Genomic DNA, 274557 nt, shown 5'->3' with positions numbered 1-274557 from the left:
GGGTTTGAATCCAGGGCTTCCACATGCAAAGCATGTGCTCCAGCCCTCTGAGTCATGTTCCCAGCTCCAGATGATGGTATTTCTTACAAAGAGAGACGCTGAAGACTTTAGTGACCAAGAGATGAGCACCCCCCCTTTTCAAAATGAGTACTTATATATTCAGTTCTTAGCCTCAAACTTTATAAGAAAATTCTTATTGAATCAAACAACGAGACTGTGAATGTCCTGCAAATAAAGTATGTCAAAGAACTGTAAATGGAACTTTAGAATGCTTGTTCTGCGTCTGGAGAAATAGTATAGGGGGTAAAGTGTCTGTCCTGCATTCAGCAAACCCCAGTCCAAACCCTGGCACCATAGATGGTCCCCCTGAACACTGCCAGGAGTAGCCCTGAGCACAGATCCAGGAGTAAGACCCAAGCACCATCAGATGTGGTCCAAACACACACACACACACACACACACACAAAGAAAGAAAAGAAAAAATTAGACATAGGTGAATAAGTGTTTGGTGAGAAGGGAGAAGCTCCTTGTGTGGTGCCTACAATGGGTGTTTAGACCAGATCTCTGATTGCTTCCTGCTAGCTGTATAATTCTAGACATTTCTATTTATTTTGGCTTGGGGGCACACCAGGATGAACTCAGAAGACGCTTACTCCTTGCTCTGGGCTCAGAGATCACTTTTGACAGAGCTCAGGAGACCATATTGGGTGCTGGAGATTGAACCCAGGTTAGCTGTACGCAAAGCATGCGCCTTACCCACTGTACTATCTCTCCAGCCCCAATTCTAGACATTTAGAAACTTGACAAGAGACCAGGTCAACACACACACACAATAAACAGAAAAATCTTAGGGCTAAGTGGCACAATAGGGCAGTAAAGTCAGTCAGGAAAGAATAGTTGATGGAGAACTTGAGCAACAAAGCTAAGATCTCAGCGGTTCATCATCTTTAGCTTTGGGGCTATTGGTCTTCCCCACAGTATTAGTCAGAACTTGTGGCTGCAAGTGGTAGAGTCTAATTTAGACTGACTTAACTCCCATCCTCGCCACGAAAAAGAGAGGGGGAGGGGGTGGAGAGGTTGTATTAGTTTACACAGCTGGAAAGCTCAAGGAATGACTAGATTCAGGATTTTCAAAGAAATAAGGCTGGTCTCTCTCCATGTCTTAGCTCTGCTTCCCTCCTGGGAACCCAAACCTGGAAGATTCACTCACAATGACACGGTGCAGGGCAAAAACAAAGACGGAATGTCCTAGTTTGGATGATTCCAAGCCTCACTGCTCCTGGGGTTCACTAAAGGTTTCTGCTAGAACCCAGCTTAGATGATTGACAGGGCAAGAAAAAAACTAAAGGACTGCGGGGACAGAGATGGTACATGGTACATGGTACATGGCCCAAGTTTCGGAAACGGGAAGAAAAGCAAACTTCAAGCCACACCCAGCTCCCCGCGGAACGAAAAGGATCAGTTCCGAGAACATCCGGAGGCGATTGCTCTGGGCTGGAGGTTCTCCAGGATTCAGGTGAACCAACTGGGGACGTCCCCAGCGGTGCGAACTACAACTCCCAGCATGCCGCAGGCTGGGCAACACGCCGCTAGCGCCGAGGTGGCGGCGCGTCCACCTCACGCCAGCAGGGGGCGCGCGAGGCGCAGCCGTGGCCACAGGACCAGGGCCGCACCCGCGGCCGCGAAGATCGGGTGCCCGGGCCGTCGGGGGGCGCCCGTGGTGTGGGTGTTGAGAACTTGTTTGCATTTCTCGGCTCGGCCCGGAGGGGTAGCGGAACTCCAGAGACAGGCTCTCACGTGCCCCGAGCGACCGGCGCCCTGCTCCTTCTTGAGCGCAGCAGCCCTTAGAACCCCACATCCCGCTGCGAGTGGTTCCCCGCATCCGGGCCCGCCCCCGACGCCAACCTGCCGCCCACTCAGCCCCTGCAGCCCGCCCTTAACTGCACCCGCGGCTCCTGGGGAGGCCGAAGCCGGGGTCCTCAGCGATCCGGAAATCCGGGAAGTTTGCTCATTGGGAGTGTCTGCGGGGGGCGTGGGGGGCCGTGGGGGAAATTCCCCTGGGAGGGGGTCCCCTTGTCCCTGAAGACATCAGGCCCAGGGCCCCCTGCTCTGTGGTTTCCTGGGATTCTAAGTGGAATGCAGTTTGAAAGTAAAGCCTCATCCCCCTCTTTCTTCGCCTCTCGGACCGCAGGGAGGCCTAGAGCCCAGCCTGTGGGATTAGTGGTGCGGTTAAGGAGAGAGCACGAAGGATGGGGGCGAGGGACTTTGCAACCTCCCCCAATGAATGCAACCTCGCAACCTCGCGGAGCTGGAACCTCTGCGCAGGGTTCGGGTCTGCACCCAGTGCCCACCCCTGGAAGGGTGCATAAATGCCGCTCCCCCCACACCCTCTCCCCCTACCACGTGGTTCCTCTTCCCTGCCAGCTGCCCCCAAAAGGGCCTCCAAAGCTCACAGCCTCACGGCTGTGGGATGCCCGTGGCAGAGATGCAGCCCTTTATGTCAATCTCAACATGCTTGATCAAGTTTATTTTTGAAAATCCTGGGACAGGACAGAGGCAGCAAGAGGGAGACCAGCATTCTGCCAGGGTTTCCAGATCAAAAGCCAGACCTGGGTTCCTCCTGCTGGTGGTTTCGTTGCTGGGGCCCCCTCCATCTGCCACCCCACCGCATGCCCTTGGACTGTTACCCCTCCCCTACAACCCATTTCCTGCATCTGAGCAGGCACTGAGGTGTCAGGGTGGCCTCAGTGGAGGATCTGGTTAAACTCCAGCAGACAGACAGAAGGTGGAAGTTGGGGGCGGGGGGTGTTAAAAGGAATAGGGAGTGTGATGGGAAGGGTTCTGCATCCCCAGGAGACTTCCAAGGGCTTGCCCGTCCCCTGCCATTGTCCTCACCATTCAGGTGGGTGATTGGGGAACCTGGGCCCTGGGTCTGGCTGGGACAGTCAATTGGGCGCGGGCCACTCAGCTGGGGCTGGGCTGGCTGTTGGCGTAGGCCTCCTCGTTGCGGAAGGATGCGCGGGCCCTGCGGGCCTGGGCACTCACGGAAGCGTAGAGCTCGAGCTCTGGACCCGAGCCGGCTGCGGGCGCTGGCTCCGAGTCCAGCACCACCTCTGAGTACTTGATGGGGGCGCTGGGGCTGGGGGTACGGCCCCGAGGAGGAGGCCGCAGCTGCAGGCTGGTGTAGCACGTTCCTTCCTGCGCAGGCTGGAGGTGCAAAGCGGTTTGAGCATCCCCAATCACACACAAATAAAGCCCTGCTCCCCCCCTCCCACCCCCACGCACCCTCCCCTCCTCTGTTCTGAAGCTGCAGCCCACTCACCCTCTCGGGCCCTCCAGAGCTTGGCTCTGGCTGCTCTGGTCCTGATTCTTGACACAGGCGTCCTGGGGCAGGAGCAGGACTCGGGTCACCTCCTGTCCCTCCTTCTGCACCTTATCATCCCCCAGGCCGCCCCTCCCCACCCCAACCTCCCCCCAGCTACCACCCGCCGCCCGCCCGTGTGCCGGCTCCCCACCTGTCTGCAGATAATGTAGGTTCCCATACAGGGGGGCTTCCTCAGCAGGCTCCCCGCACCTGTAGGAGTTTGGGAGATGAGTGAGGCCTTCTTGGTAAGGAGCTGGGAGATCTTGACCGGCCATCTCTGGGGTCCTCCGCTCCACTCACCGTTCCTGCCTCCTATGCCGGCTGCGCCAGGCCCGCGCCCACTGGTACAAGTGCGCAGTCAGCGAGAAGAGGAGCAGGAGCGTCGTGGCCCCGAGCAGGGCCCACAGGCCCCAGGCGTCCGTGGCGGTGGGGATTCCTGTGGAGGTGAGATGGGGGCGTAGGGGGATGGGGGGGTCCACACTACCCAGCCCCCTCCCCTTACAGGTGGCCAGGCCCACGTGACTCCTCCTTTTGCCCCTCCCCGCCCGACTCACCCCTTGTTAGGAACTCGCACTTCTGCGCCTGGTGCCCCTGCGGTTCCGGGCTCGGGCTCGTGGAGTGCACCATAACGGTAGATGCAGGAACCCCGGGGGTCAACCTTGTTTAAGACCTGACAGCTGCCAGTGCCCCCCTTCCTCCTGCTCCTCCCTGGGCCTGGCCCCCACGGCTCAGCATCCCCTGAACGGTGGCAAAGTGGCTGGTTTCCGGGGAGGAAGGGGGAGGGGAGGGATGAATGAAAGAACAGAGACGCCGCCCTGTGTCTGCACCTGCACCGCCTCAGACTTCCCGAGCGTCCCAGCTCCCATCCCACTGGGGCCCTGGGGCCCCTTCAGCCAGAGGGGAGAGTTACTGGGCCCCATGCCTGCGCTCAGAAGACTCCCCAGGAGGCTCCACGGGAGGGGACCAGGGCAGAAGTGGCCTGAGGCCAGCCCAGCGAGGGAGAAGGAAGCCTTATGACAGCAACTGCCTTCTGCCTGCGGACCTGCAGTCTGGGAGCCGATGGGAAGGCCTCTCCGCCTCCCCTTAGGGTGAATGTGTAGCTATGACCACTGATGCTGTCATTGCTACATGTCCAGCCATGTGTGGGCAGTCAGAGCTCCTGCCCAACACTACGGTTGTGAACCATGCCCGTCCCTGTGGAGGAGGTAGGAGAGCCCTCAAGGGCTAGTGCCCGAGCTTTGTATGAGGGAGGCCAAGCCCAGGACTGCAGGGAACAACCCTGGCCCACCTCCCCATGCCGGAAGCAGCCCAAGAACTGTCATTCTCCACAGATGGAATTTTTTTTTAATGTAGGAGTACTGCTATTTATTCAGCCATTGATTAAGCTGATTGAATTGGGCATGAACTTCACATTCTTTTTTTTTTTAATTTTCTTAATTGGATATTTGTGAGATAGACCATTTACAAAGCTGTTCATAATTGGGTTTCAGTCATACAATGATCCAGCACCCATCCCTCCGCCAGTGTACATTTCCCATCACCAGTGTCCCCTGTTCTCCTACCACCATCCCTCAGCCCCCCACCTGCAGCCTCCCTCTGTGGAAGGCACTTTCCTTTTTGCTCTCTCCTTTTCCTTTTATGCATTACAGTTTGCAAAACAGGTGCTAAGAGGTCGTGGTGTTTGTTCAGGGCATTCGGTATCTTTACCAGACCGGTAAGGCTGGAGTAGCTTTTCAATTGCGTGGTAGCTTTGGGCTGTGGATGTGACAGCCGAGGCTTCTGGAAATATGGGGGGGGAGGTAGCCCACCTCGACCCCGAGAAAGCCTGAGGATTTCAGTCACAAAACTCGCATACCAAAATTTTCAGCAGATGTTATCTTAGTGAGGTCTGTCCTGAGACAATGAAATCAGGCCAGGAGTATGTATAGTGGCGATTTTGGATTGTGGAAGCAAGTGGCTATCAGAGGCTTTACTTGGGCAGGCACAGACCAACCCTCCCCCCCGCCTCCTATTTATCCCAGTCTGTTGAGCCATGTGTGGGTCTGAGCTTAATTGCGGCTTTTGATCTCTTTCAAGATTTATTTATGGGTCTCTGAAGCAAGGCCAGTAGTAGAGCTTACAGGGTAGCACTGGAGTTGGTCTGTGAAGGTGACTGCCAGTGCTTCCATGTGTATTGGGAAGTGGGGAGAGGTAGCCTTCCCCAACTCCAAGAAAGCCTGGAGATTTCAGTCACAAAACCCGCACACCAGAATTTTCAACAGATTATATCTTGGTGAGGTCTGTCCTGAGACAGTGGAGTCAGGCCAGGGTTATGGCAGCAATTTTTGATTGTGAAAGCAAGTGTCTGCCAGGGGCTCTGCTTGGGTGGGCACAGGCCAACCCATCCCCCTCTGATTTACTCTGATCTCTTCAGCCATGCATAGGTCCGAGATTAACTGTGGCTTTTGATCTCTTTCAAGATTTATCTATGGGTGTCTGAAATAAGCCCAATAAATAAGCTTGTATAGCTGAGCCAGAGGTGGTTTGTGGGTGTGGCTCCCACATACCTAACTTTTGGCTGTTTATTTTCTTGGTAAATTTGTTCCCAAATCGTTGGGGTCCGGCCAAGGGTACAGTGGCAGTTTGGGGGTGTCAGGAAGCCTGAAGGCACCATCAGGCTGCTGATGCACTCACCCCACAGGTACAGGTTGACCTTTTGGTGGCACCGTACCTCCCACAGATGGAATTAATGAAACCTCTGATCCAATGCTAAGCTGGAAACTGAGCCCTGTCCTAAGCACTTGTACACTGTAGGCATTGCCCAGAGACAGGGAGGCAATAGATGTGAGAAGGGGATCCTATAGTCCACATTAAAACTTGACATGTAAAAGCTCATTAATGGCCATAATTCAGAGACTGACAAATAAATCTCACAAGAAAGCCACAAACTGCAGAGATGATCCCAGATGCTGTGCTGGCCTGAACTTCATCCAGGACAACTGGAGGGGCCGAGTCTCTTCGCCCATCTCAGCAGAACCCTGGCAGCTGCAAACCTCCAGAAGCCAATCGCCACCACGCTCACAGCCGACCTCCACAGGCTTGAGTCAAGACTCTCACACTTGAGAATGAATCCACTGAAAACCCCAGGTATGCAGCTTTTGTGACACCCCCAGGCTTCAGAGTCGGGAATGGGCCACCTCCACCCATGTCCCATTTTCCCTGAGTCCTGCAGCCTCGCCCACAAACCACCTCCGGCACCATATGAATTCATTAGCGTCCATGATCCAGAGACTGACAAAGAAATCTCATAAGAGAGCCACAAGTTGTACCACCCTACCCAAAATCTCAGAATCCCTGAAGTTTTTATACTCCACTCCACATGACAGGCTGGTGGGGTGGGGGGCGTGTAACTAAAGATGGTGGAAAGGTGTTATGGTGGTGGAATTGGTGTTGAAATACTGGATATGGTAAATTACTGTGAATTACTTTATTAAATTACAATAAAATCAGGGAGAAAAAAAACACTTGTACTCAGTGGGACACTACTCTGCAGCTGTAAAGAAAGAGGAAGTCTTGCAGTTTGCTGCAACGTGGGAGGACAGGGAAAGCATTGTTTTGAGTGAAATAAGTCAGAAGGAGAAGGATGATCTCAAATGATGGATGATCTCACTCTTCTGTGATATAGAGAGAGACACAACTAAGGGACTAGACAATATCCAATGATGATAAAATCTTGCCCTTGAATTTCAAGACTCAGATTGCCCAGTGATTGGGGGACAATGGGGGAATGTAGTGGTGGACCAGAGGGGACACACGAACAGTAGGGGAGGGTCTTGGACTTGATTTTGGTGGTAATGAGGGTACATAAAAATATACATAAAAAACATAAACTAACACTATTGTAACTATGTTACATAAACCATAATAATGATGCCAACAATAACAACACCTTAGACAGACGTCAGGTGGTATATTCTGTCTGGACTATGTAAATTTTTAATTAAGATTATTACAGGGATTGGGGCTGGAGCAATAGCACAGTGGGTAGGGCATTTGCCTTGCACGCAGCTGACCCAGGTTGGATTCCCAGCATCCCATATGATCCCCGAGCACTGCCAGGGCTTATTCCTGAGTGCAGAGCCAGGAGTTAAACCCTATGCATCACCAGGTGTGACCCAAAAAGAAAAAAGAAAAAAAAAGTTTATTAGAGGGATAGTAGTGATTCCGTTGCAGGTAAGAAGAGGATATTTTAAAATATGGCCAACAAAATGTCAGCCTCCTTTTCATTATCACCGGGTTTTTAAAAAAAGTCAGTGTCAAGTACTATTCCCTTAAAATGTCTATGCAGGGGCTGGAGCAATAGCACAGCGGGTAGGGCGTTTGCCTTGCATGCGGTCGACCCGGGTTCGATTCCCAGCATCCCATATGGTCCCCTGAGCACCGCCAGGAATAATTCCTGAGTGCAGAGCCAGGAGTAACTCAAAAAGAAAAAAAAAGTCTATGCAATCTAAGTTCTAAACGGTTGTGGTTATTGATGAGTTTAAAATATATATATATATATATATATATATATATATATATATATACACACACTTCCAAGTAGCACATTGTTATTACTTATCCTTTAAAAGTATGGTAATCTCTATGGAAGTCAAACTGAGAATGCCCAGTTACACAGTGGTTGGGCTGTTAACACAGGTCACTCACCTTCTTGTGCTCATAGAGTAAGTTCTTAGCAGTCTTGAGGTGCTGAGATGAAGCTCAGTGAGAGGGCACATGCCTTGGACAAGTGAGCTTTTAGGTTTGATTCCACATCCCTGGTTCCAGAGTTTATCCAGGCCACTCTGGTGGTATCCCCAGATTATCCCAACAGTGCTGGGGGTCCCCAGGGTCACACCCAGCAGTACTGGAGAGGCCTGGTGGTGCCAGGAATCTAATCCCAGTATAGCTCCTCATTCTGCCCCCTACCCCTAAACCCTGAACTATGTCCTGTTCCCAAACATTCTTATGTTTCTTTTTTTTGGGGGGGGTTTTGGGTCACACCTTATGATGCTCAGGGGTTACCCTAGCTCTGCACTCAGGAATTACTTCTGGTGGTGCTTGGGGGACATATGGGATAGAGGGATTGAACTCAGGTCAGCCGCATGCAAGGCAGGTGCCCTACTGTACTATTGCTGTACTATTGCTCTGGCTCCTAAACATTCTTACATTTAAGACTCTCCAAGGTTTTTGTAATTCTGTAGATTCATGGGAAAGAAGCTTTTCAAATTATAACATATTCTTTGATCATCTATAAGTGGAGATGGACAGGTAAAATATGATGAACATATGAAATAGCTCCATTCTCTATTGAAGATGAACATACAGACTACTTTAAAATTTTTATTTTTAAATCTTATTCTATTTTTTAAATTAATATTTTTAATTGGGCTGAAGTGATAGCACAGTGGGTAGGGTGTTTGCCTTTCACGCGGCCGACCCGTGTTCGATTCCTCCACTCCTCTCAGAGAGCCCGGCAAGCTACCGAGAGTATCATGCCCGCACGGCAGAGCCTGGCAAGCTACCCGTGGTGTATTGGATATGCCAAAAACAGTAACAATAAGTCTCACAATGAGAGATGTTATTGGTGCCCGCTCGAACAAATCGATGAGCAATGGGATGACAGTGACAGTGAATATTTTTAATTAATTCATTAAAATTATTATTATTACTTTTGGTTTGGGGGCTACACATGGCAATGCTCAGGGATTGCTTCTGGCTCCACAATCAGCAATTACTCCTGGCAGTGTTCAGGAGACCATATGGCATGTTGGGATCAACCCCAGGTTTGCTGTGTGCAAGGCAAGTACCTTACCCACTATACTATTTCTCATAAAAATTAAGGATCATAAAATAAAATTGGGGCAGAGCGATAGTACATCTGGTAGTGTGTTTGCCTTGCACATGGCTGACCAGAGTTCAATCCCCGGCATCCCATATGGTCCCCCAAGCACCGCCAGGAGTAATTCCTGAGTGCAGAGCCAGGGGTAACCCCTGAACATCGCTGGGTGTAACCCAAAAATAAAATAATAATAATAATAATAATAATAAAAATACTCATATTATCTTTGTTTTTTTAATTTTTTTTTCTTTTTGGGTCACACCCAGCGATGCTCAGGGGTTACTCCTGGCTTTGCACTCAGGAATTACTCCTGGCGGTGCTTGGGGAACCATATGGGATGCCGAGGATCGAACCCGGGTCGGCCGTGTGCAAGGCGAACACCCTACCCGCTGTGTTATCGCTCCAGCCCCTCATATTATCTTTGAACAAATACTAAATTATAATGTTTTTCCTAAGCCAGAAAAATTGATATGTAGGTACAAGTTCTTTGCCCTGCTCTCCAAAAATACGATGTAATTAAGTCATTGCCTTTTCCTTTCTTGTTCTGTGATGCTTATTTAACTTTCACTTTTTTTTTTTTTTTTTTTTTTGCTTTTTGGGTCACACCCGGCGATGTACAGGGGTTACTCCTGGCTTTGCATTCAGGAATTACTCCTGGCGGTGCTCAGGGGACCACATGGGATGCTGGGAATTGAACCTGGGTTGGCTGCGTGCAAGGCAAACGCCCTACCAGCTGTGCTATTTCTCCAGCCCCATAACTTTCACTTTTTAACTGCTTTTTATTTTCTGTAGTGGCATGATTATAGATATAGAGTTCAATAAAAGAAAATTCACTGAGTTTCTTTTCTGGTCCTTATATTTCTTTCTTGATTATAACTAAAAATAATAGGAAGTGAATTTCTTTAGTTATTCACCAGGGATAAAATATGCTACGTAAGCATGCAATGACTTCTTGTCAATACTTAAAAACAAAGATTTTCCATTTAAAATATCTTGATTTGGGGCTGGGGAGATAGCTCCAAAGCACAAGGAGTGATCCCTGAGCACAGAGCCAAGAGTAAGCCCTGAGCATCTCTGGTTGTCTCCCAAACTCCACCGTCCTCCCCCTACCAAAAAAATAAAAATAAAGAAATTCAGGATGCTCGACCTGTGGAGACAACTCTGCCGGGCCAGAGCCGGTACCAAATGAACTGAGATTTTTGTTGTTCCTCCAAGCACTGTCTTTGTCTCTGACTTTTGTCAGGCTATTCCACAACAGAACGACCCCTCAACATGCTTAGTTAGAGTAGGCCCTCAGCACTGCCAGTGTGGTTCAAAAAATGAAATAACGAAGATCTTGGTTTGTTGACTCTTTTGAAAAAAAATCAGGAAATATGGCTATTGTGGGTCAGAATTTCTTACAGGCAGCTATCAGACTGGGGCTGGAATGATAGCATAGCGGGTAGGGCATTTTCCTTGCACACAGCCAACCCGGGTTCGATTCCCAGCATCCCATATGGCCCCCCAAGCACTGCCAGGGGTAATTTCTGAGTGCATGAGCCAGGAGTAACATCTGTGCATTGCTGGGTGTGACCCAAAAGCCAAAATTAAAAAGGCAGTTGTCAGATTTCGGACATTCACCATAATTTTACCTGGCCTGATGCACTTATTTACATAAACTTAGGCTCTTGGTGTAGATCTCCCTGCTCTACAGCCCAGACTGCCTCTCAGAAATCAATTAAACTCTGGTTTTTAAAATTGTGACCCATGTAATTTTTTAAAGGTTTGTTTTAAAATAAATGTTTTGTTTTGTTTTTGGTTCACACCTGGTGGTGCTCAGGCTTACTCCTGGCTCTACACTCAGGGATCACTCTGATGTTGGTGGGTCCCACTGGTGACTTATGTGAAGCGGGGAGAAGACAGATGGTCACTTTCTCTCCTTTCTTCTCTGCCACCCGGGATCCAGGGTTACTGGGTTCTTGTCTCACCTCTCAGCAAAGAATTTCAGGAGTAGACAAGCAGTGAAGTAAAGCAGATTTTAATTGGAGGTTTTTTGAAGGAGAAGAGAGGGAGAAAGTGGGAGAGTAACGCACCCAAGGTAGAGTAAGGTCTTCCCCAAAGATGGAGAAGCCCTTCATGGACTTTACAACTAGCTTTAATATGCATATTCTTAGAGCTGCCTTAGTTTGGAGTTTTCTGACAGAGGTGGAGGTTGATCAGGTATTGTACTAAAGGAACAGTTTTGAAGTTCCTGGTGAATCTCTTTCAAGTCCTTAATCGTGTTTTTATCTCTGCTGAAGTTGTCATCTCTGTAGGGGTACAGCCTCCTTAGGGTCTGTTAAGGACTGATGCCAGGTGGGGTCTTACCAGGCCTTGTTTTCTGCAAGGTCCGATTTTGCAACTTTTAGGCAACTTCTCAGGAAAGTTTCTGCCATTGCGTTGGGAAGGGGCCTTCCCTATCTGCCTGCCCGCCTCCATCAACTCCTGGTAGGGCTTAGGGGACCATATAGGGAGCTGGGATATAAGCAAACACTCTATCCACTGGAATCACTCTAGCCCCTAGAACCCTAGAATAAATTTCTTTTTATTTATTTTCAGTAATTGTTTGATATGTATACATATTTTTGTATGCCTGTGTGTCAAGGGTCATATAAAAATTTATCAGGGAAAAAGGGGGTTGCAAGCAAAAGAAGTTTTAAGTCCTGGGGGGGCCTGAGAGAGTACAGGAATAGAACACTTGACTTGCATGGCACCACATATGATCCTTGGATATAGAGCCAGGAAGCCAGGAGTAAACCCTGAGCATGGTGTGGTTCCTCCCATCCCATGCAATAAAAAAGTAATGTTTAATTCCTGAGCTGGAGAATGACAATATCTTGAGTATGGTTCTTTCCTTGCCCTGCCCTGTCCCTTCCTTTACCAAAAAGATATGAAGGTACACCCATGTTTCATTTATTTACTTAGCAAAATGTGCTTCATTCCTTAATTCACTCCTATCAACTGCTTGTTTGTATGCCAAACTCTGGAGCGACAATTGAGAATGGGAAATGGTTTCTTTCCTCAAAGAGCTTTTGGTCTTCTTAAGAAGATGGCCCTTTGAATCCAAGCAATTAACTAAAAGACAGTATGCAGGGACCCAGGACTTGGCTCAAAGGGCTAGAGCACATTACTTGGGGGAGCCAAGAGTCTGACTCCCCAGCGGCATCAAGAGTAGCCCCAAGCATAGCCCAAGCACCATTGAATATGCCTGCCCCCCAAAGTAAACAAACCAGAAAGTGTCGCGCCGCTTTGACCATCGAAGAAACACGCAACTCGGAGATCCTTCTTGCCGAGATTTATTCAGGGACTTTCCATGAAACGGGAAGAAGGGGAACGGGAACGAGGAGGAGGAACGAGGGAGAACCTAAGGGGGAACCCAGGGAACTCCCTAGCTAGGCAGCTTTCCCCCCTTATATACTTCTCCCTTCTAGTTTGCCCCCAACTGTCTGCAGCTGATAAACTAGCCACAACTTGTGGGAGTGACAAGACATCCTGATTCCCCATCAGGTGTTGTTCACGAAGCACGGTGCAACCAACAAGAAACAGGTGATCACAAAGCACGGTCAGTGGAGGCTCTCCACAAGAAAGAATGTGTAATAATGAACTCCTGAATATTATATTGCAATTCTATATTCTGCCATGCAGGCGCGACACTCTGGGTAGCTTGCTGGGCTCACTGAGAGGGGTGGAGGAATTGAACACGGGTCAGCCGTGTGTAAGGCGAACACCCAAGGGGAGCGCCCTACCACTGTGCTATCGCTCCAGCCCCGCACAGCAGAGCCTGGCAAGCTACCCGTGGTGTATCCGTTAAATCAAAAACAGTAACAATAAGTCTCACAATAAGACGTTACTGGTTCCTGCTCGAGCAAATTGATGAGAACGGGATGACAGTGACAGTGACAGTAATTCAATATTATTTCAGACTTCAAAAAAATGTGGAACAGGGGCTAAAAAGTTAATACCTCTGAGGGTAGACACTTGCCTTGCACACTACTGATGTGAGTTCGACCCCTTGTGCCCCATATGATCTCTGAGCTTGGCCAGGAGTGATCCCTGAGCACAGAGTCAGGAGTCAGCCATGAGCACAGCCAGGTGTGGGCCTAAAGCAAAGAACAACAAAATACGGAACAGAGGAAGGCTATGAAGGGGTGGGGGGAAATCATGGAAGGCAAGGAGGGAAGAGGTGGGTGGGTGTCTGATTAATATGACTAAGATGATATAGAGACAGAAAAGGGTGGAAATCCCCACCCTACATGATTACTAACTTACTTTACTTTAATGAACCTTAGTTTCCTCATTCTTTGAAAGAGCGTAATTATATTTACCTTTTGGGTTCTTTTAAACAGTCATGAATTTTATCTAGCAATGATTCACTGGGCTCTAGGAACAAAATGGTTTAGAAAAGCAGATATGGAACCTGATCTGCCAACTGGTAATTAATTTTTATAATTGATTTTTCTTAAAAAATTGACCTTGAATTTAATTTTTCCAGTTTTATTGAAATAACCAGTATATAATAGTGGTATTAAAGAGAGTATAATAGCTGCACTAAGTAAAATTTGGGGTTGGAGAATTGGCACAGAGGATAGAGTGCTTCCCTGCACCCATCTGAACTTAACTGGACCCTTGACACATTTGGCCACCTTGAGCCCCGCCAGGAGCCATCCCTGAGTGTAGAACCAGGAGTAAGCCTTGAGCACAGCCCGGTGCAGCCTAATAATAAACCAATGAATAAATAAAATAGAAGAAGCTGAGTGAAGGGAACGCATCTGAACTGAGCGCTGAAGATTGTGTAGACAGACATTATCTATCTGTTTGAAAGAAATTGGCAGTGAAACGACCAGGAGAGTTTGTAGAATCCCAGGTGTCTAGGTGTCTTGCTCATGGGATCCACTCAGGTCAAAATCATTAGTAGCTTATTATTCCACTTGCTCATAACTGCTGAATGAGGTACTCACATGCTCTCATTGTCCCTTTTCCTCAGAAAGGTGGGGCAAAAGGAGAGAGCCAGTCAAAATTGTTTTATCTTATTTTATTTTAATTGAATCACTGTGAGATAGATTTACACCGTTAGAGTTGACAGACTGTTACAAAGTTGTTCATGATTGGGTTGCAGTTAGACAATGTTCCAACCCGTCCCTTCACCACTGTACATTTCCCACCACCAGTGTCCCCCGTTCCCTCCTTCCGCCCCTCCCCTGCTCCCTGCCCGCCTCTAGCAGATTTCTAGGCCAGAGTCACTATTTTATTGGATAGCAGTTGATAGTAGTCTATAAATCGAGTCAATAAATTCAACAGACAATAAATGTAAGAAATTGCGGGCGAGGAAGTAACTGTCTTTTTTTTTTAAATTTATTATTATGTTTTGGCTTTTGGGGGTCACACTTGGCGATGCTCAGGGGTTACTTCCTGGCATTGCTGCGGGGGGCGGGGGCCGAGGGCATAAGTGATGCCAGGGATTGAATCCGGAGGGGCCGCGTGCAAGGCAAATGCCTTTGTAAGGCAAATGCCCTTCTCGCTATATTATCGCTCCAGGAAACAATTTTGTCTTGAAGCAAGGAAAGGAACTGCATTTAAAAGAAAAAAAAAAAATCGAACGCCGTGCTGAGAATGAGCCCCGTTCGGTTGGCACGCGGGCGCGCGCTGCCTGCGTAACTAGGTCAGATGACGGATGACCCCCGCCGCCACACGCCGCTCGGCTCCCCAGCCCGGAGAGGGGCCGGATCACTTCTTAGCGGAGTTATTTGTGAGATGCGGGGAAGGTCGACGTGCACGCGCACGTGGCACTCTCTGCCGGAGGTCCGGGGACTTTCCCCTGGGCGAAGGGAGTAGGAACAGAGTCCTCCGTTTGTAGCCCAGGCAACAGGCCTTCAGCACGGACCAACTTCTGACTCGAAGTCGTAGGCCTTTTATAGGGCTGCAAAAATATTCCCTTTTACATTAGGGTGATAAATTGTAGCCCCTTTTTTTTTAACTGTTTCCAATAATTACAAAATCACCACACTTAGTACCGGCGTCTCCTATAGGAATTTGTCTTATAAAATGTTCAAAAATGGTAAATGAGTTTGACTTAGGAGCGAAGGTCCAGCAGCCGTATGCAAATAATCAGGTCCCACCCTGACGCTTAATAGACCTGTCTCTCCTGGGAGGAGCCAGCGGAAGTGGGCGTGTCCACGCATGCGCGCCGGGCGGCGGAAGTCGGCGGTGGGCGATGGAGAGCGGGCGGGCATTCGCGGGGGTGCTGGGTTTGCAGCTGCTGCTGCTGCTGGTGTCCCCGCTGCCCCAGGTCCTGGCCGACAGCGCCAGCTCCGAGCGCCGGGGACACGCAGGTACCAAGCAGGGCTGCGAGTGGGAGGCCGGGAAGGCCCCCGGGCCCCGGGCCCCAGGTTCTACTTACCTGCCTGTCTGCCTTTTCCTTAGGGGACGCTGCCCAGCTCGGCCCCGGGAGCTCGGGATCCCGGCGTCCGCCTCTCCAGGAGCAGCGCGAGCGGGCCCGGGCCGGGGCGCTGCCGTGGGGGGCGCTGTACACCGCGGCTGTGGTGGCTTTTGTGCTGTACAAGTGTCTGCAGGTGCGGGCCGACCCGGGGTGGGGTGGCGGGGGCGTGGGCGTCCCCGGGGCTGGACCGATGCCAGGACGGTAGTTTCCCATCCACACCCATCCCCCTCGAAATTTCCTGGAGTACCCGGCGGGGATCACGATGCGAAGGGCACGTGGTCAGCTGTAAACAAATACCGATCGTCACATTTGATCCTTCCAGCCGTCCAGCGAAGATGCTTGTCTCCCGCTCAGGGTCCCCCAAAGCAAGTGATTGGTGGGACTGGGATTCGAACCAGCGTATCTCGAGTGTGGCCTATAGACTGGCAGAAAGGTGATTGATTGCTGGTGAGATTCCAGCCCTGGGCCCATCGGTGTGTGGCTGTTGGTCAGAGATTCAGGGTTCTAGGGCTAAGGGAGGCTCGAGTAGTTCTTGGAAAGGAGGGGACCTTGGAATGGGAACTGACACTCGAGTCGGTTGAAACTGGGATGTGAGGGGAGGGGGAAACAGTAATGCCTCCCAGGGTCCAGCCTCAGTGAGTTTCACTGATGCCAATAAATAAACGGCTGAACCAGTTCACAGAAATAAAGAGTCAGGGACCCAGATCCCAAACAGGCGTGACTGCCGAGGCTGAGAAACTTGAGTATTTTTACCCCTTGTGCTGGGGGTCAAATTCAGGAGGGCCTTATAATGTGGAAGTTTGTACCACTCATATCCCTTGTGAAACGGAATTTAATGATTAAGCGATTTGTTTTGTTTTGGGGCCACACTCAGCGATGCTCAGAGGTTACTCCTGGCTCTGCACTCAGGAATTATTCCTGGTGGTGCTAGGGGAACCAGTATGGGATACCCGGGGCCTATCCTGGTCCACCATGTGCAAGGCAAGTGCTCTACCTGCTGTACTAGCTATGGCCCCAAGGGTTGTTATTTTTTAAGTTGAATTTTGAAGTAATTCAAATTTTTGACTTTTTTATTTATAAAGTGATTTATTATGTTTATATTGCTAAATTATCACAACAAGCCAAGTTAATATTTCACTGGTTACTTTTTTCTTCAAAAAGTAGTACTTGGGGCTGGCGCGATAGCACAGCGGGTAGGGCGTTTGCCTTGCACGCAGCGGACCCGGGTTCGATCCCCGGCATCCCACACACACACACAAAAAAGTAGTATTTGAAATTAGTCACTGTTGTACATGACATTTTTGTCACATATTAGGAGTTTGTACCTTTTTCTTTTTTTTTTTTTTTTGCTTTTTGGGTCTCACCTGGCCATGCACAGGGATTACTCCTGGCTGTGCACTCAGGAACCACCCCTGGCAGTGCTCAGGGGACTATATGGGATGCTGGGATTCAAACCCGGGTCGGCTGCGTGCAAGGCAAACGCCCTCCCCGCTGTGCTATCACTCCAGCCCCGGTAGTTTGTACCTTTTGACACCCTTCACCCAACTCCATCGTCTCTGTGAGGTAGGGCGTGATTGTTTTTAAGATTTCATTTATATAAATGAGGTAATTTGGTATTTATCATTATTTCACTTAGCAGAATGCCTTCAAGATCCATTACAAGTGGTGCATTTCTCTTTTTTGTCGAATACCATACTATGCATACATTGCCTTTATCCATCCATAACTGGATATTTAAGTTGTTTTAATAACTTCAAATCTTTTTTTTTAATAACTTCAACTCTTGAAATTATTAAGCAGTTTAAAGAAGCATAACTTAGTAGTTCAACTAGTAGCAGATTATCGAAGTTCATATTCACAGACTAATAAAGCTTAGCTGTATGGTGAGATGTGACTCCCCACATGACAACCCATTTCCTTAATCAGTAGCAGAAACAATCTGTTCTGCTTTTTGTCTGTATTGTTTTGGGGCCGTATGTGCCGCTGCACAAGGGCTACTTTCAGGTGGGGAGGAGGCAACACCGAGTGATGGTCAGGGATTACTCTTAGCTCTGCACTTGGGAATCACTCCTGGCAGGGTTTGGGGGGCCATTTTGGAGTTCCCGGGGATCAAACCCAGGTTGTATAAAAGGCAAGTACCCTGCCCACTGTACTATCTCTCTGGATCCTCAAAGACTATACTTCTGGCATGATGCTCAGGCGACCACGTGGTGCTGGGAATAGAATCCAGGCCTCCCACATGCAAACCCTGTGCTCCAGCCTTTTGAGTCATCTCCCCTGCCTGAGAATATCGTGTTTTATCTCCTGAGCAGAACACTCCTGGAGAATCAGAATTTCCTTTTGAGCACTGCTTTATGAGACCTACATGCTCATGAAAGCAACCACAGAAGACTGTCAAATAATCACTGAAGGATGTCCAGTGTTACACAGAGATGACATGGAGAAGGGGAACAGGGTGGAGATGTAAAATCTAGTCTTCAAGTTTTTGAGGTGCTGTTGTGTTGGAAAGACAGGATGTAGGAAGACTGATCAGCACGATGGGAAGAAGAGGTGTTTTTAGCTTTATTTGCAGGGCTATTTTTAGCTTTGCATAAAAGATACTGGATTTTATTTTTCCTTGTGATTTCAGGCCAGCTGGGTAGTGCTCAGGGCTTACTCCTGGCTCTGTGCTCACAGATCTCTCCTGGCGGGGCTCACAGGACTGTAACTAGTGTCGGGGACCAAACCTGGATTGGGCACGGGCCAACCAGCAAGACAAGGGCCCTAGTGCTGCAGTGCTATTTATTTTTCCAGTCCCCATCAACCAGCTCTATAGCAAATCAACAAGTTGCTCCTTCCTGGTGGTGGTAGTAGGTGCATTAACAGATCATGGTGCAGGGGGATACCAAGTGTCACTGCAGGTCCATGGGGAGGAGCTGGACCGGATGTGATTGTGACTCTCAGCAGTCAGATACAACTGTCTTTTCTCCCTCCAACTGCCCTCCCTTCTCTGGGGGAGACAGAAGAGCTGGAGAAAGTGGTTGTTGCAGCCGCCCCTTTCCTTCTTCCACAGCAGGGCAAGGATGAGGCTGCCTTGCTCCAGGAGGAGGCGAGCAGGAAGAAGTCATTCCAGTCAGGTGGGTTTTGTAGCCACCTGAGCTCGCTTGGTGGGGCTCCAGGGGTCTGCAGAAGGCTAAGACTCCTTTGCTGTCTTTTCCTGCCTTCTCCCCAGACCAAGAGCTGGTCCAGCTCACACAGCAGCTGGCCCAGACAGAGCAACACCTGAATAATCTGATGGCCCAGCTGGACCCCCTGTTTGATCGGTAAGGAAGGCAGTGACTCGGGTCAGGAATTTGTGCCAGGCGGGAGAGGAGGGGGCAGAGACCCGTCCATCCCTGAGTGGACGTTTCTGCAGTGTGACCACGCTGGCCGGGGCTCAGAAGGAGCTGCTGGACCTGAAGCTTCAGACCATCCACCGGCTCCTCGGAGAGAGCAAGCCAAGCCAGGGGGCAGAGGTCACAGGAACAGGTAAAGGGGATGGGGGGCAGGAGTCTGGCAGACAGTCCCTCTAGCTCTGCAACTGGACAGTGTCTATCGCTTCCCCCCCACGCCCCCACCTCTCAACAGAGCCCAGCCCCCCCTTTCCTGGGGACTTGGAAGTAGACGAGGCTGAGGAGACTGGTGACTGTCATGCCTGGGAAGAGCCCCTGAACTGGAGCCCAGAGATGAGGAACCTCACTGCCCCGTGCCACACGGAACAGGGTTTGAGAAGAAGATGCAGCCAGGCTGCCGTGAGGGGCCCCAGCCGCAGCCCCTGCGGGGAAGGTGGGGTTAGAGCGGAAGGTTTAGTAAAACAAAGTCTGTTCTCGTGACTGGAATCTCCTGTCTGCTTTCCCCCATTCCAGCTGGTCACACAGACCCATACTAGGTGCCTCAGAACCAGCGGGCCTGCTGGAAGAGCTTCCCTTATTAGGACAGAAAGGAGAAGGGCGTCCTGCGCCAACACTGAGGGACAGAACGAGCCTGCTTTGGTTTTTGCAGGGGCTTTGGTTTCTCTGGTGAGGCCTCACGTCGGCCTTCAGGGCATAAGAATCTCTTCACTGAGCTGAGATAGAAAGGCCTTAGTGGGGGGTTGGGGAGGAGAAATAAAGCACCAACTTTATTAAATACAATCCAGTGGGGGAATAAATCATAAAAACAACAACACAACCTAAAAATAGCCGCGTTTGCAAAGCTGCAACCTTGAGAACTCTGGTCCCACCCTCGGCTCTGCTGCACGGCTGGTGCAGTTGGGTCTGCGCTGGTTCCTCATTCAGAAGAGTCGGCCGGACGGCCCGCAGGGGCTCAGTCCCAGGCAAACACAGGACGACCCTTTCTCAGACCCCGAGGAGTTCTGTTCTTGTTATTTTAATACTGAAGTTTGCTTGGCGCTCCTGACCCTGACCTATCCCGAGTAACCTGGACTCCGGAATTTAGGAAATGCCTCTAGTTCTTCTGGCTGCTGTGGAGGGAAGACAGTTCACACAGTCACCCAGGGCTGGGTACATGCTGGCTAATACAGCCTGCCCTGCACGCAGCCAACCCGGGTTCAATCCCTAGCATCCCATATGGTACCCACACCCCTATACACACCCCGAAAAAAGGAAAGCACTAACTAGAGCACAACTCCCAGCTGTAGGGTGTGACCCCTTCTCCCACCCCTGACCAAAAAGAATTCTCCCACAGGGTAGGGGTGGACTCAGACGCAGGACATGAGACAGACCCAAGTGCAGAGTCCAGCTCCAGTTTACCTGATGGCTAGAGTCAGGCTGTGGTGCCAGCGCTGCAGCTCCTCCCGGTCCGTGGACATGAGCAGCAGCTTCTCGTGGGGAAAGGACAGCTGGGGAGAGAGGACCCCTGAGTGCACAGCTCGGCAAGGTGCACACTCGCGCTGAGAGCCTTGCGATTTCCATGGAGCCGGATCAGGGCTGAGGCGGGAACACAGGACTGTGAACCCCAAGCCCCCGTTCTCCAAACCACCCAAACAGCTTAGCTCTCAGGGGTCTGTGCCGGCCTCTCCGCCCTTGCCTGACCTCCGCCTCTTACTTACACTGAGTAAGCCTCCACAGGGCCCCTCTGAGTGGCCGAAGACCCTTTGGAGTTGACACTGGGCCATGGGGTAGAGCGCCCGGCAGGCGAAGGTGCCACTCTGCAGCAGGTGCAACGGGGGGCGAGGTTTGGCCATGAGGAGCACGTCAGAGAAGAGGAAAAACATGCGGGGCCGAGGCTCTCCCCGAGGGGGCACCACCAACAGCCAGCCCTGCCGGAGGAACCAGCGACCTGTGGGACAGGTGAGCAGTTAGCCGGGGGCAGCTCCATCGTCACAGGAAGCTGCCGAAACCAAGGGGTGCAGGCTCGCGGGGCAGAGGAAACTGGCAAGGAAGTGGCAACCTACCTGCAGTCAGTCCCTTGGCCCGGCGGCCACAGAGCAGAGCCTGGACACGTCGGAGGTGCTGGTCATTCTTGTGTGTCTGCCCAATGGCGTGGACTCTCTGGACCGTCTCACTCAGCAGCCTGGCAGCCCCTGGAACATACGCCCGCCCCGCCCACTCCCATGTGACTCAGGTAACCCCAGAGAGAGGCTCTTCTGGCGGAGACCAGGGATCAACCTCAGGGCCTCACACAGGCAAAGCACGCGCTCAACCACGGAGCTACATCCCCGCTGCATAAATTCTGGGTACAGGAGGGGTGACAGGGATTCTGTACATGTCAGTGTATCCATGGATGACAGGCAGGGCAGATAGGACGAGAGGCGTGGACACAGGAGAGTGGGGGAGGGGCAGGAACATACGCGTGAGCTGTTGGTGGTCAGGGCTGTTGGGACTTGTATTTTCAGCCAAAGCAACAACAAGATTTTCATACCTAGAACCAAACAGTAGGAAGAGGGTTGGGCCAAAAGCCCCTCTGCCTGCCGCACCGATCGCCCCCCACACGGCCAGTAACGTCCTGCTTCTGCTATGGGGGCTCTTCCCTCTCATCTGGTCCTCACACACGGTCCTCTTCCATCCCACACTGTACATGCAGGCCACACACCACAGCGCCGGAGGCTGGAGCCCATGGCACAGGTGAACCCACAGCTGCAGGATGCTGCCTGGCTCCAGCCTTAACTCACCTCAGGGCAGTGCACCTCCCCTTGTAACCAACTCAACAAAGTATCTTAACACTCTCCAGATACTGTGGCAACAGTCCGATACAGGCCCCCTGGTTTCAATGTAGAGCTCCACCCACCCAGCTAAGGGGCCCAGGACATTCCTTTACTCTTGCAGAGGGTGTTAGGAGCAACGTGTTCCCCGAGAGAAGCTCTGGGATAGACCTCATGGTGCCCCCAGAACTGAGGGCCAAAGTCAGAGACCCGGGAAGTCTGAGGCCGATTCACTTACTGCTGGAGCCTTTGCAGAGGCAGAGGGAGCAGGTCCTGGAGCTGAAGGCCCCCAAACTCAGGGCGGCCTTCCTGAAGTCGTACGAACCTCCGGAAGCGTTTGCTTTTCTTGAGTTGTTCCTAGGGTGAGGCAGGAGAGGCAGGCTGCAGGGCGAGAAACCACTCCTCGGATTGTATTCATCTGGGAACAAGTCCTAGCCCCCGCCGGGCCAGGGAGAGCAGCTCATCCTCTACAAAGGGTCCCAGAGGGGTTCCGTAACCACCACAACAGTGTGACAGAATTGTGGGTCTCCCCAGGAAGAGGAAATGTGAGGGGCAAGAGGTGACTGACTTGAGGGCGTCTTCAGGTTACCTGCAAGGTGGTCTGGGACCTCTCTGCGTTGGCAGCAAACTGGGTGTAGAGCTCTAGGTGGGGGCAGAAGCTCTCCAGGCCGGGACCCCAGTGCCCTTCTTCCAGGTAGGGAAGCAGTTCTCTGCGTGGGGGAGGATAATAAAAGAGCAGCCCAGGCGCCAAGCCCCTCGCTTAACTCTCACAGTCTTGCCCGGGAGGCAGACTTATGGGCCCATTGCACAGAGAGCGAACTGAGGCACCAGCCCAAGTGTTAGACCTGAGCCCTTCGACTGAGCAGCTGGTACCGCAGAAGTCTGCGCGCGCCCCCCCCCCATGCCCCCACGCCCTTCCCCCTCCTCTTCCACTCACAAGCTGGCGCGGTAAATGTGCTCCCAGGGGCCAAACAGGGCCTGGCGCTCAGGAGGTCTCAGGGTGCCCTTGGCTCTCAGAATGGCCACGAAGTACTACGGGAGGAGAAATACTGGCATACAGTCTGGAGGAAGAGGAGACTAGCGCGCGGGTGTAGCCAGAGGGGAGACCTCAGCCCAGACAACCCTGTGTGCAAACGGGCAGACGGAAGCCTCCTCCCTCTCCCCCCCCCCCGCCCCGGGCCCCCGAAACTGGGTCACCGACGTCCCACACCCCGGGGCCCCACCCCTCGGGAAGGCGGGCCAAGCTCGTACCGTGGCCACCAGCCCCAGCTGCTCCTGGTAGCGCCGCTCGGTCTCCAGCAGCTCCCGGGCCGTGCAGGCGCGTTTGCGCTCCCAGCGGGCGCGCTGCTCTTGCACCGGGCACCGTGCGCCGGGGGCCGGGCTCGCCATGCCGGGGCCGACGGCTGCACACCGCCGGCCGCAGCCCGCCGCACTTTCAAATCCCAACCGCTGCGGGGGCGGAGCCGCGGCCGGGGAGGGAAGGGAAGGGGAGCGCGCCCCCTGGCGTCGGGAGGCTGAGCGCCGCCGGGACCCCGACCGCGTCGGGGCTCCTTCGCCGTGGCCGTGCCCCACCGCCAGGGCGGCGCTGCGGGCGCGCAGATCCCGCAGATCCCGCAGATCCCGCAGATCCCGCAGGTCCGCGCGCGGAGCGGAAGGGGGAGCCGCAGCCTGGACTTTGAGTCAGAAGAGCGGGTGCAGACACTGGTCCTCATTGCACCCTCCTGTCGCATTGGAAAGCTGGCAATCAGCTCATCAGTCGCACTGGGTCAAGCCAGGCTTTACGTTCCTGTTCTGTCCGATTATTCAGTGCAAGAAATATTCAGGTGTCAGAAGCTTTGAAATTGGGTGCCAGAGAGGTAATATCAGCAGGGAGCACTCTTGCCTTGCACGCAGGTGTCCCGGGTTTGAGCTCCAGAGCCCTGCCAGGATTAAGCTGGGAGCACAGCTGGGTGTGGCCCAACTCTTACCTCTCCCCTCCCCTCCCAGAAGTCTTTTGAATTCCCTGCCAAAAGTTTACAGATTTTAAGTTAATTACTTGTTTTCTTGCTTCATACTGATCTAAAAGGTTAAAAACTATTGTGATGGCCCAGAATCGCTCTAATTCTAAATAAAGGCAAAAGTTCGCACTTGGTTAGTCTGCACGACCTAGTCAAAGAGAAAACGTACCAGGATTTTCTTACCTAAGTCTTTTGAAAAGTTGTAGCCAGAGGGTAGATTGGAAGTGCGTCTTGTCTGCTTTTATGAGAAATCTCACGTGCCTTATCCTAGCAATTCTACTTCTAAGAAGGCTTTCTTGGGGCCAAAGGGATAGCACAACCAGTAGGCACTTGCCTTTCACGTAGACCTGAGTTTGGTCTGTGGCGTCAGCACCACCAGGATTAAGCCCTGAACACCACTGGATGTGACAGAAAAACAAAACGCATTATTTATGGGAATGTGGACAGAAAGATATGCATCAGGATGTGTGGAAAAATCTTTTTTTCTTCAAAATGAGTTTATAATAGTTTTACAAACATCTCCTTCCATGATTCTACATAGATCTGTTAGCAAATTCTATCTTTTTACACATAAACATCAATTCTTTTATTAATCATTTTATTGGGCTGGAGCACAGTGAGTAGGGCATTTGCCTTGTACGTAGCCCACCCAGGTTTGATTCCTCTGCCCCTCTCCGAGAGCCCGGCAAGCTACGGAGAGTAGCTTGCCCACCTGCAGAGCCTGGCAAGCTACCTGTGGCATATCTAATATGCCAAAAACAGTAACAACAAGTCTCACAATGGAGAGGTTACTGGTGCCTGGTCGAGCAAATCTATGAGCAACGGGATAACAGTGATACAGTGAATCATCTTATTAGTGTAGTGACCAACTGGACTCTCTCTTAGCTTGAGAACAGAGATAAACCTAATGTTTGCTGTTAACTTGCCATCATGTTAAGTGTATTCAAAATTATGAGTAAATTTATTTTTATTTTAATTTTATTTTTTTAACTTTTTAATTGAATAACAGTGAGATAGACCCTTACAAAGCTGTTATGATTGGATTTCAGTCATACAGTATATGTGGGAGAATATTAACATGAAACTGTGCTCCATATAGTCTTTTAAACAATGTACCTGAAAACAAACAAAACATAAAACACTGAAATCACCCAAATGACCAGAGGCAGAGAAATGGCTAGGAAATTATCTTCCTCCAACAGAAAAAAAAATGGTGATCATTTGAAGAAATCATATGGACACATTAAAAATAATAGTTTCAAAAGATTTCAATGTGGGGAAATTCACATTGTATATGAGGGTGAAAATCATACTACAAAGTTCTTACACTATGATCTCATTTAGGTATAATATACATGACTCAAAGGATAGATAATCAAAAGGTAACTGTGGTCTTTTATCTCTGGTTGATGGGATTGAATTGAACTCATTCAACAAATATTTGCTAAGCTCCTAATCTGTGCCAGGCACTGGATCCTTAAGGCTTAAATGGGTGAATGGAAAAATTAGGGTAATTAAAATTCTTACACTTTCAAAAAAAAATTCTTACACTTTCCTGCCATTTCTAAGTTTTCTGCATTGGTTATGTATGCATCATTTTGTAATTAGAAAAATAATGCCCTAAAACCCCCAAATGGTAGATAGAACCTTGAACTCTGTTGCTGTCACTATGGACTCCTAGAAATCCAGGTCCCAAGCCAAGAACCCCAATACTGTGTCAGAGTTCTCTGACTCACTGACATGCTAAGAATTCCGAGAAAGGAGAAATGCTGGACTTAGGGAAGAAACATCTTGAAGAACCTGATGAAGGAAAGAGTGTGGGTCAGACTGTATGGACCTTGGGTTCAGGTTCCTAGGAAATTGACACTGACTGGTGACACCATCTCAAGTGGATCCGGGACAGTGTGCATGCAGAACCCGAATGGAAGGGGCAACAGCATCATAGGAACAGGCATCTCCTTGCATCCTGTGGATGGAACTGAGCATAGCACCCAGGGGACCATTGGGTATGTTTAAGTACTCACCACTATTTACTTGGGAGTGGGTGGAACAGCCCACTGTGAGCTCAGCAGGAGGGAATCACTCAATTCTGGAGAAAAGAGAGGTCAAGCAGGACACTTGGAGACAGCTGATTCCCAGGGGATTAAGTGTCCCATAGAACAGAAGTCAGGGTACCATATTCTACTTGGAACACGTGCCAACTCTCCCCCCAGTGCCAAAGACCGGAGGAGCTGGGGGAGGAGTCAGAAGGTAACAACCAGGCCATTCATGAGTTAGCCTCAACCTCCACCTTCCACTGACCAGAGGCTGGAGAAGCCTCAGGGGCTCTGAGCAACCATCAGCAGTCATTCCACACATGGTCCTGTGCTAGTTAGGGAGATGGATAAAATGTACGAGCATGGACACATCCATGCCAGTGATGGACAAAAGACCACCTTTAAATCTTTCTGCAGGCTGATTGCCCAGTATGGCAGACATAGCAAGGGAGGTGGATGTCACAAGGGAAATACTGGCTTTTCTGCAGGCAGGAGTGAAGGGAACTGACTGTCCAGGAGCCCTCCTGGAGTCCTGCTGTAGTTCCTTCTTCTCAGAGAAAGTGACAGGTGAACTGAGTCCTGAAGGATGAGGAAAACCTAGCTCATCGGGGCTGACAGTGCAGGGAGGGGACAGAGACAGACAGCATGGTAAAAGACTTGAAAGGAAATCCCCATGCACAAAGTACACACAAAGGAAGGTACGCACACTCATGCAGTGCATTCGAGGAATTGCTAGAAGTCCACTAAAACTAGAGCATAGATTGCAAGAGTAATGAGAGTGGAGAAGTAGAGGTCAAACAACACAGGCTATTTACACTAGTAAGATGGATGACGCAAGTAATGGTCAATTCAAAGCAGTTAAACACAACTTATGGCTCACGCAACGGAGAAGCCTAAGAGAGATGCACCTTCCAGTTAACGACCCACAGCAGCGCAGTGATATTCCCATTTCCGCTTTCCACCGACCCACTCTGCCATGGCTTTTTCTTCATTTTAAGATTGTGGGAAGCAAAACAATAAAGGGCCAGGGAGGGGTATAGCTCAGCAGCAGAGCACTAACCTCACCTGTGTGAGGCCCCTTGGTTCCATCCCTGACACTGTAAAACAAAACAAAACAAAACAAAACAAAAAGACCTTTTCCATTGTGGCTCTAAGACAATGTACAACATACAAAATACGGCAGGCCCAGAGCATCCCCCGATGACTGAACTCACCAAGTTTCTGGCTTAGGCTACCGAGTGGAGGTACAGTTACTGAAGAAGGAAGAGGAGGTTTGTGGGAAGGACAAATTCAACAAGGAGCCTGTTGAGCTTGACACGCTTGCGGCACTATCCCTTAGGCAGGTGGTTATGAGGAGCGAGTCCAACCTGCAAATACAAGACTTTGTCTACGACCGGAAACCACAAGAGGGGGTGAAACTGCCCACAGAGTCTGATAGCCGTCTGGGGCAGGAGGCACGTGTGTGTCCAGGACAGACCCATCCTCTCATTCTGTGTTTCTGTTTCAGTTCCAGTATGATTGATGATGTAATGTGTTAAGTGGGTTGCTCCCTCCTTCCTCCCACACTGTAGTCACCCAGTTGTGGGTCATTTCCTCTTCTTCATGGGGTCTGTCTCTCTCCAAAGATATGCTCATGTCTAACCCAGGGAACCCGTGACTGTCGCTTCACTGGACTTAGATGGAGAAAGGTTATTTGCAGATGTGATTATCCTGGTGGATCATGAATTCAATGACAAGTGTTCCTGGTGAGAGACACCCAGTAGAGGGGCCCGCGGGATAGTACAGAGGGTAGGGCGTTTGCCTTGCATGCAACTGACTTAGGAGTCTGGCCTCCCTGAGCCCACCAGGAGTGATCCTTGAGCACAGAACCAGGAGTAAGCCTTGAGCACTGCCAGATGTGGTCCAAAAACAAATAATAATAATAAAAAGACACTTCATGGAGAGATTTAGGGACGAGAAGTTCTTGGGATGTTGGAGGCAGAGACTGAAGTGATGTGTCCACAAGCTGAGTTCCCTGCAGCCACAGGAAGCAAGAGCTCTAAAGGCTTCAGCAGTCCCTGCCAACCTCCTGCAACTGTTCTAGCATCCAAATAATATCCACATGTGACCATTTGTTATAGCAGTCCTAGGAAACTGAGGCAGCTGAGAGCTGACTCAGAAATGTGGGTCAGCCTCAAGGGCCCTGAAGGGCTTTGATCTGACTTTGCAGCTAATCCTTGGCCGGGAAGCAGGAGTTGGGGGCTCCCTTCCCAGCTCACCAGTGAATTGCTCCCTTCTCTACAACACTTGGGGAGACACAGAATTTTCTTGCACAAAGACTTGACCTTAAGCCACCACACAGAGGCCCTGTACCAGGCAGGGGGTGCCCCAGGCAGTCAGTCTTGAGTACACTCTGTTCCACCCTGGGGAGGCTCAGGAAACAAAACTCTGGGAGCTTAAACCTGTTTTAGGGTTTGGCCGACTCCCAGCTGCACAGGCATGATCCAGGGTCAGAGTCTACATTCCCCTCCCAGACCACAGTTGCAGGGAGAGAGAGAGACAGAGACAGAGACAGAGACAGAGACAGACAGAGAGACAGAGACAGAGAGACAGAGAGAGACAGACAGAGAGACAAAGACACGGATACAGAGACACAGACACAGAGACACAGAGAGAGACAGACAGACACAGAGAACAATGGGTAATGGTATTAACAAATTTGGGGGATTGCTTCTCGGCCTTTTGGCTAAGATCAAGTGTAGTAACAAATTTGGTTTTGTTTTTTTTTTTTTTTTGTAGTAACAAATTTGGGGGGAAAAGAAATGGAGGAAGAGTGATGGAGAAAGAGAGCTGCACCAGACCCGGGCTCAGAGGAGAGAGCAGCAGAGACAGAGTGGCACTGGGAAGTATCAAGATGTTGACAAGAAAGCCAAAAAAGGAAAAAGACAGGAAACCTGTGGAGCATTTGGACACAGGCTGCTAAAATAAAGCTGCGTGATCTCCAGGCAGACCGGACTCCAGCTAGTGTGTTGCTCTTCTGTTCTCTGCTCCCCCTGACCTCTTCCACCTCCAGGAGACCAGTGTTACCATGTTGTCTTCTCCAGGTTCAGGCAACTCAGATGTTACCAGGCTACTTCCATGTGTTAGAGTTCAGGCAAAGGGCTCACTGACCACTGTCATGGGGGACTGGACCGAAAGGGAGGAGAGAGAGAGAGAGAGAGAGAGATAGAGAGAGAGAGAGAGAGGGAAACTACCTGACTTGGGGTGGGAAAGTGAGGGAGGGAGGAGGGAAACTGTGGACATTGGTGTTTGGAAATGCACATTGGATGTTGGAACATTGTATGACTGAAACCCAATTGTGAACAACTTTGTAACTGTGTATCTCACTGTGATTCTACTTTTTTTTTTTAAGGTAAAGAGGCCTGGAGCAATAATACAGTGGCATGGTGTGGGGGGGGGACACTTGCCTTGCATACAACCAACCCCAGTTAGATCCCCAGCACCACAGATGTTCCCCCAATCTTCACCAGGAGTGATTTCTGATGAGAGAGCCAGGACTAACACCCTGAGCACCGCCAGGTGTGGCCTCAAACCAAAACACAAAAACAGCAACCGCGATGGGTCGTCTAAAATCATTGCTTGGACATTGTTTCTCAGCACACACACATTGGGTGTATAGTATAATTGCTCTGACAAGGCAGATCATGTGGGGATGGGGTGAACACAAACGTGCTATCTTGCTGCTGGAATGGTTGGGTTTGCATATGCACAGGGCACTGACAATGAGCTCCCTGAACTAGGGAAGTCATCTTGGTCATTTCATTTTTCTCCAGCACAGCAAGCTGATCTGCAGAAAGTGCTCACTGAGGATTGATTCAATCAATTAATGAACCCTGTCCTTATGGAGCTCAAGGCTACTAGGGTAGATAAAGTATCATAAATTGCCCTAATAAGGGTTAATGGGTGGACAGTTATTAATAGAGAGCTGGAAAAGACCAGAAATCTCTTCCAGTGGTGCAGAATTGGTGAGGACTTCCTGGAGGAGGTTGCCTTTGCAGAGTCTAGAATAGCAGGTAGGGCATTTGCCTTGCACGTGACCGACCTGGGTTTGATTCTTCCATCCATCTTGGAGAGCTCGGCAAGCTACTGAGAGTATCCTGCCTGCACGGCAGAGCCTGGCAAGCTACCCGTGGAGTATTCAATATGCCAAAAACAGTAACAACAAGTCTCACAATGGAGACATCACTGGTGCCCACTCGAGCAAATCGATGAACAATGGGACGACAGTGCTCCAGTGCTCCAGTGGGTACTTCAGAGTAAAAGTTATCGAAGGTGTTCAGGTGGGGTCAGGGGCCTTTACTGTGTCAAGCATGACCATGTTAGAGAAGAGAAAATGAAGAGGTGAGAAGAGGCCCCGGGGAGGAGCAAGCAGCCAGGAGCATCTTGGAGCGAAGTGCTGAACAATACTTCAGTGCATTTCATCTCTGCACCTAGACTGGCACGTACTTACTAAATGTTCACCCTAGGCAGAAGCCTCCTGACACAGCCTTCCTGTCTTCTGCTTTGTGCAAGCCAGAGGGGCCAGTTAGATTCGAGCAGCACTGGACAGTAGAGCCTGTTCCTGTTCCATGATGCTTCCCAAGGCTCTAGAGCGGTGCCTGAGGACTGCAAGAGGTTCACTTATGGTTCATTCATGGTGGAGCAGACGAATTGGGAAGCCCGGTCCATTCCTGAGATCCCGTCACTCTCTTCACTGTCTTGTGCGCTCCTCACTTCTCCCCACCGACCCATGCGGCACACCTGCCCTCAACATGGCTTAACATGAGAACTGGACCTGTCATTGGCCTGCTCCATGTATCTGATGCCCTCCCCACCAGGCCCAGAAAAATGTCTATCAATCCACTGTTTTTTTTACTGACTCAGCTACTTCCAGACCCCGATCAATCTGTATATTTCTGTATGACCTTCAGAGTGAAAATCTCCCCTCTAACACACTGGACAGTGGCCTCCACAGGAGGGACAATGTCTTATTCATGTCTGTGCTACTGGTTCGTAGCCTGGTGCCTGACATATGGCTGACTAAACAAATATTTGCTGAAGCGAAGCGTGACTGGCCTTCCACGGTGGCAAGAACTACCTGAACAAAGGTGGTAAAAGGTTTGGGGGAAACAGGACCAGTTTCATTGGACTGGAGGATGAGGGAGGGTAGCAGCAGCTAAGATGGAAAAGTCTTGGGTAAGATTCTGCAGGGACTTGGGCGTCAGTTAGATGGAAATGGGCAGAAGCCAATGGAGGTTCTGAATAGAGGTTACATCTGAGAAATCAATGTAACTGAAATCCATCAGAGTCATTCTCATACGTATGTTTCTCATTCATACTCAAATTCACCTCTCAATTACTCATCCAGGCCCCGTTCTTCCAGCAGCTTGTCCTACCGGCTTTATGCAGCTGGGCCAAGGATGTATATATAGACTCCCCTCTTAGGCAGAAGCTGGGGGGCCCCAGATGCCTGTCTTTCCCTTCCCTGCCTGGGGCTGGGAAACAGGCCAGGGTTAGCTGACGTTGGCTGGTGAGCAGCGGGGAGGTGCCAGGGAAAGCCCATATAGTGCCAGGTGGTGCTGTGGTTCCAGGCTGAGCCCATGACCCCGATAACCTTGTGCCTGCGCATATATATAACAGCCCCTCACCCCACCCCCTCTAAGCTTTAGGTCAAGTTGGGGGGGGTGGCCAGCAGCACCATGGGACTTTGGCTTCATTTCTACAAAAGGGCACTCTGAGTCAGCCTGCTCCCCTCCAGGCTTGCTCCTCCCCCACCCAGCTCCAGTTTCCAATGCACGTACAGCCCGTACACACCCCAATGCACCGTGTCTCGGGACACCCCACAGTCAGCCGCATGGCTTCCCGGTGTCCCAGGCTCTGGATCCCTCTGTTGATCCCGGCCCCAGGCCCTGCACTGCAACTGCTTCTGTTACTGCTGCTCCGGGGCCTGCCCCAGACCCAGGGGGCTCCCCCCATGACAGGAGACCCCTCTGGAGAAGAGCCCCTGAGTAAGGAGGACCTGCACAATGAAGAGGCACTGCCCGGAGCAGAAGGTTCACCGGGAGAAGAGCATGTTCTAGTAGAGGATCTCCTGACTCCTGAGGCTCCCCAGGACCCCCCAAATAATGCCCACGAGAATCACAAAGGTAAGTGGCTCTCAGGCCTGGAAATCTGGGTTCCGGGAAGTTCAGGCTCTTCTCATTCAAACCCTGGGGTGATTCGGGATCCTGCGACTGACATCAGCCTCCCCTGCTTTCTTTGCAGAGCAGGGGGGTTTGGAGGGCAGAGGAAGGGCACAGAGGGAGAGGTGAACAGGAACAGATGGGCACTCACAGAGGAGGTGACCGGAGGAAAAGGTGCAAAGCGTGGAAAGTGGAAATGCAGGTGGAGAGAAGTGAAGATCCCAGGGAAGAGGAGATGAGAGATTGGAGGCAGGGGAGGGTGGAGGTGGGGGAGTAGGATTCTCCCCTCCTCAGTCTGAGACTGCGACCTGAAAGGGGAAACAGCAAAATAAGAGCTAATATCTGGACCCTCAAGTCAGAACTTTGGAAAGGAACTGGGGACCAGAAAGGGAAAAGGGGGTGAAGAGGGAGGGGGAGAAGAGGGAAAGAAAATGATGACTATTCACTGAGCCTGGAGCCTGAGGGTCCCCCTCATCCTCCGGGTCCCTAACATGGGGGTGCCAACTGGCATCTCTGGGACCTGAGTCTGTGTGTGTGGTCAAGTTAAGATGTTATGTTTGGCGACCATCTGCAGTGCTTCTACCTGTCATGCTCCAAGAGGCACATGAGTCTGTGAACCCCTGCTGGAGAGAGGGATCTCTTTCTTTCTGGACACTCGGGAGGAACTGGGTTAAATGCTGAATTTTTTTTTCGTTTATTCAGGAAACGACCAAAGTCACTGGCGCTATGGAGGTGAGACACCCCATCCCGTGCACGATCCCAATCTGGGCACCTAGCTATGCCCGACCCTTCCTGCCACCCACCGCACCCACGCTGCCATGCAGTGCGGACACCACCCTCTGTCTGCCCCTGCATCCCTGATTTCTATTTCCCGCCCGGACGCCACCTGACTCCCCACCCACTCCCTTTCCTACCAGCTCCCTAAAAGCTCCAGATCGTGTCACCAGATTTCTCGTCCTTCCTCTCCCACACCAGGCGACCCGCCCTGGCCCCAGGTGTCCCCACACTGCGCAGGCCGCTTCCAATCACCCGTAAATATCCACCCGGAGCACGCCGCCTTCAGCCCAGCGCTGCAACCCATCAAACTCCTGGGCTTTGAGCTCCCGCCACTCCCGGAACTGAGCCTGCGCAACAATGGCCACACGGGTGAGCGGGTCTAGGGCGGGGCCTCAGGGAGGAGGGGGGGAGAAGGGCGGGGCTTATGTGGGCGGGACCTCTAGATGGGCGGGGTTGGACGAGGCGGAGTCTCGGGAAGAGGCGGGGCTACCTGTCGTGAGATTAAGGTCGTCTGGACCGGTCTGGTTCACCTGCATCTCCCACCACAGTGAAGCTGACTTTACCTCCCGGACTGCAGATGGCCCTGGGTCCCGGGAGGGAGTACCGAGCCCTGCAGTTGCACCTACACTGGGGGACCTCTGATCGCCCAGGCTCAGAGCACACAGTTGACGGCCACCGTTTCCCCGCTGAGGTGAGCCCACCTTGGTCCACCGAGGGGTGATAGGTGCATGGGCCTGGGAGCATCCTCACTCCTACCTCATGTTCTCTTCAGATCCACGTGGTTCACCTCAGCACTGCTTTTGACAAAGTTGAAGAGGCCTTGGGGCGTCCGGGAGGCCTGGCTGTGTTGGCTGCCTTTCTGCAGGTACCAAGCCATGGACCAAGCCCCTTCTCCCAACCCCCACCACTCCATGCTTCCCTGCTCCCCAGATCACTGTATCTTGCTTCCAGAGACCCCCCCAGTTCAACAGGTTCGTCCTCCTGTCTGCCTGTTATTCTGATTTACTCACTGTTTATTCATTCGAAGCCCTTCATAAGCAGACTGCAAACGGGGGTACTTATTGTGCAAACTGTGAGTCCCACAGTCGGCAGGGCAGGCTGACACAGGGGAAAAGAGATGATCAGAGATTCACAGTAGGTGGGGTGCAACTTGAAGCCTTCACGAGTAGGAGTAAAGATTTCTTTTTTTATTTTTTATTTTTTTTTTTGCTTTTTGGGTCACACCCAGCGATGCTCAGGGGTTACTCCTGGCTCTGCACTCAGGAATTACTCCTGGCGGTGCTTGGGGGACCATATGGGATGCCGGGGATCGAACCCGGGTCGGCCGCGTGCAAGGCAAACGCCCTACCCGCTGTGCTATCGCTCCGGCCCCTAGGAGTAAAGATTTCAAGCAGAGCCCACACATTCAGAATAATAGACTCTCAGGAAGAGTAGTTTCTCCAGTATTCCTACAGTCCATAATTTCCCCTTTGTGAAATACAGTGAAGTTTAGAGAACCATGCGGTGACCTCTTTGGACCTGTGGTGATCAAACCTGCCTACACATTAATGATTAGAGACTTGTAAACCTGAGGGCTGGGGAACACCTGCCCGTCTCCTCGCTTTCTAACTCCTTCACACCAGTCTCATGGCCCAAAGTCCAGAGAGGTATCTCAGAAACGGCGCATTCTCAGGCAGCAGTTATACACACAAGCTATTAAGGTGAATTCAGAGGGAACACGAAGACAAAGGTGGTGACGGTTTTCTTTGGAGAAAGTGTGTGTGGAGGTAGGAATGAGTTAGACTGAAAAAGTTCATTGGCCCCAAATTATTGAGGGTTTTGAATTCTGCAGAAGTATCTGGTCAACTCTGTTGAAAATATCTCCAGCAAGGGGCCAGAGTGATAGTACAGCAGGTAGGGCATTTGCCTTGCACATGGCTGACCTGGGTTTGATCTCTGGTACCCCAAGCACTGCCAGGTTTCATTCCTTAGTGCAGAGCCAGGAATAACCCCTGAGCATTGCTAGATGTGCCCCCACCAAAGAAAAAAAATATATCCACCAAGGTTAAGTTTGTTAAAATAAGAATGGGGCCTCAGGGGCTGGCGAACTATTATAGTGGGTAACACCTTGCAGGTGGCTGACCCAGGTTCAATCCTGGCAGTATGCATAGCTCCCTCAGCACCACCAGGAGTTACCTCTGAGACAGGAGTGAGCCCTAGCACCGTAGTGCATGTCCACTCCAACCCCCCACAGAAAAGAGTAGGGGCCCAGAAAGGTTCCTTGATGAGCTAAGCACATGCTTTGCATGTAGGAGGCTTGAATTCGATCCTTGTTACCACCTGGCCTTGGAGCATTGCTGGTGTGACTCCCAAAATAAGAATAGATCAACACTGAGTAACACATACGATTTGGTGTTCTCAAAGTTCAGGAACAGAGGTCGGGTATCTATGGGAAACCCAGCCCCGCTTGTTTTCTGCCTCCAAGCAGGGCCCCTGGGTGTTTGTATGAAGCTGTCTTGTTATCTCCTAGGAAGGTCCAGAAGAAAACAGCGCCTATGAAGTGTTGCTGTCCCATTTGTCAAGCATCAGTGAGGAAGGTTAGTGCTTTTGTTTTGGTTTGTTTTTTCGTTTTTTTTTTGGGGGGGGGGCCGTTTGAGGGTTAGATTTTTTTTTTTTATCTGATCATCCCTCTGTTGAGGAAGAACCTCTCTAGGGCACATCAGGGCCGAGGAGGGTGATGGGTTTCCTCACTGGAGGGAGATGGTGCATGTGTGAGCAAGGTAACTGTGGGTGCCATAAGAACTGTGAGGCTGGACAGAGGCAAATAGGCAATGTGTACACAGCTTCACAGTTTCAAAACTTCAAACCAGACCAAAACTAAAATAGGGTGTGAAGCGAGTTAAAGTCAAAAGGTGCAAATTTCCAGTTATAAAATAAATAAGCCATAGGGGTGTTATATATTGCATGATGACTATTATATGTTTCAGCATTGCTAGAGGAATAAGTCTCCTTTTGATTTGTGTGTGGGGTTTCCATTTTCCCTTTTGTTCTTCCTCTCTTTATTGATATTTGTGTGTATCAGGATTTGAACACCAGGTTGTATACATGTAAACCATATGTTTTACCACTGACTCTCTACTCCCGAGAGAGTAGGGGCTTCTGGACAGCTCTGCTATGCTCAGAACTTACACCTGAGGCTCTGTGCTCAGGGATCACTCCTCAGGATACCATATGGGGTGCCAGGGATCAAACCTGCATCAGCCCAGGCAAGGCAAGCTCCCTACCTGCTATGCTATCCCTCCAACCTAAAGAGAATAGACCTTAAATCTGTATAATAAGGGAAAACAGTGTAACTACGTATGAGGACAGATGTTAGGTTCATTGTAATGGTCAATTAACTATATTTCAAATATTAAGGTATTTGAAATATAGGTGAAACTAAAACTTATATCATAGTTGAAATTATAGTTGGAACTAAGATTTAGTTGAAGTTAACATTTATGTCATATGTCAGTTATACTTTATAATTTATTTAATTTTTTGTTTGGGGGCCATATCCGGTGATATTCAGTGCTGGGGCTCATTCCTAGCTGTACTTGGGGGAACAAGTAGTATTGGGAAATGAACTCAGGGCTTCTGCATGCAGAGCATATTATGTTCCAGCCCTTTGAGCTCTTTCCCCAACTCCTCATGAAATATTTTTAACAGTAGCATTAAAAAAAGAGAGAAAAATAAATAAGACCCCAAAAAGTAGCATATGGAACTTCAGGAATTAGTTTGGAGAGTGAAAACATTTTTAAAACTATTTTTTCTTCGTAAACATTAACCACTTTAAATTTGTAAATGTTTTTATTAGAAATCCTTCCTTTCTCTCTCCTGGAGTCATTTTATATTTAGACTTTTATTTAAAATGTTTTGTTTATTTTTGTTCCCTCCCTGCCTCCCCCTTCCTTTGTTGCTGCAGTGGGGGTGGCCAGATGGTGCACTGGGATAGCTGTGGTGCATGCGCTTTTGCAGTGGTGATGCGTGCTGGAATTTGTGGTGCTCTCATTGCTCTGTTGGCTTGGGGCTGGACCCTTGCTTGAGGGACACAAGGAATGACTGGTGCTCACTGGGGTGATTACAGTGTTCACACATATACTTACAAGGAGTCACACATCCTAGCCTGGGAGTTCTCACACTTTTTTTTTTAGTTGTGGAGCTCACGTGGAGGTGGGGAGGGGTGCAGGTATTGCATCGCTTTTTGTGGTGCTTACACACATCTGACTGGGTTGTGGCAGAAATTACTTGTGGTGTCTGAGACCACAGCTAGAGTTGTCAGGCTCAAAGAACAGTGCTTTCGGGATGGGGAGATAGTCCACTGGGCAAGTCTCTTGCCTTGCACTCCATTGACCCTGGTTTAATCTCCAGCATCACTTATGGTCCCCCACCAGGAGTGATCCCTGATCTAGGACTAACTCCTGAGCACAGCTGTGTGTGACCAAGGTTCATATTGCAGAACTGCCAGAATCATATGGAACACTGAGGGTTTGAATTTATAACCAGGAACTTGCAAGGCTACACTCTACTGTTCCTCTAGTTCCCTAAAATAATTTTTATTTGATTATTTGGTGTGGAGGTTTGGGTCACACATCGGTGCTCAGAGCTATTTTTGGCTCTGTGCTCAGGAGTGACCCCTAGTGATACTCAGGGGACAATAGGTGGTGCCAGATTTGAATCAGGGTTGACCTCTTGCAGGTATAAGTACCTTACCCCTGTACTATGTCTCCGGCACTCTGGAGTCATTTTATTTTTATTTTCATGTTTGTGTATTTACTTTTTGTATTTGTGGCCACACCTGGCAGTGCTCAGGGCTTGCTCTTGGCTCTGGGCTCAGGGATCACTCCTGGCCATGCTCTATGATGCCAAGGATCAAACCCTGGTCAGCTGTGTTCAAGACAAACACCCTACTATCTCCCTGGCTTTGGAGTCATTATAAACTTCTTCAGTCTACTAGACCTTAGCTTTTGCTAAAGAAGAGTGTTTTTGTTGGTTTTTGAACAATATTGATAACTAACCATAGATTTAAATATTTCTATTTATGTTACTTATCTCATTTCCTCTTTGTTCTTTTCTGGGGGGTTCTAACTTTATTTAAACACTGTAGTTTACAAAGTTGCTCGTAATATAGTTGTTTTGTGCATTTAATTCCAACACCAGTTCCACCATCAGTGTGACCTTCCCATCACCGTTCCTCCCAGTTCCCCACCCACTCTCAACCCTGCCTCCTTGGTGGGAACAAATAGTTTAGTTAATATTGCTTATCACAACAAAATGATAAGTGGAATTATCAAAAATAGTTTAGTAAAAGAAACTTTGTGAAAATCGTGCTAGCTCACAGTGGTCTTATTAAAGTCACTGATAGTTTACTAGGCTCTTTGTTGCTAGTTGAGCCCTCTGGGTTGCTTTTTTCACTTACTGAGCTTGGGGTTCTATGCTACTTTCTCATCTGACTTGCTGTGCTCTTACTGGGCTGTCAGTTTTGTGTAATTTGAGGGTGTCAGTTTCTTGCTCTAGGATCTGTAGAACCAGGATGATTCCTTGGCTTAGCATCTCTTGAAATTTGTCATGAAGCTGTGAAGTTGGGTCATTTATATGCCGGAGACTGCAGGGATGTGGGTGTGGCTGCTGGGGCTTCCAGCAGTAAGGGATGGGGAGGCCACCCGCCCCCATCCTAGAAGGCCCCAGAGTTTTCAGCCCAAAGCCCCATATACCTGGGCATTTCATTGGCTTGGCATCTTTCCCATGATTCTGTCACTTCTCCTTTGGGTCGATTCTGGGCTCCAGTCTGGTCCCGCGTGTTAGTGCAGTAACCAAAGTTGGAAGACAGACTGAACAGAGACCATTTCCTCACTACTCTTCTGAGTTATGCCTTGGACTGAGTCGTGGGGAGCCAGCAAGGGAAGGAGGGGTCTCGGGAGAAGCTGGAACTGTATCCCAGTACCCCAGAGATTCAGGGGTGAGTGCATGATGCAGATGGGCTTAGCACTGACCCCTTCCACAGACTCAGAGACTCTGATCCCAGGACTGGATGTATCCAACCTGCTGCCCTCTGACCTTAGAAACTACTTCCGGTATGAAGGCTCTCTGACCACCCCACCCTGTGCCCAGGGGGTCATCTGGACTGTGTTCAACCAGACAGTGAGGCTGAGCGCTAAGCAGGTGGGGCTGGAGTGTGGTGGTGAATTCGGGGGATGTGTGTGTGTGTGTGTGTGTGTGTGTGTGTGTGTGTGTGGAGGGGGTTCCGAATGGGGTGAGAGGAGTCATAAAGTAATGAAGGGGCAGGTGGGGGCTGAGGGGAGATGTGGAGGGTGGAGCTGGAAGTACTAGTTATGCCCTGAGCCCCTTGCTTCCTTGTCCTGTGCTCACCCCCATTGTGTGCTGACCTCCCCAGCTCCACACCCTCTCTTCCTCCCTGTGGGGACCTGAAGACTCACGGCTGCAGCTGAATTTCCGAACCACACAGCCTCTGAATGGACGCATCATCGAGGCCTCCTTCTCTGCCTCTGCAGGCAGCCGTGCTCTGGACAGCAGCCCTCGGAGCATTGAGTCAGGTGCGGGAAGGCGACCTGGGGAATTTCCACCATTTCCTGCCTGCCCCCCCAACCACTGCTGCGCTCGTGTGCATGCACACACACACACACACACACACACACACACACACACACACACACGAACGCACTGCCGATCTCCCTCCTCTGTTCCCAGATCCTTATTTGTGCTATGTCTTTACTGGTGACTACAGCCCCCTTCTCTAATACCTGTATTTTTTCTCCTTAGCTCACCTGAACTCCTGCTTTGCCACTGGTAAGTTTGTCCTGGGGATAGCCTAGGCATCATTCAGCCCATGTCTGCTTGCACCCCTTTTCTGCAGACCTCCAGCCCCAGTAGGAGAGTGTCAGGTCAAGGTGAGGGACTCCAGGGCCTGGGAGATGGCTTGGGCTCAGGGGACTATATCACATGCTCCGCCAGCAACACTGGGAGTGAGCCTCAAGCACTGGCCCAGAGTAGCCACTGGGTGTGACCGAACAAAAGGCAAAAAAGCGTTTTTTTGTGTGTGGCCAAGGTAAGGTAGGATCCAACAATCCAACACCCTTCTTCCCACATAACCTCTTTTACTTCTTTGTTCTGGAGGACTAAAGGGTTAGGCTTCTCTTACTCTTTCCTGCACACCCACCTGCATCCTTTTGCCAGATTTTTCTGTATCGAGATCCTGGGGGCAGCTAGAGAATGTGGGGTAGGAGGTTGGGGACACACTGAGGCTTCCTGGAACTCCCGTCCCTCCTCTTGACCCCCTGAAGCCACCTCTTCTGTCCCTCCAGGTGACATCCTGGCCTTGGTGTTTGGCCTCCTCTTTGCTGTCACAGGCATTGCCTGCCTTGTGCTGATGCGAAAGTTGCTCAGGTAGGAGAGAGGCTGACAGGGCCCCCCACCCCAGGAGCGGCACCCAGTACATGTCATGCCAATAGCTCACCCTGCTCCAGTTTTCCAATGAGGCTTCCTGTTGTGTAGACGCCAGAGTGGGACCAAAGGGAACATCAATTACCATCCTGCGGCTTCCACCGAGGCCGAGACTGTCACCTAGAGGCTGGCGCCCACCCTGAGCAGCCCAAAGAAGCGGCGGGGCAGCTGGAGACCTGAGCCCCCTGCATCTGTGCCGCCCATGACCTCACTTTCAAACCTCCAGAGATTTTTTTTTAAAATAAAAGTTTCTAATAAAATATATGGAGCATACATTTGTTTCCCCTAATCAGAAGAATGGGATATTCTTTCTCATTGCTGAGGTAAGAAATTTCCAGGGAGTTCATGGCACTGTCAGTGTTTTTCCCTCTCTGACTTCTGAGGCTCAAACGTCCAAATAAGTGTTGCCAGGGCTGGTGCCTGCCAGGACTCTGAGAGAGGAATGTCTCCTTACTTTTTATGGGGGCCACACCCGGCAATGCTCAAGGCTTTCTCCTGGCTCTGCATCGAGATTACTTCTGGTGGGCTCAGAGAACCATCTGGGGTGCCAGGGATCGAATCCAGGTGAGTCACATGAAAGGCAAACCCCTACCTGCTGTAGTATCTCTCCAGTACACCCTCTCCCCGCTCTCCTTATATTTTAACTTCCAGAAGCCCCATACTCAACTCACAGCCTTGGATTGATTCCAATCTTGCTTCCACCTTACATCTCCTACAGCTGCCTTTGATCATCTTTCCTCCCTCATTATTATTTTTTGAGGTTACACTTGGCATTGCTAAGGGGTTACTCCTGACTCTGCACACAGGAATTACACCTGGTGGTGCCTAGAGGACCATATGAGATGCCAAGGATCAAACCCAGGTCCAGTGTCTACAAGGCAAATGTCTTACCTACTGGACTAACTCTCCAACCCCAGATATTGCCTCTGTTTTATTTTTTAAAATGTAGATGTACTGCTATTTATTCAGCCATTGATTAAGCTGATTGAATTGGACATGAACTCCACATTACTTTTTTTTTTTTTGCTTTTTTGGGTCACACCCAGCAATGCTCAGGGGTTACTCCTGGCTTTGCACTCAGGAATTACTCCTGGCAGTGCTTGGGGGACCATATGGGATGCCGGAGATTGAACCCGGGTTGACCGCGTGCAAGGCAAACGCCCTACCCGCTGTGCTATCACTCTGGCCCCACTCCACATTACTTTTTAAAAATTATTTTTAATTGGATATTTGTGAGATAGACCATTACAAAGCTATTCATAATTGGGTTTTAGTCATATAATGATCCAGCACCCATCCCTCCACCAGTGTACATTTCCCACCACCAATGTCCCCCATTTCCCTACCACCATCCCCCAACCCCCCACATCCCACCTCCCAGCTTCCCTCTATGGGAGGTACTTTCCTCCTTGCTCTCTCTCTCTCTCTCTCTCTCTCTCTCTCTCTCTCTCTCTCTCTCTCTCTCTCTCTCTCTCTCTCTCTCTCTCTCTCTTTCTCTCTCTCTGTCTCTGTTTCCTTTTCTTTTTGTGCATTACAGTTTGCAATACAGGTGCTAAAAGGTCACAGTTTGTTCAGGGCATTCAGTATTTTTATCGGAATGGTAAGGCTGGAGTCACTTTTCAATAGGGTGGCCGCTTTGGGGTGTGGATGTGACTGCCAACGCTTCTGGAAGTATAGGGAGGTGGGGGGGAGGGGGAGGTAGACCCTGAGAAAACCTGAAGATTTCAGTCACAAAACACACATATCAGAATTTCCAGCAGATTATATCGTGGTGAGTTCTGTCCTGAAACAGTGGAGTCAGGCCGGGGGTATGGTGGTGATTTTGGATTGTGGAAGCAAGCAGTTGCCAGGGGCTCTGCTTGAGTGGGCCCCAGGCCAACCTTCCCCCCTCCAATTTACTACAGTTTGTTCAGCAATGCGTGGGTCCGAACTTAACTGCGGCTTTTGATTCCTTTTGAAATTTATCTATGGGTCTCTAAAATAAGAGAGCTTGTATAGCTTGTATAGCTGAGCCGAAGGTGGTTTGTGGGCATGGCTCCCACATACCTAACTTTTAGCCATTTAATTTATTGGTAAACTTGGTCCTAAGTTGTTGGGGTTCAGCCGAAATAAGAGCTTTGGAGATCATGTTGGGTGTACTCAGACAATTTTTGCCACCTCAGAATTCTTAGTTTAATCACAGGTTCCTCCACCCATGTGACATACATAGCTCAGTGTTAGGGAGTGACATCTCTGCTGGGAACATTATTTTGCCTTCCACAAACTCTCTCAGAAAGCAGGTGAAAATGATGGAGAATCATGGCAAGAGACACAAATGCGCATAGTCCATATGTATGTGTGGAGTAGAGAGAGGGCCGGCTCAGCCTCTGGGCTCCCGATCATGAGGAAGGGCTGGTGATGAGGCCCAAGGGTAAAGCACACATTTGCCTATGTGAGAACTGGGTTCTTTTCCCAGCACCACACACACACACACACACACACACACACACACACACACACACACACACAACCACACACACACACACACACACACACACACACACACACACACACACACACACACCAATGATCCAGGTAAAGCTTTTGAGCTTTCAGCCCACTCAGGTAAAATCTGCCCAGCTCCTTACAGTGTTGATTTCAGATTGTGCCGTCGGGCCCAGATGCCTCCTGGAACAGTGGCTGACAGCAGTTCCTTTGTCCTGCCGGGTGCCAGGATCAGGAGCTCTCCCCACCCCACCCGGTGTCTCTGCTTCACACCACCTGCCCACACTTCCCCCTAAAGGAAGTCATGCCAGGGCAGAGCCCGGCCCTGAGCCCTCCTCAGCCAACTCCATCACTGCCCTCAGGCACCCTGGCAGCCGACTTCCCTTTGCGTAGCACCCCCTCAGGGACAACAGCTAAGAAAGGTTTCCAGGGTGCTGAGACGTCAGTAACATGATTTTATTGGGTCGGGTGTGGGGCAGGGAGGCCCTCACATGTTGTTGAGTTCCAGCAGAGTCTGGTCGAGGGTCTGGTGGATCTCCACGTTCTCCTCCTTGGCACTGGCCAAGGTCTCTGTGAGGGGAAGCAACACATGAGGAAAGGGACAGAGGCACAAGGGGTGATGGGGGCGGGGCATGACTCGACATGGAGTGAACTGAAGGCACAAGAAGACACTTGTCTGCGGGAATCCAAGGGGCTCTGGTAGGGACAAATGGACAGACTGACCAGGATGAGGGAACAGGAATGAGTAGGAACGCCTCACTCCAGCCTGCAGGGCCATGGAGACGGGCCGGGGAGGTCTGGCGTCAGGAACTACCTCAACCCGCCTTGGTGAGAAGGTGTGAGAGTTGGAAACAGGAGGAAAGACAAGGAAAGGGAGCCAGGACAGAGAGACAGACAGACAGTCTCGAGGCATAAAACAGACCTGCAGTGAAAGCCGCAGCTGGCTGGCATCGCGCGTTTTTCCAAACTTCATCCCAGACCTTTGGCAATCTCTGGCCCTCCCCTGCACCTCCACATCCCGTTTCCCTTCAGTCACTCTTCCTAATCCAGGAGCCCCAGCTGAGCGGGTCAGTGTGTGTGTGTGTGTGTGTGTGTGTGTGTGTGTGTGTGTGTGTGTGTGTGTGTGTTGGGGATGGAGGTCAGCGGTCAGTGGTGCAGACCAGGGTCTGCAGAGGGCTGTGACTTACAGAGGCCTGGGGGGTGGGGCTGATGGTGATACAAATCATACATGGATCATACATGGTACGTGCAGCAGTGAGTAGAGTAGCAGAGAGAGTGGCAGGCAGGGAGGCAGTGATCATGCAGAGGGGCTTTGCGAGTGTTGGGGGAGGTGCTCAGCTGGAGGGAATCATAGACTAGAGGTGTCTGTGAGAGCCGGAGTGGTCAGCGGGGTGACGGAAGTGCTCTCCCGGGGAAGCAGGAAGACAGTGTGTGGAGACAAAGTTGAGTTTATTGAGCAGCAGAAAAGGAGAGACCGGGGTGTGGGCAGGGAGAGTGAAATGGAGGATGAAGCAAGAGGCAGGTGGGCGGTGGGGGGTGCTGGGGCCCTCCTAGGCTGCGCCCCGCTTGGCCGGGTAGTGCTGGCAAGTGCTGCTTCTGCTGCCTGAGAGAACAGAGGAGAAGGGCCCGAAGAGCCGCCCTGGGAGGGGCTCAAAGGGAGGTGATGTCATTGAGTGCGTTGTCCAGCTCCTCACTGATGGCCTTGTACTTCATCTTCTGGGCATAGACTTCATCTGGGGTCCCATGGGGAGGGGCGGAGGAAGGGGCCGTGTGGGGAGAGGGAGTAGAGGGAACGAGGAAAGGAAGGATGGGTGATGGAGAGAGAACAAGAGTCAGAGAGAGGCAGACAAAGAATAAGTGCAGGAGAGCGAGGCCAGAGAATAGACAGATCAGCCCTCAGGGCTTCCTCCTCCTCTCTCTCTCCCCTTTTCCCTGCACCCCACATTGATTCCCATCCATGTCCCACCCACCGCCAAGGAGTTCCTCTTCACCCACGAGCTGAGGCACAGTGCTTTGAAAAAGCAAGAACCTTTGCTTTAAGGGGCAGGGGCTCAAATTAGAAAGGTCTAAAGGCGCAAAGTTGGAGACAAAAATAGAGGTGTGCCCCAGAGGAGGGAAGCAGAAGTGGGGGTTATAAAGGTCAAAGGGCATCATAGGCTCAACAGGAAAGGCAGTTTTAGGCACAACTGTTATAAATACAGTGAGAAAGTGCCACTAGTAAATACCTGGATGTTTGTCCTCACCAAATTAGCTTAAAAGCCTTTTCTTCCTCCCCCTTCCCCACTTAGTGTTGTCATGGAGACCTAAATATTAAACCCGATTATGGTCCATTTCATAAAGAAGTCTCTGCATAGCTCTACTGCACCCTGCTGGGAGACAGGGGCTAGATCAAGGTCAGGGGTCCCAGGACTAGCAGTGCAAGCTTCACCAGGGAGCTCGAGAGAGCCCCAAATTCTCCAGCACAAAGGCAGTAGTTGTTTCAGAGTCAGACCCACATGCCTGCACTCTAAACACACTCTGGGGAGGGCAGGGAGATGGATGGATGGGCTTGAACACATGTGGGAGCCCCAGGTTAGATTCCCCAGCACAACATGGTCCCCCAAGCACCATCAAAAACAACCTCTGAGCACCACTGAGTGGCCAAAAACCGAAACCAAATGAACAACAACAACAAAACCCCAGACCAAACAAGCACCTCTCTGGGGATTCGTATGCACCCTAAGCTAAAGGCACTCCAGCTGACGTCCACCCCAGCTACCACTACTTGTCTGGAAGGCACAGACACTCCTGATGGGGGTCCTCAGCTGCTGTCCTTATGGGCAGCAAATGGAACGGGATGGGAAGACAAGGGACAGATGGTCATGGGCCTAAGCGTTCCCGAGGCACGTTCCTCATTCTGAAGGTCGCCTGCACCTCACCCTGAGATGTGTCATTTCTTTCTTGCTCTCTATATGGGGTTTCTTAGCTCTCTCTGCTCTAGAGAAGCCTCAGTCTCTCTCTCTCTCTCTCTCTCTCTCTCTCTCTCTCTCTCTCTCTCTCTCTCTCTCTCTCTGTTTTTTGGGGCACATCTGGCATGCTCAAGGCTTACTTCTGGCTCTGCACTCAGGAATCCCTCCTGATGATGCTTAGGGACCATATGGGCTGCCAGGGGTGGAACCCAGGTCCTCTGTGCGCAAGGCAAGTGAACCCACCTGCTATCCTACCACTGTGGCACCTTCCCCCTTCTCTCCTGAATACTTCTCTCCCTTCTCCCAGTTTCCTAAACACAGCTATTTTTCTTTGAGGGAGTTTTTCTTTCTTTAGGAGTACAAAGGGGTATCCCTTTTACCTTCCAGGTCATCAATGGTTTTCTCCAATTTGGCCACAGACCTCTCGGCAAACTCAGCTCGGGTCTCAGCCTGGGAGTCAAGGCAAGACAGAACATGATCGCAAACCAGGTCTTCCCAATCACAACCACTCTCCCTCCCCCGCAACTGCCACAGGGTGGGGACCCAGCAGGAGGGTGCGGGCTGGATGGAATCTCACCTCCTTTAGCTTCTCCTCCAGCAGTTTGATTTCCTCTTCATACTTATCCTCTTTGGTGGAGTACTTTGGGGACAGACACAGACCATCAGCAGACCATCTCCACAAAAAGCCCTCCTATTCCCACTGAGCTCCACTTTGACACGCCATTGTGTTTTTTTTCCTTTTGTGTTGGGCCACATCCAACAGTGCTCAGGGGTGACTCCCTGCTTGGTACACTAGGGGTCATTCCTGGCAGGATTGGGGGAGACCATGGGTGCCAGGGCTGCAATCCAGGCATCCTGCATGCACAATCTGTCCACCAGGACTTTGAATCATCTCCTGGGCCCAGGGGTCCTGAAGTCTCGGCCCCTTCAAACCCCCCCATTCCTCCAGGTCTGGGAACCCTGCCCCCCCACCTCCAGCCTCACTGCCCTCCCCCCGCTACCTTGTCTGCTTGAGCTTCCAGGGATTTCAAGTTGTTGGTAACAATTTTCAGCTCCTCCTCTAGGTCCCCACATTTACTGCAGGGGGTGTGTGGCAGGGTGGGGTGTGAAGGCACAGTGGGGTGAGACAGTGGAGATGGCAGAGTGCAGGAGGGGAGAGAAGAGAAAAGCCAAGATGTGAGAGTGACAGCGGCGTGCTGGTGGGGCCCCGGGCCCTCCCCGGCCCCAGCAGGTGAGAGGCAGCGGCCCGAGATGGAGAGCTGTGTGCCGAGCAAAGACACGGTTGCCCAGAAAGGACCACAGAGGGCTCTACCTCCTCCTCTGCGGCCATCAGGGACTTGAGGGCCTGGTCCATGGTTCGCAGTTCCTCCTCCAGCTGCCTGGCTCGGCTGGGAGCAGCGGGATGGGGTCAGAACACAGGATGGGTCCCTGCGGCCCTGAGCCTGGGAAAGCACCACCCCGGGGTGCTGGGCCCCTCAGAACATGGGCTCCTGCTGCTCCCCCGGGACCCTCACCTCTCGGCCACCTCAGCTCTCTCCTCTGAGCGCTCCAGCTCTCCCTCCAGGATCACCAGCTTCCTGGCCACCTGTGGGCAAGGCAGAGAGAGAAGGAGATCCATGGTGGACAGAGCGGAGTTATGGAAGGTTCAGAGGAATGAGGTAGGCGGGGCAGGGCTGTCACCTCCTCATATTTGCGATCTGAGTCTTCGGCAATGTGTTTGGCCTCCTTCAGCTGCATCTCCTGCAGTTCCATCTTTTCTTCATCTTTCATGGCTCGGTTTTCAATGACCTTCATTCCTCTGAGTGGCAGGGAGACAGTGAGGTCAGGACCAGCTGGAACAAACTCCCCGCCCTTCCTGGCCACCCGTGCCCCCAGGGCCCCCTGCCTACCTCTCGCTCTCATCAGCAGCTTTCTCCGCCTCCTCCAGCTTTTGCAGGGCTGTAGCCAGACGCTCCTGCGCCCGGTCCAACTCCTCCTCTACCAGCTGGATGCGGCGGTTCAGGGAGGCCACATCTGCCTCGGCCTGTGTATCAGAGGTCACAGGTCAGAGAGGCTTCAACTACCTTGAATGAAAGTTTAGAAGGGCTTCCCAGGATGCTAAGAGTTTTACAAAAACCAAAACCAAAACACTAGGCTCCCTGACTTCTAGACTTTCAACCTAATTTTTTTTTCTAACCAGACTCTCTTCTGTCCGAGATTCCATGCTCCATCCCAAAATATGCATTCCTGCTACAGGCCTCCTCCTGACACTGTATGTTCATTTCCCTCTGTCCCCAGAGTCAGCACTTCAACTGTTGGGACCCTAGTGTGTAGCTTAGTCTCAATGGCAGAGCCTGACCCTGGCACCCGGCTGGGGGAACTCAGATCAATCAGAAGGCACCATGGCTACAATCAACCAATCACAGAAGGAAGTTACATGATGTCACCAGCTGCCAGGCAGATTTTTTAGTGAAGAACCCGGGAAATAAGCCAGGCCAATAAGCAAAATTCATGGTAGTACCGAGAGGCTCCCTAACAATGTGGGCATTGGGGGGGGGGGCAGTGTAGGTGCGCAGATACTCAGCCCCTGATCCTGCAATATGGAGATAAAACCATGGCGGTTTGGGCAAAGATTCATGGGAACTGATGGCATCTTGAGAAAAAGAGGGTCAAGAAGGGCCCCCCAAAAGGAACTTGAGAGATAGTACAGTGGGCAGGGGGCTCGCACTCAACCAAACTGGATTTGACTCTTGGCATCCCATATGGTCCTCCAAACTCTGCTACGAGTAATTCCTGAGTGCAGAGCCAGGAGTAATGAGTAACTCTTGAGGTTGCCCAGGTCTGATCCCAACTAATCTCCCCATCCCAACCACCCCCCACATACATACAAAAAAACTAAAATCCAGCAAAAGGAACTTAAGAGAAGCAATGCAGTTTGTTGTTAAGAAGAGCATTGGCAGAGTCACTCTTGGAGTCACGGTGCAGCTACTCAACACTTATGTGACCTTGGGCAACTTCTTTAGTCTCACTAAGCCTCATTTTCCTCCTTTTGAAATCAGAGTCTGCGAGGGCTGTTCTGAGATCCCACAGAGCTCATAATACGCTGTTAATCAACCGGGCCATCTGGGAGGCTTAGGAAACTGAACAGGTTCTCTGGCTCCAGGCTCAAGCCTCTAAATTGAGATCTCCAGGGCCGTGGCTTGCACCCTTCATCATCTTTTTTTTTTTTCTTTCCCTCTTCATGTTTCCAAGTGAGTCTGATGATAAGGCAGATTTGGGAAATGATATAACAATATGCAGAAACCACTTGGGCACTTGCCTATACCAAGTCCACAATCCACAAATGTTGGGTTCTCCCTAGCCCTCCCTCAGAGACACGGAAACCCTAAGGTTTAAGACTGGGGAGGAGAAAGGGTCAGTCCAGAAGGGAGAGAGGGACAAGGCAGGTGGCAGTTGGGGGACAAGGTAGGAAACAGTCCTGGCAGTACTCAGCACAGCATTTATAGGGGGATTTAATGAGTCCTTCTGGGGCTGAAGGCCACACAGAATGACAAGAGTCTGTCATGGGTACAGCCTGATGACTCAATATGGAAAGATTCTGGGAACAGTATTGGAGGTTGGGAAGAAGGACTAAGAGGATGGTGGGGGGCTGCTCTAAAGACAAGACTGTAAATGAAGGGCTTTCTTTGTTTTGTTTTTGTTTTAGGGCCACACTTTCAGTGTTCAGGGCTTATTTTTGGCTCTGAGCTCAGGGATCAGTCCTGGTGGACTTAGGAAACTAAATGGGGTGCTGGGGATCAAACCCAGGTCAGCTATATGCAAGACAAGCATCCTGCCCACTGTGCTATCTCTCCAGCCTCAAGAAACTCTAAGTTGCCCAAGGTCACATAAGTGTTGAGTAGCTGAACTGAGACTCCAAGAGTGACTCTGCCAATGCTCTTAACACCAAACTGCATTGCTTCTCTTAAATTCTTTTTTTTTTTTCCAGGGGAGAGGAGATGGTTGGGATCACACCTGGCCGCCACTCTTGATGATAGTGGGTGACACATGAGTTTGAAGTCTTCAACACTAGGCAGACATTTGCCTCTTTTCTGCTTCTCAAGCTCTTCATGGTTATGAATGATACTTTCTAAACACAGCCCATACTGTCTCCAGTGGACAAGTGGGAAGAGAGGAGAAACTGAGGCACTCTGTAAATGCGTAACGTCCAAGGTCGCAATAAGCCTGAGGAGAGTTGCCTACCTCCCCCTGGCATGGCTGCCCGGCCCTGTCTCCTCACCGTCCTCTCTGCTCCCCCACCCCCACCCCAGCTCCTTGGGTTTCCAGCCCGGCTCCAGCTGCACTGGGCTTTGGTTATTTATAGCGTGTCAGGTGCCCAGGGTCGTCTCCACTAGCAGCTGCAGGTCAGTTGCCTCCCAAGTGCCAGAGTCCATAAAGAAACAAAACCAAAGAGTGGAGGTCAGAGAAAGTAACTAGGGCGGCGGGGGGTTGGGACCATGGATAGGGGTCCGTATGGACAGAAAGTCATCTCTGATCTCAGGGGTAATCGGACCACACTTTCTGCTACCCACCGGCCCTCCAAACCCCACCAAAGGCTCATCTTAAACTTAAAACAACCCTGGGTGGAAGGCAAATGGGGAAGTGGAGGCAGAGACGAGTGAGAACACTGCGTCCAAAATCCTATGGTCATTATCCTGCCTCAAGACGAGGGTTGGGAATGGCAGAAAGTGGAAGCTTGGTTCGTGGGGTGGGGGTGGACAGAAGTGCACAGGACCAGCCACGGTGGCTACCCTTAGCATTTGGGGCTGTGCCCTTCTACCCTGTGCCCTGGCATGGTTTCGAGAGTGACAGCTTAGAGAGGGCAAGTGAGGGGCCACGAGAACTTGAGCTGTGGCCCCCGAGCAGCGCGGGGCTGCTGGAGCCAGCTGTCAGGGCCAGGGAATCTGTGATGGTCCCTGCTGAGCGTAACTCAAGTCAGGGCTCATCTCTGGATTCCTCTCCCTCCTCCTGCCTGCCCAGTCTCACACCCACACCCCGCACGCCCCCGGTGGAGCTGCAGCCTCCTCTCCCTGTTCAGCTGGAGGATTAGCTGAGGTGGATGGTAAATTCTTGCACTACCCACCCCCACGATGACTCACTGCCCGGTCACTGTACAGTTCTCAGAGCTGAGCTGAGCAGAATGACGTGCTCTGTGGGAAGTGGTAGGTGGTTTTGATTTACCCTCGGCCTGGCATTGTCTGTGCAGGCTTGCTCTAGCCCCGGTGCTTGAGAGGAAACCATCTGGGTGCTGGTACCATTTTCCCTGGGGTCCCCATGGCTGTGAGTGCACCCCATCTAGGGGACCCTCACGGTCACCGCACCTTGGGCCCCCACTTACGTCGGTGGCCTTCTTCTCGGCCTGCTCCAGTTTCTCCTGGGCATCCTTCACAGACTCCGAATACTTCTCCACCTCGTCCTCAGTCCCCTTGAGCTTCTTCTGCAGGGCCTGCTGCTCCTCCTCCAGCTGTGAGAGAGAGGGTCGGTCAGCCAGGCCCCAGGCTTGTATGAGGGGTTACTAAGAGACCTCGGTAGGCTGTCAGGAAGAGGGACCAGAGGAGGGATGGTGCAAGCAGGGGTGCAGGGTAGAGGTGGGAGGTGGGGGGAGCCTGGTGGAGGTAGAGAGAAAGCTTCTAGTCCCAAGGAGCAGGATCTAGCTCTGCAATGGCAGGAGGGGACGTAGAATCTGGCTATGGAGGGTGAGACGTGTGTCTCTGGTTAGTGCTCTTGGGAGCACCCTCCAGGCCAAGCCCTACACTGGAGGGTCTTGGGCAAGCAGGCCTACACCCGTCTCCAGGTTCCGGGCAGAGGGTCGTCTGTGCCCCGAGCCCCACCTGCTTGCAGCGGTCCTCAGCCTGCTTCTTGTCGGCCTCGGCCTGTTCGGCGCGGTCGATGGCGTTCTCCTTGTCCAGCTTGAGCATCTGCATCTTCTTCTTGATGGCGTCCATGGCTGCGGTGGGCGGTGGGCCGGCCGGCGGGCGCTGGCGACTGGGGTAGGGATGGGGGCTGGCTGCGACGACGAGGACGACAACGGGGTAGCCCGGGTGGCGAGTGAAGAGGACCGAGCGCGACTGGGATGTCCCAGGCGCACGAACGTCTAAAAGGCGGGGAGGCGGCCGGGCGGAGCCGGGGGCCTGGACCCTCCCCCACAGCGGCCCAAACCTTGTAGGGGCAGAAGCACAGCCGGGCCCGGGGGCGCGGTCGCCCCCTGAGCCCAGCCCTCTCGGGACCGCCCCCAAGGAGCCCCGCCCCGCCCCGCCCCCGCCCCCGCCGTCGGAAGGGCGGGCGGCCAGGCAGTGGGGGGCGCGAGCCCGGCCGCGGGGAGGGGACCCCGGTCTGGGGGCTCCGGGCTCTGAGTGACAGCCCCGCCGGGTGGCAGCTGCAGCCACGGCCCCAGCGGCTATTTCGGGGCTTGAGCTCACGGCAGCTGCCCGGGGCGCAGGGAAGGGGAGCCCCCCCCCCGCCCCCTCAGCTGCTGCAGCCGCTGCCCTTAATTTAGAAGTTTCCTGCAAATCCCACCAGGGATTAAATGTCTCTTGGGAGGCGGGGCTGCTCCGCGGGCCTGTTGCCTCGGTTTCCCCCCAGTGCCAGACCTTGGGTGCGCCTTGCCGACGTTGGTGGTGGTGGTGGTGGTGGTAGGAAGGCTTGCAAGGGATCGGGTAAACTGAGGCAGGAGCTCAGTCCCCGGGCCCGGCTTGCCCAGGGGGCGGGCCTGACCTCGCCTCCCCTCAAGTCCCCTCGGCACGGCCGCTGGGCCCCGCCCGCCCCCACGTGCCCCGCATATTTTCCGCACCCCCCCAGCCCGCCCCGCGCGTCCCGGAGCGCTCCGTGCGCGCCCTCCGGTCTCCGCCTCTGCTCCCGGCCGCCGCGTCCTTCCCGGGTGGGCCAACCTGACGCCGAAATGTCTTTTCTGCCCTTTTTTGGGAAGTTTCCCCGTGGGGAGGCGGGGCCGCGGCGAGGGCGCGGCGGCCGGGCTGAGGGAGGAGACCGGCGGGGCTGGTGCTGGGGGACCCGGATCGTCAAGGCCGAGTTGCGGGTCCCAGGGCTTCCCCTCGGGGTCGAGGCAGGGGGTGTGCTGGGGGCGGGGAGAGGCGCCTGCGGGAGGAGGCGGGCGGGGAGATGAGACCGAGGGAACCAGGAGGGAAACAGCGTCGCTCCGCAGGGCCCGGCCTTTGGCCAGTGCGGGGTCACCGTGGGAACCTGGGCCTGGGACTCCGGGAAGTGTTGGCATCTGCCCACAGCCAGAGCGGGATGCCCCGCGCCCTGGAGATCCCGGGCTGGACACTCCGCGCCCCTCTCGCTACTTGCCACCAAGTAGCTTTTTTCTAAAAGATGCCGCTGGGACTCACATTCCCTCCTGCCTGGGACTGCGGTTGCCCCGCTGCTTATTGCTGCCTGCCATCATTCCTCCACACGGTTATCAAAGATGCTATAAAAATTCATTGCAGCTAGGGGCTTAAACTTCTCCCAAGCCCCTCCCTCCTCCCTCCCTCTCCCCTCCCTCTTTTGAGGATAAAAACCCACATTTCTTAATATGGTATAGAAGGCCCTTTGTTTCCACCCTGCCTACCTCGCCAGCCTCATCCCTTTTCATGCCCAGCCTCATCCCTGATATACACACATGGGTTCAGTGTTGTTCACACAGCGCTTCTGCAGGAGCCAGAATTAGTCACACTTTTCTCTTTCTTTTTGTTTTGGGGCAATACCCAGCAGTGCTCAGGGATCACTCCTAGTGCTGCTGTGGGATCCATATGCTGTGCTGAGGGTTCAATACTTGTTGGCTGCTTGTAAGGCAAGTGCCTGACCCACTGTATTACCTCTCGAACCCCTAGCCAGGCCTTCCTTTCCTTCCTTCCTTCCTTCCTTCCTTCCTTCCTTCCTTCCTTCCTTCCTTCCTTCCTTCCTTCCTTTTTTCCTCCCTTCCTTTCTCTTTCTTCCCTTCCTTTCTCTTTCTTCCTTTTCTTTCTCTTCCTTCCTTCCTTCTTTTCTTTCTTCCTTTCTTCCTCCCTTCCTTTCTCTTTCTTTCCTTCCTTTCTCTTTCTTCCTTTTCTTCTCTTCCTTCCTTCCTTCTTTTCTTTCTTTCTTTCTTCCTCCCTTCCTTTCTCTTTCTTTCCTTCCTTTCTCTTTCTTCCTTTTCTTTCTCTTCCTTCCTTCCTTCCTTCTTTTTTTCTTCCTTTCTTCCTCCCTTCCTTTCTCTTTCTTCCCTTCCTTTCTCTTTCTTCCTTTACTTTCCCTTCCTTCCTTCCTTCCTTCCTTCCTTCCTTCCTTCCTTCCTCCCTTCCTTCCTCCCTTTCTCTTTCTTCCTTTTCTTTCTCTTTCTTTCTTTCTTTCTTTCTTTCTTTCTTTCTTTCTTCCTTCCTTCCTTCCTTCCTTCTTTCTTTCTTTCTTTCTTTCTTTCTTTCTTTCTTTCTTTCTTTCTTTCTTTCTTTCTTGATTTCCCTTTCATGCTTTCCCACTCCCCCCCTCTTTTTCTTGCTATCCTGTTTGCTTTTTTTCTTTTCTTTTCTTTTCTTTTTTTTTGCCATACTCAGTAGTGCTCAGGCTTACTCCTGGTCCTGTACTTAGGAATCACTCCCGGTGGAGCTTGGGGGACCATATGGGATGCCTAAGAGGAAACCCAGGTCAGCTGCATGCAAGGCAAGCACCTTACCCACTACACTCTCTCTGGCACCTAGCCAGACTTTGGTTTGTCTTTAACTTTTAAAATTAAGGTTCTGTGATCTACAATATTGTTAACAATGGTTTCCTGTGTACATACTTTCAACACCACACCCATCACCTTTTGTTCCCCACAGACTTCAGTGCCCCTTCCTTTCAAATCCTCCCACCATCCCCAACTCAGTTGTGTGGGTCAGTTCTCCCATTGTACTGCCTCTTAGCCAGTTTTCTTTTATTTTTTAAAAAATTTTTAGTTTTTAAATGAATCACCATGATGTGCAGTTACAGACTTACAAATTTTTGTGATTATGTTTCAGTCATAAAATGATCGAGTACCAATTCCTCTACCAGTGCACATTTTCCACCACCAATGTTCCCAGTATCCCTCCCCACCCCACTCCCTGCTTCTGTGGCAGGCACATTCCCTTTTGCTCTCTCTCTCCTTTTGGGTGTTATGGTTTGCAATTCAGGCAGTAAGTGGCCAACATGTTTGGTCTGTAGTCTACTTTCAGCATGCATCTCCCATCCCAAGCGAGCCCTCCAAGCATCATTCACTTAGTGGTCCCTTCTCTATCCCAGCTGCCTTTTCCCCCAGCGTGTGAGGCTGGCTTCCAAGCCATGGAGCGATCCTCCTCAGCCAGACTTTTCTTAAGCTTCTACCTTGTGCATTTTGTTCCTTCTCCCTAAAATGCTTTTCTCCCGGAAGCTTTAGCTAGAGCTTCTGGGAAAATCCTGGCCACTTCCCTTCAGACTCTCCACCTAACTGCTGCAAGGCTCCAGCCCTGGGCTCTGGGGGAGCTTGACCCTTCCACTGCCCCCCAACTCCTCCTCTAGAATAGGGACTTCTGGCCCTGAGTCCCTAAGGCTGAGCCAGAACCACAGTGATGGCATTTGATAAACGTTTGCCAGGTGGTTTTTCTGCAGAGGTTTCCGGGTACTCGAAGAACCTGGAGGAACTCAAGGTCTAATCCTTTGCTTTCTCAAGCTTGGATCTTAGAACCCCTTGTTCTCTTAAATTACAAAGACCCCCCCACCCCCACCAAAGCTCCTATTGAGGGGGGGTTATTTATCTATACTTACTATATTAAAGTGGAACCAGAAAAAAATGGAACCCAAAATTTAAATTTTAATCTTTTTTTGTTTTAGATTTTTGGGCTACAGGGTTGTGCTCAGAGGTTCCTCCTGGCCTTACTTGTGAGACCACAGGTGATGTTACAGATTTGACTGCATGCAAGAGAAGCAATTTAGCCCATGCACTGCCTCTCTCGCTCCTGGTTTTAACTTATTAATCTATTAAAAAATAACAAAAAACAGAGATTGAAGAATTAATACAAAGGTTTAGGCACTTGGCTACTATATAACTGATCCTGGTTCAATCCCTGACGTAGTATATGGTCCCCTGAGCATCACCATCAATAGCCCCTGAGCACCTAACCAGGAGTAAACCCAGACAGAGCATAGCTGGGTATGCCCCTCTTCCCCAACACACACACACACACACACACACACACACACACACACACACACACACACACACACACACACACACACCCCTCCTAGAGTTAGTGAAAGAATAGAGTTACTTTACTTAAAAAAAATCTATTTAGTATTCTGGCCTAATAGAAGACAATGTGCTTCTCAAAAATCTCCTTGTGGAGAGAGGGGCTGGAGCTATAGCACAGCAGGTAGGGCGTTTGCCTTGCACACGGCCGACCTGGGTTCAATTCCTAGCATCCCATATGGTCCCCTGAGCACCGCCAGGGTGGTTCCTGACTGCAGAGCCAGGAGTAACCCCTGTGCATTGCCAGGTGTGACCCAAAAATCAAAAAAAAAAAAAAAAGAGAAAAAATCTCCTTGTGGAGCAAAGGATGTGACTCAGGGTAGAGAACGTGTCTGCATATGTCAGGCACTGGTTTTACTCCCCAGCATATGAGCACATGTATCTACACACACGATTTGTGCATTTCTGTGTTGCTGCAAGTCGTGTATGAAGAAAATCCAGTCACGCACATATTTGGAAAGTTGCATATAGCCTTTTCAGATAATTGTGGCTATTTTTCTTTGATACCATACTATGTCTTTTATTTTTAACTTTTAAAGAAAAATTTGGAGGCTAAACTGGTAGTTAGGGAGGGCACTGTTAGGTGGTACAGGGCTGGAACCCCATCCTTAGGCATTTTAAAGCAAGAGTTCTAATTCTTTGAACTCTCTCTTTGGTCAGAAGATAGTTTCTTCGGGTTAGTAACAGGGAACCTGAAACTGTATCAGTAACTTCTTTGTGCTGCTTTACATTACAAAGCACTGTTTTGTCAGACACTTTGGGCTGGCTCTTTTCCCCGGGGCTAATTTTGTAACAACATACATTGTCTCACGGGGCCTTCCAAATGCTGACACAATTTGATATAGACACATTTAAAAGTTATTTAATCCCTTTGAGTCTTTGTCACTTTTTACCCCCTTCACTGTGATCTTCACATCTTTTTATATAAAACAGTTTCTCATTTTGGGAGTCTGAGAGAGAACAGTGGTTAAAGTATATGTTTATACCTGGTAGCACATGGTCCCTTGAACATTGCTGGGTGTGGCCCTGAAGATCCCCTGAGCACTGATAGGAGCACCCTGGTCTGGAGACACCTGTGTATTGCAGGGGTGGCCCAGGTAATCCCCTGACATGATGGGTCCGTGCAGAATTGCCAAAAACCATGAGAAGAGGTGCCCCAGATCTCCTGAGCACTGCTTGTATGATCATCCTGCCAAAAGTTTCTAATTAAAAAACATTAAAAAATTTTTTTGCTGGGGGTGCTCTGGGGACCAGGTGGTGCCAGGGATTGAACTCAAGTCTCCTGCTCCAGTTCTCTGAGTCATCTCAAATAAAAAATTTCCCCCATACCATTCAAACTGAGGCCTCATACATGCAAGGGAAGTGCTCTACCATGGAGCTCTGTCCCCAACCTGTATAAACATACAAAAATAAATAAATAAATAAAATCACATCCCTGGGGTTGGAGAGATATAGTACATCAGGTAAGGCACCTGCCTTGCATGCGGCCACGCTGGGTTTAATTTCCCGAACCACAGAGTCCCCTGGGTACAGCTGGGCAAGAGCCTTGAGCAGAGCCAGGAGCAGGCCCTGAAAGCCTCTGGGTGTGGTCCAAAACCCAAAAGCGAGACATAAAGTGAAATATCACATTCCTCAGGGGGCTGGGGTTATGGCTCAAGTGTACATGCCTTGAGACTGGGCACGGCCCCACCACAACAAAGCACATTCTTTAGCGTTGAGATTGATTTACACAGAAAAGTCTGGGGCTGGAGAGATAGTACAGCGGTAAGCGCTTGCCTTGTTCGCAGCAAACCCAGGTTTGATCCCCAGCACCATATATGGTCCCCCCAATCCCTGCTGGTGAGGTTTCCCCACTCCTCTCCCCCAAAAAAAATTAAACAGATAAGTCTCAGTTTTAGATTTTGGGAAGCTGTGAAACTCATGTGGCAGACACAAGTTTTCTGAAATTTGAAAGTTTTGAAAGCCTAAATCGTACAAGAAAAACTGTCAGCATTTTCCCTGAAGTGAGTCTCACTTGATTCCCTTTTGAGAAAATATCTGCCAGATATTTCAGTCTGCCAAGTATGCTTTGTCTAGCAGTCGTTCTCCCAAGTTAAATGTGTTGCATGAGACACACAGCTAATTGGGCTCAGAGCCTGAGATTAGTTCCCCAAGACAAATGCACCAAGACGAGACAAGAGTCCCAAGACAAGAGCCACCACCAGCTGGGCAGCAGGTGCGGACACAAGCTTCTGAGGACTTGCTTGTTAAGACTTAACTAAAGTCATAGCTTCTTACTGCCTCGTGAAGGCCTTTGTTATTTGAGTTTTTCCTTTTTTTTTTTTTTTTTGTCCAGTGCTGGGGATGGGATCCAGGGCCTCAGCCTGTGAGGCTGCCTCTCCATCATCATTAGTGCTCAAAAGCTACTCTTGGGCAACGTTCTGGCACCAAGCAGTGCCAGGGACAGGGCCTGGACCTCCTGTAAAGGATGCATTCAGCCCCTTAAACTGAATTTTCTTTGCTCAGAGGATATTCCTTGCTGTGCTCAGAAGTGACCCCTGGTGGTGCTTGGGAGACCATGTGGATAGTGTCAAGGATTCAACCAGGGTCCCATTCAAGGATAGTGCCTTACTTTGTGTACTGACCATGTTTATTTAGTTAACTGCTGGCATACATGGAGTAATATTAAGTAGTTTGGGCCTTTATTTTGATTTGCACTAAGGTAACTTTACCCACTAGTGTTTTGTTTTTCCTTTTTTGGCTTTTGGGCCATACCCGGGTGTTCAAGGCTTACTCCTGGCTCTGCACTCAGATTTCATTCCTGTTGGACTCAGGGGACCACGGGGTGCCAGGGGTCAAACCCGCATTGGCTGCATGCAAGACAAGCACCCTACCTGCTGTAATATTCCTCTGGTCCCCCATGTGTTTTTGCAAATAAATGTTTGACACCATACAAAAGGAAAACAATCTTAGTGGGATCATGCAGGTGATTTTCTGATTGACTGGGAGCTGGAAATTCCTAGGGAAGTAAAGACCATCTTTTTTGCGGGGGGAGAGGTCATGCTTAGCTGTGCTCAGGGATCACACTGTGCAGGGCTTGGGGGACTATATGTGGTGCTGGGGCTCGACCCCAAGTTGCCTGTGTGCAAGGCCACTGCCCTCCTCACCGTACTCTCTCTCCAACTCCTGAGGACCATCTTTGAAGATGTAAGACCCAAGTGATATTCAAGCCTCTCCCGGCAGAAGACACGGAGACATATTTGACACTAGTGCCTGAGGACTGGGCAGGGAAGCGGACGGAAGCAGTAGCTGCAGGGAGTAGCTGCCTGGGCTTCACAGCTGGAAGGCTTCAAATAGTTTGGTCTCCCCCTCGATGGATGACTTGATCCTCCAGCTCCTCAGCCCGCGCCTGTGTGACACTGAATCCGGGCTGGGAGGGCTCTGGCATGGCCTCCCCTCTCCTCTGTGTCAGAGGTGATAATGCAGCCCTAGCTTCCAGCGCTTAGCACAGGCACGGCTTAGTAAATATTGAAGGAATTAACCCCAGGGACAGACATGATAGTAGGATTCTGACCCCTTCCCTGAGGGGCCTCCCTGGGGAGGACGTGGTCTTTGTGGTAACTTTCTCTGGTACGGTGGCCTTAGTCACCCCTGTTTCCTGGAGGCGGAAGGTGCCTAGAGGAGCAGCAGGCAAGTGGCCTTTGGGTTCTACTTGGAATCACACCCTGGGCAAAAGGGTTAGAGACCCACGTGAGGGGACAGTGGCTGAATTCGAGCTGCAGAGCCAGCACAGTGCAGGCAGAGGGGGCGACGGGAGGGCGGAGGATGCATGTGGTACCCACCTTCCCGACTACATTAGCTGCAGTTGCAACATGGTCACCGGCTGAACTGTGGCCACCAGGGGCCTCTGCCCAGGACTGACCCTGCCTCACACCCTGGTCTAGTTTTTTCTATTCCTTTTCTTCTACTACTGCTCTAGGCAGATAATGACAAGTCCCAGCGGGCCTAGGAGTGTCCCATCCCAGCCCACCTCAGCCCACAGGAAAAGCATGTGAGCAGCCTCAGGGCCAATGGCCTTGACTGAGTGGTGGCCAGGGACTCCTGTTATCTAACTGGCTCACTGCTCTCAGCGGAGCTGCTTTCGAAGAGCGTGGATTTGCTCACCAACTCTGAGCAGCTCTAAGGAACAGCGTGTCCCTGGGAGTGCAAACGGCAGCTGCTGTGTCCACCATAGAAGCATGATAGTGAAGGTGGAGGTAAAAGCCAGGGAGAGGGGGGACAGCTTCCCACCCCCGCGCCCCCTCCCCACTGCCCATCTTCTCAGGAAGCCGGGCAGAGGTCGGAGGAAGAATCACCTTTATTGGAGCAAAACCTACTCAGAGCCTGTAACACTGCAGCTCCCAAAGGTAGCCAGGGATGGGGGGGTGGAAGGAATATTTCCTCTCCCCCACCAAAAAAGGATGAGGTGCGGCAAGGCTGGGGAGCTGGCTGGAAGCTGCTGGCAGGGAGCAGCGGGCTGGGGCCCCGGCAGGTTCAGACTGAGGGACAGCAGCTTAATACTCTCGGCGTGTTAATACTCTGGGGAGGGGCAGGCACTTAGGGGGCCCTAGGGCATGAAGGCACTTGGGGAATTGGGGAGCGGGCAAGGGATGTGCAATGGGACGGGCAGGGCCAGCCCCGGGGTCTGGCAGGCACTTTGGGGCGTGCTGGGGTGGGGCGGGGCGGGCCCGGCAGCCCAGAAGGCTTTGGTAGTGGCAGGCACAGTCTCTGGGCTGGGTCTGCGTTAAATAGAGGGGGTGCCCTAGTGCTCGTCTCGAAGCTCCGAGGGCAGGAACTTGTACTGCTGCTGCCGGATCTGGGCCAGCTTCTTCCGTGCCTCCTCCAGCTCCCGTTCCTTCCGGAGCATCTCTTCCTGGGCGGCAATGATCTGGGGGCGGAGATCAGGGGCTCGGCTCAGCTCGGCTCGTGGGCAGGAGGGCTTGGGGCAGAGGGGTCAGGGGGCAAAGGCCTAGAGGACGGGGGCCCTCTGAGGGTCAGGCAGGGCTCACCTGGGCAATGCCTCCGACCATCTTCTCCTTCACCACCACTGTCTCGTTCTCTTGGTCCTCAAAGGCTGCTGCTTTCTGGGCCGCCTTCACCAGGTTGTCCGAGGCTCGCTTCACTGCATTGCCCGCCGCCTGGGCACAGACAGAGATGGCGGTGAGAGGCCGGGGCTGCAGGGAGGGCCCCGCGGAGAGACCCTAGACGGCCCCCCCAGAAGGCTGGCTGCGCAGGCAGGGTCAGGGCCCAGCTCACCTGGAGCCGCTTCATTGCCTCCGAGTCCTGGTCGGCCTTGACCTTGCAGGCCACGAGCAGCTGGGCAGTGGAGGCGGCGACCTGCTTGGCCGACGAGATGAGCTTCTCCTGGCTGGCATGGCCTTGCACGGCAGCGTTGGCGGCCTCACACAGGTTGTTGGTGGCTGCGGCCACCATGCGGGCCTACAGCAGGGAGATGAGATCCGTCCGGGGCCTCTTGTCCCCGCGCCCAGCCCCACCCCAGCCTCTGACTGTGTGGCCGTTGTACACTCACCGCAGAAATGAGGCCCTGGGACCACTGGCCGTCATCCAGGGCGTTGGCTGGGATGGCGCCCACCTGTGGAGGCAGCAGGAGCATCTGCTTAGACTTGCCCTCAGGCCCTTTTTCTTTCTTTTAGGGGGGATTTTTGTTAGGTTGGATCTGTGCTCAGGAGTGACCCCTGGTGGTACTCAGGGGGATGTGTGGATGCTGGATATTCGAACCCGAGTCAAGGCAAATCCTTTAACCCCTGCCCTCTCTCTCTGGCCCTCTGGCCTCTCCCTTCTTAAGTGCCCCAGCCAGCTCCCCTGCAGGGATGGGTGCAAAGCTCACGGTGCCCCCCAGCATCTCAGTACGTACCTTCCCTTGGGCCACCAGCTCCCTCTGAGCCGCTGAGGCAGCCTTGACCAGGGCACTGGTGGCAGCTGCAATGGACTTGGCGGCTTCCAGTATCTGCTCCTCAAAGTTCAAGGACTCATCAGCCTCCTGCGAATGAACAGGCATGGGTTGAGGAGAGGCGGGTCTAGGTGGGGACACCGCGCCCTCTGGGGGGGGGCAGGGACAGGGGTGCCAGGGGGACTGACCTTGGGCTTGGCCCGAGGCTTCAGCTGCTCTAGCTTCTTGGCTGCAGCCTCGATGGCTGCTGCAGCGCCCAGGAGCTCGTTCTCGGCAATGACCGTGGGGTCCTCCGGGTCCACCCATTCTGTTCCTGGCAGGTTGAAGGGGCAGAGGCAGGGGCTCAGAGTGCTGGGAGACCTGGGCAGCACGGTTCCCGTCACTGGGTCCTGGGCACAGGCTGGCTCAGAGCTGGGCCACCAGCAGAGATCTCCCAGGGCACGGGTCCCTGATGTCCCCTCCCCCGCCTGTCTGCCCCTCACCCTTCATGGCCTCGGCAGCCTGGATGAGCTCTGTGACCGAACCAGCCACGCGCTTTGAGTGTCCTGTCAGCTGCTGCTTCAGCTCTGGGTTCGGCTTCTGTAGAGTCTAGAGGAAGAGGAGGGCAGGGAGCAGGGATCCTCAGCCCTTCACTTGGACCCTGACCTAGGAAACAGGCCCCTACACGCCCCCTTCCCAAGACCAGGGCCCGCCCCATGCCCCCGCCCACAGTGCGGCACCCCTCAGGGCTTGCAGGGGCAGGATAGGACACACACGGTGGACACGGTTGGCCCGTGTCACTCACCGGCTGACCAAGAGCAAGGACAGTGATGGAACGAGGACAGAGAAGAGATGACGCAGATAAGGGGGAGGTCAGGTGGAAGGAGAGGAGATAAGAAAAGAGGCGGAGGTGAGCGGGCTAGCCAAGGCGGGCAAGGAGGATGGGGTCCCAGTGGGAGGAAGACTTGGGAAGCTGAGTGGGGAGGTGGAGGGTGGTGAGGCGGGGAGGGGAGGGAAGTGGGGCGGGTGTGAGGGAAGGCAGACAGATGGCCCCTCACCAGCAGCACGTGGTCCAGCAGCTCCAGATAGCCGTTGGCACACTCTCGGCCGTAGTGCAGGGCTCGAAGGCGCACCTCTGGGGCCACTTCAGGGTGATAAGCTGCTTCCTGGGCCGCAGAGAAAGGGTCAGATTGAGAACCTCCTGCCCTACTGCCCTGAACCTGGCCCCCTGCCTCCAATGCCTGCCCGCCCGGCTCCCGGGGCTCTGACCTTGCAGGCCCGGAGCATGTCTGCGATGGCACGCCGGCTCAGGTTGGCGGTGGCCATGACGTCTTCCTGGCGACAGGAATTGCCCGCCGCGACAGCCTTGGCTGTTGCCATGGTGATACCCTTGGTCATCCGGATGAAATCCTCTGGGGTTGAGGTCTTGGCGGGTGGCTCAGGGGAACAGAAGACCTGCAAGGGCAGAGCCAGTTTTGTTGGGCTCAGTGGGGTGCTTAGGGCCTCCTGTTCTGTCTCCCCAGAGAGCGGCCTGAAACGACACAGCACTCTCGCTGTGCCATCTGCTCCATTCAGCAAGCATTCGCTGAGTCCTTAGGGCAGGCCAAGTCCCAGGAGACATTTGTGCACTTGCAGCTTGTGTTCTAGAAGGAAGGCGGCCATCATTTCTGACGGAGCGGTGGGGAGAGTTTATTTATTTGATGCTAAGAAGGGGCTTAAGAGCTGGGCTTTCATTCCTAAACCATGAAAAAGCTCTGAAGGGCCAAGTGCAAAGGCGGGCAAGACGTTGGTGCTTGAAAGAGAATAACAGGCAGGAGGGCATTTTACGTCACTGGAAAGTGAAGTGGGAGAGCACCTAGGAATGTTCTAGAGTACAGAGAAGGTGGAGGAAAGATTCTTGAATCTCAGACCAAGGAACTTAAAATTTATAAAATATGTAAAAATTCTGAAAAATATTTTGATGTTATGTTTATCCAGAAAGTTATTAAAGATCAGGTAGTGGGACAGAGACATCTCAGTGGACTGGAGCACATGCTTTGCACACAGAAACCCTGAATTTGAGTGTCAGTGTCATGTGGTCCCTGAGCACCCCTACTCTTTAGCCCCAGCAGAGCCAAGAGTAGTCTCTGGAAACTGCTGGTTTTGGACACCGACCCACCCACACCCTAACCCGCCAAAAAAAAGGTCACTTCTGGGCTGGAGAAATACTCTAGCAGGTAAGGCACTTGCCTTGCATGTGGTTTACTTAGTTTGATTCCTGGCGCCACTGACAGAGCCAGGAGCAATCCCTGAGCACTGCCGGGGATAACCCAAAAACCCAATCCACACCCCACCAAAATAAATAAATAAATAAATAAATAAATAAATGCTAATTCTGGAACTTAACCCAAACCATGGAGGGTGAGTGTGGAAGCAGGGAAGCTGGGCAGGGGCTAACAATGAGGGAGCGAGGACAGCCAATGACTGGGTGTGTGTGGGATGTGCTGAGAAGGTGTGAGTTTTTGGAGGGAGCATCTACAAAGAGATTTAGGAGGACTTGGGTGTAGGGAATGAGAGAAACACTACCCATAAGGTGGGTTTCTGACCTCAGGAACCGAGTCAGGAGTCAGGACTACAGGGTGGGACTACAGTGATGCGGGGATGCTCAGGTCTGGGAGGAAAAAGGCCCAGAGGGCCAATTTGGATTCCACAAAGAGAGGGTGAAAACGGGATGTTAGAGAGAGCAATCTGGAAACCAGAAAGCCAGGTGGGAGAGGTGGGCACAAGAGAGCCGGAAGGCAGCAGGAACCAGGTGGGGGACAGGCCCCGAGACCGAGTGAGGCTTTGCTAATGGCATCTGGGGCCCAGTGCTGACAGAGGGCGTGGAGGAAGGACGGCAGGAGCCTGGGCAGCAGGACCTGGGTGGGCTACAGTGACAATCAGTGAAGTCACAGGGATGGATCCTGCCACACACTCGGCACCAACGTCACTAGGAAGGAGCATGCTGGGTAGGGAGCAGGCCCCAGGCTCCCGGTGCCTCTGCATGTCAGGAGAGATGCCCAGCAGGCAGCTGAAATTGACTAGACGGAAACCGTCTGGCCTCAGAACCTGCCAGCCTGTCTGAGAAGGTCAGGAGCAAGGTTCAACTTGCCCCTGACCAGGACCCAGGGAGAAGGCCGTTGGCACAAACACGGAAGGGCCAAGAGATTTTCGGGGATGAAGGCGAGTCTAGGTGGGGACTCCACGGGGGAGAAACGTGTGTGCGAGACTCTGGAGAAAAGCCATAGTTGAGATGGCTGAAAGGGAGCAGGAATTTCCCAGAGAGGCTTGTTAGCAGCCTAATGGTGTGTGAGTGTTTGAGGAGGAGGAGGAGAATGGAGATGAGGGGCCTGAGCAGCACTCAGTAGGAAACACTAAGTGAAATGCTGGTAGGAGTAAACAGGTGGGGAAGGGGGCCTGAGCCAGGCTCCCGACACACGTCTGGCAATGAGGGAGAAGAATGGGCGTGACCACTGATTTCTTTTGTGGGGGAGGGGAAAGCGGTCCTTGGGATTAAACCCAGCACCTCATCCATGGAGAGTGAGTGCGAGAGCTACATCCCCTCGCCTTGCCCCAGCCCCCGGTGGCTACATGGGAGCTTCCCGCTCTCTGTCTTGTGCAGGCCATCTCCAAACCCATGCCTCCCACCCCAGACCACTCACCGCCAGCTCCTGCCGTATGTGCTCTGTGGTGGCCTCCAGGGCCCGCGTGCCTTTGGTGGCCTCATCCTCCACAGCCTTCACAGTCTTCAGCAGGGACGTCACGTTGGTCACCATGACCTGGGGCATGGGGACAGAGCAGGGTGTGTGTGTGGGGAGGCATTACATCAAGGAACGGGAGTAAGTGCTTTAATGAGTCGCCCCATCCCGATGCTGTCCCCGGCCCCTCCCACCTTGGCAGAATTCTTGAGCTGCCACACGGCAGGATCATCCCCGACTTTGCCGGCCGCGGCCTTGGTGGCGCTGATGAGGTCTCCCAGGGCCTTGGCCACGTCCTTCACTGCATTGATCAGCACCACCTGTGTAGGAAGAGGGGCGGCTGCAGTCTGCAGGGGTGGGGGGTGGGGAGAGGGGGATTGCGGGGGCACAGGAAGTGGCTTGGGCCAGAGGAAGGGATGGAGGGTGGCTACCTGGGTCTCGGGGTCCTCAGCGCCCAGGCTGGCCGCCCCCAGCTTGACCACATCAGCGAGGCGGGTGATGGTGGCCACAGACGACTGGGCTGCCTGGGCCAGCTTCTCCTGGCTCCCGGCCGCGTTCTGCACCAGCACCTTCGTGTCTTCCACCAGCACCTTCGCTGTCTTCAGAATGCCCTCCCTGGGGGAGGGGGCGCTGGCTCGTCAGCTCTTCCCAGGCCTCCCGGCCCCCCCCTCGCCACCTCCTCTGCCCCTCAGCCCCACCCCTCACCGGTGGTCAGCGAATGTCTCAGTGCCCTCTCGGTTGAGTGTGCCGGCCGTGGCGAACATGATGGTGGTGTCAAGGTCGGCGATGATGCCCGACACGGCGCTGGCGGCCGTGATGCAGGCCTGTGTGCCGCGGTTTCCGGCCTGCAGCGCAGCCAGCACGTGGGAGACCTGCGGCAGAGGCAGGAGGGTCAGGCAGGCGGGCAGCCTCAGGGAAGGGACAGGAGAGAAGGGCGGGGTGAGGGGGGATGGCTCCAGGGTCGGAGCACGGTCACCTTCTCCGACACTCTCCGGGCACACTCGATGAGCTCCTTCTTGGTGTAGGCATCGCTGGGGCTGCACTGCAGGGCGCCTGCCTTGGTGACCAGAGCGGCACAGCCGTGGCCCAGCTCTTGGACCCGGTGCTTGATGTGGGCACCAATCTGCAGATGGGCAGAGGGGAGGGGGGCTCTTCAGGAGACACGAACCATCCCCACTGTGCTGGGAGCAGGTCAGCAAAGGACAAGTCTCCCGCACTCCAGGAGACCCACACAGAAGGCTCTCCCTGCCTCCCCACCTTCAGGCAGGGGATCAGCGTCCACAGACGGGGGGACAGTGGCAGACACCAAGGGGGCGAGGGCTATGGTAAGCACAGGTGGGGTGGGGGGCACTGGAATCGGAGGATCGTGGGTGACAGAGTGCAGGGTTTGGAGTCTGGCTGGAGATCCAGTCACTGGCCTTCCTGCACAGCCAGGTTCTTGGGGAATGAAGACGAGCCCGGGGTCACTCCTGGGGGAGGTCCCCATGTGGTGCTGGGGGGTCACGTCCAGGCTGACCACATATGAGGCAAGCGCCCTGCCCGGGGAACTACAGCTCGTTTCCTTCTTGAGGGAAGCCACCCCGCGGCAGGGCAGTAGGGACAAGGAGGATGGCAGAGGCATGTGCTGGGGAAGGGGCAGGGTGCAGCCCTGCTTACCTCTTCGTTTTCCGCAGCCACCGCGGCAGGCTTGGCTTGAGCGGCCAGACGGCCGTAGTCGCTGGTCAGCTGGTTAGCGAGGGGGCCCAGCTCCTCAGGGCTGGTGTTTGACTTGGTGACCTGGGAGCAGAGGTGAAGCGCTGAGCCACATGCAGCTCTCCAGGGCTGGCCAGCCCTCCGGCTCTTTACGCCGACTCACCATCTCCTGAACAGTGACTGCGATGGCCTTGGCCGTGCGCACCATTGTGGTCTGGTAATCCACAAAAGAACCTTCTGGCTCTCCCATTGGTCCTTCATCTAACTGAGGGGGTGGACAAATCTGTCAGGGGCTCTGCCATACCATGCGGGGGATCCTCCCGTTCACCCCCACAACCCCTGCATCTCACCTGGTTGATGGCCTGAGTGATGGAGTCCACCATGCCCCCTACCACCCCGGCGGCACTGGCCGCCTCGTTGAGGGTCGTGGTCAGGTCCTCAACGGCCTCGGTCATCATCTGCACGGCCTCCTCCAGGGCCTCCTGGGTGTGGGCTGCTTGCTGTGGGGGCAGAGTGAGGCGGGGGGTGCCCTGGTGCTCCCACCTCTCCCCGCTCCCTCGCCTGGCCCCTCAGTACCTTGGGGTTCCCGCCCGCCTCCTTGGCGGTGTACAGCAGCTGCAGGGCTGACTCTGCCAAGGTCTTGGTCTGGTCCAGCAGCGCCATCTGCTGTGGGTGGCTCAAGGTCTTGGAGGCAGCGCCCACCGCAGCCAGGGTGAGTGGCTCGAAGTACTGAGCCATCTGGGACACCTGGGGCATGGGAGTAGGGTAGGGGGTTGGCAATGGGAGTCGCTGCTGACCTACGCTCACCCGACTGCCAGGTACTACACGCCGCCCTGCTCTTCCCCGGTACCTTGTGGCCTAGCTGGGAGGCCTCGGCTCGGGCGGCGCTGGCCAGCGGCTCGATCAGGTGGGAGATCTCCTGCACGGCCGTGAGCATCTGCGTGTGCAAGGCCTGGGGAAGAAGCAGACGTGAGCCCCCGCTGCCCCAGCATTAGGAGCCTCCTCTGAATGACTCTCGGGGGCTCAGCCCTGACCCCCGTCTGTTATCTCCTTGCTTCTTTCCCAGAATCCTCTTTCCTGCACACCTCTTTTTGGGGTGGGGTAGTAGGGTGGTTGGGGCCACACCCACCCGGCTCTGCTCAGGTCTTACTCCTGGCTCTGTGCTCCAGGACCATGCCTGGTGGTGCTCAGGGGAACAAGGCAAGCGCCCTGCCCACAGTGCTCTCTCTCTGGCCCTCCCCTTACCTCCTGAGAGATGCCCTCACGGGGAGCCAGCTGCTGGCTGACCGCAGCCAGAGAAGCCTGGTCCAGGTCGCGTAGGCAGCTGTTCAGAGCTGCGATTGCTGTCTCACACTCCAGCTGCCCTGGGGCCTTGTCCCTGCGGACACATCAGAGGCTCCAACAGAGGCTCACCTCACTGCCCGCATCCCGCCCAGCCCGGACAACCTTTGTCTTTCGCACAATCCCCTCTTATACTCCCTCTCCCCCCACTGCCCTGATAACTCCCGTCCCACTATCCCCTACCCACCCACAATATACCTCATGCTTGTGATCAGCTTCTTGATGGAGTCGGAGACTGTCCGCGAGTGACCAGCCAGCACCGACCAGCGTGGGGGGTCCCGGGGATTGACGGCCAGGGCCCGGGCGGTCTGGATGAGGCCTCCGGCACTCTCCAGCATGGTTTTGGCAGAGATCACGATGGGCTCCATAGCCGCACGGCCCTGCCATGGTAGGTGGGGGGTGCAGGGCAGGTGAGTGTCAAGACTTTCAGGCGGGGGCAGCTGAGATGAGGGTCTCACTGGGCCTCACCTCGGGGCTGATCTGGGCCGGGACGCTGGAGAACTCGGGGTTGGACGCAAAGGCGCTCAGATTGTCCACAGCCTCCAGCAGAGGGGCGGTGGCTGCGCGGCACTGGGCGCGGTTCTCCTCGGTGAAGGCTCCGTCCAGTGCCTGGCGGGGCCATGACAGAGAGGGAACCTCAGGGCGGGCAGCAGGGTGCAGGGCGAAGCCCGTGTCTCCATCCCGGGTTTAAGCAGGGGGTGGAGTGTGGGGGACAAGTGTGTGGGACAGACTCAGGCAGAAGGGCTGGGGGTGGGGGTGGGGAGTGACCACAGGCTGCGAATTCAAAGGCGGGAACCTTGATGGTCTTGACGAGGTTGGCGGTGCTGTTGGCCACCTCCTTGGCCGACTGCACAAACTGGCGCTTGGCTGTGGGGTTGGTGGTCCGGGCGGAAGCCAGGCGGCAGCTGTTACACAGTGCAGATGTGTGCTTGGCCACGATGGTGGCTGCGGAGAGCACCTGAGGAGACGAAGGGGGCAGCGGCCCCGGTGAGGGTAGGTGGACAGAACGAAGCTCTCAGGAGGAGACGCGTGGGGGATGGGGTAGGGCGGGGTGTAGACGGGGCATGGAAGTGAACACCTCGGGACCTCTGGCTGGGAAGGAGGTGTGTGGCCAGGGAAACAGGCCGCAGAGGTGGAGCTAATGAGAAACAAGACTCCAGGAGAGGCTGTGAGGAGGCCCCAGGGGAGAGGCCACTCAGACCCTGACGGCACGGGGGCAACACGGCAGGGGACAACAGGCCAGAGAGGGGTCCCTGCCTGCTCCTAGCCCACTCGGTGCCCGCCTCTCCAGGCTGGGCTGCCTCCCGCCCCCCACATTACCTGGGCCTGAGTGCAGCCCGGCTCTCCCAAGCTCTGGCAGGCCATCTGAATGGCCTGGTTGGCACGGGCAAACTGAGTGGGCTCCACCAGTCCCTGCTGTCCAGCCTGGCTGTTGGGGTCAGAGACGCCCACCAGGTAGGCGGCCTGCAGAGAGAGAAGTGGGCGTGAGGAGAAAGGGGTGTTACCCCATACCTGGGAACAGAGCAGCTGACAGTGAGGACAGGGAGCGGGAACAAGTGTCGCCGAGGGGAAGGGCATGTGGGGCGGGCGGTCACCTGCGCAGCCGCCTCGGTGAAGCCACACAGGGCCTTGGAGGCTGTGGCAATGGCTTCCCCAAACTCGGGCAGGTTCCCGTTCTTGGCGTTCTGTGAGATGCCCGTCATGGCCTCCCCCAGCACCTGCGAAGCGGAGAGTGTTGGCAGAATCAGACAGAGCCGGGGCTCAGCCGGGCAGGCAGGGCGGGCCTACCCAGCCCGTCCTCCCTCCCTCCTCCCACAGCGGGGCCCGACCCGACCCACCTTCGAATTCTCCATGACGCTGTCTAGGCAGCCGAAGTAGGACATGTCGTTGATGGGCTGCACTGGGTTCTCCAGCAGTTCCCGGACCGTCTGTGGAGGGGGCAGGGGAAGGGAGGACCAGGTCACCCTCTCCCTTGCCCACTGGCCCAGGACACCCCCAATAGCCCCGGGCCTGTCCCGTGCGCACCTCCAGCTCCCGCAGGGCGTTGTCACACTCCTTCTGGCCTGGGGCCTGCTGGGTGCACATGGTGATGAGCTGGTTGATGCTGTCGGTGACGGCTCTGGGGGACAGGAAGTCAAGTGAGCGGCTGCCCGGGGGGCACCACACCTGCTTCCTATAGGGGGGCAGTCTCCAGCTCTTTCTTCCTTGCCCGGGTCCCCTCCCGAGCTGGGGGCCTGACCATGACATGCCCGCCCGGCCTGCCCGACACTCTAGGCTTGGGCTTCCCGGCCCCTGCTGACCGGGCAGCTGCTGCCAGCTGAGTCTTGAGGTTAGGGGCAGCGGGGTCTGTGGACAGGGCCTTGGCCGCCAGGAGAAGCTTGCTTGAAGACATGGAGATGCCCTTCAGGTTGGACACAACCTGCGCCCGGTCCTCCTGGCTCTGTGGAGGGTGAGAAGGTTGGCACATGGGTCAGTTCCTCCTTCTCTGTTTCTGACAGGAAGTGGCTTTGCCCACACACTCAGGGACTCCTGCAGACTGGGTAGTGGCGGTCAGGGCCCTGGCATGCAGCTGTGTCGTGCTAGACCACGTGCACCAGCCCCTGAGCCTCTGTTTTTTTTTTTTTTCCTTTCCTTTTTGGGTCACACCCATTGATGTTCAGGGCTTACTCCTGGCTCTGCACTCAGGAATTACTCCTGGTAGTGCTTGGGGAACCGGGATTGAACCCGGGTCGGTTGTGCACAAGGCAAACGCTCTACCCCTGAGCCTCTCCGTACCGGTGCCTGTGCTGCCATCTCCACGCCGGCCTCCAGGAAGGTGCTGAAGTCCTGTCCGAAGCGGCCCGAGGCCCGCGCCAGGTCCTGCGGGGTGCCCCGAGAGGCCTGCACCAGCTCCGTGGCGGCCTGATTCAGCCCGGCGGCAGCTTCATTCAACCGGCTCTGAGCTTCCTGGAAGGTCCCAGTGCTGGGGGGCAGCTATGCGGTAGGAGGGGAGTATCAGAGGCAAGAACGGGGCACGAGGTGGAGGGAGAACTCGAGGAAAGAGGGGACGTGAAGGGGGAGGAGAGGGCGAGGGGGGCTCGCAAGGGGGAAGTCCCGTCAGCCGGGGGCAGGGAGGCCCTAGCAGGATGGAGAAGCCGTCCCACCACTGGCCTAGCCTCCTACCGAGTCGCTCAGGAGTCGCTTGCTGGCGTCGCCCACGGCCCTCAGGGCATTGTCCACATCGCGCTGGCCCGGCAGACAGCTGACGCAGCGGTTCAGAGCCTGGGTCACTGCTTTAGCCACCTGAGGAAGCACAGGGACGGGAGGAGGACTTGCCAAGATGGAAGCACTTGAGGAGACTTTCCCCTCTGCTGTGGGGTCACGGGAGACAGGACGGCCACTGCCTTTGGAGGGGCAGGTAGGGAGGTGCCAGGCACCAACAGGCTATAGCTGCAGTTACCAAGCGTGTGACCAAACTTCCCAACCCTGGGCGCTGAGGTGGCCCCAAGGAGGGGAGAGAGTTGCCCTTCTGTCCCCGGGCTGACCTGGGCAAGCCGCTGTTGGCTCTCAGGGTCCCCTGGCCGGCCGGCTGCCTTTTTCGCCTCCTCAAGGAGACTGTTGGCCTTGTCCAGCACATCACTGGCCGTGTCGAGCACGATGGCCTGCACCGCAGGGTCGGACGACAGGGCTGCAACACCCCTTGCGGCCTGGGCCAGGGCCCGCAGCCCCGCTGCCACATCCCGAGCAGCAATGCCTGAGAAGGACGGAAATGGAGAGTGAAGAGGCCGACTCGGATCTGAGCCCCTGGGCGTGCCCCCTCCCGGGCCCTGCCCACATACCTGCGTAATTCTCATTGCCCTGGGCGACCTCTCCCAGCAGCTGGGCGATGGCGGAGCTCACGGCCTTGGTGCTGGTGCCCAGATCCTGGGCACACTTCTCCATCTAGGGGTCAAAGAGGGGACTTAGGGGCTCTGGGGCAGGAAGATCTGGGGAGAGGGAACCTGAGAAGTGGCTGGGGTGGCCATCTGTGGGAGGCACAGCAGGGAGGTGGCTTTGGGGTTCACGAAAGGGGGAGTGTGGTACGGGGACAGGGGAGATGGCTCAGCGAGCTGGGTCCCATCCCTGGCACTGTGTGGTCTCCTGGTCCCTACCAGGAGTGACCACAAGTAGCATCCCCTCTGTGCCATAAAAAAATATGCCAAGCCAAACCAGGACCATGGCGTGTGGCCCGAGTAGAGGCGCAACAAAGGAGACTCACCGTCTCCCCCGGCAAGGGTCTCAGCTTGCCATCCCGTGCTGCCGCCTTCACCTCCTGCAGGTCCCGCTCCAGATTCTGTACCACACTCAGAGCTGAATCCATCTCCAGGGGCCCGCATGCCTCCTGAGCCTACAGCAACGTGGGGGTGCAGGGGGATGGGGTGACAGGCGTCCGGCTGAAGTCATTCCTCATGGGCTCCCTGTCGCCCCAGGATGCCGCCCTACCCTTTCCACGGAGAGAACCGCCAGCTCCCTTACCTTCTGGGCTGCGGTGCGGAGCTCCGCCAAGGCGGTGCCAAGGTTTTTGGCACACTGACTCAGCTGCATGGCAGAGGCCTGGTCCTGAATGGTGGGCACGGAGGCCTTGGCAGCTGCCACCATCTTCCCGCCTGGCTGTTGGGGGATGAGAGGGCAGATGAGGCGTGTCCCTCCCCCTCCCCCACACTGGGTTGGGCTAGGAGTGGGGGGGTGCCGGGCAGCTTGAGGTGAGGATGTGGGGCCCTGAGGCTTGGGGGCAGGCAATGGGTGGCTGGCAGGGAAATTCGGTAATAAGGAAGACCGCGAGTGGGGTCTTTAGAAGGGAGAAGGGTAGGGTGTGAGAGGTGCTGAAGGGGTGTCTCACCTGCAGGAAGCTCTGGCTGGCAGCGATGAGGGCCAGCTGCGCACTGGGGCTGTCGGGCTGGGCTTGGCTGCCTCGCACGCCCTGCACCAGCAGCGGGATCTGCTCGGCCACAGCCTGCGGGGGGACAGATCTGTGAGACGTTGTCCCTGAGAGGCGAGAGGCAGCCTCCTCCTTCTCCACTCAGCTGCCGGGGGACTCACCTTGCAGCTCTGTGCCAGCAGGGGCTGGGGTCCCGCAGACGCTTTGGGGGCGGCGGTGGCATGCTGGGCAGCGGCGATGGTCTGTGTAGCCGAGGCGGCCGCCTGCTTGGCCGCATGCTGGGAGTACATGGAGTCATCAGCACGGTCCCCACTGACCCTGCCCAGGCCGCCACCACTCTCTCCCCCCTCATCTCTCCGGCCCGGGCAGCCCCGCGCTCTCTGGCTCCTGGCGCATCCCGCGGCCTCACCTCCAGGCGCTGCACCAGCTTCTTCTTGATGGCGTTCTGCGCGGCCGCGTTGGTGGCCATGCGCAGCCCCTCAGCAGCCTCCCGCAGCCGCTGCTGCTGCTCCTCACTGTCGGGGTTGGCAGCGGCGCCCTGGGGACGGTGGGGAGACCCGTCACCACCCAGCAGCCCTGTGTGCCCCAGAGAGGCTCTGACACAGACTGTGGACTTCTCTCCTGTACACACTTTTTTTTTTTTCCCCATACCCTACAGCAGTGCTCAGGGCTTTCTCCTGGCTCTGCACTCAGGGATCACTCCTGGAAGACTCTGGGAACCATATGGGGTAGAACCTGGGTTGGCCTCGTGCAAGGCAAATGCCCTGCTTGCTGTACTATCCCTCCCGTCCCTTCCTGAGGTCACGTCTACCTCCCCCCCAAGTCCCACGGGAGAAGCCTCGGGTCCCCCCCACACTTTGAGACACTGAAATCTCTTCCTTCACTCCGCCCCCCCCCAATTGGGGGTGGTGCAGGAACATGGAAGCAGGGGCCGATTACTCCTGCCAACTGAGGAGCCCCCTAGGGGGAGCCCAAGGGTCTTCTGGCTCCTTCCTGATGGTCTTTAGTCCCCTGCAATCTCTGTGCCGTGAGCAGCGGGGACAGCAGGGATCACATGCTTTTGTGTGTAGGTGACACCAGGAATCCAGAGATCCCAGGGGAAAGCAGGGCAGAAAGGACAAGTGGACTCTGGGCTTGGAGGATGAATACGGCAACCTGTGCTCTGGGAGTCGCACAAGCCCCAGGCCCGGGTCAGGATCACCTGCAGCCTCAGGTCGCAAGCCCTTCCTGGGTGTGCCTGTAACTCTTTCGTTTTCTGCACTTGCTGGGTCCCCTGCATCAGACAGCCCCTCATGACAGTGTGTGTGGGGGGAGGGGGGGCGGGCTCTGTGACTGTGCAGAAGCCTCTGTACCTTGGCAGCCTCCACCATCTTGGCTGTGGCATCGGCCAGGATCTTGGCAGCGCTTAAGAGCTTGCGGGAATTCTCCAGGTCACTCTCCCCTTCAGCATCGGCCTTGATGGCATTGACCAGGTCCGAGGTGGCTTGGGCCAGGATTCGGGCCTGCCGCACCATCTCTCCTGAGAGGACAAGGCACAGTCAGCAGAGGCAGCTGGTGCTGGGCGGGAGGGGCATAGGGTAGAATTGGGTGGAAGGTGGTGCCCCCACGGCAGAGAGCTGCTAGGGAGAGCAGCAGAAGAGCGATGGCTCCTCCAAGGGGCTTCCCTGGAGTCACTGTCTGCCTGGGGCCGAGGAGAAGAGGCTGACCTTGGGCAGGAGGGAAGTCAGTCTCCAATTGGTTGTCTCCTTTCTGGGGGAGGCAGTGTTTGGGCCATGCCCAGTGGTGCGTAGGGGCTATTCCTGGGCTCTGTGCTCAGATGTGTCCCAGTGCTCAGGAAACTGTATGCAGGACTGGGACAGACCCTGGAAGGGCCCCTCCATTGGGCATCTTTAGTCAGTGGTCACAGAGGTGAGATGCTCTTTGTGAAGGCTTTTGGGGGGTGATGGGGTCAAGTGGACCAAGAAGGCTATTTCTTATTTCAAGTTTTATCCTGATCACTTGTTTTAGAGACAGAATCAGGGGCTCGCTCATGCAAAAGTGCTCATTACCGAGTCAGTCCCGCTCAAAAAGGCCATTTCTTCTTTGTCGTTTGTTTTTGTTCTGGAGCCACACCTGGAGGTACTCAGGGCTCACTCCTGGCTCTGTGGTCACTCATGGTGGTACTCAAAGGACCTTATGGAGTGTCAGGGTTCAAACCAGAGCCAGCCACGTGCAAGGCAAGTACCTTAGCCCCTGTACGTTCTCTGTGACCCCTGACGAAATAATGCCACTCTCCATTCCTTTTCATGTGCACTCTTAGTATATCTTGTAAGTGTGCCGAGAAGGGTAGGGTGGGGACGACATTCTTGTTTTACCAACAAGGAGTTGAAGGTTCAGAGACTAAACACATCAGCCAAGCTTAGCAGGAGGAAGAGGGTCAGCAGGGCATGTCCAGCGGGCCCAGGGCACCTCTCTGGGGTGTCCTTTCTCCCCAGCTGGGGTGGGGGCAGGTGGGGTGTCCTTACCAGCATCGCCCATGGAGCTGAAGATGTTCTCGGTGACGGTGAGGATGGTGTCTGTGGCCTGGTCATAACGGCCAGCTGGCCCCACTCCTGTGGCATGGGCCCTCACGTGCTGTAGCAGCTCGTTCAGGGCCTGGGTGACAGCGGTGGCGGCTGCCCCTACCCCCCTCAGCAGCTGCGCGTCTTCGGTGGCTGCCTGCGAGGCAGACACACAGCCCTCCACCGCCTTGGCCACCAGGCGGCCAGCCTCCACCAGCTGCTCCTGGCACACGGGCGAGCTGATTGTAGGTGCCACCACCTACAGGCAAACTGCGTGTCAGCGATGGAGGTGAGGGGAAGGAGGCGTAGGTGGGTCTTGGGAGTCAGAGAGGTAAGATGAGAGGCCTGGGGCTGGGGAGACAGCGCCAAGGGCTGGGGCACACTACTCATGAGGTCTGAGTTTGACCCTTGGAACCACTCCAGCACTCCTGGGCAAAGCAACAAATCGCCAGACTCACGTAGCCAGGCCAAGTGCCTCCTGAGAGTGGCTCCCTGACCCCTGAACCCCCTGGGGAAGCTACAGTGACCTGGGGGCTCACCTTGGTACAGGCCACCAGCTGGGAGGTGGATAGGGCACACTGTGTTGCCGCAGCAATGACCTGGGTCTGGAGGCCCGAGTCCTCTGTTCGCTGGGCCACGCTCTTGGCCTTGAGGACCAGGGCGGCCGCGGCACTGGCCACGGCCTTGGCTAGCTGCATCAGCACATCCTGTGAGGAAACAGTGGTCTGTGGCGTGCCCCGCGCCACAAGGGGGCGCGGCACCCGCGGGCCCGCTCAGAGGCACAGCTGTCTCATTATTCCCATGGGCACCAATCATGGGACAGGGTGAGAGAAGCCACCACAAACTACGCCAAGCCCCTTGCCTTGAGCACCCAGTAGGCTAGCACCCACACCCGGGAACAGACCCACACCCAGAGACAGAGCCTGCACCACCGGGGAGAGGCGTGAGGCGGATACACTCGCCGGCCACGGGGAGGAGGGAGGGATGGCGAGAGGAGGGGGGAGTCCTCCTGCCTCAGCTTCTTCTCTCCAGGTCTCCAGCTTTTCTCGGCTGAAGTCCTAGGAGCCAACTCCATGGACTAGCTGCTCCCCCTTCCCTGCGCCCTGCGCCCTGCCTCGTCTCCCAATAGGCCCCTCTCTCCCGGGCAGAGGCACCAAGACGAGTGTATGCGGCTCAAGAGAGGACAGAGCTGGGCAGGCCCAGGCCAGAGGCCGTTACCGTGGGGGGATCGGGGGGAGATCGAACCCCAGCCCCTCTGGGTGCACATATCTGCGTGGGAAATGCAGGATGACAAGTCAGCGGAGGAAAACGGCATGGGGTGGAGAAGGGGAGGCTAGAGGAAGAGTGGCGTGGTCCTTAGGTGACATGGTCTGAAGCAGCATTTGTCAACCAGGGCCATATGGTACCTGGGACAGTGCAAGGGCGCTGCAAGTGACAACTGCGAACATGGGGGAGGGGGACACGGAACAAGACTCGGGACGGGTGCCACACAACTGGGAGGACAAGGAGGCCACAGGAAGCAAACAAGGTGTGAAGGGCACCATGGTCAGGAGAAAGCTGAGACACAGGGGGCTTGAGTACTGCGGGGGGGCCCATGAGCCCTCAAACTGGACGGGGACGACAGGGCAAAGCTGACAGGGGGCTTAAATACACCAGCAATATGGGCCGAGGGGGAACGAGATGGTCAACTCTGGTTGCAGGGACTCTGAATTCTTATTCCCCTGCAACTGGGAGGCGGGGCTGGCAAGGAGGGCTGTGTTCAGTCCACAGGAACAGGGCTGGGAACTGGATTCAGGATCAGGTCACCTCCTAAAAGCTGGAATTCTGAGGGGCATGTGGTAGTGGGGGGGGGGTCACCAACCTGGAAGTGGGGGTCAGTGTCACTCTCCCCAATCTGCTGCAATAGCTCCCCGCTGGCTTGGCCCACATTTCCAGCGGCCTGCAGCAGGTTCTGCCGGGGCTGTGGAGGGGAGAGGCCAGTGAGGGGCGGGCACAGCCCCCGCTGACCCACATGTCCCAGGGCTCCATGCTTCCTTCCACCTTGGATCCCGGGCTCTGGTCCCCTCTTCTTTGGCCCCACTGGAACCACCCTGGGGCCCCTCACCTCGGCGCTGGCAGGCTGGGCACTGCGTAGCAGCTCGGACACGGCCCCCGCCAGGCCCTTGGCGGCCTGCAGCAGTGGCCGCCCGCTGCCCCCCTCGTCCTCCAGCAGGGCGGCCAGCAGCTTCACGCCGCGGGACATCTCGGTCAGGTTGGAGGAGATGGTGGTGACGGCGCAGCCCACAGCCGTGTAGTCGGTCTCGGCGGGGTCCCCTGCAGCGCAGGGAGGAGCAGGAGCAGGGGTTAGGGCAGGGGTGAGGGCCTGGGCTGCGGGGCGGAGACCTGGGTTGCCACCCACACCGCCAAGCCCACCCAGTCAGCCCTACCAGCCGTCAGGTTCACCACGGAGGCGGTGCCGGCGGTGATGGCGTCCACCTGCGAGTGGATCTCGTGCTTTGACTCATCCATCTTGTTCTTCCGCCAGGCCTTGGAGGCCTGTGAGCAGGAGGGATCCATATCAGGCTCAGCCCTGGCTCAGGGTCTCAGGCCCACGCCCCCGTCCCCAGAGGCCCAGGGCCTGTCTGCACTCACGGCGTCCTGGCCCAGGGGCGGCAGTGTGTCGAAGTCGTCCAGCGTGGCCTGGGCGGCCTGCACGGCCTGCATGCTGGAGTTGATGGTTCCCGTGAGCGCCTGCTGGGCGGAAGTCTGCAAGGCCGGGAGGGCAGGTCAGAGGGGCAGAGGGCCTGGAGTGGTAGCACAGCGGGAGGGCGCTTGCCCTGCATGTGGCTGAGCCAGGTTCGATCCCCGGCATCCCATGAGCCCTGAGGAGTGATTTCCCTGAGCCCATCAAGAGTGATTCCTGAGTGCATGAGGCGGGACTCAGTCTGGAGCACTGCTGGGTGTGGCCTCCAAAGCAAACAAAGGGAGGGGCAGAGGGAGGCAGGAGACCCAGCTGAGGGCACTGGGGGTGGGTGGGTGGGGCTTCTCACCAACGGAGGCATGTGTCCTCGGTGCATCTGGCCACTGGTGACCTGCTGCTGGGCGGGGGGCATGCTGCCCACCTGGAAATTCTCGGGGCCCGAGGCTCCAGAGCGCATGATGGCGGGCAGGGCCACAGAGCCGTGCTCCACCTTCCCCACCCGGTTGTACTGCTGCTGGAGGACGGTTGACCTGGGGAGGGAATGTGTGTGGGGCAGTGCTCTGTCCCTGCCACCCTGTCAGGAGGCTCCAGGAGTGGCGAGCCCCGCCCTGCAGAGGCCCCTGGCATCAAGGCCTGCCTTCCCTGTGGCCACCCAACTCCCGGCGTACTTCTTGGGGGACACGGAGTCTTCCAGCATGGTGGATTCTTCATCTCCCTCCAGGCCGAAGTGGTCCTTGCTCTTTTTCTGTCAGAGGAAATAAAGAGGAACAAGGATGAAAGGCCACCTTTCGCTCCCCACTCCAATGGGCACCCCCAAGAAGTAGGGCAGAGGCAGGGGCCGGGTGGGAGTGGCAGCACCCACCTTCTTCAGGATGATGTCGATGTAGCCGGCGATGAGCTGCGCAATCTGTTCCCCCTCGGTGGTCTGCACCGAGTAGTAGCCGTCCTGGTAATCCCCGAAATCCTGGGGTGACAAGGTGGGAAGGGGGGTGCTGAGTGGGAGAGCCCGAATCTCCCCGGGGTGAAAAAGGGGCAGTATGGGAACCCCAGGGCCCGACCCTTTCTTCCCTTCCCGTCCCTTCTTCATTCCCCTGCACCAAGGGAATCTGGGACTCAAGAGGTTGTTTCCAAGGAAGACGCTATTCATGAAAGCTTGTTCCTCACACAAGGTGGCATCAGGAACACAGGAACCAAGAGCTTCCGCCAAATGACCACGACAGCCAGCTAGCACCAAGCCCCAAATGGGTGTCACTTTCGTTCCCTGGGACACGTTGCTGGGTTGGTTATCACCTTCCAACCCACAACACCAAAATGTAAAGCTAGAGAGAAAAGCACAGAGGAGAGAGGCATGCTCTCTCTCTCTCTCTCTCTCTCTCTCTCTCTCTCTCTCTCTCTCTCTCTTTCTTGCTCTCTTTCTTCCCTTCCTCTCCTTGTTTCCTATCTGCCCATTTTGCTGGCTACAGTTTTATTTTGATTTATTCTTCATTTTGTGCTGTACTTTTGGGGCCACAGCTAGCAGTGCTCAGGGGCTACTCCTGGCTCTGAGCTTAGGGATCACTCCTGGCTGGGGCTTGGGGCTTAGGGGATCACATGGGTATCAGGGATCAAACCCAGAGCAGCTGTGTGCAAGGCAAGTACCCTACCTACAGTACAAAAGAGAGTCTCTCTCTCTTTTGCTTTTTGGGTCAGAACTGGAGATGCTCAGGGGTTACTCCTGGCTCTGCACTCAGGAATTACTCCTAGTAGTGCTTGGGGAACCATATGGGAGCTGGGAATAGAACGAGGGTCTGCTGTGTGCAAGGCAAATGCCCTACCCACTGTGCTATTGCTCCCGCTGCACCCCCCCACCAGTATTCTCTCTTTTAGCCCCCCCCCCTTTTTTTAAGACAACGATGTCCTCGTAGGGCCCCATTTGAGAAGACAGCTGATTTTTATTTATTTTGTTTTTGGGGTCACACCCAGCGATGCACAGGGGTTACTCCTGGCTCATGCACTCAGGAATTATTCCTGGTGGTGCTCGGGGGACCATATGAGATGCTGGGAATCGAACCCAGGTCGGCTGTGTGCAAGGCAAACACCCTACCCGCTGTGCTATCACTCCAGCCCCAGCCCTGTCTATTTTATTTTTAAACTTTTAAAAGTTAATTAATGTTTCTGATTTGGGGGGGTCACACCTAGTGTTGTTCAGGGCTTACTCCTGGCCCTGCACTCAGGAATCACTCCCAGTGGTGCTTGAGGGACCATATAGGATGCCGGGGATTGAATCTGGGTCGGCCATATGCGAGGCAAATGTACTGGCCCCCTAGATTAATTTCTTTAAGTTGAGGTATCATAGAGTTGTTTTCATAATCACGGAAGCCCTCCACCCACTTCTCCACACTGTCCCACAATCCCTTCCCTCTCTGCTATTTTGCTGACTGAAGAACACGTTTCTTCACACGTCAGCCACCCAGCAGAGGCCCCTCTCTCCCCTGGGCTCTCCGTTTCTGCACTAGGTCCAGAAGGGCTCAGCCGTGGGAGACCCCTCCACAGCTGCTCCTTATCTGTTAAGCCCCAAGCACTCTCTCTGCTGAGCCCCCAGACTCACCAGGGTGAAGCTCTTGGGAGAGGCGGCCCAACGTTTAATGTTAGTGAGGTTCCATTCCTGGATCACCTCTTTGGTCTTCTCATCCACTCGCATCACACACTCCTTAGTGATGCCCAGGAGCCTGGGCACCAGCTTGTTCTTGCCTTTCATTTTTTCCTGTGGGGCAGAGAGAGTTGCTGGAGGCTGACCAAGCAGCAAATCATTAGATGGGACGGAGACCCTGAGGGGGGCCGACAGGAGGTGGGCGTGGGGAGGGAGAGCTAAGCTCAGGTACATGGACCTAAGGCAAGGCTCTGCTAAGAGAAGGGGGAAGGAAAAATGATTGTGGACAGAGAACAGGACAAGCACCACAAGGCAGAGCAGCGCAGTGCTAGGAGTGATGGGAGACGTGACCGAGGCAGGGGAAGGGAGCAAAGAAAGGGTGAGCCAAAGCAGGAGGAGACAAAGAGGCACTGAGGAGGGTCTGGCACGTACCTTGACCAGGAAAAAGGAGACGCCATAGGTCTTGAGAGAACGGGCGAGCTTCACATAGCGCACCTTGGCTTCAATCTCAGTCATCGGCCCACAATTCTTGTGTGCCTGAGAGTGCGAAAGGAGGATACGTTTAGCAAAATATGGGAGAACACCGTCTCAGACAAGGAGTACAGTTGGCAGGTAGACTGATGCGAGAGTATTATGGGAACATATGCAAGGCTGGTACAAAGATGAGAGTGACAGAAAGGGGGTAGACAAAGGACATGCAGAAGCAACAGAAGAGAGAGAGGGCGAGAAAGAGAGACTTGTACCCTGCAGACATTCTGTGATGTATGGGGATAATTAGGAAGCAAATCAGGCCTTTGGGCCCAGTATTCAGAAAGGGAGCATCACCCTGCATGTGTTCACAGAAATGCTTTCCACAGTCATTTCAGATAGACTGTCCCATTTGAGTCTCCTACTGGTCCTTAACAGGGCAGCTGGCCCACGACAGGAAAAGAAACCGAATAACACTGAGTTGAATTCTACAGCAAAAGCAGCAATGAGGCTGTGAGGAAAAGCTCAGGTCTTCGTTCTGCTGGCGCTGGAGAGGAGGGAGAACAACTGGGCGGGTGGAAGCGGGTGTGTGGGTGGGGGGAAGGGCATTTTTAGTCAGTAGGGTCAAGCAGCAAAGCTCCCGGATCACCCCAGACAGTTGCCCCTGGCCCCATTCACCTGGAAAATCTTACGCTCTCCCTTCTGCTTCACATACTCCTTGGGCAGGAAGTCCTTCAGGCTACACCAGAAAAGGGAGGGTCAGCGTGGAGCGGACAGCCGCAGGGCTGTGTGGGCCATGGACTGTGGCTGAGGGGTATGAGGGAATGCCTGGGGACAGGGTCATCTTTGGGGAGAAGGAAGACTCTAAGGGACGAGGGTCTGTTTGGATGGCCCGAGAAACTGAGGGACTTTGTTTTAGCTCTTGACTGCAGCCTCTGTCTCGCCCTAGAGGGAGGACTCGGGGAAGCTGCATCAGAGGCTCAGTCCAGAGGGACAGAGGGCAGAGAAGCCTCTCAGGAGCTCACAGGCAGGCTGACCAGGAGGGCACATTCTGAGGCAACCACGGGGACTTCTTTCTGGAGTCTGGGAAATATCGGGGGCAACTTGTGAGACTTTTTAAAGGCAGTGTTTCGACAGGCAGAACTTGGCCATTTGCCTCTGGCCACTGTACTCAAATTCTTCAGACTCTTAAACAAACAAACAAATAAACAAACAAAGCACTCTCCCTGGCCTTGGAGGCAGAGCTCTGGACTATGTTCAGATGACACAGGGGGCCAGAGTTGCTGGATGATGGGAGGGACAAAGGCAGGCATGTGGCTCCACCCTCATGCAGCGGGAGAGGACATGGGGGAGGAAGCGGGGACGTACATGGGCCTGCTGTCCCCAGGGAGTGAGTCTGGGATGTGGATCACTCACTCGAGGAAGCCGGCCTTGTGCTTCTGCTCATTGTGGGGCCCGAACTGGATCTGGCATTGGAAGCCAGCGAACTCACAGGCCTTGTCGAAGGAGACGGGGTGAGAGCCGTTCAGGATGTCGTCTCGGGCCTGGCGAGAGCACAAGGAAAGGTGGGCAACGCTCCCCTGGCTGCGCCCTGCCGCCTCCCCCAGGCCAGACCTCCCCGCACCTGCACATAAAGAAGGTTCAGCTGGACGGGGTCGCGAGAATCCACGTTCTGGTCGGAGTAGAAGAATTTCCTCCGAAGCAGAAGCGTCTCGTGCTCCTCCACGCCCTGTTCCCGCAGTGTCCGGCCATGGTCCAGCCAGTTCACTGGGATGGAAGGTTCCCCTCAGTGCCAGTCCAGGTGGGCCTCCCCCCAAGGGCTGTCTACATACTGGCCTGCTGCTGGCTGACCTCGTCTTTCCCTTCTCTTGCTAGCATGTTACTTGATCACACCGGGCCTGAGTGGTAAGGGGTAAGGTGCCTGCCTTGTACATAGCTGACTCCAGTTTGGAGCCCACAGTACCATTTAAGGTCCCCTGGGCTTTGCCAGGAGTGAACCCTGACCATAGAGCCAAGAGTTAGACCCAATCACTGCTGGGTGTGGCTCAAAAGACCGAAAACCAAAACAAACACAGTAAGATTTGATCACATCACGGGTGCTTCCGGCACATTGTCTAAAACAGCTGCCTGATATTCAACTATAAGTAATAAATGTGTGTGATTAATAACTGGCTGCTGCCTATGACCTATTTCCTCTTTTTAGTGTTGTGCAGGGGGCGGGTTGGGCTACAGGTAGCGATGCTGGGGGCGGTGCTGGGGATGGTACCTGGACTGCCCCGTGCCCTCTCGCCCCTGACTCACACTCGTCATCTGTGTGCAGTTTCTGCTTTAATTTCTCCATCTTCTTCTCATCTCGAAGCAGGGTCTTATCCTTCCGCAAGGTCCCCGTCACCTCCTCCTTCTTCTCTTCCATCAGCTCCCGAACCAGAGAATATTCGTCATGGTTGGTGATGCCTGCAGGGGTGATGGATGGTGGTATCCCGGCACTGAAGCGCTCCCATATCCCCACAGGCCCCCCCCTCCGCCGTTCCCCAGCCCCCATACCAATGCGGGCACAGATGGTCATAAGCATGTCTGTGACAGTCTTGGAGTCATCTACCATGATAGTCTTCACCGTCCCATCCAGCATGCGGATCTTCAGCGGCCGCTGCTTCTTCCTATACTCCATGGTGTCCTATTGGGGCGGGAAGAGAAGGAAGCCTTACTCCTTCTTTTCTATCCGGCCAGCAGGAGGGAAGTGGATGGGGTTCATTCAAATGCAAGCCTGGGGAAGCCAGACAGGCGGGGCTGAGGGGAGGGGGCGTGGGGGGTGGGCAGAGATTGTACATATGGATGCTCAGAAAGGGAGGTGAGGCGGCAGAAGATGGCAGAGGTCTGGGGTCACACTCACCCCATTTCGAAGCATATAGTAATCCAGAGCTTTCCCGGCCTCCAGCCATATACCCTTTTTGGGGTCATCATCCGACAGAAACAGCCCAAAGTCAGTGGCTGAAAGAGAGGAAAGGCTGGACTTAGGAGGGCCCCCGAGTAGCTGAACGGCCGGTCACACCAGGACCCTCCTCAGACTCCCGCCTCTCCCATTGATGCTGGGCCTAAAGGGGCAGTAACCAGGGAGCTCAGGAAGAGGCCCAGGGTGGGGTGGGCAGTGACTCACGCGGGCCGCTCGGCACCTCTGGGATACGCTCCCGGATCATGCGGCAGGCGTCGTAGACCATGGTGGATGGCTCGAACTGCATGGTCTTCACCACATTCCCGATGCTGATCTTCAGCGACAGCGCGACCATGGTGGCGGCTTCTGCTCTCCAGCCTGGCTAGACCTGGCCCGCGGCAGCAGGGCGTTAGGAGGACCCTTCCTTGAGGGGAGGTGTGTCCCAGGTCAAGGGTAGGAGGAACTCCCCAGTGCTGTTCAGGGGATCCAGAGGCCATTCCCGATGAATCCTGGTGCACTAGGCAAGCAGCTCAGTGCTAGGGCCCGAGGACACAGTGCTGAGGATCACCTGGACCTGGGGGGGTGGGAGGCCACACCAGGAGGGGCTGGGGCTGGGGCTGCGGTCTCTGAAATGGAGTCACCATAGCTGACAGGATCAGGTGGTTGCTTTAGTCAGTCATTTTAAAGAGTGAAAGACTCTTTACATCTATAAGACAGGTGGGTCGGAGCCACCCACGGCATGGCACGGGGCTGAGGTGGGGGAGGGGGGCCGGTGAAGCTGCACAGAGCAGGTGTGGATGGCAGTGGCTCCCAAACACTGGTCCGCCACCTGGGCCAAGGTCCTTTCCCCGCCCTGCCTCTGCCCAGGCTGGGTCTATCTCAGTCTCCTGCGCTCAGCCCTGACTCACTAGGGGACTTTCCTCTCTGAGTTTTCTTTGCTCCTTTCTCTGCAAATTGAAGATGTTCTACTAGCTCATTCCCAGGGCTGGGCCGGGGAGCCTCCAGGCCTTCCTCTAACCTGAGAGGCTGGGGACCACCCCAAGGCCCTTGTCCTATATTCCCCCTTTGAGGACAGTCCACCCAGAACCAGGACTTGTAGCTCCAAAGGGATTTCAGAAGTGCTCGGTGCTTTAGTTTTGCTTCAGAAGGGGAGATGGACCTGGGCTGAAGTGCTGCTTCCAGCAGCTCAGGGACTAGCCCCGTCCCGCCCTGCAGGCTCAGTCCTGGTTCCTTCCAAGTCACCCGGTTCCCTGGTCACCCTCACCACTCTGCTCTCTCTCCTCCTGGCCCGCTTCCACACTGCCTCCACTGGGGCCATAAGGGTCCCACTCCGCTCTGCCTGGCTCCTGCATCCCCTCTCTCTGCCTGGAGGACCCAACAGAGGCAGCAAGTAATGTCCCCGAGCGAGCATGAGGTAACAAGTCTGCCCAGCAGCTGGTGATGCACCTGATCTCCGAGGGGATTGGTGCCTCCCAACCAAGATGCAGAGCAGATCTGGGCAGCGCTGCTGGCCTGGCAGACCAGCCGGCACCGGCACCCCCCACCCCCTGCCAAGGAGGGAAGACAAGACAAGGGAGAAGGCTGAAAACAGAGGTGGGGCACAGGACAGAGGAGGCAGTTGAGAAGCAGGAAGTGGGGGAGAGGTGTGTTGTGGGGAGGCTGAAGTGGTTAGGAGCAGTGGGTAAGGCAGAAACGGGTGGAGGCAGATGAAGGCGTGTGTGGGAACAATCCAGCCAGGGGGTCTGCTCGACCGCTCCTGCCCTTCTTTGCCACCCAGAGGCTCAGGAGAAAAGCCAGAGCTCTATCTTTATCCTCAACAAGGGGGTCCTCCCAGGATCCCCGGCTGCGGCTCTCTGCCCTGTTCTTGGGGCGCCTCTCCCTGTACCTGGACGATCCTGGCTGTCAGGTCGCTGAGGGCAGGACTGCAAGGACCCTCTACCCCAAGCTGAAACTGCATGACTCCCCCCATTTCCTCCGGACACTGGGACACCCCCTTCCTCCTCAAGGAAACCTCTGGTGAGACCCCGATAAGGGAGCTGAGTCATGCCTACCCCTACTCCCAGACACTTCACTAGGAGAGGGGGAGGAGGGAGGGAATCGAGGGGTGAACTGTGACGCTGAGGGCACAGAAGGCCCCTGGGAGTAAAAGGAGAAGCTGTCAGTTCCTACTCTTCTCCCCTTTCCACTGTGTTTTATAAACAGCCCCCCCCCACCCAGAACCCCCTCCCAGGGAACTCCTCCTCCCTCAAGACATTCCTGAGACGCATTCCAGAGGAGTTGGGCAATTGAAGGGGGGGTGGGAATGGAGGACAGGAGGTCAGATCCCAGCAAGGAATGGAATGTACTGGGGGTAAGGAATTTGGGGTACATGGAGAAAGGGGTCAGGGCAGATACCCACCATGGGAGTTGCAGAAAGAGAGGGAAGGGAGTTAACAGAGAGGGGCAGGAGAGCGAGAGAAAGTGTAAGGAGCCTGAGTATAAGAGGGCCGGGGGAGTAACACGCTTGTCTGTTACCAAATTTGGCCTCTGAGTCCGCAACCACGGGGGAGGGGGAGGGCTGTGGGTGAGACTGACATATCCGGCCTCAGGCTGCTGGAGGCTCCTAGAGGGCTGGACCCACAGGCTGCCAGTCGGCAGCAAGGGGCTGGCCAGTAAAGGGCTGGCTGGGACTTTCCTCAGAACAGCCCCTCCCCATCGACACCCCTGCCCATGTATATTCATTCTCAACAAACGCACCCAGCCTAGAAAGGGCCACTTCTATGCTTATCAGGAGCAAACAGCCTGAACCCAGATCCCAGAGCGGACATATAATCTTCCCATAAAGACCCGTCCCTTGTGCACACAGCTGTCCCGCAAATACACCTCTATCTGCGGGCAACAAGGCCCACCCAGGAGGCAGACATCCTCCGGCCATTCACCCAGGCCCGTTTCTGGAGGGGCTGTTGCGGGAAAGGCTCGGGGCCAAACTCTCAGTGACTGGGAACCAAGAAGAGAAAGCCCGGGAGTCTTTGCCCTCGAAAGGCTCCAGTGGCTGAGTGGAAAACTAAATGCAGAATTAATACTCAGGGCAGGATGTGGTCAGAGCCCAGAGGTGAGTGAGTGCTCGAGGGAGAGATCCTTTTAGATTAGTGTAGGGTAGGGGAACCCAGAAGTCTCCAGAAAAGAGTCACTTGAAGCCAGGAATTTAAATTATAAAGGTAATAAAAAAAAATTACAACCTATCCTTTATTGGTGATAAACGGCTTTATACGAATATTGGCTAATTGCTTTGGATACATCATTTGATTTCATCCTTACAACAACCCTGCAAGGTAGGTGGTGTTATTTTCATTTCACAGACCAGGAAACTGAAGCTCAGTTCAAGGTCCTTGTCCGGAGTCACTCGGCTAATGAACGGGTTGTGAAGCCCGGATCCGAACCCAGGCGTCTACTCCAAAGCCCAGGCTTGCTTGTGAGAGCATTCCAGCAGAGAGAATAGCGTAAGCAAAGGTGGAGAAGGTGGAGATCGTGGAGGGGCATTCGGGGAAGTGAGGAGGCAGGCTGGCTGAAGCACGGGGTACCTGCAATGGAGCAGTGATTGGGGTAGTTAGGGTTGGGAGAGAAAGGCAGGGCAGTGCTAGAGAGAAGAAGCAAGAATCCCAGCTTACGGGCACAGAAAGGGGCCAAACAGAACTTTGTCTCAGAAGGTGCCGCTGGCAGACAGTTCCCTTGGTTAGAAGGACACAGCATGAGCACAGTGAGGGGGGGGGGTCCAAACCCGCGTGAGGAGGACAGTGGTGGCGGTCACCCGTAAATATTAAGAGGTAAGCTGACGGGACCTTATGACAGACTGTCACCCCCAAATTCAGGCTGGGTTATCTATGTCTCCAGGCACTAGGAGGGGGAGAGGGCAGGGGTGAGCTGGGACAGGGCTCATGGTAGACAAGAGCAAAAGATAGAGGCCAGTGACTGAATCAGGCTGGGAGTGGGGGAGACAGCACAGAGAGAGGCTGGAGAGCATGATGGTAGGAAAATCATGGTATGACTCGTCACTGCTGTCAGGCAGGGGGATGAGGGTGACTAACTCCTCAGACTAAATGGTGGCTAAATGAGGGAATGATGGAGTAAAGTCAGAGGCTGAGCTGGGCTATTGGAGGCGGAGAAGAGATGGGGGAGAGCGCGGGGACACTGGGATTGGTGGTGGCCTGGGAGGCAGCCAGGGCTGAGGCCGCCTGGGAAGGGGACAGTGCTGTGGTCAGTGGCAGGGTCAAGACTGGGAGTGAAATGGGGGTGTGGTCACTGGCCTGGCTGGGCGTGGGATCAGCAAGACCCAATTTCCTCTTTGGGTCTCGTTTCCTCTTTTCTCTTTGGGGAGTGGGGGAAGGGGATCTGCAAGTAGACCAAGAAATGAAGGAGGGGGATTAGCGTGACAGTACAGTGGGTAGGGCCCTTGCCTTGCACCGGGTTCACAGCTGACCTGGGTTCAATCCCCGGAAGCGCATATGGAACCCCAAGCACGGGCAGGAGTAATTTCTGACTGCAGTGCCAGGAGTAACCTCTGAGTACAGCTGGGTGTGTGGCACCCAAACCAAAACCAACCAACCAAAAAAAAAAAAAAAAACAGAGGAGGCTGAGAACCCAGGGACGGCATGGAGCAGACACTAAGGGAAATAGGGCAGCTGTGCCAGGGGTTTGCAGAAGGTGGCCAGGAGGGGTGCAGGGATATAAGGAGGTGAAAAGGATGAAGGGTGCTTTAGGATGGCAAAGCTCGGATTTGGGTAGGGTTGGGTGAAAATTAAAGAAGGATATATAGTTGGCAGGAGTGTGTGTGTGTATGTGTGGCTGGGAAGGTGGATAATGAATGAAGAGGAGTTAAAGATGACAATCTGCACAGAGGTTATGAAATTCTGGATCTGGAAAGAGAGCTGGGAAAGAGGACTTAAATTCCAGGGCCTGAGGGGAATGAGAGAGAGAGAGGTTCCGTCCCCTGCGGTATGTTTCCTTGGTTTGTTCTCCCCCGCCCACCTTCCGTTGTCACTAGTCTCCTTTTCCCCTGGGCAGCCTCCACTGAGGACAAGGCCCAGGACAACTGCTCCTTCTCCACGGTCCCCCGCCTTTTCCTGTCTCATCTCCTACCCGACATGGCCCAGGAACTCCAGCCTCTCAATGGCCGTGGCCACTCAGAGCACTTTGGGCTCCGAGAGTAGCTGGAATCCCTGATGCCTATACCCGAGCCAAAGCCCAGAAGGTTAGCCTGAAATGAGGTTATCATTTCTCTGGGCGGAAGGCGGCCTGGTGACTAGCCGGGAATAAAAGCCCAGCCCACTGAACAAGGGCATGTTCTTGGGCTAATCTCTTCAGCAATCTGCTCAAGATCGTGATCATGGCCCTGACCTCAGTCACACCCTCTAATGCTGCCCCTGAATTCTTTGTTGTTGTTGTTGTTGTTTCTGCAGTGCCAGGGTTGAACACCCAGCTCCACTCAACAGGCAAGGCATGTGTTACCCAGTCATATCCCCAGCACCCCGTTCTTCACACCAACCCCGACACTCCACTCCATATGTGTGTGTGTGTGTGTGTGTGTGTGTCCTGATTCTCAAACACCAGCTTTGACACGTGTGTATCCCTTTCCCTGGGGACACCTCTCTCCAATCCCTGTCCTCTCTGATACTGGTCTCTCTCTTTTTTTTTCCCTCTTTTTCATCTCCAGCACCTAGCCCTAAATGTTGTCCTCCACTAAGTCTCATTGCACTGGCCGCTTCATTCCTGCAAACCTGACCCACTCCTTCAAGAGTCTTTTCTCTCCAGCACGGGCTGCATCGGTGCTAAGTCTCTAAATCACGGTAACCCCGGGACGTCTACACGAATTCTAGGTGCTGCCACCTTGAACCAATGCGGACTTAAGGCTGCCGCCCATCCTAGACAAACAAAAATCAACCGGACCTGCACGGAAACGGACCTGGCTCCCTGAACGAAGTCTGAACTTTTAGAACGCCTAAAGCTAAAAATCCTTTTCGTCCCCGATCCCTCCCCACCCCCGCAAGTCACCCCCAAGCTCTGCTTAGGCACACGCAGCCCCGCTATCAGCTAAGCCGCCCCCCCCACCCCGAGCTGACGGGCGTCCTCCCGCCAACCTGTCGCGGGATAGGCCCGCGCTGCCCGCCGCGCACCACGGCCTAGGCGGCCGCTGCCCCGACGCGCGCGGGGCGCTGACCGCGGGCGGACACGGCACCCCAAAGCCCAGCCGCGGGCGCTCGGGGGCCCCGCCCGCCTCCCGGCCCCTCCCCGGGGCTCCCGCTCCACAGCCGCCGCCGCCCGGCCTTGCCCTACCTGCGCTGCCCGGCTCCGCGCCCCGCCCGCCGGCCCCGCTAACCCGCTCGTCCTCCCGGGTGGCTCGCGGACTCCGGCCTCGCCCTCTCGCTCGCTCGCCGACTCGCGCGGCCACTTCCGTCCTCGGAACGCTCCCCCGCCCGCGGGCGGCGCCCTGGGCCCGCGCTCTATGGTCGCGGCCACCCGCAGGAAGCTGCTCTGGCGCCAGCTCTCGATGCTCGCCGCCGCCGCCGCCGCTGCCGCCGGGCCCCTCCCCGGCAGGAAACCAGGGGCGCGGCGCGATCCGGGGCGGGCGCCTGGGCCGGCCTCCAGTTCCCCTTCTCGACTCTGCCCTTCCTTTTCCTAGCCGGGCGCGGGGCACGGGGGCAGGGCCGGCTCTCTCTCCCCCACCTCCTCCCTCCCCCCTCGCCCACCAGCGCCGCGGCGCCGCCTCGCGGCCCCGCTTCCGCCCCGCAGGAAGAACTGCAAGTCCCGGGGTGCCTGCAACCCGCTTGCGTCACTTCTGTCTTGTTGGAAGCTGCGGGAGCCCTGTTGGAAAGGCGGGTGTGGCCGCGGAAGCGCCGGCCGGCTAGCCCGGGGGTGCGCAGATGGAGCTAGCGTTGGACCCGGGTCACCAGGACCTGCTGGACTTCCTTCTAGAGGAGAGCGGAGGTCTGGGAGTCGCGGCCGACCAGGCGGTGGTGGAGGCGCCCCTGGACTGGGAGCTGCGTCTTTCGGATGTGGGTGGTGGCCCCCCAAGTCCCGGGGAAGGGGTAGGGATGGGGGGGCCTCCTGGGTGCAGAAGCGGGAGGTGTGTGTGTGTGTGGCGGGGGTGACGGGTCTCGGCCTGTGTTGTCAACCCCGTGCAGGTGGAGAGCGATTGGGAGGTGGAGGATTTCCTGAGCTCCTTGCTGAGTCCCGCACCCTCGGACGTGCTCAGCGACCCGAACCCCTGCTCCGTGGGTGTGGGCCATGACCACACCTACTCCCTCCCGAGGGAACATGTCTCGATAGATCTAGGTGAGCCCGCAGATGAGGGGAGTGCTAGGGGCAGAGGGGTCGGAGGAGGGGAAGGACAGCGGGACTGGCTGTCATATTCCCCCTTTTGCAGATTTCGGGAGCGATGGGCAAGAGGGGGCCTGGATGACACCACTGCATGTGGAATCTGCAGAGGAGGTAACTTTCCCTGGGAGGATTATTTCCGCTTTTGCATGGGAGGGGTGGGGTGGGGTGGGGGTGGGCGCAGGATTCCTGCCTGGCTGCTGGCTGACTCTCCCTTGCTGTACCCCTCAGCTTCCCACTTCCCCGGAATCTCCTGAGATGTCTAGACTGGTACTGACAGAGGAGGAGAAGCGGCTGTTGGAGAAGGAGGGGCTTACTCTGCCTGGGACACTTCCTCTCACCAAGGTAAGACCCCACAGCTGGAGCCAGGACCCAGAGGTCATAGGGATTCTTTGAGAAAGAGGATCTAACTGAGAAATCTGGCCAATCTCTTGCTAAGAGGAAACTACTGCATGGCTGCCTGGGTAGACCTAGGATTTTGTGGTGCTTATTCACATATTGGTCACACAGTCACAGTCATCCTGTTGCTCATCGATTTGCTCGAGAGGACACCAGTAACATTTCATTGTGAGACTTATCGTTACTGTTTTTGGCATATCAAATACACCACGGGTACTTGCCAGGCTCTGCCGTGCGGGCACAGTACTCTCGGTAACTTGCCAGGCTCTCCGAGAGGGGCAGAGGAATTGAACACGGGTCGACCTCGTGCAAGGCCAACGCCCTACTGCTGTGCTATCGCTCCAGCTCCACATATTGGTATTCTCTTGAAAAAAAAAAAAAGTCTCCAAACCCTTGTGTACCACTTGTGCCAAAGACGCTGAACATGGTAGTATGAGACCACCCGGTGCTTCATTTGAACAGTGTCATGGAAATGCACCTCATGCCAAGTGGTAGAATTAAAGTTTGAGAGTTTCAACTAGGCTGGACGAAGTGTATGACAGGAGTAAAAGTCACATTGGGAATTGTTTCAAGCAAAGAACGGCAGTGCCGCAAGTGCAGCCCTGTGGTACGATCAGAAGTCCACTGTTCATGGCAGGAAGGTTAGGAGTGCTTCTATTCTGAGCGAATCCAAGATGAGTCAGCCAGAGTGACTGGGGCTGAAGGTGTGCTGATGGAGTGAGTGCCGCCCTCCAGTGGGCAGGAACTGTCCTACTGCCTTTCTACTGGCTAGCTCACACTGCAGCGACTGACCTGAGATCCCTCCCTGCCAGGTGATAGAAGGATGAGCTGTTTGTTTCCAAGTGGAGATAATGAGTTCCAATTTTGCTCAGATTTTTTTTTTTAAACTGAAGAAGCATCACTGTATCACTGTATCACTGTCATCCCGTTGTTCGTCGATTTACTCGAGTGGGAACCAGTAACATCTCTATTACACTCAGCCCTGAGATTTTAGAAGGCTCTCCTTACTTGTCTTTCCCAACGATTGGAGACTCTTTCAGGGTCAAGGGAACGAGACCTATCGTTACTGTTTTTGGCATATTGAATACGTCACGGGTAGCTTGCTAGGCTCTGCCGTTTGGGCGGAATACTCTTGGTAGCTTGCTGGGCTCTCCAAGAGGTGTGTGTGTATATATATATATATATATATATATATATATATATATATATATATATATAATTTACTGAAGAAGCATCAGGTTACTTAAAATTGCTCTGACCTTTGTTCCCTTTAGTCGCAGAGCTCAGGTGCTGGCTCCGCTCCAATGAAAGATATTAGAGACACAGATGTTGACTTTGGATAAGGGAGATTATATATTAAAAAAAAAAAAAGTCGTAAATGGCCTGGCTGTACTTGCCCTCTGTGTGAGGCCCTGGTCCCATCCCTGGCATTGTAAGTGGGTACAGGGGTGGGGAGGCCTGGCGGGAGTTGGCAGATAGCTGAAAGGGGTGGAGCACATGCTTTGCCTGCCTGAGTTCTGGCACTGCCAGGGTGGCTCTGGTGACCCCCAGCACTGCTGGGCCGACTATTTCCAGGACAGGCCCTCAGACCCCTGAGTACGTATCTGAGGTTCCTATAATAGAGAACAAGGTCTGGCTTCTGAGGGTTTCACTATCTGTTCTCATCGCCTCCCTACCCACTGAGACATCTCGAGCCCCCCTGGGAGACTCTTAGCCAAAAGCTGTGTTGCCCACAGGGTGGAAGAGCTATAAAGGGATTCATGTTGTGGAAAGATTGAACATTTTGCAGTTTTTCTTCCCTTTGGAAGCCAGTCTGGATGGTTCTAGGCTAAGCAGGCTGGACCTGACAAGGCCCTGACCCAGGAATGCCGTGTTGCTTGGGACCACCAGGGTCACACCTGGCAGTGCTCACGGGACCGACACTGGGGATCGATCTCTGGTCTCTGCATGTGCCTCTTCCCCCCACCCCAGCCTCCCTATCCATTGAGAGATCTCGAGCTCCCTGGGAGACTCTTGGCTAAAAGCTGTGTACTTTTTTTTTTTAATGTTGTGGAAAGATTAAACTTTTTGCTTTCCAACTGTGCTCCAGTGGGCTTTTTTTTTGGGGGGGGGGGTTTGTGTGTGTGGGCCATACCCAGTGATCTCAGGTTACTCCTGGCTCTGCACTAAGGAATTACATTACCCTGGCATTGCTCAGGGGACTACATGGGATGCCGGGGATTGAACCTGGGTTGACTGCATGCAAGGCAAACAAACGTCCTACCTGCTGTACTATCTTTCTGGCCCCCGGTCCAGTGTTCTGATACTCCGTTTCCCCCTTTCTCTCAGATGGAGGAACACGTCCTGAAGCGAGTTCGGAGGAAGATTAGGAACAAAAAATCTGCTCAAGAGAGCCGCAGGAAGAGGAAGGTGTATGTGGGCGGTTTGGAGAGCAGGTAAGAAAGAGGGTGGACCTTAGGGGGGTGGGGGAGGGGGCTGCGCAGAGGTGGTTGGAAGTGTTGCGTTTTTGAAGGAAGGGCATGACTCATACCCCGTATTCTTGTTATTTTCCCGTAGGGTGTTGAAATACACAGCCCAGAATCTGGAACTTCAGAACAAAGTGCAGCTCCTGGAGGAGCAGAATCTGTGAGCCACTCCCCCACCAGGTCCCCTTCCTGCCCCTCATCTGAGGTGGTCCCTCTCAGCCTCTCCACACTGGTGCTCTTGACTGGGTAGCTGTACTGGGTTTCACAAGTCACTAAGGCTAAGTCGGGTACTGAGATTAGAAAGCCCGCAGAGACAGGAGAGGTTTCCCAGAGGATAGGGAAGGGAAGAACATTCTCAGCACAAAACACAGCACCATCCAGTCTGGTGGGCAGCGGGGGATTCCCGGGGAGGAGCCAGTGCCTCACTGAGAAACAGCACTGAGTCAGACGGAGGACTTTGCCCAGGACTTGAAGCCAGGGCAGGGCCAGAGGTAGGTGTGTGTGTGTGTGTGTGTGTGTGTGTGTGTATGTGCAAAGCGTGGACCTAGTGCACTTGTGTGTGTGTGTGTGTGTGTGTTGAGCCAGGGGGAAATCATTTGCAAAGCGCGGACCTAGTGTGCTTGTGTGTGTATCTGTGTAGAGCCAGGCGGAAATCATTTGCAAAACGCGGACCTAGTGTGCTTGTGTGTGTATGCGTGTGTGTAGAGCCAGGCGGAAATCATTTGCAAAGCGAGAACCTAGTGCCCAAATGGACGGGGCAGTCCTGATCGCAGGAGAGCTGCTTTCACTGTGACTCGCTCACCTCCCCCCTCTCTTCTAGGTCCCTCCTGGATCAGCTGAGGAGACTCCAGGCCATGGTAATTCAGGTGGCAAACAAGTCGAGCAGCAGCAGCACCTGTGTCATGGTGAGGGTGGTGATCCTCAGGCGGCAGGAGTGCTGGGAGGGGAGGCGGGGGGGCCATTTCTAGGTGGCCTGCATCACCCTTCCCCTCCCCTCCGCTGCAGGTCCTGCTGTTTTCTTTCTGTCTTCTCTTCGTACCTGCCATGTACTCTTCAGACACGAGGGGGCGCCTGCCCGCCGAGCCCAGAGGTGAGCCCGAGGATGCCTTTAGGGACCGGCTGTGGGGACTGTGGGAAAATCCGGGCTGACCCTGAGAGTCTTTGTCCCCTCAGTGTTGTCCCGAAGGCTTCGTGCCCTGCCTAGTGAGGACGCTCGCCCGCTGGCACTGCCCGGCCTACAGTCAGAGGCACCAGAGGACAGTTCGGACCCTGTACTCCCCGCGGCCGGGAACTCTTGCTGCCTCGTCTACCACTCACCCCAGGCTCCTGGTGGAGACCTTTCCCTGAAGCTGCCACTCCTGGACCCCGTCTCCAAGTCCCCCTGCCTGGGTTGCATCCTAGCCTTGCATGCAAATCTCACAGAAGAGGGGATGACGGCTCCCTCCCCACAGCCCCACACCTGCCATCTTGCAGGACAAATTGTCAGGCTGGACATGAGCATGGCGGGGACCTCCGCAAAAGCCTGGCGCCCCCAGTCTCTGTCCAGATGAAAAGGGAAGGGCACGGGTTAGCCTCAGTTCCTGGCCTGTCCGAAACCTCGGGGCACAAACACACCACACTTGCTTTCTGGGTCTTTTATTTGTATCCGTGTCTGTCTCTCACCCCGTGCATGGGCCTGGGGAAATCAACTGACCTCCTTGAATATTTCATGCGGTGGGGCAGGGTGGGGTGGGGTGGGAAATAAATAAGTGAATCCGATGCCAGGGTCACCCTCATCCCTCTTTACTGGCGCAGGTGGGTGGGGAGACTGGAGGGGCTCTGATTGTCCTGGTGGCTCAGGGTCGCAGGAGACTCGGGTGGAGGGAAGGGTAGGCTAGAGGCTGGGCTGTCAGCACGCCCTTCCCACAGTTCAGAGGGCTCATTCCGGGCTCAGGCTGGCTGTAACTTCCTTTGGTCCTAATTCCGGCGCTGTGCTTAGTCCTGTGCTCTTCGCCCTGTGTTTGGCTTTGTGCTGCTGCTGTTGCAGGGCCAGCTGCATTGCCCAGATGCTCAGGGGTCGCATGTAGGCGAGCGAGCGGAACACCTGCTGCTGGCAGTATGCCTCGGGAGTCTGGAAGGCCAGGCCCAGGCGCTCCCACACGGTGCGGTAACAGCCTTCCGCTGTCCGGAACCCCTCCCAGGTCAGGCCCTGCAAAGAGAAGCAGCGGTCATGGAACTTGGCAATCTCTGACCTTCGGCTGGGCAGACGGAGACAGCAGGTTTCTGCCCTCAGCGAGCTCTCTGCTGATGGGATGGACAAACCCGACCCTAGAGGCCGAAGCCTGAAGGCAGCAAACAGAACTGAGGCCAGGAAAAAGGGTTGGGGGGGAGGGCTCTGGGCTAGGCTTCTCGAATTTTAGGGAGATGGGGAGGGAGAGTGTTACCTCCTGGATCATGGTGGCCGCCAGACTGTAGACCACGCCCACCCAGACCTCGTCCGACTGTACACTGGACCTGTCTGGGACACCCTGTGGCCGCATGCCATTCACAGCGCCCATGGCACCGCCTGCAAAGGCCTTGACATTGAGCTCGAAGATGGTCTGAAGAGCGCAGACGATGTGTGAGGTAGGAAACACCTAGAGATCCAAGGGCAGAAACAGGCTCTCTTACACCTCCACCTCCAGGGAAGTGTCCCCCCCACTGCCCCTATTTCTGACTTCCAATTTCTCTTTATTTTTATGCCACACCTGAAGGTGCTCAGGGCTGACTCCTGGCAGGGCTCAGGGGACCATATGGGGTGATGGGGATTGAATCCAGGAGGGCCCTGTGCAAAGCAAGCATCCGACTCACTGTACTATCGCTCGGACCCCTCTTCCAGTTTCTCTTTTGTGTTCTGAATTATAGGGGCCGCACCAGTGGTACAGGAATGGGGCCCAGGGCGACTCCGGGCGATGCCCAGAGTCCATCAGTGCGAGCCTGAAGGTTTGGTGCTCAGGGGGTCATGTGGAGGGGGAATGAAGTCGGCTTCCTCTCATCTCTTACCTCAGTGTCTCCATCCCCTAGGCCACAGGCCCTCAGGAACCACTGCCCAGCACACTGGTCAGACATGATGCTGCAGGACTGAGGCTGAGAGCTGCAGTCGTAGTTGTAATAGCGGCCTGGAGTGAGGGGAGGAGGGGGCAGAATGAGGCTTTGTGCATTCCTTCCCCCCCCGCCCGACTCCTCAGCACCCCTTAGCGCCCCCGGCTCACCATTCCACAGCAGTCTCTCAAAGGCCTCTCGGCCCCGGCTAAGGATGGAGGAGAATTTGTCCTGGATGTCCTGTGCCCCACACAGAGCGGCCATCTGGACCATCACAGCCACGGCTGCCAGCCACAGTCCCCCACAGTATGCACTGGTCAGGGAGATGGGTCTGGGGGTTAGATGGGCAGCCCCAGCCACTCCCCTGGCGGGTAATAGGCATCAAGTCCATCGGTGCCCACGTCCCTGCCTCAGGTCCCTGGAAATCCCTAATCCCCCAACCTGGGGCCTGTGGCAATCCATCCATCATAGGTCTGGTCTGCATAGCCTCCGTTCTCAATGAGCCCATCTTGGTCCTTGTCAAACTTCATCTCAGACTCCATCACGGCCTAGAGAAGGACCAAGAGACTGAAGACCTAGATGCTAAGGAAAGACAACAATAGCCAGCTGGGATCTCCCCAGCCCCGTCCCACCCACCGGCACTCTGGCCACTGCACCCACGGCCCTTACCAGACACACGGGCCACATGTCCGTCAGGAAGCCCCGGTCACTGGTCAGGTAATAGTCCCGGTAAATCTGAAGCACGAACTTCAGGTTCAGGTCCTTCCAGTCAGCGGTGTCATGGATCAGATACGCATTGACCCGGAGCCACGGCTCGTCATCTGGGGATGGGGGCGCCTGGCTTTATCTACCCGGTACAGCAGGCCTGGCAGTGTGAAACCCGAGTGGGTGTGGGGGGCTGGCGGTGAGCTGTCAGGAAGGACACTTACCTGGGTCCCCTATGTCATGGGGGATAACGTTCTTCGTCTTCACAGGGGCTACCACCCCACTCATCAGGTACCGTCGCTCGGTCAGGTCCTCCCCGAGGGCGGCCAGAGCTGGGGAAGCAGGGAAGGGGCAGACTTGTGGGGGCTCCCCAAGGGGAACCGTTGAGCATGTAGGTGTATCAGGGACAGGGGCGGGGAGGAGACCACCTGAGGCACCACAAAGGCTCGGTCAGGCACGTGGGGAACCGAGAGGACAGAAGGGGCGTGAGAAGGGCCCTCACCCATGTCGTACTGCAGGCTGAGCTCCAGCTTGGGCCAGAGCATGACGAGGGCGAAGGACGCGTAGAAGTGGACGTCATAGGTATTGTACATGCGATACTCCTGGCCTGGAGGAGGGAGGGAGATGCACTGTCGGCAAACTCCTGCTCCTCCCAAACCGCCCCAGTCCCCTCCTTAGTTGCCTCAGGAGTTGGGGGGAGGGATGCTCAGCACTCAGCACCCGCACCTCTGCCCTCAGCCCCGACCAGGGCCTGCCAGCAGCCGTACCTTCCAGATAGCCAAACCGGCCGTACTCCAGCAAGGTGGGGCGCAGCTGACACATGCCGCCCCCTGGCTCGGGCAGGGAGTCCTCGGGAACTTCCAGCCACACTGTGCCCCCGTCCGCCAGGAAGTACAGCTCGTTGAACAGCGCTGATTTGTACCAGGCAGGCAGGGACCTGGGGAGGCGGAGGGGGCGGCCCAGTGAATACAGCCCTTTCAGGAAGGACGTGGGGGGTCACCAAGTGGCCCTCAGTCTGACTCTGTTGTCTCCAGGGGTGCGGTGGAAAGTGGACAGGAACCACAGTGGGCCTGAGAGTGGGAGTGGCCAGGAGAGAGGAGTGAGGGGGGCACCTGTCGTCCAGCACTGGGCTCTGCCACGCCGAGATCTTCTCTTCCCAGGCTGTGTAATGACACAGGGCATAGTGGCTGAGGGCGGGGGCAGCGTCGCCGTCTGGGCCGAAGAACCTCGTGTACCGCCTGAGGTGGGAAGTAAGGGCTGGATGGGAACAAGGGCCCCCGACTCGAGCCCTGGCACTGCCAGCCCTGATGCCTGATGCCCCCCCGCCAGCCCCTCACCTGTAGTGTTCTTGGCCCTTGGAGCCAAACATGATTTTGGGCATATCCCAAGCCAGCGAGAACTCTAGGCGGCAGCGGCCTCTGGGCGGCAGCTTGCCCGACGCGCACACAGCCCCCGCGATGCCGACGCCTTTCTGTGAGGCGGCGCTTGGGCCTGAGGGGGGTGCAAGAGGAATGGGCAAGGGGGTCTCCCCTCAGCCCCCAGGGTCCCTAACAGGGGAACTGGGCCTTTTCCTTACTAGGCGCCCCCACCCGGCTCCCAACACCAAGACCACCTCTCTTCCCACCACCTCCTTATCAGAACCCCCATCACCAGTGGGGGAGTCCAGCTGTCCATCATGAAGTAGATCCTGCCACACCTGCTGCCCAGTGCCGTCAGGGTCAAAGGCTGTGACGTGGGTCACCGTGGTATCTGCCTGTTCGGGGCCAGGGACTCTGTGAGGGGCAGTGCCCCCGGTGTGCAGCCTCTGGCCCGTGCCAGCACTTATACCTGGGGGGCTGTGCTGAAGGGGTGGGCCAGAAGGTTCAGGGGGCAGGGCTAGAGGCAGCTCCTCCATACCGTGCGCCGCGCAGCTACTGCCATGGTGTAGGGATTTGGGGGGCTGGGGTGGTGTAGCAGCAGCCCCTGGACAGTCTCCCCATCGCGCTGCAGACAGAAGGGCTCATTCCACAAGCCCCCGGGGCTGTCGTCTCCCCCGCCAAGTCCGTTCCGCATGGAGAACATGATGGACACGTCCAGGGCTTCATCGCCTTCATTTTCCACGTCCCACACAAAGACTCCGACAGGCAAGCTGCTGTCCTGGGAATGAAAGGTCAGGTCAGGAGGCCCTGGGAGGCCCCTCCGGGCCCTGCTCCCCCGCACTGACTCAGCAGGCCAGGGATGCCAGCCGCCCTCAGGAGCCAGAGACCCAACACACAGATGGCAGTCCCGGGAAGCAGCCCCGGGAATTCGAGAGACACGGTGGCGGGGGTGGGGGATGGGCGGGTGTAGGGGGTGGGGGTGGCGCACCTGGTAGTCGTGGGGTAAGATGGGTGTGATCTGGCGGCAGGTGAGGGTGACACTCTGGCCAGGAAGCTGATAGACAGTCCAGGCTCGGGGGTAGAGTGCGTGGTAGAAGGCGAAGAACCCACACAGGCCCCAGTTCCAGCTGCGCAGGACACGGGGCCGCTCCACGGACAGGACCTGCTGGTACACGGTCTGCCCTCTCCGACGCAAGCACACTGTGAACTAGACCAGGCCAGAGAGGCTGGGCACTGCCCCCTCGGGCCCCTCATACTCTCCTCACTCAACCCGCACCCCCTCACTCGGCACCCCACTGTCCTGTCCTGCCCCAATCTTCTCACAGGACCAGGGCTCGCTCTTATGGACAAATTGAGCTATGTCAGTTCCCCTGTAGAGCTTAAAAAATTTTTTTTTTGTGTGTGTGTGGGGGGGCTGGATCGATAGCACAGTGGTAGGGCGTTCGCCTTGCACCCGACCAACCCGTGTTTGATTCCTCCGCCCCTCTCAGAGAGCCTGGCAAGCTACCCCTGGTGTATTTGATATGCTAAAAACAGTAATAAGTCCAATAAGTCTCACAACAAGAGACATTACTGATGCCTGGTCGAGCAAATCGATGAGCAATGGAGTGACAGTGATGTGGAGGGTGGAGGGGGGAACCAGGGCTCACACCCAGGGTTAGTCCTGGCTCTGCACTCAGGAATTACTCCTGGCATTCCTTAGAGGACCATATGGGATGCCACAGATTGAACCCGGGTTGTCTGCGTGCAAGGCAAACGCTCTACCTGCTGTCCTGTCACTGCGGCCCCAAGTAGAGTGCTTTTAGAGAGTCCCCAGGATGAATTTCTTCTACTTGATTTTCAAGGCCCTTCTAGATCTGGCCTCTCCCTGACAGACATTACCTGTTCAAGCACCAGTACTGTGGTCCTATTACACACTGACTATTGGAGAGAGGGACTGAGGGAAGGGGAGGTAGAGAGATGGAGAGAGAGAGAGAGAGAGGGAGGGAGGGAGAGAGAGAGAGAGAGAGAGAGAGAGAGAGAGAGAGAGAGAGAGAGAGAGAGAGAGAGGGAAGGAGGGAGGGAGGGAGAGGGGGAGAGAGAAAGCGAGAGACCACCACAGGGTCCCCCTGGCATCAATGGATACAGTCCTGTAGCCCTGAGCATCCATAGCCTCCTGGATCCTGGCACTGTAGCCCTGAGCATCCATAGCCTCCTGGATCCTGGCACTGAACTACCAGCCTGGTTAGCCAAGAATCACTGGAAGGGCCTCCTGAGCACTGCTTGCAAAAACCAGAAACTGAAACCAAAGAAAAAAGCACCACAAATACTGTTCCTTGAGCACAATACATTTCGATCTCCATGCCTTTGCTCCTCTTATTCATTTTCTACCTGGTGAAACCCCTCATCCTTCAAGGTCAGCTCCTCTAAGCAGGCTGCCCTTTTGCTGTGTGCCCAGCCCCTCACTGTGCAGAGTTATACTGTGCTTATTTACATCCCGTCATCCTGACTGCCCACCGAGGCCTCCTCTCCAAAACAAGAAGAGAACGTGCAGTCTGCAGCATGCCCCATTTCTTGGGGTCCTATTCCTCCCTATCAGGTTGGCAGTGAAGTGGCCTAAGTCTCCATTCTCTCAAAGCCCAGAATCCCATATAAAAAGTCAGGCTTCCTGATGGTAGGAGCTATAACAAAGGAATATCTCTTGCCTTAGTTCAAACTATGACTAAATTTGTTGTTGTTGTTTCTGGACTACACCAAGCAATGCTCATGGCGTACTACTGGGTCTGCAACTCTTATCAGGCTCAGGGGACCATCTGGGGCTCTGGGGATCAAACTCGAGGTCAGTCACATGCAAGACACCCTACCAGCTGGCCCATGTCTAATATTTTTATTGTCTGGATAAAATAATCTTTGACATTGCTGAGAGAGTCAATAATGATTACGACAGGCCTTTAGCCATAAAGACACTGAAGCCCACGGCTCCCACTGACCCGCCACAGCCCTCAGGCATGCAACTAAGTCTTGCTGGATTTACTTTCTTCATCTGTAAAATGGGCACAAGAACGGTATGTGTACCGTACAGGACTGTCTTTAAGTACTAGATAGTATACAAAAGCCTGGCATATACAAACATTCCATAATTACTTCGACTAGAGTCACAATTCTGGAAGGCATTCCTTTTGGGAATACCAGAGCGATGAGCCAGAAAGGAAGCTCAGGCATTGGGCAGGGCTGGTAAACTTGAACTGGGAAGGGCATTGTCATTAACTGGACTCAAGGCCTGCCAGTCACTTCTCCTTTGAAGATGAGCTGAAAGCTGGAGGCAGCCTCAGGCAGGAAGCAGGAACTTGGACAACTCAGCACAGGTCACTAGAGATGCTGGAAAGTAGAGCACAGGCCAGGCAATTAATGGCCAGGCATGATGAAGGAGTAGAAGGAAAGACAGAAAGGAAGCTTTAGAAAAGGGAAGAAAGCTTGCAAGAGGAAGGCCTGACCTCAGCAGAGGGTGAACAAATGAAGCTGAGGAGGGGTGCTCTGGGCACGTATGTGTAGACTTTTGCTTCCTGTTCTCCTTTCTGGTCCTATCCAGTGTTCTTCCACCAAGGGTAAGTGATCTGGGAATATTCTGTACTCTGTTGCTACTCACTCAACTGATGGCTGGGAGCAGTGAAGTGGGAAAGACACATTTCCTAGGAGAACGATGCCAAGGCTGTTTATTCCTTCAAGGACTATGTGCTCTGCATCTCGTTCCTATCCTACACTCCAGCACAGGGCTGAGCCCATGGAAAACCATCCATGACGAGCCGACTGGACTGGCTACTGGCCCATCTAACCACCACATCCTGCACTAGCAGTCCTTTCTGGTCAGGAGGTAAGGTTCTGGGCCTTTCTTTCACTTTCTGGCTCTTACTTGGTCAGCAATGACGGTTCGGTGCTGGTACATTCCAGGATTAAGCTGCCAACGACAGAACTGGCCTCTCCAGCCCCGGGTGATCGTGCCTCCCCCGATGCCACCCAAGGGACAACCTAGAGAGAGAATCAGGATGGTTGGGGGAGTGGGTAGGTGGGGGGCATGGTTATCGGTAAACAAAACGATTTCTCACTTTAACTACCAAGATGGAATCCTCTAAAACCCACTGTGACTATCAAATCAGTACATAGTAGGCTTAAACATATACATTAAACATATACATATACACCAAGAATAGTGCTGCAAAGTTGGGAGAAAGCAACACTTGGTGGTATAGGGCCTGCAACTTGCAGAAAGGGAAAACCTCTTTGCCTGGCTCTGGGATAGCCTGGGCAGGGCCGAGCGCGGAGGAGGCTCACCGTAGATCTGTCTCAGGGGCACACAGTTGATGAGGTCGATGAAAGGCGTCTTTTTCTCCACCTGGGTCTTCCGGTACCACCACCGGAAGTACCTGGGGAGCAAGCGGGAGCATGAGTGGAAGGGGTGGGTCTGTCCCTCATCTCTCTTGCACATGCAAACACACACACACTTAGAAATGTACAGCTGTGATTTCCACTGAACGTCCCCAGGACCCGTCACCTTTGCTCCCAAACCTCTCCTTTCGACTTCTCTCCTGATTCACGGTTCTTCAACCCCCAGATGGACTGTGTTCCTCATTGGAGGCGCCTTTCCAGACTTTTCTAATTCTCTGACTCTTCCACCACAGTTGTGGATCACCACTGGAACTTTTGACTGAGTGGTGTTTCAGGGACCATGTGGTACCAGGGATGGAGCCCAGGGCTTGTGCATGCAAAGCCTGTGATTCATCTCTCCAGCCCTCAGGTCCTGTTTCTAAAGTTAGATGTTTAAAAACTGTAAGCTTTCTGATGCTATTCTTTTATAATATCACAGTAAAACCTTTAAAAAGTACCATTATTTCCCGAGTGTCACCACAGTTCTGCATCTTAGGGGCACAGTTCTTTTCGGGATTCCAGAGTCTTACCTCTGTCCCAGACCATCTTCACCTTTGAATTCTTCACTCAGCTCTGCCAAGGCTCTCTCCTAACTCCACTCCCCTTGTGGGGACTGTGCACGCTTAGGGTCAGGCACACCACTAGGAACCCCTCCGAGTTGTGGTTTTCTTATCTACAACATGGGGAGGCTTCCTGCCCTGCCTACCCCATGACTGAAAGAGCAAATGACATGGTCTGCATTAGGGCTGTAGAGAGGAATATCTGTGTCATGTATGAGCATTACTTGTACATCCACTATCTGAACTCCTGATCAGTCTTCTTACTTCATTGTTCCTCACGTGAGTCTGACATCTTTTTAAGTTCCATAGGGAAAGAGACAATGATGAAAACCAGTTGCGGATTCCCCCAGTGGCTTCAAACAATGGCGCACTAGAGAGATGTGCAGGGGCAGAAATCAGGGGTGTAAGGGTGATTCAAGAAGGAGGAAGGCACATTCCTGGGATGGGGGAGGGGGAGAGACAAAGGAAGTGATAAGAGGCAGGAGTCTCTCTGCCAGGCCTGTGGACTTTGAAACTAGAAGCCAGAAAGGGACAGTGAAGGGAGGTGCAGAGGGGATGAGGGCTGGCAGGGAGGAGAAAGGCAAGATATGGAAAGTGGCAGAACAAAGAAGTACCTGGCACAGAGTAAGCACCCAATAAATATTTATTGAATGAACGACCTCATAGCAGAGCAATCCAAATGATCAAACTGACTGGTTTTCCAAAGCAAGAGAAGTCTGCTGGGATTGGGATACTTGTTAGCGTACCCTCACTCCAGCAACCTCCTCCTGAGGCCTGTGTCTCCCCCTTCATGCGGCAGCTGGCCTTTCCTGTTTGGCCTTCTCCATAATTTCAGCCCTAACTTAATTTTACCATTCAGAATTCTTCCTTGTCTCACCCTCCTTCTCCGAGCAGTAACTCCTCCCTGTGTTCCAAAGGCCCTGTGCCAAGGACGCCCACCTCTTCCTGGTTTGGCCCAGCTAGTCTCAGGGGCTAAGCACAGCATCAAGGCTCTGCCTTGGCTCATACTTGGTGTCAGCGGGGCCACGCGGCCCACCTGTCCCTGACCTCGGTGACCCCCTCAACTCCCACCACCGCGTGCCCCCCAGGTGCCTCTCTCAGCATCCATGCCCTAGATCCTGTTCTGATCCAAGAATCTGGCATCAGCATTGGGCTGGGTCAGTTTCAGACACAGCCTGGAGGGATATTTCTCCTCTGGTCCAGGCCATCTTGAGTAACTAACCAATGAGCCACACGTCCAGGGGGGCCCAGGTCTTTCCCACTGCCTGGGGACTGGAGGTCCTTAACTGGCCTCCAGCACTGACTGGGGAAAGGAGGGGACGATTCCCCTCCCCCGCTTTAGAAGCCTTGGAGGCTGGCTCCCAGCCTGCATGCCTCCCTCCCAGGCTCAGTGTTTACAGTGTGGCTGACTCAGGCTGACCTCGGGGTGATGCTTTCTGTCCTCCTATCTCCCTGCTCCTGGTAATAGGACTTGGCACCTCATTCTTTGTCTCTTAACTCCCAAAGGATCTGGAGAGGGCCAGAACTCTACAGGATAAGAACCTGGGGTGTCTAGGATTCTAGGGAGAGGGATGGAGGAACTCTGGGAATGCCCGTGGCAGTGCTTCTCCAGTCAGAAGTCTGTGCTTCTGTATTCCCCCCGAATAGAATAGAATAAGCAGCACCTCACATGGGGCTGAGTGCACGGGCAGTGGCTTTTTCCTTAGAAATAAGCCTTAGCAACTGAACTGATGGGCACGGGGAATGCAGCCCAACGGAGTTACAGAGAAAAAGGAGAACCCGGCTCCCAAACGTATCAGACCACAGCAGTCAAACCAATCCTTCCCATCCGGCCACAACATACAGCTGACCCCAGCTGGGCTGGGAGAGGGAGCGGAAATGGGAGAGGCCGACCTCGGACCCAGAGGTTGCTATCACGGAATCAGAGGAAGAGTCAGTGGGAAATAGGGGTAGCGATGAGATGATGAGATATACCTGGGCTCACCCTGAAGAGCCATGGGATTAAAGAACATGGTACGATTACCCACTCGCTTCTCGTGTTGTCTCACCTCTGCTGGAACAAAGTGGAGCTAAGGTCCTCTAGGCAATAGGACACACTCACCTCAAGCCCATGCCCAGGTGCTTTATCATGTTGCTGAGCGAGACGTTGTTGGCATGGAAAGGTTTTCTTTTCTCTGCAAACTCGTGAGCCAGGCAGATGCGCCAGCCAAAGGGGGGCACCTGGTAACCCTTCGCTTGACCCTCATAGGAAGCCATCAGTTGCCCTGAGTCCACCCCGTCGTTTGGGGGCGGATCGTCGGCGGGCCTCTCACGGTCCGTCACCTTTATGGTCTCCGTGCCTCCAGTGTCTTCAAGGCAATACGCCTGGGGATCCCTTTGGGCACAGCAGGTCTGCTCCGAGGCTGGGACTCCGGTGCCCATGTTCCCAGGATTCTGGGTCCCCACGGTCTCCAAGCTCCGGGCTCCAGAACCTTTTGGATACAATTTATCTGACTCCCGGACCTTTGGATACAATGTATCTGGTCGGCCCAGCCCACACGCTGATGCTGGGTGCTGCGGAGCGCCTTGCCCCGAGCAATGCGGAGGCTAACGAAGGGCCGGCGAGGAGCGCACCAGGGGCTGCTGCAGCGTCGGCGCTGGCGAAGGCAATGAAGCCGCCCGGGCGCCGCCGCGCTTGTCTCCCTGGGTCCTGGGCGGGAAGGGTCGGGCCTCGCCGTCATTGGGCCGCGGTGATTAGCCAGACTGGCCGAAGGGAGACGGGGCGGGAGGGGCGGAGCCCCGGGGGCCCGCCCGCCGGCCCGGCGCCGCCCCCGAGACCCGCCCAGCAGCTCCCGGCCGCCGGCTCCGGGGCTCCCAGGGCCCCCGCAACTCCAGGCCCCCGCGCGCTGCGCGCCGGGTCCCGTCGGCCGGTATCCGCGCAGCGAGCACGCACGCCCGGCGCAGGTCCGCGGGAGCCGTGGGAAGGTGACCCGGACGGCCGGAGGAGCAGAGTCCCTTCCGGTGCGGGGGGCCGGGCGCTTCCGGCCGGAAGTGGCTCCGCGGGGGGCGGGGGCGGCGGGGGAAGTCCCGCCCCGCGCCGCCGCGGCGCACCTGGCGGGGTCCCGGCGGCGGCCAGGTGAGGGGGTGTGGCGGTGGCCCCAGGATTACGACCCGGAGACGTGCGGGGGCTCGGAGCGCGAGGTGACGGGCCGCCGCGGCCTTGGGGCTGGGACGTGGGACCTTGAGGCCGGCCCGGGGGGTGCGGGGTTGCTGGGGGCGGCCAAAAAGAGCCGGCCAGGAGGTAGGCCGGAGCTGCAGGGACCTAGGGCTCTCGGAAGAGTGTCCCTCCCCGGTTGCGAGCCATAATACGCTGGGTGAGGCCTTGCCTTGCACGCGGGCCCACCCGGGTTCCATCCCCCGCATTCCAAGGGGTCTCCCGAACACCGCCAGGAGTAACTCCTGAGCATTGCGGGGTGTGACCCAAAAGCAAAACAAGACAAAACAAAAAGTAAGAAAGAAGAAAAGAAAGAAAGAAGCCCTCGTCCTGGGTGGCACTGTGCCCACTGCCACCCGCACCTCCCATTCGCTTCCTCGCATATCCGATCCGCCCCTTCTGAGTGCGCCCTGCACACCCCGCGGCTGGCCGCGGATATCTAGCCTTGTACTGACCTCTGACCACCCCTCACCCCCAATTTTCTTCCAGACCCTGGCCCTGAGTTGCCATGATCGAAGTGGTGGCAGAGCTGAGCCGGGGGCCCGTGTTTCTGGCCGGGGAGGCGCTGGAGTGTGTGGTGACCGTCACTAATCCCCTGGCCCCCACAGCCACTTCAGCATCCAGGTGGGGGTGCTAGCCCTTCTGGGAGGCTGGCAGCCCTGGCGCACCATCTCTCTCACTCCCTGGGCTGTCTATTGGCAGCACCCTTTTCCCCTCTTGTCCAGTGGTGTTTCTGTGGGGTCCCGGGTCAGCTGCCTCATACAGTGCAATGGGGGGCTGCTGAGGTCAAAAACGCCCTCTGATGCCACCTCTTCTCCCCCAATAGTGAGGCTTTGGCCTGGGCCAGTGCACAGATCCACTGCCAGTTCCATGCCAGTGAGAGCCGGGTGGCACTGCCGCCCCCTGACTCCAATCAGCCTGAGGTGCAGCCCGAGAGCCAGACCGTCTTTCTGCCACATCGAGGTCAGAGATGGCATGAGAGGGTGATGGGGTGCCTCTCACCATGGCGGGTGGGGGGGCTGATGTGTGGTGGATCATTGTCACCCTGGGGATGCAGAGGAAGACAAGTATGTCTTTGAGGGTTGCAAAACTGCCTTTATTTCCCCAGAAGAGGGGGGAGGCCCAGTGTGGGCCGCCTGGACCAACCACTCTTCCTGTGTGTGCTGGCCTCGTGGGGTCCTGATCTAAGGGTCCTTACCTGAAGTCTTTCTTTTGTAGGCGAGAGGGGTCAGTGTATCCTCTCCACTCCTCCGAAGATCCTCTTCTGTGACCTGCGGCTGGAACCTGGAGAGTCCAGATCATGTGAGTGGCTGTCCCAGCCCTGGATAGTGGCAAAAGCTCTGGTGGGGGCAGAGGAGGAGGGAAAGTGGGGGGGGGGGGCTTGAACTGGCTGCCTGTCGCCCTGATTCCCCCTTTTCTACCTAGACTCCTACAGTGAAGTGCTGCCTCTCGAGGGACCTCCCTCCTTCCGGGGCCAGTCTGTCAAGTATGTCTACAAGCTGACCATTGGCTGCCAGCGGGTCAATTCCCCCATCACCTTACTCAGGGTCCCTCTGAGAGTCCTCGTGCTGACGGGTGAGTGAAGTTTCATTTCACTGGGCTCATGGAAGGGGCTGGAAGGATGCTTCCTCTTTTCTTTGTTTTGGAGTGGAGAGGAGTTGGGTGTGTGAGGGATCACCTACCAAATAGTGCTCAGGGGGCCCGGTGGGGGGACACTCCCTGTGATACTTCACCAGCTGAACTGGACAGTCGAATGCTTGGGTGTCTCTGTGGGTCTCCAGGGCTACATGCTGCAGTGCTTGAGGGGGTTCTCTGGTACTAGGAGTTTAACCCAGGGCCTTCCTTCAAAGCATGCACCTGGATCACTGTGCTCTGTTCTGGCTTCCTCTTCTCAATGAAGGTGGAAGTTTCCGGAAGATGGGTTGAGATCCAAGCCTCAGCTGAGGCTCTCCGTCTGCCCCTCAGCTAGAGTGTAAAATCCTAATATCTGCTCCTGTCCATTCCCTCGTCTCCCACCCTCCTCTCTGCAGGCCTTCAAGATATCCGGTTTCCCCAGGATGAGTCTGTGGCCCCATCCAGTCCGTTCTTGGAGGAGGAGGAAAGTGGCAAGAAGGACTCTTGGCTCATGGAACTGGCGGGGGAGCGTCTCATGGCCACCACATCCTGCCGCAGCCTCCGTGAGGATTCTGTCAGAATTGCCCTCATCCCAGCCCCACCGGGAATGAGAACCCCAAACAGAATTGTCCCTTCCATCTCCCTTCCTGCTCTTCCCTCGGAGTACTCCTGTCCCGCCCAGACTTTCTTCACTGCCACATCCCCTCTCACACTATAAGGAGAAGTCCATCCCATTTCTTGAGTCCAATCCCCATGTCCAGGTGTTCCACGGTGTGAACCCCAGGTTTATATTGTCCCATTCCTCCCCAGATCTGTACAATATCAGCGATGGCCGGGGGAAAGTTGGAACATTCGGCATCTTCAAGTCTGTGTACAGACTTGGCGAGGATGTGATAGGGACCTTAAACCTGGGGGAAGGAACTGTAGCTTGCTTGCAGGTGAGTCAGGAGAGGACTTTGGAGGCCTGAGGGGTGAAGGTGGGGGAAGGAAAAGAGCCTGTGTATATACAGGCAGGGGCAGGGGTGTGGATAAGTGGACAGCGGGGTCCCCCAAGGGCTTGGGCTGGCTCTCAGCAGATCAGCACTGCCATTGCTGCCCACACTGCTTTGTTCCTCGCAGTTCTCGGTAAGCTTGCAGACTGAAGAGCGGGTGCAGCCCGAGTACCAGCGGCGCCGAGGGGCGGGCGGTGCCCCCTCTGTGTCCCACGTGACTCACGCCCGGCACCAGGAGTCCTGCCTCCATACCACCAGGACCAGCTTCTCTCTCCCCATTCCACTGAGCTCCACCCCAGGCTTCTGCACAGCCATCGGTGAGACGCTGGCCGTTTCAGGGAAAAGGAGGCAGAGCATACATTTGTGCTTTGGTACCCCACAGATCCTGCTTTTTAATACGGTGCCCAACCTATGCCCACCCTGGCCCCTCAGACTCAGGCCGCAGACTTCTGCCCACCAGGGTCACTGGTGCTACAGAACAATGAACTCGCACGACCAAGTTGTGCTGTCCCCACACTTGGGTGTTTAGGTCCTGCACACCCTTGCCTTGTAGTCTGGCTTCTGGTTAATGCTGCTAATATCTCCAGAGTGACCCTCAAACCTAGCTCACCACCCCATGACTTCTTCCCGCCTTCCCAGTTCACCCCAGACAGTGTTTCCCCTGTTTGCTAACTCTTGCTGGCATTGGCTTTTACTCCCGGTTCCTAAGTCCCTACCTTTCCTCTCCCCGCCACAGTTTCCCTGAAGTGGCGGCTACACTTTGAGTTTGTGACATCCAGAGAACCCGGTCTGGTACTCCTGCCTCCCATGGAACAGCCCGAACCTGTCACCTGGACGGGACCCGAGCAAGTGCCCGTCGACACGTTCAGCTGGGACCTCCCCATCAAGGTGCTGCCAACAAGCCCCACACTGGCTTCCTATGCTGCCCCGGGCCCCAGCACCAGCACCATCACCATCTAAGACTGCCACTGCTTTGTGTGCCGGGCCCGCCAACCACGGCCCGTCCCCACCGGGCCCAGGACCATGGACAATGAGAGGCCAGCCTTCAGCGGGAGCGTTCACTTATTTATTCAGAATAAAGTGGTAGCTGCTAGTGGTTTCCCTGCACATGGCGGCAGCAGTGGGCAGCTGGCAGAAGGGTCTAGCTGGAGTGGGGAGCAGGAGCCCCGGCAGCAGGGGTGTTCGCAGAGCCCCACTCTGGGTCGGGTCCTCCCCCTTTGCAGGGCAGCCGAGGGTCCGCTTTCTGCACCAGGGAGAACTGGCAGGTGTCTGCCTCCCGGCGGAGCTCGCACTCGGCAGGGAAGTCGATGGGGTGCTGGGACCTAGGAACCAAAGGTGGGGGTTGGAGTCAGTGCAGTCCCAGGCACTGTCACCCCCCACCCCCCATCCCATCATTCCTCAGCTCCTGCTCGTATGTGGCCGCAGCTGCCCTCCTTGCCCCTCCTTGCCTGGCAGCCATGTTTCTTCCACACCCACCAACACCCCCCCATGCGCGCGCGCGCGCGCACACACACACACACACACACACACACACACACACATTTCCTCTTGCGTTTTCAAATCTTCAGAATCTCCAGCTTCCAGCAGCCTCCTGCCGCTATCCCGCTCCGACTTGCAGCCCAGCTGTCTAGTTCCTCCCACTCATCCCTCAGTCACATGTGTCAGTACCCCGGGTCACTCACGTGTCGCAGCAGCCCACCCCGACAGGATGCAGGCAGGTGCATTGGAAACAGTCCCCTCGGAGCCAGGACTCGCCCAGGCTATAATACTTCCCTTCGTAGTGGCAGGGGGCTAAGGAGGAATAGGAAGTGTTGGCGCCTTTGAGGCTGGAGTGCGAGTAGGGTGCATGCTGCCCCTGTGTTTAGTCTCTCCTGAGCAAAAGGAGTCAGGGTTCTGACACGGCATCTCTAAGCTGTCCCACCCCCAGCCCCAGCCCCTTTTCTGTCCTGGTCTTTTCCTAGTGTCTGGCCCAGCTTTACCTTGAGCTTGGAAGTAGCACTTGCTGTGGACTCCTGGGGACTGGAGAAGCAGCGAGATGAGCAAGCAGAGGGGCCCCCAGCCTCCCAGGGTCCCCTTTGCCCGTCCTGCCCAGGGCGCCCTCACAGCCATTCTCCCGGCACAGCCCTCGTTTTCAGCTCCGAGGGGACCCTGCTCAGCTCCCTTTGCGGCTGCTCTGGGTATTTCTTGGGCTTTTTCTTTGTTTCTCTCCTTGCGGTCTTAGCCTCTGTCCTCCTCCCTGGGGCTCCTGTCTCACACTATCTCCCTGCCCTCTCCTTGTACAGGCTCAGGGATGTTTATAAAGTGAGGACCCTGGCCCCCTGCTGAGGAGAGCTGGAAAAGTTGTAGCTCCGTTTCCTGAGGTGAGGGCATGAAAACAAGAGGTCTCGCTTTAACAAGCTGTGAGAGCTGATTCATGCCCCAGCACAGCTAGGGGGAGGGAGGTGGCCAGGGAAGGGGCACCGGACCGGGCGCTTGGCCCAACAAGGAGGTGGGAAGAGAGGCCCCCCCAGGTGGTCCCCACATCTCTTCCCTGACCTGGAGAGAAGCGTTCCACCACTTCCCCTGGCCCCCCTCTCCTCCACAACACACATACACTCCAGGGGTGTGTGTGCGCTGGGATCTCTGCCTGAACCGGAGGGAGGCATTTCCTGGGGATGGTGAACACTGAGCCTCAGCCAAACCGGGGAGCTGCAATGGGGTGCGACGGCCCAAGACTCCGGGGGAGCAAACAGGCACCTGGAGTGGAGAATGTCCCTCTGCAGAGTCTCCTGAGTCAGACCCATCTTGGAGTGGACCACTGTCCCCTCTGCAGGCATCTGTCGCAGAGACAAATTGTCCGCCAGATAATTTAGCAGAGCCAGGACCTCCCCAAGTCTGAGGACAGTTCCTTCAAAGAGTGGAACCTCTTCCAAGTGCTTCCCAAGGTGGGGCTGGAGCGATTGTACAGCAGGTATAATGCTTGCCTTGCATGTGGGTGACCTGGGTTTGATCCCTGGCACCCCGTGTGTCCCCCAACCCAAGCCTCGCCAGGAGTGATCCTTGAGGACACAGCCAGAAGTAAGCCCTGAGCACTGCCAGATGTGGCTCAAAAACCAAAAATTAAAAAAAAAAAATTTAAACGCTCTTGAGGTGGGTATCACTGCGCTTCCACAAAAGGGCTGTTTGTCCTCTGGTCCCTTTGGGATCCAGGTCTCAGGAAGTTAGCCTCTAACTTCCTCTTCTTGGTTTCCTATAGTCTCTGGAGAACCCCAGAATGGGTGATTAAGGCATAAGCTGTAGGGGCTGGAGTGATAGCACAGCGGGTAGGGCGTTTGCCTTGCACACGGCCGACCTGGGTTCGAATCCCAGCATCCCATATAGTCCCCTGAGCACCGCCAGTAGTAATTCCTGAGTCAAGAGCCAGGAGTAACCCCTGTGCGTCGCTGGGTGTGACCCAAAAAAAAAAAATAAGCTGTAGCGTTAGACACCCTGAAATGCAGGTCTTTACTGTAAACTTATGTGAGCTATGTGGCCTTGGGCGAGTTACTTCACCTCTCTAAGCCTTATATAAATTGATAGAGTAATTAGGACTGAATTCCAATTACTGTTTTCCTTATTTGAGTTGGTAGAGTAACTGGAATTCAAAGGTTGTTCAGAGGATTTAGGGAATCATGCACTCCTCAGTGCCTTCCTGGGCACACAATCTTGGCCAGGGTTGGCATCTGTTATCAGGCTAGAATTCAGCTGTGATGCAGAGGGCCCTTGTGTCTGAAAGGCCGAGAGTCACTCACTGAGCTGAAGCCTTCTATGGGGAGCTACCAGCTCTCAACACAGACCCTGCTCCTTTCATATACATGTACCACACATTTCAGGTATAGTCCTTCCACCTTTGAAATTCTGGATACTGATTTGAGAAAAGGGGTTGCAGAAAAACCTGACTTTCTTGGCCAGTATCCTCATTTCTCCCTCTGGGAAGAGGTAGCATTTCCACATCATCCCTCCAGCATTAGGATTCCTGCCTCAGGATCCTGGCCCACTCTTCCCAGCCCCACTCACAGAAAAGCTCAAGTACTCTTTTCTGACCAATGCTGGCCACCTCTTGGTACCAAAAGCCTATGTCCAAAGTGGCTTTTGTTTCCCAGACTTCAGGAGATCCCAGTTCCCCATTCCAGACACTTCCCATCCTGTTTGCAGGCCCAGCTTCTTGGGTACTCATTTTTCCTTCATAATCTTCATTTTCCAAGACTCAGTTCTCTCCCTCAGAGAATGGCCACTCCCGGCTGAATTGGGCCAGCTATCTGCCTCTGTCCTTGCCATTTGGAAGCCCCATCCATTCACCCCCAGCTCCCTCTCTTGGCCAAGAAGACTGTTTAAGTTTTATAGTCTATGGACTTCCCTGCACACAGCCCCTCATCAGGCCTCCCTTTTCATGTCAGAGAGGTGCCTGTTTTAAAAAAGAAAACCCACAGAAGGCAATGGGGGACTGGTGTCGCCTGGCAAGTGAAAGATAGTCCCAGGGCTGTTCTCCTGGCTGGAGCAGGTGGCTAGAGAGCTGGTCCAGCCAGAGGGCCCCTAAGTCTTCCCCGTGGTCAATAGCTCGGGTGCTGCCTCTCTAAGAAATGGGGTCCAGGAATGGAGGAGGGGCGGTGAAAGAAGGAAAGAAATGGGGTCTAGGTGAAGTCTGAAGGCTGTACCTTTTACCTTCTGCTCCTGCAACTTGGAGCCGAGCCAACAGAGAGCAGACAAGAGTGGGGAGTGAGGACCACTATGACAAAGATAGTTGGAAATAACCACTCTGAATAAGAACTGCCTGCTGAAAAGAGGTAAAGGAACAAACAGGATAACCTCTCAGTATCTGTCTTGCAAACCATAATACCTAAAGGGGGGCAGCAGGGGAGAGAGAGAGAGAGAGACGGAAACAGAGACAGAGAGACAGAGACAGGGAGAGGGAGAGGGAGTGGGAGAGGGAGAGAGAAAGCTTGCCATAGGCTGGGTGGGGAGAGGAAGAGTTGGGGGAGGAAAATGGGGACATTGGTGGTGGGAAATATACATTCGTGGTGGGAAATATACATTCGTGGAGGGATGGATGTTAGAACACTGTATGACTGAAACCGGACCATGAACAGCTTTGTAACTCTTGTATCTCACGGTGATTCAATTAAAAAAAAATGTGGGGGGAGTGAGCAAAAGCAGACGCTGACACCGATGCGGGATGGAGATGAACTGGTAAGCTGGTGGGGACAGAAGCGAAGCCACTGAAATGAAGTTTAGATGGATACTTGGGGTCTCCTGGAAAGGGAAAAATATCCTATAACAGCCAGGATCCCTCTTCCACCGGTCAGGGGGGGGTAGTGAGGAGCCACTGCTTGGACCTGCTTGCAAGCCTTGAGCCCGTGCTAGCTTGGTGGGGACGGAGGCCGTGCTTGCGGTTGCCGCGTGTGTGATTAGGGGGTGGCAGGGTCAGCGCCCCGTGTAACGATTTCTGGGGCAGCGGCCTTTAGGGATGCCAGCTGTGGGGAGCGCGGCGGTTGGCTCTGTGGGTAGGAGTGGGTGGTTGGCGAGCACCCGTCAGCTCGGGGACAGAAAAAACATCCGCCGGAGGCCCGGCCGGGCGGCGCTCCAGCAGCGCCGGGCAGGTGCGCGCCGCGGAAGTGAGCGCATTCCGGGCCCCCTGGCCTCTGTGAGTCACCCCGACCCCCACCGCCAGCGGACAGGAGGGATAGGCCTCTGCTAAGGAAGGAGAGAGGGGTGGGCTCCTTGCCCTGGTGCCTGGGGGAAGGGACCCCCGGGAAGATCGCTCAAGCGCCCGAGGACTGAGCACACAGGAGATCTGCGACTTCATTCCGCCACCCACAGGACGCTGAGCGCAGAGCTCGAATGGGGCAGGTGTGTGCGAGCGCGCATGTTGGCATATGTGCACGTGTGATTATGGAGAGAACACGCCCAGGAACTCTCGGGGGCAGAAGCTGCAGGTGGTGAGATCCAGAAAGGGGCGCGGGAGTGGGAGGAAGCTGCAGAGAGGAGAGCTCTGCAGGGGCTTTGGCGAGGACTGGAGATGGAAAGTGGACATGGCTAGTCCGTAGAGAGCAATTTTGTCCAGCGGCCTGTGCGCTGGAATTAGGGAAGTTTGGGTACAGTTCATGACCAGGTCCAGTAAAAGCTTGAAAGCCCCATGTGGCTGTTGGATTCAATTGAGCAAGAAGGGTAGCCACTTAAAAGCAAGGGTATCTGTACCTGGCATTAGGACCTTTTGCTCTTTGCCAAAAAGGAATCAGTGTCCATTAAAACACTGGGGAAAGACTAGGGGAAAGTTTTATTGTAGTTTAGGTAACTTGGTTACAATAATGTTAGTAATTTATAGTTTTGATATACAAAGTTACTGCACCTTCACCACCGCTCAACCTCGCCCAACCCTGTATGTCACTTCTTATTTGCCTCCACCTCTCAGGATGATCTGTTCATTTTTATAGTCATTTATTTTATTTTGGGGGCTATTCCCAGCAGTGCTAAGAGGCTACTCCTGCCTCTGAACTCAGGGGACCATGTTACAGCAGTTGAACAGGGTCAGTCCTATGCAAGGCATGTGTGTGCCTTAACCTTTGTACTAGCTTACCGACTCTTGTAGTCACTTAGAATTGCATAGCTATGTTTATAAAAAGGTTTCAGTAATTGTATTGAAATTAAAAAAGTAGAAGATCGATTAGTCTAATTCAGTATTTGCTTTGGAACCTCGGGTTATCAAGATTAGTTATATGGTGTCAAGTCTATTGGGGGCACCCCTGGCAGTATTCAGGGTTTACTCCTGGTCTGTAATCAGAATCGTATGTAGTGCTAGGGACAGACTTGGGTCAGCTGCATGCAAAGTGCCCTACCTGCTCCGGCCCGTATTTCCTGATTTTATGGCAATGTTTTGCTCACTGAATTAAATTCTGTGTTGATGCCTTGTGACTGGAGCAATAGCACAGCAGGTAGGGCGTTTGTTTTGCACGGCCAACCTGGGTTTGATTCTCTCCGTCTCCTTCGGAGAGCCTGGCAAGCTATCGAGAGTATCTAGCCCGCCCGGCAGAGCCTGGCAACTACCCGTGGTGTATTTGATATATAAACAAAACAAAACAAAACAAAACAAAAAAACCCTGCAGTAACAACAAGTCTCACAACAGAAACATTCCTGGTGTCCGCTCGAGCAAATCGATGAACAGTGCTACAGTGTCTGACAGTGCTACAGTGCAGTTGATGCCTGAATTATTATGAATTATTATATCTTAGTGGACTAGGACTTTTAGTTCTCTCTTTCATCTAAGTCTTCATTTTAAAATCTTTTTTCTGTATAGTCCTTTAACCTGCCTTGTATATCCTGAACCAAATAAAACAATTTTGATATGGGGCATTGGGTTACAGGATGCAAAGTAGCTGTATTTTATTCTACATGTCAGATTATTTACTGTCCTCTATAGATAGAGATATATATTACATTTCCTTATGAATTTCATGGCTGTTAAAAGGAAAGAAAACTAAAGCTAGTTTATTTACCACAGTATATCCATAACATAGCAACTTATTATTCTGGTAGTTCTTCTAAAATCAGCTTCAAAGTGGCATTTGGTACTTATCTCAGAAACTCATCCAATCTTAAATTTTCATCATGATCTTTATAATTTACTTTGGGCCAGCAATAATTTTAAGGACCAGGATCTTTCTAACTCACTTTAAAGATCTTGAAATCATGGGGTTAATGCTTGGCTCCAAGCAAGATAATCTGGGTCTGTTATTTCAAAAGCAGAAGACACCCATCCTGCTTTTGGCCCCTGTGCTTTCTCTGGTGCTGTTTCAGCCCCAGCCCAGCCCACCCCTATTCCCAGAGGCCTTTATTTCTTCTCTGCTGGGCATCTTTAGAGGAAAACTTCACACCTACTTCCTCTACTATAAATCCTCTCCCTCCTCTCAACGCCGCGCTTTTCTTTGCCAACATACACTACTACTCCATTACTGTTTTTTTTTTTTTTTTAAGCCCACAGTCCTTTCTGGATCTTTCCCACCTTTAAAACTCTGGTTGAAATCTTTTCTTTTTCCTCCTTTCTTTTTGGTGACACCTCTGAGTTTTTAAAGGTTAGTCTGCATTTTTTATGCACGATCCACTTCTGTTCTTCCTTTTTAATCACTTGTTTCTTTTTTTTTTTCTTTTTGGGTCACACCCGGCGATGCACAGGGGTTGCTCCTGGCTCTGCACTCAGGAATTACTCCTGGCGGTAATCACCTGTTTCTTATTCTGCACAATTTTTCAAACCCATGATTTTCATGCTTGCCAAGGACTTTCAACTTCCCCCACATGATGAAATGTCCTCCCTCTAGATACAGCAAATGATGTGCATGCTTCTACTGCTTGTAGGATAAGAAGAGTCCCCAAACCTATGGCAGTCTCCTCCAGGTCTGAAGCATGACACAGTAGTTATTGCAAAATACATCGAAAGACCACAGGAGCCTGCTCTTGTACTAGGCACTCTACAGTGAGCTTTAGAATCCTGGTTGCCACACATCCCAAAAAACAAAAGCAACCGGTGTTGGCGTGGATGCGGGGAGAAAGGGACTCTTCTTCACTGCTGGTGGGAATGCTGACTGGTTCAGCCCTTTTGGAAAACAATATGGACGATTCTCAAAAAATTAGAAATTGAGCTTCCATTTGACCCAGCAATACCACTCCTGGGAATATATCCCGGAGAAGCAAAACGGTATAGTAGAGATGGCATATGTATTTCTATGTTCATTGCAGCACTGTTTACAATAGCCAGAATCTGGAAAAAACCAGAGTGCCCCAAAACAGATGACTGGTTAAAGAAACTCTGGTATATCTACACAATGGAATACTATGTAGCCGTCAGAAAACATGAAGTCATGAAATTTGCATATAAATGGATCAACATGGAAAGTATCATGTTGAGTGAAATGAGTCAGAAAGAAAGAGACAGACACAGAAAGATTGCACTCATATGTGGAATATAATGTAACTGAGAGGTAAAAGTTGGCAACGATGCAACTTCTGGCAAATATCTCTCTGGACTTAGTTATTAAAATACTAAAATACAGAAACCCAAAACCGAGAGGCCGCTAAGTGTGGTCACTCGACCTCATACCTCTTCATCCTCAGCAATGGAAAACAAATTACCTAATGCTTCCTTTTCAGCAGGTCTGACTTTAGGGGAGAGACTCTCCAAACAATAATAGTGAGTTTTGTTGAAATATTGTATGCAATCAAAGTGAAAGTAAAGTGAAATTTATTAGTTACACAGGCGGGGGGGGGTAAAGGGTGGGGGGCTAGGGGCGTGGGGGGGTTAGGGGTGTGGGGGTGCGGGGTGGAGCTATACTGGGATTCTTGGTGGTGGAATATGTGCACTGGTGAAGGGATGGGTATTCGAGCATTGTATAACTGAGATTTAAACCTGAAAACTTTGTAACTTTCCACATGGTGACTCAGTAAAAAAATTAAAAAAAAAAAGAATCCTGGTTGCCAGAGTCTTGAATGTTTATCCATCATAGATGGTATTATGTATGTTGTACAAATGTTCCCATGTATATATATGCGCCAAAATGCACAGAGTAGAACTGTATGTTAATATATGAACATCCAACATCACGATCAAGCCAAAACAGTTTGGGGATGGAAGATGAGATGGGTGAATTCATAGCTGGGATAGAAAAATAAATTTTAATGAATTTAAATTTTTATTTTATTAGGGGCCATACATGGCAGTGCCCAGGGCTTACTCATGGTTCTGTGCTTAGGGATCATATCTAGTGTGCTTAGAGGACTATATGTGATGCTGGGGATTGAATCGATGCTGGCCATATGCAAGGCAGGCACCTTAAATCCTTGTGCTATCTCATCAGCCAAGGGTAGAAATAAAGAGGCAGTGTCCTTTGGCGGTCTGGATTTTGCAGCAGGATTAGAAGGGGCTTATCCTGAGAAGATAAAGAGACCTCACGAAACAGGCTAATTTTAGGAGTTGAGATGACTTGTGAAGTTGTGTCAGAGAGCAGGACAGGGACCTGAGTCCCAAGAACGCACAGTTGCTGTGTCCAAGCAACCCAGAGGCCTTTATCTATTTATTATTTATTTATTTGTTTATTTATTTATTTTTGCTTTTTGGGTCACACCTGGTGATGCACAAGGGTTACTCCTGGCTCTGCACTCAGGAATCACCCCTGGCGGTGCTCAGGGGACTATATGGAATGCTGGGAATCGAACCCAGGTCGACCGCGTGCAAGGCAAACACCCTACCCCTGTGCTATCGCTCCAGCCTACAACCAGAGGCCTTTATGGCAGTGAATATTAAAGATTGTTCACTAGTAGATTTCAGCTGTAGTCATATTTTCACTGGGGACCTATGTTGAAAGTTTTCTACCCTGCTTCTGCTTCATTAGAACCAGTTTATCTTTTCTGTTTACAAATCACTGCGTTCATGAGCACCCCCACCACTAATTATTAACCCTTAACCAACTACCATTCATCTTTATGAATTTCCCTATTTACTTTCATGTAATTGTAGGGACCTAGAACCATTGTGATGATGCTCAATTTCCTCAGCTGGTGGTGTTCAGAGTCCTATAATGATGGGGATCAAATTTAAGGCATCACACTGCAAGCTATGGACATCAGGGTCAAAATAAGGCCTTGCCCATGTAATCCTTCAACTCCTCTGGGTGTGGTACCAAAGCCAAAACAAAACAAAACAGAACAAACAGAAAGAAGGCCTGTTCTTCCCCAGCTCCAGTCTACTTTTACCTTTTTTTTTTTTTTTTTTTTTTTTTTTTTTTTTTTTTAGGTTTAGGGTCGGGTGGAGGAACCACACTAGCAGCATTAGAATTTTACTCCTGGCTCTATGCTCAGGGATCACTTCTGCGGGACCTTAAGGGACCTTATGTGGTGCTGAGGATTGGACCTGGGTAAGTCACTGGCAAAGCAACCACTTGACCAGCTGTACTAGCACTCCCCCGACTGGAGCGATAGCACCGCGGGTAAGGCATTTGCCTTGCACGCAGCCGACCCAGGTTCCATTCCTCCGCTCCTCTCCGAAAGCCCAGCAAGCTACCAAGAATATCCCGCCCACATGGCAGAGCCTGGCAAGCTACCCATGGCATATTCGATATGCAAAAAACAGTAACAACAAGTCTCACAATGGAGACGTTACTGGTGCCCGCTTGAGCAAATCGATGAGCAACGGGATGACAGTGACTAGCACTCCCAACCAGCCCACTGGCCCCCACTCCTGTCTACTTTTGTGCTGTAATTTTTCCTGTGGTCTCCACATTTACTTAAAGAGGTAGTGACTTTCTTTTTTAAATGACTATCGATTGATTGACTTCCCTGTGTGCCCTTCCCTTTTGTTGTGCTTGCAAAGGTGGGGGCCACACCCCTAGGTTGCAGAAGCTTGCCAGGGTTTCAACACCCCAGCTGTGGTGCTTGCACACAATGAGTTGCAGTTTTCACCGCCGGTTGTAGTATTCACTCAGGCAGCTGTGAAGCTCGCACTCCACCACAGTCCTGGGCATCCCAAGGAGCACAACCCCCTGATTGCACTCTGTAGTCTCATGCCTGTGAGGCAGGTGCTCCACTTCAGAGCCATCCCTGGGACCAGTAGTGCCTTTTGTTCATTTGTGTTTTGTTTGGGCCCACATCCAACAGTGCTCAGGACTTACTCCTGGCTTTGTGCTCAGGGATCATTCCTGGCCATGCTCAGGGGCTTTTAATTTTATTTTGTTTTGGGGTCACACCTGGTGATGCTCAAGAGTTATTCCTGCTTCTGCACTCAGGAACTACTTTTGGCACTGTTCAAGGGATTGTATGGGATGCCAGGGATTTAACGGGGGTTGGCCTCATCCAAGGCAGGTGCCCTACTCATATACTATCACTCTGGTACATTTTCACATTCATTTATGACTCTTACTTTCATCTCTTTTGCAAATCGTTCTTTCCTTAAAATTGTAGAATTGTGCTGGAGAAATAGGACAGGGTTTAAGACACTTGCCTTGCATGTGGCTGGCCCAAATCAGATTCCCAGCACCACATGTGGCCTTTCAAGCACTGCCAGGAGTAGTCCATGAGCACAGAGCCAGAATAAGCCCTGAGTACAGCCAAAACTTTAGAATTAGAACTCAGAAGGCATCTATTTTTAATCTCTGAAAGATGATCAAGTAGAATGAAATGGATCATTTCCTGTGGTGGAAGCTTCCTGTTTCATTGTTACTTAGTTTTTAGTTACCAGAATGTTCTTAAGCTGAAATCTATCTTAATTTCTCTCCTTAGTTCTGCTCTTTGGAACAGTATGGAAGAAATCTACTTCTTTTTCAGTGTGACAACTCTTTAAAGATTTGAAAGGTTTGTTTCTTTTGTAAACATTTGTGTAAGCTTTTCTCTTTATTCCAGAATGGTTCAATAGAGCTTTCTCTGGTGGTAGAAATGTTCTTTGCCGCGTTGGTCACATAAAGAGTAGCCACAAGCTACATGTGGCTCTTGGGCCCTTGAAATGTTGCTAATGAGACAAAGAAAAGAAAATTTAAATTGTATTTAATTTAGTTCATTTAAATTTAAGTAGCCAGGGGTGGTGAGCAATTCCTAGGTTAGTACAGCTCTAAACTCTGAGAGGGGTGTTGGGGGCTCTTTTGGCTGCTACAGAAATCAGATGGCCACTTCAAACGTGGCAAAATCATGCATGACTAGTTTTGTCTGCCGATCCCTCTTACATGTCATCACAACAGAGAGTAAATGCAGGCACACCCACTAAAGATTTGGTAAGTGATGAACATCTAAGAAAAAATACTTTTTGAAAAGTATTGTTTCAAAAACACCATATTGAAAAATTATATAGGCTTCATATTTCATCATGATAAACCAATGTCTGTGTACACTTGTTTGTTTGCTTTGGGTCAAACTCAGCTGTGGTCAGGCATTACTTCTACTTCTGCATTGAGGGATCATTCCTGGTGGGACTTGGGGTACCAATGTGGGGTGCCAGGGATTGAACCTGGGTAAGTTGTATGGAAAGCAACTGCCCTACCCATGTACTTCACTCCACCCCCTAGTCATATCAATTTTTATTGACGGTTTCTTAGAAATATAGAAATGTTTGGGGCTGGAGAAATAGCAAAGCGGGTAAGGTGTTTGCCTTGCACGCAGCCGACCCGGGTTCGATTCCCAACATTCCATATGGTTCCCTGAGCACCGCCAGGGGGTAATTCCTGAGTGCAGAGCCAGGAGTAACCCCTGTGCATTGCCAGGTGTGACCTAAAAAGCAATATATATATATATATATATATATATATATATATATATATATATATATATAAAGGTTTATCTCTTATGTCCCTCATCTTTTTTTTTTAATTGAATCACCATGTGGAAAATAACAATGCTTTCAGGCTTAAGTCTCAGTTATACAATGCTGAAACAACCATCTTTTCACCAGTGCACACCACCAAAAAAAACCCCAGTATACCCATCCCCCCCACCCCCCTACCCCCTGCCTGTGTAACTGATAAATTTCACTTTACTTTCTCTTTACTTTGGTTACATTCAATATTTCAACAAAAAACTCACTATTATTATTAGGAGTTCCCCACTAGAGTCAGACATGCTGTGAAGAGAAATGAGGTCGCGCGGCCGCATGGCTGCGTAATTTGGATTTCTGTATTTTAGCAACTAAGTCCAGGGAAATTTCTTCCAGAAATTGAATCATTGCAAGCTTGTATCTCTCATCTGTGGTCCTCATAATATGGCGGTCGCCACGCCCTTTTCACCCAGCAAGGAAAAAGCGAGAGAGAAAAACCTTTCCCCTCCTGAGCAGGCATGGGGCCGCGGCTTAGTTCTCAGTCTGGAAACATTTTGCAAGGACCTGCCAGTACCAAAAGTAGTTTAGCTGGCCTCTGGAATCATGCTCGTGCAGCTGCGTTGAGGCTGCACACGTGCAGCCCCCGGGATCACATCTCGGTAGAGAGCGGGGCCGGTTGTTCCACATCTTAAAAGCAGAACATAAAAAGAAATTCCCCATTTTTCTCTTTCCTTGGAACAGACTCCCTGAATTCTTCCTTTTGTCCCTTTTTCTATGGGCCACCAAAGCCTACCCTTCTCTTTCCTTGTTTACTCAGATCCATCTTTCTTGCTCTTAGTGCCCACTGCCCTATCCACACACTACCTTCATTAGTCCCCTCCAATGCAGCCTTTTCCCTTTTGAGAGTTTAGGTGTTCTCTGGAGCAATAGCACAGTGGGTAGGCCATTTGATCCGGGTTCCATTCCTCCGTCCCTCTCGGAGAGCCCGGCAAGCTACGGAGAGTATCCCGCCCACATGGCAGAGCCTGGCAAGCTACCTGTAGCATACTTGATATGCCAAAAACAGTAACAAGTCTAACAATGGAGACGTTACTGGTGCCCGCTCGAGCAAATTGATGAACAACAGGAGGACAGTGCTACAGTGCTCTAGTGCAGGTGTACTCTTTCTCTAATCTCCTTCCCTTTCCTGACCTGTCTTGGTAAAACAAGAAGCTTGCTTGAACCCACCTTTTTAAGAGTTCTTAGGGCTATTCATAAATACATTTTCGGGGGGGAGGGGGGAGACAACATATGTTTGGGGGCTATTCCTGGTTCTGTGCTCAGGAATGACCCTTGGTGATGCTCAGGAGACCATCTGTTGCTCTGAGGATTGAACTCAGCTCTCCTGGGTGCAAGGCAAGTGCCAGCCTGTTGTGCAATCTCTCCAGCCCCCACAATTCTTTTATAGTAAGTCATCTGGGACTCTCAAAAAAAAACCCAACAGTTTTGGGTAAGGGGACCTCACAAATATGTACTGTGTCCAAAACTGTACGTAGCACTGATTTCTGTGAATGGAAGAAGAAACAGAATGTCCTTTCACAATGGCACTGCAGTTCAGGGGTAGGCATGCCTGTGTTGTGGTGGCAGCCCCTCCCCTGCCCCCCGTCCTCCCCCCCTCCCACTGGAAGATGTCTAACCACAGACCCAATCTTTAGCCATTCTATTCCAGTTGCCAGAGATACCCTCTCGGTTGTTGGGACAAACAAAAATGTGTCCTAAGATTTCTAAATGTCCCCATCAGCCAAGATGCCACTCCACACACATTATATTCTTTCTCCCCAACTCCTGATCTGTTTGTTTAGCTTGGATTTTCAAAATCTTTCAAAAAATATTTTCTTTAGGGGCTGGAGAGATAATATAGGGATGAAGGTGCTTGCCTGCAGCAGACCTGGTTTGATCCCCAGTGCCACATATTGTTCATTAAGCATCACCAGAAGTGACTCCTGAGCACTACTGAGTGTATCCCCCAGACCCCAACACCCTTCCACCACCCCCACCTGCCAAAGTATGCTCTTTGTCTTACTTGGTAAGAAATAGCCTGTCCAGCAGCGGAGATGGCCGTCCCTCACCGTCTCCCTGCCCACTTAGGGTCCTGGCTGTCATACTCACGATCTGCCTTTGGGCCTCATCTCAGTTCGACAACAGCCTTGATCCAGAGAGCGCCAAATCCTAACCACTAGATGACCAGGGAGCGTCAGCCTTGATCCAGAGACTCCCAAATGAATCTCAAAATGGATTTAGCTTCCTACAGAGATGTCTCTGGACCCCAACCATTTACAATTTTAGAATCCCAGAAGCATGGGGCTACAAAAGCTGCCACGCGACCTTCCATAATATTCATAATAAGCAATAGAAAATAAATTATCTAGCACCTGCCCCTGGCAGGCAGGCTTGAATGGTGGTGGGAAAATCCGAGCAAACCATAATGCCCAAAAGGAGAGAGAGAGAGAGAGTATGGGGGAAATTGTCTGCCATAGAGGCAGGCGGAGAGCTTGGATGGGAGTGGGGGGGATACTGGGGACAGTGGTGGTGAAAAATGTGCACTGGTGGAGGGATCGGTGTTCCATCATTGTATGACTGAAACTCAAACATGAAAGCTTTGTAACTGCATCTCACAGTGAGTCAATTAAAAAAAAAGTATGGCAAAAAAAAAAAAAAAGAAGAAGAAGAAGCAGCAGCCTGTCAAAACTGTGGATTCCTGGACCAGAGCAATAACTCAGTGGACTGTGTGTGCTCTGAATGCAGGCGGCCTGGCGTTAATTCCAGGCACCATATGGTTCCCCAGCACATCCAGGTGTAACCCCTGAGTATAGAATCAGGAATGGCCCTTGAGCACATCTGCCTGTGGCCCTAAAACAAAACAAAAACAAATTGTAGATTCCTTAGCTCATCCTAGACTACTAAATCAGAAATGTGGAACATAGAATTTGGAATTCTAAGATAGTCTCTCCAACACTCCAACCATCCAGGTAATTCTTATGCCTTAGGCCTGACCCTCCGGTGATAGAACTGTCGCTTTCCCTACCTTTTTTCCTCCCTGCAAGCCTTCCTGGTGTTCCAGCTTTGCTTCCGCTCTCAGCCCCACTGTGCCAGCACAAACAGGGAGGCCTCCAGGGGTTGCCAGGACAACCAGAACACAGGAAACAGTGAAGGCTCCATGCTCCCACAGACAGCACAGACTGCCACGCTCCTGGCTAGCTTTCTCTGTGGGGACTCCAGGCATGTTCCCCACTTCCCCACCTTTAGCTGCCCACACTGGCAGGCATCCAGACCCAAGCCACGGAAAATAATTTTACAGACCGTTGGTATGCGGGGTATGGAATGGGTGGGATGCAGCAGGGTGAATGAAAAGTTCGTTCTAGTGTTGTATTCCATTTCATCTTAGTGATAAGTGACTTGTATATTGATGAGAATTTATGTTCCTGGGGCCAGGGAGATAGCACAGGGGTTAAGGTTCTTTCCTTATATGTGACTAAAACTGGTTTGATCCCCAGCACAGTCTATGGTTCTTTGAGCAGCGCCAGAAGTGACCCCTGAGCACTCTCAGGTGTGATTCCCTCCTCAAAAAAAAAATTAGATTAGATGAGCACTGATATAATTACAAACTCTAAAGTTCAGATGCTAACATTAATTTGTATTACTGATACTTGCTTCATTGGAAATTGAGCTTTGGAGCTTTTGCTCTCCTGATTATATGTCTTCACAATCTGCTTTGTATCTAGCAAGCTGCTTCTTACTCACTAGAAGTAGCTAATTTTTAGAAAGAAAAAAGTAGTTCTAGGCTGGAGTGGTAAGGCACTTTTCTTGTACACAGCTGACCTGGGTTCAGTCTCTAGAACCCTGTATGGTCCTCTGAGCCCCACCAGGAGTGATCCTTGAGAATCAGTGGGTGTGGCCCCCTAATAAAATTGAGTTGCATTTATACTTTGTTAAAAAGCTTGTCATCTGTTTTAAGGAAGAGCATCCAACTTGATAAGTATTTGAAGCCATGAGTAAGTGAACGTTTAGATGCTTAAAAAATTTTGAATTGATTCATAATTAGACCAGTCCTCTCATGAAACATTCCTTCCTGACCAGAACAAGAAAGAATGAAGGCCTAGAAGCAATAGTGGTGTTTGCCTTGCACGTGGCTAACCTGGGTTAGATCCCTAGCATTCTATATGGTCTCCTGAACTCTGCCTCTGTACTCAGAAATAATTCCTGAGTTCAGATCTGGGAGTAACCCCTGAACTTTGCCGGATGTGATCCAAAAACACACATACACACACACACACACACACACACACCACAAATGAAAGGCCACTGGGCAAGCTTGACAACTCTTTTTTTTTCTTCCACTTTTTGGGTCACACAGGGAGATGCACAGGGGTTACTCCTTCAGGAATTACTCCTGGTGGTGCTTGGAGGACCATATGGGATGCTGGGAATCGAACCCAGGCCAGGCTCATGCTAGACAAATGCCCTACCCAATGTACTATCCCCCCAGCTCTGGCAGTGAAATATTTTGAACTGTATTATTTATATAGAGATTAGGTTACCATTTATATTATATTTGGATGGAATTTTGGACTCTAAATTGGGTTTGACCTGTAGGGAGAATTAGGCAAGTTTATTGGAATTCAGTTCTCCCTCTCTATTAAATGATACTGTGAGAACTCTTAACATTATCTCTGTTTTTCTGGACACCTTTAGAAACTTACACCCTTCAGTTCCAAGTAGTAGGATCTGTGGTAAATTCTAGAGGCTGTTCTGTCATCTTCTGGAGATGGCTGAGGGGTATGCTGCAGCCTAGTATTCTTCATCCTCGCTTCAGTCAACAAACTTTTGTTTTGCTTTTAATTTTAATTCAGAAAAAAAGTGAGATTTAAAAAAAATATGAGTTTTGTTGGAAAAAATCTTAAAAGGCCTGACATTGTAAGCATTTCCTGTTTTATTTTTTTGGTAAAAAAAACAAATGAAACATAAAAAAATAGAGTTATAAATCAGGGAATTGGTTTGCCAAAGGTTACAGCTAATAAACATTAGAGTTGGAAATTATCCTCAGAGTCTACCTTCTTATGATTCAGTTCAGAGTTTCTCTCAATTTCACTACCACCTCTTCCATCTATTATTTTATTTCTCCAGATTTATTATTCTCTATTAGTTCCTGAACTCATCTTTCTGCTGTTCAATCTCTTTTTCTTCTGGTCTATATTATATACAATGTTGTCTTGTCATTTTTCATGAAAGTTGTTTTTTTTTAATCATGAGATTTCTTTTCACAGGAACCTTCTCCCGGTTGCCTGTAAGAACTTTCAGCTCTTATTCTTTAATGTCCTCATTGTTCAGCTAAACTTGAGTTCAGATTCATCTTTTTTGTTGTTTTGTTTTGTTTTGTTTTGGGGCTACACCAGACGTGCTCAAGGTTTGCACTCGGGAATCACTCTTGGCAGTTCTTGGGGAACAGATGGGATTCTTCAGATCAACCTGATTGCCCTCATGCAAGACAAGTGCCCTACCCACTGTGCCATCTCGATGGCTTCCCATATTTATCCTTTTGTGAGTAGCTAACAGGCTATATAATAACAAGATGAACTGAGTCCCACCCTATGCCGCTACTCATATTTTGGGAGGATTCTTTTTTGTACAGGTTTTACAGGTTTGTACATGAATGATGAGAAGATACAAAAGAAATGTCAGATCACAACTCCGAAAAAGCAAATTATATAACTGTATCATTTAATAAAACTTAAGTGGCTCCTACCCGAATTTTAGTTTTTCCTACCTGCATTTTAAAAACAATACTGATATAAAGGGCTGAAGTGATAGCACAGCGGGTAGGGCATTTGCCTTGCATGCGGCCAACCCGGGTTCGATTCCCAGCATCCCATATGGTCCCCTGAGCACCACCAGGAGTAATTATTGAGTGTATGAGCCAGTAATAACTCCTGTGCATCACTGGGTGTGACCCAAAAAGCAAAACAAACAAACAAAAAACAATACTGATATGTACAGAGTTGACTGGAAATAAAATACTCCAAAGTGATAAGAACTACTAACTCTGGTGCACAGGACCTAGAAAGAATGGGGTAGGTGAAAAAGAGGGGTGTACAATACTTATTTCTCTACCAACAGGATGCCTTACAGGATGGAAGGAAAACCTAAAGAACCAGGCTCGGAATTGATGCAGAAAGAACTGTCCAACTGTCTGTTTTTGGTTTGTTTTGGGACCCCACACAGCCGTGCTTGGGGCTTCTTCTGACTTGGTGCCTGTGGGTCCCGGTGGCACTAAGATTGAACTCAGGGCACTCTTGTACAAAGCACATGTTCCTGCCCGTTGAGTCATTTCCTCAGTCCTGGCCACTGTCTGTCTTTGCTCTATCGCAACATTTATTTAGTTCTTCCATCACTCTGCTGCAGAAAGAAATCCTAATAGATTTTTTGATTGGTTTCATTTTTGTTTTGTTTTTGGGCCATCCCTGGCACTGCTCTAGGCTTACTCCTGCCTCTGTGCTCAGGGTCACTCCTGGGAGTGCCCAAGGGACCATATGTGGTATCAAGGATAGAACCAATGTCCTTACCTCTGTACTGTCTCTCTGGCCCCTGATTGAGTTTAAAAGTTATTATGACTCTTATCTGGATATAGGGAGAAAGGCTGTGGGTGGGTGGAGAAACCCCTCGAGGCCCCCTTGGTATCTGTCCTAGAAAAGCAGACATTTGATTTTATTTTCCTAACAAGGCTCTATCCAGAGGGATTGAGTCAATTGCCTTCAAGGATGTCAGAGTGCTCTTAGATATTTGTCTAATAATGGCAAATGTCTACTGAATTCATCACCTCCTCCCTTCTCTGTATCTGTACTTCCACTGGACAACTTCTGTTATGGTAGGCACAGCCCACACTATCGTGTGTGTGTGTGTGTGTGTGTGTGTGTGTGTGTGTGTGTGTGAATTTATTATAGTTCAGGTACATGTTTACAATGGTGTTGACATTCATGCATGCAGTAACCTCATAACACCAAAGTGCCCAGGACCACCTCAGACCCCCACCCATCCATGCCCCAGTATCCCCTCCCATACACCTACTTTTCCCAATCTAGTGTGTCTTTTAACATGCGGTTGAGTGAAGGAGGGTGGGAGAGGAGAAATATAAGATAAGGCAGGTAGAGAGGCAGTCAGACCTTGTTTTGCTTTCTTTCTACCTGTGCCTATACTTTTCTATGCCTAACCATTAAAAAAATTTTTTTATTAGTGAATCACCATGAGGTACAGTTACAGACTTACAAACTTTTGTGCTTGCGTTTCATTCATACAATGACTGAGTACCCATCCCTCCACCAGTACCCATTTTCTACCACCAGTGGTCCCAGCATCCCTCCCACCAACCCCACCCCTTCTCCTCCACCCCACCCCACCTCTATGGCAGGGCATTCCCTTTTTCTCTCTCTCTCCTTTTGGGTGTTGTGGTTTGCAATAGAGGTATTAAGTGGCCATCTCGTTCGGTCTTTAGTCTACTTTCAGCCTGCTTCTTTCCTCCTGAGCAGGCCCTCCTAGCACCCTTTTCTTGGTGGTCCCTTCTCTATTTGAGCTGCATTTTCCCCCAGCATGTGAGGCCGGCTTCTAAGCTGTGGAGTAATCCTTCTGGTACTTATCTCTACTATTCTTGGGTATATGCCTAACCATTTTATTTTCTTTTTTGGGTCACACGACGATGCACAGGGGTTATTCCTGGCTTTGCACTCAGAAATAACTCCTGGCGGTGCTCAGGGAACCATATGGGATGCTGAGAATCGAACCTGGGTCAGCCGTGTGCACAGCAAATGCACTACCCACTGTGCTATTGCTCCAGCCCTGACTAACCATTTTTAAGGTGATCATTGTAATAAACATTTGCAAGTCAAGTCGTGTGACTAATAAAAACTTTGTCCATCCAGCAGTTTAGGGATCTGTTATTGGACAGTAAAGACTTTCTTCCCTGGTGCCACACTGAGTGTGCCCAGGAAGCCTGTGTCCAGACACACAGTGATACATGCGTGGCCAGTACTCAATCCTTTCCTGTTTGTGACCTGCTTCCGACCTTGTTTCCTTCCTGTGGCTTTTCTGTCCTATAGTTGTCCACTAGTCTTATGTTTGAGACTCCACATTATGTGATTTTTTTTTTACCTGTAGCCCCCTTGGAATATTCTAAGGTTGCACAGTGAGCCCAAAGTCCCCCAGTTGAAAACACTGCTCTATGAACTGAGTCCTTGCTCTATGCAACTATCATTTTAGTAGCACAGGATGTTTCTAGTGAGCATCCAGGCAAAGTCAGGAAAATAGGGCCTCTGTCTGTGATTCCTCAGCTGAAGCACTCCTATCGTTTGCAAGCTGCACTTGCTGTATAATGGAGTAGGAATATCTTTTCGTAAAGGGCCACTGACCTGTACAGAAAAATGAATCTTGGATGGCACACAACCAGTGACAGCAGTACTGGCAGTGGCATGTCCATGCAGCCAGAAAGTCACAGCAAGGATCTCACACCTGCTCAAATGAAGTCACTTATGCTGCCTCGTTTTAAGCAGACCTGTTAATTTTTGTGTCGTACATGTTATGTTTCTGCCAAAAAGAATTCACTGATAGCTCTCAGCTGACCTGGGTGTGATACCTGGCACCCCAGATGGTCCCCTCAGCTCGCCAGAAGTGCTCCCTAGGCAGTTCTGCCTAAAAAAAATGGAGGAGTAAATCCTTAGCACAGTCGGGTATGTCTTCAAAACAACCAAAAAAGAGTTCACTGGTTATATCTTCAGAGTATTCTTAGATTTTTTTCCTCATTGCCCCAGGATCAGATAACCTCTATAATTAATATGACATTCATAATGTTCTGTAAAAGTGGCCATCATTCTTCAGACTGCTTCAAGTATTGGTGATAAGTGCTCTTTAGTATTGACATGGACAAACTAGTGCTAATATCAAATAACCAGGTACCTTGGAGCAGGATGAGCTCACTATGGTATAGACTGACCCCTCTAGCAAAAGTAAAGCTTAAACTTGCTTCTGAAAGATGAGCTGGCCTTCAGTGGACACAGAGAGGTCCATTAACTTAGAGTAATGGACTTGAGGATTTTAAGATAAGCATCAATACCTTCATGACGTGCCTTAATCCCCCACCCCCCACCCCAATCCTCCATAGTGTTTCTCACTCTCAATGAGCCTGGACACTGCCTGGAAAGACAGGAGTGAATTAAAAGGCAAAGTGGGCAATTAAATAGAAAGTGAAGTTGGAAGAGTCCTCAGTGAGAATGGCTGGAACACAAACTGCAGGTCAGCCCCTGTGTGCAGCAGGAAAACCCATGCTGACCACACACTGGCAGCTTCCTGGCTCACTGGTGCTGAGGAGGGGGCATGCAGGCTCTACAGCCTGGCTCAGAAAACAGATTCAGAGCCAGAGGGAGACAGATGATGCAATTAATTTGACCAAAGTGGGCTGGAGAACTACTACAGGGGCTAAGGTGCTTGCCTTTTGTGAGCTGACCTCAGTTAGACCCCCAGCACAGCAGGGTCCTCCAAACACTACCACATGTAGCCCCAGAACAAAAGAAAATTTTGCTCGAGTGCACCAATTAGACCATTTCCATGGCGAGAGTGATAATAGCGTTATAGTAGCCATAGCGTGTTGGGCCACGGATGGGCCAGCAGAGTAGGCACCCCAGGGGGCAAAGCCAGAGGGCCGCTCGCTCAAGGATCGCGACTCTTGAGGGGCTGTGAAGTCCCCTTCATTCCCCTGGAGAAATTCAGTCCCACCACATCACAGGTAGAAATGGAAAGAAAGAACAGTTATTGAAGAGGCAGGGCAATTTTTAGGCAAGAGAATCTCAGTAGTATCTTTAAAATTTTTTTTTTTGCTTTTTGGGGTCACAGCTGGCAATACACAGTGGTTACTCCTGGCTCTGCACTCAATAGTTACTCCTGGTACTGCTTGGGGGACCATATGGGATGCTGGGAATTGAACCTGGGTCAGCTGCGTGCAAGGAAAACGCCCTCCCCTCAGTACTATCACTCCAGCCTCCCAGTAGTGTCTTTAAACACAGCTTGGACTATGTAATGCGGGAAGGAGGATTTCAACAGGATGAGCCATCAGCAGCTGGGAAGTTGCTCAGGACCTTTCTGTGAGGAGACAGGACTGCTAGCTCAGCCCTCCTGGGCCCAGGGCAGGTGGGACTGAATGAGGAAAGACATCGTCTGTGTGCGGCTCTCAGGAAAGCTCCATGGGAACCGTCTGAGACACATTAGGTGGATGGTGGGGGCAGAGTCTCACTTGGCAGGTGGCTCAGTGTGCCAAGCCCCAGGGGTTCTGCTCTTCCATGTATACCTGCCTCATCAATCCCAGTGCCCAGCACAGTCCCTATGGCCAAGGAAGAACTGTGTGGTTGCAATGTCCTCTAGAGCTGGCCCTGTCAAACCTGTAAAGACAGAGGCTGGAGCGACAGTACAGTGGGTAGGGCATTTGCCTTGCATGTGGCCAAACTGGGTTCAATTCCCAGCATCCCATATGGTCCCCCCCGAGTACCACCAGGAGTTAATTCCTGAGTGCATGAGCCAGGAGTAACCCCTGTGCAATGCCGGATGTGACCTCTTCCCCCGCAAAAAAAAACCTTTGAGGACAGATTTTTATGGTTAATTCTCTGTTCTTTCCATTGGCATCTACCTTTAATCTCGTCTCAGCCTCAGGAGTCTTTGCCCCCCCCCCTTTTTTTTTAAATAAAGGAGCCATTAAAATTATTAAAATTACCTAGGTTTTCTCATTTACTCCCCCTACCACCATTATTTCCATAATTAATTGCCACATGCTTCCCCAAACAGAAGAATATATTGCTTTTGGGGTCATACCCAGCGATGCTCAGGGCTTACTCCTGGCTCTGCACTCAGGAATAATTCCTGGCCGTGCTTGGGGAACCATATGGGATGCAAGGGATTGAACTCGGGTTGGCTGCATGCAAGGCAAACAACCTACCCGCTGTACTATCGCTCTGTCCTAAGGATACAATATTAAATTTTTTTAGAGGTAAAGGAATAATTAAATGTAATAGTTTCAGCACTATTACCAAGAAAGTTTAATATTCTTGGAATATGCATTTTGTGTGTGAGGAAACTTATGAGAGGATTTTCTGGGCAGAGACATAGTACAGCAGGTAGGGTGCTTGCCTTGCACATGGCCGACCTGGGTTCAATACAGCACCAGATATGGTTCCCACCTGGAGTGATACCTGACTGCAGAGCAAGAGTAAGCCCTGAGCACTACTGGGTGTGGTTCAAAAAACAACAACAACAACAAATCTGAAAGGATTCCACCTTCGTCTGCAAAGGAAATAGTGATGTTCATGTCATGACCGCATGCATGATTTTGGGATGACCCAGTGAAATGTGGAAGAATGTTTCAGCAGAGGAACAGCATGTAGGAAGGTGAGAGAGATGAAAGGAATGAGGATCTATGTGACTGCAGAGAAACAGGGAAGGGAAGGGATAGGATGAGACCAGGAAGAAGGGATGAGGATGAAGGAGGAGACCTGGAAAATCAACTACAAAGGTTTTGCCATTTCTGCTGAGGATTTGGGACTCCAGTAAAGGGTTCCACCGAGAGGAGTGACCTGGCCAGCACTGTGTTCTGGCTGTGTGATTGAGAGTGGTTTGAAGAGGATTAACACAGCAGGATGGAGACAAGTTAATGAACTGTTACATTGGGCTCAGTGGGGGCGGTTAGAATCTAAAGGCTACAGCTGTGGGGAATGGAACAGATCTGAGAATGGTTTTTGTTTTGCTTTTTTATATATCCAGTGAGACTTGGATGTGAAGAGTGAGAGGGAGAAGTGAAGGGTGACTGACATTTTTAGCTTTAGCAGGAAGGTCGATAGGGGTAATGTTGAGTAAAGAACATATTGGGGTGGAAAGAGGTTTAGAGGAAATCATAAGTCTGGCTTGGGAAATTTAATTTGAAGTGCTTGGATATATTACTTTAGAGCTAACAGAAATGGACATGTGAGGGGCTGGAATAGTAGTACAGCGAACAGGGTGTTTGCCCTGCATGTGGCTGATCCAGGCTCAATCCCCCACATTTCTTATACTTCCCTGAGTGCCACCAGGAGTAATTTCTGACTCTAGAGCCAGGAGTAAGCCCTAAGCATTGCTGGTTGTAGCCCAAGACCCTCCCACCAACTTCCCACCCCATCGCTCCCCATAAAAAGAAATGGACAGGTGATTCGTTTTTGGCATGCAGATATGGTTACTGGAGTGGTCCCTGTATATATATACAATTATATATAATTGTATAATCATATAAAAATGAGTAGAGGTAAGTGAAAATCTAGTCTATGTTTTAGATGAATGTTAGCCAGGGAGAGGTAGAGATAGAAGTGACTGAGAAAGAGGTCTGGGAGATGGCACAAAGGTTTGGAGCATGTACTTTGTGTGCAGGGACCCTGGGTTCACTCCCAACCCCCATCCCGGCACGTCATGGTTGCCCGAGCTCATCTGAGTATGGTTTCTAAGACAAACAAACAAGCAAGCAAACAAGCAGCTGGTTGGCAGGAGCCTGGGTAGTGTGATACGAGGAAGGTCAAACCTGCAACCTGTCCATGCCTGTGGTAGGGAGGTGTGGCATGTCCGGCTGCTCTGGTAAAGGGGCACTTCTATAGATCTCAGCCTGTCCTTAATCTCTTCAAAAAGAAGGCAGGATTCCAAGGCAATACGTATGAACTCAGAGGAAGAAGAAGGTGCCTGCAGGTGTCATGGGTTCACTGCGGTCAGAGTGAATCCCAGTCAGTAGATCAAAAATCCCCATAAATTATTTATCTCTCATGACTTCTGAGACGCTGACCCTACCCTTCTCTTTCAGTCACTCTGAATCTGATGCCAAGTACTTCTCTTTGATCTTGATGTTCCTTCAGTTCATTCTCCCTTTCTAGGGAGTAACTGTGATCGGTGGATACTTAAGCAGATGTCTAATACCTCCTAAGTGGTGGGCCAGGCCCTGAACCAGCTGGCTTAGGTCCAGCCCTCACAATCACCACGAGCACATTAGGCCGCAGGACCAGTACTGTGGGGTGCTTTCTGAAGCTCCTCTAAGAGCCTCCATGGCTCTGACCTTAGGAGCTCTGTCCTTCTTATGGGATTCCGCTCGTCTTTGCTGGTTTGAGGATCATTTCTTTTTTAGCAGGGGAAATTGGGGTACACCTGACAGTGATCAGAAGATACTCCTGGCTCTGCTCAGGGGTCACTCCTGGAGGTGCACAGGAGACCATGTGCAATGCCATGGACCAAACCAGCAAAGTCCTTAAGCATCTCTCTGGCCCTGAAGCATGTTTCTTAGCTAGACGTTAAAGTAGATTCTCCTCTCCACTGAAATTTGGCCTTTTTTGTCCACTACTCCTGGTTAGTATCTGAATCTATTCTGGTTCCTTGGAATCCTCAGAGCTGAGTCCTCAAAGTTCACAGCTTCTGATGACCTTTCCTGTAGTATTCTGCGGTGTTTCCTATCACGTTCCCCCCCCACCAGGATTAATTGATTTATAATCAAAAATAGCGGGGCACTCTCCGCCCAGATGAGACCCTGAGTGGCCACACACGAACAGCTCCTCTGCTTCTAAAAGACCATGATCCCGGAGGCCTACTAACTACTTTCAGCATCCAGCAACTTCTTGCAGAAATGCCTCTAGACTGTGAGCTGAGCTACAGCCTCATGCTGTCCCAGGAGGGGAAAGGTTTTTCTCTCTTGGCCTTTCCTTTCCCTGACAGCGTGGCGGCTGCCATCTTGTAGAACCCACTAAACATAGGTACAAGCTTGTAGTGACACAACTTCTGGCAGAAATTTCTCTGGACTTAATTACTAAAATACCAGAAATCCAAAAACCTTATATGCTCTTCTTTCTCAGCAATGGAAAACATATTATCAAATGATGCCTTTTCGGAAGGTCTTATTGTTGGGGGAAAATCCAAATATCAATAGCGAGTTTTCTGTTGAAATATTGAATGTAATCAAAGGAAAGAGAGATTAAAGTGAAAATCGTCAGCCACACAGGCGGGAGGGGTGGGTGGGTGCGATGGGAGGTATACTGGGGTTCTTGGTGGTGGAACATGTGCACTGGTGAAGGGATGGGTGTTTGATCATTGTATGACTGAGACTTAAACCTGAAAGCTTTGTAACTTTTTTCATGGCGATTCAATTAAATAAATAAATAGATAAATAAATGGCAGTCTTCCTATGCCAAGAGTCTGTAACTATCTTTTATGTAATGGTTCTGAAGGATGCCTTTTGGAGTCCTTTGTTTGTTTTAGGATCTATGATTAACATACCTTGAGTTGAAATAGTGAATTTGTAAGCTCAGTAGAGGAGCTCGCTCTTTCTCTATCTCTCTAGGAAAGGGGAAATTATATATCTTTTGAAACTGAGTTCACAAGAGCAATGTGATCAACTGACAGGACAAACAAACCATCATATTAAAACATATAGATGTGAAGGACTGTAGAGATAGCATAGAGGTTAAGACACTTACCTTACCTGTGGCTGATCCCAGCCCCAGGAGTGATCTCTGAACACAGAACCCTAAAAGCCACTGGGTGTGGTGCAAAAACAAGATGATTTTTAAAAATAAAATAAAAATACAGATGTGATTAATACAAATATGTACTTTTTCATATGAGTTTTAAAAATGTATATCTAGGGCCTTTGGAAAAACTTTCTGTTGGTCAGTGATTTCATTTGCTTATTTTCTTCCTTCCCCAAGGTATGACACCATTAGCCTGAGAATTTTAAACACATGCTTTGCTGGTTTTTTTTCTATTTATGTATTTTTATTTGGTTTACTTTAGGGGAGTAGGGTGGGGGGAAGGAGTTCTTTGCTACTGATGACAACATCCCTTCCTCAAATCCTCCACACAATCTTTTCCTTGGTGAGTGGCACAGTATAATTCTGATCATTGCTGTTGTGTAATATCCAAATACTTATACATGTAGCAATGGTAGCACACATCACCACACCCAGTGAAATAAGGTCATGGTCTCCCTGAAATCACAGTAGTCATTGAGGGGATTGGCAATGCCATGACTGTGGATGAACTCACCAAGGAAATGAGTACAGAAAGAAGAATGTAGAAAGCTGAGGATGAGGGCCTGGGGCGAGGGAAACACTCAGGTTTTGGATCTTCACCAGTGGGAGCCCGGTAGCTGCCAGCTTGGAAGGACTGATGAGCAGAATGAGTTGTGGTAGGAGCCTCGGTAAGAATTTTAAGAAGAATGTGATGGTCAACAGCGTGGCGTGTGATTGAAGTGCTGCAGAGAACTTTACTGGGTTTTTCCCCATCGGGATCACTGATAAAAATTGTACACTATTTGACTGTATCCACCGAGTACTGATGAGCTGTATGCTAACTAACTATGGTGGGTTGTATAAAATTGTTTTGTTTATTTATTTTGTATTGACTTGCCGTGAGATACACAGTTACAAAGTTGTTCATGATTTGATTTCAGTCATGCAATGTTCCAACAGCTGTCCCTTACCAGTGTACATTTCCCACCACCAATGTCCTCAGTTTCCCTCTGCCACCGCCCTCCTAGCCTGCCTCTACTCCCTCTCTCTCCCTCTCTTTCTCCCTCTCTCTCTCTCTGTCTCTCTCTAGACACCTTTACCTCCTTTCAACTCAGTTTTTGTCCAGAGTGATCATTTCCCATCATCTTATCATCATTATCATTCCAACCATCATGGTTCCTTCTCTATTCTAATTCCCCCTCCCTACCACCATTTGTGGCAAGTTTCCAACAGTGGAGCTGTCCTCCTGGCCCTCATTTCTACTGTCCTTGGATATTAGTCTCATACTATGTTTTTTATATCCCATAAATGAATTCAATCATTTTATGTCTATGTTTTAAAGCAATAGGTTTCTATGAGCAAATATACTAGTAATTTATACATTAAAAACTCCACCAGTTTTATTTTTTCTTCCATTCATTAAGCCCAAAGACTCAAGCTTTTTTTTTTTTTTTTTGAGCAGGGATATAGTCTCATGAACAGCATTTGCCTTGCACCCTTGACACCCTCGGCTCGATTCCCAGCACCACAAGAATAAAGCAACAGAATTAAAAACTCAAGCTTTTTTATTGTTAAGGCAGAGCAAAAATTTCCTTTATCTATCATTAGTTCTGGAGGAAGTAATCCCTTTTCATCACTTAACCCAAGAAAAACCCAACATAGCTTTATATCTATTAACAAAAATAATCTGAATAAAGGCCATTAATTTTTACTGGTATATTAAATGGAGATATAGATCTATTTCAATGACATTACAAATATTTTGGTATCTTTCATCCCCATAATACTTTTATCTTTTATTTTATTTTATTTTATTTTTTTTTAATTTTTCTTTTTTTTTATTAGTTTATTTTTAATTAGAGAGTCATCGTGAGGGTACAGTTACAGATCCATACATCTTTGTGCTCATGCTTCCCCCTTACAAAGTTCAATAACCCATCCCTTCACCAGTGCCCATTCTCCACCACCCGTAAACCCAACATCCCTCCCCCCCTCCCCAGACCTGTCTCCCCCCACCCCACCCTGCCACTATGGCAGGGAATTCCCTTTTGTTCTCTCTCTCTGATTAGGTGTTGTGGTTTGCAATAGAGGTGTTGAGTGGCCATTGTGTTCAGTCTCTAGAAAAATATGGAACGCTTCACGAATTTGCGTGTCATCCTTGCGCAGGGGCCATGCTAATCTTCTCTGTATCGTTCCAATTTTAGTATATGTGCTGCCGAAGCGAGCACTACTTTTATCTTTTAATTTAATTTATTTTTCCCTGTGATACTTAAAAAATCTGTTAATTTATTTTTAAATTATAATAACCCTATTACATAATCACAAATAACAGTGTCATATCTTTCTTCCAAAGCAAAATATAAAAATCATTAAAGATACTTCAGTGTCTTTAAAGTTATTTTGCTCTCTTACTTTTTAAAAAAATTTATTTTATTTTTATGTAATTGTTCACAATAATTGATTACAGTCAATATTCCAACACTAATCCCACCACCATTGCACTCACCACCATATTTCAAATTGTTCCACCTCAATTCCCCAAGCCTGCCCCAAAGCGAAACATAATAATTTATTTGTATTGCTTATTATGAATAATCTGCTAAAGATGATCCAAAAAAGTTTCCTTAGAGGAAAGTGTGTGAAGATTTTTGTATCACCCTGGAGCCAGTAAGCCCTTGTATAGAGTATAAGATGGGTATTAGGCTCCAGGAATTCTAAGATTTTAAATAGGATGATAAAGCCAGAATCAAATTTTTAACTGGATGGTGACTTTGGGGTCCAGAGGCTTCTGTGCTGCGTGTTGCTCTCTTCCTTTTCCGAGGTTTATTTGTGAGTCTTTGGATCATGGATGTTAATGAGCTTCAATGGTGCCAGAGGCAATTCGTGGGCATGACTGCCAGGCTACCAGAAGCACAGGGAGATTGGAGGAGGTCATCCATTCCTGGTTCTGTAAGAGCTTGGAGTTTTTGGTCCAAGTCCTTTATACCTGTTTTGTTTTTTTTTTTCCAGCAGATTCTCTCATGGATGAGGCTTGTCCAAGCCTCTGGAGCTTAGCTGTGAGCATGACAGCGATTGAGTTCTGGAGGTTTTCGACTGCCAGAGCTTTTTTGGGGTGTGTGGGATTCACCTGCCCTCCCTCTGGGTTGCCCCAGATGAGACTGCATGGCTCAAGGTTCAGCGGCATCTCTGTGGTGTGTTGCTCTCTTCCCCTTGTGATACTTTTAAAAATAATACCGATACTCCTTATACACTTTCTTTCCTGCCACCATAGTGGTGGACATGAGTGACCTGGCTGATGTAATTCGGGAGAGAGAGGCAAGAATTAGACTCTTCTAGGCCATTCTCCAAAGTCACCACCTGATTTATTTAAAAAAAATTTTTTTTTGCCACATCAAGCAGTGCTCAGTTATTACCCTGGCTTTATGCTCAGGAGTCACTCCCAGTGGTGCTCTAGGGACCATGCAGAGCTGGGGGTGAGTCCAGGCGTGTGGTCCAGCCCCTGAGCTTTCCTCCTGTCCATCACCTGTCTTCTCACTGTGATGAAGAAGTGAGGTTACACTGGCACATTTAAAGTCACGGATGGTCGTCAAGCTTGAGAAATGGTTGTGAACTTCTAAGGCAGCGTAAACAAGTGTGGAGTGAGCAGCCCAAACTTAGATGTGTAACAAAAAGACTAAGAGAAAAAAGGCAGAATAATCTGCTCTCATTAGTTTGGGTTCATTGTTCTGACTTCAGCGGGCTTCCTGGGCCATGAGGAAGCTAGGCAAAAACACTCAGGAGGGAAAATGTTGGGGTTCTTGTTCTAGGGATGTCATATTTATATGCAAATAAAATTTGTTTCCTCAGTGGAGAAACAAGCAAACAACAACACCAAAAACCCACTTCTTTTCTTATTATAAAAGAAAATGTAATCATTGAAAACATTATTATATGTATGTACATATTTATACACATAGACAATTTAGTATATAACACATATGTATTATATATAAAACTCATAAAATTTGTAATCCATATAATTCCCAAGAGATAGCTATTCTCAACCTTATGATTTATGTCTTCAGGTTTCAGCTCTGTGTTTGTGTGTGTTGGGAGGGTTGTTTTAGGGGTGGCCTCCTAAGTAACGCTCAGTGGGTCTAGGGGATTCTCTCATGATCAACCAATTAGGTGAAGTGGTTCAGTCTAGGGCATGGTGGGTGATGTTGCTCAGGGCCAGCTGTGTTGGAGGTTCCCAGCCCACCAGGGCAGTGCTCCCAGCTGTTTGTGTGTGTGTTTAACCAAAGTGTCTCATCATACACATACACACACACACACACACACACACACATTTTTTTTTTTGGTGGGGGAGGGGAGGTAGAGGGCACCTTCCACTGTGCTCTCAGGGTTACTCTTGGATCTGTGTTCATAAATCAGTCCTGGCAGACTTTTGGGAACCATATAGGGTTCCAGGAGTTGAACCCAGGTCGGCAGCATGCAAGGCAAGTGCCTTACCCACTGTACTATTTCTTTGGCCCATTTTTAAACCTTCTTTCTGTTTTCACTTAATGGTATATGATTAGCATTCTTCGATATCATAGATTTGTGAAATAATGTTTAATGGGCCCTTGGAATTTAATGTATGAGTGCAACATAATTATACAGTGATCTATTATTAGAAACCTAGGTCTTTCTTTCTTTCCTTTCTGGTTTTAGGGCCACACCCTAAACAGCCAGTGGCTCAGTGTCTATATTTGGCTCTGTGCTCCAGAGTGACCCCTGGTGGTGCTCTGGAGATGACGCTGTACACTGCCAGGGATCAAACCTCGATCAAGTTCCTTACATTCTGTACTATTGCTCCAGCCTGAAGATCTCTCTCTCTCTCTCTCTCTCTCTCTCTCTCTCTCTCTCTCTCTCTCTCTCTCTCTCTCACACACACACACACACACACTCTCTCTCTCTCTCTCTCTCTCTCTCTCCTTCTGTCTATCTCTCTTGCTCGCTCTTTGGTTTTTAGGCCACACCTGCTGGTGCTCTGTGCTCATGACTGGTGGGACTCAGGGACCATATGTGGTGTCAGGAATCAAAGTCAGGTCAACCACGTGTAAGATAAGCACTGTACCTCTGTACTATGACTCCAACCCCTTAAAACATATTTTTATAGATAAAAAAAAAGGTCCTTCACTCCTACTTCAGTCAGACAATCATTATACTTTACTCACTTATTTACTGGTGACAAATGCTCTCTGATGATTAATTTTAATGAAAGTTAAAATTATTGGGGACTGAAGCAATAGTACAGTGGGTAGGGCATTTGCCTTGCACATGGCCGACCCAGGTTCAATCTCTGGACTCTCATATGGTCCCCTGAGCACCCCCTGGACTCTCATATGGTCTCCTGTGCACCTCCAGGAGTAATTCCTCAGCACAGAGCATTGCTGGGTGTGACCCCAAAAGAGCCAAACAAAACCCCAAGCCCCCAAACAAAACAAAACAACACCAAAAGAAGGTAAAATTATTCTAATCTGACTGAATGAAGTAAGTAACCCATTGGGAAATACTGTTTTTGACTGAATATTGCTGCAACTCTGAAAGCACTGGCCTTGCGTAGAGCCACTTTGACTGACCCTAGTTAGATATCTGAGCACCCTTAGTTGTGGCCCTTCCCCCCCAACAAATGAAAGTAAAAATAAAAGAAATGATATTTATATATTTAATAAAAAATAAAGGTTGTAGAACACTGATCTAGGTTCTTTCCATCTACAAACCATGGGGGTCCCCGGAAAATTCAAAGATGAATAACACACAACTTCTGCTTTGTGTGTGTGTGTGTGTGTGTTTTGCCACATCTGGAGGTGCTCAGGACTTACTCTTGTATCTGTGCTCAGGGATCACTCCTGGGAGTATGTGGGGTGCTGGAGATCAAACCCAGGTCTACTGCATAAAAGGCAAGCACCCTACCCGCCAAACTATTTCCCCAGATCCACAATTTCGGTTTTTAAGTCACTTATTGCCTACTAGGAGAGGGTGATAGCAAGCCACATACTCTGATTTGAGGCAGAAAGTCAACACTGTCACAGAAGAGCTAGAGAAACAGGAAGAAGGTTCAGGAGAAAGGTAATTCTCTACTAGAAGGCAGCATTCAAACCAGGCCTTGGAGAATGGTTAATATTTGAATAGGCAAAATACAGGAGGATGGGAAGCATCACGTTGGTGGAAGAAATTGCCTGAGCATGAAATGAAACTGAGAATACACATCTACGCATGTCAACCCATGGCACTAGATGAAATCCTGTGACTAAATATGTCATAGAAAGGGGCCAGCGCAATAGTAGAGCTGGAAGGGTGTTTACTTTGCACACAGCTGACCCAAGTTTGATCCTCTGCACCTCATATAGTTCCCTGAGCCCTGCCAGGAGTAATTCTTGAGCACAGAATCAGAAGTAAGCCCTGAGCATAGCCAGATGGGGCCCCCAAACCCAAACCCAACCAACTAACCAACAAGCAAACAAAAAAATAAAATGCGTCATGGGTGCACATTGTAGAAGATCACACATTGAATACAGAGATTTAGTGGATTGTTTTTGTTTTGTTTTCTAGAGGTTGGAATTTCTCTGGGGGACACATTCAGCAATACTTGATGCTCAGCTAACCTGACCTGTAGGGTCAGTGCTTCACAGAGCAGGTGCTGGGAGGCCTCCAGGGCTACTCTGTGTAAGGGATCTAACTTGGTCCCCGGCATGCAATGCAAGGCATGCATCCCTCACTACTGAGCCATGTCTGCAGGTTGTTCTGTTTTGGTTTTGTTTTGGGGCCCACACCTGGTGGTGCCCCAGGGCTACTCCCAGCTCCCAGGAGTGACTCCTGGTGGTGCAGGAGATCTCTGCAGTGTGGGTGGTCTGGTTTTGTTTTTCAGAACTGTATCTTTATTGTCACTGTTAGAGTAACACTTGATATTGTGCCTTTCCACTATATTTGACCTGATCCTAGGGTGACTCTGTAGGTGAGTGTGAAACTTAGAATTGTAACTTCTGGTTCAACTCAAAACTCCATCTCTGGGCTTGCTGCCCGCTTCCACCTTGTTTTGTTCCATCCTCCAGAATGTGGCAATACTTAAATACTTTTCCAGGAGGCTGATAGCTTTGCTACTGATCATGGTCATTCCGACTTATCCTTTGCCCCGCCCCCCACCCCCACGGCTGGTTGATGGCTGGGATGATTCTGATGGATGATAGTTTGGCGGATGGTGTGTTAGTTCTTCCCACACATAGACAATTCGGGGAGACACATCCACAGTTTCCCTTCCTGCCAGCAGTTTGAACCCTGCAATCCAGTTTGAACCCCTGGATTTTAGGGTTGGCATATCAAAGTATCTTTCTTTCTAATGCCCACAGCTCCCTCTCTGCAACCCCTGTGGACTTGCAGACTCTGCCTCCCATGGCCTGTCCTGGCAGAAGCTTAAGCAGTATCCCTGAGGTGTTGTCCACTGTAGCTCCATGGGTCCACCAGGGGATGACCAAGGGGAGGGTGAGAACTGACTTAGAGCACCAGCAAGAGAAGCTGGGCCTCAAATAAACTTAGAGGTAAATGTTTATATATATATATATATTTTAAAATTGCTAAATTTAAAGTTCACTACTGTAGGTATGAGTCCAAATGAGGTAACAGAAGTCAAAGGGACACATGGGATGATCTCATTTGTGTGTTTTTGTAAACAAAGCAAGAAAGCGACAGTAGTTTCTGATGATCACTGACACTTGGTCTCTTTGATTATAAAACTAAAGTTATCAAGTGGTGGGTGAAGAGGGAGAATGAAAGAAGGATACAGGGACAAAGGTGGAAAGTCTTTGGTACTTTGTGGTGGTGAAGGTGCTGTACCTTTGTGCACCAAAAGCATAAATGTTAATACTATTGTACTTCTTTGATTTAATTTTTGTGTCATCCTGTTGCCTTAATAACATGTAAATAAAAGAAGTCTAACTTGGAAGTTTTTTTTTCCAGTCACTACATTCTTTTCTTTTTTTTTTTTAATTTGGTTTGGGGGGGCCCACACTCTGCAATGCTCAGGGGTTACTCCTGTCTCTGCACTCAGGAATTACTCCTGGCTGTGCTCAGAGGACCATCTGGGATGCTGGGAATCAAACCTGGGTCAGCTGCATGCAAAGCATATACCCTACCTGCTGTACTATCTCTTCAGCCCCTGAATTAGGTCTTTTAGAATGGAGGCACCACACCTGAGGATATGCAGGGGTTATTCCCTGATCCCTGCGTAGAGGTTACTCCCGGCAGTGCTCAGGGGATTGAGTGGTGGCAGGGATGGAACTGGCTCCCTTGAACGAAAGCATTTGCTCTAGCCCTCAGGAGGTCTTTGCTTTTAGAAGAACAAACTCATCTTTGGTTGAGTTCTCAGGTGAAGGCTCTGGCCAGGAAATAGTTTAGATTTTGACTTACTCTAAAGTATTTCAACCAGAGGTGGGTTTTTCAGAGAATTAAGTATGAAGGTAAAGGAAGAGCTGAGAAGTCATTCTAGAGAATCTTAAGATTTGTCACTGAAGGCATTTGTACTTAGTTCTAGCCTGGAACCAGGAGAGGAAGCCAGGAGCCAAGAAGACTTTGAAAATGGAGCTTTGGAAGGATTGTTGCATTGCTTCAGGAGCTACACGGGTACACAACTTTGGCCAGAGATGCCAAAAGAGAGGGAGAAGGGGAAGAAATACTTAGGCTCCGGCCTCTTTCCCATGTCCCAGGGCCTCTAGTCTAAATTCAGCAGGAAACAGCCATGGCAGGGGCCCAGACTCTGCATGCCAGTCAGCCTCACTGGACAGGCAAGCCTGAGGCAGGGGCGTGGGTCTGATAAAGCACTCACAGGCCAAGGGACTGACCTAAGAGGCCGGCTGCCAGAGGAGCAGGAAGGAACACACGTCTTTTCTATTTTGCACAATCACCCTGGCCCATTATCTCTTTTATCTCTTCCTTGGAAATATATTATATGTCTGTGTGCATGTGTATATGTGTGTGTGTGTGTGTGTGTGCGTGAGTGTGCACGCGTGTGTGAATCTATGTGTATGTGTATATGTGAAGGGAATTCCATACCCAGCAATGCTCAGGGCTAATTCCTATCAAATCTAGGTTGACCATGTGCAAGGCAAGTGCTCCACCCGCTGTACTATCTCTTCAGCACTTGGAAGTATATTTATATGTGTGTGTATGTGTGTGTGTGTGTGTGGCGGGGGGGGGGAATTGACTCTAAGCAGCACTTGAGGGAAAGCTGGGGGTGACTCCTGGCAGTACTCTGAGCGAATAAGCTGGGACAGCTCTCAGTTCAGGCCTGATCATGCAGAGCTGCTGGGGTCCACTGATGTTTGGGCTACCAGAGCTACTGAAGGTGCTGAGGGTAGTGGGGAGTAAACTGGGGTGCTTGCATGTAAGGCACAACCCAATCTTTTAAGCTAGCTCCCTCCGCTTCTGCCTCCTGTACAATATTTTGGTGGGGAGGATTTTGAGTCACACCTGGCTGTGCTTGGAGACTAATTCTGGCTCTGTGCTCTAGGGTCACTCCTGGCAGAACTCAGGGGGTCTTTAAGATCCTAGAAATTAGAGCCCAAGACTTACTTGCTCATGCAAAGCATGCTTTCATCCCTTTGAGCTATCTCTTCAGCCCTGCCTCCAATATAATTTTGTTCATTTTAAATAAGGTTAAGTATAGCTTATGTATACATATTTATATGATTACTAGATAGGTAGCACTGTAGCACTGTTGTCCCGTTGTTCATCAATTTACCCGACTGGGCACCTGTAATGTCTCCAGTGTGAGACTTGTTGTTACTCTTTTTGGCATATCGAATATGCCATGGGTAGCTTGCCAGGCTCTGCCGTGTAGGCGGGATACTCTCGGTAGCTTGCCAGGCTCTCCGAGAGGGACAGAGGCATCGAACCCAGGTCGGCCGTGTGCAAGGTAAATGCCCTACCTGCTGTGCTATTGCTCCAGTCTTAAATAGGTACAGTTAGAAATAAAATAATATATAACTATATATGTCTATAAATTATTACTTTATGTATATTTTTATACTAAAATTTTTTTTTTTTTAGTTTTTGAGCCACACCCAGCCTACTCAGGAATTACTCATGGCTCTATATCAGGAATTACTCCTGGTGGGGCTCAGGGAACCATATTGGATTCCGGGGATCAAAACTGGGTTAATCTTGAGCAAGGCAAGTGCCCTACCCACTGTACTATCTCTCCAGCCACAAATTATTCATATATATATTTATTTATTTATATTGGGGGGCACACTGGTGGTGCTCAGGGCTCACTCCTGGCTCTGCATTGGTCCTTAGGGGAGTTGGTGATTGAATCTGGGTCAGTCAGGTACAGTGCAAGGCAAGTGTCCCAGCCACTGTACTATCACTTACAGTCCTACCTTCATGTGTTATTGACTTATTTGGTGCTTTGGCCACACCCAGTGGTGCTCAGGGCTCATTCCTGGCTCTGTACTCTGGGATTACTCTAGAGGATCTTGAGACACCATATGTGGTGCCAGGGATTAAACCCAGGTCTGCTGCATGCAAGGCAAGAACCTTACCCTCTCCCCCTATATTATCCCTCTGGATATCTAATGTGCTATTGTATAGTAAGATTTTTTAAAAATTGTATAGTAAGATTACTTAGTGACTTTCTTTTCGAGGGCTTGGGCCACACCCAGGTGTGCTCAGAGCTTACTTCTGATTCTGTGCTCAGAGATGAGTCCTGGAGGGGTTCAGGGACATGTGTGATTCCGAAGATTGAATCCAGGTTGGTTACATGCAAGGCAAGTACCCAACTCATGGTACTACCTTTCCAACTCAACTTCAATAACTTTTTTTTTTGCTTTTTGGGTCACACCCACACCTTGTAATGCACGAGGATTACTTCTGGCTCTTCACTCAGGAATTACTCCTGGCGGTGCTCAGGGGACCATGTGGGATGCTGGGAATTGAACCGGGGTTGACCGCATGCAAGGCAAATGCCCTACCTGCTGTGCTATTGCTCCAGCCCTCAACTTTAATAACTTTTAAAAGAAAACATGTCAACTTTCTTTTCAAGCCCATGTTCTCCCTGGAACACGTCTCTGGCCTGCTTGTTTCTGTTTCTTTGTTGCCTGTGTTCTCTCGAACACATTTCCCCTCTTTCTCTCCCTTCACATCTTTCTAAATAAATTTCAATAAAGACTATGCTGCTTCACTTAAACAATTAAAAAAATGTTAACTCTGTATTCTAGTTTGGTTGTACTGATCATAGTCAGCCCTATTATGAGCTGTCTATCCCACTTCCAATGCCAAGTTTTACCTTTACAGCAATTGGCATGTGTTGAAAAAAGGTAGGTAGACCCAATGTTTTTTTTTTTTGTTTGTTATTTTGGCATGGGGGTGGAATTTTGTGTCACACCTGGCAATGCTAGGGTTACTACTCTATATCTCTCAACAATGAGGGGCTACTCATGTTCTGTGTTCAGGAGTTTCACCTGGTGTTAGACCACATGCAGTGCCAGGAATTGAACTGGGATACACTTTGCGCAAGTCAAGAGCCCCCTTGTACTAACTCTTCAGGCCTGGCTGCTCCAATGACACCCAGAAGTATACCTCTGGTTCACCTTTAAGGTTCTGTAGGAAAGTACTTTGACTTATCAATGCCTTTGTTGGACATTCCAATGTTCTTTTACACCCTGGAATAAATCACTAGAAGATTTTGGTGCTGGGGGACCATGGGTCCTGGAGATAGGACCTGGGCCTTCTACACAGGAGCACGTGCTCAGCCCTTCCAGCCTGGGGTGTGCATTTCTTTGGCAGTGAGACTGTGTGAGAATACGCTCAATCTTGGGTGGACAAGATTTAGAAAAACATATACAGGAAAGGAAGGAATCTGTAAATAACAGTCCTTGAAATCATCTGTACTCACTCACCCTGGAAAATTTCTCAGTGCTCCCCTGTTGGGGGGTGACTACCCAGAGTTTGAGGGTCTGAGAGCATGTGAGTGAGAAGGCCATAAAGGTGGGCACAGGGGGCATGGGGTGGGGTGGGGGAAGGTTTCTGGGCCCCAAACGGCTTCCTCATCTGGAACAGCCAAGCTGCTGTTCTGTTTTGCATTTAAGCTTTTGTTTGAAGGAAATGCTTTGTTGCTAAAAATAAGTTTGAACAACACAACTTCCATGGGGAACCATTTAAGGATTTTTAAGCAGGGAAGAAACAAAATTAGGTTTCCAGAGGTCCCGCTGGCCTCCGAACAGTGGGGAGGGAAGTGAGAGTGGATGTCCGGAGACTTTCACCGAGTCCACTGAAGGACTCCACAGGAAAAACTCTCCAAACCCTTGGGACTACATCTCCTCTTTTGAGGGAGCAGGGCCTTGAGGTTCACGAGCCTCCACCCTACGTTTCTCACGTTAATGTTTCCTGCTGGGCCCGAGTATCTTCTCCCTGGACTCCGACTCTCTCCTGTCTTGCGAACTAGTCTGCCCACTGTCCTGTAATTTTTGCCTTCAAATGATCTCAAACCTTTTACATGTTTTTTTAAAAAATTTTTTTACTGTTTTTGTTTTGAGGCCACACCCGGTGAATACTCAGGGGTTACTGCAGCTGTGCACTCAGGAATTATGCCTAGTGGTGCTCTGGGTACCATATGGGATGCTGGGGATTGAACCCGGGGAAACCCCAGCACCTGACCTTTCCTGCTTGGGTCTCTCTGGGAGCTTTGTAGCTGGTCTTTCTGCAGTGGGCCTGACCAAGTGGTTGCTGCCTGTCTGCCTGCCTGCCCACCTGCCACTCTCTTTGCTTCTCATGTCCTGTTGCAGCCACACAGAGTGACATTCCCTGCAGCCTTGCTTGGGAATTCTCCTCGTCTTTCCCATTTCTGGTCTCTCCTAGAGATGCAAAGCAGAACAGATTATAGTAGTGACAAGTACACTTCTGATCTCTTGAAGTCCTTGTGCTCGCGGGTTCCTTTCCTGCTTCATTCTTTTTCTGGTTTTTGGGTCCCATCTGCCTGTGTTCAGGGGTCATTCCTGGAGGTGCTTGGGGGGGCCATGTATTGTTCTGGGTATCAAAACCAGTTCTGCAGAGTGCAAAGCAAACATCTTAACTCCTGTACTATCTGGCCCCTCCTTTACGTTTTTGTTTTCTAATGTGAGATATGTACCCATTTAACAGGACTCAATAATGAGGGGACACATGATCAGTGAACATATTTTTGTTCACGAAGTAGAACTTTTTTTTTTCTTTTCTTTTCTTTTTTTTTTTTTTTGCTTTTTGGGTCACACCTGGCGATGCACAGGGGTTACTCCTGGCTCTGCACTCAGGAATTACCCCTGGCCATGCTCAGGGGAACATATGGGATGCTGGGATTTGAACCTGGGTCGGCCGCGTGCAAGGCAAATGCCCTACCCGCTGTGCTATCTCTCCAGCCCCTCTTTTCTTTGTTTTTCTATAGGTTTCAGGGATGCAGCCCAGCTCCTCACTCATACACAGTATGCGCTGGCCTGCTGGGTCACTTGCCTGGTTTCAGAAAGAAGAAATTAAATGGAGTGGAGAAGGAGCTACCCAGAAACGATGATATCTGTGGCTGCAGGTTAGTACATGGTGGATAGTAATGGGAAGTGGCTGAGAGGGACAGGTAAGGAGGGTGTGTACCTCGGGAGACAGTGCGTGGGAGAGCGGAGGGATCCCCATGGCCCACCTGGACTCCCATAGAGGTGCAGGTACAGGCTCGGGTGGAGTGGATGTGTAAAAAGTGCATTCCCTGGGCACTCAAGTGTAAGTGGTTACTTCCTCCTGAACTATTTTTCAGTAGCACTGCACTGTAGCGCTGTTTATCGATTTGCTCAAGCGGGCACCAGTAACATCTCCATTGTGAGACTTGTTGTTACTGTTTTTCAGCATATTAAATATGCCATGGGAAGCTGGTCAGGCTCTGCCATGCGGGTGGGACACTCTCGGTAGCTTGCCGGGCTCTCCGAGAGGGACGGAGGAATTGAACCCGGGTCGGCCGCATACAAGGCAAATGCCCTATCCGCTGTGCTATCGCTCCAGTCCATTTTTTTTTTTTGCTTTTTTTGGTCACACCTGGTGATGCACACGAGTCATTCCTGGCTCTGCACTCAGGAACCACCCCTGTGGTGCTCAGGGGACCATATGGGATGTTGGAAATCGAACCTGGGTTGGCCACATGCAAGGCAAACGCCCTACCTGCTGTGCTATCGCTCCAGCCCCTCCAGTCCATTTTTTTAGTAAAGCATTTTTTTTATTTTTTAAATAAAAAATTATTTATTTTTAATTAGCGAATCACCGTGAGGGTACAGTTACAGATTTATACATTTTTGTGCTCATGTTTCCCTCATACAAAGTTCAAGAACCCATCCCTTCACCAGTGCCCATTCTCCACCACCGGTAAACCCAGCATCCCTCCTACCCTCCCTAATCCCATCTCCCCCCACTGTGGCAGGGTATTCCCTTTTGTTCTCTCTCTTTAATTAGGTGTTGTGGTTTGCAATAGAGGTGTTGAGTGGCCACTGTTGTTCAGTCTCTAGTCTACATTCAGCCCGCATCACCCTTCCCCCGCATGGCCTCCGACCACCGCATTATACTTGGTGATCCCTTCTCTGAGTTGCCCTCTCCCCAGAATGTGAGGCCAGCCTCCAAACTGTAGAGTAAACCTCCTGGTACTTATTTCTCACCACAGCCCTGCCAGAAGTAATCCTTGATCTCAGAGCCAGGAGTAAGCCCTGAGCACAGCTGGGAGTGGCTCCCAAATAACAATAACAACAAAGTCCCCCAAATTCAAAGTACAGTTTCTATGAAATGTGTGTCAATTTTGGGATATTGTAAAATTGAAAAATCCTGCACTGGGGAGATGGCTCAGAGGGCTGGAGTGTGGAAGGCCCAGGTTTAATCCCCGACACTGCTGGGTGTGCCAACTCTCCCCATGAATGAAGTTGAACTGTTGCTAAGTTAGTCCGGGACCATCTGTATTTGATCACTGGAAGTCAAGCTAAATCCATTTATTTTTCAGTGACCCCATTGTCCTTCATTATACCCAGCTGTAGTTGCACCCAGTGGGACCCTGGGAACCTTGTGGTGTCACCTAACTCGGGCCTGCACACAGACCATGCCCTTTGAACTCTCCCACTGACTTTTATTTTGGAGTGACCCTCAGCAGTGACTCCCAGCTCTGTGCTCAGGGTGGCTCCTGGTGGGGCTGGGTGCTCTTGCAGTTTGTGGATGAAACCCAAGCTCTTGCCATCCCTCCGACCCCTCTTAGTGCCCTTTGGACTATGCCATCCTTTCTCCTTTCGCTCAGATCAGAGCAAGATTCCTCATCAGTAGTGTCTGGAGCTGGAGTTGCTGCCATGGCCAAGGATCTTCCATTTTCACTAGGCTTGAGGCTTGTCTTTCCCCCGGCAAGTGAAACTGTAAGCTCCTTAAAGGCAAGGATGTGTGTTTCTTTCCCGTGTTCTCTCCCTCAGGTCTGGGATGTTCAATAAAGCAGCATCTTACCGAAGTATAAAAGTCTTAATTTCTTTCCACCACTAGGTGTCGCCTTCATCTCGGAGAAAACTCCACAGGCTCCTCCCGACACCCTGCCCTCCCATCCCCCACTCCCACCCCCACCCCTCACCCCTTTCCAAAGCGAATCTCCGCGTCTTGGCACCCTGCTTTCTGGGGGTAGTGATTGGAAGGGGGACACCAGCTGTGACAGGGGGAGGAGAAGGGCTTATGTACCTCTCAATGACAGTTCGAATCAAGTCCCCGAGGTCCCATAGCAATCCCTCCCAGCAAGCATGATCTCATCCCCCTGCAAGCTGCTAATAGACCAGCCCCTCCAGATATGGGGTATCTGGGGTGAGAGGATTGGGGGGGGCGGGTTACTAGGGAGGACGGAGTGTGGGAGCGAGGTGGCACCCTCGGGGCCCGTTGCCTGGTCCATCTGTGAGCCTGTCTCAGGTGCGAGCTGGACGGCGGGGTGGGTGGGAGGGTGTGTGGAGGTGCGGGGTACAAAGGAAGTGAGAGGCCCTGTGGGCGTCCGCCCCAGCACGTGGTGCGCTGGGCGGAGGGGGGGGGGTCAGCCCTCTGAGGACGTGGCTGGCACGCGAGGGGCCTGGCACCGCATCGGGGGAGCGTGGTGGGCTGAGCGCTCCGGAGGACTCGTGGGCTCTCCAAAATCAGCCACTGGAGACCCGGGGTGGGGGGCAGCGGGGGTGCGTCTAACCCGAGGCAGGCAGTGTGGTTAGAGCCGCGAAGAGGGGGTCTGGCTCCCCCGGAGCAGGACTGGTGAGGGATCCGAGCCCCCCCACACATGGGACCCGGCCCGTTGGCGCAGCCCCGCGCGCGGGAGAGGCTCGGGAGCGGGGTCCGCGCGGGGCGGGGGGCGGCGGGCACCGAGACCCCGAGCTCGTCCCGGGAATGAGGGAGACGGCGAGAGCGCTGCGGGGAGGCGCGGGGTAGGGGGCGCCCCGGGCTCGGGCCGGGGCAGCGCGACAGGCCCCGGCGGGGGGCGGGGGCCGCGGGCGCCGGAGGGTGGGGCGCGGGGAGGGGCGCGGGGCGGGCGCGGGCGGCCTGCCCGGGGAGTCACCCTCGGCCGCCGCCGCGGGCGCAGCGAGCGAGACGGGCCGGGCCGCGGCCAGCCGAGCGGGGACGAGCGGCGGGGCCCAGGCGGGGGGCGGGCGGGAGGCCGCGGCGGGCAGCGCCGGCGCCCGGGCCCGGGACGCGCGGCCGGGGGAGGGGGACGCGGCAGCCGAGCCGGGACGCGCCGGAGGGAGCCAGCGCCCGGGCCCGTTCGTCCCCGGCCGGAGCGTCGGGAGCCTCCTGCGCCGGAGCTCGGCCCCTGCCTTCCCGGCCCCGCGGCCCAGGCCTCGCTTGGCTCCCCGCCGCCCGGGGTCCCAGTCCTTCCGCCGCGCCCGCCCGCTCCCACCTGCCCCCCACCCCACCCCCGCCCCCCGGGGCCTCCTGCGCGCCGCTCTCCACCCTGCCGGCCCCTTTCTTTGTACCGGCCTCCCCGCTACCCCCCCAGCCCACCCCCAGCTCCGGCCCCCGTTCCTGCTCAGCTTAAGATCCATCAGGCCACTCTAGGGCCCAGGCACCCCACCTTGACCCCTCCCTGATCCTGTCACCATCCCTTTGCGCCTCTAGTCCTGGTCCTAGGCTCCCCGACTCTTGTGGGGGGGCTTCCCTCCCCTTGCCTCCTGACTCTCCCCCAGAACCCTTTTTGGGTGCCACCCACCCAGCTTCTCCAGCTCGGCTGTCCTTCCCCAGGTTCCAGGCTGGGTGGTGGGGGTGGTGCCCGTGGCTCCCCGTTAGGCCAGAGGTGCCCCAGGTGCCAAGGCCCCAGGGGCTGCCGTTCTCTCCCCATGGCCTTGCCATCGCTCCTGCTGTTGGTGGCAGCCCTGGCAGGTGGGGTGCGTCCTCCCGGGGCGCGGAACCTGACCCTGGCCGTGGTGCTGCCAGAACGCAATCTGAGCTATGCCTGGGCCTGGCCCCGCGTGGGTCCAGCCGTGGCCCTGGCCATGGAGGCGCTGGGCCGGGCGCTGCCGGTGGAGCTGCGGGTGGTCAGCTCGGAACTGCAGGGCGCCTGCTCTGAGTACCTGGCACCGCTGCGCGCGGTGGACCTCAAGCTGTACCACGACCCCGACCTGCTGTTGGGCCCTGGGTGCGTGTACCCCGCGGCCTCGGTGGCCCGCTTCGCCTCGCACTGGAACCTTCCCCTGCTGACGGCGGGCGCCGTGGCCTCTGGCTTTGCGGCTAAGAATGACCATTATCGCACCCTGGTGCGCACCGGCCCCTCAGCACCCAAGCTGGGGGAGTTTGTGGTGACGCTGCACGGGCACTTCAACTGGACGGCCCGCGCTGCCCTACTCTACCTGGACGCCCGCACCGATGACCGGCCTCACTACTTCACCATTGAGGGCGTCTTCGAGGCTCTCCAGGGGAGCAACCTCACCGTGCAGCATCAGGTGTATGCGCGCGAGCCCGGCGGCCCGGAGCAGGCCACGCACTTCATCCGGGCCAACGGCCGCAGTGAGTGTAGTACCCCCCCCCGCCCCCCGCTGGCAGGGTCCAGCAGGAGGGCCACTGCCTCCCTGGGAAACAGTCAAACAGGCCACCAGAGAGGCATTGAGGGGCTGTGTATGGTGTCTGGGACGAAGGCATGGGGGGTCTGAACCCTGCACGTGTGACAGACTGTAGTGGGGATGGGAGGGGCAGTGGGTCTCGGGGCAGATGGATGCCAGGGCAGGTTTGCTTGAGGGGGTAGTGGCTTCTGTTGGGGGAGATTGTAGGTTTGGGGGAAATATTGAATTGGGGGGAGCAGTGTATGCACCTAGAGTAGTGAAATGTGGTTGGTGGCCACACAAAAGTGTGTATCCAGGCTCTGGAGAAGGCTCAAAGGGTTGGAGCATGAGCTTTACATGAGGAAGGTCTGGGGTCTGTCCCCTGCACTGCACGGTCCCCTGAGCACCAGGCTCAAGAACTGATCTGGGAGTAGCCCCTTTATGTATTTAAAGTATCTATCTGTGGGGAGACACTGAGGCACGGGGACCCTCAGTGGCAGAGACATAGTGAGCTCAGCATGAACGTGGCCAGGGGTGGCAGGTTTGGCTGGGAAAGACAGGCAAGGGTCCCACATAGATGCTCGGAGCACTTGGGGCCCAGGGAGAGGAAGACGGGGTGGGGGGTGGGGAGGTTGCGTGGGGAGCAGCCTCTGGGAAGAGAGGGGTTTCAAGTTGATAGCCCCTGGTCTCAGGGGTGTGGGATGGGGCTCTGCCTCCCGCCAGATGGCCGGCACTGCCCCAGGGTGCTTCCGACAGAGCAGCATCTGGCGGCGGGGAGAGGGCTTACGCTGCATCTCTAGAGACGGAGATGCAGATGGTCCCGAGAAGGGTCTGCTGGGGGCTGGACTCGCCCTCACGGTGCCCTTCTGTCCTGTGCCCGCTCCCAGTTGTGTACATCTGTGGCCCCTTGGAGATGCTGCATGAGATCCTGCTTCAGGCCCAGAGGGAGAACCTGACCAATGGCGACTACGTCTTCTTTTACCTGGACGTCTTCGGGGAGAGTCTCCGCGCGGGCCCCACGCGCTCTCCTGGCCGGCCGTGGCAGGACAACCGCACCCAGGAACAGGCCCAGGCCCTCAGAGAGGCCTTCCAGGTATCGCTTATGCTGGATTGAAGGAGGGGGAGGCGGGCCTCCTTCACAAGAGACCCCAGGAACACGCTCCCACACACCTCCCCCAGTGAAGGGTGGGAGTGAAGAGAGGCTTTCCTCCGTGCCTCCCTCCCTCCCTCCATCCCTCCCTCCCTCCCTCCCTCCCTCCCTCTCTCCCTCCCTCTCTCCCTCCTCCTTCCCTCCCTCCTTCCCTCCCTTCCTTCCTTCCTTCCTTCCTTCCTTCCTTCCTTCCTTCCTTCCTTCCTTCCTTCCTTCCTTCCTTCCTTCCTTCCTTCCTTCCTTCCTTCCTCTCCCCACGTTTGTGCCTCAGGTGTTTCTCTCAAGACCCCAAGAATTCTTCCTCCAGAGACTATATGTGGGGGAGGAACATTCGGGAAAAGACCTGGTAGCCCCGAGGATGGTCTCCTCCTACCCCACCCACTTCTGGGTAACTGAGACACCTTAATGGTGCAGTTAGAGACAAGGCTGAGAGAGGAGCTGATTCTGAGTCCTGGGACAGACACCAAGACCTGCAGTGGCTCCGAGGAGGGAGGGTCAGTGTGTGCGGAGAAGGGGCAGGTGGGGGCTCTAGTATGACTTCAAAGATAAAGTCCCGTTCCAGCGTGGGAAAGAGAGATGGGATGAGCATTTCTAGGGGACCAGCAAGATACTCACATGACAAGAGAGCAGGGAGAGGAAAGAGTGTGGCAAAGGCAGGCTCGGACTAAGGAGAGCTCTGAGCCGACGATCAAGGGTGTCAGACTGGAATGCGGTACTCGGACTTTGCCTACGAAGAGAAATGGAGTGACAGAGCTCAGATGGGATGAGGAGAGGAAGCCCAAGGTTGCAGCGTGTGAGAATGAAGGGAGGCGGGAGGTGAACAGGGATGGGATGTGTTTCAGAAATGATCTCTCTGTAGGGAAGACTGATGTGCTTACTCACGTCACTTCTCTGCTCCAAACTTTCTTGTTTTGTTTTTCTGTTTGGATTTGGGGGCCACACCCACTGAGTTGCCCCAGGTGATCAGGGCACCATGTGGTGGCGCTAGGGTTCGGCTGGTCACTCTGGTTGAGTGCAGTGGACTGGGCTCTCTCCAGCCCTGCTCTCAATGCCCAGTGGGTTGTTTCCTACAGAATAAAGATCTGACTCTTTAGTACAACATGTAGGACCCTTTGCGTCAGTTCTCAACCATTTCCTTCTTTTTCTTTTTTGCTGTGACGAGGAGGGAACCCAGGGCTTCACATGTGTGAGGCATGTGCTCAGTCACTGAGCTACATGCCAGGCCCCACAGCCCACATTTTCCACGGGGCCTCCTCTTTCCCCCACGCTGAGAACCGCAGCTGGCAGACCTCTCTCGAACCCACAGGCGTTTGTCCTCTCTGCCCTTGGCATTTACTCTTTTGGTCCAGAGCCCTCTTTTTTCACCCCAAATCTTTGTCTCCCATACTTTTGCTTTGTTCTCTGATTCTCTCACCATGTTACCACTCTTCCCCCAAGTGTTTATCGAGACTCTGCCTTGCCCCTCTCAGTTCTTTGACTCTAAGTAGTGTGCATATGGCTGGACTTGGGTGATCCTCCTCTCCAGTAAATGAGATCGAATATGGCAGGGATTGATTGTATTTTTGCGTGGGACTCTGAATGGCATGTGTGCGTGCATGCCTGAGTAGACCCCTGTGATTGCCACTCTTGAACATGGGTGGTCACAGCACAGGCTTTGTCTAATACTATAACGTTGGCCAAAACCAGCTTTCTTCTTCTGTCTGGTCAATGCTTGTAGGGTCTTTCAAACTCAGATTTCTAGGAAACAGCCCCTAAATCCCCAGGTTGGGCTATTTCCTGCTCTGTGCTTAGATTCTGCTGTAGGTTGTAGAACTTGCTTCAGTTGTGTTGGATTTGCTTGAATCCAACTGTTATTGACTGACTCTTCTTGAGTGTCAGCTGGGTCCCAGGTACGGTGCTCAAGAGTGGGGGTCAGTGGAGAACATATTGGATGTTGTTTCCTGTCTTTTTAGGGTTTATCCTTAATAGGAGAGGCAGGTTATTAAGTAAGAAAACAAGTTGTGGTATGTCTCTAAACAAAGAAAAATAATGGAAGAGTAGAGTTAGGTATGAGAAAAGAATGACCAAGAAATTGTACCATAGTGAACATGGCCAAGGAAGGGAGAGTTTATGGCCTCCCAGGACCTCTTCTCTTTGGGGAAGAAGACTCTTTTTTCCTGCTTGTGAATTCCTACAGTCAAGGGGTCCCAGAGACTTGGGGACCAGAGATCTTGCTAGTGAACAGCCAGCTTCCTAGAAGAATTATCAGCTCTCCCACTCACCACAGGCGCTATGAAGATGAAGGAAAAAGGAGAGAATATTGCTATGACTCAGGAGAAGGGAAATAGGCAGCTAAGAATATGCTGAGGGGAAAACCAGACTTTGAGGCGGTGGGGGCTATAAAGGGCGTGCACATCCTTTCCCAATGCGGAACCCAACCAGGGATAAAAGAGCACTGGCCCCGGAGAGATAGCTGCCCCCGTGGGGTCTGGACCAGGCCTGCCTGGAAAAGCTGGCAGAAAAGTTGGGGATCTCTTGAATGCAGATGCCCAAGGCTTTCCAGGGTGGGAGTGTCAGCCTCAAGAGAAATGTTCCCCCTCCTGCCAGCTTCAGACTTCCAGGGAAGAGTTGTCTGAAGAGAATTTTCCCTCTATTTCAGAGAGCAGGGGCCAGGGATATCTTTGTTTTCCACACCTTGGTGGATGTCTGTTGGGGAAGAGAGAGCAGGAATGGAGGTGCAGCCTAGCAGAGGTAGAGTTGGCGAGAGCAGTAACCGAGGATGAGCAACCAGGACAGGCAAGATGAAGTAGAAACAGTGGCATGAAGGAAGCAAATGGCTGGGCTGGGAGAGTCCAAAGACACAGGCTGGGGGCTTGAAGATTCCAGGGTGAGACACCTGGACAGGCCAGCCTGGGTGACTCACAAGAGAGGAGGTGACAGTTGGGGCCACTGGTTACAGGAGAGGAGGTGAGCACTTAGACATGTGCTTGGTGTTACAGAAGGCGGAATCTCTTCTTGGAGACTGCTTTGTCCAGTTAGGCTGCAGCCGATGGGGACTCCTGCTGTGGCCCAGGTGGGGTGCGGGGTGGGGGGAGGGGGTGGGAGTTGGTGGTGTGGCCATCTCCTGCCCATGCACATTTCCGATTGCATGCTTGACTCCAATTTACCACTGAATTTTCACCATTTTTGGTACCCTTTGCTTACTTTTTTCCTATTTGTTGTTGTTATTATTATTATTATTATTATTATTATTATTATTGGATGCCATAGGTCAAACTCAGGGTCTCACCTATTCAAGGCAAGTGCTCTATCATGGAGCTGTGTTCCAGTCCCTGCTTATTAATTACTTTTTCACTTGGATTTTATTGTGAAATAGGACACAACTACCTACCTTCCATTCTCTCTTGTCCCTGTGTCCTTCCTTCTGTCCCACAGCAAAACAGAATCTAGTATAGCACTTTTAAAAGTGTGGTCTTGGTCTTAGGATCTGGAGGGGCCCATGAAACCCTCTTAGGGGAAGCATGAGGACAAAACTATTTTAAAAATAGTTTTTTAAACTCCTGAGATGTTATTTGCCTCTCCTTCTCCTTCTTCCCTTGTGTGTAGTGGAGTTTTCCAGGGGCTACGTGACGAGTGATGATGTTATCACTCTGGCAGTTATGGAAGGCGTCCTTGTGTTTTCTCATTTTAAAAACATTTTTTCCTGAAAAAATTTGTGTGTTTTCTTGTGTTTAAAAAATTTGTCAGCTGTGACTTCTAAAATGGTAAATATTGATGTTTATAATAATCCAAATAAACAAAAACTCTTTGGGGTTCTTAATACGTTTTTGTAGCAAAGGAGGTTGGGAAGCCAGAGTTTGGGAACTGCCAGTCTAGCAAACAAACCAACCTAGAGAATTACCAGGTATTGTAAAAGCAGTAAAAACATATAATCAGGCCGGGGCAATGACTCAAAGGATCGGGGCACATGCTTTGCATGTGGAAGCCCTGGGTTCTATCCCCAGCACCACATGGTCCCCTGAGTGCCCAGCCTGGAGTAACCTCTGAGTGCTGTTGTGTGTGCCCCACTACCCCCTTGCCCTCCAACTCCCACCCCCCAAAAGTGTAAAAACCTATCAGGGTCAGGGAGACATTTCAAAGGGCTGGAATACATGCCTGGCATGCAGAGGTCCCTGGTCCTATTCCTGGTACCAGCTGGTTCTGTAGCACGATGGAGGCACAGTTGGAGTGACAGCACCACTGGGGAAACCCTTTCCCCCTAAGTGAATGAAAAACAAAACAAGTCTGTCGTCAGTCTACATTGAAATATAAACTGTGCTCAATTATATCTTTTCTAATTTTTCCCAACTCTTTTTCAGCTCTTTCATTGTTCATCTATAACATTCTCCCTTCCTTTTTCTCCTGTTCTTGGGTGAGCTCTAAGTGAATGACCCAACTCCTTTCTCTGGCCTTTCTCACTTTTTCAGTCTTGCCCATGAGTGTGAGAGAATCCGCACATTCAAATACTTCAGTAAGAGTAGTGATATCGAGAAGCCAACTCCAATCTGCTGTAACACACGTTAGGGGCTGGAGAGGTGGTACAAGGGTTGAGGTGTTTGCCTTGCCTGCTGTCTATACCAGTTTGATCCCTGATACCTCATATGGTCTTTTGGAGAACTGAGACCATAGCAACGCCCAAACACAAAGCCAAACACCTCCAAGCACAGCTGGATGTGTCCCCCAATAATAAATAAATAATAAGAAGAAATAAGAAATAAATTCTACATTCTCCACTATTATTATTATTATTATTATTATTATTATTATTATTATTTGCCTTTTGGGTCACACCCAGCATTGCACAGGGGTTACTCCTGGCTCATGCACTCAGAAATTACTCCTGGTGGTGCTCGGGGGACCATATGGGATGCTGGGAATCGAACCTGGGTTGGCCGCGTGCAAGACAAACACCCTACCTGCTGTGCTATCGCTCCAGCCCCTACATTCTTCTTTTAAAAGATCCATGTTAGAAACTGACTTTGTTGTCTTCTCCCTGTAGTAGGCTGTTCTGTAATGGATTGTATGTGATGTATTGAATATTGCTATGGTCTCGTGGACATCCTATGACAGGAATCAACAACACAGGTGGAGAGATGGTCAGCTGCTGAGCCTTTCACAGCCACATTGTCCCAGGATAGTTTCATCTGAAGGCTTACCCTAAAGTGCCTGGGCAGAGGCTGGTCTCAGGGTTGGCGGCAGCCTGAGGAAATGGAGAGGCCAGTGTGGCCATCACCTCAGGCAGGGGAACCGTGGGACGTCCGTGGGAGCCAAGCAGGCACATGGAGAGGCAGAAACACGTGGACAGGTGCCATTTACCCATCTGTGATGCCTACTTACCTGCATGGGACTGTTTTCTCTTGGACACACGTCTGCTGTCTGGTGTTGGGGCCCCTGCCAGTGTGTGTGTGGGGGGGGTGGGGGGCAGTGCTGATGGCTGGCACTGCCTTTCAGGGCTAAATGAAAGTGCTCCCAGCTTTTCACAGATGGGATCAGTGGGGGAAGTATTTCTCCTGGTGCAGAAGATTGCAATCTCCTTAACATGCTGCAGTGTTCAAGGGGCTTTGATGTAAACGTGTGCATCTTGCCAATAGCGTTCTAGTCATCAGTTGCTCAGAGGGGCACTGCTTCACCCCTGTTGTACTCCACAGGGAGCCCTGGAGCATGAGCCACTTGCAGGAAGGACGGTTAGAGCAGAGGATCTGGGTGGGGGTGGGCACCCTGCTAGGGAGGCTGCTGGGAGCAGGGGCTCCAGGAGGATGATTGGTGTTCTCTGTTTCCCTGCTCTGTCTTCCCAGAGCCATCCTTTCGGCCTCACATGTTTTTCTTCCCTCCTTTTTAGTTGAGTCATAATTAGCTTACAGTGTCCTTGAATTTCAGGCCGTCGCGTAGCGCCTCTGTGTATGGGGCTCACTACACCCACAGATCCAGGTCCAGTGCTGCTCTGCCTCCCCAAAACCTTCTCTCCCCCCATTCCTCCCACCAACCCCAAGCTCCGATGCTAGCCACCACAGCTTTCACCAACTAAAAGTTCTGTTGCTTTTTTGTCCAATCAATTTTACTTATTTATAGTATACATAGACATGAAACCATTTAGTAATTGTCTTTTACTTCCTTAATTCACCTAATATAATCACCTCAAGTCCCACACATATTCCTCCAAAAGGCAGTTTTCTTTTCTTTTTCTTTTTTTTTAGGGAGGGTCCACACACCCATAAGTGCTCAGGACATACTCCTGGCCCTCTGTGCTCAGGAATCACTCCTCATGGAGTTTGGGGGAACCATATGGGGTGCCAGGGATTGAACCCGGGTTGGCCTCGTGCAAGGCAAGTGCCCTGCCCTCTGTATTATCTGTCCAGTCCCCTAAAGCCACAGTTTTATATTTTTCATGACAGATTGGTATTCTAATAAGTATGTTTATCATCCCACCACCTCTTTATCCAGTCATAGGACAATGGGCATTTAGGCTGGTTCCATGTTCTGGTAATTGTAGTCATGCCTCTATGAACATAGGAGTAAAAAATTCTTTCAAACTAGTGTTTTCATATCCTTTGATTAAGTGCTTAGGGAGGTATTGCTGGATCATATTTCATATTAATTAATTAATTAATTTTGGTTTGGGGGCCACACGTGCCAATACTCAGGGGTTACTCCTGGCTCTGCACTCAGGCATAAATCCCATAAATCCTGGCAGGGCTCAGGGGATCGAATCTGGGTTGACTCCCTCCAAGGCAAATGCCCTACTCATTGTAATACCATGAGTATAATGTCCCTTCCATTTTCATTTTTTAAAGAAATATTTATACCATTTTCCATAGTAGTTATACCAATTTACATTGTCACCAACAGTGTACCAGAGTTGTTTTTTCTCTATATCCTTACCAACATCTGTCATTTCCAATCTTTTTTGATACAGGGCATTCTCATTGATGTTAGTTTTTATTTACATTAGTGTTAGTTTTGATTTACATTTCTCTAATAATTGGAGATAGTGAGCATTTTTCATGCATCTGGGCCATCTGTATGTCCCCTTTGGAGAAGTATTTTTCTGTCCTTTGCCTTTTTTTTGCTTTGGTTGCTTTCTTTTCTGGGCATTCTTTATATATTTTGGATATCAATGCCTACTTAGATGTATGAATATCTTCTCTCAAAAGGTATATCAACACTTTGTTCCTATGTATGTTTCTTTTTGTAGAAGCTTTTAAAATGTAATGTAGGCTTGTCTGTATATCCTTGTTTTTGTTTCTCTTACCAATGAAATTGAGTCTCCAAATATATCTGTGATGGAATGTATCACCTATGTTTCTTGTATATATTTTATAATTTTGGTCTGCTATCCCCAAGTTTTTAACCAAACCCATTTTGAATTAATTTTTGTATATAATTCTAGTGATCTAGTTTTATTTTTTGCATGTGGCTATCCAGTTTTCCCTGCTGCACCTACTGAACAGGCAGTCCTATATATGGACTTGACTCTTTTGTCCATATATGTCTGGATTTATTTCTTGGCTCTTTATTCCATTGGTTTGTAGGCCTATTTTTGTTCCAATACCATATTGTTTTAATTACTGTTGCTTACTAATATACTTTGATGTCAGAAAAGTATGATGCCTTCATCTTTCTTTCTTTCTTTCTTTCTTTCTTTCTTTCTTTCTTTCTTTCTTTCTTTCTTTCTTTCTTTCTTTCTTTCTTTCTCTCTCTCTCTCTCTCTCTCTCTCTCTCTCTCTCTCTTTAAATCTCAGAATTGCTTTGGCTATTCAGGATCTTTTTGTGGTTCCAGAAACATATTTCCTTGAACATGCCATTGCTATTTTGATGTGGATTGCTTTGAATCTATAGCTAGCTTTAGGTAAGATGGCCATTTTATGATTTTAGTTATTTTTTTGTTTTGTTTTGTAGGGCTCAGGGCCTACTCCTGGCTCTGTGTCCTGGGGTCATCCCCAGTAGTGCTCTGTGGGCAGTGAATTGCTGGAGGCTGAACCTGGGTCTCCTGTGTGCAGAGCTGTCACTCAGTTTGTTGAGCTCTCTCACTCTCTCTGGCCCAACATGACCTTTTAATAACATTTATTCTTCCACCCCACGAATATGGGATGCTTTTCCATTTCTTTGTATGTTCTTCTGTTTCTTTTAACAGTATTTTAGACTTTTCTCGTACCTTCTTTGTTGAGTTTACTTCTTGATCCTTATCTTTTTTTTGATGCAATTATAGCTGGGATCATGTTTGTTTTTTGGTTTTGGGGCCAAACCCAAAAGTGGTGCTCAGGGCTTACTCCTGGCTCATACTCAGGGATCATCTGGTAGTACTTAGGGGACCACATGGGTGCTGGGAATTGAATCGAGTTGGCTGCATGGAAGGCAAATGCCTTACCCACTGTGTTGTCTCTCTGGCCCCTGGGATTGTTTCCTTAATTTTCCTTTCCTTTGACTTGTTTGTATATAGAAGAAATGCAACAGAGATGTATGCATTTTGGTGTTTCCTGCTGCTGGAATGACTTCATCATTTCTGGTGAAATTTTGCTTCTCTATGGATGCATTCAGTCTACAGAGCCCGCACATTTAGTATACTCTCGGCCTCTAGGCTTCCCCGTATTTGTTCTTCTATCATGTGTCATGCCTGCTCCTGGTTTCCTACCCTGCTTCCTCTCCTCCCTCTTGCCCATTTGAATCCTATTCACTCTTCCTCACATGCTGTTGGGACAGACGGTGCTGGTGATCACCTACCGGGAACCCCCCAATCCCGAGTATCAGGAATTTCAGAATCGTCTGCTGAGAAGAGCACGGCAAGATTTTGGTGTGGAGCTGGCCCCTTCCCTGGTAAGCAGGTCTCTTCCTCTGAGGAGGTCAGGCAGGGGGACAGGCTCTTCTCCCGACTTAGCCCCTGTGGGGTGCTGTGTGATCCCTCCAGGAAGCTCCCTTCTCTGACACCATAGAAATGCACAAAGGACAGAGAGCAAACCCTAAGCGAGAAGAGTTGGGAGAATCCCGTGGTGTGAGGGTGGGCTGGGAAAAGGGGGCCTGCCAGGATTTTGGGGGGAGCACTTGCCAAAGTTGCCATCCCCAGATGAACCTCATCGCCGGTTGCTTTTACGATGGGATCATGCTGTATGCGGAGGTCCTGAATGAAACCGTGCAGGAAGGGGGAACCCGGAAAGATGGCCTTCGAATCGTGGAGAAGATGCAGGGACGAAGATACCACGGTAATGAAGAGAGTCAGCGCGAGCTCCAAGGGTTGCCTTCAGGCTAGGGGGTGGAGTGGGCCAAAGAACACATGGGCAGGGGCAGGACCAGTGGGGGCCAGAGAGCATGGCTGCAAGGGGAACCCTCTTGAGGACAGGGTGAGGGTGGGGCCGCAGGGCTGAGCCAGGGGCCCAGCGGAGATCGCACAGGAGCAAGCACTCTTCTCTCTCTTAGGTGTGACCGGGCTGGTTGTTATGGACAAGAACAATGACCGGGAGACTGATTTTGTCCTGTGGGCCATGGGAGACCTGGATTCTGGAGACTTCCAGGTGCTGGGGAGGGGTCGGGGAAGAGAGGGGTCCCTGCAGGTCCTGCTTTCCGGGGTGCAAGGCGGAGGGGGCAGCAGCAGAGGCACCAGTGGCAGGGACTTGAGCCGGGGCGGGTGAGAGGGTCAGGAGAAAAGCAGCCCCCCAGAGCTGTGGTCCGGGGGAGGCGGCCGGGGAAGCAGGCCCGGGGGCCTAGTTCTGTCCTTCCTCGCAGCCTGCAGCCCACTACTCGGGAGCCGAGAAGCAGATTTGGTGGACAGGGCGGCCTATCCCCTGGGTGAAAGGGGCGCCCCCCTTGGACAACCCCCCCTGTGCCTTTGACTTGGACGACCCGTCCTGTGATAAAAGTGGGTGTGTGCAGGGACTGGGAGCAATCCATCCCTCCTCGCTGTCCCTGCCTCCTTTGACTCTGCTCCCTGACTCCGCTACGCCACTCTGGCTCTGTTTTATTTTTACCTCTGCTTTGACACTGCGCCTCTTCTTGCCCCTCCCCCCAGGAATCACCCCCTCCCCATCCTCACTGCTCCCTCAGTCTTTCTCAGGGTCCCCCTCTCCCCTGCAGCTCCACTCTCCACTCTGGCCATTGTGGCGCTGGGCACGGGCATCACCTTCATCATGTTTGGGGTTTCCAGCTTCCTTATTTTCCGGTGAGTTCTGCACTTTCACTGACCTGTTCGCCCACCCCACCACCCCCACCCCCTGCCCCCTCTCCCCCGAGCTCCCCAATTTCCAGATCACTTTTTAGTCCCTTAACAGTGGGTGGGAGAAACAACCTCTCAGCGTGGTGGTTGTCGCTTTTCCCCAGTACTGCCCTTTCTAGCCTTTCTTTTCTTTTCTTTCTTTCTTTTTCTTTTTTTTTTTTTTTTGCAGTATTTGGGGTTTGTACCCAGATCTCAGACATGCAAAGCCTGTACTTGGCCACTGAGTCACAGCCCCGATCCCATGAGCCTTCTTCCTTGTCTTTGAGCCTAGGCGTTCCTTTTCCCACTTGTCGTTCTGGACTGGATCCACTACCTATACAGTGATTCTCCTAGGGGCATTTTCCGTGGATGTGACCATTTAAAGAACTCTGACCTCCAGCCCCGGGGGCTTCTCCCTGAGTGTGGGGAGGGAATGCTCCCTTCGCCCCCCCCATCCTGGCTGCTACGGGGCTACTGAGAATGGCAGCTTCAGGAGCTGCAGGGAAGAGCTTGCAGCCCTCCTTGCTGGCTGCTGGGGTGGCAGGACCGGGCTGGCCAGTCAACTGAGGTGTGCAGTCCTTACAGAAAACTCATGCTGGAGAAGGAGCTGGCGAGCATGCTGTGGCGCATTCGCTGGGAGGAGCTGCAGTTTGGCAACTCGGAGCGCTGCCATAAAGGTGCAGGCAGCCGCCTGACTCTGTCGCTGGTGAGTCCTGGTCTCAGCTGTCCCTCTGCTTCCCTCTGAGTCCGTCGTTGTCTCCCCCTCCCCTGGATCTTTCCCAGCGCATTGGCCTGGAATGATGGTCCCCACACTGCCACCACCATCTAATGTGTCTTTCATCCTTCCGCCTCCATGTTGCCTTGGCCCCAGCGGGGATCCAGTTACGGCTCGCTCATGACAGCCCATGGGAAATACCAGATCTTTGCCAACACCGGTCACTTCAAGGTGAACAGTCATCCGCTTGTTCTGGTCCCTGCCATTTCATCCTGTCTCATTCCCATCTGCCACCTTTTCCCATGAGCCTCTGTCTCCCATGAACCTCCTCTCTATGCCCAGCTGAGTGCCCGGATGCTCTGCAGTTCTCCAGTTATTTCCTGGCTCCCAGCAATTCTCTCTGACGCTTATTTTCCTCTTTCCTTTCATTCTCACCTTCAGGGAAATGTTGTTGCCATCAAACACGTGAATAAGAAGCGCATTGAGTTGACCCGGCAGGTTCTGTTTGAACTCAAGCATGTATGTGATGGGGTACAGGTTCCAGGAGAGGGGTCAGCTAGGAATGGGAGCGAGGGGTGGGGGAAGGCTCTGGGAGCATCTGTTCGGAGAGGAGGGCAAGAGGTTTACTGAGAAATGATTTCAGTTCTAGGTAGCCAAGAGAAAGACTAGCTGGGTTTCTGTTTCTAATAGCTATTCCCATGACAGTTTCCACCCCATTTCCTTGTTTTCTGCTAGATGAGAGACGTTCAGTTCAACCATCTCACTCGCTTCATTGGTGCCTGTATAGACCCTCCCAACATCTGCATCGTCACAGAGTATTGTCCTCGTGGGAGTCTGCAGGTGAGGGAGAGGGGGAGATTGGCATTGGGAAGACAGGCCCTAAGTTTCACTGACTGGCCACAAGTGCTTGGTAGAGATCTCTAGCAGCTATTTGGTATTGCTTAACAGGATATTTTGGAGAATGACAGCATCAACTTGGACTGGATGTTTCGTTATTCACTCATTAACGACCTTGTTAAGGTGAGTCTTCCCACTCCTAGATGCCTCTCTCATTCTGTCTTTGCTTGTCTCTGTCTAACCCTCTCAAAGTCGGATTCTTTCCATGTGGGATATTATTCTACACTTGGGTGATAAGAATAAATAACAACTCTGGGTGGGGGAATGAGATTTTCTGTCACACAGACTATTGTACTTGAGAGGATTTTTTTCTCTTTAGATTTATACTTCACATCTCTCACTCCTTTTTTTTTTCTTTTTGGGTCACATCTGGCAATGCACAGGGGTTACTCCTGGCTCTGCACTCAGGAATTACTCCTGGCGGTGCTCAGGGGACCATATGGGGTGCTGGGAATCAAACCTGGGTCGGCCACATGCAAGGCAAACACCCTACTTGCTGTGCTATTGCTCCAGCCCCTCTCACTCATTTTTTAATAACTGTCCAAGAATTTAGAATGAAATTCTTTTTTTTAGAATGAAATTCTTTAGTGAGGAGAAGATGGCTTTTCAAATGTATTTATCACCTGCTTTTCTTATTTATTCTCTCATCAACATTTAGCATATCTTTTTTTGTTCAGAAATCTTACTTTTTGAGGATTTGGGACCACACTGGTGCTTGGGGGACCATATGCAGTGCTTGGGATCTAACCAGGATCAGCAACATGCAAGCAAGCACCTCAATCCCTGTACTATCTTTTTTACTCCCCTCCCAATTGAAATATTAGAAAATTTACTAGTAAAACTAAGAGAAATATTGGAAATTATATTACAACTTTGAAATGTCCCAATATACTGGGCTCCAGATATTTTCAAGCACCTCCTAGTGAGTGCATTTGTGGAGATATAAATCTGAATCTTACATGAGTTTTACAGGTGTTGAAAAGCAAGTTCCATAGCCAGCAAGCCATTCTTGTGCATTGCTAATGCCACACCTGAAGCTCGTTTTGGTCTTTTGCTTAATTCACATGGAGTCGTTAAAAATTGAATTTGTATGTGTGCATGAAAATGTGCCTTCAAATGAGAAAAAAGTATTAGGGAAAGTTGATGTAGTGCTGAGGTAGACGAGTGATGATAAGCATAAGACAGTCATGACTCCAATAATTTGTTTTGATTCTGTTTGCTTTGGAGTCTCATCTGCCAATGCTTAGGGCTTACTACTGACTCTGTGCTCAGGGATCACTCCTGGCTGAGTTTGGGGGAACCACATGGGATGCCAAAGATTGAACCCAGGTTGGCTGCATGCAAGGCAAGCACCCTACCTGCTCTACTATCTCTCCAGCCCCAAGAGAATAATAATTTTAAGGAAAAAGATTAAGAACAAGACAAGAAGTCCTATCATTTCTGCTTTCAGTTATTTTGGGAGTTCCAAAGATTTTGCTAATATCAAAATGAATGAGAAGGAAGAATTCACAGATTAGAACAAAGAATTGTTTAGTCCCAGAGCTAAGCATTTAGCGTTTAGTGTTTGGTGAGCATATGGATCACTGTCCTCATCCTGTTCCACCTGGGCAGATGGGTCACTGCTGGGAAGCACCATTCTGCCTCTTCTGACTCTGTAGCCTTATAGTCCCTTGGGACAAAGACTGGGGCAAAGACTCTGACTCCGGGGTGGCCAGAAGTGCCAGTCTTCTGTGCTGGCTGGACAGCTGCCTTTCACATGGGTGCTTCCCAGCTTTTTCTAACTTACCATTTTCTCCACTTTCTCTCTGACCTCACAAATTCTCTAGTAGATCACCTTCTCCCTCCATTATGACTGTGTGGGTTGTATTTTCAATTGTTGCAACTGGTTAGTCTTCATTCATCTAGGTACTATTGATATTTGGGTTTCAAACTATGTCTTCTGAATTAGTGGCCACAAACTTGAGGCACACAATGTCATATCCTTTTTTGGAGTTCTAAGAGTTCTGTTTACATCACTGATCAAAGGACACCTATCCAATAATAATGGATGGCTCTCTTTATTTCTTCCCGGAAGTGTTTCTCCTATCTATGATGCCTGGATGCCTATAGACTGCCTAAAGCAATGGAAAGGGAGAATTTTTTAATTCCGTTTGCTTCCTTGGGTGGAAATCCTATAAAGGAGGCCCTCCAAAATTAGCTTATTGTTTTTGTGATCCCCAAATCTTTTTTTTTTTTGCTTTTTGGGTCACACCCAGCAATGCACAGAGGTTACTCCTGGCTCTGCACTCAGGAATCACACCTGGCAATGCTCAGGGGACCATGTGGGATGCTGGGAATTAAACCGGGGTTGGCCTCGTGCAAGGCAAATGCCCTACCTGCTGTGTTATTGCTCCAGCCCCCCAAAATCTTTTTTTTCTTTAAAACGTTTTAAAATTTTATTGATTCTCCGTGAGATATAGTTACAAGCTTTCATGTCTGAGTTACAATCATACAATGATCAAATGTCTATTCCTTCACCAGTGCACATTCCCCACCATCAATATCCCCGGTATACCCCCACCTTTCCCACCCTCCCACTGCCTCCATGGAAGACAATATTCCCTATACTCTCTCTCTACTTTTGGGCATTATGGTTTATAATGCAGATACTGAGATGTTAACATGTTTGGTCCTTTATCTACTTTCTGCACACATCTTCCATCCTGACCGATTCCTCCAACCATCATTTTCTTAATGATCCCTTCTCTATTCCAGCTGTCCTCCCCCCATCCACTCATGATGCAGGCTTTCAATTGTGGAGCAATCTTCCTGACCCTTTTATCTACTGTCCTTGGGTGTCAGTCTCGTGTTATGTTATTTTATACTCCACAAATGAATGCAGTCCCTCTATATCTGTCCCTCTCTTTCTGACTCTTTTCACATAGCATGATACTCTCTATGTCTATCCACTTGTAAGCAAACTTCATGACTTCATCTCTCCTAACAGCTGCATAGTATTCCATTGTGTAGTTGTACCAAAGTTTCTTTAATCAGTCATCTCTGTTCTCGGGCACTTGGGTTGTTTCCAGAATTTGCTGCAATGAACATATAGGTACAGATGTCATTTCTACTGTGCTCTTTTACAGCCTTGGGATATATTCCCAGTAGTGGTATTGTGGGGTCATATGGAAGCTCAGTTTCTGGTTTTTGAAGGACTGTCCATATTGTTTTCCAGAAAGGCTGGACCAGTCGGCATTCCCACCAACAGTGAAAGAGCATCCCTTTTTCCCCACATCCACGCCAGCACTGATTGCTTTTGTTCTTTTGAATGTGTGCTAGTCTCTGTGGTGTGAGATGATATCTCATTGTTGTTTTGATTTGCATCTCCCTGATGATTAGTGATGTGGAGCATTTTTTTTATGTGCCTTGTGGTCATTTGTATTTTTTTTTTTTGCTTTTTGGGTCACACCCGGCAATGCACAGGGGTTACTTCTGGCTTTGGGTGCAGGAATTACTCCTGGTGGTGCTCAGGGGACCATATGGGATGCTGGGAATCGAACCCAGGTTGGCCGCGTGCAAGGCAAACGCCCTACCCTCTGTGCTATAGCTCCAGCCCCCCGTATTTTTTTTTGAGGAAGCTTCTGTTCATTTCTTCCTATTTTTTGATGCGGTTGGGGCTTTTTTTCTTATATAATTGTATTAGTGTCTTATATGTCCTGGATATTAATCCCTTATCAGATGATATTGGGTAAATATTCTCTCCTGTTCTGTGGGCTCTCTCTGTATTTTGGTCACTGTTTCTTTTGAAGTGCAGAAGCTTCTTAGTTTGATGTAGTTCCCTTTGTTTATGTTTGTTTCCACTACCTTGGCCAGTGCTGTTTCATCCTTAAGGATGCTTTTAGCTTCAATGTCATGGAGGGTTCTCCCTACATTTTCCTCCATGTACCTTATGGATTCATGTCTGATAGTGAGGTCTTTAATCCACTTTGATCTGACTTTTGTGCCTGGCACTAGACAGGTCAGAGTTCATTTTTTTGCAGGTAGCTATCCAGTTTTCCCAGCACCACTTGTTGAAGAGGCGTTCCTTGTTCCATTTCACTTTTTCTTGCTCCTTTGTCAAAGATTAAGTGGTCATATATTTGGGAGTCTGTGATAGAATATTTAACTCTGTTCCATTGGTCTGCATTCTGTTTCTAGCCCAATACCATGCTGTTTTAGTTACGACTGCTTTGTAGTACAGTTTGAAGTTGGGGAAGGTGATGCCACCCATCTTCTTTTTCCCAAGGATTGCTTTAGCTATTCGTGGGGATTTATTGTTCCATATGAATTTCAGGAGTGTTTTGTCTATTTCTTTGAAAAATGTCATGGGTATCCTGATAGGGACCGCATTAAATTTGTATAGTGCTTTGGGCAGTATTGCCATCTTGATAATGTTAATCCTCCCTATCCATGAGCAGGGGATGTTTCTCCATTTCCTAGTGTCCTCTTTTATTTCTTGAAGTAGTGTTTTGTAATTTTCCTTGTATAGGTCCTTCACCTCTTTAGTTAAGCTGATATTCCAAGTTACTTGATTTTCTGAGGTACTATTGTGAATAGGATTTTTTTTAGTTTATTTTTTTTAATTAGTGAATCACCGTGAGGATACAGTTACAGATTTACACATTTTCGTGCTTGTGTTTCCATCATACAATGTTTGAGAACCCATCCCTCCACCAGTGTCCATTCTCCACCACCGATAAACCCAGTATCCCTCCCACCCCCCCAACCCCAACACCCCCCCACCCCACCCCACCTCTGTGGAAGGGCATTCCCTTTTGTTCTCTCTCTCCTTTTGGGTGTTGTGGTTTGCAATAGGGGTATTGAGTGGCCATCGTGTTCAATCTATAGTCTACTTTCAGCACACATCTCCCTTCCCGGGTGGGTCCTCCAACCACATTTTACTTGGTGTTCCCTTCTCTATCTGATCTGCCTTTTCCCACAGCACGTGAGGCCGGCTTCCAAGCCATGGAGCAAACTTCTTGGTACTTATTTCTACTATTCTTGGGTGTTAGCCTCCTATTCTGTTATTTTATATTCCACATATGAACGCAATCTTTCCATTTCACTTAACATGATACTTTCCATGTTGATCCACTTATATGCAAAGATCATGACTTCATCTTTTCTGACAGCTGCATAGTATTCCATTGTATAGATGTACCAAAGTTTCTTTAACCACTCATCTGGTGAATGGGATTGTTTTTTTAAATGTCTCTTTCTTCTCTTTTGTTGTTTGTATATAAAAAAAGCCATGGACTTTTGAATGTCGATTTTGTAGCCTGCCACTTTACTATACAGAAATATTGTTTCTAGGAACTTACTGTTTTTGTGATCCCAAAATCTTTAGACAGCTGCCTAATGCCCATTTTGTGGAGAGCCAGTAGAGATTATCCAATCCCATGACCTAATCTGTATCCTGCAGGGCATGGCCTTTCTCCACAACAGCATTATTGCATCCCATGGGAGTCTCAAGTCCTCCAACTGTGTGGTGGATAGTCGTTTTGTGCTCAAAATCACAGACTATGGCCTGGCCAGCTTCCGATCAACCGCAGAACCTGATGACAGCCACGCCCTCTATGCCAGTGAGGCCTTCCCCCACAGTCCACTTTCTGTTGCTCTGTGGTCCTGATCATTTCCACCGAGGCGGGTGGTAGAGGGAGATGGAACTAACAGTGACATGGGGAGTACAATGGGAATGAGGCTAGGTAGGCTTGGGGATACTGTTTTGGGGGACCTGACTAGCCTGTTCCCTCTTTTCAGAGAAGCTGTGGACTGCCCCAGAACTTCTCATTGGGAACTCCTTGCCAACCGCTGGCATGCAGAAGGCTGATGTCTATAGCTTTGGGATCATCTTACAGGAGATAGCTCTTCGCAGTGGTCCTTTCTACTTGGAGGGGCTCGACCTCAGTCCCAAAGGTGAGTCAGCCCACTTCCCATAGCCTCTTCTATACAGGAATAGAAGAAGTTCCCAGTTCTCCATATAAACCCTTCATGTAAACCCTCAGAGATTGTGCAGAAGGTCCGAAATGGTCAGCGACCTTATTTCCGACCAAGCATCGACCGGACCCAGCTGAACGAAGAGCTAGTTTTGCTGATGGAGCGATGTTGGGCCCAGGACCCAGCAGAGCGACCAGACTTTGGACAGATTAAGGGCTTCATTCGCCGCTTTAACAAGTAAGAAGGCACTAGGGGACAGGGACGCCCAGGGATAGCTGCCCCTCCAGTCTCAGTGGATGAGGTGAGGCAGGTGGGGCCCGAGGGCGGTGTGGCTAGGCAGTGCTGGAAGTCTGGAGAATCGTGGAGTAGGTACCATCTCTTGGTCTCCCCCTAGGGAGGGGGGTACCAGCATCCTGGACAACCTCCTGCTGCGTATGGAGCAGTACGCCAACAACCTGGAGAAGCTGGTGGAGGAGCGCACGCAGGCCTACCTGGAGGAGAAGCGCAAGGCAGAGGCACTGCTCTACCAGATTCTGCCCCAGTGAGGCCCTGGTTCCCTGTGCCAAATCTTCCCTTGGTGTTCTGCTCTGTTCGGTTCTGCCTCATATCACGCCCATAAGAACTAATTTCCTGTCCTTGACCCCCTGCTTTGTTACATATCACCATGCTGAGCCATTCTGGCTGGGGGCCCCATCTTCACAGTGTGGCCCAGGGTGTCCACTTGGTTTCCCAGCCCTCTTCCACTCCACTCCTGGCAGGGGGGGGGGCGGTCCCTTCCCACCCCTGCCGATAGCCTCCACTTACACACCTTCCCTTGGGCTAGACTATGATGTCTTCCTTTCCACCTTCCTCTCCTTTGCCAGCCTCTGCTTCTGTGACTGTAGTTGCCTGTCCCAGCCACACACTCTGTTCCTTTCTCCCTCTCCTGTGCTCTATTTCTGAGCTGGGGTCAGCCCGCACTCTTGCTTGCTTCCTAGCTCGGTGGCAGAGCAGTTAAAGCGGGGCGAGACTGTGCAGGCAGAGGCCTTTGACAGTGTCACCATCTACTTCAGTGACATTGTTGGCTTTACCGCGTTGTCAGCCGAGAGCACCCCCATGCAGGTGAGAGCTGTTCACGAGACACCGGGGTGGAGTGGGTGACCCTGCTAACAGGGAGGATTTGTTCTGGAGACCTCCCATTGGGCACAAGTCTCAAGGCCTCTACTTTGCCATCCTGTTAGGTGGTGACACTTCTTAATGACCTGTACACCTGCTTTGATGCCATCATCGACAACTTTGATGTTTACAAGGTGAGAGCTGGGGCTACCTTTCTCCTGACACCACTCTAAAATCCAGTCTTCCAGGACTCCACAGACCCCCCGCTCCCCTGGAGTCAGCTTTTCCTCCTTCCAGTCTTTCAGTGTAGGCAAATGAGGTTCTGGTTCTATATCTACATTGTAGTCTCATCTTAGGAATTGTTAAGCTTCCTCAGTTGGCACCATCATAGGATTGATCTTCCACTCTTTGCCAGGGTACACATACACACATACACACATACCCTCTCCACTCACGCAAACACCATATAGGATATGGGCACAGAGCGATTTATAGGGCTGCAGGATCTGACTACGACATAAACATTTTCTGTCGAACTTGCTGAGTTGGAGGGTAGCACCTCTTGTAACTGAGAACAGTGATGCTCTGGATAGGTGTATTTGGCTTTGCTGCTAAGTATGTGGCCTTGGGCAGGCAGCAGAAGCTTCCTGAGTGGGTGGGTATCTTATCAATATATTGGGAAAACAGTATGGTTGTGGAACTTGTCCAACATTGTACAGATAATGTTAGTCCTGTCTCTTACTTTTGGACTAACCCTGTCATCTGTTATTGTATTTCTCTATTACTGGAACAAAGAACTCACACAACCTCTTACCCAGATCTACCAATAATTTAGTTGTCTCCCAGCAGTAGCACTGTAGCACTGTCCTCCCATTGTTCATCGATTTGCTTGAGCGGGCACCAGTTAATGTCTCCATTGTGAGATTTGTTGTTACTGTTTTTGGCATATCAAATACACCATGGGTAGCTTGCCAGGCTCTGTTGTGTGGGTGGGATACTCAGGTAGCTTGCCAGGTTCTCTGAGAGGGGCAGAGGAATTGTACCCGGGTCGGCCGCATGCAAGGCAAATGCCCTACCCACTGTGCTATCAATCGCTAGCTACCTCTTCTTTTCCATTTTCTTTTCAATTTTTGACCATACCTGGTGGAGCTCAGGGCTAACTCCTGGCTCTGTGCTCAGGGGTCACTCCTAAAGAGGCTCGGGTGACCATATCTGGTGCCGGGGAGTGAATGTGGGTTGTCAAGGCAATAGCCCTACCTGCTGTACAATAACTCTGACTCCACAGCTCCGCTTTCTTGATTGCTTCCTTCCCTTATTCTCCCTTAACAAGTTACCAAATTTTCCACACTGTGGATGGTATGAAAGGGTAATTATTTTTAATTTTTATATTTTGTATGGTTTCCATTAATGCTCAAATGAATTTTCATTTGAGCATTAATTTGAGTCTCCCAGCAGTATCACTAAAAATATTTACTCATGTGTCTATAAAATTGTTTCTGAAACTCTTGGAGATTAAGTTTCAGATACAGCGCCCCTTTATCCCTTAAACAATCCAGAGTAGAACAATAAGTTAAAGCAATTCTTCACTCTCTTTCCCTGTGGTCAGGCTGTCTGGGGCCCAGTTCAGGTTCCTGCTGGGCTTCTTCACCAGCCTTCATGCTCTTCCAGTCAGCCCCGCGTTAGTCCTTCCATATTCTGACAGCAAAGCCTGTTCGCCCATGCTGTGGTGATGCCAGCATGCCTGTTCATTCAGCAAACATCTGCTGACTCTTCTCTAGGTGCTGGGCCAACGACTTGAATGTTTCCAAGGTCTCAGACCATGGCAATTATTTTGAGTGGACAGTGGTGTCCCCCTTCCCCTAGTCTCCCTTTAGTAGGTAGTGACCCTTGACTCCCTCTCTCAACCAGGTAGAGACAATTGGAGATGCCTACATGGTGGTATCTGGCCTCCCTGGCCGAAATGGCCAGCGCCATGCTCCAGAAATTGCTCGAATGGCCCTCGCATTACTAGATGCAGTTTCTTCCTTCCGCATCCGCCACCGGCCCCATGATCAGCTGAGGTTACGCATCGGGGTCCATACAGGTAAGGGTGACTCTCATTTGAGCCCTTGTATTCACCTGTCCCAGAATCTCCAACCTTTTTCTTCTCATAGGACCTGTCTGTGCTGGGGTCGTTGGCCTGAAGATGCCCCGCTATTGCCTTTTTGGAGACACGGTGAACACAGCGTCCAGAATGGAGTCTAATGGTCAGGGTGAGATATCAGTCCTCTGTCATAGCTTTAGCAGATTGCCCTTTTCTCCATTTCAGAGTTTCTCATCTCGATTCCAACTACCCCATCTTTGGGCAGAGTCTCAACCAAGTGCATATATACTGGGGAAATGAAGAATGCCCAGGGATGGGGGTGAGGAAGCTCTCTCTGAGACCACCAGTTCCTTTGTTGTCTTTTCATGAACTCTTTTTGTCATATTCCCACTCCATCCTCCCAGCCCTGAAGATTCATGTCTCCTCCACCACCAAAGATGCCCTGGATGAGCTTGGATGCTTCCAGCTAGAGCTTCGGGGGGATGTGGAGATGAAGGTGACGGCAGGCTGTGGAGAGGGGGTGGTCAAGGAAAGGGAGGCTGGAAGTGATTATGGAATCATGGGGAAAGCGAGAGAGATCAAGGAACTAAGAGAACAAATTGAATTCTCTCCACTGCCTTTTTCCAGGGAAAAGGCAAGATGCGAACTTACTGGCTCTTGGGAGAGCGGAAAGGACCTGCGGGGCTCCTGTAAGGCCCACTTCCTTTCAACTCAGACCGTCTCTGTGGCTGAAGCCCGGGTGGGCAGTGGCCACTATTTCTTCACACACCAAAAAGGGACACTATCACAATAAGCTGGAAACCAGCGAGCCCCCAAACCCAACCTCGTCTGGAATTTGTTGCCTTTGCAGCTCAGCCTTGTACATAGACCTGCCCCACCTCTTTCTTTTCTGCCTGATTCCCCTTCCTTTCAACTTTCTGTACATATCTGTATCTAAACCAGAATATTTTGGCCAAATATAGAACAACAACAACAAAAGTCGTGGTGTGACAGTCTGGGTTAGGGGCATCTTCAAGGAACAGAAGCAACTTCTGGAATCATGAAATTAGCCATGTCAGGAGGTGTGAGGTCATTTTATGTGAAGGCTTTCACCAAGTACAGATGGAACTCACTTCCCTCCTGTGCAGCAGACAAATAAGAATCCATATTCTATGCCCTGCTTCCACCCTCAGTCCCTAGACAGGAGTTCTGTCCTTTCCCACCACCCTGCCCTCTTGCCTGATGGCAAGGGAAGAGAATTCTCCCTGTCCCTAAGAATAGTCCTCAGACTCGAAGGGCAGTGGCTGCCCTAGAGACAAGGGCACGGGTGTTGAGAAGCTGCAGTTCTTCCGGAATGGCGTGTCCAGTGTCCTGATGTAACTGACCCCCTGGAAGAGGACCGGAATGAGGACGGATTGCCCCTCCCCCCCTGCCTCTCCTCCAAACCACCACGGCCTCTTCCTCCTCTCCTCACTCCCAATGCCCCACCACTGTCTCACCGGCAGCTGCGATGCTCTCTGTAACCAGAAGGTTTCAGGCTGCTCCTTCTGGTAGTCATGAGGCTGGGAGAGGAGAGACAGAATAACTCTTGGAATGGCTCTTGGCTTGAAGCTCCCAGGCTCAGTCAAGTGCTTGCTGCTTTCTCCTGCTGTGAAAGGGGGACTGAGGGTGGGGGGTTGGGGCTGGGGTATCTCACCTTCTTAGGGGCAGGAGGTCCTGCCTGCACCAGCTCCCTTTTGTAGTCCCGCTGTGTTACAGACTCCACCTCGCAGTGCACTCTGGTGAGCTCCTCTTCTGCCTGCAGCTCTTTCCTTCAGAATTCTGAGGGGGTCAGGGGTTGCTCCCTTGGATTCTGCCCTCCCCCCCCTTGCCCCTCGATCGAACCGCTCACCTGATCTGATGGTGCAGGAGTATCTCAATCATGGCTTCACGTTTTCCTGTGTGAGGTGGAGGGAGAGGACAGAAAAGAGAACTTGATTAAGAAGGAGACCCTTAAGAAACATCTAAGTGAAGGAAGAAATGGGGGTTGGGGGGGTGGGGGTGGGTTGGATTAGCATAGCAGTGGGGCTCCGGGGGGATACAAAACTCATCGGGGTGGAACAATCCAAAGTCCCACAGAAATTCCTTTCTCACAAACCCATGCTGGCCCAATCTCTCATGTGTCACACCTTTAGTTGGCTGCGCCAGCCGTCTTGGGTGCTGGTATGAGTCTCGGTGGGTGGTGCTGAGGTGAGCCGGTGCCTGCAGGGTCAGCAGTCCCTGGTGTCCGTTTCGGAAGTAGTAACTCTCGGAGCCATCCTGCATGCTTGGGACTTGATCCAACTGGTTGGTGGCTCTCTGTGGGCCACAAGTTGGGTGACCCTGACATTCTTCCCGATACCCACCCTTGTCCTATACTACTGCCTCCTTCGGGAGCCTTGAGAGAATGGGAGCGGGTCAAAGCTATATTACCTCCTCCGTCCAGTTGTGGAGAAGGCATTGGCCTCTTGGTGGGGTTGCCGTGAACACACGACAAGGCCCTTTATCTTCGGGGGGCTTCTGTACCCTGCAGTGGCTGGGCTCCGAGGGCTGCGGAGGCATGCAGGGCTGTTGTATCTGAGGACTTCGTTTACCGCATGGATTGCAGAGGTCATCAGTGTTGAGAGCAACACAGGCGCGGGGCTCACAGGGAGGGGGCGAGCCAGGACAGGGTTCATGGGCAATGCTGGGGTTCCGGGCACCGCTGGGATCACGGACGTGCTCGTAGCCTATCTCCGGGGTAACGTACACGCTGGAGCAAGACTCATCCTTAAGTCTGCCTGAAGACGGAGGCACGAGCAGCCCAGGGTCACAGTCGGCCGAGGACAACTTTGGGGCGGCTGCAGTTTGTGTAGAAGGGTGCACTTGGAGGTTGGGGAACATCTGCACGCGAGCTAGATTCTTCCCCACTGGGATGAAAGTCTACAGATCCCAAAGGAAGTGAACGCGTCCGTGCTGGCAAAAGCGGGGCGGAGGTAAGTCCAGCGACCTCTGTCCCTGCACGTCTCGAGCCTGAGCCCCGAGCCCCGAGCCCCGCTGTGCTCAGCCACAACCCCGGGTTGCCATAGCAACGACGGTAAATAATTCCCGAGTCTGCGCAGACCTTAAGCCGGGCGGAAGTCTCCGCGGCCGGGGAAGCCGGCTTTCCGGTCGTCCGTCAGGATTCTGTTCCGCCTGAGCCCGGCCTTGAAGGTTCCGCGGCCGAGACCTTGCCACTGGTACTTCATTCAGCCGGTCTGCGTTTTTGTACAGTGGTGGTGGTTCTTTGTGTTGCACACAGGCGCAGGGCTGTGGTATCAGGCAAAAGCCCACGTGGTGTGTTCGTGAGGGGCAACAGTAGTTTCCCTTTAGTTCATTCTCAAAAGTGCAGGGAGTCTTCAAAGGTCAAAATAGTTTAGATGCTAGTTTAAAGGTAAAATAGTGACACGTCGGGGGGGGGGGTGTTGTTCGTTAAAGGGAAGTAAGTTTTGGGGATGCAGTCGCATCACTGGAAGGCTTTCACATTACCTCCGCACCCCCTTAACACCTGGCTTGTGGGGGAAAGCGGGGGCTTGGTGGTAAATCACATGCATGCAGCCCTGGGTTTGATCCCTAGCACCATGCTCCCAGTCTCATTTCTACTCCCCCAATTGTACAGTTGGTATCTGAACAAGGGCTTGGATAGACCAGGTCTCACTCTGGTTCAGTCTTTTTCTACTCATTTGGTTATATTTCTACTACTTTTCTAGACCTTTACGTCAGGCAGATACAAATCACAAGGACTCACATATCTATAGGTAAATGTTCTCAGAGAAAGAGAGAAACTGCCTGACACGGAGGCAGGCGGGGGGGGGGGGAGGGAAAGTGGAGGCATTATGATGGGAAATATATACTGGTGAAGGGATGGGTGTTGGAAAGTTATATAACTTAACTTAATCTAGATCAACCTTGTAACTGTATATCTCACTGATTCAATAAATAATGTTCTCACTAAGCCTATTAAGAGTGTGTGTGTGTCTATTTGTGGCAGTTCTTTAAAAATAGTTAAGACAGGGATCCAAAATTGAGAGTGAGCAGGTTTATTAGCATCACAGGGTCCCCTTTCCTCCAATCCTTCCAAGCATCCAGGTCTGGGGTCTTTGATCAGTTGGTAGGTTCAACCTGGAGGCCACTGGAGCTGTCGCCCTCCAAGTACGTGAATGTGCAGGTGATACACAGACTGTGCGCCCAATTTCCCATCGTTGATCACTGAAATGGAGCTTGAGTTTAGGGATGGGTCCAGATCATGGGAAGGTCACAGAACAAAGACTGTTTTGAGAAGCAGGTATAAGAATTTATAGGTCAGGGTTTCAAAAGCTGAAAATTACGTACCCACTCGATATCCATCTCCCAGCCCCTGACTCTTTGCTGTCTTCTTGGCCACAAGCAGAAGGTGTCCTAAAAGCTACAGTGAAAGGGCAGACAGACAAAGTGGTTTCACCGAACAGGGAGCCAAACATCTAGCAGGTCCCCAGTCAAACCTCGGCCCTGTTCTTCCTACCTGCTGGTCTTCATCTTCAGCCTGGCTTATCCTCGGAATGGGTTTCTTAGGAATGACCAGGAAGTGTACAGGAGCCTGAGGGGCCACGTCACGGAATACCATACACTGGGGCGGGCCAGAGGTGATCAGTTACTTCAACAGGCCGGATGTTAGCTGTGATATTCCTAAGGGGATTGGATGGGTCCTAAGGGCACCCCACCTGCTGGTCCTCATAGAGAATGTCAGCTGGAAGGCTTCGATCCAGGATACGGGAGAAGATGGTTGGGGCCGGTCCTCCACCAGCTGCCTGCTGGGCCTTTGCCACTTCATTCCCGTCAGTCACACCTGAGACTCCTCGGACCTGAATGTGGGGCAGATGTAGCCAAGAAGGGAGTTGGCTACACCTCTCCCATGTATTCAGGCAGGGCTGGCAGAGGCCAGGCCCTAATAGTACTTAACTTCACCCTTTTAAGAACCTATTTATTTGTGGTTCCCACATCAAGAAAAAGTTCATGTTTAAGGCATCAACAGCAGAGAAAGGACATGGGTTTTCTTGGCAGGGGCAAACAGGCTCTGTTAAGTCTCAAGCAGTGGGGTTGAGAAGATGGCACAGTGGGGGGCAGGTGCATACTTTGTATGCAAAAAACTGGTTTGATCCCAGGCACCACACTGTCCCCCAGTACTACCCTGAGCACCAAGCAGGAGCATTGCTTGGGTGTGGCCCCTAAACAAAACAGTTACACAGTACAGGATTCTGCAGTGCAGTTGATTACTGTGCCTATGTCAAGGAAATATGGTGCTGTTCAAAAGACAGACTGCAGAAAGGGCACTTGGACAGTTTTTATGTTACCTGAGATCAAATCCTTCTAATAAAGAGGGACTGGGAATGGTTTGCATCCTCTCTTAAGACTACCAGGAGCGCTTTTCACTTGTCCTCACCTTGATAATAGGTTCCCACTTTGTTTTCTGACCTATAAGCAGTACTTTCTGTTTCATTCCTGCTTTATGGCCGTTTGGCAGGAGGGCTCTGGTCGGTCACATCTGCTTTTTTTTGGGCAAATCATGGGGCCTGTGCTCAGGGCTTATTCCGGGCTCTGTGCTCAGGGATCATTCCTGGTGGGCTCAGGGAAACATATGTGATACCAGGGATCAAACTGGGTCATCTGCAAGCAAGGCAAACGTCCTACCTGCTGTACTATCTCTTCAGGTCCTTGCTGTTTTTATTTTTTGTTTTTTTGCTAGGAGGAAGGGGCTTTGGTCACACCCGGCAATGCTTAGGAGTTACTCCTCACTCTGCACTCAGAAATTACTCCCAACGGTGCTCAGAGGATCATATCGGATGCGGGAATAGAACAAGGGTTGCCGGGTTCAAGGCAAGCGCCCTACATGCTGTCCTATTTCTCCAGCTGGCCCCCTAATCTCTCAACTGTGCATTTAACTCCAGTGGCTTGAATCCGTGCAGGGAAGCTGTTCAGTGAGTGAACTCGGCTACCCGTGCATCGCAGGACGGACCAGGTGAGGGGCGCGCGGCGGTCGCACTAGGGTGGGGGGTGGGGGGAAATGGACAGGATGAATCTGAGCCTCGACGCCTTCTGGATCCTGGAGAACACGCGGGGTTAGCTCTGCTGCTCAGAAGGGCAAGGGCTGGCTGCGAGGAGGTAGGGTTCGCGCCCCGCAGGGAGCACTAAGGAGGCCGTCCGGGGCTAGCCTGGGCTTCGCGGAGGGCTTAGGAGAAGGCAGTAAGCGGGCGCGACTGAACCCGGTTTCTCCCTGAGTTGCCCGCGCCCCTGCAAGGATGCAGCTCGGCGTCGGGCAGGTTGTCTCCCAGACGGCCGCGAGGGCCTGTCCGACGTCAGTGCACAGCCCTGGAGCGCGCGCTCGGGGCCGGGCGTGCAGAGCCGGGATCTGGACCGGAAGACGCCAGGCCCCGAGGGAGGTCGGTGCCTGCGGGACCCCCTCCTTGTCCCCGCGGCCACTTCTCACCTGTGCCCCCCGCGGCCCCGCAGCCACCAGGGCCCGGCGCGCGGCGCGCAGCACCGGGGTCAGCACCGCGGCCGCCGCCATCTTCCTGTCAGCTGCGCGGAGCCCCGCCCCCATCCAGGGGCGGGGCCAGTAGCCAGCTTCGCCATCCCATTGGCTCGCTGACTGCCCGGCCGCGGGATGCTTGAGTAACCTCCTAGGTTGCGTCCCCAGCATGGGATTTGCACGTTATTGGGGCGTCCTTCCAGGCCGGCCTCTTATTGGTGGGCTAAGATAGAGGGGCGGGGCCCCGTCACCTGCCCCAAGAAGTCACTAAAATTGTGGATTCACCTCATTGGCCATCAGGATGGTGGGGCTCTGAGGAAATGGGCAACTATTGGGTACTTGGAACTTCCAGCTAGGCCGAGTCCAAGGTTCTAGGAGCCCCGGGAAACAGGAGAGCGCGTTGCATAAGAGAACAGTGAGGTTAAAGATGAACTGGGGCCGGCTCCGGTGCTTTTTAGTTGGGGGCCACACCTGGCGGTACTCAGGGCTCACTCCTGGCTGTGCTGTGGGACCGTATGCGGAACCTGGGATCCAACCGGGGTAGGCTACGTGCAAAGCAAGCACCTTACCCGTTGAACTACTTCTTCCTGACCACGGAGAGATTTTATAAATTCATGGGTAGATGAAAGATGAATTCATGGCCAGTATTTCCTATAAGATAGTTTCAGCTCCTTGAACATTTCAAAGAGCTTAACTTTAACTCATCTAAGGACAGTTCAGTTTTATGATGTTCTGAATACATTCTCACCAAGAGAAAACAATCTTTAATTTGTTTTCAGGGGATATTTTTCTTTCTTAGCCTTTTTTTTTTTTTGATGGGCGAGACTGGGAGTGTCCTCTCTTTGCCCAACTTATTACTAAGCAAAGAAGTATATAATCCAGGTTCCTTCCTATTCAGAATAGATGAGATATGGTTAGCTTGATGGTATTTTCAGCAGTTTACTTTTGAAGATAAGGGAATCGCACCATAAACAGGAAGGGTAATTCGAGGGGGCCAAAGCGATAGTGTAGCGGGTAGGTGGTGTCTGCCTTGCATGTGGAGGACCCAGGTTTGATTCCCTGACAGGAGTGATCCCTGAGTACAGAGCCAGGAGTAACCTCCGAGCACAGATGTGGTCCCCCTCTCTCTTCATTCACTCTGTTGGAATGGTAATTTTGACATATCAAAATACTAAACACAAAATACTTATACACAAGGTAAGTTTAGAGACATTTAGAGCTAAGGAAAAGAGCCAATACTGCATTAAAATTTATTTTAGCATATGGCTTTTCATAGGTACTTAATGATTATTTGTGAAATGGGTAACAATTCATGTTCCCTTTCATTTTCTTTTATAACATGTCTGTGGTAGGAGAGCACTGGGGAGCGCTGCCAAGTAATCTAGTTAATTTTATTGGCCTTTTAAAATATTGTCTGCCAAAGAGGTGGCGAGTCAGATAATTAATGGAAATAGCCAGGGAGAGGAGGGAACAATAACACTTAAAGGAGAACACAGGTCAGGCAATCCCTCTGGACCCCACTTTGCCCTGGACCCAACAGCAGTCTCTTTGCTTTAACGTTCTTGCCCTGCAGATTGAGCTTCTCTCTGACCCCTCACCTGTGCTCCAGCAAATGGCAGGAGAATAGCAGCGATTCATATCCACATGCATGTGACTGGAGAACTAAGGAAGCCAAAGGGACAAAGAGCTTCTGGGCTAAGGGCCTTGAGAGGCACTTGTAGAGCCTTTGTAACAGACCATGGAGCATCAGCCACTGACTAAGATGACAACTGGGGACTTAGACAGAACCAGCAAGAGACCAGTGTGGACCCTGAGGGATAGAATCAATGAAGACACCAGTGTAGACCAAGGATGCTTACATAGGAACCAGAAATGAGGCCGGGACAGAGAATGAACATCAGGGATCTGAATGTACCTTCTGAAAGCTGTTAAATAAATAATGGTTATGTCATAAACATCTAGAATTTTGCATGCTAATCTTTCATCCCAAGGAGCCGCCAATGAGGAACTAAACCAGTTTTCTGGTGACATTCTGTGTATTCTTCCTCTTTGACTTTGTAATGGGCTGCATAAGACTTCTTTGAGTGAATCCATCATAATAACTTTCTCCATTGTAAACTATAAGTTGAATTAATTTTTCTTTTGAATGTACATTGTGGAATTAATTGCATTAATTGCAATAACTAAGTAGTGAGGATTTTTTTTTACCTCTGGAGATAATACCCAAATCCCCTTAGCATAGTTAAATTAAGTCCTTTTTTCCCCTAATGGGTATTTGACCTGTGATTTATTCAAAGAATTCTAGCAGTCCAGATTGCATTTCTTACATTGGATGTAAAGACCAGCATTTCTCAACTGGCTATTCTAAGGGGGCCACAGGTGAAAAATCACATAAGTAGAGGCCCCGGACATGAGACTAGGGGTCCACAGGAAGGAAACAAGGACAGAAGGGACCATAGTCAGGAAAAGATTGTAGACCAACACTGGTATAGCTTCCCTAAAAGCAAGGAAATCTGGACTGACCTCTTCTGTGTGCCCTAGAGATGTGTTCTTTAACCATTCTACATCTGTAGACTGGTGCCAGTCCTGCACACCAGCCCATGGACCGACAGTTATAACCAAGGCTGTAGACCAGTGGCATTCAGCTTTCTACCCCTGCCAGCCTTGGTAAATGAAGACCACTGGCCTGGAGGCTACAGTTCTCTGTAGAACATCTGGGAGAGCAAAAGTTTCTAGAGCTGTTCTAAATTATGAGAATTAAGCAGTGCTTAAATGGGGCTGTGATAGTGCAGAGATAGTGCAGCAAGTGGGGCACTTGTCTTGCATGCAGTCAACCTGAGTGTGATCCCTGGTAACCCCTATTGTCTTTTGAACTCTCTGAATGATCCCTGAGTGCAGATCCAGGAGTAAGTCCTGAGCACAGCGGTGTATAGCTTGAAAACAAAACCAAACAGGGGCTGGAGAGAGGCAGTGTAGGGCACTGACCTTGCACAAGGCTGACTGTGGTTCGACCCCTGGCATCCCATATGGTTCCTTGAGCACCTCCAGGAGTAATTCCTGAGTACAGAACCAGGAGTAACCTCTGAGCATCATAGGGTGTAGCCAAAACAAACCCAAAACAAACCAGAATACAACAGAGGGGCTGGAGCAATGGTACAGCAGGTAGGAATTTGCCCGTGGCCAATTCCAGTTCAATTCCTGGCACCCCATATGGTTGGTCTCCTAAGCCCACCAAGAGTGATCCCTGAGCACAGAGCCAGGAGTGAGACCTGAGCCCCTCTGGGTGTGGCTCCAAAGCCAGCAATCAAAAGCAAAGTGACCTTTAGATAAGTAACCTAGGTAGATATTTTTTAGAGGAAGGACTAAGCCCAAGGGATATCTAAGTATAAAATTCTTGAAACTGGTTATTTCTGGGTCACGGAACCCATTGTCAGGATCACCTATTCCCCCCTTTAGGGTCATCTGTGGGGCTGTAGAGAGAGTACAAAGGTTAAGGTGCTTGCCTAGCAGGCAGCTGTGGCTGCAACCCCAGTTTGATCTGATTCCCAGAAGCACATATGGTGCCTGAGCTCTGCCAGGTGGGGCCCCCAAACAAAAAGAATTCAACTGTGGACTTCTTAGTTTCTCCCTCACGTTCAGTGACTTCCCTGGTCACTGACTTCCCTCCCCTGCCCTCTCTCCCCTCCAGCACTTGTGATTACCTGCAGCACCTCTGACCTGAGAGCTGCAGCTTTCTGCAGGGCCTGACTACCCTGCTGTACTTGATCGCTGCCGCTGAGCCTGCTAGGGAACCTCACTGATTTCTGTTCCTCTGCTCCTTTTCTTTTCTCATTCAGTCAATTTATTTCCAAGCTTCATTTTCTTTCTTTTTGTTTTGTTTTGTTTTGCTTTTTGGGTCACACCCGGCAATGCACAGGGGTTACTCCTGGCTCTGCACACTAATATAAATGTTTTGCTACTTTACCTCTCTCAGATCCTCTTTCTAACCATATCGATACCCTCAACTCCTGATGTTTTTTTCCCCTCTAGCCCCGCCACATTCACCTTCCAAATCCCGTACCTCTTTCCTCTTGATTGTATCCCCTTTCTTACCTCTCTCCTTCCCAGTCAGTCACCGATTTGTGCATGACAAGACATCGACTTTGTTCCTTGTTTGCTGGGAAGGAGAAGCCATCAGATGCATCCTACTAGAAGGTCATGCTTCCTTCAGTCAGTCTTCTCCTTTTCCCCTTCCTCTTGGTCTTGGTAGGAGGTTTTTTTGTTCTGAGAGAATCCCTATATCTCTGGGATCTTGTCTCACCCGACGTTTTTCTCTTCTCTTCTCCGGGTTATTTCCTCTACTGCCTGCCTGCTTCTTCCTATAGAATGCTTCTTTGGGGTGGAGAAATAGTACAGGAGTGAAGGGGCTTACTTTGCGGTAGTCCCCGACACTGAGTATGCCACCCTGCCCCCAGCACATTCAGGGAGAGCAGTCAGAAGCAGTCTAGACATGGCACCGCTGGGTGTGACCCCCAAACTTAAATGAAAAACCAACCAAACAAAATTCTTCCTTGACTCCACTCCCTCCTTTGGGTATTGCCTGGCTCTTCACTGCTTTTGCTATCTATGATCCTTAGATTCCTTCAAACTCACTCTGATTTCTGCCTCTACGGCACCACTGGAATGGCACACTCCAGTCCCCAGAGACCTTCTAATGGGAATATTCAGTCTCTTCGCTCTCAGCTGCACCTCACATCCTTGCTCCCTCTACCCTTCTAGATGCTCCCTGCCTTGCTTCCTTGGAGCTACTTTCTCTTTCCGATGCCAGAACCAGCACTGAAGGTGGTGCGTGTGGTGGAAGCAGAGGCCTGAATCCAGCTATGTGGCACACTTGCTTGCTCTCTTGCTCCCGATTGGTGCCAACTTTCTCCCTTGCTCCCAACTGGTGCCAACTCGAAAGTGCATGGGTGTCTATCCCTGGTCCGGGCCTTATCTGCCCCATGCAGAAACAAGTCAGATTCTAGCATCTTCTCCTTTATTTTTTAAGTTTTTTTATTTTTAATTTTTTTTTGCTTTTTGGGTCACACCCAGCAATGCACAGGGGTCACTCCTGGCTCATGCACTCAGGAATCACCCCTGGCGGTGCTCAGGGGACCATATGGGATGCTGGGGATCGAATCTGGGTCGGCCGCGTGCAAGGCAAATGCCCTACCCGCTGTCCTATCACTCCAGCCCTTCTCCTTTATTTTTTACACTGGGCCAGGCTCACAATGGCCAGAGCAAGGAGTTAACAAGGCAGGGGAAGCATCCAGGATGGGAGCTGGGGTGGCCGGAGTGCTTCCCAGGGCCAGGAGCACCCAGAGAGAGACACACACAGACACACAGACAGACAGACAGACAGACAGAGAGACAGACAGACAGACAGACGGAGACAGAGACAGAGAGGTGCAGTCTGCTGGGGGCGAGGTCACAGTGGGAGCAGGAATGGGCGCAGGGGAGAAGGGTGAGGTAGTCCTGGGCAGGGCAGTTGAAGGTAGGGGTGCTTTCACGCCTGGCCTTCTGACTACAGAGCCAGGAATGACACCCTTATTTCTCACCATGAGGCCTCCCTCCTCGTCGCCGGGTATCCTCAGTCTCAAAAAATGTTCCATGTTCCTCCCAGCGTCGGTCACAGGCCGCACAGAGGAAATTAGATTCAAAGCAAACACAGCAACAGCCTGGGGCAGAGGGGCAGCCAAGAAAAGTGGAGGGAATTGGGGCTTCTTCATGGACTATTTGTTATCTCTTCCTTAATGACCACAGTCCCTCAGATCTGTGCCCAATCTACTGACCTCTGATTCCCTAACCACTGCCCTTCCCTGGACTCCCCTTGCCCAGAAGGTACCTTTGACTCTGCAGGGATGTCCACCAGTGGCCAAATGCTCTTCATGACTGTGTTTGCAGCGACATAGGGCTCTCCAGGCCTTGGGGTCAAAGAAGGCTCGTCTCCTGAGCCAGAACTCACCTACTTCTTCTGGGCGTGAGGGGATGAAGCAGAACATGAGGCAGCGACACTGGCTAACACTGCAGGGCACAGATATATCTACAGGGATGGGGGGAGGAGATAGGATCAGCCAGCAATCTCAGGCCAACCCCACTGCAATGCCCCCTCCGTCCCCCCTTCCACAACACACACACACACACACACACACACACACACACTGATCATGACATACAGCAGTGTTGTTATCCTTACTCATCAGTAAGGACTGAGTAGTCTTCCTTACCTGATAGGATCTTATGCTCTTTCAATAAATGACCACAAAAGCACTTGGATTCATCCCCAATTTGAAAACAGTCCCAGAGGTAATGGGGGCAGCGCCAGCCAATGTAGAGACCTAGGTGCAGAGGGATTGCATGATTGGGAGAAGAATCTGATTTCATTCACAGAAACCTGGTTTTGTGGCCAGGTGGGGTGGGACAGATGAGGGAGAAGCAGAGAGCCCTGTGCACTCAAATGTTCCCTTCTTCCTTGGAGTTGACAGTGCCTCTGACTTCCATCTGAGATTCCTGTGTGCCACCCAAGCCATGCAATCTTCAGCTGTAGGACTCCTTCCCATAGAAAGGTTCTGAGTCATCTTCATAAAAAATTCCAGGGCTGGAGCGATAGCACAGCGGGTACGGTATTTGCCTTGCATGCAGCCAACCCAGGTTTGAATCCCAGCATCCCATATGGTCCCCTGAACACCGCCAGGAGTAATTCCTGAGTGCAGAGCCAGGAGTAACCCCTGTGCATTGCCGGGTGTGACCCAAAAAGAAAAAAAATTCCACCCCCCCAAAATAATAGGGGAGAGACAGTACAGGGGCAAGGCACTTGCCTTGCACACACCCTACCAGGGTTCAACCCCCCAGCACTACAGAGGGTCCCCTGAGTCCTACCAAGACTAATCCTTTAGCACAGAGCCAGGAGTAAGATCTGAGCACAGTGGGGTGTGGTCCCAAATAAATAAGCAAAAAGAAGTGGTTTTTCTCTTCTGTTTAGGGGCCCCTCCTCCTGCCTTTCACAGCATACGGCACTGCTTTGATCACAGTACAGTGTATTATAATTGTTCACCCTCCTGCTCACGTCAAAGTTCCTCCAAGGAAGAGTCTGACTTTTTTTTTTGCTTTTTGGGTCACACCCGGCGGTGCACAGGGGTTACTCCTAGTTCTGCACTCAGGAATTACTCCAGGCGGTGCTCAGGGGACCATATGGGATGCTGATCGAACCCGGGTTGGCCGCGTGCAAGGCAAATGCTCTACCTGCTGTGCTATCGCTCCAGCCCCAAGAGTCTGACATTTTTGTTTTGGGCCTTGGAAGAGTCTATCGCAGACCTTAGAAGAGTCTGACTTTTCATCCATATGTTTGTCTTAGCACAAAATAGACGTTCAAAAAACACAAATTACTTGACTGATTGAATGTCCTTTCCTATCCCTTTCCCTTTCTATTTATTTCTCCCATACTTCCCTCCCCTCTCCTTCCCTCCTCTTTTCTCCTTTCTCTTCTCCCCTCTGCTCCTCTCTCCTCTCCTTTATTTATCCCTTTCCCTCTCCCTTCCCCCTTTCCTGACAGAATGGTTCAGTACTCCAGGTAGCACTGTAGCGCTGTTTCCCATTGTTCATCCATTTGCTCAAGCGGGCACCAGTAATGTCTCCATTGTGAGACTTGTTGTTACTGTTTTTGGCATATCAAATGCACCACGGGTAGCTTGCCAGGCTCTGCTGTGCAGGCGGGATACTCTTGGTAGCTTGCCGGGCTCTTTGAGAGGGACGGAGGAATCGAACCTGGGTCGGCCGTGTGCAAGGCAAACACCCTACATGCTGTGCTATCGCTCCGGTACTCCAGGTATAACCCTGGAATTCCGTAAGGATGATGAGAAATTATGTCCTCTGATCTTTGATGCCCCAAGGGTCACATTTCCTACTTTTGTGTCAAATTGTCCTACTAGGTTTTCTTACTTACCCATAATCTCTCAGCATTTTAAGTCTTTTCAGATGTAACTTCTGTTTTTTGCTGTTTCTTTATGGAAACTGGCAGCCTGAAACAGCCAGTGTTTCCATTACCCCAGGGAGGCTTGGTGGTAAAGGCAGGGCCCAAGGCAGTGTCACAAAGGGTGTGGGTAACTCTAGGATTCCACTAGAGGAACTCAGAACTCCGAGGTAGCTGATACACTGCAAGTGCAGGCTGAGGGACAGAGGTGATCACCGCCTGGCCTGAGGGTCTGGGAAAATCAAGTCCAAGTTCTTATGTGGGTCAAGTTCAGGTGAAGCGTTTGAACAGGGAGACTGACCGCCCCAGCTCAGGCCCCACTTAAGTTGCTAGTGTATTCCATACCAGGGACCTCAACTACTGACCTGAATCTGGTTATGAGTGGACAAGGATTGGTATAGGGAGGAGATAAGATCTCAGATGGTATTTTTTGGGGGGTGGTGGGGCTTTAGGGTCACACCTGGTATAAACTTAGTCTTACTCCTGGTTTTGTGCTCACGAATCATTCCTGGCAGGGCTGGGGGGACTGTATGCAGTGTTGGGGACTGAACTGGGGCCAGCTGCTTGCAAGGCAAGTGCCTTAGACAGGTGCTCTCTCTTCAGCCTTCAGATGCCCTTTTGTCTTTATTTCTGACTTCTGTCACATCATCCCACTTGCATGGAATCATCTCTGTAATCGAATTCTTTCCCTGTAACATACTGTTGTCTTTACATGAGCGTAGTTCCAGCCCAGGCTTCTCTCCTGAATTTCTTTTTTTTGGCTTTTTGGGTCACACTCAAAATGCTCAGGGGTTACTCCTGTCTGTGCACTCAGGAATTACTCCTGGCAGTACTCAAGGGAAACCATACGGAATGCCGGGGATTGAACCCAAGGTTGGCTGCATGCAATGCAAATGCCCTACCTGCTATATGGCTCCGTCCCCTCTCCTGAGTTTCAGACCCCAAGAGTCAGCTGTTTACAAGATGCTTTCAGCAGCATGTTCCCCAGGACAGTCAAATGTGCAACACTTACTCATTCCTCCCAAATGGCCCTTATCTTTCATCCAGCACACACTTATTAAGCATATTCTGTTTGAATCATTCCAGTTAATGACACCACCATCCAGCCTGTCATGCTGACATCTTGGAAGTTTTTGTTTTCAGGCCACACCAAGCATTACGATTTGCTTCATGCTGTATATTCAGAGACCACTCCTGACAGACTCTGGGGACCATATGAAGTACCAGCCACATGCAAGGCAAATGTCCTACATGCTGCACTATTGCTCTGGTCCCCTGGATGTCATTTCACGTGTGTACCTATTCAGGGATCCAGTGGATAGTTGTACCTTCTTATGTTTTTCCCTTTCTTTCCTAAGATTCACCTGTTTCTTCTTTGGGGGGTGGGTTTGGGGACATATCCAGCAGTGTTCAGGGGCTAGTCCTGGCTCTATGCTCAGGAATGTTCTCTGGCAGTGTTGGAGGGTCCATATGTAGTGCTGGGGAGTTGAACCAGGATGTGTGGGGTGCAAGGCAAGTATCTTACCCTTGTACCATCTCTTCAGCTCTTCATCCACCTACTTCTTCCCTGGGTTATTCCTGATGCCTGACAATATAGTCTGACTTCAGTCTTCTTTTTTCTCTAGTCTATCTCCCACTTGGAAGTTCATCACTCCAACCCAAATAAACAACAAAACAAAGAACAAACAAACAAAAAAAGAAAAGCCACTCCACATTTGAATTGAGACAAAGAAACAAATGAAATCACTAAAGCTTTCTTGATTAAGGATGGGCCCTTCATGGGAATGATGAGTGTAAATTCCATGGAAGGAGAAGGAATAGAATGACCTGAATGTCAATTTATCTCAGGCCCACCTGTGGTTTTGCTATAACCCTCTTCTCATCATAATGGGAGATAAAGAAGGGAAGATCAAGAAATATGCCTTGATACCTACTGAATTCTACCTAGAAGCTCCAGAATCTTCCCAGCAGGTCAAGTGGCCCTCTTAATCTCTTCAGATATTCAGTAATATGGGCACATAGGATCACACACATAATGTCTGTGTTTAAATGATTCCTCTGCCCTCCCTGCATATCCAAACAACATGCAATGAACAAAATTGATGAGAGAATTAATTCTGGGTTGAAACTTGAACCTTGAAAATAACAGGGCAACAACAAGTAAATTGCTGATGAGATTTAAAACTTCTGGGTGCTCAGGTAATTTGGGGGGAAGATTGGCTCTTCAAACAGTGCCCATAGAGCCTGTGGGCTACTCCTTGATGGTCCTCAGTCTGGATGTACAATACTGCTCTGGCCCAGTGGTGCTGAAGGCCACTAGGGCTACACCCAGTGGGGCTGGGAGCTAGAGGGCATTGATTCTTGGGTGCCTTTTACATGCCACTGCATCCACTGCAGCCCTTTGAGCTATCTCCCTGGACCATGTGATAGCGCCTTTCATGGTGTTCCACCAAGGTTCTGAGGCCTTTTGTAAGGTCAGAGTATCTTATGGCAATTATTCAGGGTCCTGGGTCATCACTGCCTTATGGTCTGTTAAGTGCTGGCTATTTGAGCCCTAGATCTGGGGCTGGCCTCAGGGCTGGGAAGGTGGAGGGGGTTGCAAGGCAAGACCTCTTATTTTAATTTTTTGGGTAATGGGTCTCACACATGCAGGACAAGTGTTCTAACCCCTGCCTTGTCTCTTTTGTGTGTGTGTATGTGGTTTTGGGCCATACCCAGCTGTGCTCAGGGTTTTACTTCTGGCTCTGTGCTCAGGGATCACTCTGAGGGATTTTGAGAACCTGGATGGTGCTGGGGATCAAACCCTGGTTGGCCTTACCCACTGACTATCTTTCTAGGGATAATCTTATTGCTTCTGCTTTTAGCAATTTCAATTTAACCACCTGTCCCTGCCCAAACTCTGTGATATTTCCATTTTTGAAGGGTGTGTGTGTCTATCTGCACACAATTCACCTTGATCCTATCACCCCTTCCAGATTCCAGTGGGTGGCACTGCCATTTTCATAGGGTTATCCAGTCAGTTATCCAACCTGGAAGGTTTTTATGTCCTTAAAATATTGGATGAACTTGGGCCAGTCCCAGGTCTCTGAAACGCTGCTTGAGCTCACCTGACTGGATGGCATTCAGGGATGTGTTCTCAGCCCAGTGAAAAAGATGTTTCTCCTGAGCATAAAACTTCTGTCTGTGCAGTGCCTTAGTCATGTCAACCGTTTCTGCCTGCTTAGCAGGACTTTCTGGGAAACCTGAGGAGGGAGGGGATCAGTAACAAAGGGGGATTGAGAAGATCCTAAAATCTCAAGGAGGTCAGAGTAGCTCCATCCAATTTGGAGCTGAAGGAAAGGAAATGAGTGACAATTGCCAGATGGTTTCACTCACCTATGGAATATAAATTGCTAAAGCAAACAAATTGGCTAAAACAACCAATCCAACTCCTAGACTTGGTGAAAACTCAGTTGGGTACCAGAAGGGAAGGGGCAAGGGGGAGAATTTGAGTGGGTAGGTGGTGACTCTCTTCTGGTGACATGGTATACACAGAACAATCTGGCAAGTTCTCTGAAATTCCATGATCTTGTCACCCAAAGGTAAATCAGTATCAACAACAGAAATGTGACTGTCCTCCCTCTTTGGGGGGCATGTCAAGGGACAGTGGTGAGAATGGCGGGGAAGGGTAGGAACAATTATAGCCAACACCTTTTTTCTCCTGCTTCTTGCCCAACTGGGGTTCAGGCTGAGCTGGCTGGGAGGTAGACGCCCTCTCCTCATGCTTTGTTTTTGCTTCCTTCTGCTTTGCAGGTTTCTGCAGGAGGTCCTGGTCAGAAAGTCCTGAAAAAGGAAAGGTTTTTGAAAAATTTCAGATTCAGAGCTCTGGCCAGGGCCTTTGTCCATCATGAGATCTCACCGGAAGTCTGGGTAAGCTCTTGTGAAGCATCAAAAGGACGCACAGAGACAAGTTCTGGATCGACTTGAAAATCCAAGTGTTTTTCCTTAGTAGAGTGTGAAGGAAGTAAAGAGGTCTGGAAGATTGAAGGCTCCTGTGCAGGGTTCTCATTTATGACAGACTCGTCATCGGAGTGAGAAACATACTGTACGTTCTCATATTCAGTGGGAAGAAACTCTGAGGGGGAAGACAAGGGGCTTTCAAGGACCTGGTCCTTGGGAGATTCCTGGGTTGAGATGGGCTTCATGGAATGTTCAGAGGAATGCGTTTCTAAATGTATCTCAGAGGTTGGAGAAGAGATTTTAGGTATTTCTAAACTGACTAGATCCATGAAGAACTCAGAGATCAGGATTTCTGTTGGGTAATCAGAGATGGAAGGCTCCAAGATCAGTTGAGAGTTAATAGGCTCTACTGAGTTCTGAGCAGAGGGCACCAGTGAAGAGCTCTGCTGCTCGGCATCCATGTTGGCATCAGGTTCCATGTCTTTGTCGGTTTCAATCTAGATGTAGAAGAAGGGTGCACATGTTATTGGATTGGAATTGGTGGGTCTGCAAGTCAAGGAGGAACTCCAAGGTTTCTAGGTGGTGGGGAGTTATGGAATTAGAAGAAGATTCTCACTGCTTCCTAAAATTTCACATGCAGGAAAGCAAAATGAGCTTCTGAGTTAGGAGCTGGGAACTTAATTGTTAATTCTGTGCCCAGATCACAGGTAGGAGGCTGTGGTGGGTTGTGAGGGAGCTGGAATTGAATGCCTGAAGTAGTCTGCACCTCTGAGGAGATGGGACCAGATGGCCAGATTGCAGAAGGGAGATTGAGGCAACAAGGTGCTAGTCCAAGAGCTAGGAATAGTCTAGGACCCTGGGGGTTAGACTCTGAACCCCTAGAGATTGCGGACACCAGTCAAAGTGAGGGTTCCTGTTCTTTATTTCCCTCTTTCTTTCTCTCCTCCCCTCCCCTCCCCTCCCCTCCCTTCCCTCCCTCCCTTCCTTCCTTCCTTCCTTCCTCCCTCCCTCACTTCCTCTTCCTTCCTTCCTTCCTTCCTTCCTTCCTTCCTTCCTTCCTTCCTTCCTTCCTTCCTTTCTTTCTTTCTTTCTTTCTTTCTTTCTTTCTTTCTTTCTTTCTTTCTTTCTTTCTTTCTTTCTTTCTTTCTTTCTCTCTCTCCCTCCCTCTCTCCTTCCTTCCTTCCTTCCTTCCTTCCTTCCTTCCTTCCTTCCTTCCTTCCTTCCTTCCTTCCTTCTTTCTCTTTCTTTCTTTCTTTCTTTCTTTCTTTCTTTCTTTCTTTCTTTCTTTCTTTCTTTCTTTCTTTCTTTCTTTCTTTCTTTCTTTCTTTCTTTCTTTCTTTCTTTTTCTCTCTCTCCCTCTCTCCTTCCTTCCTTCCTTCCTTCCTTCCTTCCTTCCTTCCTTCCTTCCTTCCTTCCTTCCTTCCTTCCTTCCTTCCTTCCTTCCTTCCTTCCTTCCTTCCTTCCTTCCTGTGCTCAGCTTACTTTTGGTTCTGAATTCAAGGATCACTCCTGACAGTGCTCACGGGACCTTATGTGGTTCTGGGTATTGAACCTAAGTCGGGCACATGCAAGGTAAGTGCTCTACCACTGTACTACCTTTTGGTCCAGAGGGTTTATTTTCAGGAGCTCAAGAGGACATCATAATGCCATGATACATTAGGCAGGGCTCTGCCCATAGTCATTTTGTCTGGAACCAACATAGCCTCCCTTGATGATGTCTGTTTATGTTGTTCCGGGCTGCAACCACTTCCTGCTGTAAACCGATCCTATTTCAAGTCCAGTTATCTTTAGATGTCCAGATGTCATACTCATATTCTATGGCCTATTGAACATTGACAAATGGTGGTATCACAGGCATCATAACTGAACTTTGGAATTATCTTAGTCTTTTCCTTTTCCCTCAGCCATCATCTTCAAGAAGGCACCAAGGACTATATTTTATTTATTTATATTTGTTTTTCTTTTGGGTATACCCGTGGTGCTCAGATGTTACTCTTGGCTCTGTGATCAGGGAATAATTCCTGGAGGGGAATTGGGGGACTGCATGTGGTCCCAGGAATCAAACCCAGATTGGCTGCTATACTATAGCTCTTATTGTCTAGCTAATTGTCTAAATAGTCCTGAAACCCATTCTCACCTCTCACTTTTCTGAAATTTTTTTTTTTTTGTATTGAGCCACACTTGCTGGTACTCAGGACTTACTCCTGTCTCTGCTCAGGGATCATTTCTGGAGGCACTGAGGAATCATATGTGTTGCCAGGACTTGATCCCAGGTAGTTGTGTGCAAGGCAAGAGCCTGACTCATGTTACTATTTCTCTGAACCCTTCTTTGCAGTTTTGCTCAGTTCACATCACTTTCTGCTTGTTTTCTGTAATTACTTTGCCCTTCATATTGACTCCCTTATTCTCTCATGAGTTACAGAAACGAGATTTTTTACAAGGAGCCTAATACTTTTCACTCAGACACTGTGCTAATAACAGAACTCAGCAGTCTGAGAAGGAGACATATGAAGCAAAAGACAATACAAATGAGTTGGCGTTAATGTTAGGGGTAAGCCCAGGATGCTTTGGGAAGTGAGATGTGCTTAATTTATATTGGAAGGATGTCCCAAAGAGGTCAGACCTTCTTGATGACCCAACTGAGATCTTTCTAAAAATGCAAGCCCAACAAGGGCAGTCTTGGACTGAAAAACATCCAGTGACTCAGCCTAAGGATTGAGTCCAGCTTTCTTGGCCCTGACATTTCAGACAGTCATCATTTGCAAACTGCCTAAGTATTTCAGCCTTAACTTTCCCTGCTAAGTCTCTGTTTCCTAAACATTCGGGAGTTTTTCATAGGGGAGGCTGGGGACAGGAAGCAGGGGAAGCAAGTGCATGATGCGGGAGGAAACTGATCAGACCCATTTTCAGAGGCAAAAGGATGGAAAATTAGGGGATGGGGGAGGGAATGGAAGAAGGGTGAGCTCCCCGGTGGATTATGAGAGTAAGGATGAAATGCAGAATGGGAAGGGGTTGGACAGAGGGCTGGGAGAAGGCTTAGAAGAGGACTGGGCGCGGGTTCGGAGGAGGAGCTGTTGGGAAGCGACCTACCTCTGGGCTTTGACTTTGCTGTTATAGGTCTTTAGGTGAGGAGGGCAAGTGTTAGCTGACTTGGGGGTGAGGCTGGGAGTGGGGAGTCAATGTGTCTCTACTTGGGAACCCCTGCAGAGACTGGCAAAGGCGTTGGAGCCAGATCTCTGGATGGTCGGGAGTGGGGGGTGGGGGGGGGAGGAGGGGAGGGCCGGAGGAGGAGGGTGGAGGAAGGGGTTTGACTGAAGACTCTGGAACCCCAGCTCGCAGAGGTGGGCTTCGTCACCGGGGCAACCGGAACGCCCAGCAGTTTCCGTGGCAACAGGAGTCGGGTCACCTCTCGGTGGGTGAGGCAGCTCTTGTGGAGACCGCATTGGACCTGGAGCAGGGCGGGGGGACAACCTAGAAGGTTTGTGCGGGATCTGGGAGATGGGCTAGAGTCTGAGGCCAAATGTGAAGACGTCTGTAGGTGTTTGGGTGTGCGGGGGTCGCCGTAGGGTTCTTGGGAGCTGCCCCTGGGGACAGTTAACGGAGGACGTGAGCATCTGAGCTGGGCACTTTGGGGGCTGTGTTTGGGGTTAAAGGCGTTGGGTGGAGTCTGTCCTCGGCCCAGCAGGACCCATGGAAAGACCAATAGAGTTGGGAGAGGGGCGGGCTTTCCTGGGAAAGACCAATAGAGTTGGGAGGGGGCGGAGCGTCGCCCGACGTCAATGCGAGGCCGCCGCCGCGGGGCCTGCTTAACGCCGGTCCAGCGCAGCCCGGAGTCGCCCAGGCCTGAACTCCTATCCTGGTCCCCGGCCCGGCTCCAGCCAGCCCGACCCCGGCACCGGACCCGCGAGGACAACGGAGGCCACCCCTGGGGGTGGGGAGCGGAGCCGCGGGTCAGCTCTGCGAGCGCCCCGTGCTGGCCCGGTCCGGCCCCGCCCCCGCCCCGGGCCATGGCCCAGCCCTTGTCCCGGCCCCTCGTCCTATCCCGATCCGGACCTTGGCCCCCGGCCCCGCCCTCGTCCCGCGTCCCAGATTGGTCCCCGTCCCGGCCTGGGTCCCAGCGAATGCCCAGATCCGGGTCGCAGCCTAGCTCCCCCGTCCAGTTCCAGTCCCTTGATTGGCCCCCATCCCCACCCCGGCCCTTGTGCCACCTCCTGTCACAAGTCCCGGCCCAACCCCTGAGACAGCTTCAGCTCCCGTGTCTGTTTCAGCCCAGGGCCCGACTCCTGCCCTTGCTCCACTCCTCATCGCAACCCCTCCTTTCGCCCCATGCCCTGCCCTTGTATCAGCCTCACTACCCTGCCCAGCCCGACCCGTTAGCTCAGGCTTTGCCCTCATCTCTGTGTTTGCCCACGTCTCTCCCACTACCCCGCACTGTCTCTCATACCCTGCCCCTCTCCCAGCCTCGACTCAGGTCTGGGCTCCAGCTGCCGCCAGCCCTATTGCTGCTGTTGCTGTTCTCTGTGCTTGGCCCCGGGGCTGGTGAGTGCAGAAGCAGGCAAGGTTGAGGCAGGGGTGGGCATGTGGACGGGAGGGGCGGGTTGGAGGAACCCAGAGAGCTGTGGGACCCCGCGGCCAGATGAATGGGGGGAGAAGGGAGCAAAGGGAGGAGAAAGGTTTTACATAATGGAGAAGAATTGGGAGGGTCAAGTGAGTATTATTGCAGCGTGAGGCTTGGAGGTGGCTGGTCACTAGGCCCTAGGATGGTCCTTTCCTGGGGATCTGATCCTGATTCAACTTTTTTCCAAGAAGTCTCGAGGACTTTGCTCCTGTTCTTGAAGCTTGATGGGAGAGACAGACTCCCCAGTCAGTGAGTTTCTAGGCCAGTGAGAGAAGATCTAGTCTGAACCATTAAGAATTGCTTCTGGAAAGTGACGTGCAGCAAACAGGGGTTAGTCGCCATTATGAGTTGTCGTCTGGTTGCAGTGAGTCTGGCTTCCAATAGGCTTGATTTGCTTAGGATGAATTTTGGATACTTTTACATGTGTTGTTTTTGGTTTTGGGGTCACATCTGGAAGTGTTCAGAGCTTTACTCTCCTGGATCTGTGCTCAGGGGACCGTATATGGTGTCGGGGATTGGACACTGGACCAAGTGCAAGGCAAGCACCTTACCCGCTGTACTCTCTCTCCAGCCTCTATTCCAGATACTTTTAGAGCAGAGTTGAAAAATTCAGTGGCTATTTTTACCAATCAGAAAACTGAGGTTCAGTTAGGAAGCAGTTTACCCGCCGGCACACAGCTCGACATGGCAGAGCTGGGGAAACAAGGTTCCTGATTTCCATCTCATACCAGTGCTTCTTTTTTCCCCCTTTCCTTTTTCTTTGTCCTTTTCGCTGCAATAGCTGATAGGAGGACTGACCCAAGTTGAGACTAGCCTCTTCTCTCCCCTGTCTCCCCACTAGGGGGCTTCATCCACACACTGTTCCTCAGTTGTCAACTTCTCTGCCTCCTGCCACCGTCCAGGGTTGAAGTGATGAAGTGATAAGAGCGGGGAGAGGGTCCACTTGATGGGTAGAGGGAGACGTGCAATCCAGATGGCCTCATGTGCAGGCGATGAAGACATGACTCTGGTTTCCCGGCCAGCGGTGTCTAGCACAGGGCCAGGATGTGCCTGAGGGAGCCTTTGGCAAGAGCAACTCAGAGAGCAGCTGTGATGGGGGCTGGGTTCCAGGGAGCTCAGGGCTCTGAGATCAGCGCAGCCCAAAGCTCTGTGGAGATGGCCAGTCTGTATGCCTGTGCTCACCGGTGTCTGTGGACTTGTGTGTGTGTGTGTGTGTGTCCCTGTCCGAGAGCTCTGTGGCAACACAGGCCTGTACGGTGTGTGGACATGTTGTGTGTTCTTTGGGGGACATGGGAGCCTGTGTGTCCTCTGAGTGCTTGTGTCAAAGGGGAGGACCTGTGCTGCGACCCATGTGTATTTCTCGTCAGCTCTCTCTGCTTCTCTCCACGCAGATCCTAGAAGTATCTCTTCCCAAGTAGCTAGTTCCGGGGCTGGAGCTGTAGTACATGGGTAGGGTGGGTAGGGTGCTTGCCTTGCAACTTGTCCCTTCCCACTTCTGGGAGGCTTACCACTTCCGGTGAATTGCAGGGTTCTTTATGCTGGTCTTCTCATTGTTTCAACTCCCAGGGTCATTCATGCCTTTTCATCCTCCGTTCTGACTGTTTGGGGCTAACATCTCTTCCAATAACAGTGTCATCAACCCATCCATTACCCTGCCCTGGCACCAGGTTTGCAGGGTTCTATCCCTGGCACCATAAATGGTCCCCCAGGCCCCTCAAGAAGTGATTTCCTGAGGTGCTGGAGTGATAGCACAGTAGGTAGGGTGTTTGCCTTGTGTGTGGCCGACCTGGGTTCGATTCCCAGCATCCTATATGGTCCCCCGAGCACCACCAGGTGTAATTCCTGAGTGCATGAGCCAGGAGTAACCCCAGTGCATCACCGGGTATGACCCAAAAAGCAAAAAAAAAAAAAAAGTGATTTTCTGAGCACAGAGCCAGGGCCAGGAGTAAGCCCTGAGCACTGCCAGGTGTGGTCCAGAAGCAAACAGCAACAACCAAGTAGCTCGTTCCTTGCTTGACACCCTGGACACCCTGCCAGGTGCTTCCCATGACATGTATATATTATTTGTGTGTAATATATAATCAGCCGGACCCAGCCAGACTTCACGAAGGCAGGAGCCAAGGAGGGACTGGGTGATGGTGCTGTTTACAGAGGTGGCCGCAGGTCTGCGCTTCAGAGTTGGTGTGGCAGAGCCCGATTCCTATCTTCCCTGTGCCTTGTTCATAAGCCCATGGAACAGCTCTGGGCCAGGAAAGGGGAGGAGGGTGGGGCCCGTCCCAGATCTGCAGGAAGCTGAGAGATGTGCGTTAAGACTTGGTTGGCCTGAAGCAGTTTTGGGGGAGCGTTGTGATGGGGTCGGGTAAGGACACTCAATTGGGTCATCTGCCGGCAAGGCCACCCATGTGCTGCCAGTTGGTGGGTAACTATGGCCGGGCTTGCAGGTCTGCGCCATGACCTAGTAGCGGAGCTGGCTTCCACCCCGGGACAGTCTGTCAGTGTCACAACGTCATCGTCATGGTCTCATTATGTGTGTAATGCTGTTTTTAGTCTTACTGCCAGACAGAAGGTGCCCCCTGGGGTCACCTGGGCCCACTGCACTTACATAGCCCTGGGCCTGCCTGGCTGTGCCAGGAAATAAAAGGTCTTTTGTTCTACTTAATGTGGGATGTATGTGTGTGTGTGTGTGTGTGTGTGTGTGTGTGTGTGTTCCAGATGGTGGTAAAGAATCGCTATAGCTTCACCTGGATTTATTGGAGCATCTAGAACAATCGCGTCTGAGCATGGGTAGGGTCTGACTTTCTGAGGGACATGGCTCTGGATGGCCCTGTTGAAACAAACCCCCAACTAACTCTTGAAGGGGGCTGCAGCGCTTCCTTAAGCATCCGTTCTTGGGACTTCTAATTTCCTTTCAGCATACTCTGCTCTTCTTGCTCACTCTCTTTTCCCACCAACCTATCTCTTGCCACTTTTTTTTCTTTTTGGATCACACCTGGCGTTGCACAGGGGTTCCTCCTGGCTCTGCACGCAGGAATTTCTCCTGGCGGTGCTCAGGGGACCATATGGGATGCTGGGAATTGAACCTGGGTCAGTCGTGTGCAAGGCAAACGCCCTACCCTCTGTACTATCTCTCCAGCCCCACTTTTGGATGGCTTAACCACTTCCTTTGAATTGCAGAGTTCTTTGTTCTGGTCTTCTCATTGTCTTCCCAGGGTCATTAGTGGCTTTTTCCTGGTCAGCTCTGACTGGGGCTAACATCTCTTCCAATAACTGGAATTAAGTCCATCCACCACCCTGCCCTGGCACCAGGATTGCAGAGGAGAGTCTTTCTCCACCTCCAGCAGAGGGCACCCTAGAGCTCAGCTTTCTCCTAACTTGGTTTATTTGTTTGTTTTTTCCTTTTTGGGTCACACCTGGCGATGCACAGGGGTTACTCCTGGCTCTGCACTCAGGAACCACCCCTGGCTGTGCTCAGGGGACCATATGGGATGCTGGGATTTGAACCCGGGTCGGCCGCGTGCAAGGCAAACGCCCTACCCGCTGTGCTATCGCTCCAGCCCTCTCCTAACTTGGTATCCAGGCTCTACAGCTTAGGCACCGTGGTTTGAAGACCCATTAAAGCAAGTTTTCATACATTAAAAACCTCCAGTGCCAATACCCTTTCACCCACAGTGTCCGTTTCCCTCCACCGTTGTCCTGGTACTCCCGTCCCACCCAACCCCACAAAATGAGATTCCTGCTGCAGACCGGCTCTCAATGCCTGTTGCCTTTGGGTGTTGTTATTCCCCGACTGCGTTCCTCTGTGTGCAGGCAGCATCTGTGCAAGCTCGTGCTGTGTCTGCCTCTCTCCTTCTGGCTGGCTTCACTCGGCTCTCTCGAGTCAGCCTGTGCTCCTAGGAGCGTCCCTTTCCTGTCAGTTGGTTCATTTCCTGTCCTCCCTCTGGCATGCAGCTCCACTGCTATCTTCATGCTGCTCTGGGCCTCTCTGGCTCCCGGGTGGCCATCAGCATGCCAGGTGACAGGTTTTCCTTGCTGACAGCTGGGATGAATTGTGCAGTCTGTGAGCCTTGCGTCGGAGCATTACCTCATTACATGCCCCTTCGTCATGAAGGCGGCTCTGGGAAGGGCAGCTTGAGGTTGCTGCTGCTCAGTGGGTTCTCTCTGGTCCTTCCCAGACGTCTTTTTTTTTTCTCCTCTCTCTCTGATTTCAAAGACCTCCCTCGTTTGGAGTTTGACACTCGTCTCCAGAGTGAATGTCAGATTTGGTAAGCCCTGTGAGCATTTCCCCCCACCCCGACTTTATTTAAACACTGTGGTTTACCAAGTTGTTCATGGTGCATTTGTTACAGGCCTTCAATATTCCAACCCCAGTCCCACCACCACAGTGACCTTCCCTCCACCATTGTCCCCATTTTCCCAGCCACCCCTCAAGCCCGCCCCTGTAGCAGTGGGCATTTCGTCATCATCATCATCGTCATCATCATCATCATCACATTGATCGTCGATTTTCTCGAGTGGTCTCAGTACCGTCTCCATTCATCCTAGCCCTGAGATTTTAGAAGCCTCTCTTTACTCGTCCTTCCCAATGGTGCCGCATTGGAGGCTCTTTCAGGGTCAGGGAATGAGACACATCATTGTTACTGGTTTTGTGTGTGTGTGTGTGTGGGGGGGGGGGTTGTCAGGCTCTCCCATGCAGGCAGGAAAGTCTCGTAGCTTGCCAGGTTCTCTGAAGGGGAGAATTAGGCTATAAGATGTTGCAGCCACACTTCCAGGAGCTTGGTCTTATAATCTGAATGTTGGCCGTTGGTGGGGCAGTTTCTGGGTGTGACCGCCTGGCTACTCCAAGCCTGCTCGGATTGGGACTGGGCCTCTTCCGCCCAGATCCCTCATTTTCCAGTAGCTAGGGCATTTCTTACTTGGCTAAAACCTCTAGCCCAGAATCTGTCAAGGTACCTGACCCCCGCACTCCTCCCCCCTAGCCCCCCCATCTCCCCTTCCTGCAAAGTTGTTCTGCAGCTTCTTGAATTCTCAGTCTCTTCCCTGTCCTGCCACCCTTCTGGCTTCCACACTGGGCTTTGGTCTCCAAAGCAATTAGGTGCTCCAGAGCTTTGTTTGCCACTCGGGGTCTTTCTCTGCCCAGCTGAGCTATGGGGAGATGATCCCTGGGATGGTGGTCCAGCCTCCAGGTGGTGTGGCTAGGTGCTGGCCCTGTGCGCTCCTGTCCACCTTGGCTCCACTCCTGATGCCCATGGTCATGGGTCAGAGCGACTCCACTAGTGACGACCACTTCCTCCCCACCTCTCAAACACCAGGATTCCCAAGTGGTCTGAGGCCCTTGGCGTGAGCAGCAGACCACCTCCCTGGCTCCCCTCTGCTGTCGGTTGGCGGGGAATTACACTCTCCTCTCTTCCTCTGTGGAGGGGTGGGGGAGGATGCGGGAAGCGCGGGAGCCTGCTGGCTCCTCTCCCTGCCTTTGCCACCCACACAGGCCCTTTGCAGGCTCCCCACACTGTGCCCTCCATCCCTGCCCTGTGCCACCCTACGGACTGCTCTTGTAAACTGTTGGAGGGTTCTGACTGCTTAGACCGCAGGGGCCAGAAGGGAAAGAGAGGCAACAAAGGAGTTACAGTTCCCTGCTGACTCCCAAGCCAGCGTTGGAGTTCCAGCCAGCTTCATGACCCATGCGCCCAGGCCAACACACACACACACACACACACACACACACACACAGTCACATATACTCACACACCCCACACTCACCACAGTCTCACATACACTGTCACACCTATACATACACTCTCACACACATCACTTATACAAATTCACATGCATGCACAGTCTACATTTGCATATATTGCATTCACATAATCATATATACTCTCACATAATACACACATAGTAACACTCATTCATATGTATATGTGTATATATATATATACATTCCATCACACACCCTCCTACACCAATCTCACATACATACACACACTCTTGCACACTCCCACATACAACTCATATATATTTATATACACACACACACACCCCTTCATTTTGTCAGGCTTAGAAAGAGAGCAAAATGGCTTGAAAGTGAGGGATTACTGTGGGGGTCATATATAGGGTCTTGGTTTTGGATTTAGAATGCGGTTTGAATCCTTATTTAGTTTTGGTTTGCCCCTCAGTTTCCTTATCTCTGAAATCAGTCTGGGGTGGGAGAGATAGGACAGGGGTTAAGGTGCTTGCCTTGCAGGTGGCTGACCCCAGTTGGATCCCCAGCACCACATAGGGACCCCTGAATAACGCCAGGAGTTATTCCCTGAGTACTGCTGGGTGTGACCCTTAAACCAAACCAATGCAAAAAACCCACAAACGTGTCACGCTTCCTTCCCCCGACACCCTAGGTTATTATGAGGGTCGCAGCCAGAAATGTCTGGGCGATGTTAGAGCCCTGGGGAGAGCCCGGGTGCCTGATGCTAATGTAAGCTCCTCTGCCCCCTCTCCCCAGGAGGCCTCTTCCTGACAGATTACTCCACCTGCTCACCCCGCAAGCTGAGTCCTTTCCGCTCCTTTGCCAGCACGGAACTCTTCCACTTCCATGTGCCTGAGGACACCTTTCTGGCTGTTTGGAACCTCATCATCTTCAAGGAGCAAGGGGGAACCTTTGGGGACCACTGCCCTGACCAAAGTGTGACTGTGTGAGTGTCGGAGTTAACCTCTGTCCCCTGCTTCCACCCCCAGGCTGTCCAAACTTAATGGTTGGTGACTCTGAGTATCTCATTGGACCTTCAGACCTCACTCTAAACCCCGACTTCTGTCCACAGTGAAATTTGAAATGTGGCTAGGGACCAAGACCTTGGTCTCCTGTCTACTTTCTGAAGTGTGTGTGTGTGTGTGTGTGTGTGTGTGTGTGTGTGTGTGTGTGTGTGTGTGCATGTGAGAGAGAAAGAGAGGGAGAGAGAGAGAGAGAGAGAGAGAGAGAGAGAGAGAGAGAGAGAGAGAGAGAGAGGCTTTGTCAATGCCTCAGTTGACTGTTGACCTTTTACCCATTATGTCCTTGACCCCTGACCTGGAACCACTGGGTTGTCAGGATACAGAGTCCACTTATTTTACTAGGCATGAGTAATAATTCTCTTTTCCTTTTCTCTCTTTATGTTTCCTACTCCATTGTCTGCCTCTTCTCCCTCCAGGTATTTCCGATCTGGGGCCCCCCCTGTCATCAACCCCCTCCATACCCACTTTCCAGGGGACACAGCTGTTCCTGGGGTTTTCTCCCTGACGCTCAGCTGGACACTGCCCAACCGTACCTCAGGCATCTTTAACGTCAGCAGCCCCTTACCTGGGGACTGGTTTCTGGCTGCCCACCTTCCTCAGGCCCATGGTCACATTTCTGTCAAGGTGAGTTGCTGGTTATGCTGCCCGGTGCTGGGTGGGGGGGTGGGGGGGGCTGAGTTCTTTCTCTATCTTCACTGAATTCCTCCCTTGAGCTTCACGGTGCCCCAGCCTTGTGCCTGGCTGCGTAATGGGCATAAAGATGAGTAGAGGTGGAGAGTAGCATGAGGCTAGAGGCCACCGGCGTTCCAGAGGCCATGATTTGTAGGAGGCAGTTGGGGGCTGAGAAGGATCAGCTGAGTTGAGGTGAAGGCATTGCTGCTGTGTTCTTTTTTTTTTATTATTGTTTTATTTTATTTTATTTTATTTTATTTTTTTGCTGCTGTGTTCTTGTTGGGAGGGGCCGGAGGTGCCTCCATCTTTCACTTCCAGGTGGATCAGGTTAGCTGACGACCTGCTAGTGAGAGGATCTGTGGGGTTCTTTGGTTGGAGGGAGGAAGGGGTGATAAGCAGCCTTTGTCAAAGTGAGATGCTTGCCTATGGGGCAAAGGGGAAAGGACAGTGCCTGAGCAGAGTGAGGACTTCAAGAGCAGGACGCTGAAGAATAAGAGAGCTAGCATGGCTTGGGCACTGAGCACCGGCAGCCATTCCTGTTGGAACTGGGCCGGGTGGGGTGTGGGGAGTTGCATGGGACAGACATTCCTTGTGAAGTGGAGAGAGGATCCGGATGCATTTGTGCAGGCTGTCTGCAGGCAGGTGCTCTGTGACAGTGTCAGACGGGCTTTCCCGCTTCCTGCTGGAGCTCTGGGCTCTGAGAACTGCTAATAATATGTCTGAACGAGCTGAGAATCACACAGGGACAGGTGTGTTGGCACCGCTAACATCAGAGATGAAAACTAGGGCTGAGGTTCTCCTTCCTCCCTCCCTTCCTTCCTCCCTCCCTCCCTCCCTGCCTCCCTTCCTCCCTCCCTTCCTTCCTTCCTTCCTTCCTTCCTTCCTTCCTTCCTTCCTTCCTTCCTTCCTTCCTTCCTTCCTTCCTTCCTTCCTTCCTTCCTTCCTTCCTCCCTCCCTCCCTCCCTCCTTCCCTGCCTTCCTTCCTTCCTCCCTCCCTTCCTTCCTTCCCTCCCTCCCTCCCTCCCTCCCTCCCTCCCTCCCTCCCTCCCTCCCTCTCTTCCTTTCTTCCTTCTTTCCTCCCTCCCTCCCTCCCTGGGCCTGGTGGTCCTTGGGTGCCAATAGGGCCAAATGGTAACAGGATTGAATTTAGGGTCTTGCACATGGAAGGCATATGCTCCACCCCTTTGAACTGTTTCCCTGAGGTCACGTCATAGGCCTCAGTGATAGGCCTGGCTTTCCTGTGATGGGCAGGAGAGCTTCCTGTCATGGCCGGGAAGCTGAGGAGAGGACCCCCCTGCTGTTGGGGTATCATAGAAATGGCTCTGGGTTCTGTGGATCAGTTTTGTCTCCCTTTAGAACTCAGGGGTTTTGGAATGTCTGTACTTTTCTCTTTCTGGATGAGCCAGAGGAACCTGGTACATAGGCTGGGCTGGGATTAGGAGAAGCCTGGTTAAGAGAGGTCAGTACCAGGCTTGCATCTCAGTGTGATAAGTGGGCCTTGGAAGACTTGGTGCTGTAAGCTGTAGCCCCGGTGAGCAGAGCTCCTGAGGGGGGTTGGGAGGTTAGAGAGAAGAGGACACAGTGTCCTTCTATGTGAGAGCCAGAGCTCTATGGATCCTGAGCTAGAGGTTTGAGATGTCAGGATCTTCTTGGTGTCCCCCTAAGAATTTATCTTAAAGGCTGGAGCAATAGTAAAGCAGGTAGGGCACTTGCTTTGCATACAGCTGACCAGGTTTGATCCCCGGCATTCTGTATGGTCCCCTGAGTACCGCCAGTAGTATAACACCTGCACATTGATGGATATGGCCCCTAAATAAACAAAACAACTATAGCACTGTAGCACTGTCATCCCATTGTTCATTGATTTGCTCGAGCGGGCACCAGTAAGGTCTCCATTGTGGGACTTGTTGTTACTGTTTTTGGCATATCGAATATGTCATCGGTAGCTTGCCAGACTCTGCCATGTGGGTGGGATACTCTCTGTAGCTTGCCTGGAATCGAATCTGTCTTGGCCACATGCAAGGCAGATGCCCAACAACAAATAATTTATCTTAAAAATGTTAAGCATTTATCAATATTTTGAAGTAGCACTGCACTGTTCATTGATTTGCTCTAGTGGGCACCAGTAACATCTCCATGGTGAGACTTGTTGTTACTATTTTTGGCATATCGAATACACCACGGGTAGCTTGCCAGGCTCTGCTGTGCAGGCGGGATACTCTCGGTAGCTTGCTGGGCTCTCCAAGAGGGACGGAGGAATTGAACCTGGGTTGGCTGCATACAAGGCAAACACCCTACCTGCTGTGCTATTGCTCCAGTCCAATATTTTGAAGTACCATGATTTATAATACTGGTATAATACATGATAGTTTCATGCATACATCATCCACACCAAATGAATTTTATGATTTTCTGGAATCTTTTTTTTTTTTTTTTAGGTGGGGAGAGTTGGGGTTTGACCACATTTGATTCTATTTGGGGCTTATTCCTGGCTGTATGCTCAGGGGTCACTCTTTTTTTTTTTCTTTTTGAATCACACCAGGTGATGCACAGGGGTTACTCCTGGCTCTGCACTCAGGAATTACTCCTGGCGGTGCTCAGGGGACCATATGGGATGCTGGGAATCAAACTCGGGTCAGCTGCATGCAAGGCAAACGCCCTACCCGCTGTGCTATTGCTTCAGCCCCACAGGGGTCATTCTTGGCAGTAGTCACAGTTCATATGTTGCCAGGGATTGAATTTAGGTTAGCCACGTGCAAGGCTATCTCTCTGGCCTCACTTTTGGAATCGTATCTGAGAGTCTCAGGTGCTCTGGTAAATGATTCAGATTCATGTCTGTGAAGGGTATTCAGAACTTTCCACCAGGGCTCTATCTTCTCAACTTCCTTCCTCCTGGTCCATGGCTGACTCCTATGAGGCTTGGGAAATATAGGATATGATGAGGGATCAGGGATATCCGTGGGTAGAAATGGAAGAATTTCAGAGGCAGCACTGTTTCTAAGCCCATATCAGACTTTAGACCTTAGTCTTTGAGCACCTCCTTGCCCCAGACCTTGGACTGGAGTCAGGGACACAGATCAGATATGCATTATTCAGACCCAGGAGTTGAGGACCAGGAATAGAGGTAACTCAGCCTGAGAATGCGGGTCTTGGGAGTGAGGCCCGGTGTTGAGAAGGCAGGGAAAGGCATTCCTGGTGGTGGTAACAGCAGAGACTAAAGCTTCGGTGGAGAAGGAGGGAAAGAACTGAAGTGGTTCTGCTTTGGATGGTACTTATGGGGCCCTGGGAGGGGGAACCAGAGGGGTGAGCAGAGCCCAGACCAGGAAGGGCCCAGAAATTGAAACTTTATCCTGAGGATGATCAGAAACCTTAAGAGGCTGTGAAAGGACGTGACTTAATGGGGCCACCCCATTCTCCTACCTCCTGTATCTGTGGGAGTAGGCGCTTTCCCCCAACACTGGACCTGGTACATTGTGACCAGGGGGCAATTTTTTTTCACTCTTTGCTGATTTATTTTTAATTAATCATTTATTTGAAGCATGGTGGTTTGCAGTACTGTTAATGATAGGGTTTCTTCCTCCACCAGAGTGCCCACTTCCCTCTGCCATTGTCTCTGGGTTCCCTTCCAGTCACCCCCGCCCCCCCTCCGCTCTTGGTAAGCTCAGTTCTAGAAACCAGTTCTCAAGGACTGTTACCTTTGGCCAGTTGCTGTTATCACACTGTTCCTTTGTGTGGGGGAAATAAAAGGCATTGTCCCAGGAGCAAGTACTGGGCAAATTTTGGCCACCTTTCTGCCATCTTCGCAAACTCACATCCCCAAGTTGATCTCATGTGTCCTCCTTTCCTTCCTCCCATCATCCCCTCAGCCCTTTCATCTAGACACATGCTCTGCACCTCCCAGACCTTCTGGTTCCGAGCATGGTCCGCCTTGTGGGGCCCTGCTGCAGGGCTCCCCCAAGGGGCTGGCCTTTGGGCTGGGCTGACATCGGGCACTCAGATGACATGGAGGGGAGAGCCCTCCTGAGGTGGAGGGGTGCTGCTCCTGAATGCCTCTTCTCCCCAGATCCACAACTGAAAGTTGGTAAAATCATGAAGACAACAATAAGGAAAGTAAAGAATTTGTCTGATTCCACCGCCCACGTACAAGTGTGGCTCAGGCTCTCAGTACCCCTTAATTTCTGCCTTTCCTCTTCCTCATAAGTGATTTCAAATAGGTAATGTAGGCTCCTGGTACCATATTTGAAATATTCAAAAAGGCACATGCAGTTGAAGTATTCTTACCCGCCCCCCCCTTCTCTTTGCCAGAGTTAACTTGTAGTACTTTCTTTTCACCTTTTTGACTTTTCAGACTGGTCCTGGTCTGCTGCCCATCAGAACTGTCCATCGTCCCCTCCTTCCGTGTCTTTTGCTACCTTCTCCTCTCCCCGACCCCTATACTCTGGATTCCCCAGTACTTGCTCTTGGGACGGTGCCTTTTATTTCCCCCTCCTCTTGCTAGATGTCTCCAGCACAGTGAGTTTAGAGACCATCTGGAAGCCAGTGTTTTTGGGTGTATTCAGTGCTTCCCTACTTTTTTGAATCTCAGACAGTATAACCACCTGCTCACATGACATCTCTGGCTGGATGACTAAGAAGTATGTCAGAGGAAGCCTGTTGAAATCCAAGTGGAGCCTAATGGGAAAGCCTCTTCCCTGTGACTCCTGTCTCATCTTCCCATCCCACTCTCCTTCTCACCAGCCAGCGGCACTGCCATTCACCAGGCCTCGAACTTGTCCTCCTTGACTTCTCCTTTGCACCTTAATTCCCTCCAGCCAGCCCCACAGGAAAAAGTCTTGTTGATTTGACTCATGCTCGGAAGGTCTCTCCTCTTTGCTTTCTGCCCCCTGTGCTTCCCCTGATGTGACAGTGCCCTGGCTGATGTTCCAACACTCCCGTCCTCCCTGTCCACGATGGGCTGGGGATTGAGCTGGGGACTGGCTTTTCCCACTGTGACTGTTGAATGTCCTTGCACCTCCTTGGTCTGCTGCAGCCACTTGAGGCCTGGCACTGGGACCTTCAAAGAGCCCAGGTTGGGGTGTGTGTGGGGAGGAATCTTCAGGCCTTCCATTCCTGGATCTCCTGGACTGCTTCACATGCCCTTTCTCCCTTTGACCTTCCTACTTCCTCAAGCATCCTTGCTTTGGCCCCATTCTTTCTACCAAAAGCTGCTGGTGGCCAGTCTGTCTTAGCTTCTGCCTTGGCAGAGGTGCTTGACGCCTGGCATTCTTCCTCTGGTCCCATCACTGGCTGAAGGGCATGGTCCCCTGCCCCTTTCTGGGGTCTCTGCTGACTGAGCGTTCCCCCCCACCGGCTCTCCCACCCTCCCCCCCCCACACACACACAATAAGCGAGAGGCTTCAGCTGTACGTTATGTAGTTCAGGGAAGGAGGCGCTTGTGAGCCAGAGAGGCCACGTCCACAGAGATCTCCGCCATGCCTGACTTTCGAGCAAGGGATTCTTCCGCCTAGGCTGTCTGGCAAGGTGATGGGCCACCTCCTGCCTGTGAGTCTCACCTCGGGGGCTCGTCTGTCACAGAGTATTGTGATGGTGCTTCCTGCCTTTGGAGGAAGAGGGGGTTGAAATGTTTTAGGAGAGCATGTCTTGTCCTTAGGGCCTGACACTGAAGATGAGGGAGAACAGAGGATTCCAAACAGTTGAGGTGTGTCCGGTGGCTCTCCAAGGGGCCCTGTTTCTGACGCCCCTTCTAGAAACTTAGCAGGTTCAGGATTTTAGCGCCTCATCTGTACTGGGCATTGGGGATGCAGGAGGCAGCGGCACAGAGCCCGTGCCCAGGGCGGGGAAGACTCGCCTGGTGCCTCTCAGGCCGCCTTAGAGCCTGATGGATGGAGCTCCAGGGCACAGAACTCCCTGGGATGCCAGAACCTGGAAATTTGGTCCCCAGATTTGCTCAGAGTCTCTGCATTAATGAACATGGCGCTTTAGTTGGGCCAGCATGAGGCCGGGGTTCAGGAGATCAGAGAATCAGGTGGCCCCTGCTCTCCTGAGCTGCTGGAACAGAAGAGAGAGCAAAGAGCAAACCAGGACTGTGTTCCCCCGAGTGGGTGCAGGGACAGCACCTGCGACATATGAGGGCTGGGGCAGGGGAGGGGTGTTAGTGGTTGTGGGGTTGTGCGGGGACTAGGGCTTTCATCCTGCAGCTCAGCGGGCTGAGGCTGCTGTCCAGGAAGGGCAGAAGCCCAGTCCAAGGTGAAGCAAGCATATCTGTGGATCCCAGTGGTGGTGGTGGGAGGTGGGGGTGCAGTTATTGGGGAGTCAGGGCTTTGGCTTCCTGGAGATGCGGGCTGTGCGGGGCAGGGCGGAGATGGCCGGGCGCATGCGCAGCAGCAGCCCTCGGTCCGCGCTTCATTGGAGCCAAGCACCCTGGACACGCACAGACCCGTGCTGGCCAGCCTCCTGTATGGGAGGGCAGAAACCAAGGGGGGTTCCTCTTCTCACATCGCTCAGGACTATTCTTCAGAGAGAACATGGGGGCGACCTGGGCAAGCCCCCAGAAGTGCCAGGGTGAGGAGTCCATCCCAGTGGATGCACGGAGCCGTGGACTGGAGCCTTTCAGGAAATCTCCAGCCTCTCTGGAAGAGCCGGTGTTCTGTGCTGGAGGGGCTGGGTGGTTTGAAGGGGCCGTATAGGGTTGGGGGCTTTATAGGAAGTGCTCAGGAGAAGGGGCTCGAGTGGAGAGGGTGTAAATGGGAGCACCCAGACCTGAGCACACAAAGAACCCCACTCCCCCAAGCCCCCTTGCAGCACCACGGGTCAGCTCTGCCCTGTACCACGGGGGCCCTGCTGACCACCCCTTCACTGTCCCTCCTTCCCGCCACCCCCGTCTTGTTGCAGGGCCTCCAGGATGAGTGTCAGTACCTCCTGCAGCCACAGCTCATTGTCCGGCGTCTGCTGGACGTGGCAGTGCTGGTGCCCGGCCGACCCTCGGAGCAGACGCTCTCCCCCCACAATCGCTCCACCCTGTACAAGTAAGTGAAGACCCCCAGACCTGACCCTCTCCCTCCTCTGGCCTCCCTGCCTGTGTCCCCCACCCTACACCCACCCCCCCTGAACGGCTGGGCCCCAGGGCTGGTGGCACCTCTGCACCCTGTCCCCTCCTTGGAGACGAGACCCCAGAGAGCCCTCGCCCCTCTGTGCTACCTTCCCTGAGGTGTCTCCTCCTGTGTCCTGCTCACCTCTCTGTCCCTGTCTTCTTTGTCCGTCCCTGCCCTCTCCCAGGGTCTTTGTGCCCAGCTTCACTTACAGGGTGTCTGCGCAGCTCGTGTGTGTGGGGGGACGAGGGGCTGCGGCCTGCCCCCTGACCCTGCGCCTGCGTCCTAAGGCTCCACCCCTGCACAACTCAAGCTCCGTGGCCTGCGGGGGTGTCGCGATGTGCCAGCTGGAGCTGGCCTTACCCCCCTGGGGCCACTGGGTCTACGTGCGCGTGGAGATGCCATCCCGGGGCCCCGGCAGGCCCATCCGCTTCCAGCTGTGCGTGTGGCTGCAAGGTCAGAGCCTCGAGGGTGCCCCTGGCTCCCAGCCTCCGCTTTCTGCCATTCCTGCCTCCCCTCCCCGGCCCAGCCCTGTCGTGCTCCCTGATGTCCTCCCACCAGAGCTTTAAGTCCCAGATCATCTTACACACCTTGTTTGGAGCTCAAGGACCCCCTGTCCTGCCCGGCCCTGCACATCCCACCTCTCCCTTCCCCTTACCTACTTTTTTCAGGGACAGCTCCCAGCTCTGTGCTCGGCAGTGCTTAGGGGGAACCCTGGGTACCGGGGATTGAACCCAGGCCTGCGCTCAGCCCATTGAGCACCCTCTCCTTTCCCCAGTGTCATTTTCTCTTTCCATTTCCGGGGAGAGCAGGGACACATAGGGCCTGTAGGTCGCTGCCCTTGCTGGAGCTCATGCAGACCGGTGTTTCAGCAATGCCTGCCGAGCCCTGTGTGGGGAGGGCTCCCCTCAGTGCCCCTCTGCCAGGCCCGGCCATTACCCATGGCACTAGAGCCCCCTGGGCCCAAGAGTCCTCCCCTCCCTAGCCTTGCTGAAGCCTGGCTCCCTGGCGTGTGGGGGGCTGCGGGGCCGTGAGTGCGGCCAGCCTCAGCTCTCCTCCCCTCTGCCCCACAGAATGCCCGCAGCCCAGCCTGTCTCGGGCCTTGGTCCCCGGAGCTGCCATGAACATGCCCCAGTCCCTGGGCAGCCAGCCTCTGTCCGCAGAGCCGCCATCCCTTGGCGCCCCGGCGGAGGGGCCCGGGGTCACGGCTCCCCCTGAGCACTGCTGGCCGGTGCGCCCGACGCTGCGCAACGAGCTGGACACTTTCTCTGTCCACTTCTACATCTTCTTCGGCCCCAGCGTGGCCCTGCCCCCCGAGCGCCCGGCTGTGTTTGCCCTGCGGCTGCTGCCCGTGCTGGACAGTGGTGGCGTCCTCAGCCTGGAGCTCCAGCTCAACGTGGTACTTTGATGGGGAGCGGGGAGGCCACGTCAGGGGCTGGGGATTGAAGGAGATGGTGGCGGGCGAGGGTCCCAGCCTCCTGGAATCCTGTCCGCTGCTCCCACCCTGCTCCATAGGGAGGGACCATGTCTCCCTGTCCTGTGTGGGGACAGTGTGGGATGTGCCCATCACTCCCTTCTGCAGGCTGGTTTTCCCGCATTCGGGCCTCTCTCCGTGGCAGGTGTTCACTTTTCTTGCTTCTCTCAGGGCCTGGGGCTTTACCACCTCTCAAGGGCTTGCAGCCCATGTGTCTGGACTGGTCCCATGCCTAGACGCCATCCCCACATGCCATAAAAATCCACGTCTGTGCCTTTGAACCTACTCCTCTCGGCTTTACCTTCGAAGCTCTGGCCAGTAACCCTAACCCTATCTTTTAAAAAATTAAAAACATTTTTTTTCAGTGACTAGACTTTTTCCAATAGAAACATGGAGCGGGAAGTGATTTCCATCGTCCCCTTCTTTCCTCCTGCCACTCACATCTTGTGCTCGTGTGGCTCATTGGCCACCTCTCGTGATTTTCTACAGCCTTTCCGACTCCCTAGTGTGCCTTCCCAGAACTCTGCTGCCTCAGCATCTTGAGTCTCTCCCAAACCCCGCAGTCTCCTCTGGGCATCCTCCCAGGGTCCATGTGTTTCTGAACTCTCAGACCCCAGCCCTGGGCTTGAGCAGGGTGTGGGCACCTTTCCCTCTTGCTCTTAGCTCACCCATTTCTTGCTGCATCATGCTGTGAAGCCACCTGGGGCTTGTGGTTAGCTCCCATATTTGGGTCTTTTACTTTTCCTTTCTACTTTCCCTCCTTCAACATAGTTGTATACTGTATCACTGTCATCCCATTGCTCATTGATTTGCTCGAGCGAGCACCATTAATATCTCCATTGTGAGACCACGTCTCCATGTGAGACTTCTTATGTTTTAGGCATATGAGATACACCACGGGTAGCTTGCCAGGCTCTGCCATGTGGGCGAGATACTCTCGATAGCTTGCTGGGCTCTCCGAGAGGGGCAGAGGAATCGAATCCAGGTCGGCCACATGCAAGGCAAACACCCTACTTGCTGTGCTATTGCTCCAGCCCATAATTTTTTTTATAATAAAAAAATTATAAAAATGGGTCTCTCCCAAGTCAAAGCTTTGGACAACAGGAAGACACACAAGCAGTGTGGCCCTCGAGGTGGGTCTAGTCCCCTGGCCAGGAGTTGCTGCTGGGCCACTGGGCAGGCAGGACTGATTTCTTACCAGGCCACTTGGCTCCTGTTTGGTCACTTGATGTGGTCTTCCCCTTCAGCTTTCTAGGGGTCCTACTGGTTGGGACAGGACCAGTTAGTTATTCAGCCTCAGTGTCTTATTTTCCTGTTTAGTTCTCTTCTGGCTGAGAGTATGTTTCACTTTTCCTTGTTGCTTGGCCTTGGACCATGACCATGAGTTCTTGATTTGATCTTGACTCTGTAGGATCTAGATGAGAGACCAGACACACTTGTTAGCTCGGGGTAGAGACCCTACCCCCAACCCCACTCCACCAGCACCTAGCCCTTCACTCTCCCCACCTCTGAGTTCTTGACCGTTTACACAGTGGACATCAGTTTTCATCCTCTTCATCTCATGCTCTTTACTTGCTTGACCCAGAATTCAGGGCAGCCCCATTAGGGGGGCTCCACAGCCGTGCTTAGGAGCATGGGGGCCACTTCCAGCAATACTTAGCCAACCAAGCCAGCGGTTCAGTGCAGGGGTCTCAGGATGTGGTCCCCTGCAATGCTGGGGACCATCAGGGCCACCTTCCACAGTGCTTGGGAGTGATGTTGAGGAGGCATATGGTGCCAGCCATGCGCTGTCTCCTGGCCTCAGCCTTATTCTGAGTGCCATTACCGGCATAGCGCATAGTGACTTTTGTTCACCACCATCTACCTCAATATTTCGAGTTTTCCCTTTGTGTCCAGAACTGGACAGTTGAATCTGAGCTCTGCACCTGGAGGACCATGATCTCCCCGCACTGATTGATTTCCTCCCAACTGACTATTTTGGAATCACACTTGGGCTCATTGCCCCTGCATGAGGGGAGTGAGCGAGTGGTTGTTGGAGCCAGGCTTAGGGCGCACTTTACGTTTCTCTGAGGAGAATTTCCTGGGGAGTGCCCCCACTATTGGTGCAGTGGACCCCCTCCCTCCCACCCCACACCCTCTGGCTCTGAGGAGCTTTTTCCGTCTTATTCCCTCACACAGCTGGCAGCTCATCCTGTTTCTTCCTTTGCTTTGCTCACGTGGAAGCCAGCACAAGACATTTGAGCCCCACCTCCCAACACACTTGCCCTTCCTGCCGTGACTGAACGCGTTCCCTGGGCATTAGCCTGCTAGCTGTCTAAGTTGCTTCCCATCCTTTGGAGTGAGGTGAGCTTATGGCCTCTGTGACTTGTGTTCTGTGGCCAGAGATGCACCTGGGCTCTTTCTAAGGCCAGCTTGCTTGTTCCACGGCACCAGAGACAGACACACAGGCAGGCAGGCAGGCACACTGCAGGGGGGGGTGGCCTGGAGGGTTTTCTGTGCATGGGTTAACAGGGCCAGGGGTGCCGACCGGCTGCAGGTTGACACCCTCATGTTATCCGCTGTCCCCAGAGTTCCCTGCACCAGGAAAACGTGACAGTCTTCGGATGCCTGACGCACGAGGTGCCCTTGAGCCTGGGGGACGCAGCAGTGACCTGCTCCAAAGGTGGGGTGAGGAGCGGGAAGGGAGAGAGAGGGGCCTGGAAGTCAGGGCCACGGGCTGAGGGGGCGAGGTGAGGGACCTGAGGTGCTGCCCCCACACGGGCCCCTCGCTTCTCCCCTCAGAGTCTCTGGCCGGCTCTCTCCTCTCCGTCAGTGCCGACTCCAGGACGGCCAGGCTGCGCATCCCCTTCCCACAGACGGGGACCTGGTTTCTCACCCTGCGCTCGCTGTGTGGGGTGGGGCCTCGGTGAGAGACTCGGGGTGGGAGGGGCGGGGCCAGGGAGGGCGCACCCCTCCCCCGGGTGGGGCCGCCCCCGGTGATCCACGGAGCCTGTGCCCCCCCTCGCAGGTTCGTGCGGTGCCGGAACGCCACGGCGGAGGTGCGGCTGCGGACCTTCCTGTCCCCCTGCGTGGACGACTGCGGGCCCTACGGCCAGTGCAAGCTGCTGCGCACGCACAACTACCTGTACGCGGCCTGCGAGTGCAAGGCCGGTGAGCTCGGGCGGGCCCACGTGGGGGACTCGGGGCGGGCTGCTGCCCGGCCTACTGTCCGCCTCCTCTTACCCCCTGGGTCCTTGCACCACCCCCGCAGGGTGGCGGGGCTGGGGCTGCACCGACAGTGAGGATGCGCTCACCTACGGCTTCCAGCTGCTGTCCACGCTCCTGCTGTGCCTGAGCAACCTCATGTTCCTGCCGCCCGTGGTCCTCGCCATCCGGAGCCGCTACGTGCTGGAAGCCGCCGTCTACACCTTCACCATGTTCTTCTCCACGGTGCGTGCGGTCCGCGGCCTCCCCTGAGAGTCCTTTGCCGCCGAGTTCCCCTCTGTTTTGGAGTGACTACGACCCCCATCTCATCTCGGTAGTTCAGTCAGCCTCCTCTTTTGCTCTCCCCCCACCACTTTTCCAGATGATGGCAGGCAGAACTTATTTTTACTTATTTATATTTTCTACTTTCTTAAATTAAAGCACCGTGATTTACCAAGTTACTGATGGTTTGAGTTGTAGACATGCACTATCACAGCACCGGTCCCTCCTCTCCCCTCACCAGAGTTCCCAAGTTCCTGGTCAGCCCTCTTGATGGGTTTCTTTCTAAGTCCTGATGTCAAAGTTTGGGTCTCTTGATTTTTTTTTTTTTTTGCTTTTTGGGTCACACCTAGCGATGCTCAGGGGTTACTCCTGACTCTACACTCTGAAATTTCTCCTGTTGGTGCTCAGGGGACCATGTGGAATGCCAGGGATCAAACCCAAGTTAGCCACATGCAGAGCTAATGCCCTCACTTCTGTACTATCCCTTCGTCCCAGTTCGGGTCTCTTGATTTCAGTGTTGTTGACTCTGTGGTTTGGGTATTTGGCTCTACCAGTCCTTAGCACCATCTTTGTACCTTAACCCGCCGACTTGGCCCCCACTGCTTCTCATCTGTCTCTTTCTCTTCTTCTGGGGAGGAGCTTTTTAAAGCTCATGGGGGTAAGCGAACAAGGCTGTTTGCCATTTAACATAACAGTCACAGGATCAGGTAGGGAACAGCTGCTGTCTGAGCCTGGTCTGTCCACCCTGAGGGCTGAGGGGACTTCTGCTTCCCGTTCAGGCCTGAGGAACCCTGTCCCTGTCCTCCCCATGCTCCCCTTACTGGGGCAGGATCTTTGCACCCCATTTCTCCAGGTAGAATCTTCTCTCTCCTTACATGCTTTCATGATGCGAGGGCCCGACTCACCTGTGTGGTGCTCTGCTCGGTGCAGGGTTGTCTACACCATTAGCATGTCTCTCCTCAGGGGGTGAGAACGCAGTGACCATGGCCTTCTTGACTTCCCAGAGGAACCTGTGAAAGACAGAGGGCAGCTCCATAGTTGGAGAGTTTTATATGTCGTCTGGCTCTCAGCATCCTAAGATGCCTCACAGGCAATTTTATTTCTTGAGGCTTCATGGGAGGTGGAAGTGAAACAAAAGCCCAGCTGAAAGGAGCATATTTTGGTGATGATTACCATAGTTTTTTAAGTCTTGTCCTCCAGTTCCAAACAGTTTGCTACCCCTCCCCTGTCATTTCTCACTAAAGTTCATCTCACAAGCTGGCTTCTCAGGTGCTGTAAGGAAGGTAGAAGAGTGAGTCTCCTCAGGCGCCATGAGGAAGGTTAGAGGAGTGAGTCTCCTCAGGTGCTGTGAGGAAGGTCGAGGTGAGTCTCCTCAGGTGCTGTGAGGAAGGTAGAGGAGTGAGCCTGCTGATATGAGCAACACAACATATATATACTGTAAAATTGTGGCGCTGTTATCCCGTTGCTCATAGATTTGCTCGAGCAGGCACCAGTAATGTCTCCATGTGAGACTTGCTGTTACTGTTTTTGGCATATTGAATATGCCACAGGTAGCTTGCCAGGCTCTGCCATGTGGGTGGGATACTCTCGGTAGCTTGCTGGGCTCTCTGAGAGGGACAGAGGAATTGAACCTGGGTTGGCCATATGCAAGGCTAATGCCCTACCCGCTGTTCTATCGCTCCAGTCAATATATATAATATTATATATATATTTTTTGGGGGGCCACAGCTAGTGGTACTGGATGGGAGGGAGGGGGAATCTTGTGGTGCCAGGGATCAGACCCAGGGCTCTCATAGTCAAAGCCTGCGTGCCAGCCCTTGGAGCTATGGCCCTGGGCTCATATAGACCTTTCCCCGCTGAGATGCTTCATCTTGTTCTTCTCATGTGGGGCCCTTGGCCTCAGGTGCTATACATTGACAACGGGAATCTGAGATGGAGTCAGACTTGCCTCAGGTCGTGGCAAGAAGCATGTAACAGAACCTAACACAGTTGCCCCAGACATCCAAATCAGCAAAAGTCCTGCACATTTGTGTCTGGGAATGTTCTGAAACTGAGGGTCATAGCTTAGGGTCCTTCTGGACATTTGTCTGCCAGTGAAGATGCATTGGCTGTAACCATGCTTTGGAAAGAGACGCAGGCCCCTCCGCAGTGTGATGATAGCGCACCCCAATTTGGCCTGACTGGCTCCCCTTTTAGGTCTGCTCTGACAGTGCCTCGTTCTATTTTTATACCAGAGCAGGTTTCTCCCTTCTATTTCCAGATGCCTTTTATATAGTCGCTCATCAGACACTCGCACAACAGCTGTTTGCCCAGCTCCCTCGTGGCTCGGTGCAGATCTGCTGTGGGTCACAGTTAGAAAGAGGATCCAAGTATCTCTTGGAGCCTGCAGAGAGTGTGTGTCCGTTCTCCTGGGCTTTGCACCAGCACCCCTGGGCTTTGGCTACAGAGTAGCCAGTCCCAGACACCCCATTTTCTGAATAGAATCTGTCTCTAACTGCAAATAAAAGCCCTCCCCTGACTCCATTAGGATCACAGGGCAGCCGAGAGTGACTGTCACCACATACTGAACTTCCACTTTATTCAGTGCAGCAATAGCAAAAGATCATGACTTTGTGGTATTTCCCAGTGCCCTGGTCAAACCCGTGTTCTTTTCCACAAGGACTGAAGTATACAGCTACAGCTTTCCTGCTTACCTGGTGTTCCCTGAGTCCCTCCCTGCCAGGACTCTCATGGCAAGTAGCAGCCCAGGAGAGTAAATGACAGTCTTCTTCCTGAGTTCAAATCCAGAAAGGCTACGCCCTTCAATAGGGCATTAGTTCCTCTCTAGGCCACAGGAACAATTTTGCTCTATAGGAGTTTACATATATGATCTAAGATTTTTGTTGTTGTCATTAAAACCACAATTCACAGGCTGTACTTCAGAACTTAGTATCCTGAGCTCTGTGGCCGAGACAGCTGACTGCAGGCTCCTGCTAACACTGGCCATGGAAAGGCATCCAGCCTGTTTGTGCCTTTCCATGGAGGAGGGGACGCTTAAATGTTTTACTGAAGGTGAATTGAGGAACTAAAGTTCTCCTTAGGCCTGACTCAAGTTTCCTCACCCAGATCTATTCTTTTTTGTTTTGTTTTGGGACCTCACCCAGGTAATGCCCAGGTGCTACTCCTTGCTCTGCACTCAGGAATCATTCCTGGCAATGCTTGGGGGACCATAAGGGATGTCGGGGATTGAACCAGGGGTGCAAGGCAAGCACCGTCCCCACTGTAATGTCGCTCCGGCCCCTCTAGCTTTATTCTTTCCCTCTCTCAGGGCGGTGAATGTGCTTGGTTAAATTCCTCACCTGACTGCAGTTTTTCAGCTGTCCTGCAGTATATATAAACGTTTCTCTGGCATCAGTGTAGTGGTTCTCAAAGTTTTAGATGCTAAGAAGGACCAGTGAAAAGATCTGAACTTATAGGGGTTAGAGAGATAGTACAGGAGATAAGGCACGTGCTTTGCATGGGGCCACTTTGACCCTGATTTGATCCCCAGTACCACATATAGTTCCCTGAGCACCACCGGGTCACTCATGAGCACCACTTTGTGTGCCTCTGCTCCCCTGTCCCCTGCCATCCCTCCCCCGCCCCCCTGCAGTCAACCCATAGATCGGGCCAGAGAGATAGTACAGTGGTTAAGGTGCTTGCCTTGCATACGAATCCCCAGCTCCCGGAGCACTGCCAGGAGTGCTTTCTGAACACAGGATCAGGATCAAGCCCCGAGCACTGCTAGGTGTGGCTCAAACTCACTTCCCCCATCCACCCCCCCAAAAAAAAGAGAATAAAAGCAAAAACAATAAGCACCAATATGAAAATTAGCCCACAATTTTCAGTGGAACAAAAACTCTCACTATGCTTTTTAATTATTTTCCTGTGGCACCAAGGATTGAACTCAGGGCCTCACACATGCAAGCCTGCCACTAAGCTACATCCTTGGTCCCCTCATGCTGTAATTAAAAATTTTTTTGTGCTGCAATTTAAATTTAATGTTGCCCCTATGGATTTTCTACAACCTTAAACTGTCTTTGGCCTTTGAGTATACTTAAATAATCAGTCATTGAATATTAGTGAGGCAAGTTCCCCTTAACCTTCCTTCTCCAGAGATATCTCCATTATCTTCAGCGTTTTGTTCAGTGCAGAGATATTCCTAGAGGAAAATTAACCTTCAATTAATTACTCCCTTAGATGTGTCCTCAGTAATGAGGTAATTTAGCTTTTCTTTTACTAGTATGTAGTCTCCCTTATCTGAGATGGACAGATATGTAAGTGCCCCCGCCCTCCGAGAGTATCTGGGCATTCCCTCTTCTCTGAGTTAAAGTCAGGAAAGGGAATAAGTGCTTGATTAAACTTGAAATGTACAATCAGTGCTTTACAATGAAATACAAATCATAAGACAGTTTGGGGCAATCTCATGGCCTATAGTACTTATATCTGATCTTGGAGGCAGAGAACAATCAATGCCCTATAGATAAAAATAAAAACACCCTACAATAAGACTTCCCAATAATCCATTTCAGAGAAACAAAGAAATGAAAAATAAACACCTTTTAAACACAGTTAAACATTCCTTTTAATGGTGATGTGGCCCCCTTCGAAGTCAGAGTTTCCCAGAAAGAACTCACTTTCTCCATTTGTCTGTTTAGAGAAAACTATGCTTCCAGACTTATATACCTTTTGAACTTAAATTATGGCTGTTCCCAGGCAGTCTCTTCCTCAAGGGACAGCTACTTTCCCTCTAAAATGAAGAAGGTAGGTACAGACATTTAAATCTTGTACCAAAAATTGGAAAGACTTAAGCCTAAGGTTTCCCATGACCAAGTAATATCCCAAAGTTATCTTTTTTCCCTTTCTGTTTTGGGGCCACACCTGGCAGTCCTCAGAGCTTCCTCCTGACTCCGTGCTCAGGAATCATTCCTGATGTGCTCCGGGGACCTTATACGGTGCTGGGGATTGAACCCAGACTTCCTGCATGTAAAACATGTGCTACATAACAGCCTGTTGAGCAATTCTACAGCCCCGTCAACATTTCCTTCAACTTTTTATTTCTTTTCCTAAGCATTTAGGTTCTCCAACTCCTCTTAAAATTTATCCTTCCCTTTGTGGAAGTTATACTGTTTGCAGTTTGAATGACTAGCTGAACCCTTTACCAGGACCCAGAAGAAGGCCAGTGATGTCTTTCTCATCTTTAGCCTGCAGAGCCTGAGCTTCTGAGGCTGTTTTCCCCGCTCTGAATCTGGGCTGTATCTGCCGATTTTGATGGCCAATCCGCTTTAGTTTCTGTCTGGCTCGCAGGGGCGATGTTATTTGCTCGAGGTTGTGTGTGAGGTTTTGTGATATGATTTTAGAACCTTGTACTCCTTTTCCCCTGGAGTCTTGCTCCTCTTGTCTCCCTGTTCTTGTTCTCAGGAATTCTCATCTGGGATGGGTCCCCAGCACACAAAAACAAAAAGAGAAAAAAAAAATTCTCTTTTGCCCGGAGTGTGGGGTGGCCTCACTGGCCAGTGAGTGAAATTCTTCTGTCTCTCTCCTCAGCTGTGGACACCCCTGCCCTCTCCCTTGACTCAGGGCCGAGCTTCTGGAGATCCCAGGTTCTTGCCTGTTTGGGGTCTGTGAGGGACCTCTCTCAGAGGCTCAGTGTCCCAGGGTACCTCCAGATAGAATGCAGATACTGAGCGGGGCTGAGAGGAGCAGCTAAGGGACTTGTGAGTTCTCAAGCCACTTCAAAGGCTGCGGTCTGCTACCTCCCCACTGAGCCTTCCTACCCTCTCTTCGTGGATCTGATGTATTTTAGTCCAACCTTGTCAAGAACACCAATTTCTTTCTCACTCTCAGGAGTTATATCACTCCAAAGGACCTGGGGACAAGTAAGGGACAGAGATAAAGCACATTCAGTCTCCAGATCTGAAGGAAAAAAATATTTAGGGGCCATTCCTGCAATGCTTGACCATTGGTTTGGGGCTGATGGTTTGGTGCTCAGCCCAGAGCTGTGGTGCTTGTTGTGGGGGACTCTAGGGCCACACTGGGCAGTGCTCTGGGAATCAGACAGTGCTGGGGATCGAACCCGGAGCCTTAGAGATGTCAGGAATGTGCTCCATCACTTTGGACCAGGGCTTGGGATATTTTTGGACCTGGTTCCTTTTAGATCCTTGCTGCCATTCAACTCTTCTCAGTAGTGTGTCTCCTTCCCCTCTGTGTAGGGGAGCTGGACACCGCCCTTTCCCCAGGTCGCCCCTGTGGAGGGGAACTCCATGCTCTTCCCAGGCCAGGGGGCTGCCTTTGTTTCTTACCATGGCTGCACAGCGTGGGTTGGAGGGTGGATCCCAACTCAGAGTCGGGGTGTGAGCTTAAGGTCTGGTTCGCCCTTGCCAGCATGAAGAGAGAGGGAAAGGCTTGGACTTGGCTTGCGAGCCCTGGCTCCTCTGGCCGGGTGCTCTCCATAGCACGCTCCTGGGACAGGCCACTGGATATGGGCGACTCAGGAGCAGAGCAGAGGGCTCTAGCACTCCCCCCCACACCGGGCATGGAGAGGGGGTGTTTCTGAATTCAGCGTAGCTCCTGACCTCTGGCCTCTGCCTCTCTGACTGCCGCATGCCAGCGCCAGCACTGCGGTGGCCACATGACTTTTTCCAGGTTTGTTCCACCCCTGCCTGTACCCCGAGTTCCCTCAACGCCCTTCCTTTCTCCCTCCAGTTCTACCATGCCTGTGACCAGCCGGGCATCGTGGTGTTCTGCATTATGGACTACGACGTGTTGCAGTTCTGTGATTTCTTGGGCTCCCTCATGTCCGTGTGGGTCACTGTCATTGCCATGGCTCGTCTACAGCCTGTGGTCAAGCAGGTCAGTGCAGGATGGGCCCCAGGGGGAGGGGTGTGGGGGTGGGCAACCACAGCCAGAGTCTCCTTGCAGTGCCCACCCAGCTGCTCTGGGGGCCTGCCAGAGCCCCCTGCCCACGTCGTGGCTGGGCCCCTGGAGTTCTCTTTCCCTAGGTGCTGTATCTGCTGGGGGCCATGCTGCTCTCAATGGCACTGCAGCTGGACCGCCACGGACTCTGGAACCTGCTCGGCCCCAGTCTCTTCGCCCTGGGCATCTTGGCTACTGCCTGGGTAAGAAATGGGCTTCTGTGGGGGGATGGGAGTGGGAGGGGGGGATGGTGTCCCAGGGGCCTGGGTGGCTGGTCCCCTACTTACAGTGTGGGTGCACTGACCCTGGACTCATCGCTATCCTGCTCACACTGAATTTCACTGCAGAATCGATGCAGGTTTTATGACCTCCTTTTTTGGGGGCATTTTGTGTGACCATTTGTGAGGCATTTTTTGTTGTTGTTTGTTTTTTCTTTTTTCTACTTGTTCATCATGAATTACAAATGTATTCATGATTGAATTTCAAGCACACAACATTCCAACACCAATCCCTTCACCAGTGTCCACCTCCCTCCACTGATAGCCCCAGTTTCCCTCCAACCCCTCAGCCTGCCTTCAGGGTGGGCACCTTCAATTTTTTTTTCCTTTTCTTTTGGTGCTTTGGTTTACAGTACTGTTACCGACAGGGTTTCATGTGTGACCCCACCACCTCTCAGCACCCCGACCTCCTCCAGAGTGGCCGCTTCCTTCCACCATTATTATGGTGGTGCTCCCTTCCCTACGCGGGCAGTTTCCTACTGAAGACCAGGTCTCAGGATCTTTGTTTCTATTATGTGAGGCTTAAAAAAAATGGTTCCAGTATTACTTAAAAATCATTTATTGCTATACTCTGTATAATTATGCAAAGAAAGGGCTCGAGTTTGGGGGCCAACAGAGAGGGTGTGACAATTATGCAGTGAAATCCCAGGGTCTGCCCACCCCTGCTGGCGGGTGCCGGCAGCATGAGCCAGGCTCAGCAGAAGCCTGGGAGAGCCAGCCTGTGGCTGAGCACCCCCTTCTCTCCCTCCCCCAGACCATCCGCAGCGTCCGCCGCCGCCACTGCTACCCACCGACTTGGCGCCGCTGGCTCTTCCACCTGTGTCCCGGGAGCCTCATTGCAGGCAGCGCCATCTTGCTCTATGCGTTTGTGGAGACTCGAGACAACTACTTCTACATACACAGCATTTGGCATATGCTCATTGCTGGCAGTGTGGGCTTCTTGTTGCCCCCGCGTGCCAAGACTGACCCCCGGGTCCCTTCAGGAGCACGACAACCCCGGGGCTGCGGCTACCAGCTGTGCATCAATGAGCAGGAGGAGCTGGGCCTGGTGGGCCCTGGAGGGGCCACTGTCAGCAGCATCTGTACCAGCTGAGGGGGCCCAGGGCCTGAACCATGGGGCACCGGTACTCTGGAAGAGGCAGAAAGCTCTGAGGGTGGTTCCCGGAGGCCTGGCCACCGTTCCTCCCCCTCCCCACACCAGACAAGAGAGAAGTTGTATTTTTTGAGGACATTGACTTATTCTGGAGGACTTGGAGTTTCTCAGGGGACTGAGAGTACATGCCGAGGCCACCGGTCCTTCTGCTTTCACGGAACCCCTCTTAGTTGTTGGGTCTTGTTCTTGTTTTTGTGTGCTGGGGACCCATCCCAGAGCCTCATCCGTGCAAGGCAAGTGCTCTGCCCCTCTGTAGCTGACCTGCGGCCCCAGCCCAGGGTGTCTTTGGAGGACAGAAGGACTGAAGGCTCTGGGGGCCAGCGCCCCCTCCGCACCAAGGACTTTCCCTTCCCAGGAAGATGGAACCTCCGAAGACAGCTTCATTCCTCAGGAAACGGGGTCAATCTCTGGGATGAGGCGCCTCCAGCTCTCACCGCTCCTCACAGCCCTGGCCTCAGGCTTCCTGTGCAGATGCTGCGTGTGGGCCGTGCCCTGCTGGGGGGAGGGGTGGCGGACCATGTTGAGGGCAGAGGCCAAGGCTGGAATCTGGATTGATGCAGGTGGAGTGTGGTGCGCCTCCAATGAAGATTTCTTGGTTTTGTGCTGCCTTGTTTCCTGGGGCCATGGGTGCGAGAATCAAGAAAAAGTGTGTCCCCTGGGGTGATGGGGGCCCAGATTTAATGAGCAACAGGAACCATGGTATGAGATTTTTGCTCTCCCATGCTGGGATTCAGTTCCCAGGAGGGGGTCTTGTTCTTTCCCTGCTTCAGAAATATCATTCCATCAACAAAGATGCATGTCGTGAGTGTACCAGGCACAGAGCTGAGTTTCCAAGAGAGAGAATGAGCATGTGAATGAGAGAATGTGTGAGAGTATGTATATGCATGTGTGTGTGTGAATATGAGAATGTGTATGTGTGAATATGAGAATGTGGATGTGTGTGTGAGCATGTATGTGTATGTGTGTGTATCTGTGAGTCTGTGAGTCTCTGTGTGTTTGTATATGTATGTGAAGGGAAGAATGTGTGTGTAAATGTATACATATATGTGTGAGTATGTATGTGATTATATGTGTGAGCCTGTATGTGTATTGTGTATGTGTATGTTTGAGTAGTCTATATGAATGTGAGAATGTATGTATGTGAATGTGAGGATGTGCATGTCTGTGAGTCTGTATGTATATCTATGAGTGTATATGTGAGTATGTGTGTATGAGTGTTTGTGAATGTGAGAATATGAGAATGTATATGTTTTTGAGTGTACATGTGAGTGAATCTGTGTATGTGTGGGTGTTATGTGGGAGTCACCCTTAAGCAGTTCCATCCTGTGTCTCATCACTGGTCAGTAGAATATGTGGCACAGAGCATAGTCCTCACAGAGCATAGTCCTCACCTGATTTGTGACCCGGACCTGCTACATGTCAGCTGAAGGACAAGGAGTGTGAGGCCCAAGGGGCCAGCCAGAGGGGGGACACAGACCACAGAGATGGACATTGTTCAGGGCACTGGGAAGTGCAGGAGCACCTACCTGCAGTGTATCGAGGCCTGGCCAGTGCGGGAACACCACAGGGGCTGTGGAAAGCAGCCAATAGCTGTGACAGGACAGAGAAATGGTGTCTGTCCTGGCTCCTGGAAAACAAGAATCCCTCGGTGGGAAGAGCAGTGGGACCCGGTGGGTGCTGGGGAGGCCAGTGCAGCATTCGGAGAGAGGTGAGGAATGTGTCGTGACACTTGAATACTAGAGACACGAGGGGGTGGAGTCATCTGAGGAGGCATCAGTGGAGAGCTGGGGTGATGAAAAGGCCATGGGGTGGCACTGGGAGGGGAGAGGAACGGAGTCTGAGAGCTGCCAATGTTTGTCTTTGTGTCTTGGGGGAGATTTACTGGCACGCTGATACAACTTGATGGGGGCAGGATGAGGAGTTCTCTTTTGGGTAGTTTGACTTGAGGTGCCTGTGGGATTTTTTTAAATTAATTTATTTTTGCTTTTTTGGTCATACCCAGCAATGCACATGGGTTACTCCTGGCTCTGTACTCAGGAATTACCCCTGGCAGTGCTTAGGGGACCATATGGGATGCTGGGAATCGAACCTGGGTTGGCTGCGTGCAAGGCGAATGCCCTACCCACTGTGCTATCGCTCCAGCCCCCCTGTGGGATTTTTTTAAGGAAGGAGAGCCGAACTAAGCTGGAGCCCTGTTCCTGATCCAAGTGGGCGTCTGTCTTGCCTGTTTTAGTTGGGGGACACTTCAGATGCCAGTGCCCCACCATCTGTACTACATCTGTCTGCAGCAGATGGTCACCGAATGCGGGTGTCTAAAAACAACACAGCTCAGTAACATTCCTGGAAGGGAGGAAGAGAGAGAGCTTTCATGGAACTGCAGCGAGGACAATGAGGTGGCCGAAGCTGCCCTCCAGAGCTCACGTGGCATCTCACCTGCCAGGCAGAGCGAAGGCTCCAGGGCGAGGGGAGGAGAGGGGGGCGGAAGGAGGAGAGAGTGAGAACCGAACCTCTGGCCTTTGAAGAATTTCCTCATCTGAGGAGAGCAGAGACAGACACAGGACGGGCACGAGTGGGAATGCAGCAAGTGGGTGGGCCCGGGGAGGAGTTGCTGGACAAGGAGACTAAAGAATCCACGGGGTCTGGGAGACCTGAGAACACAGCTGGCGAAGGCGGGCTTCATGCTGTGGTAAGGGGGCATCAGCATAGGGTCTCTGAGGAGTGGTAAGTTGGCATTTGGCCCAAGTGGCAGAAGTGCTCTGGGTAACTGAGGGATTAGTTCTAGAGATCAGGCCTGTCCGACTGTGTTGGTGTCTGCACAAAACCTGAAACTGCATTTGGTGCTGGTCCCAATGCCCCTGAGGTCAGCCGGGCAGGCAGGCAGTGGGGAATAGTAAGGACAAACTGGCCCCGTGACCAGTTTGACCGTGGAATCTGTGTCTGTCCCTGTGACCCTGTGACCCCTGGGAGAAGCAAGTGCTCTTTGCCTTGTCCCTGGGCAGGGACAGCTAAAGTAGGTGGGTGGGAGGGAGGGAGGGAGGGAGGGAGGGAGAGAGAGAGAGAGAGAGAGAGAGAGAGAGAGAGAGAGAGAGAGAGAGAGAGAGAGACAGACAGACAGACAGACAGAGAGACAGACAGAGAGACAGACAGACAGACAGAGAGAGAGAGAGGAAGAGAGGAGAGAGAGGAAGAGAGTGGGGGGAGAGAGAGGAAGAGAGAGGGGGGAGAGAGGGGAAGAGGGAGGGGGAGAGAGGAAGAGGGAGGGGGGAGAGAGGAAGAGGGAGGGGGGAGAGAGGAAGAGGGAGGGCGGGAGGTTGGAGTGGTCCCATTGCCTCTGCTCTGCCTAACCAACCTCAGCAAATTTCTCTGGTGCCCCCTTCCTCCCCCCAAGCCCAGAGCAGACTGGAGGGAAATCCTGGGAAGCACAGGAACACCCTCGGTGTATCACCCTTGAACAAGGCACCACCACAAGCTCATAGAGCTGCAACAGACAGAGGGTGTGACAGAAAGGAAGGCAAGAGCTTTGCAAGTTGGTGTGGCAGCCATTAGGGAATTCCTGGATTCCAGACGAAGGTGGCTGTGGTCCCCTCCCCCTGGTGCTTGCTGCAGCAATGTGACCACACTGGCCAAATCATTAAGCAGAAGCTCTAAATGTCAGACTAACTTGGTTGCTTTGCTTGCCTTTGTCCTGGTGACCAGCACATTCCAGATGGTACCAGCTTAATCAGCCTGAGTCTTGGGAGCTGAGGATGAGAATAGAAGACCCTCATCCTGACCCAGTCTCCAGTAATTAGCTGGCAGGCGGTGGGGGGAGGGGAGCCTGTCATGGCGGCATGGTGTCACGGTGGGCTGCACGTCATGGCCACAAGACCAGGCTCCCATCAGCCCGAGCGTGTGGGAGGCCAGCAGGAGAGGTGGGACAGCTTCCTGGAGAGCAGGTCTCCCCGAAGCAGCGCGGAGGCAGCAGCCTTCACCTCTGCATTGCGCAGGCTGTAGTTGATGGGGTTCAGGGAGGGGGTCACGATCCCATACAACAGAGTGATGATCTTATCCCACTGGGGGTCCTTGGCACTGGGGTTGAAGTACATGAAGCCAATGGCCCCATAGAAAATCACCACCACAGTGAGGTGGGCAGAGCAGGTGGAGAAGGCTTTGCGCCGGCCTGCAGCAGAGGGGACCCTGACAATGGTGGCCAGGATGAAGATGTAGGACAGGCAGATGAGCAGAAATGGGGTGAACGTCAGGATGATGGTGGCCACCATCAATAGCAGGGCATTGAGAGAGATGTCCCCACAGGCCAGTTTGACCACAGCCAAGATCTCACAGAAGTGGTTGATGACATGGTGGCCACAGAAGGGGAGGCTCCAAGTGAAACTAGACTGTAGCAGTGAGTTGGTAAAGCCTGTCCCCCAGCTCAGCACGGCCATCCACACACAGACTCTCATGCTCACGAGCTCCGGGTACCGCGGTGGCCAGCAAATGGCCACATAGTGGTCATAGGCCATCATGGCCAGGAGCCACAGGGAATTTAATGATTATTGTGGTAGGGAATGCTGTGCGGGGACACTGGACACTTTGGTGGTCGTGGTGAGGTAATTGTGCACCACAATCATCTATCTCAAGATCATATTAACACATGAACAACAACATATTTTTTTAAAAAAAGTAGAATATATTACATTATCTAGTAGACCTCCATTCCTCTCGGAGAGCCCTGCAAGCTACCGAGAGTATCCTGCCTGCACGTCAGAGCCTGGCAAGCTACCCACATGGTGTATTTGATATGCTAAAAACAGCAACAAGTCTCACAATGGAGACGTTACTGGTGCCCGCTCAAGCAAATCTATGAACAATGGGATGACAGTGACAGTGACAGTGATCTAGTAGAGTCCTGGCTCACAGAATTGAACCCTGGTCATGAGAGCCAGTCACTCCCTTTTTGGAGCCTTCTATTGCTTTCTAGTGCAATTGATGGGACAGCAATGCTGCAATGGGAGGAAAACCTGGCTCTGGCATGTTCATTGGCTGCTTCATGAAGGGAGGGACTATAGACTGGCAGTCTGAGTGATTATTGGCTGCTTCATGAAGGGAGGGACTATAGACTGGCAGTCTGAGTGATTATTGGCTGCTTCATGTAGGTAGAAGCTACAGGCTGACAGTGTGAGACCATTGACTGCTTCCTAAGATGGGCCCAACACGAGGCTGCGTTTTTCTCAGCATTGATTTCCCTAGCTCTCATTGGGTTCACAGTCTCTTTGAGAACTGCTGGTCATTCCCAGGAAGGAACCTTAGCATCCCAAGGCCCTGCAGTCTTGTTCAGGCAGGTTAAGCATCTTCTGGGCTTCTGACCCTTGGTCTAAAGGAGAAACAAGAGGCCAATCTACCTTTAACTTTGAAACGATGTAAGCCCCGGTTCATGCTTGAGTGACCTAAGGCCAAGCCTTGACACCCTATGGATGGCCTGTCTGGCTCCAGGGCTGCTTTATTCCCTTCTCATTCCTCCTAATGAATTAACTGGACATCACAGGAAAATGCTCACCCTTTCCTGGACAAACCTTACTCCCCACTTTTGACCAGTGGCTCCCCTTTGTATGCCCGATCCCATCCTTGCTCCCTGGGGTGTTTCTCCTTATTCCTCTCTCCTATCAGAATCTCTTTTCCTTCCCTCACCTTTCTGTGGCCCCAAATGTGTCTCTTCCTGTCTGAGAGCTTTGGGAAACACTGGGATTTAAAGACCAAGGTGAGCCTACTATCTGGGGAGCTGAGGGGAAGCTAGTTTGGGGTCTGACCCTGTGATCCTAGCCCACAGAGGTTCACATTCAGGGTGAGGGCACAGCCTAGGGCAGGTGGATTCACAGATTCCTTTGCCCTCTCAGCTCTGACTCAGACACATGTGTAGTGTGTGTGTGTGTGTGTGTGTTGTGTGTGTGTGTGTGTGTTCCATGTAGGTGATGGTAGGTGGAGGGACCACCTCACACCACAATGATGTCACACTCTTGTTGCTCACAAAAACCACAACAGGGGTATGGGGGGCGTTTGCGGGTGAGCAATGGCTGCTATCCTGCCTCACCTCCCTTCCATTCCTTACTCACACCGGCCTGGGCCCCCGGCTACTACTCCTCACCTAGAGCCCTTCTAGCATTGCTGCTGCTCCTCCCTCTGCTCATGCCCTCTCAGGCTTAAGTAGCTTTTCCCCTCCCCTCTGCCATTCCGTAAGCTTCCACCCCCCCAGGGCTGCCTCTCAAAAGCACCTCCACACTGATGACCTCCCGCTGCCACCGCCTCCACTACAGATTTATTCAGTTGGGTGCATCTGGGTAGAAGGTCTGGGGGCATCCCTTCTCTTCCATTTAACGGCTGTGTTGGCTGAAAAGCTGCATCAGGAACTTGAAGTTTGGTTTCCCCCTACACCAGGAATCTTAGAATATCACCTTTATGAACACTAGAGCCATTGTGTTCCACTCAGGTGGTCACAGACTATTGGCCTCATAGAAATAATTTTGTTGCTTGGAAAATATAATATTTCCAGGTTGGAATAACGTGGGCTCTGCAACAGGTTTGTAGGCTGGGATATGGGGCAGCTGTTTTTCCTTGGTGTGGAGGTTTAGATTCATTTGACCTACTGCCCCTTTTCAGGACAAAAAATATTACTCAATGTCGACTCTAAATCTACCTTATTTGATTAAACAGAGGGAAAGTATCCCCAGTTGCATCAAAGATTGCCACCTCCCTCTGGATTGTTCTGGTACCTGTCTCAGGTGGTATAACGCACTTTGGGTGCATCAGTGAAGATGGGATAGTTGCGTTGCAGAAACATTAGCCTCGTAACCTTGGTGTCCGCCTCAGGCTGCTCAGTCACTACAGATTTTCAGGAGCTGGAGGTCAGGACATACTCCTCAAAGACTGTGATGGGTGAAGGCTTCTCCATCTAACAGCGCCAGGGAGAACACACCAGAGCATCCCACTGTGGCAATGAAGTGACAGTTGTCACATCAGCTCTCAACCCACGGGCTCAGGTGACCCTCCCATGGACCCAGAGGGAGGAGAGCCAGAAGCTTCCAGAGCATGAAGTGCTATGGCGGGCCACAGTCCTCTCAGGAGAACGTGTGTGGTTCTGCCAACACCTCACATTGTGACCGCACTCCAAACCAGCTTCACGGAGCTGAGAGGAAACAGCGCGTTTCTGATACAAAGTGTCTGATTCCACAGTCTAATTTTTTACCTCCCGATTGCAGGGCGATGGCCTGGAATGGGCCCTGGACTGGGAGTGAGGGCTTAGATGATTCTCACCATTGTTCTGATTCACTATTAAGGTCTGAATCAAATTTCTTCTGTGAAATGAGGTCATTTGCCTGGGTGGACTTTGCTACTCTGTCACCTTTTGGGGGTGTTTATGTGTGTTTGAGTTACACCCCACTGTTCTCAGGACTTACTCCTGGCTCTGTGCTCCTGCTGGTATTTAAGGAACCATAAGGTATATTAGGGATCAAGCTGGGGTCAAAAATCTATAAAACAAATACTGTATCCCCATTACTATCTCTCTGTTCCTGTTGTTCATTTCTTTCTAGCAACCCTGTGGACTGATAGACCCAGGATATTTTGCAAGGCCAATATGTTAAAGTGATTGATTGGTTCATCTAATTTGAACCACTTAACACTTGAGGATTCATAACAGATTTGAGAAGAATAGACAGGGCGCAAGAACATTTATTTTAGAATTTCCCTGAAATGTTTGCTTCTGGGATTCTTGCTCTCCCTTGCTCTTACTGGCCTACAGATCAGGGGCTTTGCAGTTAGACCTCCAGGGCCCGAGTTGCATGTCCTTTGCTGACAGTTTTTTCTTCTTTAGCCTTCTAATGTGCCATGAGGAGGAAAAACAGTGGGTCAGATGTTTTCCTTTCCTTCCTGGCTTCTGTGCCTGGGACCCTATATGGTCCCCTGAGCTCTCCAAGAATGATCCCTGAGTGCAGAGCCAGGTGTCAGGCCTGAGTACCACAAGCTGTGAGCCAAAGACAAAAAAGCAGGCAAGCAAACAAACAAAAAAGCCCAGAATAGTATTTTCCTCAGAAGTCATCAGAGGATCTGTGGGAATGAGGCACATAAACCTCACAATGTCTGGCATGTGGAAACAAATGTGTGGTAGCTGACATGAATATGGTGTTTCCCCTTGCCCAAGAAAAGCTTTCATTTTTGTCTAGTTTGGAATAGATTTCATGAGAATATCAGCTAGATGCATCCTCTTAGCTTTTTCCTCCAGGCCCAGCAGTCTTGGTGCATGCAACTGGCTGGGACAGGCAGGCAACTGCCATGAGACTCTCAGAGCATGGGGTTCACTGTCAATAGAGGCCCAGTTGGGATGCGCCAGGGACCAGGCTCGGAGGACCAGCCTCCTGGTCCTCAGCTCATGCGTTTCTGCCCTCGGGACTTCACCATCCCTCCCCAGTTTAAAGTTCAAACTCTGTAAATGTACAAGTTTGGGGCTGAGGGAGTTCCTAGAGCCCAGGGTTCTGGTTCTGCCCCAGGAGGGCCTGAGGCTCAGTTAGTGGGCCCCGAAGGGTCCTGTTCTGACCACAGAAGATAAGTTTTCCCTGAATTCCTACCTTTCCCTGTGAGGTTCTGGGGCCTCCATGTGCCTGTCTGCCCTGCCCTCTGAGTCCTGGCTCTGAGGTAACTGTCTCCTTCCAGGACTGCATGGAGGAGCTGGATTCAGGGAAGCTGAGTTTTTTTTTCTTCTTCAGACACTGGGTTGCTGATAGGGTGTGAGACCCAAGCACTTTGGGTGACCTCTAAGTCGGGAGTTTTTAGGTGTATGAGACTCCACATTTTCCTCCTCCTGCTGATGTTCTTCCTTTTCTTCACTATAATGAAGGATGTGTGAACAGTTGGCAGTTTCAAAAGAAAATTAAAGAAAGCAGCAGCTGCTATAAGATTTCCTTTCATCCAGTGACTTGTCTTTTAGAATTTTTTCCCAGGGAATGGACGTGAACAACTCATGGATAAAGATGTAGCTTTGATGTGGAGCCCAAGGAAGCACATGGAGATGTTGGGCTTTTTTTCTTTTTGGGTGGGAGGGTGTCATACCTGGTGATGCTCAGGGGTTAGTACTGACTCTGCACTCAGGAATTACTCCTGGCAGTTCACGGGGGAGGGTATATGGGGTTTGGGGAATCTAACCTGCATTGATCAAATGCAAGGCAAATACACTACCAGCTGTACTATGGCTCCAACTCCTGTTTTTTAATTTCTAAGAGTAAACAAGACAGACAAATCCTTAGATAGAGTCAGAAGGGAGTAAAGAGAGAAAATGCAAATAAATCAGATGAGAGATGAAAGGGGACATTATAACAGACACCTCAGAAATGCTAAAGACCAAAAGCTATTACTGGAAACAGTAATCCTAAGTAAGGCAATTGAAAAAGTAATTAAAAACCTTTCTGAGGGGCTGGAGTGATAGCACAGTGGGCAGGGCATTTGCCTTGCATGTGGCCGACCAGGGTTTGATTCCCACATCCCATATGATCCCAAAGCACCGCCAGGGGTAATTCTTGAGTGCAGAGCCAGAAGTGACCCCTGAGCATCGCTGGGTATGACCCAAAAAGAAAACAAAGAAACCTCAAAAACCTTTCTGAGAACAAAAGCCCAGGTCCAGATGGATCCGCCAGTGACCAAAAAACTTATTTTTCTTCTCTTGTGGCTTTATTCCATGTTTTTTGCTTTGTGTTTCCCAGATGGGTTGTATCAGTCATTCTGTAGCTAAGATAATCTCTTTGCATGTGGGCTAGTATTGAATTCTTTTAAACTAAACAGAAGCTGTTCTTGTTTGCCCCTTCACCCTTAACGATTTGTTGTCTCATTTTTATTCATGTTTGTTTCTGATGCTGTCATACTGTTGATTACCTTGCTTAATATTTTGTATTATTCCTTTTTCTCCTTATGTAAAAAATACAATAATTCTTATAGTGACAGACTGGAGGCAGCAAACTTTCTTGACTTTTTATTTTTCTTGCAGAAATAGTTTTGTAGCATAAATTCTTGTAGTGGCAGTCTGGAGGCGGCAAAGTTCGTTGACTTATTTTTCTTGTAGAAATAGTTTTGTACAATAAATTCTTATAGTGACAGTCTGGAGGTGGCAAAGTTTGTTGAATTTTTATTTTTATTCAAGATATAGTTTTGTTAAATCATAGAACAGTTAAGTTGAAAAAAACCCTGCTTTGTTGAATTTCCAGGCATTTAAGAATGATGTAGACATTTTTACATTTTTGCAACTAGCATATTTTTAGTATGAGAGATTAATTTCTTCATCACATTTGAATAACAATTTTGTAGGGTACAATATTCTTTTTGTGGGGGCAATGGTTGGGACACACCTGGACTTACTTAGGGCTTACTCCTGGCTCTGCACTCAGGGATTACTCTTTTTTTCTTTTTTGCTTATTAATGTATTTATTTTTAAAATTTTTTAAATTTAAAAAATTTTAAATTTACTATTTTTTTATTAATGAATCACCGTGAGGGTACAGTTACAGATTTACATATTTTCGTCCTTCTGTTTCAGTCATATAATGCTCAAGTACCCATCCCTCCACCAGTGGTGGTCATTCTCCACCACCGATAACCCCAGTATCCCTCCCACCCCCCTACTCCATCCCCCCTCACCCTGCCTTCGTGGCAGGGCATTCCTTTTTGTTCTTTCTCTCCTTTTGGGTGTTGTGGTTTGCAATAGCGGTATTGAGAGGCCATCATGTTCAATTTATAGTCTACTTTCAGCACGCATCTCCCATCTCAGGGATTACACTTGATGGGCTTGGTTGACCACACAGGGTACCAGGGATGAACGTGGGTCAGCTGCATGTAAAGCAAATACCCTAGCTGGTATACTCTGGCCCACTCTGGCCCCAGATAAGGTGAAATATTTTTTAACCAGCAGTGTTTATCTTTTAAAATTGTGATATTCAACCATGAAACTCTAGGAAAGAACAAAATTATTCAACTAGCTGCAACATGGATGAAACTAGAAGATGTCATGATAAGTAAAGTCAATCAGAAGGAAACCTTCCAGAACTCAATCACCACCATGCTCCTGGCCAATCTCCACAGGTTTGGATGAGCCTCATCGATGAGCGAATTTGCTGAAAAACCCAGATATGTGGGACTTGTGACTAAAATCTCCAGGCTCACATTGAGTCAGGAATGGGTGACCTCCCTCCATCTCTCTGTGTTTCTGGTAGCTTGGTAGTCCTGCCCAGGAACTGCCTCTGGCGCTATATAATCTCATTAACGGTCATGATCCAGCACTGTAGCACTGTCATCCCATTGTTCACCGATTTGCTTGAGTGGGCACCAGTACCGTCTTCATTGTGAGACTTGTTACTGTTTTTGGCACATCGAATATGCCATGGGTAGCTTGCCAGGCTCTGCCATGTTGGCGGGATACTCTTCGGTAGCTTGCTGGGCTCTCCGAGAGGGATTGAGAAATTGAACCCGGGTCGGCCTTGTACAAGGCAAACACCCTACCTGCTGTGCTATCGCTCCAGTCCATGATATAGAGACTCAGAAATAAATCTCTCAGAAGAGAGCATCGAATGATACACCATAGAGATGCCTTTAGAGCCCAAAGTCACCATCCAGTTAAAAAAAATTAAATTAGCCTCAACTGCATAACTGTACTTAAAATTTTAGAATTCCTATACAAGGGCTTAATGGCCCCAGGATGAAATACATCAGCCTTTAATACTTTCCTCTAAGGAAATTTTTTGGATTATTTTTAGTAGATTATTTATAACAAGCAACACAATATAAATTATTTAGGTCCTACTTTGGGTGCAGGGTTTGGGAGTGGGGTGGAAACATCTGAAATAAGGTGGTTGGTGGGTACAAAGGTGGTGGGATTAGTGTTGGGATATTAAATGTAACAAATTATTGTGAACAACTTTATAAAAATAAAATAAAAAATAAATTTTTTTTTAAAAAAGAAAGGACTAGATATAATAATCTCTCTCATATGTGGGACTTAAAGATACACAAGCAAGATAGCAGCAGAGATCCAAGGGCAATCCAATGGGAGAACAGATGCACAGAACTGAGTTCCAAGGGAGAGGGGTGTGGTGAGGGGGTGTGGTGTTGCAATTATGTGCATGGGAAATAGTCACTGATACTTCTATACATCACAGAATCTCAATTGATAAAAAAGGGTAAAAAAATAATTTTGACATTCATTGCACTTTCTCCTAGACTGTGAAGCTCATGCTGAGAAAGCTGATGATTGGGGGTCCATTTATCTTCTATTTCCCCCTAACATTCTTTAATAATTTTATCATTAATTTTTAAATATTAAGCAATGATTGTCAGGTGTATGTATTTTTGCATTTATTATCTTGGCATTCTATCAGCTGTGTGGACTTTTATATGGAGTTTTTCCTTAGGTTTGCAATCTTTCACTGATTATTTCTTTGAATAGGTATCCCATCCCATCCTCTAACTGTCCCCCTGCTGTTACCATAAATACACATATGTCTCCTATTTTTGTTGAAACCTATACTTTTTGTATAATTTCTTTTTTTCCTAAATTTTATTTGTATTTTTCTCTCCCATTTGAATAACTGCTGGGTTTTTCTTCAAGTTTACTGCTTGTTTCACTTCAGAAAAATGCTTTCCATGAAAGTTTTTTTTTTTTTTTGCTTTTTGGGTCACACCCAGCGTTGCCCAGGGGTTACTCCTGGCTCTTCACTCAGGAATTACTCCTGGCGGTGCTTGGGGGACCATATGGGATGCCGGGGATCAAACCCGGGTCGGCCACGTGCAAGGCTATCGCTCCGGCCCCTCCATGAAAGTTTTGGAATGCTTTCTATGGTAGGTTTTATTTAACTTTTTTTATTTTTATATCTTGTATATTAGAAAGGGCTGGAGCGATAGCACAGCGGTTGGGCATTCGCCTTTCACGCGGCTGACCTGAGTTCAATTCCTCCGCCCCTCTCGGAGAGCCCAGCAAGTTACCAAGAGTATCAAGCCCACACGGCAGAGCCTGGCAAGCTACCCGTGCGTATTGGATATGCCAAAAACTGTAACAATAAGTCTCTCAATGAGAGACGTTACTGGTGCCCGCTCGAACAAATCGATGAGCAACGGGATGACAGTGATAGTGACAGTATATTAGGAAAGTTTTATAAACCTTGGTTTAATTGGTGAAAAACTCCTTCTGGTCTGCATTTCCTTTCTTATTCCATTAATAAGTTGCTTTGTTCTATTTTAGAGTGTATGTGATGTAGCTCAGTGTTTTTTTAAAAAATGTAGTTCATTTATTCAAAGGGCGTACTTATCCATGTCCTTGAATTTGATCTCTTTGAAATCTCACATGACCTTGAGATCTGAGGTTTCCTGGCGTATTCTTCTGCCTTCCCACTGGAAAATGGATTAGCAACTTAGAAAGAACTAACCTGTGTACCTTTGATGTTAACTGCATCTGAGTGTTATGGTTTTATCCATCCTTTCTTCTTCTTGTGGTTGATTTTTAAATTACTGTAAGAACAGTCAGCCACTACTGTGGATGTGAGGCGAGAGGTCTTGCTCTATGTGTGGCCCCACTCTGAGCTCTTCTCTCTGGGGTGTCTTGGCAGTGTATTCATGCACATTTCATGCACCAGATCATGTCCTGATGGGTGAGGGAGTGGAGTGTCAGCTAAAGAACTTTCTCGGTTGTTCTCCCTGCTGAGCTACCAGCTGTGTGCAATTCCCCCACCTCTCTGCTTCTTATCTTCATCTGTCTATGCCTCCACCTTGCCTCTGCTCTCTTCGTCCCAGGTCCCTGGCTGGGCTACAGGATGCTGCCTCCATTCTCCTCACTTACCTCTGTGCCTCTTTCTACCTCCTCCCCTCTCAGTGTTGAGAGTATCTCATCAGAAGCCCTCCCGATGCCTTTTGTGTGCTCTCTTTTGTTCAAGGGTGCTTGAGTCTCATTACCATGCAGTGGGGGTCTCTCATGGTGTCCTGTTTGTGGATGGTTGCTAATTGCTTCTCTTGGGAGCAAAGCAAAAATCTCCTGTATCATCATCTTCATGACCTTGCTCCTTATTTGAATTTGCCAGCCAGTATCCATCTCCCTAGCCACTTGGATTAGAAGCAGAGCAAACGCCAAAATCTTTGGTTAGGCTTAAAGATTCATGATGGAGGGACATAAATTCCTTTTTTTGCCCCAAAGCTTTTTGTAGGAACATCTCCAGAGATGGTGGGGTTTGGGGATCCCTCCTGGTGATACTCGACTGGTCTGAGTGGCTTAGATGGGTATAGGGTTGGATCTGGCAGTGCTGGGCATCTTTAAGGATCACACCTAGCAGTGCTTGGGTACCATGAAGTGATTGTGGTGATGGGTTTATGACAGTACACATAAGCTAATACCCATCAAATCATGTGATTAAAACATTACTTCAGGTGATCAAAAATTCAGTTGTAAATTAAATATCTTTAGTATGAATTCAAGAAGATGGTCAGAGAGGTGGGTGAAAGGGCTATAGCATGTGTTTTGTATGTGGAAATCCTGAGTTTGATCTCTGGCATCATGAGATCTTATTAGCACAACCAAGTTTGTTCTCCCCAAACATCCCAAATAAGAGACAGAAAAACAGCATGCTAAAAGTCATATTTATATATATCCAAAATGGGTATTTTTATGTGTAACTATCACAAACAAGAGAGCAAAATTGTACAGAGCTAGACACACAAAAATAAGTAATTGTTCCCTATGTTATTTAATATATCAAGTATAAAAGTCATGTTAATCATCAATAATGTTTACATTAACTTTATTTATTTAGTTTACGAGGGCTTCATCCAACGATACTCAGGAGTTACTCCTGGCTGTGCACTCAGGAATTAGTCCTGACAGTGGACCATACAGAATGCTGGGGATTGAATCTGGGTTGACCACATGAAAGACAAGTGCCCTACTTGCTGTACTATCACTCCGGTCCAGAATTTTTATTAACTTTAAACTCCTGGAAGGCCACTTGGTTTCAGAGTGGGGAAGAGATGAGAAGGGCCCAGCCAAGGTCATGGGGGAATGCCAGGTCAGGTTGGGGTAGGGGGTGGCGGCAGTGGAGCAGAGAGAGGGGCTGAGCGGTGTGTAGGAGATGGACGGGTGAGGGGCAGAAGGAGTACTTGGGGTGAAGCATGAGTTGTGTCTATTGGAGTGGGCAGCACTGCTCCCCTCTAAGGCGCCTATGAGGGAATCAGATGAGGAGGTGGCAACTTACGTGTGATGAGTGTGATTTACACAGATGGACTCAGGGGTCCACAGAGTGGCCAGGTACATTGGTCTTGAAAATCAGTGACAAGAAGACAAACTCGTGCTTCCCTTGCACCCTGTGGTCCTGATCAAAATGAAGAAATACAAGTAACTTCAAAGAGATGGAGTGACTGCTATTCTCATTCATGCTGCTTTGAGCCCATGCACTGTCCTGAAAAGGTCCCCTGGAATGTAAAAGAAGGGAGGAGAAAGAGACAGAGAGGCAGGGAGGGGAAAGCTGGAGAGATTCATGCCCCTCATTAACCTGCTTAAGATCCTTATACATTTCTCACACCCTTCACCCAGCTCAGTTCTTAACATTGGTGAGTTGAGATCTTCTCAGCTGTTCTGGAAGGAGAGAAGACATTTCACAGTGTGGAATTTCCAAGCTAGGACAGGGATGCAACCCCACTCCCAGGCTCCATCTAAGGACAGGAATGCATGAAACAACACACCCTTCAATCATCAGTGTCCCTCCCTGCCAGAGCCCCCCGGGAACCTGCATCTCTACAGTCCCACCGCTGCCAAACTTGGAAACTTGAATGTTTGCAAAGTTCTAACTTTAAATTGGGCAGGGACTGTGAGGTCCCCAAGATCAGGAAGCAGGCAAGATGTGGCAGTGTCAGGGGACCAGGAGGCTGATCCTTAGGGTCCTGGGCTGGCCCATGCCAGCACAGTGTGACTGTTGGTAATCAACTTGACACTTCCTGAGCCTCAGAGAAGTCGTGTGGGTGCATCTCCATCAACAGCATTGAAGAGGCAGTTGTTACAGCAGACCCTTGACCTGAAGGGCTCAGGTGAACCTCCATGGGCTCAGAAATGAAGAAATACAAAGACCATCAGTGAAGTTGGAGAAAGTATGAAGAAGCTCTAAGCAGAAATGAATGAGCTGCGTTTTTAGTAGTTGGACAGAAAAATACAATAGTAACTGAGCAATGGAATAACTCAATAATGGAACCAGAGACTTTGAGGACAATAGAGAGGAAATCATCAAAAGACAAGTGAAAAAAAAAAGCTATAAAAACAAGAGGTTTACGGGACAGTTTTAAGAGAAACCACATTAGTATTATAGGAATTCCAGAAGAAAGAGAGAGAGAGGGTAGGGGGCAGGAAGAATTGCTGGTGGAAGAAATGATAGCTAAGAACTTCCACAATCTGAGTGAGAATATTCCCCTGATCCGATGAGCTCAGAGTTCCAAGCAGATGGACTGTCCTGTTTTCCTGCTGCCTGGGTATCTACTCCATGCATGTGCATGTGCATGTGCTGGGAAACTCCCTCCTCATCGTGCTGAACACACTGGACCCCCACCTGCACACCCCCATGTACTTCTTCCTCAGCAACCTCTCCCTCATAGACATCTGCGGCACCTCTGCCTTTGTGTCTCTCATGCTGGTCAACTTCTGGAGAGCCCAGAATACCATCTCCTTCCCTGACCATACCCTGCAGATGTTCCTCATCCTGGCAATGGGCTGCACAGAGTGTCTGCTCCTGGCCGTGATGGCCTATGACTGCTATGTGGCCATCTGCCGGACACTGCGGTACCCGGAGCTCAAGGGCATGTTGACATGTGTGCTGTTTTCTTCCCTCCCTTCCCTGAATTGTGTTGCTTGTCTTTTTTAATTCTTGTCTATGTTTTTTTTATGATTATGTGATAGTATTTGTTACCTTGTGCAAGACGTTGCCTTTTTTCTTTTGGGTCTTTCTTTTATATAAAAGAAATCTCTCAACACTTCTTCTTTAAAAGAATGTTGTTACTGTTAAGGTGATGTGCTTATAGTAAATTTGACATTTGTGGTCTTGGTGTACAGTAACCTCACCTCACCTTCACCAAAGTGTCCAGGACCTCCCCCAAGCCCCTGCCCTTGGGTTACATCTTTCCACCTGTATGAAACAAAATTATTTTAATTGTTATGTGAAAATTATTTTGTAATTCTTTAAAATACCACGCAATTAAGAATAACAACAATTCTTATGATTAAAGGTTTAAGAGAGCGTCATTCATCCACTTCTGGATTGAGTCATTAGGAGACACAGCTGTGTTGATGAGGGCTGGGAAACCGGGTGCCCTGATTCTGAGCAGCCCTCCCTGCTGTCTATGGGACTAATGGTGAACATCTGTGCTGAAAAAGGTTGGAGAAGGTGTTCTTGGACCCTGAGTGCAGTAAAGGAACATTCATTCCTGTATGAACTGTATTTTGCTCTCCCTTTTAGTGTATGCATGTGACTGTAGTTAATCTTGCTGCATTTTCATTGACACTCTTTGTAATGTATTTTTTGGGTGTAAATGCAACCTGTTTTTGAAGCATTGGTCGATTGACTTAGAGTCCTATAGCCCATTACAATCCCTGGGCCCATCATAATGAAACAAACTTCTGCCCTACTCCACTTCGGTGTCTCAACTATTTCATGAAGCTGGGTATAACACACCTATTGGAGCCACTTTGAGTGGTGTTCAGGGGCCCTGGGCTCATTCCTGGTAGTGCTCTCCTTGGTCTAGGCCTAATATTTTAGTGCACAGATCTGGTGTTGCTTTGAGGTCACTAGAGCTTCAATTGGCCATGCTGGTGGAGTTGTGTTTTCTTGGGCATTGCTCTCAGGGACTTGCACATCTAGGAATATACTCTATACTTGAGCTATCTCCCTGACCCTTAACTTTTGTTTGTTTGTTTTGGGCCACATCCATTGATGCTCAGGGCTTTCTCCTGGCTCTGTGTTTAGGGATCACTACTGACCAGCTCAGGGGACCAATGGGGTGCCAGGGATTGAACTAGTGTAGGCTGTGTGCAAGGCAAGTGCCTTAATCACTATACTATCATTCCAGCCTCAGACACTAAACATTTGCTATGGTGCAGATCTGGAGATCTGGTGGAGGCAAACTTTTTTTTTTTCTTGTAGAGGCAGTTTTGTTAAGTCCCACTTTTTTTTTTTTTTTGCTTTTTGGGTCACATCCGGCAATGCACAGGGGTTACTCCTGGCTTTGCACTCAGGAATTACTCCTGGCGGTGCTCAGGGGACCATATGGGATGCTGGGAATCGAACCCGGGTCGGCTGCGTGCAAGGCAAACGTCCTACCCGCCGAGCTATTGCTCCAGCCCCCTATACCACAATTTTTTTTTTTTGGGGGGGGGGTTTGGGTCACACCCGGCGATGCACAGGGGTTACTCCTGGCTCATGCACTCAGGCATTACTCCTGGTGGTGCTCGGGGGACCATATGGGATGCTGGGAATCGAACCCAGGTCGGCCGCGTGCAAGGCAAATGCCCTGCCCACCGTGCTATTGCTCCAGCCCCCTATACCACAATTTCTTTATCCACTCATCTGCCATTGTTTTTTTGTTTGTTTTGTTTTGTTCTTATTTAAATTTATTTATTTTTTAATTAGTGAGTCAGTGAGGGTACAGTTATAGATTCACACATTTTCGTGCTTGTTTTTCCTTCATGCAATGTTTGAGAGCCCATCCCTCCACCAGTGTCCATTCTCCACCACCAATGAACACAGTATCCCTCCCACCCCCCAATCCCATCCCCCCACCCTACCCTGCCTCTGTGGCGGGGCATTCCAATTTGATATCTCTCTTTCCTTTTGGGTGTTATGGTTTGCAATAGGGGTATTGAGTGGTCATTCTGTTCAGTCTTTAGTCTACTTTCAGCATGCATCTCCCTTCCCGCGCAGGATCTCCAATCACATATTACTTGGTGTTCCCTTCTCTATCTGGGACGACTTTCCCCCAGCGTGTGAGGCTAGCTTCCAAGCTATGCCATTGGTTTTTATCTATATCTTGTCTATTAGAAATAGGGCTGTAATAAAAATAGATGTACATATATCTTTTTGAATAAATGTTTTTGTGTTTGGGAATAAATGCAAAGGAGTAGAATTTTTGTGCTTGTGTTGCAAATGTTTAAAGAAATCTCTGCACTATTTTCCATAGATACTGAGTCAGACATGCCCCTCAACATTGAAATAATTCCTGCTTCACCATATCCCCAGTGAAATAGCTGTTTCCATCCTTTTAAATATATATTATTACTGGTGTGAAGTAGTAGCTATTGTCACTTTGGATTTCATTTCCCTTAGAGGGGATGCTGAACATTTTCCATATACCTATTGGCTCTGTGTGTGTGTCTTTGAGGAAGTGTATTCAGCTTTCCTTCATATATTTTTTTTGGGGGGTGGGTCTCCTGGCAATACACAGGGGTTACTCCTGGCTCTGCATTCAGGAATCACTCCTGGCGGAGCTTGGGGAACCATATGGGATGCTGGGAATTGAACCCGGATCAGCTGGGAGCAAGGCAAATGCCCTACCCGCTGTGCTATTGCTCCAATCCCTCCATATGTTTTTGTTTGTTTGTTTGTTTTTGTTTTTGCTTTTTGGGTCATACCCGGCGATGCACAGGGGTTACTCCTGGCTCATGCACTCAGGAATTACTCCTGGCGGTGCTCAGAGGACCATATGGGATGCTGGGATTCGAACCATGTCGGCCGCATGCAAGGCAAATGCTCTACCTGCTGTGCTATTGCTCCAGCCCCCCTCCATATGTTTTTATTTGGGAATGCTTGTTTTTCTGTTGTTGAGTTTTGTAGTACTTTAGATAGCTTGGATGTTACCCTTTTATCATATAGTGGTGAGCAAATATTCTTTCTCATTAGGGTATCCTTTTATTCTAGGTGTTTTTGTTGTTGTTGTCATTGTTGTTTTTTATAGTGCAAAATCTTTCTGCTGATGTAGTCTTATTTATTAATTTTTCTTTTGTTTTCTTTGCCCATGGAGTAGAATCATTGACAACATGTCTCAAGTCAATATACTAGAGAGCTCTGCCAATGTTTTCCTCCAAGTATTTCACGGATTCAGAATTAATATCGTGGTCTTTGATGCATTTTACAATAGCTTTGTATATAGTGTGACATTGGAGGTCTTTTTTTTTTTTGCACATGGCTGTCAAGTTTTCCCAATACCATTTGTGAAAGAGTATTGTCAACAAGACATGCAGCTTCAGGGCTTACTTCTGGCTCTGTGCTCAGGAGTCACTCCTAGTTGTGCTGGGGGAACCACATGCTATTCCAGGGATTAAATCATGCAAGGGAAGCACTTAACCTTTGTGCTATTTCTCCAACCACTCTCCCCTTTTAAAGATGGCTGAATTCATAAGAGATTTTATTGAAGAGGACAGAGAAAAGGGGACAAGGTAAGAAGGCTCTGAGTGAGCAGTGCTGGATGGCCCAAGCTTCCAAAATGTGTTTCCTGGACCACAGAACAGAGATGGCTAAGTGGTGAGGAAGAGTGAGGTGACTGGGCCAAGAGTTTTGTGTCAGAATCTCAATTCATTAAGGAGCAGAGTCAGTCACAGGATGCATGCACCCACAGAGCTGGGATTCAGGGCAGAGACAGCAGGCCCAGAAGGCGCACAACAGGAGACGGGAGGGACAGATAGGTCACCCGAAGCAGGGGGCTGTGGAAGAAGCGGGTGTGGGTGAGGCTTGAGTGAGTGCCCATGAAAAGGGTTTGGAGTATCCTCTCGGGTCATGCCTGAGAGGTTCCATCTTGTGTTTTGTCCCCGGTCAGTAGGACAGAAGGCCTGTTGGGACAGAGCACGGGCTTCACCTGGTCTGTGACCCAGTTCTGCTACATATCAGCTGAAGGACAGGAAGTGCAGGCCCTGAGGGGGCAGCCAGCGGGGCACATGGTTCACAGAGACAGATACTGTTGTGGACACCAGGAAGAGTGCTTTGGCTAGGCCTGGCCAGCACAGGAGCATGGAGCTGGCTGTGGAGAGTAGCCGACAGCCATGAGGTGGGCCAGAGAGATGGTATGGGTCCCAACTCCTGGGAAATGAGGAGCCCTTGGAGGGAAGGGCAGCATGACAGTGTGAGTGCTGGGGAGCCTAGTCCCAGGGAGGCGTTTGGAGAGATGGGTGAGGAATGTGTCGTGGCACTTGAATACGAGAGACACGAGGGGGTGGAGGCATCAGTGGAGAGCAAGGGTCACAGACGGGGTGGCCCTTGGCGGGGTGAGTCTATGAGAGCTACTATAGTAGAAATTACCATAGTAATTTCTTGGTGGCTTGGAGGCCGTGTTTCATCCCTTGAAGCAGTGATACCTGTTGGGTATCGAATTTGACTTTGAGGTAATGTTGGATCTGGGAGGAAGAGGACCAGCAAGACTCTACACGGCTGGTCTGGCGCCTTGTTCCCCTCACTCCCAAGTGTTCCTGGCTCGTCTCCTTCTTTGTTTTGGTGTGTGTGTGTGTGTGTGTGTGTGTGTGTGTGTGTGTGTGTGTGTGTGTTGGTAGTGGAGTGGTGGGGACCTTCCACAACTCTCATTTCAGGAATGCAGAGCGACACTCGATACCAGGGGATGCTGATTCTGTGTAGATTCCCATCACTCCATAGTCAGGGAACCGGGGGAGAGCTTGCCATGGCAGCGTCATGCCACTGAGGGCTGCTCGTCATGGCCACAAGACCTGGCTCCCATCAGCCCGAGCGTGTGGGAGGCCAGCAGGAGAGGTGGGACAGCTTCCTGGAGAGCAGGTCTCCCCACAGCAGCGCGGAGGCAGCAGCCTTCACCTCTGCATTGCGCAGGCTGTAGATGATGGGGTTCAGGGAGGGGGTCACGATCCCATACAACAGAGTGATGATCTTATCCCACTGGGGGTCCTTGGCACTGGGGTTGAAGTACATGAAGCCAATGGCCCCATAGAAAATCACCACCACAGTGAGGTGGGCAGAGCAGGTGGAGAAGGCTTTGCGCCGGCCTGCAGCAGAGGGGACCCTGACAATGGTGGCCAGGATGAAGATGTAGGACAGGCAGATGAGCAGAAATGGGGTGAACGTCAGGATGATGGTGGCCACCATCAATAGCAGGGCATTGAGAGAGATGTCCCCACAGGCCAGTTTGACCACAGCCAAGATCTCACAGAAGAAGTGGTTGATGACATGGTGGCCACAGAAGGGGAGGCTCCAAGTGAAACTAGACTGTAGCAGTGAGTTGGAAAAGCCTGTCCCCCAGCTCAGCACGGCCATCCACACACAGATTCTCATGCTCATGAGCTCCGGGTACCTAAGTGGCCGGCAGATGGCCACATAGCGGTCATAGGCCATCACGGCCAGGAGTAGACACTCTGTGCAGCCCATTGCCAGGGTGAGGAACATCTGCAGGGCACAGCCAGGGAAGGAGATGGTCTTCTGGGCTTTCAGGAAGTTGACCAGCATGAGAGGCACAAAGGCAGAGGTGCCGCAGATGTCTATGAGGGAGAGGTTGCTGAGGAAGAAGTACATGGGGGTGTGCAGGCGGGGGTCCAGTGTGTTCAGCACAATGAGGAGGGAGTTTCCCAACACGTTCATGGAGTAGATGCCCAGGCAGCACAGAAACAGGACCAGCTCGAGGGCGTGGTGCTCCTGGAGCCCCAACAGGACAAACTCTGTTGCGGTGCTGTGGTTTGTCCCCCTCATCTTACCCCCTCCTTTCTTCCACACCACCCAGGGGAGAAGGTCTCTGGCTGGCAGGGAGCTGAGGAAACTGTAAGGACTGGGAGGGTCAGGCCCTGTGCCTGGAGGCGAGAGTCACCCCCTGTTGGAAAGAGGGGGGCATCAGGTACGCAAGACGCCTCTCAGCTCTGCAACTGAAGGTCAAGCTGGGCTTCAGCTTGACATGCTGCTTTGGAACTGAAGAGGTTCTTACCTGGTGGAAGGGTGCAGCTTCATGGGTCCATAGTTCCTCTGGCTGATTTATGCCCATAGCAGTTCAGGGTCCTGCATTCGCTGAGTGTTTATGGAGTCCCAGGTGTGTGCTGGGTCTTGTTTAGGCGCTTTTACTCCAGAGGTCTGAGAACACTGTGACCAGGAAGAAGCTGTGGCCATTGCCACAAGTGCTGCTGACTCTGCTGTGAGGTGAGAGGAGCCTCCAGGCTGTCTAGTGACTGATGATGATGAGTTCCTGTTACCGTCAGTGACAAATATCGAGTGTTTCTACTTTACCTCATGTGTCAATGTGATTTTTGGTCATCTCTCTAAGCCCTCATTGTGTACTTTTCAAAGCACACACAAAATATGCACGTTGGATCATTGATCATGGTTCTGGTCATGGGCTCCTGAAAATTTGTTTCATGGCCTCTTCCATATTGCTTTCTACATTGACCCAACAGCAGTGAGATCATTGATTACTGATTGGCAGTGGCACATCATTGGCTGCTGGCACAAAGGGATGAGTCAGTAGAGGCTTCAGTTTTCTCCCGAGAACATCTGCTCTGCTGGCCTTGAGGTCTGTGCTGGGTGACCAGAGCCCCCACAATGTCAACCAAGCATGAAAGTCTAATGAGGACTGCAGATCTGTGGGTGCTCCTGACTGCCTACAGGAGAAATTGGAGCTGAGGGTAACATTCCTTTTTAGAAGATGCAATAATCTGGGCTGGAGAAATAGTATAGGGGCAAAAGGTGTAGGCAGCCAGGAAAAAGCCCTGAGTCCAGCCAGGTGTGGCCGAAGTCAGAAGAAGGAAGTGGAGAAGGAGGAAGAGGAAGAAGAGAAGGAGGAGAAGGAGGAGAAGTATTATATGAGGATGAGGAAAAGAAAAGGAGGAGAATGTGATGGAGGGGAAGGAAAAGGAGAAGGAGGGTCAGAGGAGATGAGGAGAAGGAGGAGGAGGAGAATAAGGAGGGTTCGAGAAGATGAAAAGAAAGAGAAGGAGGTGATGAAGGAGGAGGAGAAGGATGTTATGGAAGAAGAAGAGGAGGAAGAGGAGGAGGAGGGGATGGAGGAGGAGGAGGAGGATACAGGAAAGAGGAGAAGGAAGTGGTGGTGGAGGAGTAGACCCTAATAACGCACCCCGCGCCTTTACTCTGGTTGCCCCTGGGTCTCTGCTCTCTGGCTGCCATTTCTGCTGCTTATCTACACCTGCCTGTGTCTTTCCCCAACTCTACGTCTTTGCCCAGAAGTGCCCCTTTTATACGAACACATCCTCCCTCCCTTTGGCAGGGCAGGCTTTCTGCTCATTCTCGTTCTTTGCTCTGTTTGCTACTGTGGGGTTACCTGTTTCCCTTTGTGTTCCTCAGTGCTCACCTCACCTCTCACACATGGCTCGCCAGTCTCCTGAGCTACAAGGCAGAGAAGGACTCTGTCCCCGCCTCTGTCTCACCCCATCAAGACATGCTGGCTCAGGCACCTGATGTGTATTCCTGCTTCAGACCTTTGTCGCTGCGTGTTATGGGACAGCTCACAGGAGTGATCCCTGAGCACTGAACTGTGTGTAGCACCCCCCCACAGCCCTGTGTGTGTGTGGGGGGGGGAAGCCTCCAAATCAAGGAAGCAAACAAGCAAAAACTGATAAAAGAAAAGTACCTCAAAGAATAAAGAAAAGGAGGGGTTGTCTTGCTGAGGACGGACCACAAGTGAAGTGAGGCCTCGTTTGCTCCCCTCACAGCCTTGTTACTGAGCGGCTGTGCCCGGCCACTACTGAGGGCCGGGAGTGGGCAGCGGCAGCGTCTATCCTAAAGGAGTTTAAGCCTTTGCCTCACTCTCCTCCCTGCCTGGCACATGTTACTTCCTCTCTGGATGCTTTAGAAAATCCCAGGTTGTAAAGACCAAGATGAATCTTCCATCTGGGGAGCTGAGGGGAACTAGTTTTGGGGTCTCAAGGCCTGTACAACCCATAATTTACATCCAGGGCGAGGTCATAGACTAGGAGCAGGTGGTTTCTCAGGACAAAGTTTCCACACCTTTGTCCTCTCACCTGTGATCTGGTCACAGACATGGGGGCAGGAGCAGTCGTTCATGTAGGTGACATGTGAAACACTTGACACCGCATTGAGTGTTGATGTCACACACTGTCTCTCACAAAAACCAAAGTGCAATGATAAGGCAATGGGGGTGAGCAATGGCTGCCCTCCTACCTCACCTCCCTTCCCTCCCTCCCTCACACCTGCCTGCCCCCCCCCCACCCCGGCAACTCTCCCTCATCTAGGGCCCCTCACATTGCTGCTGCCCTTCCCTCCCCTTGGGCCCCCTGAGGCTGGAGCAGCCTCTCTCTGCCTTCCTGTCAGTTCCCACCTTTCACCCCAAGTGCTCCCTCTCAGAAACCACCACACACGGATCACTCGTCAAGGAGTTGCTCTCTGGGTCCACATAGGTGTTTGCCTTGTGCGGTGGAGCAGAGTTTGGCTGTCTTTCCCCCTCAGACTGGATGGTGAGTGGAGACACAGGGTTGGCCTGTCACCACTGCCACTCCACAGTGCTCAGTCCCAGGAGCATTGTGATGAGCCCATGAGCTCCGGTGATTTTCTAAAACCCACACTTCTCACCCCATACATATTGCCTTGGAACCACTCGTCCCCAACATGTTCCACCAGAAGGACGCAGCTGTGGGGACAGTGGAGAAAGCTGGTGGCTCTATTTACAAACAGCTGCTCTCTCTGAAGATGACATCAAAAGTTGGGGTTGGATTCTTTATCACATAGTCTTATCCAAAATATTCATGGATTTAGGTCCAATTCACAAGACCATAGACTTAAGGTCTGAGGAGCTTGTCAGGTACTGACAGCCTGAACTCTGCCACATGGGCACAGCCTGGGTTGGGGGCTGGTGAGGGGCAGTTGCTGGTCCCTTGATGCATCAGCTAAGATATGCCAGTTACACTGCAGCACCCCCAGCCTGGAGATTTCGGTGTCTTACTGGGACAGATGTTTCTCTCCATCAGGCCGTGCACTGTTGGTCCCAGGGGTGGGGGTCCCTGTAGTCCTCTTCAGAGCCAGTGACTGGGGAGTGTCCACCACCTAAACATTGGATTAGCGGTGGGGAACTTTTCATATGGGGCCCATGTGGATATTGATAGCATCATTTGTAGACCATACAACACAGGCAGACAGGCAGTGTTGGGCAGTGTTCAGAAAGCCCACAGGATTCTGCCAGCTTTATTTGGTCTGGGTATTCCTCACATCAACAGCAAAGACCTCACATCTAGATGTGACAGATGACACATCAGCGCTTGGCCCATGGGGGTCAGGTGACCCTCTCATGAGCCCAGAGAGAGCGGAGAGTCAGAAGCTTCCAGAGCATGAGGGCACCATGGCAAACCACAGTCCTCTCAGAGAGCCTCTGCAGTTCTGCCAACACCTCACATTGCATCCCTGCCTGAAACCAACTCCAAGGAATGAGAGGAAACTGAGTATTTCTGGTACAAATTGTCTGATTCCACCGCCTAATTTAGTACCTCCTGATTGTAGGCAACTGGCCTGGGATGAGCCCTAGAGGGCCTTTGGGCTTTCTCTCTTTATTCTGACTCTCCTTAGGAAATCCTGGCTAAATTTTCCTTTCACAAAATAGAGCCATTTGTGTAGGGTCTGCACTGCTCTACCACGTCGGAAAGATTTCCTCACTCCTTTCTAGCATCCACCAACCCTGCCATTTGACAGACTAGGTTCATCTTCCTGTCCGATATCAAATAAACTTGAGTAGTTAACCAGTTCCGCTTGAACCATCTAATGCTTGGTTAGAGAGTCACAAGTTATTTTAAAAGAATGGTGAGGGCTATAACTCCAAGACAGTCGCTGTCAGAATTTCACAAAATTTCCTGGATCTGGGATTCTTGCTTCACTACTTTCTTACTGGATAGAAAATCAAGAGATTGTTGACTTCAGAGTGAGCTGAATGGCTGAATAGGGCCTGTCCAGACCTGCCAGTGCTGCTAGTTTTCCCGGCTTCAGACCCTTACCTTAAAGTAGAGACAGACTTGGATTTCTTGGTGAGGTTGTTTGCGAGTACGGTGAAAAGTTCATGTAAAACTTATAGCACAGAGCCCGGCATGTGGTAGCTATGAAATAAATGCTAGCTGATATTAATATCTATGTCCCTTTCCCCAGGAAAATACTGTGGCTTCTCTAAGTCCAGGTAGATTGTGTGAGAATAAAGCACTTGCCAAATAGCATCTCTTATCTCCTAGCCAGGATCCAGAGGCCTCCATTGGCCTGGATGTCGGAGCTGCACCCAGGGAACTGCCCCAAGCTTGGCAAGTGCCAAGTTGATTACCAACAGTCACACTGTGCTGGGATGGGCCAGGCCAGCACCCTAAGGATCAACCTCCTGGTCCCCTGACACTGCCACAACCTGCCTGCTTCCTGATCTTGGGGACCTCACAGTCCCTGCCCAATTTAAAGTTAGAACTTTGCAAACATTCAAGTTTCCAAGTTTGGCAGCGGTGGGACTGTAGAGATGCAGGTTCCCGGAGGGCTCTGGCAGGGAGGGACACTGATGATTGAAGGCTGTGTTGTTTCATGCATTCCTGTCCTTAGATGGAGCCTGGGAGTGGGGTTGCATCCCTGTCCTAGCTTGGAAATTCCACACTGTGAAATGTCTTCTCTCCTTCCAGAACAGCTGAGAAGATCTCAACTCACCAATGTTAAGAACTGAGCTGGGTGAAGGGTGTGAGAAATGTATAAAGATCTTAAGCAGGTTAATGAGGGGCATGAATCTCTCCAGCTTTCCCCTCCCTGCCTCTCTGTCTCTTTCTCCTCCCTTCTTTTACATTCCAAGGGACCCGTTCAGCATAGTGCATGGGTTCAGAGCAGCATGAATGAGACAGCAGCTGCTCCATATCTTCCCTTCGGAGTTACTTGTATTTCTTCATTTTGATCAGGATCACAGGTGCAAGGGAGGCACTGGTTTGTCTTCTTGTTACCGATTTTCTAAATAATGACATACTGGTTTACCTGGCTACCCTGTGGACCCCTGAGCTCACCCTGTGTAAATCACGCTCATCACGAACAAGCTGCCACCTCCTCATCTGATTTCCTCATGGGCACCTTAGAGGGGAGCAGCGCTGCCCACCCCAATAGATACAACTCGGGCCTCACCTCAAGTGCTCCCTCTAGCCCTCACCCATTCATCTCCCACGCACCGTTCAGCCCCACTCTCTATTCCACTGCCCCACCCCCTACCCATATCCGGCTTGGGTCTCCCCCATGACCTTGGCTTGTCTCTTCTCATCTCTTCCCACTCTGGAGTCAAGTGGCCTTCCTGGCACTAGAAATAATGAACAGGAGCTAGAGAGATAGTACAGGGATTTAGGCGTTCGCCTTGCATGTGGCTGATCGTGGTTCAAATCCCCAGTGCATAGGCGGTTCCCTGAGCACTGTCAGGGCACTGCACTCTGCGCAGAGTCAGGAACGGTACCACTGGCTGAGGTCCAAACCCTCCCCCCTTTGCTCCCCCCAAAAGATTGTATTGTAGCACTGTTGTCCCATTGTTCATCAATTTACTCGAGCGGGCACGAGTAACGTCTCCATTGTGAGACTTGTTATTATTGTTTTTGGCATATCAAATACTCCATGGATAGCTTTCCAGGCTCTGCCGTGCAGGCGAGATACTCTCGGTAGCTTGCCAGGCTCTTTGAGAGGGACAGAGAAATCAAACCCGAGTCAGCCGTGTGCAAGGCAAACGCCCTATCCACTGTGCTATTGCTCCAGTCCCCCCAAAAGATTAACAATGAAAATATATATGCATGGTAAGGGAATGACAAATGACCTCAGTAACAGGAAATAAAGATTTTGTCTATAGTATCACTGTATCACTGTCATCCTGTTGCTCATCAATTTGCTCGAGTGGGCACCAGTAATGTCTCCAGTGTGAAACTTGTTGTTACTGTTTTTGGCTTATTGAAAAGCTACCACGGGTAGCTTGCCAGGCTCTGATCTTATATAGGGGGATTAGGAGGGGCCTTGGGACACTGGTGGAGAGAAGGAGGCACGCTGGTGATGGGTGTGGTGATAGAATGATGCATGTATGAAGGGTATAATGAACAATATAAACAATATTATAAATCCTAGTACTGAAATAAAAATGGTTAAAAATTAATATAAAGACCAAAATTCCATTCTTATTAAAAATAATGAACAATGTAGGGAATAATTACTCATCTACAATCACAGTACACAAAGAAACAACTGTTAGGGAATATTTTCTCATAATTTCTCAGAATTGATACATACTTCTTCATATAGTCTGTGTTTAATGTGAAAACACTGGTAATATTATTTATATTATTATGAACACAGTCATGTATTTGAATTTTTAAAAATTACAGAGCCTGGCAAGCTACCCATAGCGTATTGGATATGCCGAAAACAGTAACAATAAGTCTCACAATGAGAGACGTTACTGGCACCCGCTCGAAAAAATCAATGAGCAACAGAGTGACAGTGACAGTGGCATTGTTTCTAATCAGATATTTTTTCAAAGTATTTCGTGACTGCATCATTTCAGTCATTAATCTAAATAAGGATTTCTTTCCAATGGTGTACCATTAAGATTATTGCTATTTTATGAAGATAACTGTGATTAGTAACTTTATACATGAATCTTTGGCTCCACCTATATTTTCTGTTCTGATTAGATTCCGACAGGTTGAGCTGCTAGGTCAAGGGGTCTGAAGTTTCTGAGGTGTTTGGTTTATATTTCCTACTTATTTTTCCAGGACTTCATAAAATTTATTTTCAGCACATGGGCAGTGTATGACCTTTCCTCATTGTCCTTAGTGAATATTAGAAAATGGATATTAGAAAACGATCCACATTCATGGATGAAAAATTGTCCCAGCCAGTGGCTTTTCTAAAAGTAACTGTACTGGGGGTGAGGACCTATTGCTGAGATCAAAGAGGAGCAGGGGGTGGGTCCAGTGTGGTAATGAAAATCAAAGGTCTCAGCCAAAGTTAAACCAGAACTTTATTAATTAGAACATAAAATTGAAGCTTCCGTTCATTCTGACAGACTTTCCTCTGTGAGAGCCTCTCCACCAGTGAAAAGTTGGAATGGGTTCCGTACCTCAGGAAAGGAAGGGAATGAGGCTTCACCTATGTCATTCCATGCAGTCATCAAACACAGACATTAAGTCCTAGTGGGGATTCAGGCCTGAACTCATAGGTGTGAAGTGTTGAGACTTCCAGGTAGTCCTGACTTGGGTGATGGCTGTAACCTATGCAACCTGGTGGCTGAAACATCTGGGTTGTCAAACGTTGTTCTAACTTGTCTTCAGATTCTGGGCTGGGTACTCAGGACCTTTGGTTGATCTTCTGATTATTGCCCTTCTGCTCCACAAGAGAGATTTATCTTTCTTTCCTCACAGGAAAAGTCAGCAGGACTTCCTCACAGAACGGGGGACTCTTTACCCAGACTCTCTGTCCTGAGGGCTGTGGGGCGTCAGGCTTGTCTCACTCAGGGGACAGGCACATGCAGGTATGGTTTTCAGAGAGCTTCCTCTAGGACTGGGAGGAGAGATGGAAGGAGGAATAAGAGGAAGTACGAGGCAGTGCAGAGGCTGGGTAAGGAGAGCAGGCCCAGGGCGGTGCCTGGGGAGGGAGGAGGCCCATGAGCTGCTCTATGGGGACTTGGCTCTGACTTTCAGCAGAGAAGGTGCAGGCCCCAGCTTTCACCCCACTCTGCCTCACTGTGGGCCTATCAGAGCCCCACTACTGACCTGCAGAGTTCCAGACTCCTCACTGGGAGCCCCATTTCCTGTCCCACACCTTCTTGGCAGCCTCCTTCACCTCCTTGTTCCTCAGGCTGTAGATGACAGGGTTCAGCATGGGCGTGACTATAGCGTAGAGGACGGTGAAGACCTCGTCAGACACGTGGGCTTCCTTGCTCTTGGGCTTCATGTACATAAAGATGACAGTGCCGTAGAAGAGCATCACCACAGCCAGGTGCGCCGAGCAGGTGGAGAAGGCTTTGCGGCGGCCAGAGGCCGAGGGCACCCGCAGGATGGTGACCAGGATGAGCGTGTAGGACAGACAGATGAAGGTCAGAGGCACGGGCAGCAACAGAATGGACCCTGCCAGCAGGAAGGCCTCACTGACGGAAGTGTCACCACAGGCTAACTTGAGCACGGCCAGGATCTCGCAGGTGAAGTGGCTGACCACGCGGTGACCACAGAATGGTTGTCTCATGGCAATGACTGTCTCTGTCACTGACTTGATGAGACAGAGGACCCAGGCAGCTCCTGCCAGCAGCACACACAGGCGGTGACTCATGAGCACCGGGTACCGGAGGGGCCGGCAAATGGCCAGGTATCGGTCAAAGGCCATGATGGCGAGCAGCAGACACTCTGTGGAGCCCGTGGACAGGCTAAGACACATCTGGACGGCACAACCAGCAAAGGAGATGGTCTTACGGTGGGATAGGAGGTGGACCAGCATCAGGGGCACAAAGGCAGATGTGTAGCAGATGTCCAGGATGGAGAGGTTGCCCAGGAAGAAGTACATGGGCGTGTGCAGGCGGGGGTCCAGCACGCTCACCGTCACGATGGCCGTGTTCCCCAGCAGCGTCACCAGGTACATGGCGGAGCACAGAGGGAAGAGCAGGTGCTCCAGGACCGGGTAGCCGGAAAACCCTTTCAGGAAGAACTCAGACACCTCTGTCCAGTTGACCTGCAGCTCCATGCCGCAGGGCTCTGGGGCCACACAGCTGGGAGGGTGGGCAGAGGGGCACAGGGAGGCTGCCCACGGAACTGCCTTTAGACAGAGATGAAAGTTTAGGGCTGTGTGCACCCTTGACCCCTGACACCTTTTCTCTCTGAGATGGGGCAACCCCCATGGCTTCACCCTCCATGTAGCCATGGGAACAGAGAAGATGTCAAGGGCCAGGTTCCCTGAGAGAGCATGAACAGAAATGTTAGTGGGCAGTGGAGGTCTCAGGCTTCATTCAAGTGAACAGAGCATTTCCCTGCCCATCCATCCGACCTCTGAAGCTCCGCACCGCATGGGTGTCTCCCACTTGCTGGACCTGGGGTCCTCCTGTGACAGAACAGCGGGTCTGGCTGCACCCTACACTGAGGGGCAGCGAGGTCAGGGCTCACACCTCAGAAGCACCTTGAAAGGTGGGTCCCCATTGACTGCTGGGGCCCCCCAGAGCTTCTCACTCAGGTCTGAGCACCTGCACCCATGCCCCGGCCCACTTGTTGTTTTGTATTTTGGTTTTAGGGCCACACCCAGCAATGCTCAGAACACAGCAGAACTCCTGGTTCTGCACTCAGGAATTACTTCTGGCAGGCTCAGTTTTTCGTATGGGACACCTGGAATTGAACCCAGGTTGGCTGTATGCAAGGCAAACACCCTTCCTGCAGTATTATCCCTAAATCCCCGGGCCCATTTCTGAGCCCATGAACTTGAGGGTCGCTGAGACTCCCCTATTCTCAGGACCTGTGGCCCCAATCCCACACTGTCCCCTGGCTGGGGGTGTCTCTCTCCTGACTATGCACCTGTGGGCTTCTGAGTGTCTCCTCAGCTCAGTTTTGAGGTGCTGCTGACTGTGGGACCTATCACTGAGTTTATTCCCCAGCAGCTCTGAGGTTTCCACATCAGTTAAGTGGGGTGGCCTCACCCCCACGAGACCTTGCTCTTGGGGCCTTGGAGCTTCATTTGATGGACCTCTTGGCACAGACCTAACTCCCACTTTCTGTGGCCAAGAATCCCTCAGGGATAAGAAACCACTCAGGCGTCTCTGCATGGAAGGTGCCCCAAGGCTTCCCTCAATGGATCTCCATGTTCAGAATGAGAAAAAGACCAGCAGAGGGTTCCTGGAAGCTGAGTCTCAGACCAGGCCACAGAGCCTGGCGCCTGCCCTGTTCTCAGCAGATGTTTGTCAAGCCCAAATATTGGTTGCTCTTGTCTGGCAGCGCGTGGTCCTCTGTTCCCTCAGCCCCACAGTCTCCTCCCAGCTGAGAGCAAGACTCACCCTCTGCCTTGATCGCGTGTCACAGATCTATGGAGGGCGCAGCCAGGCCTGGTCTGGGGTGAACGCCAACTCCTGTCAGCGACTCTGTCGCGTGAGGTCCTTCCCTGCGTAACTAAGCCGTGAGGCTTCACTGCGAGCAGAAATAGGGCCAATCCCTGACCAGGACACATGCTGGTGGCCTCTAAGTGAGCAAGTCCCAGGCGGGTCCGCCCTCTGTGTCCCCATTTCTGCGCTGGAGGAGCAAAAAAGTGCCCTGAGCTGGCTTCAGTCCTGTCACTCTCTGGGATCCCATCTGAGATCCTCTCACTCTGGGGCCTCTGGGTCTCCCTGGGCCTCCCACCAGCGGGCCAGACTGCGTGATCCATCCTGTGACCACTCCTTCTCTCACACACTATGGACATGGGACCCAAAGCTGGCAGAGCTCAGGGACTTAGGGTCACCTTCCCAGAAAGGAGAGTCCTGCCTTAGTCCTGGGGACTCAGATGAGAATCTTACCTCTGCCTGATCCTGTCCAGAGAAATGGGGGGCCCAGAAACTTGAGCAGGGCTTCCTCCTAGATTCAGGAGCCCGGGTTCATGGAGAGGCACCCATTTACACAGTGTGTGTTAGCAGGTGGTGCCTGGAAGCGGGGCGAGGCCCAGAGGCAGCATAGTGCTGTCCTGTACTCCAAGGGCTGAGCCTGGCTACAGCCCCCCACAACTTGTACTCTGTTCACCCCTAAAGTCAGGAGGAACCTCTGCAGCCTTTGGTTCCTGTCAGAATCTGGTAACACACATCACACACTCATATATCCCACACTTACTTATTCACACACTCGCATACCCACACTGACACATCCAGATATCCACACGCACTCACCCACATACACACACACACGGTCACACACATCACACACTCACATATCCACACACTCACACACCCACCCTGACATATCCACACACACACACACAGTAACACATATCACACACTCACATATCTCACACGTCTATATCCTCAAAACCGCACTAACATATCCACACCCTCACACACAGTCACAGTGGCACACACTAACATGAACACACACAGCCTGAGCCACGTCTCTGCAGAGCAGTGTTGGGCGCCTCACTGCTCTGCCTTCTGGGGTGAGCCTGAGGGAGTTGAGACTGGGACGCTGACCTACCCAGGGTCCAAGAGCATCTTGTGTGCCAGCCTCATGTCCTCTGTTCCACTCACCTCCTGGCCTAATGCCCCCAGTCAGGCTCCACTAAGTCCCACTACACACAGTGAGCTGAGGGGATGCCAAGGCCCCGGTACCTCCTTGGAAAGCCTGAGTCCCCACTACTCCCCTTCCTCTCGCTACTCTCCCACTTTTCACTCACCTCTATGCGCCTCTGGTTTCTTCTCTCTGGGACCCCTGGGTGCCGCAGGTATAAGGGTCCTCTCTGTTGTGGACAGGGATCAGAGGTCATAGAAGCTCTCCCAAGCTTCCTCTTCTAGGGTCCCTCACACGGTAGGGCCCCAGCTTTCAGCTGACCCACCTCTGTCAATGGAGAGAACGTACCCAGACTCCAGAGAACTCACTGAGGTGGCTGTAAAGAGAGAATTGAGTGGAGTCTTGAGAATTGGGTGAGAGTCGCCAAGAGTTCAAGGTGCATCGTTACTGGCTGGACAGGCTAGTCTGGACTGGGGGATTCTCAGGACTGAGCAGGGCGCCCAGTAGTCGGGGGCAGCCAGCCAGAGACCCCTTGACTGGGCAGCTCCTAGCTCCGTCCTGGCCCACAGCCTCCCAGGGAATAGGCTAAACGCAGGAAGCACATTTAAAAGCTCCCCAGGTGCCAAGGGACTCCATGGTCCCCAAAGCAATTTACAGGGAGAAAGGGAAAGTGGCTAGCTAGAAACTTTGGGGTGCTTCAGGGATGAAGTCTCAGAGCGTCTACTTAGGTATTTTAATTGGGTGGAAAAGTTGGAGAGAGGCTCAGCTTGAGAGACCCAACCTCCCAAGCTCGAACCCATTCTACGGTGCCCCAGAATATTTGGGAATGAAGAAATGTATGTGTAGGTGACAACCTGTGGGCCAAAGGACAGCGAGGGAACTAGGAGGTTACGTGAGTGGGGGGGTGAAGAGACGACATGCTGTCTGGGGACAGTGAGGCCTTGCTCAACTCTCAACAGCGTCTCAAGAAAATGCAAACCCGAGAAGAGGGGGATGGGGTAGAAGACAGTATATAAGGACAACCTGAGGAATCTCAGAGCAGAGTCCTTGCGGTCCTCCTGTCCCCTCCCCCCGCAAGCCCCCTTCCCGCCGGTGTTCATTTAGGACCTTTCCCCACTGAAGGAGCAGAGGCAGGGCCTGTCTCCCGTGGCAGCACTGCCCTCAGCCTTCTCAGTCTTTGCCGTGGACTGCCTGGTCTGGAGCCCCCAGCCCCTCTCCACCTCTGCACCCTGTTCCTGCCCTCAGAACAGCTTCTGAGGGTTCTTCCCGGGCCCTGCTAGTCCAAGGCCCTGCTCTGCTGGCTCAGGGGCCTCTTCCTCAGGTTGGCTGTCTCATTCCAGAAGGGGAATGATTCTTGTTGTACAGTCCACTTAGTCTTTTCAGTCAAAGTACTTTCACCCTGTGATTGTTGCATCTTCCTCTCCAAATTGACATACTGCATCCCTCCGCCAGTGCCTTTGTCTCAGCTGGGGTTACTTCTGAGGTACCAAAGCCCCAGGGAGCATCCACAGTCTCTCTCTGGATTGTCCAGTGTTTATGGGAGGTAGGGATGTTGTTATCAAGCTCCATTTTGCTTTTTTTCTTATCGGAAAATCAGGTCAGTGTTTTAGCTTTGTGGTTTTGTACAAGTTGTAAAATACAAGAGGTAGCAGTGCTGACAAGTTTTGTGACACTCCCTTTCCGTGTCCTTATTTCCCAAAGGTTATTCGTACTATTGGCTTTATGAATGTGTCTCTCTGTACACTTCCAGACTCCTACACATGACAGCTACACATGGAAATAGACTTCGTGATCATATACAACCTGTACCAGTAGTGGGAGTGTGGCCCTGTTTCAAGGCTGCCTTGGATAAGACTAGAGTGTATGAAGCGCCATGAAGCTTATCAAGACTCTTAACAAGATTCAGCTTTTTAAAATTTTCCTGAATAAGCACTTCCTTTTTATAAGCCCCCATTGCTTTTGAATGAGAAGGTTGATTCTAACAGTTTTAGATGCTTTTTATTAAGTGTTAGACTTTTGGAATTTGTTAGGATATTTTTGTCATCTTACTCCATCTATTTATTACTCCATTAGTTTTTGACTTTTAGTATAGTTCATATCAGTTTTGTGTTGATAATATAGTTAGATATTTTCTCTTTCTCTGCTCTTTGCTTTATTTCTAAGGGTTTCTAGGATAATAGAGATGTGTTTTACTAAAGATTTTTGTTCACTATAAAATGTTTCAGTGCAGCAACTTTTTACATGGATATATTTTTACTTGCTTGTGTATATCTGGGGAATAAAATTTTAATAATGGGATCAATAAGTCAGAATGTGAATATTTAATAGATATTGTTGAATTTGCCTTTTAAATGTATCAGCTAACATTTTACCTGTATATTATGAGGATGTCTCTTCACACTGCCCTTAGTATTGGGAATAAAACTTGTTCATCTTTAGAAAATGGTGTGTTTTTTAAAAGTACATATTTTTAAATTTGTATTTTTTCACTTAAAAATATATTTTGTGTGTTGTGTTTATATAATTTTTCTGCTTTTCTTTTAAAATAAATTTTATTACATATTTGTCATCTGGAGGTTTGGAGGTTTTCAGCTGAAAACCTACTCAAATCAGGACTGGTCCTCCTCCACCCAGATCCCCAGTTTTCCAGTAGCTTGGCAGTCACACTCACAAACACTCCCTGTCCCCTCCATGTAATCTCATCAATGGCCAAGATCCAGAGACTATAAAACAAAGCTCCCAGAAGAGAGCGACACAATTTTTCCTGGAGTGTGCAGCTGCATTTATGGCCATACGCACCTCTTTATTTTTATATAATTGATTAATCAACTAATTAATTAACTAATTAATTAATTATTTATTTTCCTCACACAACAGAGCCTGGTGAGTTACCTGTGACATATTTGATATGCCAAAAACAGTAACAACAACATGCTTTTCATGTTCCTGGAGTGAGCAGATGCCATTGGGCTGCATTAGCACATGACAGGGACAAATGAAGACATTACTGGCGCCCACTCAAGCAAATCGATGAACAATGTGATGACATTGGTACAGTGATGTAAGTATTTCTTCCAGCATATTTTCTTTTTGGGTGGTGGTGGTGATGGAGGGGTGGCCATACCCAGTCATTTCCAGGAGACCATGTGGATTCCAGGGATTAAACCTGGGGCTACTTCATCTAAAGCACATGCTCCAGTCCTTGAGTCACCTCCTGTCCTCTCCTGGTATTCTTATTGAAGATACGTAATATACAAGAACATTTGTTTAATTCTATAGTTATGAATATTTACATGTGTCTACTGTCCTTAACCCATTTTTGACAATCAAGATTATGAGACTTAATATTATCCTCAAAGCTTCCTTGAGCCTCTTGGAGTTCATACCTCCTTCCCTTCCCACTGACGTGCTTACTGCAACTGTACATTATTCATTTATTCTAGAATCCTTAAAACCATGGTTTTGATCCCTGGCAGGAGATCAAAAGATTCATTTATTCTAAAGTGAAAGTAAAGTGAAATTCACCAGTTACACATGCGGGGTGGGGGGCTGGGGAGGTGGGGGGGAGGGGGGAGGTATACTGTGATTCTTGGTGGTGGAATATGTGCACTGGTGAAGGGATGGGTGTTCAAGCATTGTATAACTGAGACTTAAACCTGAAAGCTTTGTAACTTTCCACGTGGTGGTTCTATAAAAAAATAAAAAAAATACATAAATAAATTAAAAATAAATTTAAAAAAAAGATTCATTTATTCTAGAATCATCCTTAAAACCCTGGCTTTGATCCCTGGCAGGAGTGATCCCTGAGCACAGAGCCAGGAGTAAGCCCTGAGTATAGCCAGGTGTGGCCCAAAAATAAAACAATCAAACAAGCCTCCCCAAAAACCTGGAAAGCAAACAAGCAAAAAAGCCCTGTTTTTTTCTTTATTTAGCATAGTTCTTTTGAGAGTCATCCATGTAGCATATAACAATATTATAATTTTATCTTTGTTAAGATATATGTTGCACTTGGATGACTTGGAAGAAGACTGAAATTAGGAAAATAAACCCATAAAACATCCAAGATAAGTATTTTTCAAGCAAGCTTTTGTATTGCTTTTTGTAAAAATTAAGTTTTTTTAAAAAAAAATTAAGAAGAAAATCTCTCAAAGAAATTTCACCTGGGCTTTAAGAAATCTGATTTTATTTACTATGAGAAGTTTTGGTTCTCTTGTTTGAATAATAGCAGCCCAGGGGAAATGCATTTTTAATTGTAGTGCAATATATAATCTACAACTATATATGGGCTGGAGCAATAGCACAGCGGGTAGGGCATTTGCCTTGCATGTGGCCAGCCTGGGTTCGATTCCTTTGCCCCTCTCGGGGAGTCTGGCAAGCTACTGAGAGTATCTCGCCCACACGGCAGAGCCTGGCAAGCTCCCTGTGGCGTATATTCGATATGCCAAAAACAGTAACAAGTCTCACAATGGAAGCATTACTGGTGCCCACTTGAGCAAATCGATGAGCAACAGGATGACAATGATATAGTGACAGTGAAGATATATGTCAAATGCCATTCAATTTACCCAGTAAAGTAACTTTTTGAAAGTTTCTTGGGTTTTGTTTGTTTGTTTGTTTTTTGGTTTTTGGGTCACACCCGGCGATGCACAGGGGTCACTCCTGGCTCATGCACTCAGGAATTACTCCTGGCGGTGCTTGGAGGATCATATGGGATGCTGGGAATTGAACCCGGGTTGGCCGTGTGCAAGGCAAATGCCCTACCCGCTGTGCTATCACTCCAGCCCCCTTTTGAAAAGTTTCTTATGGACCCTCCTCCCCAATGTGTTTGAGCCCTGCTCTGCTGCTAGGAGCACCGAGTGCTAATCTGCTCAGCTTGTCTCTTTCCAGTGTGCACAAGCCAGGATGAATGAGCTATGAGACCCCGTGCTCTCTGGTACCTGGAGCAGAGCATCTTTCCCGTGACTGGGGGTGAGGAGAGGAATGGAACCCCTAGTCTCCCATATGCACTGACCCTGGCAGTTTAAAGCCTCTGAATCTCAGAGTCAGAGTCAGAGGAGGTTATTGGTGTCAGACCCTGTGATAACTGTTTTGAGTGTTCTATAAATGCTAATGTGTAAATTTGTTGAGATTATTGTTCAAGTCTTCTATGTTCTTATTTTTTTCTGTCTACTTGAATCAATGACTGGGTAGGGGATGGTGGAATGTTTGTCTATCACAATTTGTCTAATTTTCCTTTCTGTTCTGCTCAGTTTTGCTTTATGTATTTTGAAACTCTGTTGTTAGATACAGAAACTGTTAGGGCTGTTATGTCATCTGCTGGATTGATACTTTGTCATTTTTTTTGGGGGGGTGTTGTTTGTTTGTATTTGGGTCACCCACTGCAATGCTCAGGCTTATGCCTTGCTCTTCACTCAGGAATGGCCCCAGACGGTGTTCAAGGAACCACCTAGGGTTCTGGGGATCGAACCCTGGTTGGCCACATGCAAGGCAACTCGGGCCCCACCTCTGTCACTTTCAAAAGATATCTTTTATCCTTGTTAATATTCTTTTCTCCAAAATCTACATGGTTGAGACAGGGAGATAATATGGGGGGTTAGGTGAATGCTTTAACTATGGCCAATCCCCGGCACCCACATTGAAGTCAGCTCCTTCCTCAAGCACCACGGTGTGGCCCTAGGGGCCTCAAGCAGTATTAGGGTTGCCTGGGTAATCCCTACCAGCGCAGGATCTGAGCAGCACCATGGCTTGGTCCCCTGCTTTGAACTACAGCCTGCTTGACTGAGAAGTGGCAGGAGTTCCCTGGGCCCTCTGACCCCGGCTCATCTCCCCAAACCAAAACAATTGTAACCCCCAAACAAAAGTATTGAGCTATGTCTGCCCTTAAAAATGCAATCTGAGACGGTGGAGCAGCTGTGCCCTCTCCACCCGCTCCTGATGGAACTCCGATGGTCATGAGCTTCCAGAAGCAAAACCCAGGTACGCGGGTTCAAGGACCGAGACTCCAGGCCACATGGCTCGGCGGAGATGGCCGGTCCTTCCCATCTTGCTGCCCGCTTGACGTCTTGGCGTCACGCCTACAATCTGCCTCTGGGGCCATTTCAGTGCAACAACGGCTTTGATCCAGAGACTCACAAATGAATCTCAAAATAAATTAGCTCCCTACAGAGATGTCTCTGGACCCCAACCATTTGCAATTTTAGAATTTCAGACCTTCCATGATATTCATAATAGCACTGTAGCACTGTCGTCCTGTTGTTCATAGATTTGCTTGAGCGATATTCATGATAAGCAATAGTAAATAAATTATCTAGCATCTGTCCCTGGCAGGCAGGCTTGCATGGTGGTGGAAAATTCAAAATAATGGTGGTGGAAAGTGTAATAGTGGGGTTGGTGTTGAAATATTGAATGTAACCAATTAATGTGAACAAACTTATGAAAATAAAAATTTTAAAAAAATGCAATCTGACAAGTTTTGCCTTTTGATATGGATGTTTGGATCATTTACACTAAAAATGCTTATGGGTGGGGCTGGAGCCACAGTACAGTGGGAGGGTGCTTGCCTAGCATGGGACTGACCCAGATTCGATCCCTGGCGTCCCAGATGGTCCTCTGAGCACTGCCAGGAGTGGCCCCTGAGTGCAGAGCCAGGAGTAACCCCTGAGCATTGCTGGGTGTGGCCACCAAACAAAACAAAGCAAAACAAAATGTTTATGGCTAAACCTGGGTTTAAATTTCCTTTTTTGTGTGTGTTAGATTAATTTCTATTGCCCCACTTGGCATCTGTTTCCTTTTAAATATTTTTCTGCATTTTTTGGATATTGAGTATATATTTAAAATTTTTTTAAATTGAGTCACTGTGAGATAGACCCTTACAAAGCTGTTCATGATTAGATTTCAATCACACAATATTCTAACACCCATCTCTCCACAAGTGTACACTTCCCAGCACCAGTGTCCCCAGTTTCCTTCCAACAGCCCTCACCCCCTGCCACCCCTCCGTCTGCCTCTATGGCAAGGGCTTTTCTCCTCTCTCTGTTTTTATCAAGCTAATTTTATGGTTTGATTTCATCTACTTTATTTTATTTTTTATTTTTATTTATTGATTGATTGATTCATTTTTTGCTTTTTGGGTCATACCTGGCGATGCTCAGGGATTACTCCTGCCTCTGCACTCAGGAATCACCACCGGTGGTGCTCAGGGGACCATATGGGATGCTGGGAATTGAACCTGGGTCAGCCACGTGCAAGGCAAATGCCCTACCCGCTATGCTATCACTCCAGCCCCTCATCTACTTTATTAAAGTACTAGCTTCCCATTATTGTTAGGGGTTGCTTTAATGGGGGCCTATCAGTTTATCTTTAACCTGCTGTGCCTTTTCTACCTCTTGTGTGTGAACCTTCTATCAGTGCACTTCTATTTCACCCTGTCCTGGGTTTTGAGCTATTGTCAGTATTTTCATCCCACATATTTGTATACCCTATAATGCCTAATTGCAGTCTCTTGCCCCTGCTCCTGGCTGTCTTCACATGGGCCTTTGGAGGGGGGAGGGTGGGGTTTCCCTTCCCGCCCCCAGAGCCTTGGCAGTGACAGACCTCTGGAACCCAGCCATAGCCATGCTCAAGGGCACTCTCCACACACTCGGACGAACCTTATGCATGAAGGAACCGGCAGAGGAACCCAGGTGTGCAGGACCCGGGGCTGAGATCTCCAAGCCTGCTCGGATCAGGACTGGGCCTCCTCCACCCAGATCCCACATTTTCCAGTAGCTTGGCAGCCACACCTACACACTGCTCCCAGTGCCATATAATCCCATCAATGGCCAAGATCCAAAGACTATAAACAAAGCTCCCGGAAGTGCAATGCCAAATTTGAGGCCTCGAGACCTCTCATAGCTTAGTTTTCTCTCTTAGAGAACCTGGCAAGGTACTGAGAGTATCCTGCCCACATGGTAGAGCCTGGCAAGCTCTCCATGATGTATTTGATATGCCAAATATAGTAACAATGATGGGTCTCATTCCCCTTACCCTGAAAGAGCCTCCAATGCGGCTTCGCTGGGAAGAACAAGTAAAAAGAGGCTGCTAAAATCTCAGGGCTGGGATGAATGGATTCATTACTGGTGCCCACTTGAGCAAATCAATGATCAATGGGATGACAGTGATACAGTGGTACAGTGATAATACCTAATTACTTGGGCTCCAAGTACTCAACTCTTTGAGCAGGTGAGATTTGGTGCTCAGGGCTTACTCCTGGCTTTGTGCTCAGAGATCACTCCTAGAACTTCTGGGGACCATATGTCGTGCAGGGATCATACCAAGGGTGTCTGTGTGGCAGGCAAGCTCCCTACCAACTGTACTATCTCTTTGATTACCCCAACAGTATTTTTGTATTTTCCATTTTGTAGTTTCTTCATATATAGTCGAAGTATCTACTTATAAATTTAATTCTTACTTATTCTGCAACTAAGGACTAATCAGTACACTGAGTCAGCTAGGATAAGCTCATTTTCTTGCCCCAACAGAATGTATTGTAAATGTAATCCATTCCTCACTAATTTAAAACAGGACAATTCCACCAATAAGACTTTCTCATATATTGACTCACTTTTGTGTCCTCAATAAATCATACCATCTCTTGCTGATCATTTTAATTACTACAGATTGTCAGTGTGTAGGTCTGCTAAATCGATTTCCCTCTTACTGGCCCTTTTCAATGATATCTTGGTCTTTCCTTGCACATTTTTCTCTCCTAGAAACATTTTGAAGTCAGCTTATTAAATTTCAGAAAACCTCTTCTGGGATTTTGGTCTTTAATTTGTTTACTATTATGGCAGTAAAACTGACGTTTTTAATCAGATGATGCCTTCCCATGCAGAAGCTTGGTCTCTCCGCTAACTTAGATCATCATTTCGCTCTGCCCTGATCATCACAGCTCCTCTTGCACTACGTTTACAAGGTAAGGTCCATCAGTACATCTAAATGTTCCCTTTGCTAGTGAACTTTCCTTGTATTTCTGTGATTAGCCCTACTTGCTGGTGTTTGATTCTTGTTATACGTGCAGGACAGATCTGGGTTGAGTGAATGACCCCAGCTCCTGGGTGCCACCTAGTGGATGTCACCAGGCCCTTCTTTAAACTGGTGGGGAATTATTTGGGAAACCCTCTGTTCCTGAACGTCAGGCCTTGGCGCTGTGGGAGCATGGGTGTAAGCATCTAAAAGACATAAAATCTGTGTTCCTGCTCCTCTTTCCTCTCAGGATCACCATCTACCCTGCCACCTTACTTTCTCCCTAGGAGACTCTGAGGGAAGACACCAGCTTTGTGTTATTCTCAGAACCCAGCAAGATGGTTGTCAAGCCGTGAAATAACTTTTCTCTAAGGATCGTAATGACCTTGACCCCACTTGAATGACAATATACATTTCAATATACATTTGATTTCATGTATGTTGATGCTCTTTCACACATCAGAAAAGTATGTCCCAACGTTGACCCAAAAATTAAGTTCTTTTTAAATCTGTGGCACTAGCCCAGTGATTTTGGGCAGGGATGTTCTGAGAAGTTGTAGATGATGGAATTTGTATATGTCGACCTGAAACTAAATGAATAGCACTAAGAAAATGGGTGGGGCGGCAGCCTCAGTGAAGCAGGAATGCTCAGGAATGGCAAGCAAATGAGGTCGGATGGTTAGAAGAATCCATAGCCAAACAAAGGAAGGAAAGGATTACTGCCATGAGGGAAGTGGTTTGTGGTCTGTTCACTTCATCCACACGAAGCTACAAGCAGCTGGAGGAAAGCGTCAGCAAACTCTGGAAGACAGTTTAGAGACTCTAGTTAGCAAGCTGTGGACAGGTGCAGGGAGAGAGTATCTGAAATAATTACCCTCAGACTGAGTTAGTTGTGGTTGCTCAAACCAGGATCCTGGAGACCTGGGGGGCAGCCAAACTCAGGAGACAACCATCATTAGGGCCATCCTAACTGCTGGAGGTGAGGAAGAGAACCAAGTCCATATGAAGATGAACCTTCAAGCTTATTTCACAAGTACAATGCTCTCAAGGTTTAAGCATTTTTCAGGGTATCACTTGTATCACTTGTCATCTCGTTGATCCCCGAGTTGCTTGAGTGGGTGCCAGTAACGTCTCCATTCATCCCTGTTGCGTGCTAGTGTAGCCCAATGATATCTGCTCACTCCAGGAACAGAAAGAGCCTCAAACCGTTCATTCAGGGTTCTGACGAAGAAGTCTGACCATCTCATTGGTGGGCGGCCACGCGGTCTTTTGATGTCCCATGGAATCCAGTCGGTAACAGGTTGCAGGGTATTTCAGAATTTCCTGCTTTTTTTTTTTAGACTGAAAAAGATTTCATTCTGGACTGAAGAGCTACCTCAGTGGGATGAGTGAATGTTTTGTATGAGGGCAGCTTGGGTTCCATATCTGATATGAATAAAAAAAAACATGCAGAGAACTTAGGTAGACATTTCTCCCAGGAAGTTATACATAGTCCCCTGAACACTGCAAGGAGTAGCTCCCAAACATTACACTACTTGTATAGCCCCAAGCTCCCCAAAATACATCACTATGTATTCCATTGTTTGCACA

General features: G+C 51.3%; 18 protein-coding genes, 1 non-coding gene and 1 pseudogene across 33 annotated transcripts; 7 read left to right on the top strand and 13 right to left on the bottom strand.

Annotated features, from left to right (window-relative positions):
• Positions 1 to 2957: 2957 nt before the first annotated feature.
• On the bottom strand, positions 2958 to 3991 carry SIT1 (signaling threshold regulating transmembrane adaptor 1). Its single transcript, XM_055125298.1, has 5 exons — positions 3919 to 3991; positions 3665 to 3800; positions 3516 to 3574; positions 3323 to 3384; positions 2958 to 3207 (listed from the first exon to the last, which is right to left on the bottom strand). The coding sequence occupies exons 1-5, from the start codon at positions 3989 to 3991 to the stop codon at positions 2965 to 2967; spliced, it is 573 nt and encodes a 190-aa protein (XP_054981273.1). The 3' UTR covers positions 2958 to 2964.
• An 11439-nt stretch (positions 3992 to 15430) lies between these two features.
• On the top strand, positions 15431 to 19673 carry CCDC107 (coiled-coil domain containing 107). 2 transcript variants are annotated; one of them, XM_004600400.2, is made up of 6 exons: positions 15431 to 15571; positions 15663 to 15811; positions 18734 to 18794; positions 18890 to 18980; positions 19073 to 19185; positions 19285 to 19673. In XM_004600400.2, exons 1-6 carry the CDS (start codon positions 15454 to 15456, stop codon positions 19527 to 19529), a joined length of 777 nt encoding a protein of 258 aa, XP_004600457.2. In that variant the 5' UTR covers positions 15431 to 15453; the 3' UTR covers positions 19530 to 19673. The 2 variants fall into 2 exon arrangements, with proteins under 2 accessions (XP_004600457.2, XP_054979945.1); XM_055123970.1 differs by having other exon boundaries at positions 18731 to 18794.
• A 175-nt stretch (positions 19674 to 19848) lies between these two features.
• Positions 19849 to 23956, bottom strand: ARHGEF39 (Rho guanine nucleotide exchange factor 39). The gene is made up of 9 exons (XM_012934277.2): positions 23090 to 23956; positions 22776 to 22870; positions 22428 to 22548; positions 22077 to 22195; positions 21488 to 21558; positions 21092 to 21220; positions 20747 to 20976; positions 20448 to 20536; positions 19849 to 20158 (listed from the first exon to the last, which is right to left on the bottom strand). The coding sequence occupies exons 1-9, from the start codon at positions 23225 to 23227 to the stop codon at positions 20143 to 20145; spliced, it is 1008 nt and encodes a 335-aa protein (XP_012789731.2). The 5' UTR covers positions 23228 to 23956; the 3' UTR covers positions 19849 to 20142.
• A 4620-nt stretch (positions 23957 to 28576) lies between these two features.
• Positions 28577 to 28657, top strand: LOC129401143 (U2 spliceosomal RNA; annotated as a pseudogene).
• A 3032-nt stretch (positions 28658 to 31689) lies between these two features.
• CA9 (carbonic anhydrase 9) lies at positions 31690 to 40526 on the top strand. The gene is made up of 11 exons (XM_004600402.2): positions 31690 to 32035; positions 32774 to 32803; positions 33047 to 33217; positions 33397 to 33539; positions 33621 to 33713; positions 35358 to 35424; positions 38871 to 39028; positions 39261 to 39420; positions 39647 to 39673; positions 40189 to 40270; positions 40379 to 40526. Exons 1-11 carry the CDS (start codon positions 31708 to 31710, stop codon positions 40449 to 40451), a joined length of 1332 nt encoding a protein of 443 aa, XP_004600459.2. The 5' UTR covers positions 31690 to 31707; the 3' UTR covers positions 40452 to 40526.
• A 2720-nt stretch (positions 40527 to 43246) lies between these two features.
• On the bottom strand, positions 43247 to 52565 carry TPM2 (tropomyosin 2). Of its 4 annotated transcripts, none has more exons than XM_004600221.3 (9): positions 51609 to 52429; positions 51116 to 51241; positions 47649 to 47782; positions 47440 to 47557; positions 47274 to 47344; positions 47072 to 47147; positions 46337 to 46399; positions 46140 to 46209; positions 43247 to 43381 (listed from the first exon to the last, which is right to left on the bottom strand). In XM_004600221.3, the coding sequence occupies exons 1-9, from the start codon at positions 51720 to 51722 to the stop codon at positions 43299 to 43301; spliced, it is 855 nt and encodes a 284-aa protein (XP_004600278.1). In that variant the 5' UTR covers positions 51723 to 52429; the 3' UTR covers positions 43247 to 43298. The 4 variants fall into 4 exon arrangements, with proteins under 4 accessions (XP_004600278.1, XP_004600279.1, XP_004600280.1 ...); XM_004600222.3 differs by lacking the exon at positions 47072 to 47147 and adding an exon at positions 46761 to 46836; XM_004600223.2 differs by lacking the exons at positions 43247 to 43381; positions 47072 to 47147 and adding exons at positions 44244 to 44544; positions 46761 to 46836 and having other exon boundaries at positions 51609 to 52565.
• Positions 52566 to 60311: 7746 nt separating this feature from the next.
• TLN1 (talin 1) lies at positions 60312 to 91228 on the bottom strand. 2 transcript variants are annotated; one of them, XM_004600225.2, is made up of 57 exons: positions 91103 to 91228; positions 85019 to 85181; positions 84755 to 84852; positions 84409 to 84538; positions 84166 to 84318; positions 83489 to 83631; positions 83281 to 83408; positions 82543 to 82603; positions 81829 to 81933; positions 81355 to 81510; positions 79630 to 79731; positions 79436 to 79512; positions 79117 to 79297; positions 78719 to 78832; positions 78514 to 78622; positions 78192 to 78400; positions 77949 to 78047; positions 76627 to 76794; positions 76052 to 76346; positions 74900 to 75066; positions 73957 to 74085; positions 73709 to 73825; positions 73509 to 73622; positions 73145 to 73279; positions 72888 to 73016; positions 72469 to 72571; positions 72175 to 72383; positions 71813 to 71932; positions 71426 to 71623; positions 70951 to 71090; positions 70676 to 70769; positions 70489 to 70578; positions 70246 to 70368; positions 69971 to 70114; positions 69447 to 69608; positions 69119 to 69259; positions 68849 to 69030; positions 68555 to 68687; positions 68160 to 68261; positions 67886 to 68056; positions 67660 to 67809; positions 67473 to 67574; positions 67274 to 67393; positions 66594 to 66740; positions 66323 to 66489; positions 66049 to 66232; positions 65812 to 65937; positions 65582 to 65698; positions 63171 to 63356; positions 62960 to 63067; positions 62405 to 62510; positions 62111 to 62235; positions 61887 to 62012; positions 61542 to 61604; positions 61268 to 61450; positions 61021 to 61149; positions 60312 to 60899 (listed from the first exon to the last, which is right to left on the bottom strand). In XM_004600225.2, the coding sequence occupies exons 2-57, from the start codon at positions 85146 to 85148 to the stop codon at positions 60774 to 60776; spliced, it is 7626 nt and encodes a 2541-aa protein (XP_004600282.1). In that variant the 5' UTR covers positions 85149 to 85181; positions 91103 to 91228; the 3' UTR covers positions 60312 to 60773. The 2 variants fall into 2 exon arrangements, with proteins under 2 accessions (XP_004600282.1, XP_054989582.1); XM_055133607.1 differs by lacking the exons at positions 82543 to 82603; positions 83489 to 83631; positions 84166 to 84318; ... (2 more) ...; positions 85019 to 85181; positions 91103 to 91228 and having other exon boundaries at positions 83281 to 83400.
• Positions 91229 to 91682: 454 nt separating this feature from the next.
• On the top strand, positions 91683 to 96888 carry CREB3 (cAMP responsive element binding protein 3). Its single transcript, XM_055133656.1, has 9 exons — positions 91683 to 91821; positions 91951 to 92101; positions 92193 to 92257; positions 92375 to 92488; positions 94871 to 94977; positions 95099 to 95167; positions 95828 to 95912; positions 96013 to 96097; positions 96181 to 96888. Exons 1-9 carry the CDS (start codon positions 91690 to 91692, stop codon positions 96555 to 96557), a joined length of 1185 nt encoding a protein of 394 aa, XP_054989631.1. The 5' UTR covers positions 91683 to 91689; the 3' UTR covers positions 96558 to 96888.
• On the bottom strand, positions 96627 to 107531 carry GBA2 (glucosylceramidase beta 2). The gene is made up of 17 exons (XM_004600226.2): positions 107193 to 107531; positions 104439 to 104530; positions 104020 to 104135; positions 101119 to 101337; positions 100669 to 100908; positions 100423 to 100525; positions 100110 to 100263; positions 99885 to 100010; positions 99540 to 99709; positions 99275 to 99379; positions 98997 to 99104; positions 98737 to 98888; positions 98509 to 98615; positions 98238 to 98380; positions 98029 to 98144; positions 97431 to 97622; positions 96627 to 97195 (listed from the first exon to the last, which is right to left on the bottom strand). The coding sequence occupies exons 1-17, from the start codon at positions 107510 to 107512 to the stop codon at positions 96926 to 96928; spliced, it is 2733 nt and encodes a 910-aa protein (XP_004600283.2). The 5' UTR covers positions 107513 to 107531; the 3' UTR covers positions 96627 to 96925.
• Positions 107532 to 107604: 73 nt separating this feature from the next.
• Positions 107605 to 111989, top strand: RGP1 (RGP1 homolog, RAB6A GEF complex partner 1). 4 transcript variants are annotated; one of them, XM_055133644.1, is made up of 9 exons: positions 107978 to 108091; positions 108774 to 108908; positions 109111 to 109247; positions 109503 to 109586; positions 109710 to 109859; positions 110315 to 110461; positions 110709 to 110836; positions 111018 to 111207; positions 111627 to 111989. In XM_055133644.1, the coding sequence occupies exons 2-9, from the start codon at positions 108793 to 108795 to the stop codon at positions 111848 to 111850; spliced, it is 1176 nt and encodes a 391-aa protein (XP_054989619.1). In that variant the 5' UTR covers positions 107978 to 108091; positions 108774 to 108792; the 3' UTR covers positions 111851 to 111989. The 4 variants fall into 4 exon arrangements, with proteins under 4 accessions (XP_054989598.1, XP_054989619.1, XP_004600284.1 ...); XM_004600227.3 differs by having other exon boundaries at positions 108067 to 108206; XM_055133635.1 differs by lacking the exon at positions 107978 to 108091 and adding an exon at positions 108145 to 108271.
• Positions 111990 to 112025: 36 nt separating this feature from the next.
• On the bottom strand, positions 112026 to 114212 carry MSMP (microseminoprotein, prostate associated). 2 transcript variants are annotated; one of them, XM_055133682.1, is made up of 3 exons: positions 113484 to 114212; positions 112573 to 112681; positions 112026 to 112212 (listed from the first exon to the last, which is right to left on the bottom strand). In XM_055133682.1, the coding sequence occupies exons 1-3, from the start codon at positions 113704 to 113706 to the stop codon at positions 112032 to 112034; spliced, it is 513 nt and encodes a 170-aa protein (XP_054989657.1). In that variant the 5' UTR covers positions 113707 to 114212; the 3' UTR covers positions 112026 to 112031. The 2 variants fall into 2 exon arrangements, with proteins under 2 accessions (XP_054989657.1, XP_004600285.1); XM_004600228.2 differs by having other exon boundaries at positions 112870 to 114210.
• Positions 114213 to 140882: 26670 nt separating this feature from the next.
• LOC129401232 (U6 spliceosomal RNA) lies at positions 140883 to 140989 on the bottom strand. The gene has a single exon (XR_008628164.1). It is a non-coding gene; the product is annotated as a U6 spliceosomal RNA (small nuclear RNA).
• A 14375-nt stretch (positions 140990 to 155364) lies between these two features.
• NPR2 (natriuretic peptide receptor 2) lies at positions 155365 to 179859 on the top strand. 4 transcript variants are annotated; one of them, XM_055134041.1, is made up of 22 exons: positions 155365 to 156776; positions 157696 to 157901; positions 166674 to 166787; positions 167035 to 167170; positions 167385 to 167479; positions 167691 to 167823; positions 168039 to 168123; positions 168733 to 168862; positions 169028 to 169102; positions 169313 to 169390; positions 169607 to 169711; positions 169820 to 169891; positions 175209 to 175368; positions 175547 to 175702; positions 175792 to 175960; positions 176118 to 176264; positions 176701 to 176824; positions 176944 to 177012; positions 178727 to 178901; positions 178972 to 179070; positions 179306 to 179397; positions 179529 to 179859. In XM_055134041.1, exons 1-22 carry the CDS (start codon positions 156110 to 156112, stop codon positions 179592 to 179594), a joined length of 3153 nt encoding a protein of 1050 aa, XP_054990016.1. In that variant the 5' UTR covers positions 155365 to 156109; the 3' UTR covers positions 179595 to 179859. The 4 variants fall into 4 exon arrangements, with proteins under 4 accessions (XP_054990016.1, XP_054990017.1, XP_004600286.1 ...); XM_004600229.2 differs by having other exon boundaries at positions 155368 to 156776; positions 168742 to 168862; positions 179529 to 179858; XM_055134042.1 differs by lacking the exon at positions 169028 to 169102 and having other exon boundaries at positions 155366 to 156776.
• Positions 179860 to 180073: 214 nt separating this feature from the next.
• Positions 180074 to 182789, bottom strand: SPAG8 (sperm associated antigen 8). The gene is made up of 6 exons (XM_004600404.2): positions 181332 to 182789; positions 181049 to 181217; positions 180772 to 180817; positions 180577 to 180691; positions 180380 to 180442; positions 180074 to 180268 (listed from the first exon to the last, which is right to left on the bottom strand). The coding sequence occupies exons 1-6, from the start codon at positions 181779 to 181781 to the stop codon at positions 180152 to 180154; spliced, it is 960 nt and encodes a 319-aa protein (XP_004600461.2). The 5' UTR covers positions 181782 to 182789; the 3' UTR covers positions 180074 to 180151.
• A 151-nt stretch (positions 182790 to 182940) lies between these two features.
• On the bottom strand, positions 182941 to 185536 carry HINT2 (histidine triad nucleotide binding protein 2). The gene is made up of 5 exons (XM_004600230.3): positions 185380 to 185536; positions 183617 to 183757; positions 183418 to 183522; positions 183249 to 183321; positions 182941 to 183125 (listed from the first exon to the last, which is right to left on the bottom strand). Exons 1-5 carry the CDS (start codon positions 185491 to 185493, stop codon positions 183034 to 183036), a joined length of 525 nt encoding a protein of 174 aa, XP_004600287.2. The 5' UTR covers positions 185494 to 185536; the 3' UTR covers positions 182941 to 183033.
• Positions 185537 to 190986: 5450 nt separating this feature from the next.
• Positions 190987 to 197808, bottom strand: FAM221B (family with sequence similarity 221 member B). Its single transcript, XM_012934353.2, has 7 exons — positions 197668 to 197808; positions 197492 to 197522; positions 197099 to 197230; positions 196516 to 196650; positions 191667 to 191777; positions 191285 to 191482; positions 190987 to 191117 (listed from the first exon to the last, which is right to left on the bottom strand). The coding sequence occupies exons 1-7, from the start codon at positions 197806 to 197808 to the stop codon at positions 190987 to 190989; spliced, it is 879 nt and encodes a 292-aa protein (XP_012789807.1).
• Positions 197809 to 201122: 3314 nt separating this feature from the next.
• Positions 201123 to 230389, top strand: TMEM8B (transmembrane protein 8B). Of its 3 annotated transcripts, XM_055120137.1 has the most exons (14): positions 201127 to 201297; positions 201808 to 201886; positions 208462 to 208651; positions 209144 to 209351; positions 216291 to 216424; positions 216675 to 216943; positions 217561 to 217886; positions 220530 to 220623; positions 220743 to 220866; positions 220969 to 221111; positions 221212 to 221390; positions 228150 to 228296; positions 228446 to 228562; positions 229392 to 230389. In XM_055120137.1, the coding sequence occupies exons 1-14, from the start codon at positions 201127 to 201129 to the stop codon at positions 229728 to 229730; spliced, it is 2520 nt and encodes an 839-aa protein (XP_054976112.1). In that variant the 3' UTR covers positions 229731 to 230389. The 3 variants fall into 3 exon arrangements, 2 of the variants coding, with proteins under 2 accessions (XP_012789828.2, XP_054976112.1); XM_012934374.2 differs by having other exon boundaries at positions 201125 to 201886; XR_008627209.1 differs by lacking the exons at positions 220743 to 220866; positions 228446 to 228562; positions 229392 to 230389 and having other exon boundaries at positions 201123 to 201886; positions 228150 to 228284.
• A 3279-nt stretch (positions 230390 to 233668) lies between these two features.
• Positions 233669 to 234304, bottom strand: LOC101544212 (olfactory receptor 13C7-like; the record flags this gene model as incomplete). The annotated part of the gene is made up of 1 exon (XM_004600407.2): positions 233669 to 234304. A coding segment is annotated over one exon (636 nt), but the record flags the coding sequence as incomplete, so codon positions are not given.
• Positions 234305 to 251533: 17229 nt separating this feature from the next.
• On the bottom strand, positions 251534 to 252511 carry LOC101544476 (olfactory receptor 2K2-like). The gene has a single exon (XM_004600408.2). It carries the CDS (start codon positions 252509 to 252511, stop codon positions 251534 to 251536), a length of 978 nt encoding a protein of 325 aa, XP_004600465.2.
• Positions 252512 to 260536: 8025 nt separating this feature from the next.
• Positions 260537 to 261478, bottom strand: LOC101552499 (olfactory receptor 13J1-like). The gene has a single exon (XM_004600231.2). It carries the CDS (start codon positions 261476 to 261478, stop codon positions 260537 to 260539), a length of 942 nt encoding a protein of 313 aa, XP_004600288.1.
• Between the last annotated feature and the right edge of the window lie 13079 nt (positions 261479 to 274557).

This window comes from Sorex araneus, chromosome 1 (genome assembly GCF_027595985.1).
Source record: "Sorex araneus isolate mSorAra2 chromosome 1, mSorAra2.pri, whole genome shotgun sequence".
Taxonomy (NCBI): Eukaryota; Metazoa; Chordata; class Mammalia; order Eulipotyphla; family Soricidae; genus Sorex; species Sorex araneus.
Note: the sequence above shows the minus strand (reverse complement) of the source record. Positions and strands in the feature narration are given on the sequence as shown.

Bases quoted from the DNA above. Each gene is read 5' to 3' on its own strand.
- SIT1 (XM_055125298.1), bottom strand. From the start codon at position 3,991: ATGGTGCACTCCACGAGCCCGAGCCCGGAACCGCAGGGGCACCAGGCG. The intron at 3,385-3,515 runs GTGGGGAGCCGG...CTCCTGCCCCAG, and splicing joins CCTACATTATCTGCAGACAG to GACGCCTGTGTCAAGAATCA. The intron at 3,208-3,322 runs GTGAGTGGGCTG...TTGCACCTCCAG, and splicing joins GCTCTGGAGGGCCCGAGAGG to CCTGCGCAGGAAGGAACGTG.
- CCDC107 (XM_055123970.1), top strand. From the start codon at position 15,454: ATGGAGAGCGGGCGGGCATTCGCGGGGGTGCTGGGTTTGCAGCTGCTG. The intron at 15,572-15,662 runs GTACCAAGCAGG...CCTTTTCCTTAG, and splicing joins CGAGCGCCGGGGACACGCAG to GGGACGCTGCCCAGCTCGGC. The intron at 18,795-18,889 runs GTGGGTTTTGTA...CCTTCTCCCCAG, and splicing joins GAAGAAGTCATTCCAGTCAG to ACCAAGAGCTGGTCCAGCTC.
- ARHGEF39 (XM_012934277.2), bottom strand. From the start codon at position 23,227: ATGGCGAGCCCGGCCCCCGGCGCACGGTGCCCGGTGCAAGAGCAGCGC. The intron at 20,977-21,091 runs GTAGGTTGCCAC...CCTGTCCCACAG, and splicing joins GGCCAAGGGACTGACTGCAG to GTCGCTGGTTCCTCCGGCAG. The intron at 20,537-20,746 runs GTAAGTAAGAGG...CTCTCTCCCCAG, and splicing joins CCTGTGGAGGCTTACTCAGT to CTGTCCTTTCCCCACGAGAA.
- CA9 (XM_004600402.2), top strand. From the start codon at position 31,708: ATGCACCGTGTCTCGGGACACCCCACAGTCAGCCGCATGGCTTCCCGG. The intron at 33,218-33,396 runs GTGAGCGGGTCT...CTCCCACCACAG, and splicing joins GCGCAACAATGGCCACACGG to TGAAGCTGACTTTACCTCCC. The intron at 39,674-40,188 runs GTAAGTTTGTCC...CTGTCCCTCCAG, and splicing joins GAACTCCTGCTTTGCCACTG to GTGACATCCTGGCCTTGGTG.
- TPM2 (XM_004600223.2), bottom strand. From the start codon at position 51,722: ATGGACGCCATCAAGAAGAAGATGCAGATGCTCAAGCTGGACAAGGAG. The intron at 47,558-47,648 runs GTAGGCAGGGGG...CCTGCCACTCAG, and splicing joins GCTGCTGATGAGAGCGAGAG to AGGAATGAAGGTCATTGAAA. The intron at 46,400-46,760 runs GTAGCGGGGGGA...CTGTCCCCAAAG, and splicing joins TGGAAGCTCAAGCAGACAAG to TACTCCACCAAAGAGGATAA.
- TLN1 (XM_004600225.2), bottom strand. From the start codon at position 85,148: ATGGTCGCGCTGTCGCTGAAGATCAGCATCGGGAATGTGGTGAAGACC. The intron at 67,575-67,659 runs GTGAGATGCAGG...CCACCCCCTCAG, and splicing joins TCACTCAGGCCATCAACCAG to TTAGATGAAGGACCAATGGG. The intron at 61,451-61,541 runs GTGAGTGTACAA...TCCCTGCTGTAG, and splicing joins CCCAGGGCCTCATTTCTGCG to GCCCGCATGGTGGCCGCAGC.
- CREB3 (XM_055133656.1), top strand. From the start codon at position 91,690: ATGGAGCTAGCGTTGGACCCGGGTCACCAGGACCTGCTGGACTTCCTT. The intron at 91,822-91,950 runs GTGGGTGGTGGC...AACCCCGTGCAG, and splicing joins GGGAGCTGCGTCTTTCGGAT to GTGGAGAGCGATTGGGAGGT. The intron at 92,489-94,870 runs GTAAGACCCCAC...CCTTTCTCTCAG, and splicing joins GGACACTTCCTCTCACCAAG to ATGGAGGAACACGTCCTGAA.
- GBA2 (XM_004600226.2), bottom strand. From the start codon at position 107,512: ATGGGCACCGGAGTCCCAGCCTCGGAGCAGACCTGCTGTGCCCAAAGG. The intron at 100,264-100,422 runs GTGATGGGGGTT...CACCCCCCTCAG, and splicing joins ACAGCTGGACTCCCCCACTG to GCCCAAGCGCCGCCTCACAG. The intron at 99,710-99,884 runs GTGCCCCCCTCA...CCGCCTCCCCAG, and splicing joins AGCCCAGTGCTGGACGACAG to GTCCCTGCCTGCCTGGTACA.
- RGP1 (XM_055133623.1), top strand. From the start codon at position 107,605: ATGTATCTGGTCGGCCCAGCCCACACGCTGATGCTGGGTGCTGCGGAG. The intron at 109,587-109,709 runs GTGAGTGGCTGT...TTTTCTACCTAG, and splicing joins ACCTGGAGAGTCCAGATCAT to ACTCCTACAGTGAAGTGCTG. The intron at 109,860-110,314 runs GTGAGTGAAGTT...TCCTCTCTGCAG, and splicing joins GAGAGTCCTCGTGCTGACGG to GCCTTCAAGATATCCGGTTT.
- MSMP (XM_055133682.1), bottom strand. From the start codon at position 113,706: ATGCCTGCAGAGGGGACAGTGGTCCACTCCAAGATGGGTCTGACTCAG. The intron at 112,682-113,483 runs GTATGTGTGTTG...ATTCCTCCTTAG, and splicing joins CGCACACACACCCCTGGAGT to CCCCCTGCCACTACGAAGGG. The intron at 112,213-112,572 runs GTGAGTGACCCG...TTTGGTTCCTAG, and splicing joins GGGGTGGGCTGCTGCGACAC to GTCCCAGCACCCCATCGACT.
- NPR2 (XM_055134041.1), top strand. From the start codon at position 156,110: ATGGCCTTGCCATCGCTCCTGCTGTTGGTGGCAGCCCTGGCAGGTGGG. The intron at 169,103-169,312 runs GTGAACAGTCAT...TCTCACCTTCAG, and splicing joins CCAACACCGGTCACTTCAAG to GGAAATGTTGTTGCCATCAA. The intron at 169,892-175,208 runs GTGAGTCTTCCC...TGTATCCTGCAG, and splicing joins TCATTAACGACCTTGTTAAG to GGCATGGCCTTTCTCCACAA.
- SPAG8 (XM_004600404.2), bottom strand. From the start codon at position 181,781: ATGTTCCCCAACCTCCAAGTGCACCCTTCTACACAAACTGCAGCCGCC. The intron at 181,218-181,331 runs GTAATATAGCTT...TGTGGCCCACAG, and splicing joins TCCACAACTGGACGGAGGAG to AGAGCCACCAACCAGTTGGA. The intron at 180,269-180,379 runs GTGAGACAGTGG...GTCCTCTTCCAG, and splicing joins AGAGAGCATCGCAGCTGCCG to GGGGTCAGTTACATCAGGAC.
- HINT2 (XM_004600230.3), bottom strand. From the start codon at position 185,493: ATGGGGGCGGGGCTCCGCGCAGCTGACAGGAAGATGGCGGCGGCCGCG. The intron at 183,523-183,616 runs GTGGGGTGCCCT...GGCCCGCCCCAG, and splicing joins TTCTCTATGAGGACCAGCAG to TGTATGGTATTCCGTGACGT. The intron at 183,322-183,417 runs GTAGGAAGAACA...CTTTCACTGTAG, and splicing joins CTGAAGATGAAGACCAGCAG to CTTTTAGGACACCTTCTGCT.
- FAM221B (XM_012934353.2), bottom strand. From the start codon at position 197,808: ATGGATGCCGAGCAGCAGAGCTCTTCACTGGTGCCCTCTGCTCAGAAC. The intron at 197,523-197,667 runs GTCAGTTTAGAA...CTTCCCCCTCAG, and splicing joins CTGAGTTCTTCATGGATCTA to AGTTTCTTCCCACTGAATAT. The intron at 197,231-197,491 runs GTATGTTTCTCA...TTCCTTTTTCAG, and splicing joins ACTGAATATGAGAACGTACA to GACTTTCTGACCAGGACCTC.
- TMEM8B (XM_012934374.2), top strand. From the start codon at position 201,127: ATGCGAGGCCGCCGCCGCGGGGCCTGCTTAACGCCGGTCCAGCGCAGC. The intron at 201,887-208,461 runs GTGAGTGCAGAA...CCCTCTCCCCAG, and splicing joins TGTGCTTGGCCCCGGGGCTG to GAGGCCTCTTCCTGACAGAT. The intron at 208,652-209,143 runs GTGAGTGTCGGA...TTCTCCCTCCAG, and splicing joins CCTGACCAAAGTGTGACTGT to GTATTTCCGATCTGGGGCCC.
- LOC101544476 (XM_004600408.2), bottom strand. From the start codon at position 252,511: ATGAGGGGGACAAACCACAGCACCGCAACAGAGTTTGTCCTGTTGGGG.
- LOC101552499 (XM_004600231.2), bottom strand. From the start codon at position 261,478: ATGGAGCTGCAGGTCAACTGGACAGAGGTGTCTGAGTTCTTCCTGAAA.